This window comes from Schistocerca americana, chromosome 5 (assembly GCF_021461395.2).
Source record: "Schistocerca americana isolate TAMUIC-IGC-003095 chromosome 5, iqSchAmer2.1, whole genome shotgun sequence".
Taxonomy (NCBI): Eukaryota; Metazoa; Arthropoda; class Insecta; order Orthoptera; family Acrididae; genus Schistocerca; species Schistocerca americana.
The window spans coordinates 703,708,822-703,997,179 of record NC_060123.1 but is presented as its reverse complement, the minus strand read 5'-3'; the positions used below and the strand labels follow the sequence as shown (position 1 = coordinate 703,997,179).

The following is a 288,358-nucleotide window of genomic DNA, read 5'->3' as shown; positions in this document are numbered from 1 at the left end:
GTTGGCCACAGATCACACAGCTGTGCAGTAAGCTCCTGTCGATAGCACTCATTACTTCATGGGTATAAAAAGCTAATTGTGTTTCACAAGCATCATCTTTTCTGAATCAGTGATGACTGTGTGAAAATAAATCGTTTTCTTCTAGGTAGTTCACTATAGTCGAACAAATGGTTCAAATGGCTCTGAGCACTATGGGACTCAACTGCTGTGGTCATAAGTCCCCTAGAACTTAGAACTACTTAAACCTAACTAACCTAAGGACATCACACACATCCATGCCCGAGGCAGGATTCGAACCTGCGACCGTAGCGGTCGTGCGGTTCCAGACTGAAGCGCCTTTAACCGCGCGGCCACTCCGGCCGGCATAGTCGAACAATATATGTTCCAAAACCATACTGCAAATCGAAGTTTATGATATGGGCCTGTAATTCAGCGGATTACTCGTATTTCCCTTTTTGGGTATTGGTGTGACTTGAGCAATTTTCCAGTCCTTATGTGCGGATCTCTCTGTGAGCGAGTGGTTGTATATAATTGCTAAATATGGAGCTATTTTATGAGCATACTCTGAGAGGAACCTGACTGGTATGCAATCTGGACTGGAGACATTGCCTTTATTAAGTGATTTAAGCCTCTTTGCTACGCCGAGGATATCTACTTCTATGTTTCTCATCTTGGCAGTTGTTGCTAATTGGCATTTAGGAATATTTACTTCGTCTTCTTTGGTGAAGGAGTTTCGGAAAACCGTGTTTAATAACTTTGCATCGAGACTCCGCAAGTCACATTTAAGTGCCTGGCAGAGGTTTCATCAAACCACCTTCACAATTCTCTACTATTGCAATCTCGTATCGCGCGCGCAAAGAATGAACACCTATACGAGCTCTGATTTCCCTAATTCCGCCCTATGTAGGTCGGCGTCAACAAAATATTTTCGCATTCGGCGGATAAAGTTTATGAATGGAATTTCGTGAGAAGATTTCGCCGCAACGAAAAACGCCTTTCTTCTAATTATTTCCAGCCCATATCCCGTATCTTTTCTGTGACACTCCCTCCCATATTTCGCGATAATACAAAACGCGCTGCCTTTCTTTCAACTTTCTCAATGTACTCCGTCAGTCCTACCTGGTAAGGATCCCACACTGCGCAGCAGTATTGCAAAAGAGGACGGACAAGCGTAGTGTAGGCTGTTTCTTTAGTAGGTCTGTTACATTTTCTAAGTGTCCTGCCAATAAAACGCAACCTTTGGGTAGCTTTCGCCACATTTTCTGTGTGTTTTTTCCAACTTAAGTTGTTCGTAATTGTATTACCTAGGTATTTAGTTAAATTTACGGCTTTTAGATTGACTGATTTATCGTGTAACCGAAGTTAAACGCGTTCCTTTTAGTACCCATGTGGATGACCTCACACTTTTCGTTATTACTTGTCAATAGCACTCAGCACTTTACTGTGAAACACTACTACCTCTTCATGTGAATAATGGTATGTCTAAACCCATGTTAGCTGTGTGTCAGTAGACAGTTTTCTTCGAGGTAATCCATAACGTTTGAACACACTATATGTTCCAAAATCCTGCTCCATATCGACGTCAACGATATAGGCCTGTAATTTACTGGATTACTACTACTACCTTTATTGAATATTGCTGTGATCTGAGCTTTCCAGACTTTGGGTACTGATCTTTCGTCGAGCGAATGGTTGTATATGATTGTATACCAATTAGTTTCCTTTCGGAGTATGCTGATGTATTAGCTCCATACTTAACAGTCTGGACCAGAGAACTTGCTTTTATTAAGTGATTTTAATTGCTTCACTACTCTGAGGATATTGACTTCCACGTTACTCATGTTGGCAGCTGTTCTCGATTCGGATTTTGGAATATTTACTTCGTCCTCTTTTGTGAAGGCATTTCGGAAGGCTGTGTGAAGTAAGTCTGCATTCGCAGCTCTGTCTTCAATAGTATCTCCATTGCAATCCATTCCTATCGCGCAAAGAAGGCATTGATTGTTTCTTGCCGATAATATACTTCGCATACGATCAGAATCTCTTTGTATTTTCTGCCAGGTTTCGAGACAGAAGTGATTTCAGGCGTTCCCCAAGGTAGTGTTATAGGCCCTTTGCTGTTCCAATTCGTTCATATGGGTAAAGAAGACAATCTGAGCAGCCGTCTTCGGATGTTTGCAGTTGACGCTGTCGTTTATCGCCTAATAAAGTCATCAGGAGACCAAAACAAACTGCAAAACGATTTAGAAAAGATATCCGAATGGTGCGGAAAGTAGCAATTACACGATGACTTTCCGTCAATTACTGCGAACTGTGACCTCTCTGACAGGAAATAGCAAATCCAGTCACATAACTGAGACGATATTCCATAAGCACGCAATTTTAGTACGAGCCTCTTGTGTGGTACAGTGTCAAAAGCCTTCCGGAATTCCACGAATACGGAATCGATCTGAAATCCCTTGTCAATAGCACTCAGCAGTTCGTGTGAATAAAGAGCTACTTGTGTTTCACAGCAACGATGTTTTCTGAACTCATGTTGACTGTGCGTAAATAGACCGTTTCCTTCGAGGTAATTCATAATATTCGAACACAATACATGTTCTATAATCCTGCTGCATATCGACGTTAACGATACGGGCCTGTAATTTAGTGGATTACTCCTACTACCTTTATTGAATATTGGTGTGATCCGTGCAACTTTTCAGTCTTTGGGTACAGATCTTTCGTCGAGCGAACGGTTGCCGATGCATTAGCTCCATACTTAACAATCATATACATACTCCGAAAAGAATGTGATTGTTATACAGTCTTGACCAGAAAATTTGCTTTTATTAAGCGATTTAAGTTGTTTCACTACTCCGAGGATATTGACTTCCACGTTACTCATGTTGGCAGCTGTTGTCGATTCGAATTTTGGAATATTTACTTCGTCTTCTTTTGTGAAGGCATTTCGGAAGGCTGTGTGTAGTAACTCTGCATTCGCAGCTCTGTCTTCAATAGCATCTCCATTGCTATTGCGCAAATAAGGCATTGATTGTTTCTTGCCGCTAACATACTTCACATACGACCAGAATCTCTGTGTCTCGAAATCTGGCATAAAATACAGAGTTTCTTTGTGGAAACTGTTATAAGCATCTCGCATTGAAGTTCGCGCAAAATTTCGAGCTTCTGTAAAAGATCGCCAATATTGGGGATTTTACGTCTGCTGCAGAAACAACGAAACAAACATGCCCAATTTAAACAGTATTCTAACCCGTTAATCAGCTACGTCGTTTGTTAATTTATCTGGTATAAATCTCTCAATTGCCACCGATACTATTTCTTTGAATTCAAGCCACATCTGGTCTACACTTACATTATTAATTTGAAATAAATGGAGATTGTCTCTCAGGAAGACGTCAAGTGAATTTTTATCTGCTTTTTTGAATAGGTATATTTTTCGCTTATTTCTCGAGGATTTGGGGATTACAATATTCAGTCTAGCTGTGACAACCCTGTGCTCACTAATACCTGTATCGGGTTTGATGCTGGTTGTTAACTCAGGATTATTTGTTGCTAAGGGTTCAAGTGTGTTTTCAGAACCGTTTACTATATAGTGGACACCTGACCTATTCATCGGAACCCGAAACCCAACCACTGTGTGGCGCAAGTCGAAGATTCTGTAGCCTACACGGTTGCAGAACCGTCTGGCCCTCTGACTGAGGCCCTCCACTCGGCTCTGTACCAGAGGTCCGCAATCGGTCCTGTCGACTATGCTGCAAATGGTCAGCTCTGCATATACACTCCTGGAAATGGAAAAAAGAACACATTGACACCGGTGTGTCAGACCCACCATACTTGCTCCGGACGCTGCGAGAGGGCTGTACAAGCAATGATCACACGCACGGCACAGCGGACACACCAGGAACCGCGGTGTTGGTCGTCGAATGGCGCTAGCTGCGCAGCATTTGTGCACCGCCGCCGTCAGTGTCAGCCAGTTTGCCGTGGCATACGGAGCTCCATCGCAGTCTTTAACACTGGTAGCATGCCGCCACAGCGTGGACGTGAACCGTATGTGCAGTTGACGGACTTTGAGCGAGGGCGTATAGTGGGCATGCGGGAGGCCGGGTGGACGTACCGCCGAATTGCTCAACACGTGGGGCGTGAGGTCTCCACAGTACATCGATGTTGTCGCCAGTGGTCGGCGGAAGGTGCACGTGCCCGTCGACCTGGGACCGGACCGCAGCAACGCACGGATGCACGCCAAGACCGTAGGATCCTACGCAGTGCCGTAGGGGACCGCACCGCCACTTCCCAGCAAATTAGGGACACTGTTGCTCCTGGGGTATCGGCGAGGACCATTCGCAACCGTCTCCATGAAGCTGGGCTACGGTCCCGCACACCGTTACGCCGTCTTCCGCTCACGCCCCAACATCGTGCAGCCCGCCTCCAGTGGTGTCGCGACAGGCGTGAATGGAGGGACGAATGGAGACGTGTCGTCTTCAGCGATGAGAGTCGCTTCTGCCTTGGTGCCAATGATGGTCGTATGCGCGTTTGGCGCCGTGCAGGTGAGTGCCACAATCAGGACTGCATACGACCGAGGCACACAGGGCCAATATCCGGCATCATGGTGTGGGGAGCGATCTCCTATACTGGCCGTACACCACTGGTGATCGTCGAGGGGACACTGAATAGTGTACGGTACATGCAAACCGTCATCGAACCCATCGTTCTACCATTCCTAGATCGGCAAGGGAACTTGCTGTTCCAACAGGACAACGCACGTCCGCATGTATCCCGTGCCACCCAACGTGCTCTAGAAGGTGTAAGTCAACTACCCTGGCCAGCAAGATCTCCGGATCTGCCCCCCATTGAGCATGTTTGGGACTGGATGAAGCGTCGTCTCACGCGGTCTGCTCGTCCAGCACGAACGCTGGTCCAACTGAGGCGCCAGGTGGAAATGGCATGGCAAGCCGTTCCACAGGACTACATCCAGCATCTCTACGATCGTCTTCATGGGAGAATAGCAGCCTGCATTGCTGCGAAAGGTGGATATACACTGTACTAGTGCCGACATTGTGCATGCTCTGTTGCCTGTGTCTATGTGCCTGTGGTTCTGTCAGTGTGATCATGTGATGTATCTGACCCCAGGAATGTGTCAACAAAGTTTCCCCTTCCTGGGACAATGAATTCACGGTGTTCTTATTTCAATTTCCAGGAGTGTATCTTGCAAGAAAGACTGGCGGCCTTTACCACCTCTGTTAGCCGCTCGAAACCAGAGAGAATCTCTTCTGATCCAAAGCGACATACATCATTGGTACAGACGTGAAAAACCACCTGCAGCTGGCCGCAACCTGTGCTCTTCATGGCATCCGGGAGCACCCTTTCCACATCTGGAATGACTCCACCCAGTATTCACATGGAGTGCACATCGGTTGTCTTACTCCTTGTCAGCCAAGTCCCTTAGGGGCCCAATAACGCTCCTAACATTGGAGCTCCCACCTGCCAATAGTCCCAACCTCTGCGATTGTCCGGATCTTGCAGGCTGAGTGGTTTCCTCTGAAACAGGACAGGCGACAGTATCCGGCTCAGCGACAGTGTCAGTCAAGACAGCACCTGGAAACTGTTTGTCAGACAAACCGGGAAGGCCTTACGTTTGGCCGCCTGTGAAGTCTTTCGCCACCTGCTTCGCCCCAGGGCGACCTCCCACTCGACCACAGGTGAGTGGTCAGCCTCAGTGCGAGCAGTAACTGGGTTGGCCACCAATGAGGACCGATCGGAGGACTCTGGCGCGCCGGACGTCAGTTGGATCCTGACAGCCGGCCCACAACAGTGGCGCCCACCCACTGCAGCCTCAAGCTGTGTAACCGAATCCATCACAGCCTGAAGCTGAGAGCTAAGTGTCACCAACTCGGCTCGCATCCGCACACAATAATCGCAGTCCAGAAACCGTGGAAAACTAAACTATGCAGATAAACGGATCATCGGCACATGTTGCGCAACTCTAATGTAGACCCTGACGAAAACGCACGAACTGCGTCTAGTAATACGCAGATATTCATGAACCTAACTATCTAAGCACTCAGGTGAAACTAAATAATGTGCCCCTGATAAGGAACTTGTAATATATCACAAAATCGGTTTACTTCCTGACGCAAACAAAAATGCGATAACTGTGGCTGTCATCAGTGACTTCACTGTTATCGCGCAGTGAAGGTATTGATTGTATCTTGCCTCTGGTGTGCTTCATGTATGACTAGTGTCTCTCGAATTCCCACATCTGCCCCCCCCCCACAGTGATGGCCCTTCGCAGCAGCCTCAATCTGTCTGATGGAAGCCAACAACGCCTGGAGCTGTGAGCACAGGGTCAACAGCTCAGCTCGCATTCTTTCCGTTACTGAAGTTGGTCCCGTTCGAAGCTCGTAAAAATATGTAATAATCGAATGTTGTACTCGGCTTATTACCAGCAGGAACTCGAGGTGATCCCTCGTTGACGGTCTAACCGATACTGAGCTGTTCTAACCAAAACAAACAAAAGCTTGTACGATTTGAGGGTCTATACAAGAGTCAGTAACAACGGCGGTACTGTACGCTACACTTATTTAAATAAATGGTTGTGGCTAGTAATTACGCAAAGGCTTTCATAACCTTTACCAACGAGTATGAAGCAAGGTTATATGATAACATTAAAAGGATCTGATTTTCCATCTTTACAATGTTCACTTTTATATTTGTGATTACAAATGTAGCCTGCTGTCCGAAATGGCCTTTGGAACATGTCAAATTGCTTTATAAAATGTTTAACTAAAACTCATTTGGCAGACATACTAGTGGATTCCCTTCGTGGTGTCAATCACATATACTTGTACTTCAGTTATACCGCTACAAAGAGATATAAGACATTCTTAGTATTCCTTGGCAGTGGACCAAATAGATCGACCACAGCGACCTTCTTTAGCTTTGAACGAATGACAGGAATCATTGGACCATGATGAGATACTGGTAGCAGCTTTACCTCTCTAACAAGATTGCCAGAATCTCTGGCTAACGGATTCCCTTCCCTATTTTAACAAAGAAGCATGTATTACGAAGACGTTATAAAATGAACCCTATAGGAAACGTCGATATCCTTTATCATGAGGAAAATGTCACTATCAACAATCTAGTATTGCCAGATCACAGTAGTGAAACGATCTTTGTCCCATGCCCCAGCAATACTGGCAAGTGACCATGAAAAATAATTTGAAAAAGAAATTTCTACAAATAAAAGAAAACTAATCTATTCTCATTACGATTGCCCTTACTTTCATTATTCAGCCCTAGAGACTAACCCCAGACAACATTGGCAATAATATTTTCTTTTTACAAGAATTTTAGTAACCCTGAAATCAAATCAGTTATAGGACCCACGTAATTTAGCTCATCAAAAATAATAATGCTCTGTGGTGTATGGACACTTTGGCCACTTAATCGACCAGATAACAATGAAATTGACAAATCCCCTTGTGATACACTCTTCCAGCTCAATAATTCAATAGTAACATTCACATATTGTGAGCATTCAGCTCACAAAGCAACTTTAAATTCTTCAAACAACTCTGCAGTAAGGCCAGTTCTATAACTGGCCAAGGAGAGAGATAAATCCTTACTCAAATTAAGTTATGTTAGGAGAGGAGCCTCAAGAAGAACCTGCTTCACACCACTGAACTCAGTTTGCAACTTGGTATCCCAACTCCACGTAGCATTTTTACCCGTATGTGCGTGAAGACATGGAGTAGCTAAAATATTCAAGTTCATAAAGCATTCACAACAATTTAGCCAAACGAGAACTGACAGATCAAAACTGAGAACGCATCATAACTGAAAAATTGTGCAACCAGTTCAACTTCAGTCAGTTTTAGCAAGGTCCCTGTCACCACAGTGTAACATTAAGCACTTCAAACAAAAAATTTAGACCATAAAAGCTTGGCTGGAGTAACTACACTTAATTAGTTACTTCTAAACATAGGTGTGTCACGTGAGCGCTGTGCACACACTGAACTGTGCTACGACGCTGCGTACATGAGACAAACACGACTATCAAACTTAAAGATGCACTGTCAGTGGGCAGAGATTAAATTAAATGCTGTCGATCAATGTGCCCGTCCCAGGTATTTTTCTGTTTTCAAGATGTAATAAATATACGTTGTTACACTCTTTCTTAAATCTTTCTAACCTCTAATGGACGTAGCCGAACTCACAGTAAGTCCGAACGGCAATTTGTGACGAGAGGCATTACGTAAAGATGACTCATATTTTGGACATGGCAGATGCAACCCAATCTGCGAATAACATATGTCATGTCAGTGGACGGTAGAACTCTGACTCATTTCTTTGGGATATCTAACAACGGATTATTGTAAGAAATAACAGTAGGTTCAATGACAAGCTGCTGCAGTATCTTTTCTATTTCTGCCTCTATCCTGTCTATATAAACCTATGGTGTAGGGTAGGATTTAAGAATGAACTTGCTATGCTGCTCTCATACAAACTCACAAGGAAAACATGTAATCACATCTGGTACTCTGAAAATATCTATGAATGACGCTGCAATAGATTAAACAAATCACTTTTGCCGCTTTCTCTGTCTGATCAACACAACGAAACACTTCTGTATTTGTAACAACGTACAAACATATCTTTGGTAATAAAACTAAAACAATTACATGATCACAACTCTCACTTTCAACTGGCTACCGACCAAATGACAATACTCATTTATTGAGAAACTTAGCTTTATTAATACCAATGCATTTTCATAGCGCGCATTATCAAGCGTGGGGCGTACTTAATGCCCATCCTAAAACATAGTGAAAAAATATAAAATTCGTTATTTATTTTTGTCTTATATCAACAACATAGTTTTTGAAGACATAATGATGTGTAAGTAGAGATCGTAACCTGAGAATGTCTCTTAGCATATTCTTACCAACAAGAACACACCTAGAGTAATGTGTAATACCAACGGGACGTCGGAGTACTTTACGTCCAAGGAAAAAAATAGTTAAGAAATATAAATTTGAATTTACTTACAGCGATGTTGATGTGTAAGTGAAGTCCTGAACCTGGAAATACTGAGTACAACACTCATCAGGGAAGTAACTTCTACACTTAAGGCTTAAATTTTTGTATTAACTTTAACTAAAGAATTAAAATATGGGACCTGGAAGAATAATTCGTTTTAAAACAGTAAACATTTTTTTAAAATTTTAAAATTTAGTGTAAATAACCAGATAACAATATATCCAAATGGTGGGCATAAAGTGCCCCCCGCCCCTATCTATCCCTGGCATTGCGACGGTTAAGACAATTATTTGAGTTCTTTTCGCTAAATGCACATTCGACTAATACCACCTTTACTGCAGAACCATTATTCGTTAGTATAACGTTACCGCAATAGAAGTTCGTCAGTCAGCCGCTGTTATACGTGCTTCAGTTTGGAGCCGCCGTGCTGCTGCGGTCGCAGTTTCGAATCCTACCTCGGTCATGGATGTGTGTGATTTCCTTAGAACTACTTAAACCTAAGTAACCTAAGTCTAGGGCACTGACGACCTCAGATGTTAAGTCCCATATTGCTTAAATGCTGTTTCAAATTGGTTCAAATACAAAGTGTTGCACACGCTGAAAGAAGGCCGCAGCTCATACGTTCCAGTGAGCTGTCAGTTGGATTAATGACGTCACGTCGGCACCAAAGAGTCGCCGCAGTTCTGCCCCGTGCCACCGTGGCCGCGCCACACGATGGGGAGGGTGACACTCCTCCTTACCAAAATTTCACCCCGTCTACTGATGCGTCTGCGATGGACGTCAGAACCGCGACACCCAGGGCTAAAATCACGCGGTTTTCTGACGGGTGGCCGGGAAAATATTTCAGACATCCCTACGCTAAGAATCGACACAAAATGGCCTCAGGGTGTGTCATAAAGGCGTTGATGAAACCACCCCTTCGTTCTGTGCCTTACCAGGGTGATTTGATGTGATAGTGGGCAAGATTACTATCCTCCCTCTGCCGTTATTGACGGATCATTTTGCAATCTGCTTCGGAAAAGAAATACCCTGTTAGATGGCTATTAGGTCTCGGTGAATCTGTTAGACTACAGGCAAAGGAGACAACCCCCCTTTTGGTCCAGATGGACTGGCCACTAAGGTAAATGCCTTTCCGAACACCACTGGCCGTGTGATTATAGAGTGTTTACTCCTAACAATCACTCAAAAGCTTTTTTATTTGGTAGAGAACGAGAGTATTACCTTAGCTATTCTTTTAACCCTAGCCCCAGATAATTGTTTCGCAGTAGCCTATCACACTCAACAGCACACACAGCGCAGAATACCTCGAAACAGGGATTAGCACGAGCTCAAGACACAGTGACAGAATATTCCTGCAGTGGACTATCATATATATATCACGATTAAGCATGTAGGTTATTTATGCTTTTATTAAGCTCTGTCCCAGGAGTGCGTATTCCAGAATACAACAGTGTAGTCCTACGATGGGGAGGGTGACACACTCCTTCTTACCCAAATTTCACCCCGTCTATTGATGCGTCTGCGTTTATTCACAGAAAAAAATCCATATGTAGTTTATTTATCATCTCTCTGAACTTAAGAATTATTACAAATTTAGTATAAATTTAACGACTCATCAGTCGTCTTTCTCTTGTCAACCATTCCAATAAGCACTTCACTTCAAGTGTGAAGTTCTTTCCACTCGGAAGTAGAAAATAGAGAATTACTATTTCTCAGTTAATTCCAGGGTCCAATTACTCGAGGATACTTCAACAGCCACTTTTAATACTTACAAATTATTTTAGATATTTGTGTTTTATGCTGATATCGCTGCAGTGTGCTCAGGTGGTGAAACCAAAAGTACATTTATTTTATAAGCTCATAAAAGGGGAATAGGATCTTCCTATCCAGTGGGTGTCGTAAATTACAAAAAAATAAATATATTTTCATCCACCAATGTGTTATCGTAACTTTCCTCTTAATAAACTACGTGAATAATTTCGATAGTTAATCAGATCTTTCGTGAACACACCTCAGTAGTGTTTGCTATAGCTCGAATTTTATTAATTAAATGGAACGAGTGCTTTCGCTGCCTTATGAATCGTATGTAGATATAATTACCTTTAAGTTGAACGTTATCCCTCCTCTCACAAGAATATATTAAACTTTTTTCTGTGTTAACTTTAATTTATTTCTTTGAATGAACAAAATACGCCATCTTAGAGCAGAGATATTCCTTGTATCTAACACAGTCTTAACAATACTAGCGACAAGCTCAGTGATTACTGCTACCGTTGTTCTCCTCACACATATAAGACAACTAAAATGTATGTTTCCTGTAGTTCCTTTCTTTCAAAAATATTAATACTATTTTCTTGTGGTTATTACTTCAGATTATTTATGATACCTAAAGCAACTACTTTCATTATTGATAGATAGTGTTTCTGTCGTCGTGATTCAACGATAAAATAATCTTTTAGAACTCTATTCCGAGCGACAGTACCAAATAACTTAACTGTCACCTTGCTGACGTTTATGAATATAATTAGTCGCGGATGAAGGTTATTAGCCTGATTTCGAGAAAAATAAAAAAACACAGTTTTGTGTTGTTATAGAAAGAATCTTAGCTATATTTTGTAATAATTCTTTCTTCCTTAGCTACATAGTAACATTTCACAATAATACTACATTGCCATATTGTGACGTTCCATTCTTTAATGGGTTCATTTTAGGGATAAGGTGTGGGTGGCTAGGGATCCAAATTTCTAGTTTAGAGCACGGGTTTCTTTTTTCCTTTTATTTTCAATAAATAGCCATTGCTTTACTAATCTAGAGCGAGGAAACTGCGTGTTGCTTGACGAAGAATCGTGACGAGTGTTCTCTTACTGCTCCATATAGAATCCCATTTAAAAAAATAAAATACCTCTTAGTCGAGGTATCATGAATCACTGTTCTTTCGTCTTCTAAAACGGAACAGGGCTGACCACCCTCCAACCACCCCTCCTCCCCCCCCCCCCCCAAAAAACCTTCAATTAATTCTGTGCAGCATTTCGATAGCTTCCACGTAAGGAACTCCCAACAATTCCATCCATAAAACAGTCGTGGATCACCTTTTCTGTCCCCATCACACCAGTCATCTAATCTGCCTACAATCTTCAGTTTAGTAACGAATTGATAATCAACCAATTTCTCTCAACAGTAAACCAGTGAACGGATAAACGGACAACCTGCCCTCATACAGTTGTTTAAGCTTGGGAACCAAGGACATTTACGTTCAAATTCCCCACTACGTTATCTCTCCAGCATACACTGCGTTTCGCGAAACGCTAACATCGGTCAAGAACAGCAATTTTTACCAACATTATCATACGAAATATTTCTTCAATGACCACATACACAGAAACTTCACCAATGTCGTTCTAAACTTCGAAGTATTAATTCACAGTACCAGAGGCTATCTTCCAAACGCTTTTGAAAGTCTATCTCTGGCGCTACAATTATTTTCTTTCGTTCAGTTTTAATTACTTTTCTTTAATCTACAGACCACAAACAGCTGTTGCTATACATGCGCCTAGCATAGACTTTCTGCCTTTCCTTGAGCTCTAATTTCCGCCTCTGGATCTCGGATTTGAAGGCTGTCCATATTACGGTCCAAGCCGACGTAGAAACATTTACTCGCCTAAAAGGACAGCACTAGATTCGTACAAAAACATAAAATTTGCATTTGCTCGGTAGTGGGGTTGAGCGGCGATTCGTATGAACTACGGCTCCCGACATGAAGAAACTCCCTGCCGCCCGAGCAAAAACTGCCCTGCCGAAAGTGTAGTAAGGCCCGTCTAAACTTCCAGTCCTCTAGATACAATCATTTTACAACATATCGAACAACACGTTGTAGTCTATTATAACCACTAATTTACATCCTACAAACTCCACTCTTTCTTAATACTTCTGATAATCCTGAGGCTGTCGGCCTTCTGACTAAAGAAAGAAAAGAAGAAAAGAAGAAAAATACAAAAAAATTCAGTTTTCGTTCATCCCCAATTCTTAATATACATCTACAGGCTACATGTTCTCATCTTATCGTAATTATCTTACCGCTGTTACAATTCTCTTCTTCGCTACTTCATTTAATAATATAAATTCAGTTCTGTTGATGGCCTTTCTACTCCACCCACATTCATACGTACATTCTTACCACAACGCAAGGCACAAGTCCCTCTCTACACAGTCTTTCCCACAAAATGATGTTTACCATTACTTTTAGCAACATTAGCCACCAAGTAGTTCTTAATATGGTGAACATTACGTTTCCCTACTTCCTTATCATTAGTAACTTCATTCAGCGCTACTGCCGTTGACGGGGAATACTTTTTAAGAATTAACTGGTCATTCAAACAGGTAGAAACGCTTTTTCATATTATTATTATTATTATTATTATTATTATTATTATTATTATTATTATTATTATTATTATTATTTAATTTCTTGCTTTTGTAATGTCCTCTTCATAGCACTAAATCTCCTATCGTCTAAGGGTTTACTTTCCCTTCTCTTCCAAATCTTCTTTGTCTGGTTTCGGCACTGTTCTTTAAATTGGTATCTACACAATTAATTACTTTATGTATCTACCTGTAATACCTAGCTTTAGATATAATCTTGTCAAAGAGACGATACATTTGTATCTTGCCTTCTGTTATCTCTCTAGGCGCCACTACAATGGTAGCAGGAGGTTTATCTTTCAGTACCCTCTCAAATTCCCGAATAAATTTCAGCCAAGGCAGGCCTCACAATTAAGAGGATAATGCTCGTTCAAGGATTGGATTTGGGTGATGTTTGGCTATTAACAACTCTTGTACTTGGTTCTGTTTCAAGAACTCTTGAAATTAGTAAGACCCTAATTGCACTTCATCGTCTGACAAGAGTCGCATTGGTGTCCCTACGATAGGGAAATACAACTCTCCAGGATATGCATAATCGTATTACTGGTCGCCACCTTCACCTGACACAATTTCACAAATTTGGACTAAACCTCCAATACATGCACAGCAAAAATCTCTCCACCAACCTCTCTTGACAACAGTCCTAGAATATCAACTGCTGAAATACCTCACACAGACCCTTGGGTACTACTGCAACAGGCTGCACTATCTTTCTGATTCTTAGTCTTCGTTTATTGGCACACCTCACTAGTTCTCTACTGCTTCCTAGATATCCTACCCTTACCCTTTGCGTGCAAAATAATAGTTATGTAAGTGTGCAATACACTTTTTATACCATAATACCCATAAACTCTGTTACAAATTAAGTTGGTACTGCGACTCTTTCTCTAAAAGGTTGTGGTAAGTTGCTAACGAATAAAACGTCATTACAGCAAATCCACTTCCCCTTCACTGGTTTCCCTCCTTTTCAACCTTCCTTCAATGTTCTAAGATACTTATCCTTCTTTTGTTCTCTACTTTGATTTTTTAGTAATGCCTCTAACTCTTTCTCATATTCTAAATGACGAACTTTGAAAACTGAAATCGTTCCCCAGTTCACAACTTCATTCGCTTTCCATTCCACAGACAGGCGAGATAGCGCATCTGACGCACAATTGTCCTTCCCTATAATATATCGTATTTCTAAGTCATACTCCTGATGAAAAAGAAACTGTCGCATCAATCGACTGTACAAAAGATTCCTTGTCCTTAAAAATATCAATGGTCTTTTTACATAATGAAATCCAATCTTTCTCCCGTAGGACATATACCTAAACATTTTTACAACCATAGCTACTGCTAAAGTATCCTTTTCAGTAACTGAGTAATTCCACTCACAGCTTGTTAACATACGACTGGCAAATGCTAATGTCACTGTTCTTCTGTCATTTACCGTTTCCTTGATCACCTGACAACCCAATTCCAGTCCTTACGCTTATGATGCCACACAAATATCTTTGATCAAACCTAGATGCCCTAACAATCTAGGATTACAAAGTTCTCGTACCAAAGCATCGGACTCTTGTTGACAACTCTCATCCCCTCTCCAAGGTGTAGTCATTTATAACAACATATTAAGGTGCACACAATTCATTACATGACGAGGAGTATTCCTTCTGTAAAACCTACAAAAGTCTTCAGCTGTTACCTACTTCTAGGAAAAGGACAACGTTTAATTGCCAACAATTTCCTTGGGTTAGGGAATGTTGACTCCTGACATCCGATGTTTCTCAAAAATTCCTTGTGATCTTCCACATTTCTGTGTGTTTCTTCCATGATTTAGGTACTACTAATACATCATCGACATATACAAATACTTTACTTAATAATTAATCTCCTAAGGAAAGATCTAATCATTTAATGAAATCTGATACACACAATTCAATCCAAATGGTAGAACTTTGAACTGATAATTTCGCCTGTTAAACAGAAAAGTCGCGTAATTCCGCAATTCCACAGCGAGTATAATCTGGCAATGGCTGGCCATGAAACCAACCATACTTAAGTAAGTACTTTACAGACATCCCATTAAGTCACCCCTGTACCGTTTACTCTTTACATCAGTGCAAGTAATGTAACTGATGTAATATTTCCAAGAGGGGATGGACCTGAGTCCCTCTCTCCTCTATCAGTCATTCTCTAACACCATCGTGTAGTCGATTAACAAGTTCTTCGACGAGACGCAACTCGTTTACTTCATTTGAACGGTAGTTCATAAAATTGCGGTAGCCTCCCCAGCTCTCGTTATATTTCTGTGGGCCAAACTACTCTAGTCTTAATTTGTGTTGGATACTGTATGACACATTTAAATGTAACATCACACTTCTGTTATTAGCCCATGACTCTGGAAGACCACCTGTAAACGTTTAAGAAAAATTAAGAGATGCACACAACCAATAGGGTCGAATGTAGAAAAGTGGTTACTACTGTCTCTCATTACCAGTTTTAGTTCCACTACGCGAACCTACTCACTACACTGAGACTTACTTTTACTAAAGGTGCGTGAAAACCCCAATGAACCTTCTCAGATTTCCTTCGATCCACTATCAGCACACTATCTGGACTACTACATGGAGTGGAAGACACACAAGTCCGATTATCACCATCAGGTTTTCGGTTACTGCTGACTTTATTCTGGTTAAAACTGCCTTCAGAATCTAAAGGGTTATCATTTTTCACATTCTCTACTACCTATCTGTGTGCCTTAGTTATTCAGTCTTATAGCCTAGTGCTTAAATTATTAATCTCGGATTTAACTTTAACATGGTTGCTACTAATTTGGACAGTCCTATCCTGAAGCGAGGGACTAATAGACGTTTCCTGTTCCTCTTTTGCTTCAATTAATTTTTACTCAAGATTTCCTATTTTTTTTACTAACATCTGTAAACTGAAGATTATCATATTATTTAAAACTGCTTAAGCCCTGTTTTGCTCTAACTAACTCATTGCTTGAAACAGAGTATTGAAAATTTGTCACAAGGTCAACAATGTTTTGTCTCCCCACGGAACTGTTTAAGCATTTCGTAAGAAGACAGAGGAAGATACTAATCTCCTGTAGAAGTTTTGCTAAGAGGAGTGGATACTGCTCTGTCATTTGAAAATTGTCTCCAGTACCTCCTTTAAAGATCCGAACTTTACTTCACGAGCTTTACTTCAGGAGCGTTTAATTCTCGTAACCACACTTAAGCAAGTTACAGTCTGCTTGGGATACCACTCGTTACAAAATAACTCTCTGCAGTGATTAACTCTATTCGCAATTGAAAAGGAGTAACTGTCTTGACAAAAATCCCCAAAACATTTGTTTATCTGATTAGATTACTCTTTTTTTATTACTTAACGTTATTTGTTCTCCATTCTCCGGAACCTTTCGAGGTGGCTACAAATTGCTATCTTCACTGCACCCACCAACGGCGAGCTGAGGCACAACATGAAGTACAATCAGGCTGCATCCTCGTTACGCCTTATCTGTACTCAAGTGTGTCATTTATCCTAAAGTGATGTGAAGAGCTATAACTAATCAATCCAATATTCTTTTCTTATATTTAATTATATCGAACATTCCACTGTGAATAGATCCACTCCCTCCTTCATGTATGTTCTGTATCTTTTCCGTAAAATTGTTTTTTCTATCACCTAAAACCCTCAGAATGTACCAACTTTACTATGTACAATCAACAGTACATCCTGGACCACATTGTCTAGAACACCTGTAATATTCCTTACTGCTATGATATGTCTTCATAACTGACAACTATACTATTCTCACACTAAAAGTACTGAACGATCAGTTTGTACCCTGTTTCTGGAAAGAAACAGCTTTTAGGGTAGCTGCTAAGTTTCGCTGCATCTCCTATACCGTAGACAAAAGGGACAATGCCTCTCCTGTCCAGATGGACTGCCACTAAGGTAAATGCGTCCCCAATCCGCAAAGGCCATATGACTAGCGAGTATTTACTTCCAACAAAATGGTTCAAATGGCTCTGAGCACTATGGGACCTAACATCTATGGTCATCAGTCCCCTAGAACTTAGAACTACTTAAACCTAACTAACCTAAGGACAGCACACAACACCCAGTCATCACGAGGCAGAGAAATTACTAATAAACAAGTTTTGAGTAACTGTTGGAAGTATAGGACAAATGGGTTACCTGCAGCTATTCTTTCAGCCTCAGGTGATTTGTTTCTCGCTAGCCTGTCACACTCAGCAAGATACATAGCTCAGAATATCAAGAAACAGGGATTAGCCCTAGCTCAAGACAAAGCAGCAGCCTATTCGCGCAATGGACTGTCTGTATATATCACGATTCAGGATGTAGGTTATTTATGCTTTTATTAAACGCTGTCTTAGGTGTACATTTTAAGCTGAATACAGTAACATATTTACATGAGACAGCAGCTGCTCTCTATTAACAGTAAAAAAAAAAAAAAAAAAAAAACAAAAAAAAAAAAAAAAAAGAGACATTAGTTCACTTTTTATCTCTCTGAACTCTAAGATTACTACTCATTTAATGCAACTTTTTGCGATTTGTTAGGAGTCTTTCTTTTAAGGGTCAGAAATCTCCAATACACACCTCACTTCACGTGTACTGTTGGTTCCACTCGGAAGTAAAATAAAAAAATACAGCATTACTATATGTGTGTCAGTAACCAAAGTCGTATTCCCGAGTGATTAAACAACACCTACTCTCACAATGAAAAATTAATTGAGATACTTTGATTTTATGCTTACAGCGGTGAGGTGTTCTCAGCTGCCGAAAAGAAAAGTAAGTGTGAATCAGTAGTTGTGAAAACACCATTAGTCCCACAATGCAAATTTTTCAAAAGAAGAAAAAACTGTATACTAGCTATATGATGAAATGTAGGATGGGTACATTCATTTAAATATCAGCTGTATATGTAAGGTAAATTTTAACAATAAAATAATGAACTGTAAATGTACCACATTGCATGTAGCAATTTTAAAAAAATTTATGAACTTATGTGATATTGGAGGTTGAACATTTTATACTAACATTTTAATACCAAAGTTTGTTTATGTTACAAAATATTAGTTTATTATATAAATTTAATATACAATATTACTTCTAGGGTAGCTTCACAACAATTGTTTATTTTTTTTAAATTGACACTGATACAAATCTACGCAAAGCTTGTTGCAAACAACAGATTTTTCAATGAATCATGTCCAGGAATGTCCACAGAGGACACTGAACCAGTTCCAGATAAAGGGCTTTGTGCTCTTCAGGAATATACAGCATTAGTTGTCCTATGTCTTTCAGCTTTTTGACATTGATTGGAACTATGTTGTTATGTGCCATTCATGACGGCAACGTTGGTTGTGCTGATAACGAGAGTCGCAAAGAAATTTTTTGAGACCATCAGTATGACAATCATACCCAATTTCCCCCATAAACTGTGATGGAAGCTCATAAATGAGGGCCCTGTGAAATAAACTGTACAGTTCTAGTACATAAAGTTTACGTAACTGTCATCAGACAAACAGTATTGCTCATAAAATTTTGGCCACGATTTGTTGTAAACCAAAATCCCTTCTGTGTTAACAAGCTATACTTGAATATTTTGATTTTTGGACCAAGTGACCATCTTTCCGACATAACCCTACAAGGAGTATATTCTGTCTTGTTTTCCTATCACCCGTTTTACGCAAGCAGGCTTACGATGACATGCCAAAACTACATGACCAAGCACAGTAAAACGCTGAAACACACCTTTGAATCTGCCGGAATTTCGAAGCATTAGCTTAACCACTGAGTTGTTATTGTTTTATGTTGGGGACACGTCAGAGAACACGTGCTATTCAGAAACACATTTATTGATCACTGTCCTGATGCAATCAACCAAAAACAAAGATATTTCGTTAGGTCCTTTGTCAGCAGTATCTTCATGGTACAGACATACCTAAAAATCAACAGATCCAAGCTATGTAACACAGAATGCATTAACGTTAAGCCGACGCAAATTGAATGCTTCCTGCACTGCGAGCTCAGAGATCTGCAGATGCCGCATGTAACAGAAACATTGTGACACCACATGCTCATTTTCTGCACACATCTTCACTGCATCAGTCTTTGAATTGAATTTTCGTATTACTTCTTTCATGCACCATTAATTCCTCATAGCTGCAGGGTATGCTATATCGTAGAATGATTGCCTCTTAATTTTCGCTGTTAGTGACTCAAAAGAGCACCAAATTCGGCTAGTGGCTGCCCAAAGCATAATTAAAACACTCTGTGAAACCCCTGAAATATATTCCATATGACGTGCAAATGTAACTTTATGAGCAATTCATAAATAGTTTTTACAAACTCAGTATCTAAGTAACACACTTCTTCGGTAGAGTAATGCGTGATTTTCGTATGGGAAAGTTTAATATACTTCTCAATTGTCTACAGGTCTGACTATGGTGCTACATTGCTTGCAGTAGCACATCCTCCCTGTCATAGGCTTGAACATTGTTTTTCACACCATAACACAATTCGTCGCACACGTTCATTTTCAGTGTCAAAAAGGCTGCCAAATTCCGGTTAGCACACTTTGACAGTCCCGGCCTCTGTAGTTAACACGCGATTGCGATAATTTTTTCCGGGTCTTTTGTGCACCACGCCTTCTTTCTCGATCAGACGTGGAAGGTATCCATTATGTGTGAAATAATCCGTACATTTCATCCTTTTGATACTAAGAGCAATCTATTTGTGATCAGAAATCACATTTCAGTACCGTTTCATACACTTTAAACATATCAGTCCACGAATAAAATGCTATATGACAGAAACTGGGAGAAACAACATGAGTTCTGGATTGTATGGTGATGTCAATTTTTGTAATGATAATATGAGTCCCCATGAACCATGGACTTTGCCGTTGGTGGGGAGGCTTGCGTGCCTCAACGATACAGATAGCCGCAGATAGGTGCAACCACAACGGAGGGGTACCTGTTTTTTTTTTTTTTTTTTTTTTTTGGTAGGGTTTAAGGGCGCTCAACTGCTGAGGTCATTAGCGCCCAGTCACTGGTGTTAGAGCACAAGGAACCTGCTAAAACTCAAGGGGATGGGGGGACATCAAAAGGACCTGACAAAGATGCAGATGAAATAAGTAAAAAGGTTAAATGTCTTTGGTGAAGCCAGTTAAAGTTATAAAACGCAGAAGACGAGCAGCTGCTCGAGCGTCATCAGCTAAAACATCCGGTAAGGTAGATGGCAGGGACAGGACAACACGAAATTGACTAAAACGGGGACACGACAATAAAACATGGCGCACCGTTAATGCCTGACCACAAGGACACTGCGGGGCCGGGTCACCAGAGAGCAGGTAGCGGTGGCTAAACCGGCAATGCCCAATCCGCAACCTGGTCAGAAGGACCTCCTCGCGCCGAGATGGTCGGGAGGAAGTTGTCCAAGCAGTTGGGAGCGGTTTTACTGCCCGGAGCTTGTTTCCTTGGAGGGATGACCAAGCATCCCACCACAAGGACACAAGCCTCTTACATACATCCCCACAAACGTCAGATGACGGGACACAATGGGAGGCTGGCCGAGGCTGGAGGACTGCAGCCTTGGCTGCAGCATCCGCAGCCTCATTCCCATGCACTCCTACATGTCCGGGGACCCACAGAAAGCTGACAGAACCGCCATTATCAGCGAAAGAATGGAGGGACTGCTGTATTCGTTGAATCAAGGGATGGACCGGATAGGGAGCCCCAAGGCTCTGAAGAGCACTGAGTGAGTCAGTGCAGAGTACATACGATGAATGGCGGTGGCGGCGGGCATACTGAATGGCCTGATGGAGAGCAAAAAGCTCGGCCGTAAAGCTGGAACATTGGTTAAGGAGCCGGTATTTAAAGGTGGCGGTCCCGACGACAAAGGCACAGCCGACACCATCGTCAGTTTTGGAGCCATCGGTGTAAATAAAGGTGTGACCAGCAAGTCGAGCACGAAGTTCGACAAACCGTGAGCAATACACTGCAGCCGGAGTACCCTCCTTCGGGAGTGAGCTGAGGTCGAGATAAATACGAACCGGAGCCTGGAGCCGAGGTGGTGTCGGGCTCTCACCCTCTCTGAAGGTGGTAGGGAGGGCAAAATCCAATTGTCGAAGCAGGCGACGGAAGCGGACTCTGGGGGGCAGCAGGGCAGACACATACAACCCGTACTGACGGTCGAGAGAATCGGCGAAGAAGGACTTGTAAGAGGGGTGTTCGGGCATAGACAACAGCCGGCAGGCATACCGACACAGCAGTATGTCGCGCCGGTAGGTCAATGGTAACTCGGCAGCTTCAGCGTAAAGACTCTCGAAAGGACTAGTGTAGAAGGCTCCGGTCGCAAGACGTATCCCCCGATGGTGGATGGAGTTCAGCCGGCGTAAGAGGGATGGCCGAGCGGACGAGTAGACGAAGCTCCCATAATCCAGCTTCGATCGGACTATGGACCGATACAAGCGAAGCAGGACAGTGCGATCCGCTCCCCAAGATGAACCGCTAAGAACTCTGAGGACATTAGGGGAATGTGTACAACGGGCCGCCAAATAAGAGACATGTGGAGACCAACACAGTTTCCGGTCCAACGTGAGCCCTAGAAACTTAGTTGTGTCCACGAATGGGAGAACAACGGGACCGAGACGTAAGGATGGCGGAAGGAACGCTTTATATCGCCAAAAGTTGATACAAACCGTCTTCTCTTCAGAGAACCGGAAGCCATTTGCCACGCTCCATGAGTAGAGGCTGTCTAAACAACGATGAAGGCAGCGCTCCAGGAGGCATGTTCTCTGGGCACTGCAGTAGATCGCAAAGTCATCGACAAAGAGAGAGCCTGAGACATTAGGTGGAATGCAATCCATAATTGGATTGATCGCGATGGCAAAAAGGGCTACGCTCAAGACGGAGCCCTGAGGCACTCCGTTCTCCTGGAGGAAGACGTCGGACAATACGGAACCCACACGTACCCTAAACTTTCGATCCGTTAAAAAGGAATCAATAAAAAGGGGCAGACGACCGCGTAGGCCCCACGTGTGCATAGTGCGGAGGATACCTCCTCTCCAACAGGTATCATAAGCCTTCTCCAAGTCGAAGAACACGGCTACCGTTTGGCGCCTTCGCAAAAAGTTGTTCATGATGAATGTCGACAAGGTCACAAGGTGGTCAACAGCGGAGCGGCGGCGACGAAAGCCGCATTGGACATTAGTAAGTAGTCGTCGAGATTCAAGAATCCAAACTAACCGAGCATTAACCATGCGCTCCATCACCTTACAGACACAGCTATTAAGAGAAATGGGGCGGTAACTAGAAGGAAGGTGTCCATCCTTCCCGGGTTTGGGTATAGGAACAACAACGGCGTCACGCCAACGCATGGGGACCTGACCTTCGGTCCAGACGCGATTGTAGGTACGAAGAAGGAAGCTTTTGCCCGCCGGAGAAAGGTGTGCCAGCATCTGAACGTGAATGGCATCTGGCCCCGGAGCAGAGGACCGGGACAGTGCAAGCGCACATTCGAGTTCCCGCATAGTAAAGGGGGCATTGTAAGTTTCCAGATTCAGCGAGTGGAAGGAAGGTCGCCGAGCCTCGTCTGCCTCTTTCCTGGGAAGGAAGGCAGGATGGTAATGGGCGGAGCTTGAAACCTCCGCGAAAAAGCGGCCAAAGGCGTTGGAGACAGCCACAGGATCAACAAGGGCCTCATTACCTGAGGTCGGGCCAGGTACTGAGGAGTGGGCCTTAATGCCCGACAGCCGGCGCAGGCTACCCCAAACAAGGGAAGAGGGAGTAAAACTGTTAAAGGAGCTCGTGAAAGAGGCCCAGCAAGCTTTTTTGCTGTCTTTGATGACTCTGCGGCATTGCGCTCGGAGTCGTTTGTATTCAATAAAATTCGCCAACGTAGGATGGCGGCGAAAGGTGCGTAAAGCACGTCGTCGAGCACGGATAGCGTCCCTACAAGCCTCGTTCCACCAGGGGACGGAAACACGACGTGAAGAAGAAGTAATACGAGGTATGGAACGTTCGGCAGCATGGATAATAACAGCCGTGAGGTATTCGACCTGACTGTCACAACTGGAAAAATCGTGGTCCGGAAAGGTCGCCAGGGAGGAGTAAAGTCCCCAGTCAGCTTTCAGTATGTTCCAGCGCGAAGGACGTGGGGATGGGGTGTGGTGTAGGAGACGAACGACACAGGGGAAGTGGTCGCTCGAATAGGTGTCAGAAAGGACATACCACTCGAACCGACGGGCAAGAGTGGTAGAACAGATCGAGAGGTCCAAGTGGGAGTAGGTATGAGTAGAGTCCGAGAGGAAAGTCGGGGCGCCGGTATTGAGGCAGACAAGATTGAGATGGTTGAAGACATCCGCCAAGAGTGAGCCTCTTTGACAGGATGCAGGAGAGCCCCAAAGGGGATGATGGGCATTGAAGTCGCCAAACAATAAGAACGGCGGGGGAAGCTGAACGATCAGGTGCATCATGTCAGCCCGACTAACAGCAGATGACGGTGGAGTGTAGACGGTACAAACTGAAAAAGTAAAAGCAGAAAGAGTAATGCGGATAGCTATTGCTTGGAGTGGGGCGGTCAATGGGATGGGATGGTAATAGACATCGTCCCGAACGAGCAACATGACCCCATCATGAGCTGGGATACCGTCCACAGGGGCAAGGTCATAGCGCTCCGAGGTATAGTGGGAAAAGGCAATACGGTCAGTCGAGCGCAACTTGGTTTCCTGGAGACCAAGGACGAGCGGACAGTGCAGGCGGAGGAGCAGTTGTAATTCCTCCCGATTAGATCGAATACCTCTTATGTTCCAATGAAACAACGCCATTGCTAGTCAAAAAGTTGGGGGAACGAGACGGGGAAGAGCTGGTCACCTCGATGGCCACGGAGGGCCAGGTTGCGAGGCAACAACGCTACAACTGACGGCAGGCGGATCCGGTTCCATCGACTCGTCGCCAGCTGCGGCCGCTGTCCCTGATTGTGTATGAGGGGCCGCATCATTTGCCGACCAAAGGCCGGCGGAACGCCTGGCAGCAGAGCGTCCCGGCGAAACTGAGGACGGCTGGGAGCAGCGACTCACGGATGAAGCGTCAGATGAAACGCGCCGGGGTGGAGAGGGGGATAGAGACTTCTTCTTGGAGGCCTTCTTGGAAGGCCGAGGAGGCACAGGGATGGTGGGCTGGACCCGAAGAAGGTCCTCACGCGCGGGGTCCGTTTTGGAACGCCGGACCTCGGAAGCTGGGGTCCGGAACGTTTCCCCGATGGACGCCTGAGAAGAGGATCGCTTCTCAGGTGGCGTGGGGGGGGGGGGAGGAGGAGGAGGAGGAGGAGGAGGAGGAGGAAGGGTGGCCCCTGGGGCAGGGGAGTGGGGGCCGCGGGGGAGGAGGAGTTGGAAGGGAGGGATTTGGGAGGCGGAGCCAGAGCCCCCTGATGGGAAGAGGAGGCAGAGGGGGGACAGGATAGAGGTGAGGATACAGCGGAAGGAGTGGACACAACTGAGGCAAACGAAGTGGCCAGTGACACGGGATGAAGGCGGTCATACTTCTTCCTGGCCTCAGAATAAGAGAGCCGATCCAAAGTTTTGATTTCTTGTATCTTTTTCTCCTTCTGATAGGCGGGGCAGTCTGGGGACCTAGGCGAGTGGACGCCAGGACAATTAGGGCACCGAGGTGGTGGGGTGCAAGTATGTTCCTCACGAAGAGGACGTCCACAGTCGCCACAAAGGGGCTCAGCCTCACACCGGGACGACAGGTGCCCAAAGCGCAAACACCTAAAACAGCGCATAGGAGGCGGGACGTAAGGTCGCACGTCGCACCGGTAGCACATCACCTTTACCTTCTCCGGGAGAACGTCCCCCTCGAAGGCGAGGATAAAGGCCCCGTTGTCGATGCGACGGTCTTTGGGGCCGCGCTGGACTCGCCGGACGAAATGGACGCCACGGCGCTCCAGGTTGGCCCTGAGCTCCTCATCAGATTGTAGCAGGAGGTCACAATGAAAAATAACCCCCTGCGTCCTATTTAGTGCCAGATGTGGGACAATGGAGACTGGGATGTCCCCTAGGCGGTCGCACGCCTGGAGTGCCGCCGATTGTGTGGCAGAGGTGGTCTTGATAAGAACGGACCCTGATCGCATCTTGCTGAGAGCCTCGATTTCCCTGAAGACGTCCTCGATGTGCTGAACAAAGAACATGGGCTTGGAGGTGGCGAACGTCCCCCCATCTGTTCGAGAACAGACCAAATAGCGGGGGAAGTACTTCGCCCCAAGCCGGCGGGCCTGTCCCTCCTCCCATGGAGTGGCCAATGGGGAAAGGGCAGGAGAACCAGAACTAGAAACGGTACCTTTTCTTTAGGAAGACTCGGCCGCAGAGCGACCTGATACGGGTTGACGTTTCATGTGCGAAACGTCCGCCCAGACACCACCCACTCCGACCAGGGGCTCTCCCCACGGGCGCCACCCAGCCGCAGCAAGGGCCACCTGGCAGGATGACCATTGCCGGGAGTCCTGATGCCCCAAGGAGACGGGCATCTACTCCTTGGCCAACGTGGGGAGGGTGCAGCTCAGGTATCGGCAGTACGATCCCTGTCTTGTCAGGGGGCTACAACCTAGAGGGTACATGACGACCCCACCACAATGGGCTGGCTACCGTGCTGGATTTCTGGTGCCATGGAAAGTCCATCATGATCGCTGGTGCTGATGGAGATGCACTATGGGCGTAACTTGGACAACCCATCAGGCGTTTAGGCCCAATTTGAGGAATAATGGGTATGGTGACAACGCCGGTGCAATGCTGAGTGCCAAGGTCTTAGTGCACTTAGGACCAGTGGTACACCATGTACGGTGTCCTTCCCCAAAAGGCTCGTACTTCTGTAGAATTTTGAAAAATGGAGGTCAAACCCCAAGGGGAACCATCACATTAAGGCCAAAACATTTGAGACTCCTTTTAGTCGCCTCTTACGACAGGCAGGAATACCGCGGGCCTATTCTTACCCCCGAACCCACAGGGGGAGGGGTATCTGTTGAGAGGCCAGACAAACGCATGGTTCCTGAAGAGGGGAAGCAGCCTTTTCAGTAGTTGCAGGGGCAACAGTCTAGATGATTGACTGATCTGGCCTTGTAACACTAACCAAAACAGCCTCACTGTGCTGGTACTGCGAACTGTTGAAAGCAAGGGGAAACTACAGCCGTAATTTTTCCCGAGGGCATGCAGCTTTACTGTACGGTTAATGATGATGGCGTCCTCTTGGGTAAAATATTCCGGAGGTAAAATAGTCCCCCATTCTTGTCTCCGGGCGGGGACTACCCTAGAAAACTGGCGTTCTACGGATCGGAGCGTGGAATGTCAGATCCCTTAATCGGGCAGAGAGGTTAGAAAATTTAAAAAGGGAAATGGATATATTAAAGTTAGATATAGTGGGAATTGGTGAAGTTCGGTGGCAGGAGAAACAAGACTTTTGGTCAGGTGAATACAGGGTTATAAATACGAAATCAAATAGGGGTAATGCAGGAGTAGGTTTAATAATGAATAAAAAAATACGAGTGCGGGTAGGCTACTACAAACAGCATAGTGACCGCATTATTGTGGCCAAGATAGACAAAAAGCCCATGCCTACTACAGTAGTACAAGTTTATATGCCAACTAGCTCTGCAGATGAAGAAATTGAAGAATGTATGATAGGATAAAAGAAATTATTCAGGTAGTGAAGGGAGACGAAAATTTAATAGTCATGGATGACTGTAATTCGTCAGTAGGAAAAGGGAGAGAAGGAAACATGGTAGGTGAATATGGGTTGGGGGAAGAAATGAAAGAGGAAGCCGCCTTGTAGAATTTTGCACAGAGCATAACTTAATCATAGGTAACACTTGGTTCAAGAATTATAAAAGAAGGTTGTATACCTGGAAGAATCCTGGAGATACTAAAAGGTATCAGATAGATTATATAATGGTAAGAGAGATTTAGGAACCAGGTTTTAAATTGTAAGACATTTCCAGGGGCAGATGTGGACTCTGACCACAATCTATTGGTTATGAACTGTAGATTAAAACTGAAGAAACTGCAGAAACTGCAGAAAGGTGGGAATTTCAGGAGATGGGACCTGGATAAACTGATTAAACCAGAGGTTGTACAGAGTTTCAGGGAGAGCGTAAGGGAGCAAATGGCAGGAATGGGGGAAAGAAATGCAGTAGAAGAAGAATCGGTAGCTTTGAGGGATGAAGTAGTGAAGTCAGCAGAGGATCAAGTAGTTAAAAAGACGAGGGCTAGTACAAATCCTTGGGTAACAGAAGAAATATTGAATTTAACTGATGAAAGGAAAAAATATAAAAATGCAGTAAATGAAGCAAGCAAAAAGGAATACAAATGTCTCACAAATGAGATCGACAGGAAGTGCAAAATGGCTAAGAGGTGTGGTTAGAGGACAAATGTAAGGATGTAGAGAGTTATCTCACTAGAGGCAAGATAGATACTGCCTGCAGGAAAGTTAAAGAGACCTTTGGAGAAAAGAAAACCACTTGTATGAATATTAAGTGCTCAGATGGAAACCCAGTTCTAAGCAAAGAAGGGAAAGCAGAAAGATGGAAGGAGTATATAGAGGGTCTATACAAGGGTGATGTACTTGAGGACAATACTATGGAAATGGAAGAGGATGTAGATGAAGATGAAATGGGAAATATGATACTGCGTGAAGAGTTTGACAGCTCACTGAAAGACCTGAGTCGAAACAAGGTCCCAGGAGTAGACAACATTCCATTAGAACTACTGACGGCCTACGGAGAGCCAGTCCTGACAAAACTCTACCATCTGGTGAGCTATATGTATGAGACAGGCGAAATACCTTCAGACTTCAAGAAGAATATAATAATTCCGATCCCAAAGAAAGCAGGTGTTGACATACGTGAAAATTACCGAACTATCAGTTTAATAAGTCACGGCTGCAAAATACTAACGCGAATTCTTTACAGATGAATGGAAAAACTAGTAGTAGCTGACCTATGGGAAGATCAGTTTCGATTCCGTAGAAATATTGGAACACGTGAGGCAATACTGACCCTACAACTTATCTTAGAAGCTAGATTAAGGAAAGGCAAACCTACGTTTCTAGCATTTGTAGACTTAGAGAAAGCTTTTGACAATGTTGACTGGAATACTCTCTTTCAAATTTTGAAGGTAGCAGGGGTAAAATACAGGGAGCGAAAGGCTATTTACAACTTGTATAGAAACCAAATGGCAGTTATAAGAGTTGAGGGGCATGAAAGGGAAACAGTGGTTGGGAAGGGAGTGAGACAGGGTTGTAGCCTCTCCCCGATGTTATTCAATCTGTATATTGAGCAAGCAATGAAGGAAACAAAAGAAAAATTCGGAGTAGGTATTAAAATCCATGGAGAAGAAATAAAAACTTGGAGGTTCGCCGATGACATTGTAATTCTGTCAGAGAAAGAAAAGGACTTGGAAGAGCAGTTGAACGGAATGGATAGTGTCTTGAAAGGAGGATATAAGATGAACATCAACAAAAGCAAAACGAGGATCATGGAATGTAGTCGAATTAAGTCGGATGATGCTGAGAATTAGATTAGGAAATGAGACACAGTAGTAACGGAGTTTTGCTATTTGGGGAACAAAATAACTGATGATGGTCGAAGTTGAGAGGATACAAAATGTAGACTGGCAATGGTAAGGAAAGCGTTTCTGAAGAAGAGAAATTTTTTAACATCGAGTTTAGACTTAAGTGTCAGGAAGTCGTTTCTGAAAGTATTTGTATGGAGTGAAGCCATGTATGGAAGTGAAACGTAGACAATACATAGTTTAGACAAGAAGAGAATAGAAGCTTTCGTAATGTGGTGCTACAGAAGAATGCTGAAGATTAGATGGGTAGATCACGTAACTAATGAGAAGGTATTGAATAGGATTGGGGAGAAGAGAAGTTTGTGGCACAGCTTGACTAGAAGAAGGGATCGGTTGGTAGGACATGTTCTGCGGCATCAAGGAAACACAAATTTAGTGCTACAGGGCAGCGAGGAGGGTAAAAATCGTAGAGTGAGACCAAGAGATGAATACACCAAGCAGATTCAGAAGGATGTAGGTTGCAGTAGTTACTGGGAGATGAACAAGCTTGCACAGGATAGAGTAGCATGGAGAGCTGCATCAAACCAGTCTCATATTGTTGTTGTTGTGGTATTCAGTCCTGAGTCCACTTTCAATTGTAACTTATTTGTCTGTCTTTGAGGAAAATAAAAATTCTGTCTTCAATGTTTTTATAGAAAGAAGCTTCCAGATATTTTATAACAATTCTTCTTCCTCCTTTTATATCGTACGTTTCGTCAGTGCTTTGTCTTACTGAGACTTTTAATTCTTTAACTGGTTTAGTTTATGGGCAAGATATGTGCAAGTACTGATCTATACTCTAATTTTACAATATGAACTTCCTTTCGTTCCAACAAGTAACAACGGGTTTATGCAACAGAAACAAACACTACTGCAGGGTGCTTACCAAACATTTGCCACGAGTGTCCTCCAAACATTTCTCTACACAGAACCCCATTTAGAAATAAATTAAAAAAAAAAATCGCCTCCACCTCTTTGGAACCTGACATTAACTAGTTGAAATTATAAATGAGCGCACAAAAACTCAACCTCTTCAGGCATTGCTAGAAAAATCTACTGACACCCCAACAATCTACCCTGGCTCCGCTGGACCATTCGGCAATCCTAAAATGCATAATACAATGTACGATGTGAAAAAATTATCTATAAATAGTTCCAGAAAGACTTTCTCTGTTACGTCTGTTACGAGGATCTCTGGATATTATTCACAATTATTAGTTTCTTTGTCGAAGTCGACTTCCTGTCACCAGTAACAGTACTTTCGTCTTCTAAAACCGAACAGGGCTGCAAGCTCACCAAAGTCCCCAACAAAAAACCGTCAATTAATTACGTGTAGCATATGAATAGCTTCCACTTAAACTTCCAACAAATTCTTCCATGACAGTCTCGCATCACCTGCTGTGTCCTCCTGACCTGGTGAGTCACCTAACCCGCCTACAATCTTGACTTTAGCAACGAATCAGCAGTCAGCCGATTTATGTCCTCACTATACCAATGAACACGCAACCTGGCCTCATACAATTAAGTAAGGCTCAGAGTGAATTCCCAACTATGTAACTGCTCAAGCACACAGTGCACTTTGCAATGATAATGCTGGTGAGAACTGCGGTGCGTGTCCGATAATAGGATTTCACAATCATTTCATCAGCAAACGTATAGACAGCGCCTCTACCATCCTACTCAAACGCGCCGGAAATGCTGAACTCCTTTCGGCTATTATGTTAAGCAGCCAATCAGACCATCCCCAGCACATCTATAATCACCGTGTTTCTAATGTCAGCCAGTCAGATTAGCACAAGTAATTTAGACTAGAGATGTCGTAATTCCAAAACTAAATAAAATTTAGTGAAAACAAAATGCGATTCCTTTCCACAAAACAAATTACTAATAAATTTAATGCTCCATACCATTTCTGGCTGCCTTTTACAAATTCGAGCTCACTCGGACATACGTCAAAAATTGCCCTATTGCGCAGCATCTTTCTCTTTCATGTATTTACATACTTTTAGTAAAACCCTTTAGCAAAACATACTTTACGTATGTCCTCCATTTACTCTCTGTCTCTCCAAAGTACTCACACAACCAAAATACAATGAAATAATAATTTTCCAACGTACTTCTCATTACGTCAGAAATCTGTGGTAATGAAACTAGAGAAATTCCATAAAATTAGGTTATACGAACCCATACTCTTGGTTGAAGTTTGAATTGATTCTACAGATTAATACATCACTGTCCCTAATACGGGGCTGGCTGCTGTGGCCTCTCTGGCAGTAAATCACAAATCCAGTCACATAACAGACGGTATTCTGTATGCACGCAATTTTACTACGAGCCGCTTGTGTGGCACAGTGTCAAAAGCATCCCGAAAAACCAGGAATATCAAATAGATCTGAAATACCTTGTCAATAGCACTCAGCACTTTATTCACATGAAGAGGTAGTTGGGTTTAGACATATCATTACTGTAAAACACACGTTAGCTGTGTGTCAATAGACAGTTTTCTTCGAGGTAATTCATAAGGTTTGAACACACTATATGTTCCAAAATCCTGCTCCATATCGACGTCAACGGCATAGGCCTGTAATTTACTGGATTACTACTACTACCTTTATTGAATATTGCTGTGACCTGAGCTTTCCAGACTTTGGGTACTGATCTTTCGTCAAGTGAATTGTTGTATACCAATTAGTTCCCTTTCGGAGTATGCTGATGCGTTAGCTCCATACTTAACAGTCTGGACCAGAGAACTTGCTTTTATTAAGTGATTTAAGTTGTTTCACTACTCCGAGGATATTGACTTCCACGTTACTCATGTTGGCAGCTGTTCTCGATTCGAATTTTGGAATATTTACTTCGTCTTCTTTTGTGAAGGCATTTCGGAAGGCTGTGTGTAGTAACTCTGCATTCGCAGCTCTGTCTTCAATAGCATCTCCATTGCTATTGCGCAAATAAGGCATTGATTGTTTCTTGCCGCTAACATACTTCACATACGACCAGAATCTCTTTGTCTCGAAATCTGGCATAAAATACAGAGTTTCTTTGTGGAAACTGTTATAAGCATCTCGCATTGAAGTTCGCGCAAAATTTCGAGCTTCTGTAAAAGATCGCCAATATTGCGGATTTTGCGTCTGTTTAAATTTGGCATGTTTGTTTCGTTGTTTCTGCAGCAGTGCTCTAACCCGTTATTCAGCTACGTCGTTTGTTAATTTATCTGATATAAATCTCTCAATTGCCACCGATACTATTTCTTTGAATTCAAGCCACATCTGGTCTACACTTACATTATTAATTTGAAATAAATGGAGATTGTCTGTCAGGAAGACGTCAAGTGAATTATTATCTGCTTTTTTGAGTATGTATATTTTTCGCTTATTTTTGGATAATTAGGGGATTACAATATTCAATCTTGCTACGGCAACCCTGTGTTCACTAATACCTGTATCGGGTTTGATGCTCGTTATTAACTCAGAATTATTTGTTGCTAAGAGTTCAAGTGTGTTTTCACAACCGTTTACTATATAGTGGATATCTGACCTATTAAGCGGAACCCGAAACTCAACCAACCTTTGGTGCAAGTCGAGGAATCTGCTGCCTACCTTGTAGCAGAACAGTCTGAGCCTCTGATTTAGGCCCTCCATTCGGCTCTGTGCCACAGATCCGCAATCGGTCCTGTCGACTATGCTGCAAATGGTCAGCGCCGCTTTCAACTTGCAAGCAATACCACTCCTACAATGAGATTTTCACTCTGCAGCGGAGTGTGCGCTGATATGAAACTTCCTGGCAGATTAAAACTGTGCAAGGTTCGCAGGAGAGCTTCTGTTAAGTTTGGAAGGTAGGAGACGAGGTACTGGCAGAAGTAAAGCTGTGAGTACCGGGCGTGAGTCGTGCTTCGGTAGCTCAGTTGGTAGAGCACTTGCCCGCGAAAGGCAAAGGTCCCGAGTTCGAGTCTCGGTCGGGCACACAGTTTTAATCTGCCAGGAAGTTTCAATACCACTTCTGTTAGCCGCTCGAAACCAAAGAGAATCTCTTCTGATCAAAAGTGACACACATCATTGGTACGGACGCGAGCAACCACCTGCAGTTGGCTGCACCCTGTGCTCTTCATGGCATCCGGGAGGACAATTTCCACACCTGGAATGACACCACCCGGTATGAACACGTCGTGCGCTTTGGTCTTCTTTCCCATATTGTCAGCTAATTCGTACGGGGCCCCATAACGCGCATAACGTTGGAGCTCCCAACTACCAATCATCACACCCTCTATGACTGCCCGGATCTTGCGGACTGAGTGGTTTCAAATTATTAAACAAATTAGCAATAATTAATGACATTCGTAATAAGCGTAAAAACCACAGATTTGAAATTATCTGCTTATTAAAACATAATTTCGAAACATGGTCATCGTTACGTTTGGGGTTGAAAGGCATCAGCTTCTTATGGACTATGACTCGCTGTTGAAAGCTGCTGCCCGCTGCCGTTTCTTACTTAATATGGGGGCGTTATGAAGCGCTGTGCCTCATGGTCATTCTTATTTTCTTGTTTTATTTTTATTTTTTGTCATAGAATTGTCCTTACAGAGTATAGTGATTCAGTTAATTGGGTAACTGGTGAAGATAACAACACAAAACACTAATACGTGAAAGACGTGAATTGGTAGAATGTAAGACATATCTTGGTAGTACCGCTAATCATGTGGACAAATGCACAGGTTGCGCATTCAGTAACAAAGTGAGTGACTGGCCGACGATGTTATCATAGCTACAGTTCACCTGTAATTCAAGTGTGTCGTATCAACAAGGAGCGGCGGTGTACACTTACCAACACTTTTCTGGTTTCTAATCAGGTACGAAACTTGTGGGAAGGTTACTACTTAAACAAGACAATTTTCCATAACTCGACACTTGCAGATACTCTAATGTCGCACTTCACGCGTAAAAGTTTTTAAACACAAAATCATAAAAAAGTTATCGTTTCATTCGAATTTCCACTTCTCCTGCCGCAGGGCGACTCCAAAATTTGTTACGAAAATTTTGCAGTTGGTGTTTTGCCTGGCAACAGCAGTGCTTTGCGTATGTATAGTCAAAAAACCTGTGTTAACATCAACAATACAGCCTGCCTTAACTGTTCTGTCGTGCATTACAACCATTCAGCTTAATATTTCCGAATTGAAAATTCTAACGGGAATAGTGAAGTGTAGGCAGAAGTGCCAACACCGTGTTGTTTGAGGAAGCCGAAATGCACACTATAAAGAAAAGTACGTAGCTGCTGGAATACTTAACTTTAATCCACAATTGGTGAACATTGCTATGTATCTAATGAAGCATGTACAGTAACAAGACCAAAGGATAAATGGCGCCTTGCTAGGTCGTAGCAATTGACATAGCTGAAGGCTATGCTAACCATCGTCTCGGCAAATGAGAGCGTAATTCTCAGTGAACCTTTCCTAGCAAAGTCGGCTGTAGAACTGGGGCGAGTTCCAGGACGTCTCTCTAGACCTGCCGTGTGGTGGCGCTCGGTCTCCTATCACTGACAGTGGCGACACGCGGGTTCGGCGTATACTAATGGACCGCAGCCGATTTAAAGGCTACCACCTAGCAAGTGTGGTGTCTGGCGGTGACACCACAAATAACTGTACTTAAAACTATCTTCACTTCTAAGTCGTCGTTTGTAGAATGATTAGTACAAATTCTAGAGTACGGTACGTTTCGCAAGTGAAAGGAAAAATGGAATTGTTACTTTTTAATCAGAACTTGCATTATATATAAAATTTATTTACCACCTCTTTCTGGTCACATACTGTTTTGAGTGAAAATCATTTTAAAAACTAAGTTTCATGGCTTTACCTCAAACTATTCCTAAGCCGTGACGTCTCTTTCTAGGTGATGATGTCCATATAGCATTCTCGAAGGGAAAACATCATCAAAGAAGTGAGGTGAAACATGTGGTTACCACAACAACAAAAAAATTAAGTTTTTCTATGAACAGCTTCAATTATCCTGAAACTATCTTCATTACATGTAAGGATCGAATAGAAATAAATTTACATACACGGTTCTATTAAATACCTCACGCTGTTTAACGCATCGGCTAGAGGACAACTAATAATTTCTCAGCTTGTGGTAACAATTTTAGTTCGACCCTATTTAAGGCAAAGTTAAATTCAGTTTTCGACACACATAGTTAGATGAGAATTAACGACGGACCTCACATTTTGCTAACGAGTCTGGTTAGTTATTCCCATAAACAACTGAGACGAACAGTGTAAAAAGAGTCAAATACTTCCTGCGTGGCAGTAGGCGGGTTCCGAATGTCACGTTGCAGAATCTCCACTTCAGTTTAACACTCTGAATTGATTACAGGCGCTAATCTTGGGCATTCAGTCCGTATGACGGCTCGACTTTAAACCTCCAAAAAGAATAACATCGATTTTGCTAAGGTCATTTCCGCCGAAACGCGTCCCTTCATTGACTTCAAGATGTCGGAGCGCGTCGGAAGTGTTCCTGTCGCTGTGCCCGAGGCGAACAGGAAGCCGTACTACGTGCCGTGGCACGAGTACCGAAAGGTAAGTGATATGTTGCACACGGTTTCAAGTGAGAGACGTAGCACTGGAAAGTGCACAGATTAGAAGCTACAGAATTCGGATGCAGTGTGCACCGCTCGACTTTCATAAAACGACTTTAACACGGACTCAGCGACTTTGTAAGTTACATCCAACGATATTACTGATTAGGAGAGACAAAGATACTGAAATACAGTGTAGTCGTTATTTCTTTGCTTGAAATGAGGGTCGATTTGCGTAGTTTTGTGTGCTATGCTGTTCGTAAATGGATGGAATGTAAAAGACGTTATGTATGACTATCAAAATTCCCTTATCGTTGATACATATTTCGTAGTGCAAGGATTTAATCACTGTAGCTTCCATTTAGTATCTATTTTGCGTTTCAGTAATAATTTGTTGAACTGGCGTGAACTTACAGCGTGTGCAACTCATCCGTAGTACGTTCCTCTTGGTAATTCGTTGTCGTACGTCGTAGCCAGTCCCGTGATAGTACACGATAGCAATTGAAAGTCAATCACTTCGTTTTTTTTCTGACTAACTCCATTTCCGAAACTGTGGCTAAAAATTGCTCAGAGTGAGTGAAAATATCCATCAACTTCGTTTATGAAGTACAGGAAGCTGCGAAGAAACAGTGTTGTTCTTCATGCACATCCGATTAATTACTCGCCGTATTCACTTTCTACCATTTTTCTCAATAACTCTTCCAATAAAAATGCTGTAGACAGGGTAAGTGCACCTTTATCTTTTCTTGTGCATCTCACACGTCAAACTACCATTGCATATGTGGTTGACTTGTAATCGTTGTTCATGTTTATATCAGCAGACACTTGTTGTAACATTATTAGCCTAACATCAGTAGTATTACAATTTTCGCAGCAAATATGAGTTAAGAAATACTTTCCGTGTTTCATTTATTTCTAACTTCATTGTTATAAATAGTCAAGCAGGAGGTACATTCAAAAATGGGTCATCCGATCAAGTCTGAATGTAATGGGCTGTGTACCCAGGACCACAAACGTAAAAGTTATTGTTAACTATAGTAAGGAATGCAATCTCACCATTCCCTCTACCCAATAACGATTAAATAAAAATGCGTTACGCCAATGGATAGAAATCACATCATTATCTTCCTTTATTAAGTTTGGGACGGTCAAGACCTAATTCTTCAAACAGAAATATTTCAATCTCATCTGAAGTCCCTATAGAATTGTATTTCACGATTTTCTCGAATTCTCATGAGGTTTTGTGACGATTTCTCTCGGAGGATGGCCAGATGCCCTTTAGAAAAAACCCAGTAAAGAACAAAATTTGGAAACATGGACGCTGTATATTTTCGTATTCCGAATTCGCAGACGAACTACTACTAGTAGGACAGATGCCACTGGAAGCGTCAAAACTAAGAGAGAGAGACACTGTACTGGACAACATTTCCAATAACTTGAAGACGAACTACTAAGAATAGACATGGGAAGTCCAAACCAAGAGACTGACCGACAAGGGAAATGCAACAGACATTAACTACGACAATTACAACACACAACTGCGTTGATAAGTCCTTCAAACTGTCCAACCTATTCTGTGTAATGCCGTTCATACGACACAGCGAAGTGCGATGGTTACATCAAGCCCGTGAAATTTATTCACCGTGGGACTCTGAATCCAACAGCGCTTGATGCACCCACAACTAAGGCAAACAAAACGAACACACTGACGAATGACTAAGGCACGTTAGATACCACGCGACCCAGATTTAAAGTAAGCCATTCCGACATTCCCACAGATGAAGACGCCGAAACATATTGATGCCCATACGCCAATAAATGTTGCTGCTGTTGTTTTCAGTTTAGATACTGGTTTGAGGCACCTCTCCATGATACTACCCTGTGAAAGATTCTTTATCTTTAAGTACCTACTGCATGTGAAACTTCCTGGCACATTAAAACTGTATGCCGGACCGAAACTCGAACCCGGGATCTTTGCCTTTCGAGGGCAAGTGCTCTACCATCTGAGCTACCCAAGCACGACACACGCCCCGTCCTCACAGCTTTAATTCCGCCAGTACCTCGTCTCCTACCTTCCAAACTTCACAGAAGCTCTCCTGAGAAACTTGCATAGGCATGTCTCTGCATTATCCTTTCTTCCAGGAGTGATAGTTAGGCCACAGCCTGAGGGACGCTTCAGTCCACCTACTGCAACCTCTATCCTGAATCTGCTTAGTGCATTCATCTCCTAGTCTCCCTCAACAAATTTTACCCTCCATGCTTCCCTCCAGTACTAAATTAGTGATCGCTTGATGCCTCAGCGTGTGTCTTACTAAACGATCCCTTCTTCTATGAAAGTTGTGCCACAAATTCCTCTTCTCCCCAATTCTATTTAGTACATCCTCACTAGTGAGGTGATCTAATAAATGTAGCATGCACAATCGGCAAACCAACAAAACTGTCCAACAGATTTCAGCGTCAAGTGGGGACGACGACAAATCACAAACAGACAACATTTCTGATCTCACAGAACCGTAGATTAAAACAAATAACTGCGACCGGTTATCAATATCAGATCAAAGAGAGTTGATATTCCTCTTCCCTGCTTTTATTGATTGTGGGTTCGCTATGTCTTCACAACAAATCATAACGCGACAGGACACAAACAGAAGAAACAAACAAAGCTCATTACAGTGTTCGAAAGGCTATGGTCACGTAAAACAGTTAATAGGTTGGTTTGTTTAAAAGATAAAGGGGAGGGGGAGTGGAGGGAGGGACCAAACTGCCACGTCATCGGTCCATCGTTACGGTTAAATTAATTCCACAGGGGTGTAAAACAAACGAGACACACACAACAAAGCTGAAAGAAAGGAAAAACCAGACGAACGACAGAAGTGTAACAAGCACTAAAATAGACAAAACTGGACAAGAAAACCTAACAGACCCAAGAAACAGGTAAGAGCGATGAACACAAGGGAGCTGATGACCGTGACCGGCCGACCACGAGGATAAGAAGGATAAGCCAACGACTCTGCGACACATGAAAACATCCAGCCTAGAAGCACTAGGGTGTAGAACGCACAGGGGGCGAAGAACATGCACTAAAACATAGATCGAATGAGAAAACGTGAAACGTATGAAACGTGAAACTAATTTGGTTGGTTGGTTGGTTGTAGGGGGGGAAGGACCAGACTACAAAGGCCATCGGTCCCTTATTCTACGATCATGGAACACCCACGAGGAACAAAAACAAGCAACGCCGACGACAAAGACACAAACAAAGACACAAACAAAGACACAAACAAAGACACAAACAAAGACACAAACAAAGACACAAACAAAGACACAAACAAAGACACAAACAAAGACACAAACAAAGACACAAACAAAGACACAAACAAAGACACAAACAAAGACACAAACAAAGACACAAACAAAGACACAAACAAAGACACAAACAAAGACACAAACAAAGACACAAACAAAGACACAAACAAAGACACAAACAAAGACACAAACAAAGACACAAACAAAGACACAAACAAAGACACAAACAAAGACACAAACAAAGACACAAACAAAGACACAAACAAAGACACAAACAAAGACACAAACAAAGACACAAACAAAGACACAAACAAAGACACAAACAAAGACACAAACAAAGACACAAACAAAGACACAAACAAAGACACAAACAAAGACACAAACAAAGACACAAACAAAGACACAAACAAAGACACAAACAAAGACACAAACAAAGACACAAACAAAGACACAAACAAAGACACAAACAAAGACACAAACAAAGACACAAACAAAGACACAAACAAAGACACAAACAAAGACACAAACAAAGACACAAACAAAGACACAAACAAAGACACAAACAAAGACACAAACAAAGACACAAACAAAGACACAAACAAAGACACAAACAAAGACACAAACAAAGACACAAACAAAGACACAAACAAAGACACAAACAAAGACACAAACAAAGACACAAACAAAGACACAAACAAAGACACAAACAAAGACACAAACAAAGACACAAACAAAGACACAAACAAAGACACAAACAAAGACACAAACAAAGACACAAACAAAGACACAAACAAAGACACAAACAAAGACACAAACAAAGACACAAACAAAGACACAAACAAAGACACAAACAAAGACACAAACAAAGACACAAACAAAGACACAAACAAAGACACAAACAAAGACACAAACAAAGACACAAACAAAGACACAAACAAAGACACAAACAAAGACACAAACAAAGACACAAACAAAGACCAGGAAAAAGCAATTAAATAACAGTGTTACAGTGGTGGGCCGACCATGCAAACGAAAATGCAAAAGCCAACCACCAAGAGACACACTAAAAACCCCAATCTAAAACTGTAGGCCAAAGGCCAGACTCAACACAAGTAAGACAAAAAAACCCTTAGATCTAGCGATGAAGCTCCGGAGCGAAAAAAAAAAAAAAAAAAACTTAACTAAACGTGCCATTGCAGCGTCAGCTGTAAAAAGATCAGGGAGCATATCATTCAGCGCGAACTTGTGACCTAGGCGCAGTTAAAAGCGGACAGTCCAACAAAATGTGGACCACAATCAATGCTGAACCACAGCAACGGACAGGTGGGTCCTCGCTGTGCAAGATATGACGGTGCGTCAGTCAGGTGTGGCCAATGCAAAGCCCACAGAGAACAGAGACTTTACGGCAGGTTCGCAAGGAGAGCCGTCCCTCTGTAGCCTTCTTGATAACCCGAAGTTCGTTGGGTGAGGGCAGTGTACACCATTCATCACGTCAGGTACCAAGGACTTTCCGTCGCAACACCAACTGGAGATCACACTCCGGAACACCAGTCTCCAGGACCAGTGCGCTGATAGCCTTTTTGGCCAGCGTGTCAAAATGTTCATTACCCACGATGCCGACATGAACACGGAGAGGCAGACACGGGCGTGAGTATGGATAGACTCCTGGATACCCATCACCAGGCGAGAGCGAGGAAACCACTGGTCGATACCTCATAAACCACTCAGGGGGACACTACAGATAACGAAGGACTAAACTGAGCAGGAGCGTATATACTCTAGGGCGCGGGAGATGACCACTAGCTCCGTAGTGAAAAGACTAGCCAGCCGGCAATGAGTGTTGTTCAGAATGACCCCTAGAGTAAGAGCATAATCAACTCGACCAGCAATCATCGAACCGACGGTATAGACCACGTCAGAGCCGTGAGAAGCCGCAATAATGGGAATAAAGCGATGGCGGAGGGCCTCGGGAGGGACTGAGTCCTTCAGGCCCTGTGCCAAAGGCATTGGCGAGGAAAATACCACGGGGGTAAACGGATATGAGCCTGGAAGAGAGATGGGAGAGGGATAAACTCAAGCCCAGAGACAAGACCCCAGACGCGAACAGCGATCGTACACACTGTACGCGGGGCCGACGTTCTGGAAGATGGGCGCCCGGGTTGGGGAAAAGGAGACGTTAATTTGGATGTCCGGGCATGCTACGAACACGTGCAGCGTAAGCGGCCATTAGTCGTCGGTGCCGGATCCGCAATGGAGGGACACCAGCCTCCAAAAGAATGCTGTTTCCAAGGCTTGTGCGGAAAGCTCCAGTGGCGACTTTGACCCCATACTTCAGTGCAGGATCTAACAACCGCAACGCAGAAGGCGCTGCTGAACCGTAAGCCAGGCTCCCATAATCGTGATAGGACTGAATACATGCCTGATACAGTCGTAAAAGGCTAGACCGACCAGCACCCCAGCTGGTGTGACTCAAGCAATGAAGAGCCTACAGATGGCGCCAGCGCACTTCTTTAAGCTGCCGAATGTGAGGGAGCCAAGTCAACTGGGTATCAAAAAGCCATCTCAAAACCCGGTGCATCTCCACCATAGCAAGACGTTCGCCGTTAATATAAAGCCGTGGCTCAGAGTGAACAGTGTGATGCCGGCAGAAGTGCATAACAAGTCTTGGCGGCCGAAAACTGGAAGCCGCACGATACGGCCCAAGACTGCACCTTACGGATAGCGTCCTGCAGCTGCCGTTAAGTAACCACAGTGCCAGTACAGCTACAGTAGAGGCAAAAGTTGTCAGCATACAAAGAAGCCGATGCGGACGTTCCCATAGCTGCAGCTAGTCCATTGGTAGCAACTAAGAGGCGGACACTGAAGTCAGAGCCCTGAAGCACCCTTTTCTGCTGCATTCGGGAGGAACTACAGGAGGGACCAACTTGTACAATGAAGAAATGAAGCGAATTGTGCCGAGGATATGATTTCTGACGTGTCTTTCGCCTTGCGCATAACATGGCGAAAAGATGGCAACCAGATGCTAAGGGCATGCAAATGCTGAACAGATGGCAGACTCCAGGGAGACCAGATTATCAGTGGCCGAGCGGCCCTTATGAAACCCTCCCTGGGACGTAGCCAGGAGGCCCCGAGACTGAAGTAGCCAACTCAACCTCCAGCTATCCATGCGTTTTAGTAACTTGCACAGAACGTTAATGAGGCTATAGCTATCCACCTCCAGTGGGTTCTAGCCTGGCTTCAACATGGGGAGGACGATGCTTTCCCGCCATTGTGACTAACTCGCCCTCTACCCAGATACGGTCTAGGAGGCGTCACTGGCAGTTCACCGAGAGTTGTTTCAGCATTGATTGTGGCTGTTAACCGGCCTGGTGGAGACATACCTTCCCAGCACTCCCACTTCCATTAGCGAATAAGACATCGGGCTCAGGCATAGAGTGGCCTAATAAGGCAATGAGGTGTTCCAGTCACGGGTACTGATTATGACGTTGGAGAGACCACCTGCAACGGCGCATTGCGTCAGCGATCTCTGGTCATCACCAAGGCACGGTCCTATGCTGACGGGACCCACAAGAGCAGCAAAATGCAGATTTCGCTGCAGAATCGATGCCGGTGGATATGGTGTGAATCACCACATCAATGGTATCATGACAAAGATGCTCAATAATAACAATGGAGGCGAAGAAGTCCCATTCAGCATTATTCAAAGCCCATCTGGGGGGGGGGGGCGGGGTGCCGAGGTGAGTGATGCCGAGGCAGTGACAGAAAGATCGGAAAGTGTTCACTACCTCACAAGTCGTCATGCACACTCCATTGGACAGAGTGTAGAAGGGACAGCGCTGCAGACCGAAAAGTCGATGGCTGAGTACGTGCCATGCATCACACTGAAATGTGTGGAGGCACCACCAATTGTTGGGAAAGTTGAGGATAAAGGTCGAACTGTGCCAACGACAGTCCCTTTGCCTGTTGCGACCAATCCACCCCACAAAGGGTTATGGGCGTTAAAGTCGCCCAGTAACAGAAAAGGTGGCGGCAGTTGGGCTATCAGTGCAGCCAATACATGCTGTGGGACATCACCATCTGGTGGAAGATAGATACTACAGACTGTACCGGCCTGTGATTTTCACACCTTAACAGCAAAAGCCTCTGAAGGTGTTTTAGTGGCACACACTCGCTGTAAATAGAGTGGACGACTTCCATGCAGACTCCACCAGATACACTCTCAAGCTGCTCGATTCTTATAGTAACCCCAATAGCCATGGAGGATTGGGGTTCGCAAACCAAGTTTCCTGGAGAACAATTCAGAAGAAAGGGTGAAGGCTGACAAGTTCTAGGATCTCAGAAAGACGGTAGAAAAAACCGATGCAATTCCACTGGAGACCGCCGTTGCCCGCAGCCGAAAAATGCGTGAAGGGATTAAGGAGGCAGATTACGCTGCTGGTTCACCTGCTGTCACCGATTGAGTACCTGTGTGAGCGACATCCATCGCGTCTGAGGGTCTCTGTCCTCAGCAGATGCCAGAATATCCACCTCATCCTCAGATGCAGTGCTTGTAGGGGGCAGTGGGATGGGTGCCACCGCAAGGTCTTTATTCTTGGATGCCTTCTGCTTGTTTAGTTTCTCTCGCTGTTCCTTCGGTGATTCTGGGCAGGACGGCTTCACTGTGTCCGTCTCAGAGACAGAGGAGGACTGTGAACCCTTACAACCAGCTACCTGTGTTTGCTTCAGCCACTGGCGGACATCCGCTTTTCGACTAGCCAGAACCCAGGAATGGAGTTGCAACACCATAGCTCTACTGATTTATTTTGCCTTTTATTTTATTTAGTGTGACATCGTTAGGCTTCTGTAAATGTGTTAGTTTTTACAAATAAATGAGTATACAATTTTGGGTTATCGATTCAAACAGTGTCTTTGGTTATGTTTAGAATTAAATAATTTTATTTACATAAGTGATTATATGACAGACAAAACATATAATTTGCTCATAGATTACACTTCTTACACTCTCAAACAGCAACCAACCATTTTAAATAAAACAGAACATCTGCATGCATTGGTAGGTCTACCAAAAATTATTTGAACTGCTGACCTTCACTTGGGGTTCTTAGTCATTTTATATGTAAAAGGTGTTGTGGTTCCTTCGGGAATGGAACTGTGTAGCGCGCGCAAATTGTGGTTGGCCTAGTATGAAAGGTGGAACAAGAGTCAGTCGGGGACGAGCTACCAAAAGTATGAACTGCTCATGTACAAGTTGTGTATCGTGCTTGTTCCGAGAGAGGCTTTTCCTTACGCTTTCCAATGCCTCGGAAGGATGGATAAAGAGCTGGAACGATTCTGGAATTGGCCCTTCTTGGTGGCGATGATGAATACCAGAGTCCAGCAATTCTGCCCGCAAATCCACCTACCAACACGCAATCACCACCACATTGCGCAATCACTGTAATGTTCGTTCGTTGGGTTGGGGGAAGAGACCAATCACTGTAACGGAACACTATAGTAATGTACAGTGAAGGATCAGCTTATTGGATGTGTTAGTGTGCTCAAATATAAGGTAATTTCTAACTGTATTTATGTAACTACCTCGATTTTTTTCCTTATCATAACACCTCGCAGGTTCCTCTCCGTTTGAACGTAAGTGATTACCGAATGTCCTTACTGAAAGAACATTAAAGCCTAGTATTTTAACTAATTAATGCCTCTTGAACATAGTAAAAAGAAAGTTAAAGTGGCAAGAGAGTGAATTAAAGCAAATGATGCTTGCTGAAAATAATTTTTCCATTAAAACTGCTTATTAATATGTTGTTGCCAACTTCAAAATTAAAAGTTCTTAAATCGGAGCCTTATAAAGTTTTGCTTAGTAAATGACCACATTGCTGCCTGTTGTAAATCGCAAAAGGTGAGCCAGTATCTTACAAATACGTCAATTTTGTCTCATTGTCGTAAGAGTTGAAAACTACAATTGTGGAAAGTTATATACTCATGCTTGCTAAGCACTTTTGTTTCTTATATATTGAAAGTGCATATTGACAGTGTAATAGGATTCATAGTTTATCCTTTATGCGCTTGATAAGTAACAATTAATAGAAAGACCACTACCGATGAGAACAGTAACTTCCTTTATTCAAAAGGCAATGAGAAGTAACCTGTTAGTAAAATTCCATTTATCTTTCATTCTAAATTGAAAAACATTTAGCCGAGAGAGACAGCCTGTGACCGGTTCATAAATTTGCAGTAAACTACATTTACAATTTGATGTCAGCTAGGAAAATGTTTGAATAGTAATACAGAACCAATGTCCAATTTATAATTCTACAGTGAGTATTAATGTTATGAAGTCTCTTCAGTTTGAATAAGCCCTGAAAGTAAGTGTGTGAGTGTGTGCAGTGTTATAAGTTTACATTTATGCTAATAGTTTGTTCTGATCTGTTAGTTCCAACCTCAACCTGAACGTACGGTATTCAGGTGCCAGAGTTCATTGCACTCTTGTGTGGTAAAGTAGAGGTTGTTTTTGTCCGTTGTAGTTACTCATACTTATTTTCTTGAACAAGAATGTCAATCATTCTCTTGCCTAATTAGGCTGGCGACCGTTTTCATTATTCTTTGAACAGTATAGATGCGTAAAATATTGTTTGTTACTGTTTAAATATTTACGTAATTCTGACTTTCACTTCCGATAAGCCACCCCCATTAGGTACAACACAGTCAGCATAAAATTCCTCTCCGAGGGTAACACTGCTCTGTTAAAACTATCTTGTTCAAGCAATTATGGTATAATTCATTTCACGACCTACCCCCCAACTTAAAGGTTATGGTATAGCAGTAGCTGGCCGAAGTCTTGTAGAGTGACCCAATGGACCCATTCCTGGTGAGAGCAGCTGAGGAAGACTTACGATTGTCTGGCTGAGAAGCGGGGACAGATGTCCCCGATGGTTGGAAGGGGGAGTGTTGCTCCCAAAGGGGATGGTGCACGAGTAACAGGGAGGGAAGCTACCCCACTATCAATGGGGAAGGTTCAGTCTGATGACAGAGGGAACTGAACTTTGTGAAGTCGGACGTGGTAGCACCGTTCTTTCTGGAGAATCCCACAGTCCAGCGAACAAGAGAGACGGTGCCCTCAGCAATTAACACAGATGGGAGGCGGGGCACATGGACTACTGGGATGCGAAAGACGTCCACAATCTCTAGATGCGACACTGGAAGTTCACCTGAAAGACGTATGATCTAACTTCCAGCGTTTAAAACATCACACTGGGGGAGCGATGTATTGCTTCACACCACAGCGTTAAACCATCAGCTTGACTTTTTCGGGTAAGGCGTCACCGTCGAAGGCAAAGATGAAGGCACCGGTGGCAACCTGATTTCCACTCAGACCCCGATGGATCGCTGGACGAAGTCAACACGCCGACGTTCATCGTCACACTACAAAAGCCGATCCCTATGGAATGTAAGACCCTGAACCATATTCAAGCCCTTACAGGGCCTAATGGAAACAAACTCCCCAAGCTTGTCAGAGGCGAGAAGCACCCGTGACTAGGCAGAGGATGCTGTCTTGATCAAAACGGACACACAGCACATTTGGACAAGCCCTTCTCCTCCCCAAACTTGTCCTCTAAATGCTCTACAAAAAACCGAGGATTCGTTGACTTAAGTGGTTCCCCATCATCTCGCTTACAGACGAGGTGCCAGAGCGAATAAGTATCGCTGCCATCCTTAGCTTTTCACTCCACCCAAGATGTGGCCAGGGAGGGGAAAGATTTGAGGTCATACCTCTGCGCTCTTAAGTGAGCCCTCTAACGCGTAGAGACTGCTGGCGGCTGGCCACCTGCAAGAGATGATATACCACGCTTCATTGCGGTCATCCGCCCTGGTGCCGCCCAATCCTATCAGGGGCTCTCCCTATGGGCGCCACCCAGCCACAGCGAACGCCACTTGACGTGATGGCTGTTGCCGGGAGTCCTGATGCCCCAGGCAGATGGCCATCTACTCTTTGGCATACGTTGGGAGTTTAAAGGTGAGGCATCAGCAGCGCAGTCCCTGTGTTGTCAGGGGGCTACCACCAAATGGGCATGACAGCCAACGACAACGGACTGGCTACGGTGCTGGATATTGGGCGCAGATGAATGGAACAGTGCCTTGGGGGGCGAGAGAGGACAGGAGACAACGGAAGTAGAACATACATACGGTAGAAAGTGTCCTCGCCCAAATAGTTGAAGATGGATATGCAAAACCATTACAAAAGATTCAAGATATCGAATCTAAGGGCACTATGTGTAACTCTTGCACCACGTAAGGCGTCCTTCCACATATAGCTCGCACTTCTGTGGAATTAGGAAACTGGCAGATCAGACCATAGAATCGGACCTGAACTTAGGTGACTAAACGGAATCTCTCACGTTTCACACGAGAGGCAGTAATGCCTCGGACCTATATGAACTCCAGCGACCACAAGCGAGACAGTCTTCTACTTTCGTTCATCGTGGTATTCTTGAAGATACTACCGTTTGCTAGTGCTACAATGATAATGGTGGCAGTTTCACAGTCATTTGTGCAGCTCATATATTCGGAAGACAAAAGAACAGAAAGTTACGGAACACACACGAGATACCTCTGGAATGGGCTGTTCCAGAAAAAATACAGCAATTTTAACATTAGGTGTGGTTGGTAACGAATTTTGTAACTAGGAGGAGGTTTTTATCTTCACCTTCAAGATCTCAGCGGACATGGGCAGGAATATAGTGGACCTCTACAGCTGGATACGATCTTGTCACGTTCATTACTTCAAGAAAGAAACGCTATTGCTAATGCAGCAACGCATACAAAGATTTTTATTGGCCTGTTGCATATTATTATAAGCACTGTAATCAATTACGGAGGAGAAAACCGCTGATACCATTGTATTAGCAAGAGCTGAACTGTCATGACAAATGACATCAGCGAAACAGTAATCAATACCTAGCTCCTAATATACTCCATTTGTTTGGAAGGCAGTTGGGTTATATGTTACGTATGTCTTAGGTCTGTCTTACCGATTCCCTGATGCCGGATTAAGTGATGTCTGTCACCAGTATGATGCAGATTTCCTGCAGCCATTCAGAAAGACAGTCCCAACTTGGAGAGATGGCTCCCCATGAAATCCGCGAATGATGATTAGCATCACAGCTTGTTGCTGTCGCCAATTTGTGGATCAATGGGTCTTTCCTATTGCCAAACTTAGGACAACAGCGTTCCTTATACGTCAACCGATAGGAAAGGGCCTACCTCAACAGCAGGCCAGGACTGTAGTACCAGACAGTTACATCACAAGCGTCATTACCGTTCAGCAGCTAATGTTGAATTATCGTAAGAGAGAGCAGGCACAGCACATCCCAAATAGGGTTCAGTAAGTCAACCACATATTCTACTTGAACTCACTACTGGGGCATCTTAATATGGCAGCGACCTGTGATGAACCACTGTATCAGCTGCTGGCCATAATGAATTAGGGTCACTGAACTACCTCCTTCGAAAAGAAGAAGAAACACTGTAAACCAAAACCAATTTAAAGTGCATCCAGTTAAGGTCCCCCATGGGGCACGTAAGGTGAAGGTGGTATTTCTTTCTATTGTAAATAAATGAGTTTTCGAAACACTGGTGCCGTACTAATGAGGCAGGAATGTGTAGTGTGACGGTGATAGCTATGTACAGTAACATGCCAACATATGGTTGCGATACGAGGCTCCACTGTACAGTTGTTACGGATTTATGACCAATCTGTGCTGATCGAATGACAAAAGAAGCGAAGAGGGAAGTGTGTTATCCAAGCTTTTCACCATTGCTCTGTTTTATTATTGCTGACGGCCACAATAGTAGGTCCTCTTCTGTGCGCTAGCTTAGCGAAGTGGAAGGTCATCTCTCCCCCACTCCTTGCCGCTTGATGAGAAACTCACCAATTCTAAGGTGGAGAAGAAAGAGCTGTTGACCAGTCATTCATTACCCACCAATCTGACGTTATAATGCGGAAGAACACTGTGCTAGCAACAGTGACTATTGTAAATGCGTTTTTACTGTTGTCTTGACTGCTGTAGTTTTACCAACGGATGCTTATGTACAAAGTGAACTTAATAATTCGCAGCATAAAACAGTAAAGCTGCAAGGTAAAATTCTTGACGGATTCGTATGACGAGTTACAAAGCGGTTAGGGACCGTTAGTATCAGATCAAATATAATCAAATATATTATAATATTTTGGTTTAAATATCTAATTTTCCCTTCAGAGCCCAACACACAATTCGTAGTAAGTACGAGGATGTTAAGCCTTAGTAATGGAGAGCCGAGCCAACGCCTTCAAATCAGGAACCACAGTTGGCGTTGAAAGGTAATATGAAGGAGCAGTCGTCAGAAGATACACTGGCCACAAAGGAGACATTTCCTTAACCCTCATTCTCTGTGGAGCCACGTACATCGAGGTTGCAGTGCAATCCGATGGTAGTCAGTATGGAGCTCTTAGAAGAGGATTAAGCGTTCAGATGAAAGATGTTACTGTGTCTCGTTTCAGGGTTGAACAACCAGAAACTTTCATCAGAGATAGAGGTAGCTTGGTAGCTGCATGGTTTCTTGATGATGCTCAGTCTGGAAGATTTTGTTTTTCAGCCTTTTAGATGAAAACAGAGAAAGAGTTCGCAGTAGTAGGGAGCATTCTTTGCAATGTGTGTTCTCGGATGCATTGTTTGTAGATTATGAAGAGTTACTCGCTGAACTTGAGGCACCATAGTGAGAGAAACTCCTCTGTTCTATCTTCGAGCAGTGCAATTTTAGGTAGTGAAGGTGTAAATGAAGTCCACTTCTTTAGGTCAATCGTCAGGTTTCTCAGCTCCACATTCCACATTCCCCATACAACATAGGGACATGAATCGCAGAATCGTTCCTAGAAATGAGTATAGCTAACATCGTGTTGTAAGGCTAAGGAAATAATTGCTCAAGCTTCAGTATTCCAGTTATGCAAGGTGTATGGAATACAGTCCTTAACGAAGAAAAATGCTTACAGATGAAAATGTGAATAGAAACGTGTAGTGCAAGCGGCTATATTTTTTGAACTGTTGCTCCATTACGCTACACAGTTATCTGACGCTTAATAACTTCCTTATGGAAGAGGGAGACACTATCAACCATGCTCTATTCCAGTTGTTTCGCATTTGTGCCCTCACCCATGAGATGAAGGTGTGGCGACAATACTAGTTGGTTGCCGACCTCACAGAAGGCGCAAGACAGGCTGAGTGTCATTAACTTCATTGCCACAGAATAAGTCATGTGGCGTTTGCTCCCTAGATCTGCGGGACCACTGCATCTTGTCCCCTGAATAATCTCCGATTTATAAAAGAATGGTTTGTTTCCGAGTTCTCACAGCCTCTGTCACCTCAATTCTCCAACTTCCTACCTACACGTGGTGCCCCTGTTAAGCCGAGCAACTCAGTTTCCCGCTGGGGTTGGTTACCCAACCTTCCGCTGAGTCGGTGAGCAGATAGGAGTTGGAGGACAGTGGAAGGCAACGGGAAACCACCACTGAACTATCCCAAGAAAACCCCATGGCTTCGCTCAGCTCAAAATGTTCCGGAGTTTCAAGTTCCCCGATCGGGGAGAAGCACTGCATAGGAACATGAAATGTAAGATCCATGTATCAAGGAAAACTAGACATAGTTAAAAGAGAAATGGAGAAAATTAACATCGACATATTGGAAATAAGTGAAATGAGGTGGACTGGCATGGGAGAATTTGCTTAGGATGGCCATATGGTGTATTATTCTGGGCACGATAACAACAGAAGTAATGGAGTAGCCTTCATAGTTAGTGATGAAGTGAGAAAAGCTGTGATGGGATGCAAATATAAAAATGATAGAATGATGTCCATCAGACTTCAAGGTCAGCCCCTAAACATCACAGTAATTCAAGTTTAACCACCAACAACCGATGCTGAAACGGAAATTATTGACCAGTTCTATGGAGTTTTACAAGAATTACTACTGTCAACACCAAAAAAGGATATCGTCTTCATAGTTGGAGATTGGAATGCAGAAGTGGGAAATGAAGCTGTAGAAGGTATAACAGGGAAATATGGTCTTGGTACAACAAATGAAGCTGGACAGAGACTCCTAGAATTCTGCCAAGAAAATTCATTGATAATTACTAATACACTGTTTCAACTACCAAAACGACGCCTATATACCTGGACTTCGCCAGATGGCCAACACCGGAACCAAATTGATTACATACTTTGTAATCAGAGGTGGAAGAGCGCGGTTCAGTCAGCTACAACAAGACCTGGGGCTAACTGCGGATCAGATCATGAGCTCCTGATTGCAAAATTTCGGCTGAAACTTCAGAATGTATCAAAAAGTATCCCAACTTGCAGATACGACCTTAACTCTATACCCTCCGACTATGCTGTAGAGGTACAAAACAGATTTAATGTATTACAGCTGGAGGACAAAAGCTCGCAAGAGCTTTTTCCCAAGAAAAGGAACAGTAAGAAGGCTAGATGGCTATCAGTTGAGGCACTGCAAGTTGCAGAAGAACGAAGGAAAGCAAAAATCAAGGGAGATAGATCAGCTATGTTTCAATTAAATAAAGATTTTCAGAAATTAGCTAGAAGAGATAAAAATATATTCTTTAATGAACAGTGCAAGGAAGTTGAAGATAGTAACGTAATGGGGAAGACAAGAGATCTTTATAAGAAAATTAGAGAAATTAAAGGAAAATTCCAGGCAAAAATTGGAATGATAAAAGATAGAAACGGGAAAGATCTGAGTGAAGCAGAGAATGTTAAGGAAAGATGGGCAGAATATGTAGAAGGCCTATACAAGAAAGAACTGCATCATGACAGGGCTCCTACTGCTCATGTTAATGTTAATTTAGAACTAGAGCCAGATATTTTGGAGAGCGAAATCCAGTGGGCCCTTGATAATATGGCTGATAACAAAACTAGTGGACATACCAGCAGAATTGTTTAAAGTCACTGGAAAGGATGCAGTGAAAGTGCTGCACTCAATATGTCAAAAAATATGGATCACGCAGCAGTGGCCAGAAGACTGGAAAAGATCAGTATTCATCCCCATTCCAAAGAAGAGAAGTTCTAAAGAATGCTCAGATTACCGAACAATCGCACTTACTTCACATGCTAGCAAAGTTATGTTGAAAATCTTACAAAATAGACTTCGCCAATATCTAGATCGAGAGCTGCCATAAGAACAAGCTGGATTTAGGAAAGGAAGAGGAACTAGAGATCAAATTGCTAACATTCGGTGGATTATGGAAAAAGCGAGAGAATTCCAGAAATATGTGTACCCCTGCTTTATTGACTACGCCAAAGCCTTTGACTGCGTCAATCACAACAAATTATGGAACGTACTGAAAAACATGGGTGTACCAGATCACCTCATTCATCTGATACGGAGTTTATACCTTGACCAAGAAGCCACGGTGAGAACTTTGTATGGAACAACGAAATGGATAAAGATTCAGAAAGGGGTCCGGCAAGGCTGCATACTGTCACCGTACTTATTCAATCTGTATGAAGAACATGTCATGAGGAATGCGAGGCTAGATGAAGGAGAAACAGGAATTAAAATAGCTGGAATAAATGTAAACAACCTCAGGTACGCGGATGATACGATCCTATTGGCAGAAAGTGAAGATTTGAGAACACTCTTACTGAAGGTGAAAGACTAAAGTGAAAAGTCTGGTCTTATGCTGAATGTGAAGAAAACGAAAATTATGGCAACTACACCTACCAATTCGTGGGATATAGCAGGAGAAACCATGGAAGTAGTGACCACATTCAGTTATCTCGGTTCCCAGATCTCTGCTGACGGTGACTGCAGCCATGAAATCCGGAGACGCCTGTTGCTCGGTAGACAGGCGATGTCAAACCTTGACAAGGTTATAAGGTCCAGAGATGTAACACTAGCAACAAAGATCCGTATTGTGAGGGCTGTGGTCTTTCCAGTTGTGATGTATGGATGTGTGACCTGGACCATTAGACAGGCTGAACGGCGAAGAATTGATTCCTTCGAATTGTGTTGGAGGAAACTTCTTAGAGTTCCACGGACTGCAAAGAGAACCAACAGATCAATATTGGAGCAAATTAAACGAGATTTCTCCCTGGAAGGTCTAATCTAAACACAAAAGCTGACCTACTTTGGACACACAATGCGAAGGCATGCCTCGCTGGAAAAAAACATTAATGCTGGGGAAGATTGAAGGAACTAGAAGAAGAGGACGTCAGAGGATGAGATGGATCGATGGCATCACAGAAGCAATGTGTTCCAACCTGGAAGGTCTACGGGAGAAAGTGCAAGACAGGAAAAAGTGGCGTGATTTGGTTCATGGGGTCACGAAGAGTCGGAACCGAGTAAACGAATACAGAGAGAGAGAGAGAGAGAGAGAGAGAGAGAGAGAGAGAGAGAGAGAGAGAGGTCTGTTTCCCTCTTTTTTAGTGAGGACAACTTATCGTAACGACGAAACAAAAGAGAAAATAAAATATTCGCTGCAACGGGTTTCCATGGTCACTCATTAACAGGGTGACGGCTTCTCAGTACGCAAAGTTCGAATCGTCGATGCTGGCAATCATAAAAATGCTTTAACAGATCGTCATCAGACCACGTAAATCATGAGAAGATAATGAAAGATGGTTCTTTCATCACACAAATTTGCACATAGAAAGCTGTAACGGCATCTGATCTATCTTATCACCGTAGTAAGACTGCCATGTCGGCTCGTCCTACAAACTATGAAACAAATGGAAAGTGGAGTATGACAAGGGAAATGAATATATTAGTGGACATTAGTATTCCACACTAACGTATATATTGTCACAAAATGCACAAGCACAATGGAATAGCGCACTTCCATTATTACTTCAGGTGTCAGTGAAGAGAAAAGAAGGCTAGTGAGCGGGCGCATGACTGAAGAATACAAAATCCCTCGCCAAGGAATTTAATATCATTTGCTTCGAACGTTTCAACGTAGGGTTGTGCCATATATAGAATAATCGGTAGTGGACTTCATTTTGAAGAAAAAGTGATGACAGATGCCTGACGCTGGTCACCTTGGATACTCGCACAAGGCGCTCTTTAAGGGTGCATCTGGCTTCCAGTAGGTATGTGCTGCGCAGCTTACGTAAGGTTTAATTCCGTGGATGGAAGGGGGGCTCTTCAGGTGTGTATCATAAGCAAGGGATAGTGGCATCCGTGACGTTTCATCGTATTTTGTGTTTCGTCATGCACTTAGGAGATAAAAGGTTTTACATGTACAGTTATGACATTCAGCGGTTATCACCATGCTTGAACGTTAGCCTTATCTGAAGGTCACACTCCTGTCAATGAGGCGGTTTGAGTGAGGGAGGGGTTATGAGGGAGGGGATGAGTTGTTCGGTGGGTGGGGGGGGGGGGGGGGGGAGATATCATCGGTACCATCGCGTCACTAGCCAACAGAACTTAATTCAAAACTCCTGCTGCCCATCTGGGTGTTTCCTGGAGGGACTGTCAGACAACTTTCTGCCATGCTGCAAAAACTGGAACAGCTGCATCCCCCTGACTGTCTCCAGAAGTCTCCAGCCTAAGTTCAGTCCCCTCCGAGTGGAATCTCAGAGGGCTCAATAACAATATTCTGGTTTTGGTTTGCATCTCATAACCTGAAGCAGATTAATACAACGTCTTGTACAACAAGGAAACTCTTCTGTGTCGTAGGGCACCATTTTGATTCTGTTGCTAACTAGCTGTGAAGGTTATTTGTCAGGCAGGCGCTAACTTTAGGCTGTAACAAAATGCTCTTGGAACGGTTACTAAAATTAAACCAGAAAAGTCCTCAGTCATACGCAAATGTTACAGCCTGAAGTCAGCGCCTGCCCGCCAGTCCGGAAGGAAAGTAAAGAGGCGGTTTGAGAAGAGTTCAGCCAATCGCACGCTGGCTGACCGACCTGTTTGTGGTGTTTTGCTTTAGGGTGCAAAAAGCGACTGGAGTCGTAGGTGAACAAGTCAAAACTACAGAACACAAACACGGAGAGGAGTATAACGTCTGTACGTCAGTCCCAATGGACAGAATACGAGACAGCTAAAAACAAGCACGTGGAAAGAGGGCTGAAGAACAAGAGATATAAATGGAGGTCCAGAACAAATTTCAATGACCTGACGGCAAACCCAAGCTGGAACGTATATTGTTAAAAAGAAAGGCATTCCAGTAGGAAGTGGCGGACAGTTAAAACTTGGACGCAATGTGTACAATGTGGCGGGATAGCTCAACTTAGCAAATGACGATGGCTAAAAAGGTAGTGCCCAATACGCAGCCTAGTTGAAGTTATCTTCTCCCAGCGGGAGAGCCGAGAGGGGGTCGTCCAAGCCACTGGGAGAGGCTTCATAAGCCTAAGCTTATTCCCGAGAAGGGAAAACCTTTGGCGATGCCAAACGGACACCACATCCTGACAGATGGCAACGCAGACATCATCGGAAGGATTAGAGGTACTCACCAGCTGAGGTAGGAAAAGGAGATGGACAATAGCCCTTGTCCGAATCACTACCACAGACTACAGATTTGGCCGGGTTTTGACGAGACATTCTAGTGTGGTTGATAACACTGTACATTCCGAACATGAAGTGCTGCTACCAGTCTGACTGTGTCAATTTCATCGTCTGCTTTTATCTTTGATGGAAGTATCACTTTATCGAAAGTGAGGAAATGAGTGTGTGTGGGCACTAAGGAGTAATCTACCTTTTTCATCACCCCATGGACGCCAGTGACACACGGATCAGAGAGATGTGTATGAACTTCGGCCACTGTCAGACCGCCGAGCCGCGTAGTGTAAACACCACCACGGTAAGAGTTCATCATTCTATGCGCCTTGACATAAACAGGATAGTTGTGGAGAAGTGAAGCAGCAAGCAGTTTTGAAGGAGAATAACAGGTAGTCTCCAAAAGCAAAGTTCCATTCTGTAAGAGAGAGGAGGATTTCACAGGACCGGCAATTGCATGAAGGTCTTTCTGAATAATAAAGTGATTTACGTCGTAGGACGTGAAACCACGAGGAACCGTGGTGCAGCTAGAATGGTCTTCGAATCGTTAGCCACATTCCGTTGACGTTCCATAGACGTAAATTGTCTAGATGACTGGCAATCATGGGATTTCCTGCCAATTAGACAACGTCTCCAATGGCGTGCTCCTTCCACCTGGGGAGCCCCTTCACATGGAGGCGCACCTGCCTTAGGCGATTATTCACAACTCAGGTCACACCTCCTGAACACCTGACGGCCCGAGCTGCCACCTTTTCAAACTGCCGATTGGTCAATCACCACTCCCTGGGCCTGGCCTGGCCTGTACCAGGGGGTACGTGCGAAACCTTTGTGTCGAGCCAGGGCGGGAAATTACGAGTTACCAAGTCACCCGTTACATGTCAGACACGTAGTACGGCCTTAAGGAGTGCACAGAGGAAAAAGAGGAGCCTCAAACGTCGAAGCGGGGGAAGGGTAGGAGAAGGTGAACGAAGGAAGGGAAAGAGAACGAGCAACAGTGGTGAGATTTTTCTTGTGTGAGCTGGAGACAATGTGGAACATTCCAAAAAACGTCCCAGAGAAAGGTTAGGGTCTGCTCCCACTCCAAAGAGGCTACCTCTCACAGAACTTATCTGGTGAGTACGACAAGCAGTACACAGCCTCCCCGAGGACCAGGCTGAAGAAATGAGGCTAGAAGTGTTCCACACATTAGTCGTGACCCGCGATGGCGTTGTCAGATGTAATCTGCAGAGGGATCAACGTTTCGTTCGTTTGGGGACGATGATTAAATTTTTTCAGCTGGCAAGGGGAATGCCACAGTTGTAACGACACTGGACGATTACGTCCTTAAAATGGAATTACTGAACAACACGGCTTACGGAGGAGTATCTAGTGACACCATAGAAAATATTAAGTGTAAGATACGTTCACTTTTGAAAGAAATCTCGTTGTCCGTAAATTTACGTAAGGAACTTCATCCTGGTGCTGCCGTACAACCTAGATTTTGTCGGCAGAAGCTGCATGAGGAAGGGGTTCCTCGACACCCTATCATTAGTAATTTAGGTGCACCCACTTATTTAAATACCTGGCCAGGTTATGTGTTTTCAGTCCATATGTTGGCAAGTGTGAACACCGTATCTCCAATTCGGTGGATTTTATGCGATGCTTGTGATCTTTGAGGCTGGGTCCTCCAGATTTATTGGTGAGTTTTGATGTGGTATCTCTTTTTACACAAGTCCCTGTGAAAGAATCCCTTTGTTTAGTGAGAATCTTGAGGATTTGATGAATCTTTGTCATGTGCTGACATCCACGTATTTTTCATTTAGCGGCAACATTTTTGAACAGAACGACGGGGTGATATGGACAGTCCTTTGTCACCCATAGTCGTCACCTTACTTATGGAGTACTTCGAGGAGATTGCACTGAGGACTTTGGGCTTGCAACCAACGTGCTTCTGGAGGTATATTCACGACATCCCCTCCGTCTGTCCACATGGACATGACGGTCCAAAAATCTCTTCAGAACTGGTCAACTGTCTTCAAACCAGCAATAAATTTACCACGGACGTTGAAAGTGAGTTGAATCTTCTATTCGTCGTCGTTATGGTTTACAAAAAAGAAAGCAGATGTGTCCCTGCAGCGTACCCTCAAGTGTTCCGAAATTTCTGCAAGTGAAGAAGACGTTCCGCTCGGCACAAGCTCATCGAATTTACGACCGTGTGGAATCAGCTATGTTATGAGAGAGGATTCACCTGATGCGGCGAGCATTGGCGGAAACCAACAGTAAGCTATTTCCACTTCATATTCTCATTAGTAATTCCATGCAGTATGACGATTGGAATAAGACTGAATACCTTACATTTAGAACTATGGAAATAAGTGCAGAAGTATCAGTGGTTAGACGAAAGAAGCAGCTCGATAGCTCACAGAAGATCAAGTCTGAGGCACAAGAGTGGATAATTCTCGGACAGTTATTAACCTGTCAAACGAAGTCTTGACTGTAGTTTAAGTACTCATTAAGGATGGAAATTTCGCAGTGACGCCCCGAATGGGTCTCACTGATGAGATTGTTCCTAACATTGAGGCAGGTATCCGTCGGCTTCTACAGCAGTCCGCTGATGTTATAAGAATGGAAACAGCTAGAATCTTGAGCAGGTGTAAGCCACCTAATAGTGTTCTATCTCAGGCAGAAAGGAAGGCACTGTGGGACATCAACGCTGATGAAATCATCATCTTGTTTCCTGCAGATAAAGGCAACGCTACTGTCGTAATGAAGAGTGATGATCATGAAAAAGTCATGGACATTTTGGATACCAACAATTACAAACAATTTCCGAAGGAGCGACATCGTGGATTTTAAAAATGTCCCATGAATTAGTGAAAGAGTCTTTCCTCTCTTCAGTCGACAAGAAGCATCTATTTAAATCAGAAGCTTACTCGACCACACTCTTTGGGATACCAAAGGTACATAAACCGCTGGTACCTTTTGAGACCTATAGTCAGCGCAATAGGGTCTCCCACACATGAATTAGATGGACACCTTGAGTCGCTGCTGAAACCTCATGGTGGTGGATCTGACAGTATGTTAAAAATTCGTGTAACTTCATCGATATTATTAAGGAAATTAGTGTGGGCCCAAATGATATCCTGGTCAGTTTTGATGTGGTGTTGTCGTTTACCATGATTCCTGTTGTGTCTAGACAAGACAGCCTAGACACAATGAGAGGAAGCCGAAAGGCACGCGCTAAGCTAAAGCAGGATGACGTGAGGTCTGAAACAGGATACGTAATGAATGCGATAAAGAAAAGTACGTAGCTTCTGGAATACTTAACTTTAATCCATCCTTTTGGTACATCTGGAGATTTTGGCGATACAAGTGAGACTCTTTAGATACATGCAATGTTACTAATGGCGCCTTCCTAGGTCGTAGCCATTGACTTAGCTGAAGGCTATTCTAACTATCAGCTCGGCAAATGAGCGAGGCTTCGTCAGTGTAGTCGCTAGCTGCGTCGTCCGTACAACTGGGGCGAGTGCTAGTCCGTATCTCGAGACCTGCCTTGTGGTGGCGCTCCGTCTGCGATCACACAGTGGCGACACGCGGGTCCGACATGTACTAATGGACCGCGGCCGATTTAAAGCTACCACCTAGCAAGTGTGGTGCCTGGCGGTGACACCACAATTCCGGTGAATGAAGCGATCCCATGTATAGCGGACATTGTTCGTAGTGATATTTTGGCATTATTCCGGAATTGCCCTACAACAACTTATTTTCAATATGATATTTTTTATGAACAGATAGCCACAGGTGAACTAAGATGTCTTCCCATAGCCACCCCGTCTAACTTTTTCATGGAGAACTTTGAAAAACGGGCGCTTCAAACAGCTAGAATAAGACCAGTCAAATGGTATCGTTATGTAGATGACATTTTTTATATGTACCCACGGGGAAGAGGATCTGGATGCCTTTCTATTACATCTGACCAGTGTTAATCCAAGCATTCAATGCACTATGGAAAAGGAAATCGATGGTCACCTGAACTACTTAGATGTGATTAATCAAACGAGAGGACGGCTCATTTAGTCATAAGGTTTTCAGAACCCCCCCCCCCCCCCCCCCACACACACACACACACACACACACACACACACACACACACACACACACACACACAGAGAGGGAGAGATGGTTATCTGCAAAAAGATTCTAACCACCACCCAAGACATGAAATAGGGGTGAGTAAAACATTAATGGACAGGGCGCAGAAAATATGTGAACCAGCTCACTTAGATGGAGAGACTGGACACTTTTTTTTTTGTGGTTTTAGGGCGCAAAACTTCTATGGTCATTAGCGCCGAGCCCGTGACTTAGGAAACAGGAAAAAACCGAAATTTAAAACCAGCAGCAATGGGAACAAAGTCATAAAATTTGAGAAACAAAGCAGAATGAATGCTTAAAAATCCACTACAGAAAGGAGTTGGTTGTCCCCAAAGAAAGCTTCAAATAACTGAAGTCATTTCACTGTCACTAATAAACTGGAGAACGCGGTCGGCTGAGCGCGTGTCATCTGCTAAAATCGACGATAGGTCAGGCGATAGCTGTAGACGGGAGCGTAAATGATTAAAATAGGGGCATTCAATTAAAAGTTGTCTGACCGTCCACAGCTGAGAGCAGTGGGGACAGAGTGGGGGAGGATCGCCGCTTAAAAGATGTCGATGGCTAAAAAGACAGTGCCCGATCCGGAGACTAGCTAAAATTACCTCCTCCCGACGACGCGTTCGGGAGGAAGAGGTCCAAGCGCAAGGAAGGGCTTTCACTTCCCGCAATTTATTATGGGGAAGTGTTGACCAATACGCATGCCATAAATGAGCAACTTGGCGACATAAACCGCTCCGTAGATCGGTGAAGGGAAGCGACTGAATAGCTGGCCGAAGGAGAGAGACTGCAGCCTTCGCCGCTATATCGGCCGCCTCATTCCCACAGATACCAGCGTGTCCCGGGAGCCAGAGGAACGCCACCGAGGCGCCCCCCAGGTGGAGCAAGCGCAGACAGTCCTGAATCCGGTGGACCAGAGGGTGCACAGGGTAAAGAGCTTGGAGACTGAGGAGAGAGCTGAGAGAATCTGAGCAGATTACGTACTGTATCCGCTGATGGCGGCGGACGTAGTGGACAGCCTGGAGAACAGCGTAAAGCTCCGCAGTATAAACCGAACACTGGTCGGGAAGCCGAAAGTGATTTGGGGTGTCGCCAACAATATAGGCACTCCCTACACCTAACGATGTTTTCGAACCGTCGGTGTAAATAAATGTGGCGTCAGTCATTTGTGCACATAGAGCAGCAAATGCCCGACGGTAAACAAGTGTAGGGGTACCATCCTTGGGAAATTGACATAGGTCTCGGAGCAAGTCGATCCGGGGACGGAGCCAAGGCGGTGCTGTACCCCAAGTTGTCAAGAAGGTTTTAGGAAAGCGGAAGGAAAGAGAATGGAGCAGTTGACGGAAGCGGACTCCCGGGGGTAGTAGGGAGGAGGAGCGGCCTGCATACCCGACATCAAAGGAGGCGTCGAAAAAAAAGGTCATGGGCTGGATTAGCAGGCATGGAAGACAGATGGCTAGCATAACGACTCAGAAGGACTGCCCGCCGATTGGACAGCGGAGGTTCAGCAGTCTCAGCATAAAGGCTTTCCACAGAGCTGGTGTAAAAAGCTCCAGACACTAAACGTAATCCACGGTGGTGGATAGAGTCGAGACGCCGAAGAATAGACGGCTGAGCAGAGGAGTAGACTATGCTTCCATAATCCAATTTCGAGCGCACTAAGGCGCGATAGAGGCGGAGAAGGACCACTCGGTCCGCTCCCCAGGAGGTACCATTCAGGACACGGAGGGTGTTAAGGGAACGCAGACAGCGAGCCGAAAGATAGGAAACGTGGGAGGACCAGCACAGTTTTCTGTCAAACATAAGACCCAAGAATTTAGCGACGTCGGAAAACGGAAGGTTGACAGGACCTAGATGTAAGGAGGGCGGAAGAAACTCCTTACGACGCCAAAAATTAACACAAACGGTCTTACTGGGTGAGAAACGGAAGCCGGTTTCGATGCTCAACGAGTAGAGGCGATCGAGACATCCTTGAAGACGTCGTTCAATAAGGCTTGTCCGTTGAGAGCTGTAGTAGATCGCAAAATCGTCCACAAAGAGGGAGCCCGAGACATCAGGAAGGAGACAATCCATAATTGGATTTATGGCGATGGCAAAAAGTACAACACTTAGCACGGAGCCCTGGGGTACCCCGTTTTCTTGGGAGAAAGTACGGGAGAGAGTAGTGTTCACCCGCACCCTAAATGTGCGCTCTGCTTTAAATTCGCGAAGAAAAAGGGGCAGCCGGCCTCGAAAGCCCCAAAAGAACAGTGTGCGGAGGATGCCTGTCCTCCAACAGGTATCGTATGCTCTCTCCAGATCAAAAAATATTGCTACCGTTTGGCGTTTCCGGAGAAAATTGTTCATGATATAAGTGGAGAGAGCAACAAGATGGTCAACTGCAGAAAGATGCTTTCGGAATCCGCATTGTGCAGGTGTTAAAATACTGCGGGATTCCAGCCACCAATCTAAACGGTAATTCACCATACCCTCTAAAACCTTACAGACACTACTCGTGAGAGAAATGGGGCGATAGCTAGAGGGGAGATGTTTGTCCTTTCCAGGTTTCGGAACGGGAACGACGACAGCTTCCCGCCATTGTCTGGGAAAAGTACTGTCGGTCCAAATTCGATTACAAAGGCGAAGGAGATAACGCAGACTATGGGTGGATAAATGCAGCAACATTTGGACATGGATACCATCCGGTCCTGGGGCGGAGGAGCGAGAAGAAGAGGGCATGTTGGAGTTCCCGCATGGAGAAAACAGTATTGTAGCTTTCGTGATTTTGAGAGGAGAAAGCAAGATGTCGCACTTCCGCTGCACGTTTCTTCGGGAGAAATGCTGGCGGGTAATTGGAAGAGCTCGAAATCTCAGCAAAGTGCTGACCCAATGAGTTAGTGGACCCCGTCGCAATTTCTAAGATATCATGCGCGACAGTGAGCCCAGAGACCGGGGAGAAACTAGGCGCGCCTGAGAACCGTCGAAGCCGACTCCAAACTTCCGAGGAGGGAGTGAAGGTGTTAAATGAGCTAATAAAGAATTTCCAGCTTGCCTTCTTGCTCTCCCGGATGATGCGACGGCATCGCGCACGGAGCTGCTTATAGCGGATACAGTTGGCCAAAGTAGGATGGTGACGGAAAATGCGAAGAGCACGTCGCCGCTCACGTATTGCGTCACGGCATGCCTCGCTCCACCAAGGAACTGGGGGGCGCCAGGGCAATTCGGAGGTGCGTGGTATTGAATGTTCCGCAGCCGTAAGAATAACAGTGGTAATATGTGTGACCTCATCGTCGACGCTGGGAAAGCGACGGTCATCGAATGTCGCTAGAGACGAAAAAAGTGTCCAATCGGCTTGGGAAAACTTCCAGCGTCGCGGGCGCATATATGGCAGTTGAGGCTGCAATCTAAGAACACATGGAAAGTGGTCACTCGAGTGTGTATCGTCAAGGGCGAACCATTCGAAGCGCCGAGCTAGCGGAACAGTACCGACCGCAAGGTCCAAATGAGATAAATGTGTCGTGGAGGCAGACAAAAATGTGGGGGCCCCAGTGTTGAGGCAAACTAGATCCGCTTGGTGGAAGACGTCTAGCAATAGTGAGCCACGTGGACAAGGATGTGGAGATCCCCAAAGCGGGTGGTGGGCATTTAAGTCCCCAACCAGCAAATAGGGGGGGTGGAAGCTGACCAAGAAGATGAAGGTGACAACTCGTGCCATTGGTGTGGACGATGGAATGTATACAGTACAAAGAGAGAACATGTATCCAGAAAGAGAAAGACGGACGGCGACAGCTTGGAAGGAACTGTTTAAGGGGATTGGGTGATAATGGAAAGTTTCATGGAGAAGAATCATGAGTCCTCCATGTGCTGGGGTGCCTTCAACAGAGGGGAGGTCATATCGGACGGACTGAAAATGAGGGAGAACAAATCGGTCATGGGGACGCAGCTTTGTTTCCTGAAGACAGAAGATGACCGGCGAGTAGGATCGTAAGAGGATCGACAATTCATCCCGACTGGCTCGATGGCCGCGGATATTCCAGTGGATAATGGACATAGGGTGAACAAAAAATTGAGGGCTGCGACCAAGGTCGCTGTCAACTCAACGACTGCTCAGAGCTTGCGACCGACAGCATGGAATGGCATTCAGCTGAAGGCAAAAGATCCTGATCCATAGCTGGTCAGGAGCAGCTCCTGCCACCAGCGATCGGCCGGGTGACCGGCCAACAGCAGTGCGCCTCGGCGACACAGAAGATGGCTGAGGGCGATGTCCGCCAGGTGGTGCTGTAGATGGGACACGCCTTGGCGGAGAAGGTGAGGAACTGGGTTTCTTTGTAGCCTTCTTGGAAGTATGATGTTCAGATGAAGGAGGAACCGATGGTTGTGAAGTTGCGGTACGTAAAAACTCTCCACGAGTATGCTCTGTTTTCGAAGACTTCGTGTCTGACTTGTGGGCTCGAGATTTAGCAGAACCCGACGAAGGGTGAGCCAAAGAGAGGGCAGGCGAAAGTGGTGAGGTTGAACGGGCGATCTTTGCGCTGGCCGATCTGACGACCATGGTACTAAAGGTGAGGTCGCAAGTCTGCGTGGCCGCCTCCTTTGTTGGCCGAGGAGAAGCAAGGACAGTGCTGTATTTTCCTTTCTGAGGCACAGTGGGCTGTCGACTGGCGAGTAACTTTCGAGCAGCAAAGGTCGACACCTTTTCCTTCACTCTTATTTCCTGGATGAGTTTTTCGTCCTTAAAAACGGGGCAATCTCGAGAGGAAGCAGCGTGGTCACCCATACAGTTGATGCAGCGAGGGGATGGAGGTGGACAAGCACCCTCATGGGCATCCTTGCCACACGTAACACATTTGGCCGGATTGGAACAGGACTGGCTGGTGTGATTGAACCGCTGACATCGATAGCAACGCGTAGGGTTTGGGACATAAGGGCGAACAGAGATTATCTCATAGCCTGCTTTGATTTTTGATGTCAGTTGAACTTTGTCAAATGTCAAGAAGACAGTGCGGGTTGGAATGATGTTCGAGTCAACTTTTTTCGTAACCCGATGAACAGCCGTGACGCCCTGGTCAGACAGGTAGTGCTGAATTTCTTCGTCAGACAATCCATCGAGGGAGCGTGTATAAACGACTCCACGCGAGGAATTTAAGGTACGGTGCGGTTCCACCTGGACAGGGAAGGTGTGGAGCAGAGAAGTATGCAGCAATTTTTGAGCCTGGAGGGCACTGTGTGTTTCCAACAACAGGGTGCCATTCCGTAATCTGGAACAAGACTTTACAGGACCCGCAATTGCGTCGACACCTTTCTGAATAATGAAAGGGTTGACCGTGGAAAAGTCGTGACCTTCGTCAGACCGAGAAACAACAAGGAACTGTGGCAACGATGGAAGAACCGTCTGTGGCTGAGACTCAGTGAACTTACGTTTGTGAGCAGACATAGTGGAAGGTGAGGAAACCATTGCGGAAGAATCACCCACGATTACTGGCGTCTCCGATGGCGCGCTCCTCCCTTGCGGGAGCCCCCACCGAGGGCACACCCGCCTTAGGTGATTGTTCACACCTCAGGTCACACCTCCCGACAAACGGACGGAGGGACCAATCGGCACTTTCGGAAGGTATCAGCTCGGGTAATCACCCCTCCCTGGGCCTGGCCGTTACCAGGGGGTACGTACGTGTCCTACCTGTCTACCCGGGGCGGGGAATTACGCGTTACCCCGTCACTGGCTACGCATGGAAGTGCGTGGGTCGGCCTTCAGACACGCACAGGGAGGAAGAAAGAGACAGGGAAAGGAAAGAAGAGGGGGTCTCAAACGCCGCAGCGGAGAAAAGGGTAAAGAGAAGAGGTAAAGAGAAGAGGTAAGGAAAAGAGAAGGACAAAAAAAGATGAAGACATACAAGCAAGGAAGGCGAAGTGTGCGGTACATTTACAAGCGTCCGTCTCCGGACGTAGGCACAAACCATACTCTCAGAGGGGGAGAAAGGGAAGGAAGGAGCCAGAGGTGACGGAGGGGGGGGGGGGCGAAGATGGGGGATGGGGACTGGGGAAGGAACGGAAAGGGAAGGTATGCAGCCCGGAAAGGAACGAAAGCCACATTAGCTCGGGGTCCCGTGCTCGCTACACACGTATCCACAAAAGAGTTGTGGATCCCCTGGGGGGACTGGACACGTTACAACGACCTTCAAGAAGAATGGGTATTCCAACAGAGGGATAGATCGTACACTACGCCCGAGACTGACAACCTGAACGGACGAGGACCTACTCCAACTGAAGGGGAATGTGTTCTTGCCATTTATCAGTAAGGTCACTGATCGCATTGGAAATTTTTTAGTAAGTACGATGTGGAAACTGTCATCAGAACCACCGCGAAAATAAAAGAATGTTGTAGATCCGCGAAAGATAAACAATATCCTCTAGCTACACCAGGTCTCTATAAAATTCCGTGCAGTTGGGGAAAGGTCTATATAGGCACAACAAAAAGAATCGTCAACACCCGTCTGGGTGAATATAAAAGGAACTGCCGCCTCGGACATATTGATAAATAGGCTGTAGAGGAACATGTGTTTCAGGAAGGTGGTCATGAAAGGAAGCTTAGTGAGACGACCGTAATAGCAAAGACGTCGCATTTTTATGTGTGGATGTACAGAGAGGCCATTGAGATTGCCGAACAGTGCAATAATTTTAATAGGAAGGATCAAGGTATTAAGCTGGGTAAGATACAGATGTCAACATTGCAGCAACGGACTGACAATCGATTAATTGCAATTGAGAAAGTTGGCAATATGAGAGATCATAGCACAGACGACGTTAAGTGACTGAGGTTAATCCATCCACAGGGCGCCGCTGTCAGAGGATGCCTTCCGCAGGCAAAGGTGAAACGTCAGGGGAGAGTCTTGTGTGGACCACGGCATGTCAGCCCGGAAGTGTTAAGTGATGACTCTGGGATAGTGTTCACCGAAAGCCGACGCACACTGATCGGTACCTGCAGGCAAAGAGTTGTCATCCACCATACCAACGCCGTGGCAGCCTTAGGATCCTGGTACGCAGAGCATATGCGATTTCCGACGCCGACAGTTTAACTTAAGAACTTGCGCATTTACTAGCAGTATTTTTTTTGGGGGGGGGGGAGGGGGGGTTTAAGGACGCTCAGCTACTGAGGTCATTAGCGCCCAGTCACAATTGTTAGAGCACATAGAATATAGTACAACTCAAGGGGGGGGGGCACCAGAAAGTTCTTACAAGGATGCAGATTGAGTAAGTGAAAGAGTTAGATGTCTTTGGACAGGCCAGTCAAAGTAATGAAACGAAGTACACGAGCAGCTGCTCGAGCGACATCAGCTAAAATATCCTGTAAAGTAGATGGCAGAGACAGGACAACACGAGATTGACTAAAACGGGGACACGGCAATAGAACATGGCGCACTGTTAATGCATGACCACAAGGGCACTGCAGGGCTGGGTCACCAGAGAGCAGGTAGCGGTGGCTAAACCGGCAATGCCCAATCCGCAACCTGGTCAGAAGGACCTCCTCGCGCCGAGATGGTCGGGAGGAAGTTGTCCAAGCAGTTGGGAGCGGTTTTACTGCCCGGAGCTTGTTTCCTTGGAGGGGTGACCAAGCATCCCACCACAAGGACACAAGCCTCTTACATACATCCCCACAAACGTCAGATGACGGGACACAATGGGAGGCTGGCCGAGGCTGGAGGACTGCAGCCTTGGCTGCAGCATCCGCAACCTCATTCCCAGGCACTCCTACATGTCCGGGGACCCACAGAAAGCTGACAGAACCGCCATTATAAGCGAAAGAATGGAGGGACTGCTGTATTCGTTGAATCAAGGGATGGACCGAATAGGGAGCCCCAAGGCTCTGAAGAGCACTGAGTGAGTCAGTGCAGAGTACATACGATGAATGGCGGTGGCGGCGGGCATACTGAATGGCCTGATGGAGAGCAAAAAGCTCGGCCGTAAAGCTGGAACATTGGTTAAGGAGCCGGTATTTAAAGGTGGCGGTCCCGACGACAAAGGCACAGCCGACACCATCGTCAGTTTTGGAGCCATCGGTGTAAATAAAGGTGTGACCAGCAAGTCGAGCACGAAGTTCGTCAAACCGTGAGCAATACACTGCAGCCGGAGTACCCTCCTTCGGGAGGGAGCTGAGGTCGAGATAAATATGAACCGGTGCCTGGAGCCAAGGTGGTTTCGGGCTCTCACCCTCTCTGAAGGTGGTAGGGAGGGCAAAATCCAATTGTCTAAGCAGGCAACGGAAGCGGACTCCAGGGGGCAACAGGGCAGACACATACAACCCGTACAGACGGTCGAGAGAATCGGCGAAGAAGGTCTGATAAAAGGGGTGGTCGGGCATTGACAACAGCCAGCAGGCATACCGACACAGCAGTACGTTGCGCCGGTAGGTCAATGGTAATTCGACAGCTTCAGCATAAAGACTCTCGACAGGACTAGTGTAGAAGGCTCCGGTCGCAAGACGTAACCCCCAAAGGTGGACAGAGTTGAGACGGCGTAAGGGGGATGGCCGAGCAGACGAGTAGACGAGTAGACGAAGCTCCCATAATCCAGCTTCGATCGGACTATGGACTGATACAAGCGAAGCAGGACAGTGCGATCCGCTCCCCAACATGAACCACTGAGAACTCTGAGGACGTTAAGGGAACGTGTACAACGGGCCGCCAAATAAGAGACATGTGGAGACCAACACAGTTTCCTGTCCAATGTGAGCCCTAGAAACTTTGTTGTTTCCACGAATGGGAGATCAACGGGACTGAGATATAAGGATGGCGGAATGAACGCTTTATATCGCCAAAAGTTGATACAAACCGTCTTCTCTTCAGACAACCGGAAGCCATTTGCCACGCTCGATGAGTATAGGCTGTCTAAACAACGATGAAGGCAGCGCTCCAGGAGGCATGTTCTCTGGGCACTGCAGTAGATCGCGAAGTCATCGAGAAAGAGAGAGCCTGAGACATTAGGTGGAATGCAATCCATATTTGGATTGATCGCAATGGCAAAAAGGGCTACGCTCAAGACGGAGCCCTAAGGCACTCCGTTCTCCTGGAGGAAGACGTCAGACAATACGGAATCCACACATACCGTAAAATTCCGATCCGTTAAAAAGGAATCAATAAAAAGGGGCAGGCGACCGCGTAGGCCCACCTGTGCATTGTGCGGAGGATACCTCCTCTCCAACAGGCATCATAAGCCTTCTCCAAATAGAAGAACGCTGCTACCATTTGGCGCTTTCGCAAAAAGTGGCCCATGATGAACGTCGACAAGGTCACAAGGTGGTCAACAGCGGAGCGGCGGCGACGAAAGCCGCATTGAACATTGGTAAGTAGCTATCGAGATTCAAGAATCCAGACTAACCGAGCACTAACCATGCGCTCCATCACCTTACAGACACAGCTTGTGAGAGAAATGGGGCGGTAACTAGAAGGAAGGTGTCTATCCTTCCCGGGTTTGGGTATAGCAACAACGACGGCGTCACGCCAATCCATGGGGACCTGACCTTTGGTCCAGACGCGATTGTAGGTACAAAGAAGGAAGCTTTTGCCCGCCGGAGAAAGGTGTGCCAGCATCTGCTTCGGGGCCTGATGCCATTCACGTTCAGAGGACCAGGACAGTGCAAGCGCACGTTCGAGTTCCTGCATAGTAAAGGGGGCATTACAAGTTTCCAGATTCAGTGAGTGGAAGGAAAGTCGCCGAGCCTCTTCTGCCTCTTTCCTGGGAAGGAAGGTAGGCAGGGTGGTAATGGGCGGAGCTTGAAACCTCCGCGAAAACCGGCAGAAGGCGTTGGAGACAGCCACAGGATCAACAAGGACCTCATTACCTGAAGTCAGGCCAGGTACCAAGGAGTGGGCCTTAATGCCCGACAGCCGGCGCAGGCAACCCCAAACGACAGAAGAGGGAGTAAAACCGTTAAAGGAGATGGTGAAAGAGGCCCAACAAGCTTTTTTGTTGTCTTTGATGACTCTACAGCATTGCGCTCGGAGTCGTTTGTATCCAATACAATTCGCCAACGTAGAATGGCGGCGAAAGGTGCGTAAAGCACGTCGTCGAGCACGGATAGCGTCTCTACAAGCCTCATTCCACCAGGGGACGGAAATGCGACGTGGAGAAGAGGTAGTACAAGGAATGGAAAGTTCGGCATCATTGATGATAACAGCCGTGAGGTATTCGACCTGACTGCCACAACTGAGAAAATCGTGGTCCGGAAAGGTCGCCAGGGAGGAGTAAAGTCCCCATTCAGCTTTCGGTATGTTGCAGCTCAAAGGACGTGGGGATGGGGTGTGGTGCAGGAGACGAACGACACAGGGGAAGTGGTCGCTCGAATAGGTGTCAGAAAGGACATACCACTCGAACCGACGGGAAAGAGTGGTAGAACAGATCAAGAGGTCCAAGTGGGAGTAGGTATGAGTAGAGTCCGAGAGGAAAGTCGGGCGCCAGTATTGAGACGGACAAGATTTAGATGGTTGAAGACATCTGCCAAGAGGGAGCCTCTCTGACAGGATGCAGGAGAGCCCGAAAGGGGATGATGGGCATTGAAGTCGCCAAACAATAAAAACGGCGGAGGAAGCTGAACAATCTGGCGCATCATGTCAGCCCTGCTAACTATGGATGACAATGGAGTGTAGACGGTACAAACTGATGAAGTAAAAACAGAAAGAGTAATATGAACAGCTATTGCTTGGAGTGGGATGGTCAATGGGATGGGATGGTAATAGACATCGTCCCGAACGAGCAACTTGACCCCAACATGAGCTGGGATACCGTCCACAGGGGTCAGGTCATACCGCTCCGAGGTATAGTGGGTAAAGGCTATACGGTCAGTCGGGTGCAACTTGGTTTCCTGGAGACCAAGGACGAGCAGACAGTGCAGGCGGAGGAGCAGTTGTAATTCCTCCCGATTGGATCGAATACCTCTTATGTTCCAATGTAACAACGCCATCGATAGACAAAAAAGAGGGGGAACGAGACGGGGGAAGAGCTGGTCACCTCGATGGCTGCGGAGGGTTTCTAGGGAACAACGCTACAACCGGCTGGAGGCGGATCCGGTTCCATCGAGTCGTTGCCAGCTGCAGCCACTGTCCCGGGTTGTGTAGGAGGGGCAATATCATTTGCCGACGAGAGGCCAGCTGAGCACCTGGCAGCAGAGCGTCCTGGTGAAACTGAGGACGGCCGGGAGCAGCGACTCACGGTTGGAGCGTCAGACGAAACACGCCGGGGTGGAGAGGGGGATAGAGACTTCTTCTTGGAGGCCTTCTTGGAAGTCCGAGGAGGCACAGGTATGGAGGGCTGGACCAGAAGAAGGTCCTCATGGGCGGGGTCCGTTTTGGAACGCCGGACCTCTAAAGCTTGGGTCCGGAACGTTTCCCCGATGGACGCCTGAGAAGAAGATCGCTTCTCAGACGGCGGAGGGGGGGGGGGGGGAAGGGGAGGAGGAGGAAGGGTGGACCCTGGGGCAGAGGGGGTTGGGGGCCGCGGTGGGGAGAATTTGGAAGGGAGGGATTTGGGAGGCAGAGGCATAGACCCGGGATGGGGGGAGGAGGTGGAAGGTGGAGGGGGGCAGGATAGGGGTGAGGATACCGTGGAAGGAGTGGACACGATTGATGCAAACGAAGTGGTCAACGTCACGGGATGGAGGCGGTCATACTTCTTCCTCGCCTCAGAATAAGAGAGACGATCCAAAGTTTTGAGTTCTTGAATCTTCTTCTTCTCCTTCTGATGCGCGGGGCAGTCTAAGGATCTAGGCAAGTGGATGCCAGAACAATTAACCCACCAAGGTGGTGGGGTGCATGTATGTTCCTCATGAAGAGGACGTCCACAATCGTCGTCAGTGTGAGGCTGAGCCCCTTTGTGGCATGTGCCCAAAGCGCAAACACCGAAAACAGCGTATAGGAGGCGGGACGTAAGGTCGCACGTCGCACCGGTAGCACATCACCTTTATCTTCTCCGGGAGAACGTCCCCCTCGAAGGCAAGGATAAAAGCCCCGGTGTCGATGCGACGGTCTTTGGGGCTGCGCTGTACTCGCCGGACGAAATGCACGCCTCGGCGCTCCAGGTTGGCCCTGAGCTCCTCATCAGATTGCAGCAGGAGGTCCCGATGAAAAATAGCCCCCTGTGTCCTATTCAGTGCCAAATGCGGGACAATGGACACTGGGATGTCCCCTAGTCGGTCGCACGCCTGGAGCGCCGCCGACTGTGTGGCGGAGGTGGTCTTTATAAGAACGGACCCCGAACGCATTTTACTGAGAGCCTCGATTTCGCCGAAGATGTCCTCGATGTGCTGAACAAAGAACATGGGCTTGGAGGTGGCGAACGTCCCCCCCATCGTTTCGAGAACAGACCAAGTAGCGGGGGAAGTACTTCACCCAAGCCAGCGGGCCTGTCCCTCCTCCCAGGGAGTGGCCAAGGGGGAAAGGGCAGGAGAACCAAAACCAAAGACAGTACCTTTCCTTTTGAAAGAATGCCGCAGAGCGACCTGATATATGTTGACGTTTCATCTGCGAAACGTCCGCCCCGATACCACCCACTCCGACCAGGGGCTCTCCCCACGTGCTCTACTCAGCCTCAGCAAGGGCCACCTGGCAGGATGACCATTGCCGGGAGTCCTGATGCCCCAAGGAGACGGGCATCTACTCCTTGGTCGACATGGGGAGGGTACAGCTCAGATATCGGCAGTACGATCCCTGTGTTTTCAGGGGGCTACAACCTGGAGGGTACATGACGACCCCACCACAACGGGCTGGCTACCGTGCTGGATTTCTAGTGCCATGGAAAGTCCATCATGATCGCTGGTGCAGATGGGGACGCACTATGGGCGTAACTTGTACCACCCATCAGGCGTTTAGGCTTAATTTTAGGAATAGTGGGTATGGTTACAACGCCAGTACAATGCTGAGTGCCAAGGTCTTAGTGCACTTAGGACCAGTGGTACACCACGTAAGGTGTCCTTCCCCAAAAGGCTCGTACTTCTGTAGAATTTTGAAAAATGGAGGTCAAACCCCAACGGGGACCATCACATGGAAGGCCGAAACGGTTGAAACTCTTTTTAGTCGCCTCTTACGACAGGCAGGAATACCTTGGGCCTAATCTTAATCCGGACCCGCAGGGGGGCGACATGAACAGGATGGCTGTGGAGAAGCGAGTTAGCAAGCAGTTGTGCTCGGGAATCGGAAGTTGTCTCCAAAAGATAAGTGCCATTCTGTAAATGGGGGCAGGAATTCACAGGGCTGGCAACTGCATGAAGATCTTTCTGAAAAATGGGCGGATATACCACTGCGAAAGACTGACCGTCGTGAGAACATAAAACCACGAGGAACCATAGTGTAGCTGGAAGCGTCTTTGAATCGTTAGCCTAATTTCGCTAACGTGTCGTATTCGTTGATTGTGAAGATGACTGGCACATTCCGAGGAAATGAACCGTGACTGCCAGTCTCTCTTATAGCCGAAACTTCCAACTGAGAGCCTCCTTTAAAAGGGGACGCACCCGCATTAGGGAGGTGCGACCTGAGGTGTGAAATGTCGTGTAACACCTGACAGATGGACCAATCGCTAATTTGGGAATGTTGCAACTCAGGACATCACCCCTCCCTAGGGCTGGCCTGTACCAGGCAGTAAATGCGAACACTACCTGTCGACCCCTGGCTGGAAGTCACGCGTTACCCGGTCACCTGTTAAACGTCAGATGCGTGGGCCAGCCTTCCTTCAGGAGGGCACAGGGAGGAAGAAGAGAAACAGGGATCTCAAACGCCGAAGAGGGAGGGTAGGAGAAGGGAAACAAGGAAAGGAAGAGGGAATTAAAGGGTAGTGAGATACTTCGTATGTCAGCGACAGATAATGTGAATAATTCCCAGTAACACCCCAGGCATGTTCCCTAAGGGAGGGAAAAAACAGCTAGAGGCTAGAGATGCAGCACGGAAAAAAGACACAGCAAACGCTGGGACCCTATGGTAGTTAAGCACGATCCCACCGAAGAGTGGTGAGTCCCTGGTGGGCGGGGTGGGGGTCTAGAATACTGATGATGAATGGGAGGCCCGCAACGAATAGAACTAAATATTGAACGTATATGTAGGGCAGCAAAAATGTTGACATGAGTGAAACACGTGAACAGTCACGGCGATACTGAAGGAACTTAAGTGACAGACGCTTTAGGACGGATTCAGAAAAACCACAGGACGCCAAATCACGAAATTTCAAGAACCAGATTGAATGGATTATAACTTTCCTACGTTTAACTAAATTAGGCATCGTGAGGAAAAATGTGGACTAGTTACAACACGCCCAGAGTTGTTTAAGCTATTGCTCTTCCCTTTCGCAATTTGATAATGGGAATTGCAAGGCCAATAAAATGGTACAATGGGACGTTCCCTCCCCGTTCCATGTAATTCGTTGTTTGTATAAATACATACTATACATATTTACTAGATAATCCGACACAGTGCTTTGACGTTAATGAAGATCCTTTAAGTGTCCTCACAACTAATAAAAAACCGTCTTGTGAATTAATACCGAAGATTTTCATAGCACCTGACGATAAGCTATTTCCACGAAATTCTTCCGGCTGTAATCAACTCATTTATATGTGTGATCCACCACTGAAACATTTGTCGTCTAGCTTCCTTGCTGTTCCAAATGCTTTAATTTGGTTGGTTGGATTAGAAGGGGGGGAAGGAGCCGAACTACGTCATCAGTCCATTGTTCCATATAAAACAATGTCACAAGTGTCAGAACAGAACAAACGCGACTAACACAAAACGGAATGAAAAGAAAAATGGCAAGAACAATAAAGGGCCACGAACGTGTAAATGGACAAAAGGGGACAAGAAAACCACAGAAATGCAAGAAATGGGATGGAGAGAGTAAAAGAACAAAGCATATGACTATGGCTGGTTGACCACGAGAATAAAAACGAGAAGCCAGCCACTCTCCAATATATTTAAAACCTCCGCCATAAAAGCGGTAGGGTAGAAGACACAGGGACGAGGGACGTGAGCTAAAACTTAGATCAAATGATAAAACCCACCCTCAGAATAGAACTTAAAACTATATCAGTCAATGAGGCGTTGTCCAAATTAGTGGCAACGAGTCCGGTAACCCAAGATTCCGTCACTGGGCAGTCAGTCGAAGTAGGACAGTGCACCAGAAGATGGGCCACTGTCGACCGGGCGCCGCATGGACACTCAGGCGGGTCTTCACAGCGCAGGAGGTAACCGTGGGTCGCCCAAGCGTGCCCAGCACCGAGTCGGCAGAGAACAACTGATTCCCTGCGGGAGGCCCGGATGGACGACTTCCACACATTCGTAGTCTCATGAAACGCAGTTTGTTGTGCGTACTGTTATGCTATTCCGTCTCCAAAAGCCGCAAATCCCTGCCGAAGACAGAACGCAGGTCAGGTTCAGAGATGCCGATCTCCAAGAAGCTGTTTGGCCAACCTGTCGGTAAGGTCGTTGCCTTGGATTCCGACGTGAAATGGGCTCCAGACAAACACCACTTAACGACCGGACTGCTCCAGGGCATAGATGGACAACTGGAATGTGGCTACGAAAGGATGATGAGGGTGGCACTGATCGATAGCTTGTGCACTGCTCATAGAGTCACTACACAAAACAAACGCATGGACAGGTGTGCCCAAGATCATGAGATATAGCCACCAGCTCGGACGTGGAAACACTGCAGCCATCGAGCAAGGAGTGCTGATCCGTATGTCCTCAATGAACATAAACAAAGCGAACGTTACCATTGGCCATCGAGCCACCAATGTGAACCACTTCATGGCCCCAGTACATGTGGAGAATCGAGAGGGAGTGACAATGGAGAGTCTCAGCGTTAACTAAGTACTTAGGGCCACTTGAAAGGTCCAGGCGAAGACGCGGCCTAGGTGTACACCATGGAGGTGTTGTGAATGGACCTCCAGTATAGGTGAAAAAGTTCAGACAGAAGGGATCGTACGCGAACTGCAATGGTTAGACCTGACCTGGTCCGCCGATGCGGGAGATGGGCTGCTGCGGGTGGGAAAATGAGACGGTAATACGGATTCGGAGGAGAACTACGAACGTGTGCAACGTAACTGGCGAGCAGTTGGGCACGTCTAACCTTCAATGTGGGACTCCGGCCTCCAGCAGGCACTGGTCACCAGACTCTTTCTAAAAGAACCTGTCGCTAGTCTAACACAGTGGTGCACTGGGTCGAGTAAACTCAACGCCGAAGGCGCCTCCGAAACATAAAACACACTCCCATAGTCAAGGCTGGATTGAATAAGGGCTCTGTAGAGCTGCAGCAGCGTAGAACTATCTGCACCCCAGTTGGTGTTGCTCAGGCAGCGGGGGGAATTGAGGAGCTGCCATAATTTCTGATTAAGCTGACGAAGGTGATGTAGCCAAGTCAATCCAGCATAGAAAACCAGTCCTAAGAATCAATATTCCTACACTACAGTGTGTGGATCGTCAGTAAGGTAAGGTTCTGGCTCCGGATTAACGGTACGCCACCGAAAGAAATGTGTAATACACGACTTCTCGGCTGAAAACTGGGAGCTGTGGGCTTGAGTGCATGACTCCACCTTGTGAATGGCTCCCTGTAGGTGCCACTCAGCAACAGAAGTACTGGAGCAGCAGTACGAAAGTCGTCGGCCTACAGAGAAGGCTAAACGGATGGCCCTACAGCTGCCGCTAGACTTAATGGTCACTAAAAATGGAGACACTCAATACGGAGTCTTGCGAGACACCTTTCTCTTTGAGATGGACTGAACTGTGACAAGCACCAACTTGGACACCGACAGTACCAAGCTGCAGGAAATTTTGGATAATACTCTAGACGAGTGGAGTCTGAGGCCCACTCCAATGTGGCAAGGATATCATGTCGCCAGGTGGTGACATACGCTTTTCGTAAATCAAAAAAGGTGGCACCCAGGTGTTGGCGTCTGGAAAAGGCTGTACAGATGGCCGACTCGAGGGACTAGATCATCACTGGTAGAGCGACTGACAGAAGCCGCACTGACATGGAACCAGCAGGCCACGTGACTCCAGGACCCAACCCAACCGCCGATACACCAAACGTTCCAGCAGCTCACAAAGAACGTTGGCGCTCTCCCGCCATTGCGATAGAGAGACGCCATCGCACCATATCCGGTTGAAGAAGATGAGATGTAGCTTGTGGTCACATGAGAGATTGAGCCGCTCGCGCGCGGCTTGTGTTCATGCTGTTTATCACTTGTCACCTTGTCTTCACAGTACTGTCGCCTCCTTGTTATTCGATTTATTGGCGTCATTAAGTTGCTGGTTTGCTTGCCCGTGGGTGGCCGCAGCAGCAGCACGTATCGATAGTGCACTCTCGTACAATGTCTGGAGATATCGCTAGTATTTCCCTCGTGTCCCGAGTGCAGTCGGGGACCGAGCGGCAGTTAGGCACGGACAGCCATAACGTGCCGACCGCTGGCCACACATGAACTGTCCGACGGTTTGTCGTCTCATTGGGCGACGTGTATTCGGTCTTTTGACCGTTTCTAGGCCTCGTCAGCTGGTCACCTTGCCGGACGTGGGTCGGTTCCATCCTCGCGCAGAAATGTCGTCGCCGATGGACAGGAGTTACCTCTGCATGGGTGGGTCCGAGCCAATGGGCCCGGGTCGCCGTGTCTCCGAGTTCCGAACGGACATCGAGTTGAGTCGGGTTGGAGCTGCCGTGAGCGCCGGACTGTCATGACTCACGACCGTGGCAGACACACACGACGTGAGTTGGGGGAGGGGGGGGGCAACCTTGGTTAGTCGTTCGGTCCGTCGTCTCATCGGACGACATGTATTTGATCGCCGATCGCTTATGGGAACACTGTGTGACTTGTTACTTCGCCTTGTTGTTCCACGCTGATTGGTTTTCGAATTGTCGGAGTTCTTGGTGCAAGTAGTTACGAGGAACTGAGTTTAGATTCTGTGATATCCTCCTTTACGGAGTTAGCCGATCGGTTGTTAGTGCTTTTCGATATAACAAGTCTATACACCAATGTGCCGGTGGACCAAACCCTCCAGATTTTAGAAGTAACTTGCATCAACGTAAGAAAACTTCGGACAACGAAATAGATGAGTTAATGAATCTGCTGCGTATTGTGTTGAAACATAATTTCGTATTTGAAGGGAAAAGAATACATTCCCAACAGTGTGGACTAGCAATGGGAAACCCGCACGTTTGCATTCTGTCTGAAATTTTTCTAAATTATTTAGAATGTGGTTTTTTCGCCAGTAACGTAGACATCATGAATAATATAACTTTTTACGCAAGATACGTAGACGATGTACGTATTATTGACGGTAACCAAAACGACATAGCCGAAGTTTTCGTAACATTTAACGAGCTCTATCAGATAATTTCACACTTTAAAATGAATTTTCCAACAGATATCTAAGTTATTTAGATATCACCCTCTCTATAGTAGATAGCCACATTGCGTTGAGCATTTTTCGTGTAAGCACATACTCATATCGTACCAGCCGATTCCGCCCATGCGCAAGCTCCTAAGTTAGCTTTTTTTCAGTCCATTATACATCGCGCCCTGACAACTCCGTCTGCAGATGCTTTAGAATCTGAATTAGTGACGCTTGAGGATATTGATGGAAATAATGGTTACAAGGCTGACTTGGTGAGGCTAATGTACAACAAGAAACTAGATAAAAGAAATAACACGTCATTCACATTAGATGAGGGAGGAAGTGAACCTGCTGCCATTTTATCTATTCCCTTCATAGACAGCGTTTCTTACAAATTAGGCCGAATGCTTAAGAACTAAGGGTTTAAGGCAGAATTCTTAACCAATAATAATAATTATAAAAATCTTTAATTCATATACTGCGAACATCACACGAAACACTATTTCGCTCTGGGGTTTATAAAATCACCTGTTAGGATTTCCCGAACTATAGGTCAAACAGGCACAGCCATTGCTACTAGATATAAGGATCACATTCCAACCAGAAGGAGTGACGGCACACGAGGTTCCTCCTTCGCCGAACACCTGATCCAAATGGCACGTGCACCTAATCCCCTAACCAGCACAGAGCTACTTCATCATGCGATTTAAGGTACTAGACATCCTAGACGAAATGGCGTTTTTTATACATCTGCAGTTTGATAAGGATAACCTTAATGATCGACTTCAGCAAAAAAAAAAAAGAATTTTTTGAATATCATGACCAGATAATGGTAGGTTGGCAGGAGCCGAGCAGTATTTCGGTGGCGGTGTGACACAGTGTCTAAAACAAAGTACATTAGGCATCCCTTAAGGTAGTGGCTGGCATGCGTGCATTTGAGCATGTGACATTTTAGTATATGATTTCCATCAGGTGGTCTTTCCACATACGGTGCTTACACAATGTGCCACACATGGTTTTTAAATAATTAAGGTGGACTCATTCATCCAATATACAATAGTGATATTCATAGAAGTGGTTACTAGCCCACGAGCGGTGAAATGGAGCCTCAGGTGACAAGATAAAGTTTAGTTGGTGTGTCTCGACCTTTCGGGATTGAATTCTCTTTACATTTATTTCTAGTTGCAATCCAGAGAAGACTTCAGCCTTGTCCATGTGTGGCATGCACATGGGCATATTAGTAGCTACCTCATTTCTTTTTAATTATTTCCTGTGAAGAACATGCCGTTTTCCCGTGTCAGGAGTCGATAAAATTTTCCTGTCTTTTAGGGTCAAGCACGTTTTACCACATCTATTTCATAATAACCTTTCATGCAAGAGGCGATAATTCGCTTTCGTTGCGCGTAGTGAAATTGACCTCTGTCAGTCGATTGAGTGTAAGGGCGATGGAAGGGCGTTGCACGTCCCTTCACGCAATTACCATATTTTTTACATGTGTAATTTGACCTATGCTGGTCATTTGCTATAACATGGCGACGAAGTTTAGTGAACGAACGACGCAAGTCATTTTTAGTAATAAGATTAATTTTTTATTGGATTAACTTTTTAGTGCATTCCAGGTCCATAGGATGGATTATCTTCATCCTCTGCAAACTACTACTCCAGCTTCCTCTTGTTCCTCCTCCTGTTTACTCTTGCTCGTATTTCTAGACTCTTTACAGCCCTGTCTGCAGCCCAAAGGCGTTTTTGTCTAAAGCAAGCATCGCTCGTTGTTGTGTTCGTAGATTTTGCTACCATTTTCTTCAGTTGCAGTTACTGCAACACTGTTCCAAAAGGTGGTTGTGTATGAATACTTATCACATTTCAGTTTTATTTCACTAGCAAGTCCTACGTGCTTTATTATGGAGAGTTCCAGACCAACTTCACTACAATGAATACATCTTACACAGTTTGATATGTCGGTTCTCAAAGGAATTTTTTTAAATATTTCATTCACATCCGATTCGCCCATAAGACATTCATAGTTTTCACTCATTGAACCAAGCTTCTTCTGTGAAGTATTTTCTTTCCCCCTTTGACTGCTATGGGCAGGTGTACTTGAGAGGTTAGGTTCACTCACTTGGTTATCGTGTTTATTGTTTACAGTAATAACACATACCTTTGGCTTTCCAACATTTCTCCTTTTCTTAGAAGCCTTCAGAGGATTTCTAATAACTTTACTTTTACTCATTGTTATACTTCAACAAAACAGTTACTCAAGAAACAGAATTATTAGTAATATTTTCGAGATAACGACAGAGTAAATAAACATGAAACAATCGACAATCACACCAGCGATATATAGTGAACCATCACAGGTTATCCACAACACATACTTTATCTCATCACTAAAACGTACCTGATGAACACGGACGTTAATAATAACACCATTTGACAGCAGTTTAACAGCAGTTTAACAGCAGTTTAACAGCAGTTTAACAGCAGTTTAACAGCAGTTTAACAGCGCCACAGTGGGTCACGCCCATGTAGATCACATTTCGACAAAAAATTTAAAAATAGTTGTAGTCTTCGGAATTGAATAAATTATATATCTATTAAAAGGTAATAGTCTGCAGATTCAGAAAACGCAAAAAGTAAAAATTGAACTTTTCATGCATTTGAGCCTTTCTGGGGCCCATTAATAACGATGGGTGCGTTATGCAGCATTCGTTGTGAAACGGCCGATATATTCTAATAGTCTAAGTCGGGGTAGTGTGTTCGAACTTATAGAAATCCATGCATAATCTGTTACATTTTAGTCATAACCTGATGCAGAGGCTCTACGTTTGAGATTTTGAACCTTTCTATAAGATATTTGTTTTAAGATGTAACTGCGTTGGTCTTTTATCTTTGACAGTCATAGTCTCAGACATGCGCAATGTTCCCTGCCATGTTGACTTGCAGCACGTTGTATAGTAGGTCTTAGTTTCACGTGAGCTCCCGAGGCCCACCGCACGGCGTCCATGGAGACGAGGCGCACGCCAGAACCCAAGTCTGCCCAGGTCCTTGGAGTTGAAAATCAGAATTCCAAGGAAGCGTGACATTCATGGGCAATTGTCGGTGGACCCACTCGTACGTAAGTGTAAGGGAAGGCTTTCGAAAGACGAATATAACGCTGAACTACAGGCTATTAGGCAAGAGGATCTTATGAAGATTAGAAAACAAGTCAACGAAGAGCTGCGCTCAGCATTGGATGTAAGGAAGCAACCGTTCGCAGCGCGAATGTTGAGAACCAGGCCCAACAATTCTGAACTGCAATATTGGAGGCTGTATTTGTGACGAAGTTGAGAGTCTAAAAATGGCTGAAGTTTTAAGACGACGTAGCTTTGGCAAACGAAGAACGTATCGAAAACTTACAGAAGTGTTCAGAAGAGAAGGCTGTAATTCCATAAGTGTTTTTGCTTTTAAACTGCACTCACATTCAACGGAGTCTCTCGTAATTTAGTGATTGGCGTTTTAACTTCTGATCACTTCTGGGCTCCTTCAGTTTATCACTTGCAGGACTTCGGTCGGTTCCTTTCTTGTGCAGAGGTGTCAGGTGGCCTATGGGCCGGTGTTCCCTCTGCATGGTTGGGTCCGAGCCAGTGACTCCGGGACGTCGTCCGTCCGAAGAGAGTCGGGGACGGATCGCCAGTGAGGTGCGGACAGCCAGTACTCGCTGACCACTGGCGACACTCATGTACTGGAGTAGCCAGTCGGTCAGTTGCGCGAGAGAGAGAGAGAGAGAGAGAGAGAGAGAGAGAGAGAGAGAGAGAGAGATTATTGTGCCTTGACTGTGTGTGGATGCCAATTGTCAAGACTTAATGCTCCTGCGATCTTCGTCCTTGCGGACATTTTCGGTTGTCGTGCCTTTGGTTGGGTGTAAAGGAATTGATTGGGTTGTTGGTTGGTTTTTCAGCCGTACCTAGATCGTGCTGCCACCCGATTATTTAGTGATACGTTTGGTTGCCTGTTTCACCTAAACTACTGTTAGTTTCCTCCCCAGTCCGACCCTGCAACACTTCTGAGCACCACTGTTCTGCTGTGTGTGATTTTCTTTTGTCGCAACTACTGTGCCAGGCCTTCAGCCGTGTATTAATTTGTCTTTTTATGTTCAGTATATGGCCTTCAGCTGAACGTTAAGTATTTTAAGTTTAGGCCTTCAGCCATGTTTTCTTTAAAATTCTTGTTTGCTCTGTATTTAGGCCTTCGGCCGTGTTCGTTTCAAAATCTGTGGATTTCACCCTGTAGTGTGTTAGTTTTTGTCTGTAGAGTTTCCCTTTACTTATCTTGAAATCGTAAGATAAGCATTTACACAGCACGGCTGAAGGCCATTTTAAGGTTTGTCTTTATTTTGAACAATTTTATGGGCCTTCAGCCGTGAAGGTATTTCAAGTTTTCTTAAGATGGTTTTCTATTGCACTTTGTAAATGCTTGTCTTTAAAGGTTGTCTTTTCTATGTTGGGCTCTCAGCAGAGGAATTAATTTAAATTTTCCTTAATATGGTTTTCAGCCGAAATGGTAAATGCTTGCTTTTAAAGAATTTCCTTTGCTGATCTGAAATATTATTAGGGTCTTTAACCGAGAACATATTTTGATTTTACGTAAGTGAGGCCTTCAGCCATTTCTGTAAATCCTATAACTAAGAATAGAATTACTGTACCAATTATTCAAGTGTGTATGTATATATAAGATCCATAGTAATCAAAAGGAATTACTTAAACTTTATTATTGAGAATCTACTTGAGCCCTCAGCTATTATCTGATTCTTGTTGTTTTAAAGGGCAACTGTGCATTGATTTACGAGGAATGAAGTTGTGTGTTCTTGTGTAACTAACAGTAAGTGATCTTGGCCCCTTTCCACCACCTGATCCGCTCTGTCCTGCGAAATCGGATTTCAGAGATGTTTAATCATCTGGCGGTAGATTCCATTTGGCGCAGAATGCTGTGTCGGGGCAATGTGCAAGGGCACTGAGGAGCTTCCACTGTGTAAATGGGGTGTTATAGGATTCACTATGGTGTGTAGTGAACGAAATCACTTTCCCTTCCAGATGCCGTTACAGAGTGCTAAAGGCTGGGGTAATTCTCCGACGCAGAGGCTCGATCATATTGCTCAGCAAAGTGTCCGGCAATCGCGTTCTCGTCGGTAGATAACACGCCATTTATTTAACATTAACAGCGGGAACACCTATTGGGGCCTGGTACCCGGAAACACGTTTGATTTTTGCCCAGGCTTGAGATTGTGACGTATGGCACCCAATGGTCGAGACGTATCTCTCGCAACACTCCTCCTTCCGTCGTTTGGTGAGATGGCGAACGCGGGCACGGAGCCGTTTGAAGGCTATGAGGTGCTCCAGTGGAACAACGTTTTGTTTTCCAATTTCAGAAGATGACAGCCAGATTTTTTATTTCTGTGCCATCCTGAGTTGGACTTCCAATAGCTGCTTCGAGGTGGTGCTACTTTGATTTCGATGGTCTTTCCGATCCACTACACTCAGACTGTCAGATCTAATTAAGAAACATAATAGCCTACAGCTCAGCCGTGGAACCCTGCACTGATCCTGTAAAGAACAGACGTTCCCGACGGCGGCGTCCGCTCCCAACGGCTGTAGCGCCGGCTCTGCAGGCCAGAGCGTGGAAGAGTTGCCGCTTCCCTCACAAGCGCCGCCACCGACCATGGCGACCGCGCGGTCAGCGAGCGGAGAGAGGTGGTAGAGAGGGCAACGGCCAGCATGGTCATACAGGACGCCGAGAAGAGCATCGCGCGCATTCCGAGCTGCGATGTCAAGTGCGACAGACGCGTGTATTGGAGCCGAGGGTGTGGCGGATCCCCGCCTGGCGGAGTTACCTTCGTCAGCGGCCCCATCCGGCCCCCCACCCACGACAACCCGGCTTATTGACCCGGATCAAGAGATGGCTAACCCCATGGACACTAACTGCGCCAGAGAGTGCTGCATCTTCCGGCGGCGGCTTGCCGCCGACGCAGTCCTCTCTTGCTGACACATCTGGGCGATGTGGCAACGATTCAGGAATCAATGCCACCGCCCATAGGTGTCAGAGCCCACTTCACGTGGGACCAGCCCGCGCGCGCCGAGGAAAGGCAGGATTCCAAGTCTTTCCCCCCCGCCCCTCATCGGTCAGAGACATGCCGGACATTTCCGACGCCGTTAACGTCTCTTAATCGGCGGACTGCGACTCCCTTGCTGACTACCTGGACGACAGCGACATCACGGAGGGCCTGGAGGAACATCTCATCGCCTTCCCTGACGCTGTGGAGGAGGGGGACTTACCGTCTGACCCCGTTTTACAGGCTCGACAGTTTCTCTACCCGCACGCCGCTGCCGCCAATGATGCAGGGGACGCCATGCAGGTCGAGCTGGAGTAGAGCAAGAGGAAACGTGCTGCCACCTCTTCCGACTCCGAGGCCGCCCCCACCGCGCGCGGCAAGAAGCAGAAGGCAGCCTCTGCCATCCACCAGAAGACGGGACCTTGCCGTCGCGTTACCAGGCCACCTGTCATCCCAGTGCAAAACCAGTTTCCACCTATTTCCAACGGCACGACAGACACTCCTAGCCCCCTCCCAACCCCCCGCACCAAGCCTCCCCCGCTCCCTCCCCTTATGATCGAATATAAAGAACCATAAAGTACTCCTTGACCACATCGCCCATGTAACCGACTTCCGTGTGAAGTTGTATTATAAGGAGCTGAGTAGCCTTTATTTCGAGTTGCTCTTACTACTACCAGCGTCAGCATAGGCTACAATACCCTTCACCCTATCACCTTCCTACAGATTGTTTTAGAGCTGTTCTAGGGCAAGATCCCAGAAAACTTGGTCAACTGATTGAGCCTTGTGGGCATCTTTGTTTTCTTTATGATATTTTAACAATTAGGAGCAGCCATTTGTATCACTCGAGAACCTAAGGAAACACGTACGTTATCTGCTTCTCAGCTCGAAATATCTTAAGAAGCCAATCACAGACCAATACTTATTAAACAAGAACTCAGGAATCTAGAAGCAACCACCAGCCTCGACACCACGCCACACCTGTGGAGAATTCAACCCAATAACGGACACATGACCTGGTGAAGCTCCCGACTATGACGCCGCCCTACCAGTGTTCCTCACTAGTTTTGTCTGGTAAACATATGAAGACATGGTTAGCAAAATTCACCTCACGAAGACGAAAAACATTACATTACATGTGCCAAGATGATCTCTCTCCACAGCCAAGCGAAGCTAGGTTTCTTCCGCTAAGCATTGACGTCACTGCTTAGCTTCGTGTGATATGAAGTCTCTTCCAAATGATTTCGTGCGTATCAGGAAAATCGCCATGAGCACTGAGGCTATCATCCAACCGACGTACCAGATTGAAGTACCCATTCCATACAGCACCGAATGCTGTGTGTGTGTGGGGGGGGGGGGGAGGGGGGGAGGGGGGGGCGGCAGGGGTGTGTAACTTCTTGCAGCACACCCTCGTCCTAAAGGATCGTCGACCCTTCGAAGCGAAGGTGTGATAATCGCATTCGGAAACATCGGAACTATAGCGCAGGTGCCTGAGCGTTTCAAAATTGCGGCGGCGTAACTGCCGCATTGTAATATTTGATACATGTCGATGTGCGTTACCATGAAGCAGCAGCACTGCTGTTTTCCTACACAGACATGCCGTCACACACATTAACCGATAGATCTCTACCCGAAGCCAACGTTCGCACTGTTTGCACGTATTTGGTAATTTTGCCGCAGGTCACGTTTTCGTATTTTCCGCACCCACCTCAGAAAGATGCGAATGCCACACTAATACATTGCCTACATGAAGTTAATATTCCCCCATTCCCTACGTTACAGATAAGCTGCAGCAACGCCTCAAACGAACTTTATCGCCCCTTATACAGACTCCCAGAAGGAGTACAGCTTAATAGTATTTGTCAAACGAAACTATGGAGCAAGCCGGCTTTCGTCACCATCCGAAGCTGTGAAGACGAAGCCCTGACCATCACAGCACATACTGAAGCACATTTTCTGAAGGACATGGGAACATATTTGGGTTTCCTTGATTTATTAGGAGTCTAGAACACTGTCTGGATACAGGGCCTACTTCATGAATTGATGAAGGCAGTCCAGTGTCTTCGATATGAAAGCTTGCTTTAAATAAGCTTCGTAACTTTAGATACCAGACCACCATAGGGAAAACGCAGTACCCTGAAATTCCTCCCGCATGAAGTATCTCAAGGCTCGATATTATCCCCTCTGCTATTCACCAGTTACGTTGTGGATGTGTCGGAAAATTTGTAAGAAATTGTTAACCTGCTGATTGAACCACGTGAACAAGGGACTATGATCTTGAAAAAATTGAAGAAATACGCAAGCCTCATTTATCTGCACTAGCAAACTACTACTGGATATACGTTTATATGTGAAGCTGCCAAGATGTGACTTCTGACAACATGAAGAGCACACAACTAATACCTTACCTGTTACCTCCATTCATGCCATGGAGTAGGTGCTGGACTTCTTCAGAATACCAGAACTCCAGGCAATAGCCTGGAAATTAGGCAGGCACTGCCCCATTGGTGTAGCACGTTTGGGTGGAGCTCTCGTCAAGCGCCCATGGTATCATGACAGGTAAGTAGTGCAGTGAAAATCGAAGTTATGACTTGGTGGTCTTGAGGCTCCCGAAATATTTCTAGAGAGATTTGAATTTTCTGTATGACCCAAGAATTTTACCTTCCTTGGCCACTATGTGAGGAAATCCAAATCAAACTTACTGCAGTAACCTAACTCCCCTCAGTTCTTAGTTTGCACCTGGACTAAGAGACTCCTTTCGTACACTAAATCCGATGTTCTTTAGGAGAGAATTCCGAAAATTTATTTGGGAAGGAGTAAGTACACCCTATACCTACAGTAGCAAAACTTCAATATTATGTCTCATTATTTTAGAAACTAATGGACTACAGTTTTTCAGTATCACTGTATCGCTCCTTTTCTGACTACCAAACCAGGTTCATAATATAGAATTATTTAGTTACGAATTTTTGGTTTGATGTTAGTGGTGTTTTGGTGGTTCAGTAGCTGCAACATAGTTAAGGATAGAAGTGTAAAATTAAGTACAGGTATCTGCATTGACTCTTGCGTTACTGAGTGAACGACTTTAACATAGAGGAAGTTAGTGAGAACTTCATGTAACACAATTGGAATTATTTGACATTTAATACATCAGATTGTTCAGGAGAGGTCGAGTACTACTAAAAGTGAGAGGAAGGGAGTTGGAAAATGTGAGACCATTTCACCATAGTTTCTCTCCTGAAGTGTCTACTCTTAGCCACCTCCAATCATTACTCACTCAACTGTCACCCTAACACTACGTCAAAGCCTGAACGTGAAACTTGTAGTTTGGCTGCCTGTAATTCCTGATATTTCTGTAGCGTTAGGTTCACATGAAAGTTTGAAGAAACGAATGTACTTCATGTTGAGACATACCAACAAGGTTGACACTGGAACATGCGTCCTTGCTTTTGAGGGCAATTAGTTGCCTGAACGTCAAAATCAAGTGTAACATTGCGACACTGAGTACTTCCGACCCCTTCATGCAGTGCTTTAAATCTAAACACTTCAGCAACTCGTCATCCCACTGCGCAAACAGATTTGTGAAGGCGGGTCAGCCGCTGTATGCAACCTCATGTTACACCATTCTTTTCATGTTACACCATTCCACACCAGCTGCTGAAACGTTATCTCCAACCCACTCCCGTCCCCATTCCTGTAGTGTGGTTCTCTACTGGACGTAATAATACAGTGACTTTAGATCTCAACTTCCCTCTCTTACTTGGAGATGTGGGAGAAGGTGCATAGTTCATAACCCATTTTCGTTGTATCGACTTTGGCCACCACTATGGCCAGGTCACAGGCAGTACCTACTTCATTTATCGGTCACAGGTATCACCTCCGCACCTTGCTGGAGAAGCAGCATCCTGCGCTGGTGTCTATCAGTAAATGGCCCCCATGTAGGTGAGCTACTCCCCAGATATCTGAGAACTGGCCGGGATGTTACAAGCAATAGGTTATTATACATATAATCTCATGGTTCAGAAGTTTTAAGTGAGAAATGTGTGGCTGGCAAGCAGTGGCGATGTGTTCGGGGACAGACTGCTGAGTGAGACTCTTTGTGCAGTCAGAGGGACCGCAGCGAGCGGGGCGGTGGAAAGGTGGTGTCTGGTGGTCCAGACAGCAGACGGCACCTGGATTTTGGCTTGGGTGAGGGAGGTAAGACTAAGCCACCCTATGGCTATACACTGTAGCAACATGGCGAGGTAGTACCTGAGGCAGCAACTGAAACACGTCTTCAACTAGAAACACTAAAATCGTTTCCAAACAAATTACAGGAGCAGCAGGAGCGGCAATCAAACAGCGATACGTCGGGAATAATCAACGCCCTGTGCTGTGGAAGTGCCAAGGAATACAACCAATGGGGTCCTATAAAAAGGAATGCCTCCCCGACCACCATGTAATGTAACGAAATTGTACTCGTCGGTGACGAGTTGAGTGCCGTTTCTAACTTATCTTCGATGACCAGTGAAGACTTGTCTGGAGACGCCACAGACAGTGGTGGGATACTAAGCTTACGCCCCCATACTGCCCGACAGCCCGAAGTGACGCTCGAGTGTGCCATTTCTTTGCACAGAAGTGCCCCTTCGCTGCAGCCTTACAGCAAAGCGGCCCGTCGACGATATTCTACGCTCCGTTTTGTTGCACTTCATGGCGAGCCATTCAGGGCTTACATTTCAGCAAGATAATGCCCTCACCCATGGCTAGAGATTTTACTTCAGTGAAATTCTGTAAAATTCCGACGTTTCACCGATTGTTTCAAGGCGCCTTCCTCAGGGCATATTGCTAACTGACTGTAACAACGGCCGTGGAAGCCTGTTTACAGTTTACTGCTTCGCTTCACTATTGTCAGACCTTATCTTGGCCAACAACGTTGTTTCATCTCTCCCCAGCTAAGAACGTCTGGAGCGTTACAGACATAGCTCTCCAACTGGCTCGTTCGGCCGTCAAAATATCGAGCTCGGTGGACAGAATTGGGCAGCATATCCGCAAGGAGAACATGCAACAATCAGTGAATGCCAAGCCGAGTAACTACATCAGGGCTAGACGTGTACCAACGCTATATGAAGTGTGTGTTATGGGCTTTCTTTTGAACAAAAGAAACTTTTCTGAAACTGTCATCACTTATTTGTATGTGTATGCTATGTCCCATCTACAGATTTCTGGGGCCGTCTCATAAATCCTTTGTGGTGTTTTACTTTTTGTCAGTGTAGCATATTATTGGTTGACATCCAGCTACAATGTGAGCTTATTTTGCACACATAAGTAGACTATTTATTACAAATGAACACATTGCTTTCTTTGCAGTGACACGGAGAGATTCGCCACTGCACGAATTGTTTATACAGTTTTTATTGTTAGTTTGTTAAAATATTTTGTGGATTAGCAATTGTAAGAAAGGTAATTGAACAACGGTGTCAACTGTCAGGATGAAATAAGTTTTGTCCACTGACTAGCACTCGCTGTTTCAGTTTGTGCAGAATATGAATTAGAAGTTTATGTTTGCCTCTTAAGAATGTGTAACTAAAAAGAAATGTGAAATATATTTGAACAGTAGTAACACATCTTTTGAATATCGTATACGAGTAGAACTACATTTCGAATGGTGTTAAGGCGTGCAGTAACTTTTGACAAGGGTGTCACTAGAGATGCTTGAAAAGGGAGCAGGCACAGCATGCATCGTGGATTTTTGGCCGCTTTTATTAGCTGGATAAAGTGGTTAAGGGTGCTGAGTGGTCTACGAGTAGTAGTTCTGTGGTGCGACTAGATGGGACATACACTACTCTGCGCAACGCGTTGGAACGTTATGTGTATACATTGTGCTTTTGATACTGAACATTGTTGCTGGTCAATTAGCACGTTTCTGGCCGAATACGGCCGGTGCGCCACAATACTAAGTAGATAGTATGTTATGCCTTACGTTACAGAACTGCCACGCGTTGCATGGCGAGCGACCCAGCCAGCCGAGGTCTACAACTAACTGACCGATCAGCACCTAAGCAGAACTCAGCAAAGCCCCAGCAAGTGTAGCCCAAAAGCATATTATGATCTAGCCACTTCAATACTCAAATAGTGTTTCAGTACCGCAACATTACCACCACGAGGCTTTGTACAGCAGTCCGGACGGCGCCCCGAATGTCAGCCTCCACAATCGACTCCTTGTCAGGGCAGCCTGCCTAGAGGGACGAAGGAACAACCACCAGCCGTGTCTCAGCCGCGGAGCCCGGAGGACGTCGCTGACTGGAGCAGTGGTATTATGCTACCGTACACTCGAGGGAGGCAGCTGGAGTGCCACTGTTCGAAATGTATCCCCACGCATACCAGCTATAAATAAATTTGGAAGGAACAAACGAACTTACTTACTACCCCTTTTCCACAGGTGTCAGGATATTGTCATCTTTCTGGAGGAACGCACTGAACCCACAGCCTATATTGAGTCCAGTAAAGTTTAATGTTGTTGAATTTTTTAACATGGAAAGGACGCTCGACTGCCGCTGTTTTTGTAAGGTAGGCTTTGTTACATGTCAGCAGACTCTTTGCACTTCAGAGGAAATGGGAGACACGATTGGCTATTGCGTATTAGATGTACGCAGGGTATCTTAGGTCTTTCAGCACCTTGTACAGAATCAGTACCAGTGTAATGTTTCACACGTAAATGCTACAGGCATATGGCTAGATAGTGCCCAGAGTCGAAATGGGAATGAACTGACAGAACTACACTAATATGTTGTCTGTGTTGTAATTATCGCTATTTCAAATTTAGTGTTGGAAACTATAAGAACATTAAATGAATTAGCAATTGCGAGTAAGTACTATCACCAGCTGTAGAATGGAATGCCAATGGAAATGTGCCGGACCGGGATTCAAACCTTCGTTTCCCACTTATCTGAGCGGTCTCCTTACCATTTGGATATCTGTTCACCACTCACGGCCAGACCCAAATTTCCAAATTACGTCAACCATTCTTCTACCTATATTCGTATATCCACTATGTATATTCCCCTACAGGTCACACGTACTTTGAAGTCGCTTGCCAGTACCGGCAGACACATTGTATGTTGGATTGTGCAGATGTGTGTCTAAACTTGAGACAGTGTGGATAATACTGGAAAGGTGAAAGAAGTTGACGCCTATACTGAGTTAGGGGGTGTAGTGTTGTTCCAGTCGCCAGTTCACTTGCTTCTGTATCTGACTCATCGACTTACGATGTGCAAGCATTTGTGGAACATCTAAAATTTAGTAGAGACGAATGGTTGGTCTGACCCTGAACTTTATGGATAGCAAGGTTCAAATTAACATTAGAAGCGAAAACTTAGTCGGGGCCTGATGCAGCTAAAACGTTTCATGAACTAAGTAATGTGGTTAGTGGACATGATACCTGAAATGTCTGGCACTATTGTGCTTCGTGAACTGATGGACATGGTCACTAACCATGCACAGTTGGCTCACGAGTTTTGAGGATCAGTGGTTGTACCAACAACACGGGACAGAACATTGTGGTAAATGAGGTTACTTTACGAGAGCCTGAGCAGAGCGCACTGTAATAACTTTAATACCTTCACATATGGCAAGACGAGTACGAGCACAGGGTGTGATCTACTTGCGCACAACTGTGATACTGTCAACAAAGTGCAGAAATCAACATGCCAACCGGAGTGCAGGTTCGACGATTAGTATTCTCACCCAATGTAACATGTTATAGATGTGGGCAAATGGGGCATGTAAAGAGGCATCGTCGCCAGCCTCTGGACAATGCGAGTAGAGGCAGAGGTCCCCGTATTTTCAGAGATGGGGGACCTGCGAAGGAAGCAGACGTTAAAAGCCGAAGAGAACTCGTGGTCCACCTACAGTCATTCCCATTAAGGTTAAGATGCTACAAAGTTGTATGCAGGGGATAGAGGAATTGCAAAATATTATTGGCACAGAAGCACATGTGTCAGTTGCCCCTCATGACATGGTGGAAAGTAAACAATGGAACACATCAGGGTATGGATTACATGAAGTTGGGCAAAAATGTTGTGCCACTGGGATCGGTGGACGTAGATTTTTGCCAGGGTACAGTTAGGTCCACACACTGTGTAGAGATTGTGCCATATGAGTGAGGGCTTCCCACGATTCTGGGGTTGTTGTCTTTGCACCAGCATTGTCTTAAAATGTATCTTCGGCAGCATCTGGTGGAGCTTGATGGAAAAATATTTCTGTCGGGTGAAACAGCTGCCGATGTATCTTTGTCACGAGGTCAGTCTATCGCGAATGACAAATCATTTCAGCTGCGAAGCATCACAGGAAGACTATTCACATTACTGTGCACGTATGGGTACTGGGATATCACTTTCGTTTAACTTTCATTCTAGCTTACCACCAGAGATGTGTGTGTGTGTGTGTGTGTGTGTGTGTGTGTGTGTGTGTGTGTGTGTGATGCGCGCGCAACAGTCTAAATGAAGTTAACTATTTCTTCAGGCAGGTTGTTTAGTGAAGGAAGTGTTTTAGAAGAGAGAAATGGTGGACAAAACAGTATGTGTATCTGCTGGTAATTTTAGCGCCGAGTTTACCGTTTGATATAGGGGTATTGATCATTAATGTGGATATACTGGAGGAAGAAGACTGACACAAGGGTGTCCACCACAGATAATCGCCAAACGCCACTTAAACTGCATTATATGGGAAGATTAACTAACTGAAAGGAAGTAATAGGAATGAACGGAACCGTTACTTTCGGAATTCAGGAATTTTTGCCGTAAGGTCCATTGCCAGTTACGTGTATTACGCTGAACCGGATACAAACAGGAAATGAACGACCAGTTTACCATAATCCATACAGAGTTATGAGGTATTCACAGCGGTTTCTGAACGAATTTATCACTCAGCAGGCGAATGATGCGTTTACTCAGTTGACCAACACCCGACGGGGGACAGGACTCTGTTGTGATCAAAGTGTCAGAGGATGGATTACCGAAGTGGATGTTCTGTTACGGTTTACTTCTTACTGCTAAGACTGTAACTGAGAATTATCTTTTGCCAAACATAACCGAAACCGTAAACTGTATGGACCAGTACAATTTTTCTTCAGTTATGGACTTACGGAGAGGTTACCATGAAGTCGAAGGCATTCCAGAACCTCAATCGTAAAAGCGTTTTCTTCACCTTGGGGTAATCAATACAGGAGGAGACCTTTCGGATTCAGGAACGCACCTGTGAAGTTTCACAGATGGACGAGTTGATCATCGGATTGAAACTACATCAGTGCTTGGTGCACCCTGATTTAATCCGTTTTTGTAGTAGGTAACAGCACACTCAGCACTTGATCGAAGTATTCCTTAGATGGAGGGCGGTGAATTTAAGGTTCAGGACATATTGTGTTTGAACAGGTGGCATACCTTCTTCACTATTATTAAACCTGTAAGTATTTTCTGTGCCTGAATCAGTGAAGGAACTGATAAGGACGTGGCAATATTTAACAGCAGTGCGTCACTGATGCAGAGTTTTTATCCTCCTGTCAACAGGGATTCACGTCGACTCGTGCGTTAAGAAAAAAATGGGATTCCGTCAGGAAATGGCAGACAGTTAAACGTAGGTGCAATGAGTACAAAGTGGTGGGGTAGCGCCACTTATCAAACAACGATGGCTAAGATGGCGGTGCCCAATACGCAGCCTTCTTAAAATGACCTCCTTCCAGCGGGAGGGCCGAGAGGTGGTCGTCCAACCACTGGTAGAGGCTTAATAAGTCTAAGCTTATTCCCGCGAAGGGACGACCATTGGCGATGCCAAAGGGACACCACATCGTTAAAGACGGCAACACAGATATCATCGGAGGGAATATAGGTACTCGCGGGATGAGGTACGAGGACTACAGCCTTGGCAGCAGCGTCAGCAGCCTCGTTTGCTGGCAGACCGACATGACAAAGGACCCACAGAAACATGACATTGGCTCCACCAAGAGTGAGCCAGTGACAGTTTTACTGGACCTGCTGCACTAAGGGATGAGCAATATACAGCGTGCATAGACTTTGGAGGGCACTGAGTGAGTCTCAGCAGAGGAAACAATTGGGAAGTCTGCGTACACCGTGGCCTGACAAGGCGAGAAGCTCGGCTGTAAATACTGAGGAGTGTGCCGGAAACCAATATCAGAAGACACGGGTGCAAATAGAAGCACACCCAACCCCACAGTCAGTCCGAAAGCCATCAGTGTATGCAAAGGTACTATTGCGAACTTCAATGCGAAGGGCGTGAAATTGGAGGCGATAGTCCGAGGATAGAGTATTGTCCTTAGGATACGAATGATGGCCAAGGTAAACATGGGCCGCTTCACGAATGGTTCACACCCACAGGGAAAGTGGCAGGTAGTATGAAGTGAAGCCTTCGGAGCAAGTGGCGAAAGCGGACTTCAGGAGGTAACAAGAAGGACGAGTCCCATACTGACTATCAACGGAATCATGGAGGTGGCATAGGAGGGGTGGCCACGGATGGGAGACAAATGGCATGTATACTTGTTGAGGAAAAAAATCATGGCATGGCAGTAGGACAGTGGTAGTTCAACAGCTCCAGCATACAGATACTCAAGTGGGCTGGTGTTACAGGCACCCGTGGCCAAGTTGATGCCTTGGTGGTGGAGTGTTGTGACTGTCTATGAGGGATGAACGTGCAGACTCAAACAGAACACCCACAGTGGAGTTTGGAACCACCAAGGGACCGATAAAAACATTAGGGTGGTTCGACTGGCACCCCAGTGAGTACCATTGAGTACACACAGGACAATGAGGGACTGCGTACAGTGGGCTGTCAGGTAAGACACATGGGAGGACCATGAGTTTCCTATCAAGCGTAAGACCCAGGAATCTCGTAGTGCCAACGAATGGAAGGGAAACAGGCCCAAGATGCAGCGGTGGTGGGAGAAACCATTGGCGCCGCCAGAAAATCTTACAGATGATGTCTGTGGAAAAGCGAAAGCCATTGTCGATGCTCCAGGAGTAAAGGAGATTATCACAGTGCTGAAGACGCCGCTCAGTGACACAGGTCAGTGGAGAATTGCAACCGATGGCAAAATCGTCAACAAAAAGGCAGCTGGAGATACCCGAAGGGAGACAGGCCATTATAGGTTTACTGTCAATAGCAAGGAGGACGACGCTCAGGACGAAACCCTGAGGCACACCATTTTCCTGGATAAAGGTGTCCGACAAAGCAAAACCCACACGCAACTTGAAAACTCTGTTTCAAAAATTCCTGAAGGGAACTGTGCAGCCGGCCACGAAATCCCCACGAGCGGAGAGTATGGAGGAGAGCAGCTCTCCAGCAGATGTCTTAGGCCTTCTACAAATCGAAAAACACGGCCACCGTCAAAGATTTCCGCAGAATACCATTGATGGCATGGGTGGGCAAAGTGACGAGATTGTCAGCTACAGGACGGCGCGCTCGAAATCCACACTGAGCACTAAATTCCGATACTCGAGCCAGGAGTGACTCATACGTTCCATCCCCTTGCACGCACAGCTGATGAGAGTTGAGTTGGTAGCTAGAATGGACTTTTTGTTCCTACTGGGCTAAGGTATGAGTACGACAGTTGCTTCACGCCAGCGTCTGGGAAATGTGCTTTCTGCCCAGATGCAGTAGTACATATTAAGCAAAAAGTGCTCGCCCGCAAGAGGAAGGTGCTGCAACGTCTGAAGGTTAACAGCACCTGGCCTGGGGATGGAGGATCGGGATGAATTGAGAGCATGATCCAGCTGCCTCATAGTAAAAGCGGCATGGTAGCACGACTCTGCGAACAGAGGGATATCGCCTGAAACTCTCCGCTCGTTTTCGATGGAGAAAGGCACTGTAATAGTGGCAAGAACTCCGAATTTCCGCAAAATGGTGCCTCCAGGATTGGGAGGTAGCAATAGGGTCCACGATGTCACCGTCCACTATTGTCAGGCCGGAAATTTGGCAATGCATCTCCGTCCCAGAGAGCCATCGAAAGTTGCTCCTAACGACAGAGGGGAGAGGGGAGAGAGAGAGAGAGAGAGAGAGAGAGAGAGAGAGAGAGAGAGAGAGAGAGAGAGAGAGAGAGAGTCGAACTGTTAAAAAACTAGTGAATGAAACCCAGCCAACATTTTTGCTAATCCAAATTATGTGACGACACTGTGCACGCATCAGTTTATAATGAATGTAGTTTGCCACCGTAGGAGAGCACCTCTACACGCGCAAATAGCTTCGCAGCATGCCACAGTCCACCAACGGAATGGGACACAGCATGTTAACGAGGAAGTGCGAGGAATGGAACGTTCTGCAGTGATAAGGGTAAATCTTGTAATATAGTCCACCTGGGCATCAGAACTGGGGAAATCGAAGGTCGCCATGGCGGATTAAAGCCGCCAGACGCCCTTAGTGAGCTGCCCGTTAGGTGTGCCTGCTGTTATAGGAGTCAGCGAACAGATTTTTTTATGTAATCAGTCTACTGACTGGTTTGATGCGGCCCGCCACGAATTCCTTTCCTGTGCTAACCTCTTCAACTCAGAGTAGCACTTGCAGCCTACGTCCTCAATTATTTGCTTGACATATTCCAATCTGTCTTCCTCTACAATTTTTGCCCTCTACAGCTCCCTCTAGTACCATGGAAGTCATTCCATCATGTCTTAGCAGATGTCCTATCATCCTGTCCCTTCTCCTTATCAGTGTTTTCCACATATTCCTTTCCTCTCCGATTCTGCGTAGAACCTCATTCTTTACCTTATCAGTCCACCTAATTTTCAACATTCGTCTATAGCACCACATCTCAAATGCTTCGATTCTCTTCTGTTCCGGTTTTCCCACAGTCCATGTTTCATTACCATACAATGCTGTACTCCAGATGTACATCCTCAGAAATTTCTTCCTCTAATTAAGGCCGGTATTTGATATTAGTAGACATCTCTTGGCCAGAAATGCCTTTTTTCCCATAGCGAGTCTGCTTTTGATGTCCTCCTTGCTCCGTCCGTCATTGGTTATTTTACTGCCTAGGTAGCAGAAATCCTAAACTTCATTGACTTCGTGACCATCAATCCTGATAAGTTTCTCGCTGTTCTAATTTCTACTACTTCTCATTACCTTCGTCTATCTCCAATTTACTCTCAAACCATACTGTGTACTCATTAGACTGTTCATTCCGTTCAGATCATTTAATTCTTCTTCACTTTCACTCTCTCCGGATAGCAATGTCATCAACGAATCGTATCATTGATATCCTTTCACCTTATATTGTAATTCCACTCGTGAACCTTTCTTTTATTTCCATCATCGCTTCCTCGATGTACAGATTGAAGAGTAGGGGCGAAAGGCTACAGCCTTTTTTTTACACCCTTCTTAATACGAGCACTTCGTTCTTGATCGTCCACTCTTCTTATTCCCTCTTGGTTGTTGTACATATTGTATGTCACCCGTCTCTCCCTATAGCTTACCCCTACTTGTTTGAGAATCTCGAACAGCTTGCACCATTTTATATTGTCGAACGCTTTTTCCAGGTCGACAAATGCTATGAAAGTGTCTTGATTATGAATCGAAGACGCTACCCCTAGACCACGGGTACACAGATAGCACACGTGAAATGGTCGCTCGAATAGGTGTCAAAGAACAGACCACTCGGGACTATTGGCAAGTTGTGCAGAGGGGAAAGCTGGCCAGATTGTGGAAAGCGACCAGACTATGCCGCCATCAGTCCCTCTTACCTTGGAAGAACTAGAACTGATAAAACCTCACATCGTAAGAGGGAATTACAATGTACATAAAGTTACAAACTACTGATGGAGAAGGAAGGAAAAAGGCCATCGGAGAGAGGAGGCAAAGAAAGTGACTAATGGCAGAGGCAGGAAGGAAGAAGCACAAGTAGACAAGATACACACTCAAGACAAAACAGACTCCATAAGGAAGGGATTAGGATGGCAGAGGGCAGGGGTGAACCACCAAGCACATTCGAAGCCAGTCCAATCGCGGCGAAGGGGGGGGGGGGAGGGGGAGCAAGAGGGCCTGCCATCCCCTCCACCCACCGATAAGGTTGTAGGTCCACCTTTAAATAAATCGATAGAAACCCCCATCACGAAGAAATCGTAAAACTAGATCAGCCATTCAGGCATTGTCAGCTAACGCTAGGGGTAGCGAGTCAGGAAAGCTAGAAGTCGGTCGCAGGGCGGCTAAGTTGGGGCAGTCCAGTAAGAGGTTATTGGTTGGTTGGTTGTTTGAAGTTAAAGGCACCCAACAGCAAGGTCATCAGTCCCTTGTTTCAAATAGACTCCATTCTGCTAACGGGACATCTCAGTATAGTCAGAAAAATAAAACGGATAAAGGGGAAACGTAAAAGGGCAGTCACGTTGTCATTAGTAAAAACAAATGAGGGAAGTTGGCAAGAGAACGAACCCAACACTATGCTGAAACAGCATAGGCAAGACCACCTGTGACTTAAAAGGTACAACTGCTATAATGCAGAAAGTACGTATGGGAATAGAAAAACTAACCAAGCCTTAAAAAGAAGGGGTAAAAACAGAGTAAAAGGGAAAGAAAAGAGGATTCCGGTCAGGGAGGTGAATCGGGAATCTCTGAACACTGCCTACAGTGGGAGACACCCAAACACTCACCGCCCTGCCCCAACACCAGAGGGAGATTAAAAACTTTAAAACTGAGAATAAAAACCACTCTCCCGGAGGAAACCTAGAACCAGAGAGACCATCCGGGAATCGTCAGCCAACATCAAAGGTAAAGTGTGGGGTAGTCTGTACTTAGCACGCAGAGCCAAAAGAAGGGGGCATTCAACCAAAATGTGGGCCACTGACTGGAAGGCTCCACAACCACATAGCGGGGGTGGCTCATCACGCAAAAGGAAACCATGGGTCAGCCTGGTATGGCCAATGCGGAGACGACATAGTGTGGTCGAGTCCTTGCGGGAGAGGCTAAAGGAAGAACGCCATGGGCCTGTATTCACCTTAATGGCACGAAGTTTATTAGACAGTGGAGTAGCCTCCCAAGAATTGGCCCATGACTGTGCAAAGTGGGATTTGATGTGAAGCCGTAAATCCGCTGCAGGAGGGGTTACAGAAAACGGGGGGTAAGTAACTGCTCCCCCAGCCAAACGATCAGCGAGCTCATTACCCGGGATACCCACATGGCCCGGGACCCATAGGAAGTCAATGGAACATGCAGCACGGTGAAGATCAGCGAGATGGTCATGGATGGCAGAGACCAAGGGATGGCGCGAAAAACACCGGTCAATAGCAAGAAGGCCACTCATCGAGTCCGTACATAACAAAACGCGGTTGTGTTGGGATTGTTTAATAAAGGTAAGGGCCCGGGAAATTGCCATCAATTCCGCAGTAAACACCCCACATGAGGGTGGCAGTAGATGATTTTCCGTTCCAACAAAGGACGTGAAGGCATACCCAACATGATCAGCAGATTTAGAGCCATCAGTGTAAAAAACAACAGCATCCCGAAACTCCCATAAAATTTGGCGGAAAAAGGAACGGAACACCACCGGGGGGATGGAATCTTTCGGACCGCGGCGGAGATCCATCCGAATTCGAGGCCGAGGAACTAACCAAGGAGGGGTGGAGGGGAGGGAGCGAGGAAGACAGGACAAAGAAGGAAGCCGAAAATCACGGGTAAGAGACGCAAGGCGCAGCCCAACCGGTAAACCCGCCCGAGGGCGGGAGTCAGGCGGGCGACGTCCATCGTCTGGGAATAGGATAGAATAGGAAGGATGAGCGGGAGAAGAACGGATAGTAAGGGCATAAGACACCAGAAGCTGGGACCGCCGAACAGAAAGGGGGGGGGGATCCCAGCTTCAACCAGGAGACTATCAACAGGGCTAGTAGGGAAGGCACCGGTGGCCAAACGGATACCACGATGGTGGACTGGATCCAGCACGTGCAGCGTGGAAGGAGCAGCTGAACCATAAACTTGACAACCATAGTCCAAACGTGACAGAACTAGAGCACGATAAAGACGGAGGAGGAGGGAATGGTCCGCACCCCAGGAGGAGTGGGCAAGGAAGCGAAGGACATTGAGTTTACGGAAACATCCTACCTTCAGGAGTCTGATATGGGGCAGCCAAGTGAGCTTGTTGTCGAAAAGAAGACCTAGGAAACGAAACTGTGGAACCACAGGCAATCTTTGTGCAGCGAGATACAGCTCTGGATCAGGGTGGACCGTAGTACGGCGACAGAAGTGGACCACCCGCGATTTTAAAGGAGAGAATTGAAACCCGTGGGAGAGGGTCCATGCAGAGGCACGCCATATAGCCACCTGGAGCTGCCGTTCTGCAGATGCCATCGAGGAGGAACTAACCCAAATGCAGAAATCATCCACATACAGGGCAGGGGCGACCAAGGGACCGACAGAGGCCACAAGTCCATCGATAGCAATGAGGAAAAGAAGGACACTCAAGACAGAACCCTGTGGGATGCCCGTCTCCTGGGTCCGTGGAGAACTAAAAGCAGTACCAACTCGAACTCTGAATGACCGATGGATCAGGAACTGGCGGATAAAAATCGGGAGTGGGCCCCGAAGACCCCACTGATGAAGGGTTAGTAAGATGTGATGGCGCCAGGCCGTGTCATAGGCCTTGCGAAGGTCAAAAAACACTGCAACCAAATGGCGGCGCTGGGAAAAAGCCTGCCGAACTGCGGATTCCAAGCGAAGCAAATGATCGATTGGAGATCGTCCCTCTCGAAAGCCACACTGGTAAGGGGACAATAGATCCCGAGATTCGAGGACCCAAGTGAGCCGACGGGCTACCAGCCGTTCAAGTAACTTACAACCAACATTGGTCAAACTAATTGGCCGATAGCTGTCAACAGATAGGGGGTTCTGACCAGGCTTAAGGACAGGAACCACAATGCTATCCCTCCACTGAGAAGGGAAGTCACCCTGGAGCCAGATACGGTTAAACACCCGAAGAAGATGGTGCCGTTGTGGAGCACTGAGATGTTGAAGCAGCTGGTTATGAATGGAATCTGGGCCAGGAGCCGTATCATGAGAAGCAGATAGAGCAGAAAGAAATTCCCATTCAGTGAAAGGTTCGTTGTAAGATTCTGACTCACAAGTGGTGAAACATAAGGTGACAGCTTCAGCCTGCTGTTTGTGATGAAGGAAAGCAGCTGGATAGGAGGCCGACGCTGATGCCACTGCAAAATGGGTCGCAAGATGTCCTGCGAGAACTAATGGGTCCGTACAAATGCCATCTGGGAGGTGAAGGCCTGGGAGGGTGGACTGCCGATGGCAACCTTGGAGAGAGCGAAGTGTAGCCCATACCCGTGACAGAGGGACAGTGGAACCAAGGGAAGAAACGAATCGTTCCCAACATATCCGCTTGCTCTGTTTGATTAAATAACGGGCTTTAGCGCGAAGGCGCTTAAAGGTAGAAAGGCTGGCTACAGATGGGTGCCTCTTAAACTGTTGCAAAGCTCGACAGCGATCACGGATGGCAATGGCAATGGCCGTACTCCACCACGGGACTTGCCGACGACGAAATTGTCCAGATGAGCGCGGGACAGCAAGGTTAGCAGCGCTAACAATCGCGTCAGACACGTCACGTAGGACGTCATCAATACAACCCGACAAAGAGGGAGAAAACTAGACCTGTGCAGTATAGAGAGGCCGATCGGCGCGGTGGAAAGACCAACGAGGTAACCTCTCCATCGGGGAGCGGGAAGGGAGCGTGATAATCAACGGGAAATGGTCACTATCACAAAGGTCGTCGTGTGGCGACCAGTGTAATGAAGGGAGGAGAGAGGGAGAAGAAAGACAAAGATCAATGGCAGAAAAGGTACCATGACCAGCACTGAAATGAGTAGGGGAGCCATCATTAAGAAGGCACAGGTCGTGGTCTGCAATAAATTGGTCGATAAGAAGACCTCGTCTAGATGGAAAGGCACTGCCCCACAAAGCATGATTAGCATTAAAATCCCCAAGGAGGAGGAAGGGAGGAGGAAGTTGCTGAAGAAGGGTGGTTAAGGCAGCAGGTGTAAGAGTCCTGTCAGGAGGGAGATAAAGATTGCATACTGTGACTGCAGAGTAAGTGGACCCTAACAGCAACTGCTTCCAATGTAGTTTGGAGAGGAATCCACGTGCTAGCAATGTCTGTACGGACCAACGTACAAACGCCACCAGAAGCCCGCAAGGGTCCGACCCGATTTCGACAGAAAACACGGAACCCACGGAGGGTCGGTGAGTGAGCATCAGTAAAATGAGATTCCTGGAGAACCACACAAGCTGCTGAGTAGGACGAAAGAAGGGATTTCAATTCCGGAAGGTGACGATAGTAGCCATTACAATTCCATCGGAGAACCACAGAACGATGGTTTAAATGAGGGCTGAACACGCTAAATCCAGTCATACCGCCGGGTCCCCACCCGTCACCGACAAGGAGGGGGCGACATCCATAAACGACAGGTCAGAATCCGGTTGTGAAGCCGGGGAAGGGACCTCCGGTGACACCAGAGGCTCTTTGTCCCGGGACTTACGTTTCTTCTTCTTTTCAGGCTGAGATCGAGGAGGGCTGTGTGGCATAATGGAGACAGCTGCAGCAAGATCAGGAACAGAAAGAGACCGGGCGACCTGGGGGCCGATAGACCGCGGCTCTCGCGGTCGCCGCGCTGCAGCAGACCTTTGACCTGGAAGGTGCCGGGAAGGGGCATCCCGGGAGAGGCGCCCTTGACCGGCAGACGCCGAAGGAGTGGGACACTTCTCCGGCTGGGGAGGGGGAGCGGCGCCCAGAGGACAAAATGTGGGAGCCGCAGGGGAGGGGGGAAGGAGAGGGGTCCGGGACGGGGGTAAGGAAGGGGGAGGAAGGGATGAAGATGTAACCAAGGCGTAACTAGATGTCATGGACACAGGGTGCAATCGTGCATATTTCTTACGGGCCTCTGTGTAGCTTAAACGATTAAGAGACATACTCCTGTATCTTTTTTTCTTTCTTATAGACTGGGCAATCTGCTGAACGTGGAGAATGACTACCATGACAATTTACACATACAGGAGGGGGAACACAGGGACTCCCCTCATGGAGTGGACGTCCACAGTCACCACAGAGAGGGTCCTGGGTACAGCGAGAAGACATGTGGCCAAAACGCAAGCACTTAAAACACCGCATAGGAGGTGGGATGTACGGCTTCACATCACAGCGATAGACCATAATCTTAACTTTCTCAGGAAGGGTATCCCCTTCAAAGGCCAGGATAAAGGCACCAGTATCAATACGATTATCTTTAGGACCCTTCTGAACACGCCGAACAAAGTGAACACCCCGCCGTCCGAGATTGTCCCGAAGTTCCTCATCAGTTTGAAGGATGAGGTCTCTGTGAAAAATCACACCTTGTACCATATTTAGAGACTGGTGAGGGGTAATGGACACGGGAATTGTGCCAAGATGGGTACAGGCACGAAGGGCCGCAGATTGGGCTGCCGAAGCAGTTTTTATCAGTAATGAACCCGACCGCATCTTGCTCAGGGAGTCCACTTCGCCGAACTTGTCTTCAATGTGTTCCACAAAGAATAAAGGTTTGACACCGGTGAAAGTATCTCCATCAGTCCTGGTGCAAACTAGATAACGGGGGAAAGGTTTTGCCCCTAGACGACGGGCCTGACCCTCCTCCCAGGGGGTAGCCACGGAAGGGAAGGCCGAAGGGGCAAGAGAAGCAGCACTTGAGGAATCAGTACCACGCAGAGAGACGGCCGCAGAAGAGCGGCCAGAGGTTTGGACCCTTATGCGTTTCATCTGCATAGCGTCCGCCCTGATACCACCCACTCCGATCAGGGGCTCTCCTCACGGGCGCCACCCAGCCACAGCAAGGGCCGTCTGGCACGGCGGCCATTGCCGGGAGTTCCGATGCTCCAGGATGACGAGCAACCACTCCAAGGCATGCATGAGGAGGTCACAGCTCAGGTATCAGAAGTGTGATCCCTGTGTGTTCAGGGGGCTCAACCAAAAGGGTACATAGCGACCCCACCACACGGGCTGGCTACCGTGCTGGCTATGCACCCTAGCATCAGACAACGACGTAGAAGAAAGGTGGAATATACTAGGAGGGCACACGTCGGAGACACTAGGTAAGGTGCTCTTCCCCAAATGGCTCACACTACGGAAAGAGAAATTTTGGAATGGAGGTCAAACCCCAGAGGGGGACCAAGGAATGCCAAAAGGAGGAGATGATTACGCAACAAAGCCAGAGTGTAAAACCAACAGAACCAGGAGGATAGCGGGGGCCAACATAAGCAAGGACACCAATAGAGGGAGAGGAGAGGGCGAGGGGAAAGGGGTATGGAGGGGAAAGGAGGGGAAGGGAAAGGAAATGCAGCCCGGGAGAGAAAGAAGGCTGCAATGGCTCGGGGCCCCGTGCTCGCCACGCACGTATCCACGAAAGAGTTGTGGACCCCCTGGGGGGCCAGTAAGAGGTGAACCACAGTCCACGTTGTTCCACAACGACAGAGAGGGGGGTACTCACGACGGAGGAGATAACCGTGAGCCAACCAAGTATGGCCATTGCAGAGGTGGCAAGAGACGACACAAGCCTTACAATAGGCCCGTAAGGTGGACCGCCACTTAGTTTCAGAATCCTTTATCGCCCTGAGCTTGTTCCACGAAGAGTGTGCCATTATGCATTCCAAAGTCCCAAAACCTGACGACGTAATGCCGAGCAAAGAGTTATTCCCGGAATGGCAATAGCAAGATATGGCCCGTTAGTAGCCAATGTAGCCAGTCGGTCGTCAAGTTAATTTCCAGTGATCCCAATATGGCCTGTGATCCAAATGAAAACCACTGAGCAGATGAATGCTATCTGCGTACCAGAGTAGCCACTCGGTCGGCTGCAACAGAGTTTATATTTCCTCGACTGTGTTTAGCTGCTTATTATCAAGACGGCAAGTGTGGACAAAGTGACGAGTTTGTAAACTACATAACGGCTCGCCCTTATTTCACACTGAGCAGTAAATTCCGATACTCGAGCCACCATACCAGCCAGGAATGACTCATACGTCGTTTGGTGGTGATCGTGTGCTCAGCCGCCACTTTAGTCATGCTTGGCCTCCCAGGTCCCCAGACCTCAGTCCGTGCGATTATTGGCTTTGGGGGTTACCTGTAGTCGCAAATGTATCGTGATTGACCGACATCTTCGTCCTGGAGGAAATTTTCGGTTGTCGTTCCGTTGGGTGGAAGGGAACTCATTAGGTTGTTGGTTGGTTCTTCAGCTGTCCATAGCTCGTGCTGCCACCCGATTATTTAGTGTTCCGCTTTGCTGCCTGTCTCGCCTAAACTTTCGTTAGAATCACCTCCCCAGGCCGACCCTTGCAACACTTCTTAGTACCACTGTTCCGCTGTTTATGATTATCTTCTGTCGCAAGTACTGTGCCAGGCCTTTAGCCGCGTTTGCTTTAAAATCTGCTGCTGTCAGCCGTAATGTGTAAATTCCTGTTTGTAAGGTTTGTCTTGAATTCTTAAAATGGCCTTCAGCCGTACTGTGTCAATGCTTATCTTAAGATTTGTCTTTATTTTGAATAATTTTTTGGGGCTTCAGGTGTCAAGATATTTCAAATTTTCTTGAGGTGGTTTTCTGTTGTACTGTGCAAATGCTCGTCTTTAAAGGTTCCTCTTATGTGGAAGTATTATTGGGCTTTCAGCCGATGAAATAATTTAAATTTTCCTTAATACGGCTTTTAGACGAAATTTGTAAATGCTTGCCTTTTAAGAATTTCCTTTGCAGATATAAAATTATATTTGGGCGTTTAGCGGAGTAGATGTTTTAATTTCATTTAAATAAGGCCATCAGCCGTTTTTCTAAATCCTTGTGTTTTAAAAGTAAGTATTTAAACTTATTGACAAGTTTATTGGGACCTCAGCTGAGAACTGATCCTTGTTGTTTTAAAGAGAAAAACGTGCACTGGTTTTCGCGGAATGAAGTTTTGTGTTATTGTGTAACTAACAATAACTGATATTGGCCCCTTTCCACAAGCTGATCCGCTCTGTCCTGCGGAACCAGATTCCAACTGGTAGCAGCGCGTAGCTACGATCCACAGACTTGTGGGTAATGGGCCCAGCACGCTTCCACGGTGGAAAGTTTGAAGTCTCTGCATTTCTTCTGTCTCGTTCTGTTTAGCGTCTAGTTGGCAGAACACTTGTAGCTGCACATCTATCGGGAACTACTCATACCGCCAGAAAACCATGGAAGCTTTTAACGAGGGAGTCTTCATCGGACGTGCGCAGGTTGAAACTGCTGAGGAGGGCTGTGCTGTCTGCGGTGCGGGGAACAGCCGTAGCTTATCGCTTCCAGCAGGAACACTGCCCAGGTCCTTGGAGTTGACAATCAGAATTCGGAGGAAGCATGAAATTTATGGGCAGTTGTCGGTGGACTCACTCGTTCGTAAGTATAAGGGAAGGCTTTCGAAAGAAGATTATAGGACTGAACTACAGGCTATTAGGCAAGATGAACTTATGAAGATTGGAAAACAAGTCAACGAAGAGCTGCGCTCAGCATTGGAAGTAAGCAAGCAACAGCTCGCACCGCGAATGTTGAGAACCAGGCCCGAGAATCCTGAACTGCAAAATTGGAGGCTGTATTTGTGACGAAGTGGAGAGTCTTAAAACTTCAGCCAATTTTTTTTTTTTTTCAAACGACGTAGCTTTGGCAAACACAGCGTATCGAAAGCTTAAGGTGTTGTTCAGAAGAAAAGGCTGTAATTCGTTAAGTGTTTTTGGTTTTAAACTGCTCTCACATTTAACGGAGCCTCTGGTTATTTAGTGACTGGCGTTTTTACTTCTGATCGCTTCTGGGCTCCTTCAGTTTATCACTTGCGAGACTGGTCGGTTCCTTTCTTGTGCGGGGGTGTCGGGTAGCCTATGGGCCAGTGTTCCCTTTGCATGGTTTGGTTCGAGCCAGTGTCTCCGGGACGTCGTCCGTTCGAAGGGAGTTGGGACGAAGCGCCAGTGAGGTGTGGACAGCCAGTACTCGCCGACCGCTGGCGGCACTTATGTACTGTCCAACTGAAGGAGACTCGAGGGCGAACGACCGTCGGTTGGTCGGTCGGTCTTATCGGACGACGTGTATTTGGTCTCCGACCGCTTATGGAAACACTGTATGCCATGTCATTTCTCCTTTTTGTTCCACAGCGATTGGTTTTAGGATTGTGGGAGTCTTGGCGCAAGTGTTCACGTGGAACTGTGTGTAGCTTCTGTCATTTACGCTGAGCAGATGACTGCTGTCTGCGTACCGGAGTAGCCAGTCGGTCGGTTGCGAGAGAGTGAGTGGTTGTGCCTTGACCATGTTTAGATGCCAATTGTCATGACGTAGTACTGGTGCGATCTTCGTCCTAGCGGACATTTTCGGTCGTGTTGCCGTTGGTTGTGTGGAAGGGAATTGATTGGGTTGTTGGTTGGTTCTTCAGCCGTACCTTGGTCGTGCTGCCACCCGATTATTTAGTGTTACATTTGGCTGCCTGTCTCACCTAAACTGTTGTTAGAGTTTCCTCCCCAGGCCGACCCTGCAACACTTCTGAGCACCACTGTTCTGCTGTTTGTGATTTTCTTTTGTCGCAAGTACTGTGCCTCGCTTTCAGCCGTTTATTATTTTGTCTGTTCTATGTGCAGTATATGGCCTTCAGCTGAAGGTTATGTTAAGTATTTGAAGATTATGCCTTCAACCAAATTCTTGTTTGCTCTGTATTTAGGCCTTCGGCCGTGTTCGTTTCAAAATCTGTGGATTTCAGCCTGTAATGTGTTAGTTTTTGTCTGTAGGGTTTCTCTTTACTTATCTTCATATCTTAAAATGGCCTTCAGCTGTACTGTGTAAATGCTTATCTTAAGGTTTATCTTTAATTATTTGAAATAATTGTTTGGGTCTTCAACTGTGAAGGTATATCAAGTTTTCTTAAAATGGTTTTCTGTTGTACGGTCTAAATGCTTGTCTTCAAAGGTTGCCTTTTATTATGTTGAAATATTATTGGACTTCCAGCAGAGGAATTAATTTAAATTTTCCTTTTTTTTTCTTGTGGTTTTAGGGCGCACAACTTCAACGCTCATTAGCGCCGAGACTACGTGAGGAATGCACCGCGAGTCAAGTTTAAAAAAGCAACGAAACGGAAAACACGATAAAAGAGACTGACAGGCATAGGATTAAGAAAGGAAAACAGCAGAATCAAATGTCCTTTGAGAGGGTTGTCAAATTGATAAAATGAAGAACGCGAGCAGCTGCTCGTGGGTCATCCGCTAAAATGGCTTCTACAGTACATGGCAGGCCAAGATCAAGACGCAGGGTGTTAAAATCCGGACAGACCGTTAAAATATGGCAGACCGTCAGCAATTGCCCACAGGGGCAGAACGGCGCCGGCGCAGCCGTCAGCAGATGGCGATGGCTGAACCGGCAGTGGCCAATTCGTAACCGGGTCAAAACGACCTCCTCCCGCCGAGAAGGGCGTGAGGAGGACGTCCAAGCCACGGGAAGAGGTTTCAGGGCCCGAAGTTTGTTGTCTGTGAGTGCAGCCCAATCGGCATGCCACTGCGATTAAATGCGCCGACAAAGATCCCTGCTACAATCGGATGAAGGGACACAACAAGATGCTGTCCGAGGCTGGAGGACCACAGCCTTGGCCGCGGCATCTGCAGCTTCGTTCCCAGGGATACCGACATGGCCAGGAACCCACATAAAGCTAACCAGAGAACCGACGTCCACCAGCTGCCGAAGAGAGCTTTTTTTTTTTTTTTTTTTTTTTTGTTTGTGGTTTTAGGGCGCAAAACTTCTATGGTCATTAGCGCCCAGCCCGTGACGTAGAAAACAGGAAAAAAACGAAATTTAAAATCAGCAGCAATGGAAACAGTCAGAAAATTGGAGAAACTAAAGGCAGAAGAAATGCTTAAAAGTCCACTATAGAAAGGGGTTGGTTGTCCACAAAAAAAAAAGGCTTCAAATGACTGACGTCATTTCACTGTCACTAATAAACTGTAGAACGCGGTCAGCTGAGCGCGTGTCATCTGCTAAAATCGACGATAGATCAGGCGATAGCTGTAGACGGGAGCGTAACGGATTAAAATAGGGGCATTCAATTAAAAGGTGTCTGACCGTCCACAGCTGAGAGCAGTGGGGACAGAGTGGGGGAGGATCACCGCTTAAAAGATGTCGATGACTAAAAAGACAGTGCCCTATCCGGAGTCGAGCTAAAATTACCTCCTCCCGACGACGCGTTCGGGAGGAAGAGGTCCAAGCGCAAGGAACGGCTTTCACTTCCCGCAATTTATTGTGGGGAAGTGTTGACCAATGCGCATGCCATAAATGAGTAACTTGGCGACATAAACCGCTCCGTAGATCGGTAAACGGAAGAGACTGAAGAGCTGGCCGAGGAAGAGAGACTGCAGCCTTGGCCGCTATATCGGCCGCCTCATTTCCACAGATACCAGCGTGTCCCGGGAGCCAGAGGAACGCCACTGAGACGCCCCCCAGGTGGAGCAAGCGCAGACAGTCCTGAATCCGGTGGACCAGAGGGTGCACAGGGTAAAGAGCTTGGAGACTTAGAGAGCTGAGAGAATCTGAGCAGATTACGTACTGTATCCGCTGATGGCGGCGGATGTAGTGGACAGCCTGGAGAACAGCGTAAAGCTCTGCAGCATAAACCGAACACTGGTCGGGAAGCCGAAAGTGATTTGGGGTGTCGCCAACAATATAGGCACTCCCTACACCTAACGATGTTTTCGAGCCATCGGTGTAAATAAATGTGGCTTCCGTCATTTGTGCACATAGAGCAGCAAATGCCCGACGGTAAACAAGTGTAGGGGTACCATCTTTGGGAAATTGACATAGGTCTCTGAGCAAGTCGATCCGGGGACGGTGCCAAGGCGGTGCTGTACCCCAAGTTGTCAAGAAGGTTTTAGGAAAGCGGAAGGAAAGAGAATGGAGCAGTTGACGGAAGCGGACTCCCGGGGGTAGTAGGGAGGAGGAGCGGCCTGCATACCCGACATCAAAGGAGGCGACGAAAAAAAGGTCATGGGCTGGATTAGCAGGCATGGAAGACAGATGGCTAGCATAACGACTCAGAAGGACTGCCCGCCGATTGGACAGCGGAGGTTCAGCAGTCTCAGCATAAAGGCTTTCCACAGAGCTGGTGTAAAAAGCTCCAGACACTAAACGTAATCCACGGTGGTGGATAGAGTCGAGACGCCGAAGAATAGACGGCCGAGCAGAGGAGTAGACTATGCTTCCATAATCCAATTTCGAGCGCACTAAGGCGCGATAGAGGCGGAGAAGGACCACCCGGTCCGCTCCCCAAGAGGTACCATTCAGGACATGGAGGGTGTTAAGGGAACGCAGACAGCGAGCCGAAAGATAGGAAACGTGGGAGGACCAGCACAGTTTTCTGTCAAACATAAGACCCAAGAATTTAGCGACGTCGGAAAAGGGAAGGTTGACAGGACCTAGATGTAAGGAGGGCGGAAGAAACTCCTTACGTCGCCAAAAATTAACACAAACGGTCTTACTGGGTGAGAAACGGAAGCCGGTTTCGATGCTCCACGAGTAGAGGCGATCGAGACATCCTTGAAGACGTCTTTCAAGAAGGCTGGTCCTTTGAGAACTGTAGTAGATCGCAAAATCGTCCACAAAGAGGGAGCCCGAGACATCAGGAAGGAGACAATCCATAATTGGATTAATGGCGATGGCAAACAGTACAACACTCAGCACGGAGCCCTGGGGTACCCCGTTTTCTTGGGAGAAAGTACGGGAGAGAGTAGTGTTCACCCGCACCCTAAATGTGCGCTCTGCCATAAATTCGCGAAGAAAAAGGGGCAGCCGGCCTCAAAAGCCCCAAGAGAACAGTGTGCGGAGGATGCCTGTCCTCCAACAGGTATCGTACGCTCTCTCCAGATCAAAAAATATTGCTACCGTTTGGCGTTTCCGGAGAAAATTGTTCATGATATAAGTGGAGAGAGCAACAAGATGGTCAACAGCAGAACGATGCTTTCGGAATCCGCATTGGGCTGGTGTTAAAAGACTGCGGGACTCCAGCCACCAAGCTAAACGGTAATTCACCATACGCTCCAAAACCTTACAGACACTACTCGTGAGAGAAATGGGGCAATAGCTAGAGGGGAGATGTTTGTCCTTTCCAGGTTTCGGAAGGGAACGACAATAGCTTCCCGCCATCGCCTGGGAAAGGTACTGTCGGTCCAAATTCGATTATAAAGGCGAAGGAGGTGACGCAGGCTATGGGTTGATAAATGCAGCAACATTTGGACATGGATACCATCCGCTCCTTGGGCGGAGGAGCGAGAAGTAGAGAGTGCATGTTGGAGTTCGCGCATGGAGAAAACAGTATTGTAGCTTTCGCGATTTTGAGAGGAGAAAGCAAGATGCCGCACTTCTGCTGCACGTTTCTTCGGGAGAAACGCTGGCGGGTAATTTGAAGAGCTCGAAATCTCAGCAAAGTGCTGACCCAATGAGTTAGAAATTGCGACGGGGTCCACTAAGGTATCATGCGCGACAGTGAGCCCAGAGACCGGGGAGAAACTAGGCGCGCCTGAGAACCGTCGAAGCCGACTCCAAACTTCCGAGGAGGGAGTGAAGTTGTTAAATGAGCTAGTAAAGAATTTCCAGCTTGCCTTCTTGCTATCGCGGATGACGCGACGGCATCGCGCACGGAGCTGCTTATATCGGATACAGTTGGCCAAAGTTGGATGGTGACGGAAAATGCGAAGAGCACGTCGCCGCTCACGTATTGCGTCACGGCAGGCCTCGTTCCACCAAGGAACTGGAGGGCACCGGGGCAATTCGGAGGTGCGTGGTATTGAACGTTCCGCAGCTGTGAGAATAACAGTGGTAATATGTGTGACCTCATCGTCGACGCTGGGAAAGCGACGGTCATCGAATGTCGCTAGAGACGAAAAAAGTGTCCAATCGGCTTGGGCAAACTTCCAGCGTCGCGAGCGCATATATGGCAGTTGAGGCTGCAGTCGAAGAACACATGGAAAGTGGTCACTCGAGTGTGTATCATCAAGGGCGAACCATTCGAAGCGCCGAGCTAGCGGAACAGTACCGACCGCAAGGTCCAAATGGGATGAATTTGCCGTGGAGGCAGACAAAAATGTAGGGACCCCAGTGTTGAGGCAGACTAGATCCGCTTGGTGGAAGACGTCTAGCAATAGTGAGCCACGTGGACAAGGATGTGGAGATCCCCAAAGCGGGTGGTGGGCATTGAAGTCCCCAACCAGCAAATAGGGGGGTGGAAGCTGATCAAGAAGATGAATGAGATCAGCTCGTGCCATTGGTGTAGACGATGGAATGTAGACCGTACAAAGAGAGAACGTGTATCCAGAAAGGGAAAGACGGACGGCGACAGCTTGGAAGGAACTGTTTAAGGGGATTGGGTGATAATGGAGAGTATCATGGAGCAGAATCATGAGTCCTCCATGGGCTGGAGTGCCTTCAACTGAGGGGAGGTCATATCGGACGGACTGAAAATGAGGGAGAACAAAGCGGTCATGGGGACGCAGCTTTGTTTCCTGAAGACAGAAGATGACCGGCGAGTAGGATCGTAAGAGGATCGACAATTCCTCCCGATTGGCGCGAATGCCGCGGATATTCCAGTGGATAATGGACATAGGGTGAACAGAAAATGGAGGAACGGCACCAAGGGTGCAGTCAACTCAACGACTGCTCAGAGCTTGCGACCGACAGCATGGAATGGCATTCAGTCGAAGGCAGAAGATCCTGATCCATAGGTTGGTCAGGAGCAGCTCCTGCCACCAACGATCGGCCAGTTGACCGGCCACCAACAGTGCGCCTCGGCGACACAGAAGACGGCCGAGGGCGATTTCCGCCAGGTGGTGCTGTAGATGGGACACGCCTTGGCGGAGAAGGAGAGGAACTGTGTTTCTTCGTAGCCTTCTTGGAGGTATGTTTAGATGAAGGAGGAACCGATGGTTGTGAAGTTGCAGTACGTAAAAACTCTTCACGAGAATGCTCTTTTTTTGTAGACTTGGCGTCTGACTTTTGGGCTCGAGATTTAGCAGAACCCGACGAAGGGTGAGCCATAAAGTGGGCAGGCGAAAGAGGTGAGGTTGAACGGGCGATCTTTGCGCTGGCCGATCTGACGACCGTGGTACTAAATGTGAGGTCGCAAGTCTGCGTGGCCGCCTCCTTTGTTGGCCGAGAAGAAGCAAGGACAGCACTGTATTTTCCTTTCTGAGGCACGGTGGGCTGTCGACTGGCGAGTAACTTTCGAGCAGCAAAGGTCGACACCTTTTCCTTCACTCTTATTTCCTGGATCAGCTTTTCGTCCTTAAAAACAGGGCAATCTCGAGAGGAAGCAGCGTGGTCACCCATACAGTTGATGCAGCGAGGGGATGGAGGTGGACAAGCACCCTCATGGGCATCCCTGCCACATGTAACACATTTGGCCGGATTGGAACAGGACTGGCTGGTGTGATTAAACCGCTGACATCGATAGCAACGCGTAGGGTTTGGGACATAAGGGCGAACGGAAATTATCTCATAGCCTGCTTTGATTTTTGATGGGAGTTGAACTTTGTCAAAAGTCAAGAAGACAGTGCGGGTTGGAATGATGTTCGAGTCAACCCTTTTCATAACCCGATGAACAGCGGTGACGCCCTGGTCAGACAGGTAGTGCTGAATTTCTTTGTCAGACAATCCATCGAGGGAGCGTGTATAAACGACTCCACGCGAGGAATTTAAGGTACGGTGCGGTTCCACCCGGACAGGGAAGGTGTGGAGCAGAGAAGTACGCAGCAATTTTTGAGCCTGGAGGGCACTGTTTGTTTCTAACAACAGGGTACCATTCCGTAATCTGGAACAAGACTTTACAGGACCCGCAATTGCGTCGACACCTTTCTGAATAATGAAAGGGTTGACCGTGGAAAAGTCGTGACCTTCGTCAGACCGAGAAACAACAAGGAACTGTGGCAACGATGGAAGAACCGTCTGTGGCTGAGACTCAGTGAACTTACGTTTGTGAGCAGACATAGTGGAAGGTGAGGAAACCATTGCGGAAGAATCCCCCATGATTACCGGCGTCTCCGATGGCGCGCTCCTCCCTTGTGGGGGCCCTCACCGAGGGCACACCCGCCTTAGGTGATTGTTCACACCTCAGGTCACACCTCCCGACATACGGACGGAGGGACCAATCGGCACTTTCGGAAGGTATCAGCTCGGGTAATCACCCCTCCCTGGGCCTGGCCTTTACCAGGGGGTACGTACGTGTCCTACCTGTCTACCCGGGGCGGGGAATTACGCGTTACCCCGTCACCGGCTACACATGGAAGTGCGTGGGTCGGCCTTCAGACACGCACAGGGAGGAAGAAAGAAAGGGAAAGGAAAGAAGAGGGGGTCTCAAACGCCGCAGCGGAGAAAAGGGTAAAGAGAAGAGGTAAGGAAAGGAGATGGACAAAGGAAGGAAGAAGACATACAAGCAAGGAAGAAGAAGAATGCGGTACATTTACAAGCGTCCGTCTCCGGACGTAGGCGCAAACCATACTCCCAGAGGGGGAGAAAGTGAAAGAAAGAGCAAGAGGTGAGGGGGGGGGTGAAGACAGGGGATGGGGAAGGATGCGGAAAGGGAAGGTATGCAGCCCGGAAAGGAAGGAAGGCCACATTAGCTCGGGGCCCCGTGCTCGCTACGCACGTATCCACAAAAGAGTTGTGGATCCCCTGGGGGCTCTCCGAAGAGAGCGTTGGATCTGGTGCACGAAAGGGTGAACCGGGTACGGATCACTGAGGCTCTGGATAGCGCTAAGGGAATCTGAGCAGATGACATATGCAGAATGTCGGTGGCGGCAGATGTAAAGGACAGCCTGGTAGAGGGCAAAGAGCTCAGCTGTGAAGACCGAACAAAGGCCATGGAGCTGGTATTTGAAACTTTGTGCCCCGACAATAAAGGAACACCCAACCCCGTCATTGGCCTTAGAGCCATCTGTATAAATGAAGGTCATATTAATGAACTTCGAACGAAGTTCGATAAAACGGGAGTGGTAGACTGAACCGGGGGTAACCTCCTTCGGGAGCGAGCAGAGGTCAAGGTGGACACAAACCTGAGCCTGGAGCCAAGGTGGCGTGTGGCTCTCGCCCACTCGAAAGGTTGCAGGGAGTGAAAAATTAAGGTGTTGAAGGAGGCGACGAAAGCGAACTCCAGGGGGTAGCAGGGCAGAGACATACAACCCGTATTGACTGTCGAGAGAGTCATCAAAAAAGGAACGATAAGACGGGTGGTCGGGCATTGCCAGTAGCCGACAGGCATGCCGACAAAGCAGTATATCGCGCCGGTAGGTGAGTGGCAACTCACCAGCGTCAGCATGAAGACTCTCAACGGGACTAGTATAAAACGCTAAGATCGCAAGTCGTAAACCCCGATGTTGTATGGAGTTGAGGCGGCGTAAGATGGATGGCCGTGCAGAGGAGTATACGAAGCTCCCATAATCCAGCTTGGAGCGGACGATCGACCGATATAGACGAAGCAGGACGGTTCGATCCCCTCCCCACGACATACCACTGAGAACACGGAGGACATTTAAAGAACGGGAACAACGGGCAACCAAGTAGGACACATGTGGAGACCAACTAAGTTTCCAGTCAAATGTAAGACCTAAAAATTTTGTTGTCTCCACGAATGGGAAAGCAACGGGACCGAGTCGTAAGGACGGTGGGAGAAACTCTTTGTAGCGCCAGAAGTTCATACAGACCGCCTTCTCGGCAGAAAAACGGAAGCCATTGGCGACACTCCGGGAGTAAAGACGGTCAAGAGAACGCTGAAGACAGCGCTCCAGGAAACACGTACGCTGCGCGCTGCAATAGATGGTAAAATCGTCTACGAAAAGGGAGCCTGATACAACAGCTGGGAGGCAATCCATTATTGGATTGATCGCTATGGCGAAGAGAGCGACGCTCAAAACTGAGCCCTGTGGCACCCTATTCTCCTGGTGAAAGGTGTCTGACAGGACAGAACCCACACGTACCCTGAACTGTCGATCAATTAAAAAGGAACGAATAAAAAGATGGAGGCGACCGCGAAGGCCCCATGTATGCATGGTGCGGAGAATGCCCGCCCTCCAACAGGTGTCTTAAGCCTTCTCCAAATCAAAGAACACAGCCGCGGTCGGGCGCTTCCGGAAGAAGTTATTCATAATGAAGGTCGACAAGGTAACCAGATGGTCGACAGCAGAGCGGCGCCTACGAAATCCACATTGTACATTGGTAAGTAGGCGTCGAGACTCGAGCAGCCAAACCAACCGAGAGTTAACTATTCGCTCCATCACTTTACAGACACAGCTGGTAAGCGAGATGGGTCGATAACTGGAAGGCAAGTGCTTGTCCTTCCCAAATTTTCCTTAATATGGCTTTCAGCCGAAATTGGTGAATTCTTGCCTTTAAAGAATTTCCTTTGCTGATCTGAAATATTTGGGCATTTAGCCGAGAATATATTTTGATTTCACGTACGTAAGGCGTTCAGCCGTTTCTGTAAATCCTTGCGTTTTAAAATGAATTATTTAAACTTTATTATTGAGGAGTTTCCTGGGCCCACAGCCGTGAATTGATCCTTGTTGTTTTAAAGAGAAAACTGTGCATTAGGTTTCGATGAATAAAGTTTTGTTCTTGTGTAACGAACAGTTAGTGATATTGGCCCCTTTCCACAACCTGATCCGGTCTGTCCTGCGGAAGCAGATTTCCGAGATTATCTCACGGTGGATTCTTATTGGCGAAGAAGCTGTATCGGAGCTATGTGCAAGAGCATAGAAGAGGAGCTTCCACTCTGTAAATGTGGCATTGTAGGATTCAATGTGGCGTGTAGAGAACGACATCACTTTCCCTTCCATCCGCCGTTTGAGTGTGCTGAAGGCTGGGGGGGGGGGGGGGGGTAGTTCTCCGACGCAGAGGCTCTAACAGTACTCAGCGAAGTGATCGGCAATCGCGTTTCCGTCGGTAGATAACACGCCATTTATTTAACTATCATATCCATGTTACCGTGTGGGGGAGATTCGACGGTGACAGCAGAGGTGAAAGTTTCCTAGTCCACCCTGTTTAAAGTTCATCTGGGCAGACGTCCATAGCCCTGACGCCTGGGAAGTGACAGCAAGATGGAGAAGTTGTGACTACCACACCAGTCGCCATGTGCTCTCCAGTGGATAGATGGGGGAAGGCCAGGACTTCAAACCGAGAGGTCAGTGACCTAATATTTGCCATGTGCTACACTGTAATGTGTGTGCTCCTTTATTAAAGAGGCAGAGGTCGTGCTGTGACAGTAAATTTTCGACTTGTCTTCCTCAGCCAGTAAGCACGGTGCCAACCCATAAGGCGTTATGAGCGTTAAAAACGCCCAGAAGTAGGAAAGGTTTAGGGATTTTATGTGTCAGGGCAGCCAATGCGTTCATGGGTACTCCACCTTCTGGATGAAGATATACATTGCAGACAGTTATTTCCTGCGTCGTCCTTATCCTGACAGCCGCTTCAAGGGGGGTTTTAACGAGCACAGGTTCTGTGCATACTGAGTGCAGGACATTGACGCAAACTCCACCGGACACTCGATTATGGTCGCTACGGTTCCTGTAATATCACTTATTGCTGCAGAGGGCAGGGATCCGCATTACCAGGAACTGGGTTTCCTGGTGGGCAATGCAGGAAGCAGGTGTAAAGCTTAACAGTTGCCGTAGCTCAGCCAGGCAGCGGAAAAAAACATCAAAAAACCACCGAAATTTCCACTGGAGGATGACGTGATTGCGAGGCTGGGAAGGCATGGAACATTCAATGCAGCAGTTTACATCTCAGGGTCACCTGCTGCCACCGATTTATTGCCTGAGCAGCCTATATCCATTGTGTCTGAGGGTCTGGCGAGATCTTGGTCCTTAGCGGACGCCAAAATCTCTACCTCATCCTCAAAAACGAAGCATTTATTTAGTGGTGGTGCGATTTCCACCGCATATCCCTTGGTCTTGAGGGCCTTTTTGGATTTCTCTCGCTGCTCCTGCTTTCTCTGGCTGGGAGGCTTTATTGATTCAGTCTCTGGGACTGTGGATGATCATGAAGCCCTGGCAGAGGTCTTCTTCCCCACTAGCAGAAAACTGGAAAGGGAGTGACCCAAAGGACCCCTTCCTGGCGAGAAGTGCTGAAGGTGACTTACGCTTCTCTGGCTTAGAAGTGAGGATGGACATCTCCAATGGTTGGGGGGGGGGGGGTTGCTCCTGAGATAGGTGGTGTGGGAGCAACAGGGATTGAAGTGCCCAACACCATCAAGGTGCAGGTGTACTCTTCCAGCTCAGAGCCGACCAGAATTCGCACAACAGATGGGCCACCAACTGTTCTCGTACTGGCGGCGTGAGAGGTGGTCGTGAACACAGGATGCAGGTGCTCGAATTTCCTCTTAGCCTTAGTGTAGGTCAGTCGGTCCAGGGTCTTATTCCGTGACTATCCTATCGCACTGTAAAATCCTGCTTCTGGCGAACAAGGGGAATGATGCTCTCCGCAGTTAACACAGATCGGACATGGGGTACGTGGATTATTGAGATGTGATGGATGTCTACAATCTTCGCATGTGACGCTTGAAGTACAGCGGGAAGACAAATGGCCGAACTTCCAGCACTTAAAGCACTGCCGAAGGGGAGGGATATAGGGCTTTACATCACAGTGGTAGACCATCATTTTGACCTTTGCGGGCAATGTGTCACCCTTGACGGCCAAGATGAAGGTACCTGATTATCCCTCAGACCCCCCGTGGACGCTTCAGACAAAATGAACGCCTCGTCGCTCTAAGCTGGCGTGCAGCTCGTCGTCAGACTGCAAAACAAGGTCCCTGGGAAAATGATACCCTAGACCATATTTAAGCTCTAATGGGGAATGATGGTAACAGAAACATCCCAGCTTTTCACCAGCGAGTGATGTCCGTGACAGGGAAGAGGATGCTGTTTTTATGAGGACAAAGGCTTACCGCATTTTGGACAGGCCCACCACCTCCCGAAACCTGTCCTGTAAGTGATCTACAAAAAACAGTGGCTTCATTGAAACAAAGGAGGCCCCATCAGTTCTCATACGTAGGAGGTACCAGGGTAAATAAGGTTCCCTGCCATCCTTAGCCTGGCGTTCCTTCCATGGTGTGGCCAGGGAGGGGAATGATCTAGGGTCATACGTCCTTGCGTTGTACCGAAACTTAGAACGCTTAGAGACTGCTGGTGTCACCATCAGCAAGTGATGGCGTGGTATGCATCATCCGCCCTGATGCCACCCACTCAGACGTGGGGAGTTAACGATACAAGGATCAGCAGAGCAATCTGTGTTTTCAGGGGGCTACAACGAACAGGGTACATGGCGGCACCACCACGACAGACTGGCTACCATGCTGCGTATCAGGTGCAACCGAGTCCATGGTCATTGTCGGCGCAGAAAGCGACACTGCACCCACAAAGTTGTCCTCGCCCAAGAGATAGTTAACAGGCGGGACTGCAATGCGACGGCAAGAAAGCAGGCTACAGTTATCAAGGCTGGATGGACACTATGCACCATGTAAAGCCCCCTTCCTTAGTTGGCTCTCTTCGGAAAAATTTTGAAGAATGGAGGTCAAACCCTACAGGGGACCACCACAAAGGCCGAGATGTGCTAGTCTCCAGGCAGTAATACCTCGGGCCTTTTCTTACCCTCGCATTCCGCAGGGGAGCAACTGCTTGAAGTAGCCGCATTTCAATCCAATGACAAAATTAAGCTTTGATAGATATGAAAAACTTGTACAAAAAAAAAATTAAAGCAAAACTGTAAGCTTCACGTCTTATTTCCGAGCATGGGACGGAAAATGCGTGGCACCGGCAGACAAGGGACAGCAGATTTTTTACCTTCTAGAATTTTTTCACCTGCTCCTGTACCATAATAATTTTTGTATATGCCAGTAGGAACCAAAATGTATTGCTGAAAATGGTTGCATTTAAGAAGTTCGTAAAATAAATTTCTACGATAGATACGGCTGTTGGTAACTTATTGTATAAAGAAATACATGTCAGCCGTTGTCCCACACTCCATAATGGATGGACAACAATTAAATATACCATACCACGTGTTGGGACAAGCCCGTGAATTAATTAACAATAAAATAAAATTAATTACAACGTCAACAGCTGTTGACTTTATAAAGAGGTGCACCGCCCAAGACGTCACTCCCAAGTCATCACAAATTAAGATCAAGGAACATGATTGGGTTAGCTACTCCATTAAAACAAACAGCGGAAGGTTATGGGTGAGGCTCGAAATAAAATGTTGACACTCCAAATACGATGACTTTAGTAAGAGTCTGTATCAAAACCACCTAAGACTCGGCAAGATACTAAACGAATACCAATTGGACAATTTATTTCAGTATACTGAGAGGATAGTAGAAGACAAGTGAGTGATTATTGTCAACGACCACAAAAAGAAAACTATTTGTGGCACATGCTTTTTGACGTTCCAAATTACAGGTAGTTTCAGTGATCATAAATTGTATGATAGAGTTGTCAATGTAATTGATGTTTTCAGGAAGGGCGAGGGATGAGTAACGGTGAGTTAATCCACCTGGTCATCACAACTAAGGAAATCCTGTTCTGCGAAGGTCACCAAGGAGGAGTAAAGCTGCCAGTCAGTCTTAGTAAGCCGCCATTTGGGCATGCGTGTGGATGGCGTAGCAGTCAGCAGATGGAGATCACAAGGGAAATGGTCGCTCGAGTAGGCGTGTTGAGGCCTGAGAGACTCCTACGTGAAAGAGTCTTCCCACTTCATATAACTGATTAGGGAACAGTGACTAAAGCCTTAAGACATCGTCAGTTTCGACATCAAGTCTGTTCACTAACGTACATATTGAGGAGACTACGCGCATTCTACAGGATCAGATCCCACCAGATATTTGCGATCTGGTGCGCTTATGCTTGTCATCTACGTACTTCACCTGGCGGGGAAAATATTACGAACAGTTAGATGGAGTGGCAATGGGCTCCACACTCTCCCCTGTAGCTGCGGACATCTTCAAGGAAGCCTTTGAGCAAACGGCCCTAGCTTTTGCTCCGTTACGTCCCAGTTGTTGGCTACGATATGTGGACGACACATTCGTTATCTGGCCTCACGGTGAAGCGGAATTGGGAAATTTCCTCCAGCACTTAAATATTCTGTACTTTATGTTCACACATGAAACTGAAAACAATGGTACCTTGCCATTTCTGGATGTTGTATACAGAGCTGCCGAAGCTCAACTGGGACACACAGTGTACCGGAAACCAACGCACACTAATCGGTACCACCACAAAAGTATTCTGTCCTGCATATGGTAACTGCCCGAGCCTACCAGATAACCGATGAAAATAACATCTAAGAAGAATTAAAGGAGCTACAACACAGGTTTCGTGCCAACGGCTATGATGACATAACGAAGGTATCTAAAACCAAAGGGAGCAAAACACGAAAAGGAGGCAAAGAAGAGAAGCTTCCACTGGTACACTTACCATTATGTGTAAGGCATCAGTGAACGGCTGGGCAACGTCTTCCGCCGACGAAATTTCGAACCGATTTTTCGAAGCAGTCACAGGATCCACGAAATGATAGGTTCCACCAAGCAAGTAGCCAACAACCTTAACACTGCAGGTGTTTACGAACTACAGTGTGAGTGCGGAGAAACAGGGAGACCTGTCAGCTTACGAGTAACAGAACACAAACACTATGTACGACTACAACAACATAATAAATGGTTCAAATGGCTCTGAGCACTATGGAACTTAACATCTATGCTCTTCAGTCCCCTATAACTTAGAACTACTTAAACCTAATTAACCTAAGGAAATCACACAACACCCAGTCATCACGAGGCAGAGAAAATCCCTGACCCCGCCGGGAATCTACCCGGGAAACAATAAATCAGCGATAACGTAACACCACCGTGACTGTGGACAACGTATCAGGTTCCAGGAAGCCCGAGTAGAGGCGAAAGAATCGTGCATGCGAGAACGCAAAATACGGGAGGCGATCGAAATTATTAAGCAGCCTGACAACATGAATAGAGAAGATGGCTACAAACTTCCGGCGTCCTGGCTGCCGGCCATCCCAGTCCAACAGAGCTGCCGAGCTGTCGCGGGGCAGAAGCTACACGGGACACGGACATATCTGCACAAACAGCTGTAGAGCAACTGTCAGTCCACTTCTGGGCACACCAGGAGGAAATCTTAGCGACCAGAAGCCGAACGCTGATTAGCGGACAGCTACCAATCGTTGACGACATGGACATCCACGAATAGCCTCTTTCCTTCCATCTTACCTTACGTCATGACTAGCCAATCATATTAGAGGGCCAATTAAAAGTTTTACAACAGTGACGTCAGACATAGATAATCTGTAATAAATAGAAGCACCTATCCCCATACAAAACCAGTCGTGCATGAGGAAGACCGTTGCAATTCTGCCGAAACGTCGGTTTTAGTTTATTATTATTGTTTGTTTTTAGCAATGACGTGGCATAATACGCAGAAGAATTGTAATAACCATAAGAGGTTAAGTTTGTTAGGGTCAGCCAAGAATGCACCTCTGACAGGTCCTGGGAGAACCCCAAAGGAGATGATGCGCATTTAAGCCACCGAGTAGCAAAAATGGTGGAGGTAGCGGCCCAATAAGCTGAAGGAAGTCTGCCCTAGTGAGATCCAAGGTCTGAGATGCATAAATTGTACGGAGGGTGAAAGTCAGGTGGGGAAGGGAAAGGCAAATGGCAACAGCTTGAAGACTGGAAACCAGGAGATGGGATGACTATGAAGGTCATCCCATATGAGCAGTATGACACCCACCCATGAGATGGGGTGCCGGCCTCAGGGGAAAGTAAAATCTAATTGGTAAATAACGTGAAAGCTCAAAGCAGTCTTGAGGGCGCAATTTCGTTTCCTGAATGCAGAGAACAAGTAGATGCTGCGATGCTAAAAGCAGTTGTAAAGGCCCTTTGTGGGACCGAAGGGCGCAGACGTTCCACTGGCGGAAAGTCATGAGTAGGAAGAGATGTAGGGTGTCAACTACGCGGCCACCGAGTGACAGTGTGTAGAGTTGCCACCACAGGGCACTGACGCAGGAGGATCCTGCTCCTTCGGGTCCCCAGAAGCATCGGCCTGCTTCTGTGGACAGTCTCGAGTCCAACGCTGAAAACGGTTGATGGTGCACACCAGCGAGAAAGAGGCCGGCCTGTTCAGAGGACCACGTGGCGACACTGTCGAGCACGATCTTCAAGTTGGTGAAGGAGAATACCTTTTGTCTTTAGCTGACTACTTCGAGCCCTTCTGGGTAGAGGAAGACCTCTGTGTTGTTTGGCTGGAGGGGCAGATGAAGTCTTCTCCGGAGTACTGTTTCTGTCCTTTGCTGCCAGCCTGTTGTGTAGTGCGTAGCTTTGTCCCTTTACGCGAGAGTTTGACGGGTTGTTGCACAGTAGGGTGGGGGCACAGCGACGCAACCTTGACACTGGGCGACTTCCCAACCTCAGAGCTAAATTTGAAGTCGTATGTCTGCTTGCTTGTCCTCCATGGAGCGAGCGGTAACAAGAAGTGAAGTATAGTTACCAGACGGAAGAACACCGGGTTTGCGACTAGCCAGTAACTTGTGAGCTACTGGGTAATGCACTCTTTCCTTTATCTGAATCTATTGAACAGACCTCTCACCTAGATACACGGAAGGACGTTGCATGGCCGCCATTGCAGTTGATACAGTGGGGAGAAGGAGGCAGACATTCGCTTTCATGTGCATCCCTGCCACAGGTTATGCATGTGACTGGCTGTCCGGAAGAGGTTCTACTGTGACAACCACTGACACTGGTAGTAGCGCATCGGATTCGGAATGTACGGCCGGACTGCGATGGTTTCATAGCTTGCTTTAATCATGGATGGCAGCACCACCCTATCAAAGGTGAGGAAAAGGGCGTGGGTGGGCACCAAGTGGACTCAACCTCCTCCATTACACGATGGACAGAAATGACACCCTGATCTGAGAGGTAAGATTGTATTTCAGCCTCAGACTGTCAAGCAGCCTGGTGTAAATTACACCAGGGGAAGAATTCAAAGTTTGATGTGCCTCAACATAAACAGGGTACGCATGGATGGATGGTTGGTTGAGGTTAAAGGGACCAAACAGCAAGGTCATCAGTCCCTTGTTTCAAATAGACTCCATTCTGCTAACGGGACATCTCAGTATAGTCAGAAAAGTAAAACGGATAAAGGGGAAACGTAAAAGGGCAGTCACGTTGTCATTAGTAAAAACAAATGAGGGAAGTTGGCAAGAGAACGAACCCAACACTATGCTGAAACAGCATAGGCAAGACTACCTGTGACTTAAAAGGTACAACTGCTATAATGAAGAAAGTACGTATGGGAATAGAAAAACTAACCAAGCCTTAAAAAGAAGGCGTAAAAACAGAGTAAAAGGGAAAGAAAAGAGGATTCCGGTCAGGGAGGTGAATCGGGAATCTCTGAACACTGCCTACAGTGGGAGACACCCAAACACTCACCGCCCTGCCCCAACACCAGAGGGAGATTAAAAACTTTAAAACTGAGAATAAAAACCACTCTCCCGGAGGAAACCTAGAACCAGAGAGACCATCCGGGAATCGTCAGCCAACATCAAAGGTAAAGTGTGGGGGAGTCTGTATTTAGCACGCAGAGCCAAAAGAAGGGGGCATTCAACCAAAATGTGGGCCACTGACTGGAAGGCTCCACAACCACATAGCGGGGGTGGCTCATCACGCAAAAGGAAACCATGGGTCAGCCTGGTATGGCCAATGCGGAGACGACACAGTGTGGTCGAGTCCTTGCGGGAGAGGCGAAAGGAAGAACGCCATGGGCCTGTATTCACCTTAATGGCACGAAGTTTATTAGACAGTGGAGTAGCCTCCCAAGAATTGGCCCATGACTGTGCAAAGTGGGATTTGATGTGAAGCCGTAAATCCGCTGCAGGAGGGGTTACAGAAAACGGGGGGGTAAGTAACTGCTCCCCCAGCCAAACGATCAGCGAGCTCATTACCCGTGATACCCACATGGCCCGGGACCCATAGGAAGTCAATGGAACAAGCAGCACGGTGAAGATCAGCGAGATGGTCATGGATGGCAGAGACCAAGGGATGGCGCGAAAAACACCGGTCAATAGCAAGAAGGCCACTCATCGAGTCCGTACATAACAAAACGCGGTTGTGTTGGGATTGTTTAATAAAGGTAAGGGCCCGGGTAATTGCCATCAATTCCGCAGTAAACACCCCACATGAGGGTGGCAGTAGATGATTTTCCGTTCCAACAAAGGACGTGAAGGCATACCCAACATGATCAGCAGATTTAGAGCCATCAGTGTAAAAAACAACAGCATCCCGAAACTCCCATAAAATTTGGCGGAAAAAGGAACGGAACACCACCGGGGGGATGGAATCTTTCGGACCGCGGCGGAGATCCATCCGAATTCGAGGCCGAGGAACTAACCAAGGAGGGGTGGAGGGGAGGGAGCGAGGAAGACAGGACAAAGAAGGAAGCCGAAAATCACGGGTAAGAGACGCAAGGCGCAGCCCAACCGGTAAACCCGCCCGAGGGCGGGAGTCAGGCGGGCGACGCCCATGGTCTGGGAATAGGATAGAATAGGAAGGATGAGCTGGAGAAGAACGGATAGTAAGGGCATAAGACACCAGAAGCTGGGACCGCCGAACAGAAAGGGGGGGGATCCCAGCTTCAACCAGGAGACTATCAACAGGGCTAGTAGGGAAGGCATCGGTGGCCAAACGGATACCACGATGGTGGACTGGATCCAGCACGTGCAGCGTGGAAGGAGCAGCTGAACCATAAACTTGACAACCATAGTCCAAACGTGACAGAACTAGAGCACGATAAAGACGGAGGAGGAGGGAACGGTCCGCATCCCAGGAGGAGTGGGCAAGGAAGCGAAGGACATTGAGTTTACGGAAACATCCTACCTCCAGGAGTCTGATATGGGGCAGCCAAGTGAGCTTGTTGTCGAAAAGAAGACCTAGGAAACGAAACTGTGGAACCACAGGCAATCTTTGTGCAGCGAGATACAGCTCTGGATCAGGGTGGACCGTAGTACGGCGACAGAAGTGGACCACCCGCGATTTTAAAGGAGAGAATTGAAACCCGTGGGAGAGGGTCCATGCAGAGGCACGCCGTATAGCCACCTGGAGCTGCCGTTCTGCAGATGGCATCGAGGAGGAACTAACCCAAATGCAGTAATCATCCACATACAGGGCAGGGGCGACCAAGGGACCGACAGAGGCCACAAGTCCATCGATAGCAATGAGGAAAAGAAGGACACTCGAGACAGAACCCTGTGGGATGCCCGTCTCCTGGTTCCGTGGAGAACTAAAAGCAGTACCAACTCGAACTCTGAATGACCGATGGATCAGGAACTGGCGGATAAAAATCGGGAGTGGGCCCCGAAGACCCCACTGATGAAGGGTTAGTAAGATGTGATGGCGCCAGGCCGTGTCATAGGCCTTGCGAAGGTCAAAAAACACTGCAACCAAATGGCGGCGCTGGGAAAAGGCCTGCCGAACTGCGGATTCCAAGCGAAGCAAATGATCGATTGGAGATCGTCCCTCTCGAAAGCCACACTGGTAAGGGGACAATAGATCCCGAGATTCGAGGACCCAAGTGAGCCGATGGGCTACCAGCCGTTCAAGTAACTTACAACCAACATTGGTCAAACTGATTGGCCGATAGCTGTCAACAGATAGGGGGTTCTGACCAGGCTTAAGGACAGGAACCACAATGCTATCCCTCCACTGAGAAGGGAAGTCACCCTGGAGCCAGATACGGTTAAACACCCGAAGAAGATGGTGCCGTTGTGGAGCACTGAGATGTTGAAGCAGCTGGTTATGAATGGAATCTGGGCCAGGAGCCGTATCATGAGAAGCAGATAGAGCAGAAAGAAATTCCCATTCAGTGAAAGGTTCGTTGTAAGATTCTGACTCACAAGTGGTGAAACATAAGGTGACAGCTTCAGCCTGCTGTTTTTGATGAAGGAAAGCAGCTGGATAGGAGGCCGACGCTGTTGCCACTGCAGAATGGGTCGCAAGATGTTCTGCAAGAACTAATGGGTCCGTACAAATGCCATCTGGGAGGTGAAGGCCTGGGAGGGTGGACTGCCGATGGCAACCTTGGAGAGAGCGAAGTGTAGCCCATACCCGTGACAGAGGGACAGTGGAACCAAGGGAAGAAACGAATCGTTCCCAACATATCCGCTTGCTCTGTTTGATTAAATAACGGGCTTTAGCGCGAAGGCGCTTAAAGGTAGAAAGGCTGGCTACAGATGGGTGCCTCTTAAAGTGTTGCAAAGCTCGACGGCGATCACGGATGGCAATGGCAATGGCCGTACTCCACCACGGGACTTGCCGACGACGAAATTGTCCAGATGAGCGCGGGACAGCAAGGTTAGCAGCGCGAACAATCGCGTCAGACACGTCACGTAGGACGTCATCAATACAACCCGACAAAGAGGGAGAAAACTCGACCTGTGCAGTATATAGAGGCCAATCGGCGCGGTGGGAAGACCAACGAGGTAACCTCTCCATCGGGGAGCGGGAAGGGAGCGTGATAATCAACGGGAAATGGTCACTATCACAAAGGTCGTCGTGTGGCGACCAGGGTAATGAAGGGAGGAGAGAGGGAGAAGAAAGAGAAAGATCAATGGCAGAAAAGGTACCATGACCAGCACTGAAATGAGTAGGGGAGCCATCATTAAGAAGGCACAGGTCGTGGTCTGCAATAAATTGGTCGAGAAGAAGACCTCGGCTAGATGGAAAGGCACTGCCCCACAAAGGATGATGAGCATTAAAATCCCCAAGGAGGAGGAAGGGAGGAGGAAGTTGCTGAAGAAGGGTGGTTAAGGCAGCAGGTGTAAGAGTCCTGTCAGGAGGGAGATAAAGATTGCATACTGTGACTGCAGAGTAAGTGGACCCTAACAGCAACTGCTTCCAATGTAGTTTGGAGAGGAATCCACGTGCTAGCAATGTCTGTACAGACCAACGTACAAACGCCACCAGAAGCCCGCAAGGGTCCGACCCGATTTCGACAGAAAACACGGAACCCACGGAGGGTCGGTGAGTGAGCATCAGTAAAATGAGATTCCTGGAGAACCACACAAGCTGCTGAGTAGGACGAAAGAAGGGATTTCAATTCCGGAAGGTGACGATAGTAGCCATTACAATTCCATTGGAGAACCACAGAACGATGGTTTAAATGAGGGCTGAACACGCTAAATCCAGTCATACCGCCGGGTCCCCACCTGTCACCGACAAGGAGGGGGCGACATCCATAAACGACAGGTCAGAATCCGGTCGTGAAGCCGGGGAAGGGACCTCCGGTGACACCAGAGGCTCTTTGTCCCGGGACTTATGTTTCTTCTTCTTTTCAGGCTGAGATCGAGGAGGGCTGTGTGGCATAATGGAGCCAGCTGCAGCAAGATCAGGAACAGAAAGAGACCGGGCGACCTGGGGGCCGATAGACCGCGGCTCTCGCGGTCGCTGCGCTGCAGCAGACCTTTGACCTGGAAGGTGCCGGGAAGGGGCATCCCGGGAGAGGCGCCCTTGACCGGCAGACGCCGAAGGAGTGGGACACTTCTCCGGCTGGGGAGGGGGAGCGGCGCCCAGAGGAGAAGGTGTGGGAGCCGCAGGGGAGGGGGGAAGGAGAGGGGTCCGGGACGGGGGTAAGGAAGGGGGAGGAAGGGATGAAGATGTAACCAAGGCGTAACTAGATGTCATGGACACAGGGTGCAATCGTGCATATTTCTTACGGGCGTCTGTGTAGCTTAAACGATCAAGAGACTTATACTCCTGTATCTTTTTTTCTTTATTATAGACTGGGCAATCTGCTGAACGTGGAGAATGACTACCATGACAATTTACACATACAGGAGGGGGAACACAGGGACTCCCCTCATGGAGTGGACGTCCACAGTCACCACAGAGAGGGTCCTGGGTACAGCGAGAAGACATGTGGCCAAAACGCAAGCACTTAAAACACCGTATAGGAGGTGGGATGTACGGCTTCACATCACAGCGATAGACCATAATCTTAACTTTCTCAGGAAGGGTATCCCCTTCAAAGGCCAGGATAAAGGCACCAGTATCAATACGAGTATCTTTAGGACCCTTCTGAACACGCCGAACAAAGTGAACACCCCGCCGTCCGAGATTGTCCCGAAGTTCCTCATCAGTTTGAAGGATGAGGTCTCTGTGAAAAATCACACCTTGTACCATATTTAGAGACTGGTGAGGGGTAATGGACACGGGAATTGTGCCAAGATGGGTACAGGCACGAAGGGCCGCAGATTGGGCTGCCGAAGCAGTTTTTATCAGTAATGAACCCGACCGCATCTTGCTCAGGGAGTCCACTTCGCCGAACTTGTCTTCAATGTGTTCCACAAAGAATAAAGGTTTGACACCGGTGAAAGTATCTCCATCAGTCCTGGTGCAAACTAGATAACGGGGGAAAGGTTTTGCCCCTAGACGACGGGCCTGACCCTCCTCCCAGGGGGTAGCCACGGAAGGGAAGGCCGAAGGGGCAAGAGAAGCAGCACTTGAGGAATCAGTACCACGCAGAGAGACGGCCGCAGAAGAGCGGCCAGAGGTTTGGACCCTTATGCGTTTCATCTGCATAGCGTCCGCCCTGATACCACCCACTCCGATCAGGGGCTCTCCTCACGGGCGCCACCCAGCCACAGCAAGGGCCGTCTGGCACGGCGGCCATTGCCGGGAGTTCCGATGCTCCAGGATGACGAGCAACCACTCCAAGGCATGCATGAGGAGGTCACAGCTCAGGTATCAAAAGTGTGATCCCTGTGTGTTCAGGGGGCTCAACCAAAAGGGTACATAGCGACCCCACCACACGGGCTGGCTACCGTGCTGGCTATGCACCCTAGCATCAGACAACGACTTAGAAGAAAAGGTGGAATATACTAGGAGGGCACACGTCGGAGACACTAGGTAAGGTGCTCTTCCCCAAATGGCTCACACTACGGAAAGAGAAATTTTGGAATGGAGGTCAAACCCCAGAGGGGGACCAAGGAATGCCAAAAGGAGGAGATGATTACGCAACAAAGCCAGAGTGTAAAACCAACAGAACCAGGAGGATAGCGGGGGCCAACATAAGCAAGGACACCAATAGAGGGAGAGGAGAGGGCGAGGGGAAAGGGGTATGGAGGGGAAAATAGAAGAAGGGAAAGGAAATGCAGCCTGGGAGAGAAAGAAGGCTGCAATGGCTCGGGGCCCCTTGCTCGCCACGTACGTATCCACGAAAGAGTTGTGGACCCCCTGGGGGGGGGGGGTACGCATGGAGAGGCGAGTAGTAGTAGTAGTAGTAGTAGTAGTAGTAGTAGTAGTACTGCTTCAAAATCAGAAGCCGTCTCCAAAAGCAAAGTGCCATTCCGTAAATGAGAACAGGATTTTAGAGCCAGGAATGGCATCAACACCTTTCTGAAAAATAAACATATTGACTGTGGTTAAGGACTGACTGTCTTCAGTGTGGGATACCAGAAGGAACCGCAGTGCAGTGGGAAGGGTCTCCGAATAAGTATCCCCATTACGTTTTAGTTTCGTGGACGTCAATTGAGAGGATGATTGACTCATCATGAGGTAATCCCCCGTGATTGCCTGCGTCTCTGACGGAGCGCTCCTTCCAACTGGGGACCCCCTACAGAAGAGGGCACATCCACCTTAGGTGATTGTTCACATCTCATGTCACACCTCCCAAACTCCTGATGGAGGGACCAATGGGGAATATGCGAAGGTTACAGCTCAGGCAGTCACCCCTCCCTGGACCTGGCCTGTACCAGGGGTTACGTGTGAACCCTACCTGTCAACCCGGGGCTGGAATTTACGTGTTATCCAGCCACCTGTCACAGCTAAGATGCATGGGCCAGCCTTCAGGAGCACACACACGGAGGGAGAAGAACACCGATTCAACTTTTCATCTTTCTCGACAGACAATGTGTGAAATAATGCCAAATCCTGGAAAAATTAGTATGTAAACTTCTGGGCGTCCAAAGAATTACAATAGGTCCTCGAACGCCGAAGCGGAGGAACGAAAAAAGGGAAACGAAACGTAAAAGGATTGGTTGGTTGGTTGTTTGAGGTTTAAGGGACCAAACAGCAAGGTTATCAGTCCCTTGTTTCAAATATGCGCCATTCCACTAATGGGGCAACTAAGTAAAGTAGGAACAATAATACGGAAAAAGGGAAAACGTAAAAAGGCAGTCATGTTGTCATTTGTAAAAAACAGGAGAAGGGAAGTCGGCAAGAGAACGAACCCAACACTATGCTGAAGCAGCATAGGCAAGACCACCTGCGACTTAAAAGGTACAACTGCTAGAATGTAGAAATTACGTATGGGAATAGAAAGACTAACCTAGCCTTAAAAAAAGGTAAAAACAGAGTAAAATGGGAAGAAAAGGGGATTTCGGTCAGGGAGGTGAATCTGGAAGCTCCAAACACTGCTTACAGTGGGAGACACCCAAACACTCACCGCCCTGCCCCAACACCGGAGAGAGATTAAAAACCTTAAAACTGAGAATAAAAACCACTTTCCCGGAGGAAACCAAGAACCAGACAGACCATCCGGGAACCGTCAGCCAACATCAAAGGTAAAGTGTGGGGGAGCCTGTACTTAGCACGCAGAGCCAAAAGAAGGGGGCATTCAACCAAAATGTGGGCTACCGACTGGAAGACTCCACAACCACATAGTGGGGGTGGCTCATCACGCAAAAGAAAACCATGGGTCAACCGAGTATGGCCAATGTGGAGACGACACAGTGTGGTCGAGTCCTTGCGGGAGAGGCGAAAGGAAGAACGCCACGGCCCTGGTGTCACCTGAATTGCATGAAGTTTATTAGACAGGGGAGTAGCCTCCCAAGAATTGGCCCATGACTGTGCGAAGTGGGAATTCATGTGAAGCCGTAAATCCGCTGCAGGAGGGGTTACAGAAAACGGGGGGTAAGTAACTGCTGCCCCAGCCAAACGATCAGCGAGCTTATTACCCGGGATACCCACATGGCCAGGGACCCAAAGGAAGCCAATGGAACAAGCTGCATGGTGAATATAAGCGAGATGGTCATGGATGGCAGAGACCAAGGGATGGCGCGAAAAACACCGGTCAATAGCAAGAAGGCCACTCATCGAGTCCGTGCATAACCAAACGCGGTTGTGTTGGGACTGTTTAATAAAGGTAAGGGCCTGGGAAATTGCCATCAGTTCCGCAGTAATCACCTCACATGTAGGTGGCAGCAGATGACTTTCCGTTCCAACAGAGGACGTGAAGGCATACCCAAAAACAACACGATCAGCAGATTTAGAGCCATCAGTGTAAAAAACAACAGCATCCCGAAACTCCCATAAAATTTGGCGGAAAAAGGAACGACCACCAGGGGGGGGGGGGGTGGAAACTTTCGGACCGCGGCGGAGATCCATCCGAAGTCGAGGCCGAGGACCTAACCATGGAGGGGTGGAGGGGAGGGAGCGAGGAAGCCAGGACAAAGAAGGAAGCTGAAAATCACGGCAAAGAGACGCAAGGCGCAGCCCAACAGGTAAACCCATTCGAGGGCGGGAGTCTGGTGGGCGACGTGCATGGTCTGGGAACAGGATAGAATAGGAAGGATGAGTGGGAGAGGAACGGATAGTGAGTGCATAAGACACCAGAAGCTGGGACCGCCGAACAGAAAGGGGGGGATCCCAGCTTCAACCAGGAGACTATCAACAGGGCTAGTAGGGAAGACACCGGTGGCCAAACGGATACCACGATGGTGGACTGGATCCAGTACGTGCAGTGTGGAAGGAGCAGCTGAACCATAAACTTGCAACCATAGTCCAAGCGAGACAGAACTAGAGCACGATAAAGACGGAGGAGGAGGGAACGGTCTGCACCCGAAGAGGAGTGGGCAAGGAAGCGAAGGACATTGAGTTTACGGAAACATCCTACCTTCAGGTGTGATATGGGGCAGCCAAGTGAGCATGCTGTCGTAAAGAAGACCCAGGAAACGACAGTGCGGGACCACAGGCAATCGTTGTGCAGCGAGATATAACTCTGGATCAGGGTGGATCGTAGTACGGCGACAGAAGGGGACCACTCGCGATTTTGAAGGAGAGAATTGAAACCCGTGTGAGAGGGTCCATGCAGAGGCACGCCGTATAGCTACCTGGAGCTTCCGCTCTGCTGATGCCATCGAAGTGGAACTAACCCAAATGCAGAAATCATCCACATACAGGGCAGGGGTGACCAAGGGACCGACAGAGGCCACAGGTCCATCGATAGCAATGAGGAAAAGGACACTCAAGACAAGCCTGTGGGATGCCCGTCTCCTGGGTCCGTGGAGAACTAAAAGCAGTACCAACTCTAACTCTGAATGACCGATGGATCAGGAACTGGCGGATAAAAATCGGGAGTGGGCCCCGAAGACCCCACTGATGAAGAGTAAGTAAGGTGTGATGGCGCCAGGCCGTGTCATAGGCCTTGCGAAGGTCAAAAAACACTGCAACCAAATGGCGGCGTTGGAAAAAAGCCTGCCGAACTGCGGATTCCAGGCGAAGTAAATGATCGATTGAAGACTGTCCCTCTCTAAAGCCACACTGGTAAGGCGACAATAGATCCCGAGACTCGAGGACCCAATTAAGCCGACGGGCTACCATCCGTTCAAGTAACTTACAAACTACATTGGTCAAACTAATTGGCTGTCAACAGATAGGGGGTTCTTACCAGGCTTAAGGACAGGAACCACAATGCTATCCCTCCACTGAGAAGGGAAGTCACCCAGAAGCCAGATACGGTTAAACACCTAAAGAAGATGTTGCCGTTGTGGAGCACCGAGATGTTGAAGCATTTGGTTATGAATGGAATCTGGGCCAGGGGCCGTATCATGAGAAGAAGGTAGAGCAGAAAGAAATTCCCATTCAATAAAGGGTTCGTTGTAAGATTCTGACTCACAAGAGGTGAAACATAAGGTGGAAGCTTCAGCCAGCTGTTTTGATGAAGGAAAGCAGCTGGATAGGAGGCTGACGCTGACGCCACTGCAAAATGGGTCGCAAGATGTTCTGCAAGAACTAATGGGTCCGTATAAATGCCATCTGGGAGGTGAAGGCCTGGGAGGGTGGACTGCCGATGACAACTTTTGAGAGAACGAAGTGTAGCCCATACCCGTGAGAGAGGGACAGTAGAACCAAGGGAAGAAACGAATCGTTCCCAACATACCCGCTTACTCTGTTTGATTAAATAACGGGCTTTGGCACGGAGGCGTTTAAAGGTAGTAAGGCTGGCGACGGATGGGTGCCTCATAAAGTGTTGTAAAGCTCGACGGCGATCACAGATAGCAATGGCAATGGCCGTACTCCACCATGGGACTTGCTGGCGACGAAATTGTCCAGATGAGCGCGGGACAGCAACGCTAGCAGCGCGAACAATAGCGTCAGACACGTCACGTAGGATGTCATCAACACAACCCGACAAAGATGAAGAAAACTCGACCTGTGCAGTGTATAGAGGTCAATCGTCGTGGTGGAAATACCAACGAGGTAACCTGTCCATCGGGGAGCGGGAAGGGAGCGTGATAATCAACGGGAAATGGTCACTATCACAAAGGTCGTCGTGTGACGACCAGTGTAATGAAGGGAGGAGAGAGAGAGAGAGAGAGAGAGAGAGAGAGAGAGAGAGAGAGAGAGAGAGAGAGAGAGAGAGAGAGAGAGAGAGAGAGAGTAATAGCAGACAAGGTACCATGACCGGCACTGAAATGAGTAGGGGAGCAATCATTTAGAAGCCACAGGTCGTGGTCTGCAATAGACTGGTCTATAAGAAGACCTCGTCTATATGGAAAGGCACTGCCCCACAAAGGACGATGAGCATTAAAATCCCGGAGGAGGAAGGGAGGAGGAAGTTGCTGAAGAAGGGTGGTTAAGGCAGCAGGTGTAAGAGTCCTGTCAGGAGGGAGATAAAGATTGCAAACTGTGACTGCCGAGTAAGTGGACCCTAACAGCAACCGCTTCCAATGTAGTTTGGAGAGGACTCCACGTGCTACCAATGTCTGTACAGACCAAAGTACAAACGCCACCAGAAGCCCGCAAGGGTCCGACCCGATTTAGACAGAAAACACGGGACCCACGGAGGGTCGGTGAGTCAGCATCAGTAAAATGAGATTCCTGGAGAACCATACAAGCTCCAGAGTAGGACGAAAGAAGGGATTTCAATTCCGCAAGGTGACGATAGTATCCATTACAATTCCATTGGAGAACCACAGAACGATGGTTTAAATGGGGGCTGAACACGCTAAATCCAGTCATACCGCCGGGTCCCCACCCGTCACAGACAAGGAGGGGGCGTCATCCATGAACGACAGGTCAGAATCCGGTTGTGAAGTCGGGGAAGGGACATCCAGTGACACCAGAGGCTCTTTGTCCCGGGACTTACGTTTCTTCTTTTCAGGCTGAGATCGAGGAGGCCTGTGGGGCATAAAGGAGCCAGCTGCAGCAGGTTCAGGAACAGGAAGAGAGCGGGCCACCTGGGGGCCGACAGACCGCGGCTCTCGCGGTCGTCGCGCGGCAGCAGACCTTTGGCCTGGAAGGTGCCTGGAAGGGGCATCCCGGGAGAGGCGCCCTTGACCGGCAGACGCCGAAGGAGTGGGACACTTCTCCAGCTGGGGAGGGGGAGCAGCGCCCATAGGAGAAGGTGTGGGAGCTGCAGGGGAGGGGGAGGAGGAGAGGGGTCCGCGATGGGGGTAAGGAAGGGGGAGGAAGGGGTGAAGTTGTAACCAAGGCGTAACTAGATGTCATGGGCACAGGGTGCAGTCGTGCATACTTCTTACAGGCCTCCATGTAGGTTCAAAGATAGAGGGACTTATACTCCTGTATCTTTTTTTCTTTTTTGTATACTTTGCAATCTGGCGAACGTGGAGAATGACTACCATGACAATTTACACATACAGGAAGGGGAACACAGGGACTCCCCTCATGTAGTGGATGTCCACAGTCACCACAGAGAGGGGCCTGGGAACAGCGAGAAGACATGTGGCCAAAACGCAAGCACTTGAAACACCTCATTGGAGGTGGGATGTACGGCTTCACATCACAGCAATAGACCATAATCTTAACTTTCTCAGGGAGGGTATCCCCTTCAAAGGCCAGGATGAAGGCACCAGTATGAATACAATTGTCTTTAGGACCCTTCTGAACACGCCGAAAAAAGTGAACACCCCGCCGTCCGAGATTGTCCCGAAGTTCCTCATCAGTTTGAAGGATGAGGCCCCTGTGAAAAATCACACCTTGTACCATATTTAGAGACTGGTGAGGGGTAATGGACACGGGAATTGTGCCAAGATGGGTACAGGCACGAAGGGCTGCAGATTGGGCAGCTGAAGCAGTTTTTATCAGCAACGAACCCGACCGCATCTTGCTCAGGGAGTCCACTTCGCCAAACTTGTCTTCAGTGTGTTCCACAAAGAATAAAGGTTTGACACTGGTGAAAGTATCTCCATCAGTCCTGGTGCAAACTAGATAATTAGGGAAAGGTTTTGCCCCTAGACGACAGGCCTGACCCTCTTCCCAGGGGGTAGCCATGGAAGGGAAGGCCGAAGGGGCAAGAGAAGCAGCACTTGAGGAATCAGTTCCACGCATAGAGATGGCCGCAGAAGAACGGCCAAGTTGGACCCGTATGCGTTTCATCTGCATAGCGTCCACTATGTACTATACAGTACCATAGTACTGTGATTGTTGAATTGCATTAGATGGTTTGCCGTGTGCCTCCTAGCCACACAACCTACAAATTTACAGCAAAACCAGGCAGATTCATGCTTTCAGTCCCTCACTACTCTTATCAATGCAATCCATTTTAATGTGGATATTGTATTTTTAATGAACCATTTAAGATTATTTGATTGAATGTCAAACCATTAATCCATACTGCACAAGTGCTTTCATTATGTCTAGTTTGTAAAGCTCGGATATATTCATTCGGTTGTCTAATTTTTTGGAAACTAGTACTCAAAAAATTGAAATTATTTTCCAAAAAATAGAGTGGGTGGAGGGGTATGGGGACACGGAATTCCCTGGATGATTCAAATATGGAGAGTTGCAGTGGATGGACTGGTGTGGAAAGCTCCATCAAGCCAATGTTCTGACTGAAGACAACATTTGTAATTTGAGTTTCTGTGCACTGAAAGACAGCAAGTGCCATCATATAAAATCAGTATGATCCACAGCGTTTATGTATTGTTTAATGTCTGATTGTACATTCTGTAGTTTCTTCCTTTACTGCTACATTTGTCCTCCTGTGTTTCCTGGCTTCTAGTTCTGATAGCTTTGTAGTGTCAGTCTAAATTTATTACTGGCATTGACTATTTTTAAAGATGGCCCCAGTATTTTATTTAAATGTAGTGATTCAGCCTAGCTAGAGAGTGCAGTGTTGTATTGTTCCCTTACTGACCTCGAAAGTAGCAGGGAGTGTTGCTTTTTTTTTAAGGCCGTTCTCAGTGTGGTTAGTGTGTGAGGATTAACACTATGAACTGAAACACACCTTCCAGCATCAGGTAAAACGTGCTCTTTCCTGCAAGTCATGTTGGTGGTTAAGCTAACGAATGGTACAAATGGCTCTGAGCACTATGCGACTTAACTTTTGAGGTTATCAGTCGCTTAGAACTTAGGTTAGTTAGGTTTAATTAGCTCTAAGGACATCACACACATCCATGCCCGAGGCAGGATTCAAACCTGCAACCATAGCGGTCTCGCGGTTCCAAACTGTAGCGCTTAGAACCGCACGGCCACTCCGGCCAGCGGTTAAGCTAACAGACTAAGTGCTAAATTGCCATGTTAAATGCATATAGTTCAATTTTGTCATGCTGAAGGGTGAAATCATCTGGTGCTCCAGTGTAACCTTCGCATTTAGGAAGACAACAGAGTCCTCTGCAGAGTTTCAATGGAGTGATTGAAACACAGTAGGATAGAAGAGCTCACGCAAAAGAACTGGGTAAGTAGTTCACTGTGGCTTTCAATATTTGAATACCGTGTTGCAGATGCACCTAAAATTATGTGGCATGTCCACAAGTTGTGCTCACCAAGTGTGAATACATTTAAGTTCTACTGTACTTTAATTACTTCCCTGGAACACTACACTTACATTTTAATGCTGAATATTGGAAGAACGTAAGACAACACAGAATCATTTGTTTTGAGAAATACCACTACACATACAATGAATCAGTGAGCATGTATTGTTCGTACAAATGTTTAGCTTTTTGTCAAATAGTACCACGTGTATAACTCTCGAATCTTCTGGTACTAATTACTTGCTATGTGCTATGTTTCTTCAGTGACATTTCTGTAGTTGTGGTCATGCCTGTCAAACAAATTATACACAAATTCTAGACTTTACAGCTTAATGCATGTGTGCTACCACCTGTCAAGATCAGACTACGGTTTAAAATAACATTTATTCAGGTGTAGACTTTAGAGTGAAGGTACCTCCCATGTTAGTATACATTAACTGATTGCCTTCACATTGACAATGAACGTTCATTGTAGTCCATTTGGTGAAAGACCTATCGATGCCTTTCGTCAGAGTTGTTATTTGTTCCATGTGTGTGTACTCTGACAGCACCAAATAGAATCCTACTCTCAAACACACAGTTAGCTGCTTCAGCTGTGTACTGTAAGCAGATGGCACCGACTGGATTCCTCTGCTCTAGCAGCAATATAAGCATTTGTGACAGTTGTTTCCTGTTTTCCTGAGTTATTTCTTTTTCTGATCCCCTATAATTCCTGAGGGACTGTCCAGTTCTGCACGGTCCAATTGAATGATATTCAAAGATCAAATGTTTCATTTATAGCTTGATGAACTAGAAACTAGAAAATTTATTTTTGCTTCTGCCTACCAAAGTGTGTGTTAAAATAAAGATTGAGGAGCTAGAGTAAGTGTTGAAAGTAATGGTTTTCAGCCACAAATAGCGTGGGAGATGTCGTATTTTGTACTACTTCTAACTGGTCGTAATAGTAGTTCCTCCTCCTAGAATGTACAGTATTGTAAACCGATGTAACATAAGCGAATATTAATGAACACTTATCACAGATATTTATTCGCTCGTAGTTGCAGTTACAACAGTCATGAGCCTTTGTCTGCTTTGTGCTTCGTGTGTGGGCAAAGAGTCGGATCGACTGGATCACCTTTTTTGTCTTGGACAGAAACAAGCAACATAAAACTCTACAAGAAGTTGGAGACACTTGTAGAGGACATTTTGGACATCGAGATAAAGCACGATGCTGTAGTCTGCAATGACTACTGCTGCATACGTATCATTCACAAGCACGAAAGCGAAATAAAGTAGTCCAGAGAAAAAAAAAAAATACTACTGCAACTTCTCCATCGTGACGAAATCTTTCGTCCTCACGTAGATGATGGCACACACTCCACAGGTGAGTAACAGTATTTGACTTTTAGTGTATATGATCATTTTGTTTGATGTCACTTGCTAACATGGAGTCTTTAAACAAATTCTCTGAGAGCTGAGTGCAACGGGGAATGGGCGGAGGATATGGTGTGATCATTCTAGTGGAGATCTTTTTATGGATATTGTAATGAACTTTCCATCTTCTAGTAGGAGAGGGGAAACTTCTAATGCTCTCTTTCCTGTTCCGTATTTTATTTTGATGCGGTAGAGGTTCCAAAACTGCTTCTCTGATAGAGCACAGACAATTGCGCTACTTTGATGGAACACTGAGAACATTATTAACCTTTGAAATAAGCATTTTTTTTACATTTATTTTATTCAGTGATTACTTTAGTTTTAAATTAGAACTCATGACACTGAAATAAGAACAATGCAAGAAACCGTTTTGTTATTCTCACAAGGTTTTACCATCTTGGGACCCTGTTTGGAGACTAGAAAATTATGTAGCATGTCCAGTACAATGTTTAGAACAGTATTCCTTACCTCCGATATTTATAATATTTACTGCCATCTTCGAAACATCCAGAAATTTAGATCTAAAGGGAACCGTATTCACGAGTGACGGCATGCAGCACGACATCCAAAATGCTGATTTTTCTATAATGTGCTACTAAATCTTTTAATCATTGGTGCAATTCTTTGAAATCTTCACCAGAAATGGCGTTACGAGGACTCGCATCTGTAACACGTTGCAACAGATTTCCCTCTTACACTATTGTTTATTATTGCCAATATCCCTGAAACAGCTGTGTCAATGTCAGTTTAGCAAATATGTTGTTTCCTGACAGGAAACAATAATATGAAGCAGCATATGCACATAGTAGACTTGCTGTATTCATCCACTTAGAAGCCATTAGTAAGAAACAGAAATCATCATCCTGATAGAGGCTCAGTACAGCACTGTATGTTAAAATAAGGTATATACCTGTCATTTCAACCATTTTGGAATAGTAGAAGCATGTTACTAAAGCAGTACACAAAGTTATTAAAAGATTTTTGTGTGTGCGTGCGCTTACCCATGTACCTGGGCACCTATTAATGCACATTAAGATGGTGTGCGTCCACCCTTCCCCTGTACAATGGCTTGAACTCTTCTGGGGATGCTTTTAGTGAGATGTCAATCTCTTAGGAATGGCAGCTCATTTTTCCTTGAGAGCTTAAACCAGAGACGGTACAGATGTCGTATGCTGGGTTTGGAGTGAAGTCACCTTACTCATCCCAACATTCCATTCAGGATGGAACATGGGGGCAGGAAAGCTCACTTCAGGAGTGCCATCGTCCATAAACCATCACCTCACAACGCTGTGTCATAACACGTGGCGTTGTTCAGCTGATTCATGCAATCAGTGCCTCTGAATTATTGTTCTGCTGAATATAGTACACAGTACTGTCAATTATGTACTTATTCTTATGCATTTGACTTTTCCTAAAGCGTAATAAGGGGAGAACAAATTAATGAAGAGAAATTGCATGCTGTAACAGTGCCTTCTGTGCACTTCATTGTTGGCACCGGACATGATAGCAGGTAATGTTCACATGGGATTCATTAAACCCAAATTCCTCCATTGGATTGCTGTGGGGTATAGTGTGATTCATCACTCCATGTCTTGTTTCCAAGCGTCCAATGTACTGCAGTCATCCCTCTTCACAGCATCCCTGGAGCATGGCTTAATGCTGAAAGCAGAAATGTGTGGTTTTGAGAAGCTGCCCAGCCATTCTAACCAGTCTTAACTCCCTTTGCACAGATATTTCCTTAGGGCGACTACTAGCAGCACATCAAAACTAAAGGAAAGCCCACAGCAGCTGTATTTTACCACTACCCGCCACAATGCTATATGCCCTGTCCATTAGCATATTAGGCCTCTGTGGACACCTTTTAGCTTTGGTTGTTCATTAATATTTCAATTTCATTGTGACATAACTGACAGCTGACTTTGGCAAATTTAGGAGGGTTGAAATGCCGAAGCGTGTTAAATGTTCAGGAGACAACATAGACAAGGCCGTGTTAAATGTGCTGAGCTCTCCTGACTCACCCATTCTGACTAGTCCAGTCTGCATTGCATAATGGTGTCCAGGTACTTCGATCAGGTAGTGTAATCATTTGGCCATACTTTAATTATAATCCACAAATTACAATATATTTTAGTACAGTTATGTTTTTGAGTATTGAGAGGACTGGTGTGGGGCAGATAGATACCGACCTACAAAAATCAAAAGTTTGCGTAGATAGCAGCGGAGAAATGCATGCTGAAAATTATTTGTAGAGACAGGGAAACAAAATGGTCAGGGAATAGAATTGAGTTCGAGAGATAAGGGGAAGGAAGTGGAGGTAGGTGTGCATGTAGTCAGGGGAATGGGTGGCAGATGGGGTGAGAATTACATTCTCTAGAGATGAAGAGGAGAAAAATGGAGGTGATAATCTGATGAGAGATGGGAAGTGGACATACCTGTAGCTCGAGACTGGAATACCAGAAATCTGGTGAGGCTTTGTCTAACAGTGGGGCTCCAATGACTGATGATGTGAGTAGAAAAGAAACAATTATTTGAACTGGAAAGGTGAATGTTTATGCACAACCTAATAGGGTAGTAACTGAAATGAAATGAAATATTGGGGGTGTGAATCTAGTTTATAATTGGCCATAGCTGATGAATTCAGCTCTACCATATGAAGTATCTGGCATTAACGGTTTCAGAGGCTCCCTTAACCTTTCTTTGAACAATTGGACATAAGTTTGCTGCCAACATGTTTGTTTGCGAGTCCTCACAACTGAAGGAATGACCAATTTCTGTGTGGTACTGTGATATGTTGTTCAGTTTGCATACTATTTGAACACACAGGCTGACAGATGAAGTTCGAAATGTGTATTTCTGCTTTGTTGGTGCAGAAGTGATGACAGTATGTTTTGAAGGAGCTTTCAGTCTTGCTTTTTTGTGGGTGGCGAAGTCAGTGGAGATATATATTACATTATTTGCTACATATAATGTTTGACATAGATGTTCACTGATGCCTTATTCTTGAAAAGAACCGATATCAACGTCTTGTAACTACTATGTTCAGAAAAATTAACGTTTTGATCGTTTCTTTACATTCAAAACTATTTCTACATCTATAATAGCTGTCACAGCTGAAAGTATATACGGCTGGACATGTCTGGCATTACAGTAATAGGCTACAAAAACCAAACTTTCGAATCAACCCGTATATCTATTAGTGAAAACCATATGAAAATCTTGACTAGTTGGAGATCAGCCCTCACAAATGTACAATATTGTTCTCGGAAGTAGTATTTTCTTCCTTATTATGAGATGGTGTACTGGAGGCAATTGTATTGTTTCCTTTATTTTGTCTTTGTAGTTTCTTGTAATCATTTCATTCTTGACAATCGTTTATGGAGCAATCTTTTGAGTCATGAGTACGGGGTAATGAAGAATCCAGTCAGCAGAAATAAGATTTCTCCAACCTACTTTGATACATGAGAGCTGATCACCTCTGAAATGACGATGTTGGGGGTAAATAGTGTAGTGGAAACAAGTGAAGCACAAAGGACAAATGACTTGACATGTGAAGGTAATGGCTGTTAAGGAACCACATGTGATGTACTTACAATATCACTACTTGTTATCTTTTATTTCGGTTGACACTCCATCTGAACGTAAGATCTTTCCAAATAAGACTTCCACTACAGTCTGTTCTCAGAGCCATCTATTAATCTTTGTGCTTCACCCCCTGTAGGGAGACCAGCAGGGAACTCCTTTACACAATCTGCTACCCCTCCTGGCCACATGTCCCACGTGTTGTGGGTGATGGACGCACAAGAAAAATGTGCTCAGGTAGCAATGAATGCAGCCCTTCATTGCAATGCAGAAGTACATAATGTTGACCAAGTGAAACAAGTTCCTAGTGAAGGCAACATAAATATTGTCCTGATGCGCTGTAAGATTATCACTAATACTGGAAACTTGCTTGAAGGTGCCAACTGAGCACTGCAAGCTTTACTGGAGATGTCCTAGGTTACAATGTTGTGTGCTACACTCAGAGGAAGAGCTGTGACTGGAAGAACAGCCAAAAAACCACGAATAGATGGCAGTGCCATCCAGTAGGTGCAGACCTTGAAATAATACAGGAATAAGGCAAGAGCATCATGGAGGAAAACTGTTTGGCGGCTCAAGGCCGCTTGATCAAGTGAGGCTAGGCTTGTGGGCAAATTTCCAGTATCAGGGAACAGGGAGTGGAAGACGATGGAGGACTCAGAATGAGTGCCCTGGAGAAAATAAGCTGGCACTCAGAGGAGATGACAAATATCAGAGATCAGAGATCAGAGATGACCGGCGTCAAATGCCAATGAGCTGGGTCCAGATGATGGCATGCTGTGAAGGTACCTGTTAGAAAAGAAACCCACAGAGTTAGAGATGCTAGAGTTACTCTGGAGATTAGTTGGCTGGAGAAAGAAGTAGTGCCCAAAGGATGGGTGTGGGACAGCTGCAGTGGGTATGAGGCTCAAGGGAATGAAGGGCCATTTGTTTGGAGGTCACAAGAAGTGGACAGTACTGATAAACACAGATGGTGATGTGCCACCATTGGACTCAGAAGCTGCTGGCATACATAAAGTAGGGGGCTTGCGGTAGACAGTGGCTTGTGGCATTCATGTTGGAAACGTGAGGCATGTGTGCCAACAATGTTGAGGGTTCCAGTGGCTTTGGAATCCACAAAGGCACAAGGGCTGGTGTCACTGGCACTAGCAGCACTGGAAAAGGACGTGAGATGTGCCCGTTGCTGGAGCTGTATGCTTGTTTTTCCTTTTTTTCCTTAAACACTGATGCAGGCTGGCCAGGAAGAGGATGGTGGCAGGACACAGGTGGAAAATTGGAGGCACACACCCCAAACTGGTGGTGGCTGGTGGGACACTTAGGTGCCAATGGGGCCAGGCAGGCGGTAACACCTGGAGAAGACATGGCAGAAGCTGTGCCAGATGTGACAATGCAAGCAAAACGCTCCAGGAGGCCATTAGGTTATCACCAGGGGCAGCAACAGCTGAGGGAGGAAGGAGGGCTGGCCACAGCAATGGACTTCTGGCACAAGGTATGAGCAGCATTGGGCATTGCTGGTGGGTTCAAGCTGCTGGGCCAACATAGTCAGATGAGGTGCAGAGTAAACTTGCAAAGATGAAACACCTGTTTCAGCATTGTTTAGAAAGTGCAACTGGGCCGCCAAAAGTGAGAGACTGGTTGCAGCTTGGCCTTGCAGCAAAACTTTTGAGATCAAAAGCGAAGATGTGCAGTGAAGTCAATGAGGCTGTACAAGATGGCTGTAATGAAAGGCTTCTGAGGGTGGTGACTAGGTCACAGCACAACCAGGTAGGGCCTGACCAAAGTCAGAAGGCCATGTAGGTGCCAGTGAGCATATTGCCGAGGGATTAGTCTTCATGGAAGACGATTCGCGCCCCCATCGTGCACATCTTGTGAATGGCTTCCTTCAGGATAACGTCCAAGGACTAGAGTAGCCATCATGTTCTCCAGACACGAACCCTATCGACATGCATGGGATAGATTGAAAAGGGCTGCTTATGGACCACGTGACCCACCAACCACTGAGGGATCTACGCCGAATCGCCGTTGAGGAGTGGAACTATCTGGACCAACAGTGGCTTTATGAAGTTGTGGCTAGTATGCCACGAGGAATACATGCATCCGTCAATGCAAGAGGATGTGCAACTTTCTGTTAGAGGTAGCGGTGTGTTCAGAAATCTTTCACCATCTCTGAAGGTCTCGCTGTATGGTGGTACAATATGCAATTAGTATTCATGAGAAAAAAGGGCGGAAATGATGTTTATGTTTATCTCTATTCCTATTTTCTGTACAGTTTTCGGAACTCTCGGAACTGAGATGATGCAGAACTTTCTTTGATGTGTGTATTCCTGTTTTGCGCATATAACAATTTCGCAGCGTCGTCGTTTTTATACTTGCCGTTTAGTGGCAGTTTTGCTTTGCATTTTGCTCAATTATCCATTCCCTTGAATGACCTACGTAAGACAGATGCGGAGTTCCGATAGGGAGAATCTCAACTGTCTGCCTATGATGCTGTGAAAACCCATTTGGCTAACCTCCATTCATACATTGTGATTTGCAGATCAACGCATCTCATTCAGGTGTTACTGCTGTGCTTTTACGAGCAGAGTATGCATTGAGAGTAAATCGAAGAAAGACAAAGGTAAATGGCTGAGCACTATGGGACTAAACATCTATGGTTAACAGTCCCCTAGAATTTACAACTACTTAAACCTAACTAACCTATGGACAGCACACAACACCCAGTCATCACGAGGCAGAGAAAATCCCTGACCCCGCCGGGAATCGCACCCGGGAACCCAGGAGTGGGAAGCGAGAACGCTACCGCACGACCATGAGCTGCTTACGAGACAAAGGTAATCAGAAGTAATAGAAATGAGAACAGCGAGAAAATATCAGGACCGATGGTCTCTAAGTAGATGAAGCTACGGAATTATACTACCTAGGCAACACAGTAACGACTGACGGACGGAGCAAGGAGGACATCGAAAGCAGACTAGCCCTGGCAAAAAGGGCATTCCTGGCCAAGAGAAATCTAATATCAAATATCGGCCTTAATTTGAAGAAGAAATTTCTGAGGATCTACGTCTGGAGTACAGCATTGTATGGTAGTGAAACGGACTGTGGGGAAACCGGAATAGAAGAGAATCGAAGCATTTGAGATCAAATACAGACGATTGTTGAAAATTAGGTTGACTGACAAGGTGAGGAATGAGGTTCTGTGCAGAATTTGAGAGGAAATGAATATGTGAAAAACATTGGTAAGGAGAAGGCACAGGATGCTAGGACATCTGATAAGAGGGAATGACTTCCATGGTACTAGACGGAACTGTAGAGGGCAAAAACTGTAGAGGAAGACAGGGATTGGAATACATCAAGTAAATAATAGAGGACGTGGGCTGCAAGTGCTACTCTAGATGAAGAGGTTAGCACAGGACACGAAATCGTGGCGGACTGCATCACCCCAGTCAGGAGACTGATCAAACATCACCACAAAAAAAAAAAAGCGATGTCTGCTGCCCGTTTTCGCGGAGTAGCGAGGTGTGTCTCCGAGCTGTGGGCAGATGGTAACGGACAGCGGTTAGCAGCAGATGTCTCTTCCTTACTACGAAGTCTGGGCTGCCTTTAGCTTAAGATGGCACTGTGTAACAACGAGAGCTGGAGCGGTGTATCGCCGCAGCTGACCTCTGGCCGTGCAGTGTGGCCTGGCTGCGCCTTCCCTGGGCAGCGGCCACTGCGTTCTGCCGGACGGTGTTTTGTTACCTCGACAGTTGCTGAAGGCCTGTTCTTTCGCGAAGTGATCGTTAGCGTGTGCGACATGTTTCTCATACATTGTCTCACATTTTAATCTCGGTTTCGCTTCTCCAATGTGACCCCGTCCCACACCTGGCTGGGTCTCCTTTTAAAGATCATTTTATTCACTTCTTTTGCGTTTATTTTACTTTGAGAATATTTTCCTGTTCTCACACAGGAGGTGAGGAAAGCATACAAACTGACTATTGTAGAACATGAGATCATTCTCCCCCTGAGAGTAACTGACATTCCGTATTTAAAACAATTGTGCCTTGTCAGACACCTATCGTCATGCGAAATAATGGTAGCTCTTTTATATAATAACAAGTAGGCCTAAGTGCCCCTAGGACGAATAGAAATTGGAAGAAATTGAGCATACGTATTTTCAAAATGTGTCCGTATGATATAGGACAAAAGTGACCTCACGAATGACTGGGTTTAAAAATCTTTAACACGAAATGCGCAGGGTAATCGCTTTGCAGCTACATCACTGTACTTTCAAAGACCCCGTAACAGACCACGAGTATCAAAGTTACACATCACAACGCCCGTCAGCTTTGTACAGTAACCACATCCCTCCGAGCTCGATACAGCAGCTAGAATGGGACACCAGCACAGAAGCTCGGAATTCAGTTAATCAGGAGCTGCAAGATGTGCAGGCACAACTTAAGTTTACGACTAACCCTGAACAGGACCTCAAACCGATCACCAGTAATTTTGATGGAATGCTCACTACGTCGCCACAGTCACATTAACTGCTAAGGATGATACACCATTATTTACTGAAAATGGCAACGGCGAGTTTCTTGCACTAAGGAAATGTCAGTTTTATCAACATTACAAAATTTGCACTAAAGCTCATTTATCATTTGCCTCAGGTAGCCTTCCGCACATTTTAGGGATGATACACATCAGGGAAAGGAGAATTCCAAGGTTTGTATAGAAATATTTGAGAGTTAAATATCGACAGTCATTGAAAGTAAGGGAATACTGGAAATCGCAAAACATCTGAGATGGGGTGCTCAGATGAACCCACAGCAGGAAGTATAAAAGCTTTATCTGAAGTGTGTTGATTACACAAGATGGCACTGTAATCCCGGCGTCAGATACACCCCATTGTAGAAAGTGGCTTATTTTAATCCAACTACTGACAGACTTTCCATTCAATATAAATATCACTACAGTCTGATGACCTGGTCGATTGTGTATGAAGAATCTAGCTGCTTCCAGGAGCAACAAATTTGAGTTCCATTACTTCACGTAATTATTGACTTAACATATACAATGCTATCAATATCTGCACATTATTAGGCATAATCTCATGTTTGAAGTTTAACAACAAAACTAAGTAAGTATTACAGTTACAAATTTTGTGACCTTAGGCAGCTTAACTGACAGCACGGAAGTATCTTGACAATTCATCAAGTATATGAGGATGCGAACACCCAGTCATTTTCTCGCTTATGTACATGAAGTTCGTTTGGGAAGTTTATGAAAGATTTGAAATTGAATTTCACATGCAGTTATTGTAGCAATACCTAATTTATAAAGTAATCAGACGACTGAAGCTGTTTTATACATGAGAGTTGGAGTGTAAGGCTCAGAGGTTTACTGGTACATTTAGAACGCTTCCATGTTCAGGGACAGCATTTTCTCAAACAGATATATGGAAACATCACGTCGATATTTTCAATAGTCATGTTACTGCATTCGTAACAACGCATGCATAATATTAATTTACAACGAACTTATTTGTTGTTGTGAACAGAATTTAATGGAAATCGCGTAACATCAGTGGATGTCAACTTGCAGTATGGACAGGAAAAAATCCTTACTCATTCACAAGCTTTATTTTCTACTATCCACACGATGTGTTTCGGAGCTACAGCTCGATCTCAGCGACTGTATAAACACAACGGGCGTTTCATCTACATCAGTTTTTTTAGGCTACCGACACTTTTCTAGATAATTAACACTCTCAAACAGGATACTTACAGTACACCATTTCTCTCCTCTTTCTACCACTAACTTATTACCAGCTTCGGTCGACACAACTTTTGTCTTCTGCAATGGTGAGAAACATTGGTATTTACAAATTTAAACAATTTGACCTGTTAATGACCGTATTATATTACTCGCATTTAACCATATTACAGTCATGTGACGTAATACGTTAACTTTGATTTTCATTTACATAGTTGACGAACTGAAGGAAGTAATGTATTACTAGGAGATCCGACAGCTAATTTCAGTTTACATATATATTCAACATTAAATTTTACTTGCTATTTTATGTAACTGATTAAGATACTTAAGCAGTAAAGAACAGTATGAAGTTTGTAAGACAGGGGAGGGAGGAGGGAAATGTCGCCAACTTCGGAGCCACTGGCCTTTAGACTATCACTGTCCTTCCAGAGTCAACCCTGGAATGTCTCGCTGAAAGGCTCGTAAAGCGTCGGGAACGGATTTCCACTTTTGAGGTGCTGGCCAACAACTTGCATCTTTCACTGTATATCTTGTAAGCTGGGTGCTTTCAAGTCAGGCAGTAATGATAGTGAAATGGCTGTAAGAACTGCATTCAGCGGACGCCACGATCTTCTTCGCCAAGTGAACGACAGCAGGTGAAGCTCTGGCAGGACCTCTTCTCATATTCCTGCTGACTGATCTGTGGAACGATCTTCTTCAATGACAAATGATGACAATTCTTCCAGCTATAGTCACCAACATACAAACGATGAGAATCAGTGCAGACGTCCGTGAGGTCAGACGCAGAACTCGGAACATGGTGCCATCTGGCAGGCTGTGTACTGCAGACACACGGTTTTGGGAGTAAGTACAATAGTATCTGATACAGCACTGCTCTACCACAGCGTTCTATACCTGTCTTCACATTGTCTTCTCTTCTCAACTGGCTTGTGAGCAGTCTACAGTATCGTACATAAAATCATTGGAGTTTTGAAACATCAGCCGTCTCTCTCACTTTCATTTGTTCACTAGCCATCAAGGTCACTTCAGCGTTGTGGACCTTTCCACGATTGTCCCTGTACTAATTGCAGAAACTTGGGATTGTGTGATTCCAATATGCTCCAATATTTCTACTGGTGATCACTCCTCCAAGATGAGCAACAGTTAACATGGTTTACACGCTGAGAAGCATCCTTCGTGATGTGTAAGGTTTCTATTTCGATCCATTTACTTCACTACTTATGCAAAGTAACGTCTCCATCTGCGATTCACATTTTATTCACGAACAAGGGATATTTTGAGGGATCATGCTGACACTTTTTTACACATATAGTAAGGCTTCTTCTATTCCTTGCTTGGTCTTCACATCTAAAGATTATTTCCAGGCGTGGGACTATGAAGACTTTTACATGGATCGTTTACCAACTTGATCGCGTAACACCCAGCTTGGAGCACCAGGCTCTCTCTGATGGGATTGCTCCCAGCGACGCTGGCTCCCCTCACCGTGTCTGACGTCGGCGCCGCCGTCCCTCCCTCCCCCCCCCCCTCCTTCGCTAATCGAAGACAAAGATGAGAATGAAAGACACCCTCTGGCCTCGCAACCTAATACCATTGGGGTCGAAAAGAACAAGAGTTGACCAAGAGAGGCCGACAGGAAAGGATACAGAAGATCGTGAAGTAAGTGGAAGTAAAGTCAGACTTCGTTAACAGTTACTAACCAGACCATTTGCATGAAAGGAACGTTGCTGTACTAAGATTGTCAATTTTTTTTAAAGTTATAATTCTTGTCTTACTGCGCTTCTGTAATACTGCTTACAAAGGAATGGTGTTTAATAGAAGCTAACTTAAAAGATAGATCTTCACACTGTATGTTGTAGAAGTTACTTATTTAATAATGCTGCTGATCTGTTTGACATTGAAAGTTTGTGATCGTTACACAACGAAACCTAAGTTGAGGTTACACCTTACCTAAAAATATATTATTGAGTTACAATTTTCTTAATCTCAGTTGTAGTCGAAACGACTATGCAACTTGTTACATCTGGTCACACACAATGTATTCATAGCGGTTCAACTGTAAACTAGTTTCTGTATCTACCATTTACCAATTCTGTTAAGTGGAGAATTTTTGTAACAGGATTTATTACAGTGCTTGTGAGAAATAACACTAATTTAAAAAATCTCAGCAACTTTTCACGTAATATTACAATTTACTTTCAGAGACATGAATTTCAGTTGACTACTTGTAATACCAATTTCAGTTACGATGAACTCATTCACTGCAAATATTTCATAGAGTTCTCTGTACTGAGGAACATTTTTTTCCCAGATGAAGTGCAATACTTCAAGCACCCCACAAACTGCTTTTAAGAACTGTTTTGGAAAATCTAGTTGAACACTTTTGCAAGCTATTAAAATGTTAACATTAAAAATTATGGAGTGTTACACTATTTAATACATATCGTGACCGACGATAATATCAACACACAAAAATTCATGTAAAGACAATGGTAACATAACATAGGTACCATTAATTACAATTAAGAAAACCATGGATTCTGTAACTAGCAGTTCGTTCCTCAAGTAGAGGAGATAGGCTGGGAGGGCTTAAAAAGGAAGAGGAAGTGAGAGACTACAATGAGTGGTGCCCACAGGTAGCATTGGTGAGGTTACATAAAGATCGAAGGTTAGACAAAATTACTTTTATAGCTGTCTATAAGCAGTAACGTGTTTCATCTTCAAACACTGACATTTGGATATCCTGGCGATCAGTACGAAAACAATTATTGGCTTCGGGAAGTCCATTACAATGCTGTCTTCTGATCATTTATTAAGACTAGTTTCATTCACTGATCACACTCAGTACTATACAAACACCATGAGAGAAGGAAACCCAGTGTAACAGTATAAATAAAGATCCAATGGGATTACATTATCTTCACATACTTATCAAAAAATATTTATCACATCAAATATCTTACATTTCTACATATACGAAGAAAAACTGTCACAATAAAAATCTATGTAAAAGAGAACATATGTTTGCAGTTCAGAAGTTATACATCGACTGTCAGGACAAGCAGTATACATGTGCATAGCAATATGTCGTAAGATCGTATAATGTATGAAAGTAAATTGGTTACGTTCTATAAAGGGATTATGAAATTAAATTGCAGTTCACTCCCAAAGTGAACTGTTTGTACAAAGTGCACAAAAGTCAAATGTCGTAATGGGCTTGATCATTAAATTGAACATATTATAAGACAATGCAATGAAGTCAAGTTAAGGAATATAGTAATATATTATGTATCTAGTATTCTTGAAGTATGTAACACTGCTGAGAGTTTTCAATAAATGAGTGTCAAGAAACTGAAGAATCGTAAGTATATATATGCCACATAATTGCAAGACAACTGATTTAAAGTAACATGAGAGCTTCCAGATGTAATCTTAGGCCTATGCGAGTAGTATTCCACTTAAGACAATAAGGGGCGGGGGGGGGGGGAGATCAATAGCAGTAGGCAACCTGCACTCAAGGTAATACTGAGACTGCTTGTAATTATTCCTCATAAACAATGACTAAACGAACCTAACCTCAACTGAACCAAAACAGAACAGAACGAAATACACTGAAGGCCAAAGAAACTGGTACACTTTCCTACTATCGAACAGGGCCCCTGCGAGCACGACGAAGTGCCGCAACATGACGTGGCGTGGGCTCCACGAACGCCTGAGGTAGTGCTGGAGGGAACTGACCATGAATCTTGCAGGGTCGTCCATAAATCCGTGGTAGTACGAAAGGGCAGGGATCTCTTCTGAAAAGCACGTTGCAAAGCATTCCAGATATGCTCAATGTTCATATCTGGGAAGTCTTGTGGCCAGCGGCAGTATGAACTCTGAAGACTGTCCCTGAAGCCAGTTACCATTCTGGACGTGTGGGTTGTTTTATTTTCCTGGTGGAATTGCTGAAGTCCGTCAGAATGCAGAAGGGACGTGAATGGATGCAGGCGATTAATCAGGATGGCTACAAACGTGCCACTTTTCAATCTTATGTAGACCTATCAGAGGTCCCATATCACTACAGCTGCACATGCCAAATACCCTCACCGAACCTCCGCCAGCTGTAACAGCCCCTGCTGTCGTGCAGGGTCCAAGCATTCTTGAAGTTGTCTCCACACGTCTATCCGCTCGATGCAACTGGAAACGAGACTCGTCCGACCAGACAACGTGTTTCTCGTGAACTGTGCAATGTCCAGCGTCGGCTGTTGCGTTGAATTGTTCACACGCTGACACTATGGCCCAGCACTGATATCTGCAACAGTTTCCTGAAGGGTTGCATTTCTGTCACGTTGAACCATTTGCTTGCCATTGGTCCCGTTCTTTTGAGATCTTTTTGCGGCCGCATGATGTCAAACATTTGATGTTTTACCGGATTGCTGATATTCAAGGTACACACTTGAAACGGTCATACGTGAAAATCCGGACTTCATCGCTACCTCAGGGATGCTGTGTCCCATCGCTCGTGCGGCGACTGTAACACCACGTTCAAACTCAAATCTTGGTAACCTGCCATTGTAGCAGCACTGACCGATCTAACAACCGCGCCAGGAACTTTATGTTATATGAGCGTTGCCGACCGGAGCGCCGTATTCTGCCTGTTTACATCTCTGTATCTGGATACGTACCTCTTTCTTTGGCGCTTAAGTGTATGCAAAGCCAATAAATTTCTTATTAAAATTCTGGAACAGAGTGATAAATGGGGGAGTTCAAATGTACATGACTAGTAACATGCTTGTTTATCTACGTATTCAGTTCAGATTGCAATTAACAATGGTAATTATGTTCTAGGTGCAAACTGCTCACTCTACCTAATGCACTTAACTAAAAACAGTTACCTACACGACGGTCCTGAGATGAGAGGATTGCTTAAAAACACGATTTATACAATACATAAAATCGACAGATAATGAAAGGGCACAAAAACGATAAAGAATGGTTATGGTAAGTTTGTTGAGTTCCCCTTGTAAATTTCATATCAGTATGATAATTGAAATGTCAGCTATATGGTAGCAAGGAATGAAGCTAATATCTAGTTTTATATAGTGTGCACATTGCATCTGTTTTAATTAAATCAATTACTCATGAAATAGAAATGAGTCACAGAACCAATATCGGCATACAATATAAGCATTGCAAAGCTGAAAAGGTCATGTGCCAGGGAACTGCATCCAACTATTAGAAGTAGTTACAAGCACAACTGGACGTAACATTTACGTGTTTTAATGTTAACAGACACAAAATTGCTTATCATTAGGTGAGGATACAAGTTTTTAATATCAGATTGCGTTACAAGAGTGGGTGTTGCACCTGCAGCAGTATAGTATGAAATTACGTACGACTTACTAAAAGGATTAAACCAAGGGAAATACAACGCAATGTGCAAGAATAGTAATAAATGTTTATACAACTAAAGTGTTGAAATTACTATAACATAGCATTATTATTAATATTGTTAACTGTATAAGTGGTTGCCGCCAGATGACATTGCACATGCAAGTATGTGACGCTACATAGCGACAGTTTTAATTGTTGGTTTGTACTAATATAGCGTGTGGGAAGCTGTCTGCGGTCACAATTAAAATAAGCTTGGCTCTGAACTTAAAGCGCAGAACTTAATTCGAGCAGTACATTTCCTTGCCTGTTCGAAATTACACACTGTGCCGACGTAAGTACAATGAAACAGTCTACCAGTTCTTAACTACGAACTGCGTATATTGGCACTGTAATAGCTACATGCATTGTATAGTCTAAGTGGTTACAGGGAATTAAATATTTAATTCTGACTTATTAGCATGAAAGGAAACGGCATAGTACACTGCCTGTTTAAAACCTGAAGTGGTAAGTAACTTACTATTTGCGCCAAGCAGTGCATGAAGCTATTGCAGCATTGAATGAATGAATATGAACTGCCGACCTATTGTTACAACCAACAGCACAGTTCTCTGCCTGTTCTAAGTAAAGCAGGGTACCCGAGTGGTAAAGCAGCTAGATACACTGAATGACGTAAGTAGTTACAAAGATGTACATATTTAGTAGCGCCGTCACATTAGCACAACGAAACTAAATACAAACCTGTTTATGACAATCAGTGCAACTGTAATGATCAAGTGTCGTTGCTCTACCCGGGATAACGATGTGAACAATTGCCGTATAGCGTTTTGTTTCACTTAATGTAGTTCTCGTGGGAGAAGTCTTACATCAAGCATAGGTTGAATATTATAATAATAATAATAATAATAATAATAATAATAATAATAATAATAATAATATATGAGACTAAATATAGAACATGAAAAACCTCAGTCATCAGAAGCATTGATAGCAATTAGGAATCGAATAGTAAACCTCTGATTCTTTATGCACTCGAACTCTCATGTTTTGAACTCACTTGTAAAGCAATCTGAAGTTTAAGCTGTTCCATTGTGTTAAATATCTGATATTAGGAGTGTAAGCAAGAGAAGAAATGTAAAGCATTTTTGTAATCATGCTTAGCGACGCCCAAATAATATTGAATATCCTCACTATGTAACACTGAGTCTGGCTAATTTGCGCGTCGTGAGCTATGCATCCTGGAGAAACATACATAGATCCCAGGTTTCATACAGTAAAACAAGTATTGTAGACCAAATATTAAGATTCTCCCTCTTAATGAGCAGATTGCGAGTAAGTTGGTTTCCAAAATTATCTTTTTAAAATTTAGTCTTTAAAATTTTGTTGCTCCTAGAAGCCATTATACAGGCAAAATGGACCTGGCGCTGGATGTCATCAACCGAGTTAATAGTGTAGTAATATCTACGTACTTTCTGCGCTGTATCCTTCAACATCTTTGATTTATGCCTATCTACCAGAAGTAGTGAATGGGGGCACAGTGCAAATTGGCCCTGTCGGACAGATGTTCTGTTTTAATACTGGTGTAACCCGTCAACAGTCAGTAACAACATTTTATAGAAAACTATTAATTGGTTTGCTGGTACCTCCCTCCCTGCGCGCCTAAGAAACTAATTTAACGCAATTTAGATCACATCACAGAGCCAAAGAAATTCTCAGTGACAATAACGAGCACGATATTCCTGGGCTTTCAGAGACTGAAAACTACACTGGGAACGTCCCAGTCTGAAAACAGATCTGGCTCAGCAGCTTTCGGATCCAGAATGCTTTCTGGTATTAGAAACTAAACAGTTGCAAAGGCTGATTTTTTGGCTTCTGGGTACTCACTGTCACACGGAATTATCTTCTGACGGAGTTTCTCTCTTGCTCAAAGTATTTTCATTGCTTAGTAGAATGATCGGAGTCGTATGTAGGTGTAGTCCAAGAATGTCCTGTTTCAAATTATTGAGCAAGCTAAGAATATTGACTAGTGGTTCTCTGAACAGTTCTCTCTTATCAGTCGTCACGGTCACCAAACGCTTTGGACGCGACTAGTTCCGTGTGCGACAAGAATAGAATGACTAACGTAATCTGTCCCTGCCGTAGAGATACGTTAAGTATGCTGCTGTAGGATTTTACTAGCTTCTTCCCATTAGCGTGCAAAATGCATGAATATTAAATCTGTTCAAACGCACACCAGTTTCTCTTAAACGACTCATTCCATTCTTGTGAGCAACATTGGAGTAGACAGCTTACCGAAGGTAGCCGTCAACTGTTAAACTGTTGAGCTGCATCTTTCTGTAAGTATTTCAGGGATCGATGTACCTTCACATCCGTGTCAACCTATGCGTACCCTACAGATGCTTGGGTGCCGCTAAGAAAGCAACGGAACTGACTGCTTGAGAGTCTTTTCAAATACAAGATAATTAATCTACTTTGATTCCGTAAGGAATAACTGCACAGCGACTGTAGATTAAGGGTAAGGACCATGCAATCAGAAGAGGAATGACTCAGCGTATTAGAAGCTCTTCCTGGGTTAACCGGCTGCGAAAGTGGGATTATCTAAAAATTCGTCAACTGAACATTGAGAGCATTACCAGAAGCAAATGCCAAAGCTTACAAGAGGTACTGTTTAAGCCCATCGTCTACATTCGTTTCCTAAATACTGGGATACGATATCGTCAGTGCAACGTATCACCATGTCTACGGAGCAGTCACGTGTCCCGAGCAAAACCGTGAATGCTCACTTGCTATCTGATTCCATAAACTACATTCGTCAACTCTGAATCGGAAATGAAGTGACCATACGTAATATCTACAAACAGCTATGTTCTCCATTGGCAATACATGGTTCTTGCAACATACCGACATTCTGTACCAGATGCACTGGACATGCACACTGACAAAAGAAACCCACCACCAAAAACTACAGTAATGAAATATCAGGAATACATTTGTCTAGGTGACGTATGTAAATGACTAACATTGCAGAATCACAGGTTAACTCCAGCGCGAAATAAGCCATTGCAAATGTGAACTGCTGTTACATTAACAACCAATGTAACTGCCAGAATGTTGAATCTAAGCATGCAAACGTGCATGCATTGTGTCCTTCAGATGATGTCCAGAATTTAATCAGTAGAAGACAGATCTGGTGATTGCCCAGTGCAAGGCACTGTATCTATACTCTGTAGAGCATTGTTTAGTTTATTTTGCTTGTTTGTTTTGGTTTTAGGGCGCAAAACTGCTATGGTCATTAGCGCCCAGTCTGTGACTTAGGAAACGGTAAAAAACGAAAATGGAAACCAGCTGCGATGGGAACCAAAAAAAGAATTGGAGAAACTAAAAGCAGAAGGAAAGCTTAAAAAACACTACAGGAAGTGGTTGGTTGGCCCCCTAAAGGAGCTTCAAATGACTGACATCTCACTGGCACTATAACTCGAGAATGCGATCGGCTGAGCGCGTGTTATCTGCTAAAATGGAAGATATTTCAGGCGACAGCTGTAGACGGGCGCGTAACTGAGTAAAATAGGGGCACTCAAGTAAAAGGTGTCTTACCGTCCACAGCTGAGAGCAGTGGGGACAGAGTGGGGGAGGATCGCCGCTTAAGAGATGTCGATGGCTAAAAAGACAGTGCCCTATCCGGAGTCTAGTTAAAATTACCTCCTCCCGACGACACGTTCGGGAGGAAGAGGTCCAAGCACATGGAAGAGCTTTTACGTCCCGCAATTTATTATGGGGAAGTGTCGACCAATGTGCGTGCCATAAAAGAACAACACGACGACATAAAACGCTCCGTAGATCGGCGAAGGGAATCGTGCGAATAGCTGGCCGAAGAAGAGAGACTGCAGCCCTGGCCGCTATATCGGCACCTCATTTCCACAGATACCAACGTGTCCTGAAATCCAAAGGAACGAGACCGAGACGCCCTCCAAGTGCAGCAAGTGGAGGAAGTCCTGAATTTGATGGACCAGAGGGTTGTCAGGGTAGAGAGCTTGGAGAATCTTAACGTAACATACTGTATCAGCTGATGGCGACGGATGTATTGGACAGCCTGGAGAAAAGCGTATAGCTCCGAAGTATAAACCGAACACTGGTCGGGAAGCTGAAATCGATTTGGTGTGTCGCCAACAATATAGGCACTCCCTACACCGAAGGATGTTTTTGAGCCATCAGTGTAAATAAATGTGGTTTCCTTCATTTGTGCACATAGAGCAGAAAATACCCGACGATAAACAAGTCAAGGGGTACCATCCATGGGAAACAAAGGTCATGGAGCAGCCAGGTCCGGGGGCGGAGCGAAGGCGGTGCTGTACACCAAGTTGTCAAGAAAGTTTTAGGAAAGCGGGCGGAAAGAGAATGGAGCAGTTCACGGAAGCGGACTCCCGGTGGTGGTAGGGAGGAAGGGTGGCCTGCATACCCTAAATCCAAGAAGGCGTCGAAAAAATGTCATGGGCCGGATTAGCAGGCATGGAAGACAAATGGCTAGCATAACGACTCAGAAGGACTGCCCGCCGATTGGACAGCGGAGGTTCAGCAGTCTCAGCACAAAGGCTTTCCACAGGGATGGTGTAAAAAGCTCCAGACACTAAACGTAATCGACGGTGGTTAATAGAGTCGAGACGCCGAAGAATAGACGGCTGAGCAGATGAGTAGACTTTGCTTCCATAGTCCAATTTAGAGCGCACTAAGGCACGATAGAGGCGAAGAAGGACCACTCGGTCCGCTCCCAAGGAGGTACCATTCAAGACACGGAGGGTGTTGAGGGATCGCAGACAGCGAACCGAAACATAGGAAACGTGGGAGGACCAGCACAGTTTTACGTCAAACGTAAGACCCAAGAATTTAGCGACGTCCGAAAACGGAAGGTTGGCAGGTCCTAGATGTAAGGAGGGTGGAAGAAACTCCTTACGACGCCAAACATTGGCACAAACGGTCTTACTGGGAAAAAGCGGAAGCCTCTTTCGAAGCTCCAAGAGTGGAGGCGATGGAGACAGCCTTGAAGACGTCGTTCAAGAAGGCTGGTCCGTTGAGAGCTGTAGTAGATCGCAAAATCGTCCACGAAGAGGGAGCCTGAGACATCAGGAAGGAGACAATCCATAATTGGATTTATGGCAATGGAAAACAGTACAACACTTAGCACGGAGCCCTGAGGTACCTCGTTTTCTTGGGAGAAAGTACAGGAGAGAGTAGTGTTCACCCGCACTCTAAATCTGAGCTCTGCCATAAATTCGCGATGAGAAAGGGGTAGCCGACCTCGAAAGCCACAAGAGAACAGTGTGCAGAGGATGCCTTTCCTCCAACAGGTATCGTATGCTCTCCAGATCAAAAAATATTGCTACTGTTTGGCGTTTCCGGAGAAAATTGTTCATGATGTAAGTGGAGAGCAACAAGATGGTTAACTGCAGAACGATGCTTTAGGAATCCGCATTGGGCAGGTGTTAAAATACTGGGGGACTCCAGCCACCAAGCAAAACGGCAATTCACCATACGCTCCTAACCTTCCTTACACTACTCTTGGGAGAAATGGGGCGATAGCTGGATGGGAGATGTTTGTCCTTTCCAGGTTTCGGAACAGGAGCGACGATCGGTTCCCGCCATCGTCTGGCAAAAGTACTGTCGGTCCAAATTCGATTATAAAGGCGAAGGAGGTAAGCTGACCAGGGTATGATAAATGCAGCAACATTTGGATGTGGATATCATCCGGTCCTGGAGCGGAGGAGCAAGAAGAGAGTGCATGTTGGAGTTCCCACATGGAGAAAACAGTATTATAGCTTTCGCGACTGTGAGAGGAGAAAGCAAGAGATTGCACTTCCGCTACACGTTTCTCCGGAGAAACGCGGGCGGGTAATCTGAAGAGCTCGAAATCACAGCAAAGTGTTGACCTAATGAGTTAGAAATTGCGACGTGGTCCACTAATTTATCATGCGCGATAGTGAGCCCCGAGACCGGGGAGAAAGTAGGTGCTCCAGATTACTGACGAATCTGACTCCAAACTTCCGAGGAGGGAGTGAAGGTGTTAAATGAACTAGTAAAGAAGTCCCAGCTTGCCTTCTTGCTATCACGGATGACGCGACGACACCGCGCACGGAACTGCTTATAGCGGATACAGTTGGCCAATCTAGAATGGTGTCTGGAAACGCGAAGAGCACGCCGCCGCTCACGTATTGCGTCACGGCATGCCTCGTTCCACCAAGGAACTGGGGGGCGCCGGGGCAATTCGGAGGTGCGTGGTATTGAACGTTCCGTAGCTGTAAGTATAACGTCTGTAAGATGAGTGACCTCATCGTCGACGCAGGGAAGGTGACGTTCATCTGATGTCGCTAAACACGAAAAAGTGTCCAATCGGCTTGGCCAAACTTCCAGCGTCTCGGGCGCATATATGGCAGTTGTGGCTGCAATCGAAGGACACATGGAAAGTGGTCACTTGAGTGTGAATCAGCAAGGGCGAACCATTCGAAACGCCGAGCTAGCGGAACAGTACCGACCGAAAGGTCCAAATGAGACATTTCTCGTAGAGGCAGACAAAAATCTAGGGTCCCCAGTGTTGAGGAAAACAAGATCCGCTTGGTGGTAGACGTCTAGCAATAGTGAGCCACTTGGACAAGGATGTGGAGATCCCCAAAGCGGGTGGTGGGCATTGAAGTCGCCAACCAGTAAATAGGGGTGAAAGCTGACCAAGAAGATGAAGGAGATCAGCTCGTGCCATTGATGTGGACGATGGAATGTATACAGTACAAAGAGAGAAGATGTATCCAGAAAGGGAAAGAGAGCGACTGCTTGGAAGGAAGTGTTTCAGGGGATTGGGTGATAATGGAGAGTATTATGGAGAAGAATCATGAGCCCCTGTGCTGGAGTGCCTTCAACGGAGGGGAGATCAAATCGGACTGACTGAAAATGTGGGAAAAGAAAGTGGACGTGGGGACGCAGCTTTGTTTCCTGAAGACAGAAGATGACCGGCGAGTAGGATCGGAAGAGGATCGACAATTCATCTCGACTGGCTCGAATGCCACGGATATTCCGATGTATAGTGGACATACGGTGGACAGAAAATGAAGGAATGTGACCAAGGTTGCCATCTGCGACTGCTCAGAGCTTGCGACCGACGGCGTGGAACGGTACTCAGCCGTAGGCAGAAGATCCTGATCCATAGGTTGTTCAGGAGCAGCTCCTGCCACCAGCAATCGGCCGGTTGATCAGCCGCCAGCAGTGCGCCTCGGCGACACAGAAGACGGCCGAAGGCGGTTACCGCCAGGTGGTGCTGTAGATAATACACGCCGTGGCGGAGAAGGATAGGAACTGGCTTTCGTATTAGCCTTCTTGGAAATGATGTTTAGCTGGAGGAGGAACCGATGGTTGTGAAGTTGGGGTATGTAAAAAAAAATCTTCACGAGTATGCTCTTTTTTGGAAGTCTGGGTGTCTGACTTTTGGGATCGAGATTTAGCAGAACCCGTTGAAGGGTGAGATACAGAATGAGCCGGCGAAAGTGTGGAGGTTGAACGGGCGATCTTTGCGCTGGCCAATCTGACTACCGTGTCACCAAAGGTGACATCACAAGTCTGTGTGGCCGCCTCCTTCGTTGGCAGAGGAGAGGCAAGTACAGCGCTGTATTTTCCTGCATGAGGCACAGTGGGCTTTCGACTGCCGAATAATTTTCGAGCAGCAGAGGTCGACACCATTTCCTTCACTGATTTCCTGAATGAGCCGTTCGTCTTTAAAAATGGGGCGACCTCGAGAGGAAGCAGCGTGGTCACCCTACAGTTGATGCTACGAGGGGATGGAGGTGGACAATCACCCTCATGAGCATCCTTGCCACACGTAACATTTCGCCGGATTGGAACAGGACTGGCTGGTGTGATTGAACCGCTGGCACCGATAGCAACGCGTAGGTTTTGGGACGTAGGGGCGCACGGAAATTATCTCATAGCCTGCTTTTATTTTCGAAGGGAGTTTAGCTTGGTCAAATGTCAAGAACACAGTACAGGTTGAGATGATGATCGTGTGAACCCTTTCCATGACTATGAACAGCCGTTACGCCCTGGTCAGACAGGTAGTGTTGAATTTCCTCGCCAGACAATCCGTCGAGGGAGCGTGTATAAACGACTCCGCGTGAGGAATTTAAAGTGCGGTGCGCCTCCACTGGGACAAGGAATGTGTGGAGCAGTGAAGCACGCAGCAAGTTTTGTGCCTGGAGGGCACTGACTGTTTCTAACGAGTTGCCATTTCGTAATCTGGAACAAGACTTCGCAGGCCCTGCAATTGCGGCTATACTTTTCTGAATAATGAAAGGGTCGACCGTGGAGAAGTCGTGACCATCGTCAGACCGAGAAACAAGGAATTGTGGCAACGAGGGAGGAACTGTCTGTGGCTGAGACTCTTTGAACTTACGCTTGTGAGCAGGCAGTGGAAGATGAGGAAACCATTGTGGAAGAATCCCCCATGATAATCGGTGTCTCCGATGGCGCGCTCCTTCCTTGTGGGGACCCTCTCAGAGGGCACTCCTGCCTTAGGTGATTGTTCACACCTCAGGTCACACCTCCTGAGAAATGGATGGAGGGACCAATCGGCACCTTCTGAAGGTATCAGCTCGGGGAATCACCAGTCCCTGGGCCTGGCCGTTACCAGGGGGTACGTACTTGTCCTACCTGTCTACCCGGGGCGGGGAAATACGAGTTACCCCGTCACCGGCTACGCATGAAAATGCGTAGGTCAGCCTTCAGACACGCACAGGGAGGAAGAAAGGGAAAGGGAAAACAAAGGGAGGGAAAGGAAGGAAGACAGGTCTCAATCCCCACAGCAAAGGAAACGGTAAAGAGGTATGGAAAATAGAAGGACAAAGGAAGCATGAAGACATGCAAGCAGAGAAGGCTAAGAATGTGTTACATTTTCGAGCGTCCTTCCCTGGACGTCGGCACAAACCATACTCCCAGAGGGGGAGAAAGGGAAGAAAAGAGCCACAGGTGAGGGGAGTGGGGTGCGAAGATGGGGGATAGGGAAGGATGCGCAGAAGGAAGGTATGCAGCCCAGAATGGAAGGAGGGCCACAATAGCCTGGGGTCCCGTGCTCGCTACGCTCGTATCCACAAGAGAGTTGTGGACCCCTGGGGGGTTTGTAGAGCATGTTGGGTTACAACAGCGGCATGTGGCCGAGCATTGTCCTGTTTGAAATCACCCTCTGTAATGCTGTTCGTGAACGGCAGTTAACAGGTAGAATCTTCAGACTGACGTACAAATCTGGTGTCAGAGTGCGTGGGGCAGTCACGGCAGTCGTCTGGCTGTCAAACCAAGTTTCACCCTAGACGAGAACTGCAGGTTTGGGTCCAGTGTGTCCAGCACACAGGCAGGCTGATCGCTGACCCTCAGCTGACCTCTCAACCACAGTGGCCATCGCTGGCACCAGGGCGGGAACATTTCTTCAGCGAACGTCATTGACCTCCAGCCTGCCCTCCCATGAGCTCTCCCTCGACACCACTGAAGTTGCAGATGGCGATGGTTCGGTGTGAGTGGAACACACGCTACAGGTCGTCTGGCGCAGCTCTAAGTAATCAATTTTGACCAGGTCCTTTTGTCACTGTGGTGCCAACAGCTGCTTCAACTGTTGCTGCACATGCTCTACCATGCAGCAAAGCTGTACGTCCGAGCACGATGGTCTTTTCTCGGTAGCGCTACATGTTCGAAGCGTAGTCTTGTGACCGTTCATCCCCATGACCACCTCTACTAGCAATCATGGACAGTGGCTGCATTCCTTTTAAGTTTTTCTGCAATATCGCACGAGTAATATCCATTTTCTTGTAACCCTACTACATGTGTTCCCTCAAACTCAGTGTGTCTTTATAGCCTGACAGGCATTCACCACTAACGTCAGGGTATCACATCCAGTCTCGAAAGTAAAGTTAACGACCGTTACAGCGTCTATTTGAAGCAAACCTGCCTTGCATCCTTACATTGGAGCGATATCTGAACAGGTACCTTTCAGATGTAATGCAATGGGTGAGTTGTGGCGCCCTGAAAGTATTCAAAGTTCGGAGTTTGCGTGGCCGCACGAGCCAGTTGGCAAGCAGGGGCTCTTCAACAGCTGCGTGGTGCCCGACATTAGCCAGAGCAAGAGGGGCAGCCACACTGCGGGGTCCAGGCCGACCGCGTGGCTGGGAATTCCATGTTGAAGCGGTGTCAAGGAATGGGCTTCGTGTCTAAGGAGATTTGTATGCTGGGAGTGCCAAAGATGGTGGGCTTTGTGAAACCATAATGGCAGACATTTCAGAGTTCATGTAGAAATTAATAATAGCCAGAGGGATCGTGATACCTTAAAAAGAAACATGTACATTACCATTATTTGCACAACGATTCTGATGGTGTGATCAGATTTTCAATATCTTTATTACTTTCAAGTGTAGTATCTGGCTGCGAATTATACAGGTAACAGCCAGCAACTAATTTCCAAAATCTAAACCGTTGATCCGATTTTTCGATCGACATGTGTTCAGAAAGCTATTGGTGTAAACCTAAACTGGTATGAATTATAGGCATGTAACATGAATAGTGTAAAAATTAGTGAGGTCAAAGCGGCAGATTACTGTTTATCGCGTTACACGATGATTGGTTTGTGCGGCGCTTAACTGCTCGGTTATCAGCGCCCACACAAATTGCCAACCTTTGCTCACTCCGAACTCGCCACTTTCATGAATGACGATGAAATAATGAAGTAAACAGAAACACCCACTCATCTCGAGACAGGTGAAACCCCCTGACCCTGCAGGGAATCTAATCCGCGACCCTGTGCTCCAGAAGTGAGAACGCGGCCGCGAGCCCATGAGCTGCGGACACGGTTACACGAAAGAACGGTAAAAGCATTCTTGTATACATATTTGTCCATCTAGGTCTGTTTATATTCGATATATACTATTCATTTTTTTTTTTTTTTGTGGTTTTAGGGCGCACAACTTCAATGGTCATTAGCGCCCTGACTACTCTAAGAATGCACCGCGAGGCACAAGTTGACCACAACAACTAAAAGGGAAAACACGATAAAAGAGACTGACAGGCATAGGATTAAAAAACAGCATCATCAAATGTCCTTAGCGAGGTGTGTCAAATTGATAAAACGAAGAACACGAGCAGCTGCTCGTGGGTCATCCGCTAAAATGGCATCGAAAGTATTTGGCAGGTTAAGATCGAGGCGCAGTGTGTTAAGATCTGGACAGGACATTAAAATGTGTCTAACCGTCAGCAAGTGCCCACATGGGCAGAACGGCGCCGGCGCAGCCGTCAGCAGATGGCGATGGCTGAACCGGCAGTGTCCAATTCGTAACCGGGTCAAAACGACCTCCTCCAGCCGAGAAGGGCGGGAGGAGGACATCCAAGCCGCGGGAAGAGGTTTCAAGGCCCGAAGCTTGTTGTCCGTAAGTGCAGCCCAATCGGCATGCCACAGCGATAAAATGCGCTGACAAATTACCTTGCTACAATCCAACGAAGGGACACAAGAAGCTGTCCGACGCTGGAGGACCGCAGCCTTGGCCGCGATATCTGCAGCTTCGTTCCCAGGGATACCGACATGGCCAGGAACCCACATAAAGCTAACCGGAGAACAGACGTCCACCAGCTGCTGAAGAGAGCGTTGGATCCGGTGCACGAAAGGGTGAACCGGATACGGATCACTGAGGCTCTGGATGGCGCTCTGGGAATCGGAGCAGATGACATAAGTAGAATGTCGGTGGCGGCAGATGTAAAGAACAGCCTGGTAGAGGCCAAAGAGCTCAGAATCGAAGACCAAACAAAGGCCATGGAGCCGGTATTTGAAACTTTGTGCCCCGACAATAAAGGAACACCCGACCCCGTCATTGGTCTTTGAGCTATCTGTATAAATGAAGGTCATATTAATGAACTTCGAACGAAGTTCGACAAAACGGGAGTGTTAGACCAAACCGGGGGTAACCTCTTTTGGGAGCGAGCTGAGGTCAAGGTGAACGCGAACCTAAGCCTGGAGCCAAGGTGGCGTGTGGCTCTCGCCCACTCGAAAGGTTGCAGGGAGTGAAAAATTAAGGTGTTGAAGGAGGCGACGAAAGCGAACTCCAGGGGGTAGCAGGGCAGAGACATACAACCCGTATTGACTGTCGAGAGAGTCATCAAAAAAGGAACGATAAGACGGGTGGTCTGGCATTGCCAGTAGCCGACAGGCATACCGACAAAGCAGTATACCGCCCCGGTAGCTGAGTGGCAACTCACCAGCGTCAGCATGAAGACGCTCTACGGGACTAGTATAAAACGCTAAGATCGCAAGTCGTAAACTTCGATGTTGTATGGAGTTGAGGCGGCGTAAGATGGATGGCCATGCAGAGGAGTATACGAAGCTCCCATAATCCAGCTTGGAGCGGACGATCGACCGATATAGACGAAGTAAGACGGTTCTATCTGCTCCCACGACATACCACTGAGAACACGGAGGACATTTAGAGAACGGGTACAACGGGCAGCCAAGTAAGACATGTGGAGACCAGCCAAGTTTCCTGTCAAATGTAAGACCTAAAAATTTTGTTGTCTCCACGAATGGGAGAGCAACGGGACCGAGTCGTAAGGACGGTGGGATAAGCTCTTTGTAGCGCCAGAAGTTTATACAGACCGTCTTCTCGGCAGAAAAATGGAACCCATTGGCGACACTCCAGGAGTAAAGATGGTCAAGAGAACGCTGAAGACAGCGCTCCAGGAAACATGTACGCTGCGCGCTGCAATAGATGGTAAAATCGTCCACGAAAAGGGAGCCTGATACATCAGCTGGGAGGCAATCCATTATTGGATTGATCGCTATGGCGAAGAGAGCGACGCTCAAAACTGAGCCCTGTGGCACCCCATTCTCCTTGTGAAAGGTGTCTGACAGGACAGAACCCACACGTACCGTGAACTGTCGATCCATTAAAAAGGAACGAATAAAAAGACAGAGGCGACCGGGAAGACCATGTATGCATGGTGCGGAGAATGCCCGCCCTCCAACAGGTGTCGTAAGCCTTCTCCAAATCAAAGAACACAGCCGCGTTCGGGCGCTTCCGCAAGAAGTTATTCATAATGAAGGTCGACAAGGTAACCAGATGGTCAACACCAGAGCGGCGCCCACGAAATCCACATTGTACATTGGTAAGTAGGCGTCGAGACTCGAGCAGCCAAACGAACCGAGAGTTAACTATTCGCTCCATCACTTTACAGACACAGCTGGTAAGCGAGATGGGTCGACAACTGGAAGGGAAGTGCTTGTCCTTCCCCGGTTTAGGAATCGGGACAACAATTGACTCGCGCCAGCATGCGGGAACATGTCCCTCAGTCCAGATGCGATTGTAGGTACGAATAAGAAAACCTTTACCCGCAGGAGAAAGGTTCTTCAGCATCTGAATATGAATAGAATCAGGCCCTGGAACGGAGGACCGTGACCGGGCAAGTGCGTTTTCGAGTTCCCGCATGGTGAATGGGGCATTATAGCTTTCACGATTCGAGGAGCGGAAGTTAGGCGGCCTAGCCTCCTCTGCCTGTTTGCGGCGGAGGAAGGCAGGGCGGTAATGAGCGGAGCTCGAAACCTCGGCGAAATAACGGGGCCACAAGGACGTCATTCGCGACCATCAAGCCAGAAACTGGTGAGTGGACCTTAGTGCCAGAAAGCCGGCGCAGGCTACCCCAGACAACAGAAGAAGGCGTAAAACTGTTGAAGGTGCTTGTGAAAGCAGCCCAGCTGGCTTTCTTGCTTTCTTTAATAATACGACTACACTGTGCACGTAATCGTTTATAAGTGATACAATTCGCCACTGTAGGGTGGCGTTTAAATGTGCGTAAAGCACGTCGACGAGCACGTAAAGCGTCTCTACATGCTGCGGTCCACCAGGGGACCGGTACGCGACGTGGAGAAGGAGGGTGAGGGATGGAATATTCAGCAGCAGTGAGAATGACTTCCATGAGGTGTGCGACCTGACGATCGCAGCTTGTGAAGGTTTGATCCTGAAAGGTCGCCCTGGAAGAGAAGAGCCACCAGTCTGCTTTGGAGATGTTCCAACTAGATGAGCACGGGGAGGGGGTATGCTGCAAGAGATGGATAACACACGGGAAGTGATCGCTCGAATATGTATCAGAAAGTACATACCACTCAAACCGGCGTACAATTTGTGGAGTACATATAGAGAGGTCTAAGTGGGAATAGGTGTGAGATGTGTCCGAAAGAAAAGTAGGGGCGCCAGTATTGAGGCAGACAAGATTGAGCTGGTTGAAAAGGTCTGCTAACAGGGAGCCCCTTGGGCAGGATGCCGGAGAGCCCCAAAGGGGATGGTGGGCATTGAAGTCTCCAGTTAACAAAAATGGGGCAGGTAGCTGAGCAGTAAGCTGCATAATGTCTGCCTTGGTAACGGCAGATGACTATGGAGTGTAAACGGTACAAATGGAAAATGTAAATGTGGGGAGAGACGCGGATGGCGACTGCCTGCAGGCCAGTGTGCAATGTGATGGGATCGTAGTAAATATCATCCCGGACCAGCAACATAAACCCTCCATGAGCCAGAATACCTACCACAGGGGGTAGGTCAAAACGCACAGGTGTAGTGTGCCAAGGGTAATTTGAACGCATGGGCGTAGCTTCGTTTCCTGGAAGGCTACGACGAGCGGACGGTGCAAGCGGAGCAGCAACTTCAAGTCCTCTCGGTTGGAGCGAATGCTGCGAATATTCCAGTGAATAAGTGCCATCGTAAGAAGGAAAGGAAGATGAAAGAATGGGTCACCTCGAAAGCCGCTGAGGGCCTGGCTTCTAGCGAGCACTGCCGCCGCTATCAGGCGGACAGTCATCGTCCATTGGGTCAATAGTTTCATCGGACATCTTGGTTAGATGACCGGGAGGGGGAGCTTCCTCCGCCGGTGAACGGCCAGATGTTCGGCTACCAGTGGTGCGGCCAGGCGAAACCGATGACGGCCTGGGGCGGCAACCGCTGGGTGGCGCGGGAGAAGAAATGCGCTGTGGCGGAGAAGGAGAACTGTGCTTCCTATGAGCCTTATTGGAAGGTCGTTTGGTGGAAGTACCGGTCGAAGGCTGGGCGGTCGAGGTACGTAGGAAGACTGCAGGTGATGGTTCCTTCCTGAAGGCCCGAGCATCTGACTTCTGGGTCTTCGTCTTAGCAGAAGCTGATGAGGGGGCTGGTGTCTGTGGGGTGATGGGAGGAAGAGGAGACGTCGACCGCGCGATCTTGGTCGTCCGTTCGGCCAGTGCTGTGGTGCTGAAGGTCAGATCGCATATCTGGGTTGCCACCTCCCTGGTAGTCCAGGGAGAGGCGAGGGCAGTACTGTATTTCCCCGTTGGGAGCAGCGTGGGCTTCGTACTAGCCAATAGCTTGCAAGCAGCCGAGGTGGACACTTTCTCTTCGACCTGAATTTCTTGGACACAGCGTTCTTCCTTATAGACAGGACAGTCGCAGGAGGATGCGGCATGGTCACCCTGACAGTTCACACAACGAGGAGACGGAGGTGGACAGTCACCCTCATGGACATCCCTGCCACAAGTGACACATTTAGCCGCATTGGGACAAGACTGTCGAGTGTGATTGAAACGCTGACACTGGTAGCAGCGCGTAGGTGTCGGGACATAGGGGCGAACAGTAATAGCCTCGTAGACCGCCTTGATGCGCGATGGCAGCTTAACACTATCTAAGGTCAAGAAAAGTGTCCGGGTCGGTACAAGGTCATTGTTGACCTTTTTCATGACCCTATGGACAGCCGTCACGCCCTGCTCAGCGAGGAAAGATTGAATCTCCTCGTCAGTCAATCCGTCGAGGGATCTAGTATAGACCACACCACGAGACGAATTCAAAGTGCGGTGAGCCTCCACCCGGACAGGGAACGTGTACAGGAGTGTGGCCCTAAGCAGTTTTAGTGCCTGTAAGGCGCTCTCAGTTTCTAGTAATAAGGTGCCGTTACGCAACCTGGTACAAGAATTGACAGATCCGGCTATGGCATCTACGCCCTTCTGGATAACGAAAGGGTTGACAGAGGAAAATCCTTTCTGTCCTCAGATCGAGAAACTGAGGAACTGTGGGGCAGGCGGTAGTACTTTTGTCACTGGTGGCTGGTCAAGTTTCCGTTTTTGGGCAGAAGTCGAGAGAGATGGAGAGAAATCCATTGCGGAGGAATCCCCCATGATTGCCAGCGTCTCCGATGGCGCGCTCCTTCCTTTTAAGTTATTTAAATGTAAATCCAGTATTTTACAAGTGTTTCAATCTGTGTGCGCGTTGGCTTTGAGACATTGCGGAAGCGCTCTAGCCAATCACAGCGCTCGTTACTACGGTAGGTGACTACCGAGGTCAATGGAGAGACCGTATGGAGGTGGGGCAGGAGCGTCGGGTCGCAGAGGACACGGGGTGCTGGACAGAGGAGTGCTGGAAATACTTTGAGAGTGTTGAGCGTTTTGCGAGTGGTCGCGGATGATAAAGGTATTTCTTAGTGACAACTTGTGCACTTTTGAGATTTCCGTAGCTTCTGAAGTGAAGACGTAGTATGCGTGTAATAGTGAACATCTTGCGAACTATGTTCGTAACTGATTACGTGATGTAGGAATCTATTGTTTCCCTGTTATTCGACTAATACTTTAATTGCTGGACCATCGACACCAAAAGTCGTTTTGCAGTAATAAATTGCATCCTTCAAGGTACTTCTGCTATCGTACTCATCTTTTAAAGTCATTAAAATAGTACCTGCAAATTTTAATTGCCACCTTTCACTTATAAATTTCTATGTTACACTCAAAATTCACAATTTCCAAGTAATAGGAGCCTTCGACCATTTTATTCATGTGTATTCATATTGTATACGTTAGACTCAGCAGTATTAGGCCTGTAATGCGGCAGCTAGATATTACAGCCCCTACACAACGAAACAAGCCAAAACTGAACTACATACCCTAAGACTCAGTTTAAATATTAAGGTCGAATTTTGTTTATTTTGAAAGACCGCAATGTGGATAGAGGACTACGAGCTTTTGTTTACCTCTAACAGCCCTTCCTTGTTGCTGCTGCTATTTTTCCTTTTGTGTAGAAAAACTCATCAATATGAGCAAATAGATGGAAGTAACATCCATTTTACTTTCAACCCTGAATATTCAGATTCCTTCAGTTCAGCAGCTTGGAAAAATGGTTTCTAGTCAGACTTACGTTTTATCACTGCTGATTAAAAGCATAGCTTGGTCGCTGCAGCTGAAAACTGTCAGATTTCCCTCTTAATACTATCTCGCTTTAAAACAAATCAGCACAAGTATTTCATTTATTAGGTTGCTGTTTAAGTTTGTAGCATTTTTGTGTAACTTTGATAAACATGAACCATGATCCATAGACCTTGCCGTTGGTGTGGACGCTTGCGTGCCTCAGCGATACAGATAGCCGTACCGTAGGTGCAACCACAACGGAGGGGTATCTGTTGAGAGGCCAGACAAACGTGTGGTTCCTGAAGAGGGGCAGCAGCCTTTTCAGTAGTTGCAGGGGCAACAGTCTGGATGACTGACTGATCTGGCCTCGTAACACTAGCCAAAACAGCCTCGCTGTGGTGGTACTGCGAACGGTTGGAAGCTAGGGGAAACCACAGCTGTAATTTTTCCTGAGGGCATGTAGCTTTACTGTATGGTTAATGATGGCGTCCTCTTGGGTAAAATATTCCGGAAGTAAAATAGTCCCCCATTTGGATCTTCGGGCGGGGACTACCCAGGAGGACATCGTTATAAGGAGAAAGAAAACTGGCGTTCTACGGATTGGAGCGTGGAATGTCAGATCCCTTAATCAGGCAGGTAGGTTAGAAAATATAAAAAAGGAAATGGATAGGTTAAAGTTACATTTAGTGGGAATTAGTGAAGTTCGGTGGCAGGAGGAACTAGACTTTTGGTCAGGCGAATACAGGGTTATAAATACGTAGTCAAATAGTGGTAATGCAAGAGTATGTTTAATAACGAATAAAACAATAGGAATGCGGGTAAGCTACTACAAACAGCACAGCGAACGCATTGTTGTGGCCAAGATAGACACGAAGCCCACACCTACGACAGCAGTACAAGTATATATGCCAACTAGCTCTGCAGATGAAATTGAAGAAATATACGATGAAATAAAAGAAATTATTGAGATAGTGAAGGGAGACTGGAATTCGGTAACAGGAAAAAGGAGAGAAGGAAACGTAGTAGGTGAATTGGGGGTAAGAAATGAAAGAGGATGCCGCCTAGTAGAATTTTGCGTAGAGCATAACTTAATCATAGCCAACACTTGGTTCAAGAGTCATCAAAGAAGGTTGTATACATGGAAGAACCCTGGCGATACTGAAGGATATCAGATTATATAACGGTTAGACAGATTTAGGAATGAGGTTTTAAATTTTAAGACATTTCCAGGGTCACATGTAGACTGACCACATCCTATTGGTTATGAACTGTAGATTAAAACTGAAGAAACTGCAAAGAGGTGGGAATTTAAGGAGATGGGAGCTGGATAAACTGAATAAACCAGCGGTTGCACAGGGTTTCAGGTAGAGCGTAAGGCATCAATTGACAAGAACGGGGGGAAAGAAATACAGTAGAAGAAGAATGGGTAGCTTTGAGGAATTAAGTAGTGAAGGCAGCAGAGGATCTAGTAGGTAAAAAGACAAGGGCTAATAGATATCCTTGGGTGACAGAAGGAATACTGAATTTAATTGACGAAAGGAGAAATTATAAAAATGCAGTAAATGAAGCAGGCAAAAAGGAATACAAACTTCTCTAAAATGAGATCGACAGGAAGTGCAAAATGGCTAAGCAGGGATGGCTAGAGGAAAAATGTAAGGATGTAGAGGCTTATCTCACTAGGGGTAAGATAGATACTGCCTACAGGAAAATTAAAGAGACCTTTGGAAAAAGGAAAACCACTTGCATGAATATCAAGAGCTCAGATGGAAAACCCAGTTGTAAGCAAAGAAGGGAAAGCAGAAAGGTGGAAGGAGTATATAGAGGGTCTATACAGGGGCGATGTTCTTGGGGACAATATTCTGGAAATGGAAGAGGATATAGATGAAGATGAAATGGGAGATATACTGCGTGAAGAGATTGACAGAGCACTTAATGACCTAAGTCGAAACAAGGCCGCGGGAGTAGACAACATTCCATTAAAACTACTGACAGCCTTGGGAGAGCCAGTCCCAACAAAACTACCATCTGGTGAGCAAAATGTATGAGACAGGCGAAATACCCTCAGACTTCAAGAAGAATATAATAATTCCAATCCCATAGAAAGCATGCGTTGACAGATGTGAAAATTACCGAATTACCAGTTTAATAAGTCACGGCTGCAAATACTAACGCGAATTCTTTACAGACGAATGGAAAAACTGGTAGAAGCCGACCTTAGGGAAGATCAATTTGGATTCCGAAGAAATATGGGGACACGTGCGGCAATACTGACCTTACGACTTATTTTAGAAGCTAGATTAAGAAAAGGCAAACCTACGTTTCTAGCATTTGTAGACTTAGAGAAACCTTTTGACAATGTTGACTGGAATACTCTTTCAAATTCTGAAGGTGGCAGGAGTAAAATACAGGGAGCGAAAAGCTATTTGCAATTTGTACAGAAACCAGATGCCAGTTATATGATTTGAGGGGTATGAAAGGGAAGCAGTGATTGGGAAGTGAGTGAGACAGGGCTGTAGCCTCTCCCCGATGTTATTCAATCTGTATATTGAGCAAGCAGTAAAGGAAACTAAAGAAAAATTCGGACTAGGTATTAAAATCCATGGAGAAGAAATAAAAACGTTGAGGTTCGCCGATGACATTGTAATTCTGTCAGAGAAACATAGGACTTGGAAGAGCAGTTGAACGGAATGGACAGCGTTTTTGAAGGAGGCTATAAGATGAAAATCAACATGAGCAGAGCGAGGATAAAGGAATGTAGTCAAATGATGTCGGGTGATGGTGAGGGAATTAGATTAGGAAATGAGACACAGAGTAGTAAAAGAGTTTTGCTATTTGGGGAGCAAAATAACCGATTATGGTTGAAGTAAACAGGATATAAAATGTAGACTGGCAATGGCAAGGAAAGCGTTTCTAAAGAAGAGAAATTTGTTAACATCGGATATAGATTTAAATATCAGGAAGTCGTTTCTGAAAGTATGTATGGAGTGTAGCCATGTATGGAAGTGAAACATTGATGATAACTAGTTTGGACAAGAAGAGAATAGAAGCTTTCGAAATGTGGTGCTACAGAAGAATGCTGAAGATTAGATGGGTAGATCACATAACCAATGAGGTACTGAATAGGATTGGGGAGGAGTTTGTGGCACAACTTGCCGAGAAGGGATCAGTTGGTAGGACATGCTCTGAGGCATGAAGGGATCACAAATTTAGTATGGAGGGCAGCGTGGAGGGTAAAAATTGTAGAGGGAGACCAAGATATGAATACACTAAGCAGATTCAGAAGGATGTATGTTGCAGTAGGTACTGGGAGATGATAACGGTTGCACGGGATAGAATAGCATGGAGAGCAGCACCAAACCAGTCTCAGGACTGAAGACATCATCAACCTCAACCTCAACCTCAACAACAACCTCAACAACAACCTCAACAACAACCTCAACAACAACCTCAACCTCAACAACAACCTCAACCTCAACCTCAACAACAACCTCAACAACAACCTCAACAACAACCTCAACAACAACCTCAACAACAACCTCAACAACAACCTCAACAACAACCTCAACAACAACCTCAACAACAACCTCAACAACAACCTCAACAACAACCTCAACAACAACCTCAACAACAACCTCAACAACAACCTCAACAACAACCTCAACAACAACCTCAACAACAACCTCAACAACAACCTCAACAACAACCTCAACAACAACCTCAACAACAACCTCAACAACAACCTCAACAACAACCTCAACAACAACCTCAACAACAACCTCAACAACAACCTCAACAACAACCTCAACAACAACCTCAACAACAACCTCAACAACAACCTCAACAACAACCTCAACAACAACCTCAACAACAACCTCAACAACAACCTCAACAACAACCTCAACAACAACCTCAACAACAACCTCAACAACAACCTCAACAACAACCTCAACAACAACCTCAACAACAACCTCAACAACAACCTCAACAACAACCTCAACAACAACCTCAACAACAACCTCAACAACAACCTCAACAACAACCTCAACAACAACCTCAACAACAACCTCAACAACAACCTCAACAACAACCTCAACAACAACCTCAACAACAACCTCAACAACAACCTCAACAACAACCTCAACAACAACCTCAACAACAACCTCAACAACAACCTCAACAACAACCTCAACAACAACCTCAACAACAACCTCAACAACAACCTCAACAACAACCTCAACAACAACCTCAACAACAACCTCAACAACAACCTCAACAACAACCTCAACAACAACCTCAACAACAACCTCAACAACAACCTCAACAACAACCTCAACAACAACCTCAACACACAGCAATTTTGACATTCTTAATATATTATGCTTTGCTATTTAAATCTGTTTGCCAACGCTGGGTGTAACTTTTCGATTCAGCAGCTGTACGAATAACGCGGTTTTGATGCGAGCAAGTCTCACGAAAGGAAATTTCTTGGAAGCAGTTTGATAGAGCGGAAAATCTGAACGATCTGAGAATGCAATATGAAGCGAATAAAGTGAGTGTTGTATGACTTCGCAGAGCAATTCCTGTATAGCGTTCTTTTTTCAGTCTAAAATTGTGGGCGGGCGTTATCATGGAGTATCATCACATCACGCAATCTACGTTATCGTCGTCGGATTGCGCCTGCAACACGTCTCAGTTTTTGCGAAATATCAGTGATGGTGAGACCTCGGGGAAGCAGTTCGTAGCACACCACATCGTCCCTGTTCTACCAGATGAATGAATAATCTTTTGTGGAAGCGCAAAGGTCCTTGTGAGCCTAGTTGCTTCTTTGTTCGGGCTCAACCATTCATCTCTCGCATGTTAGCATGAAGAGACCATTTCCCGTGACCACTAACGATGCAGGGTAAGAATCTTCGGTGTCGTTCAGGAGCAAATTTATGAAGATCATACAGATCCACATATGGCTACCCCCTGATTTTGGCTTAGAACATGCAGTACCTATACAATCCTTTTTTAATCCTTCTCATTGCATGCTAATGCCTCACGATGGTGGAATGAACACAGTTCACCACATTTACGATTCCTTCAGTACACTGACGTGAATCAATTGTGAATTAATACGTGAAAGATTTTAAATTCCCGAAGGTCTTCCTGTACCTGTAGACAGCAATGACGAAACGGTCCTCCTCTTAACTAGGGAACAGTTTGTCGTGTTTTGTCCTGTGGCATCTCCACACACACAGGGCTCGTGTTTCTGGCTGCCTCCACTGCTGAACTCAAACAGAAGGACATGTACGAAACTGCAATCTGACCATACGGCACTGCATTTTCTAGCTCCACTTCCCCAATGACGAAATACCAGCACGGAAACCCATGTGAACAGTGAACTACAAATAAAAGTAAGCCATCAATCCTTAGTAACCGGAATACCAACACGCGAAACAAAAACGCCATTAGCTTGTGCACGAACCTAATATTACCGTAATTCCTCAGTCCAGATTGAATCAAAAAAGCTGATTGGAATGTCTTCATCGATAAATACCTTGTCTGGATTCTACTGTCTACTGGTATCTGGAAGACTTCAGTACGAGCAGTTACCAAATCTACGAATGATCGCATGTCCTGAGAATATCGGGAGAGATTCTAGGCTGGCACATGAAATGTGATGATCACCACAATGGTTTTCGAAGTGGTGGTTACAATTATCTGATGAACTGAAGCACAGCGTGGATACTGCATGAAGGGATAAATTTATAGTCTGAGTAGTCTCGAGCCATTTCTAAGCATCCAGCAGTTCTAAGTATCCTGCTTCAAAAATTAGGAGTTGGGCCAGCCGTATGACTAGACAACATTTTCTAAAACTTGACGAAATGGCTTTGCACGTTGCTAAACATCAGAAGAAGCGTATCACCGAGAGACAGTAACACTTATTAAACGGGAGCTCCAAGATAGAAAAGCAGCGGCCATCTACGACACTAAATATTTTTGTGACATCACCTGTGAAGAGACTGTAGCCTCAATAATGGAGACAAACCTAGTCAAGCTCCTCGCTGTTGACCTACTCCCAGAGTCCTCACGTCCTGGAAATGTATTCAAACATTGTTAGCAAATTTCGTCACCTCGTTACTGGAGACTAGAAACGTGTCCCAAGAACTTCAACGAGCGAAGGTAGCTGCTCTCCCAAATGTAATTAAAGCTTCCGATCTTGCACAAACCTTTCGTCACATTTCGCTGCTTATTGTGATGCAGCGACTTCTGGAACGGATACTGCTTAGCACGACTGGTCAAACAAGCCAGCATTCGCCCCGAACGAAGCTGTGTGGTTTGAATCCTGGCCTTCGCAGTACGGATTGAAGTGGGCTTTCAGAAGATGGAAACGTCTTTGACGTTCACTGGTTTACTTCCAGCCCACGATGTCTGGTGACAGGGCCTTCTCTATAGACTGATGAATGTAATATGAGTCCAGAAGTTACACAACTTCAAAACGTGACTAAATATAAGTTACCATGTCATCACGGGAAAGTATCAGTAGCCAGAAATTTCTCCAGAATTGCTTACGTCGAAGACCGATATTAGTCCCACTGCCATTATCCTTACACTGGATGCCCCAACAACAGTTTGTAAGAAATTTGGTTAACCTTGGGCCATACGATGAAACTCACTTTTCGAAACTATGTAGGAGGTCCTGATACGTGTGTTGTCTTATGTTTTAGGGCGCAAAAACTAAGGTCACATGCTTCGTTGTCATAATCGTGGAACACTAACACGAAAAATAGTAAAAGTAGCTAGAAGTTCAGGTGTGTTTCTGAGTTTTGTTGCATGTATGATTTTTGTTCACATGTTCAAGGAAAGTGTACGTATTTATCTTAAAACAATGGACACGTACCTCGAGCTCCAGGAATGGTTGGACAGCAGGGAAGAACATAACTGGTACGAAGGATCCACGTAGAGCGGCTGCGTGTAGGTGAGCTAACCTGTGTTGTTAACTTAAACTGCATTCGTCTAGCTCTGAGCTTTAACGCAGAGTGCGCGCCATTTCCGATCTTGGTGGCAGATTAAAACTGTTTGCCGTAATGAAACTCAAAACTAGAACCGCGCCTTTAAGAACAGATCGTACAGCTTTCCCTCACAGCTTTACTTTCGCCAGTACTTCGATCTACCTTCCCGACTTCACACGCTACAGACGTTCCCGTGGATACACTTCTGGATAAACACCCATGACAAAAGGAGTATCATGGGGAAACCATTCCCAAAATAATTCTCCAGTGCAGGGTGGAAGTTTCATTTGTTAAGTCTTCATCCGGTTTAAAGCTCATGTTAGTGGTCAAATACGAGTATGTGCACCTTAACACTAACCCTGACCTATCCTTATCCCTCCTAAGACGAACAATCGTTGTGACATTAACGATTACCATCAGTCGCATGTGAAGAAATTTCAAGTTACGGCAGGACGATTGGTTTAATTTTGAGCCACACTACACTGGTGAAGTGGGTTTAATTTTCCACTGATGTATACTTTTATTTTAGAATTTCTTTAAAAATAAACCAAATGAAAAAATTATGGACGATCGTTTCTTGTACATCTAATGTTAACATTTGACATGTTCTTTTCTCAGTGTACTGTGAATTTTAACTGTACAGTTATGCGGGCTATTTCTGCGACTACAGCTGATGCGAAAGCTAAATCCCCAGTCGGCCTGCAGTTTAAGGAGCCAAAGGTTATCCCCAGGTATGCGGGATCTGCGTGCTGGACTACCAGCTGCGAGCAGTCCTGTGAACAGGAGGGTGCTGGGAGCTCCCACAGTCCAGTGGTGAGCTGTCTGCCACACGGACACACCCACACACTGCACACAAGAGGGAGGGCCCCGTACTGTGCAGAGGAGCACTGCACTAACGGGCGACAGGCTGGCGGCGTGACTCAAGTGCTGTGGGTGGCGCAGGAACACTACTGCCACTTGTGCTTTTAACAAGGTGACTACACATGGCTGTCAGTCTTTTGAGGCGTTTGATTGTTTGTTTGTTTGTTTGTTTGTTTGAGGTTAAAGGGACCAAACAGCAAGGTCATCAGTCCCTTGTTTCAAATAGACTCCATTCTGCTAACGGGACATCTCAGTATAGTCAGAAAAATAAAACGGATAAAGGGGAAACGTAAAAGGGCAGTCACGTTGTCATTAGTAAAAACAAATGAGGGAAGTTGGCAAGAGAACGAACCCAACACTATGCTGAAACAGCATAGGCAAGACTACCTGTGACTTAAAAGGTACAACTGCTATAATGCAGAAAGTACGTATGGGAATAGAAAAACTAACCAAGCCTTAAAAAGAAGGCGTAAAAACAGAGTAAAAGGGAAAGAAAAGAGGATTCCGGTCAGGGAGGTGAATCGGGAATCTCTGAACACTGCCTACAGTGGGAGACACCCAAACACTCACCGCCCTGCCCCAACACCAGAGGGAGATTAAAAACTTTAAAACTGAGAATAAAAACCACTCTCCCGGAGGAAACCTAGAACCAGAGAGACCATCCGGGAATCGTCAGCCAACATCAAAGGTAAAGTGTGGGGGAGTCTGTATTTAGCACGCAGAGCCAAAAGAAGGGGGCATTCAACCAAAATGTGGGCCACTGACTGGAAGGCTCCACAACCACATAGCGGGGGTGGCTCATCACGCAAAAGGAAACCATGGGTCAGCCTGGTATGGCCAATGCGGAGACGACACAGTGTGGTCGAGTCCTTGTGGGAGAGGCGAAAGGAAGAACGCCATGGGCCTGTATTCACCTTAATGGCACGAAGTTTATTAGACAGTGGAGTAGCCTCCCAAGAATTGGCCCATGACTGTGCAAAGTGGGATTTGATGTGAAGCCGTAAATCCGCTGCAGGAGAGGTTACAGAAAACGGGGGGTAAGTAACTGCTCCCCCAGCCAAACGATCAGCGAGCTCATTACCCGGGATACCCACATGGCCCGGGACCCATAGGAAGTCAATGGAACAAGCAGCACGGTGAAGATCAGCGAGATGGTCATGGATGGCAGAGACCAAGGGATGGCGCGAAAAACACCGGTCAATAGCAAGAAGGCCACTCATCGAGTCCGTACATAACAAAACGCGGTTGTGTTGGGATTGTTTAATAAAGGTAAGGGCCCGGGTAATTGCCATCAATTCCGCAGTAAACACCCCACATGAGGGTGGCAGTAGATGATTTTCCGTTCCAACAAAGGACGTGAAGGCATACCCAACATGATCAGCAGATTTAGAGCCATCAGTGTAAAAAACAACAGCATCCCGAAACTCCCATAAAATTTGGCGGAAAAAGGAACGGAACACCACCGGGGGGATGGAATCTTTCGGACCGCGGCGGAGATCCATCCGAATTCGAGGCCGAGGAACTAACCAAGGAGGGGTGGAGGGGAGGGAGCGAGGAAGACAGGACAAAGAAGGAAGCTGAAAATCACGGGTAAGAGACGCAAGGCGCAGCCCAACCGATAAACCCGCCCGAGGGCGGGAGTCAGGCGGGCGACGTCCATGGTCTGGGAATAGGATAGAATAGGAAGGATGAGCTGGAGAAGAACGGATAGTAAGGGCATAAGACACCAGAAGCTGGGACCGCCGAACAGAAAGGGGGGGATCCCAGCTTCAACCAGGAGACTATCAACAGGGCTAGTAGGGAAGGCACCGGTGGCCAAACGGATACCACGATGGTGGACTGGATCCAGCACGTGCAGCGTGGAAGGAGCAGCTGAACCATAAACTTGACAACCATAGTCCAAACGTGACAGAACTAGAGCATGATAAAGACGGAGGAGGAGGGAACGGTCCGCACCCCAGGAGGAGTGGGCAAGGAAGCGAAGGGCATTGAGTTTACGGAAACATCCTACCTTCAGGAGTCTGATATGGGGCAGCCAAGTGAGCTTGTTGTCGAAAAGAAGACCTAGGAAACGAAACTGTGGAACCACAGGCAATCTTTGTGCAGCGAGATAGAGCTCTGGATCAGGGTGGACCATAGTACGGCGACAGAAGTGGACCACCCGCGATTTTAAAGGAGAGAATTGAAACCCGTGGGAGAGGGTCCATGCAGAGGCACGCCGTATAGCCACCTGGAGCTGCCGTTCTGCGGATGGCATCGAGGAGGAACTAACCCAAATGCAGAAATCATCCACATACAGGGCAGGGGCGACCAAGGGACCGACAGAGGCCACAAGTCCATCGATAGCAATGAGGAAAAGAAGGACACTCAAGACAGAACCCTGTGGGTTGCCCGTCTCCTGGGTCCGTGGAGAACTAAAAGCAGTACCAACTCGAACTCTGAATGACCGATGGATCAGGAACTGGCGGATAAAAATCGGGAGTGGGCCCCGAAGACCCCACTGATGAAGGGTTAGTAAGATGTGATGGCGCCAGACCGTGTCATAGGCCTTGCGAAGGTCAAAAAACACTGCAACCAAATGGCGGCGCTGGGAAAAAGCCTGCCGAACTGCGGATTCCAAGCGAAGCAACTGATCGATTGGAGATCGTCCCTCTCGAAAGCCACACTGGTAAGGGGACAATAGATCCCGAGATTCGAGGACCCAAGTGAGCCGACGGGCTACCAGCCGTTCAAGTAACTTACAACCAACATTGGTCAAACTAATTGGCCGATAGCTGTCAACAGATAGGGGGTTCTGACCAGGCTTAAGGACCGGAACCACAATGCTATCCCTCCACTGAGAAGGGAAGTCACCCTGGAGCCAGATACGGTTAAACACCCGAAGAAGATGGTGCCGTTGTGGAGCACTGAGATGTTGAAGCAGCTGGTTATGAATGGAATCTGGGCCAGGAGCCGTATCATGAGAAGCAGATAGAGCAGAAAGAAATTCCCATTCAGTGAAAGGTTCGTTGTAAGATTCTGACTCAAGTGGTGAAACATAAGGTGACAGCTTCAGCCTGCTGTTTTTGATGAAGGAAAGCAGCTGGATAGGAGGCCGACGCTGATGCCACTGCAGAATGGGTCGCAAGATGTTCTGCAAGAACTAATGGGTCCGTACAAATGCCATCTGGCAGGTGAAGGCCTGGGAGGGTGGACTGCCGATGGCAACCTTGGAGAGAGCGAAGTGTAGCCCATACCCGTGACAGAGGGACAGTGGAACCAAGGGAAGAAACGAATCGTTCCCAACATATCCGCTTGCTCTGTTTGATTAAATAACGGGCTTTAGCGCGAAGGCGCTTAAAGGTAGAAAGGCTGGCTACAGATGGGTGCCTCTTAAACTGTTGCAAAGCTCGACGGCGATCACGGATGGCAATGGCAATGGCCGTACTCCACCACGGGACTTGCCGACGACGAAATTGTCCAGATGAGCGCGGGACAGCAAGGTTAGCAGCGCGAACAATCGCGTCAGACACGTCACGTAGGACGTCATCAATACAACCCGACAAAGAGGGAGAAAACTCGACCTGTGCAGTATATAGAGGCCAATCGGCGCGGTGGAAAGACCAACGAGGTAACCTCTCCATCGGGGAGCGGGAAGGGAGCGTGATAATCAACGGGGAAATGGTCACTATCACAAAGGTCGTCGTGTGGCGACCAGTGTAATGAAGGGAGGAGAGAGGGAGAAGAAAGAGAAAGATCAATGGCAGAAAAGGTACCATGACCAGCACTGAAATGAGTAGGGGAGCCATCATTAAGAAGGCACAGGTCGTGGTCTGCAATAAATTGGTCGATAAGAAGACCTCGTCTAGATGGAAAGGCACTGCCCCACAAAGGATGATGAGCATTAAAATCCCCAAGGAGGAGGAAGGGAGGAGGAAGTTGCTGAAGAAGGGTGGTTAAGGCAGCAGGTGTAAGAGTCCTGTCAGGAGGGAGATAAAGATTGCATACTGTGACTGCAGAGTCTAAGTGGACCCTAACAGCAACTGCTTCCAATGTAGTTTGGAGAGGAATCCACGTGCTAGCAATGTCTGTACGGACCAACGTACAAACGCCACCAGAAGCCCGCAAGGGTCCGACCCGATTTCGACAGAAAACACGGAACCCACGGAGGGTCGGTGAGTGAGCATCAGTAAAATGAGATTCCTGGAGAACCACACAAGCTGCTGAGTAGGACGAAAGAAGGGATTTCAATTCCGGAAGGTGACGATAGTAGCCATTACAATTCCATTGGAGAACCACAGAACGATGGTTTAAATGAGGGCTGAACACGCTAAATCCAGTCATACCGCCGGGTCCCCACCCGTCACCGACAAGGAGGGGGCGACATCCATAAACGACAGGTCAGAATCCGGTTGTGAAGCCGGGGAAGGGACCTCCGGTGACACCAGAGGCTCTTTGTCCCGGGACTTATGTTTCTTCTTCTTTTCAGGCTGAGATCGAGGGGGCTGTGTGGCATAATGGAGCCAGCTGCAGCAAGATCAGGAACAGAAAGAGACCGGGCGACATGGGGGCCGATAGACCGCGGCTCTCGCGGTCGCCGCGCTGCAGCAGACCTTTGACCTGGAAGGTGCCTGGAAGGGGCATCCCGGGAGAGGCGCCCTTGACAGGCAGACGCCGAAGGAGTGGGACACTTCTCCGGCTGGGGAGGGGGAGCGGCGCCCAGAGGAGAAGGTGTGGGAGCCGCAGGGGAGGGGGGAAGGAGAGGGGTCCAGGACGGGGGTAAGGAAGGGGGAGGAAGGGATGAATATGTAACCAAGGCGTAACTAGATGTCATGGACACAGGGTGCAATCGTGCATATTTCTTACGGGCGTCTGTGTAGCTTAAACGATCAAGAGACTTATACTCCTGTATCTTTTTTTCTTTCTTATAGACTGGGCAATCTGCTGAATGTGGAGAATGACTACCATGACAATTTACACATACAGGAGGGGGAACACAGGGACTCCCCTCATGGAGTGGACGTCCACAGTCACCACAGAGAGGGTCCTGGGTACAGTGAGAAGACATGTGGCCAAAACGCAAGCACTTAAAACACCGCATAGGAGGTGGGATGTACGGCTTCACATCACAGCGATAGACCATAATCTTAACTTTCTCAGGAAGGGTATCCCCTTCAAAGGCCAGGATAAAGGCACCAGTATCAATACGATTATCTTTAGGACCCTTCTGAACACGCCGAACAAAGTGAACACCCCGCCGTCCGAGATTGTCCCGAAGTTCCTCATCAGTTTGAAGGATGAGGTCTCTGTGAAAAATCACACCTTGTACCATATTTAGAGACTGGTGAGGGGTAATGGACACGGGAATTGTGCCAAGATGGGTACAGGCACGAAGGGCCGCAGATTGGGCAGCCGAAGCAGTTTTTATCAGTAACGAACCCGACCGCATCTTGCTCAGGGAGTCCACTTCGCCGAACTTGTCTTCAATGTGTTCCACAAAGAATAAAGGTTTGACACTGGTGAAAGTATCTCCATCAGTCCTGATGCAAACTAGATAACGGGGGAAAGGTTTTGCCCCTAGACGACGGGCCTGACCCTCCTCCCAGGGGGTAGCCACGGAAGGGAAGGCCGAAGGGGCAAGAGAAGCAGCACTTGAGGAATCAGTACCACGCAGAGAGACGGCCGCAGAAGAGCGGCCAGAGGTTTGGACCCTTATGCGTTTCATCTGCATAGCGTCCGCCCTGATACCACCCACTCCGATCAGGGGCTCTCCTCATGGGCGCCACCCAGCCACAGCAAGGGCCGTCTGGCACGGCGGCCATTGCCGGGAGTTCCGATGCTCCAGGATGACGAGCAACCACTCCAAGGCATGCATGAGGAGGTCACAGCTCAGGTATCAGAAGTGTGATCCCTGTGTGTTCAGGGGGCTCAACCAAAAGGGTACATAGCGACCCCACCACACGGGCTGGCTACCGTGCTGGCTATGCAACCTAGCATCAGACAACGACGTAGAAGAAAAGGTGGGATATACTAGGAGGGCACACGTCGGAGACACTAGGTAAGGTGCTCTTCCCCAAATGGCTCACACTACGGAAGAGAAATTTTGGAATGGAGGTCAAACCCCAGAGGGGGACCAAGGAATGCCAAAAGGAGGAGATGATTACGCAACAAAGCCAGAGTGTAAAACCAACAGAACCAGGAGGATAGCGGGGGCCAACATAAGCAAGGACACCAATAGAGGGAGAGGAGAGGGCGAGGGGAAAGGGGTATGGAGGGGAAAGGAGGGGAAGGGAAGGGAAATGCAGCCCGGGAGAGAAAGAAGGCTGCAATGGCTCGGGGCCCCGTGCTCGCCACGCACGTATCCACGAAAGAGTTTTGGACCCCCTGTGGGGTTGAGGCGTTTGAAATCAATCCAGGGGAGGGGGCGAGTTTGGCAACGAACGACAAGTTCCATCTGATGCAGCAATTCCGCATCTTTGCAAAGGGGAATGGACCGGTGGGGGCGGGGCTGCCCTTTGCGCGCGCCTGCGTGCCCCCAGAAGAGCAATTATGTGCCACCCTAACGAATGAAAAGCCAAACGGCAGGCGTCGACACACCATGCTGGGACGATGCCAAAGCTATTAAGGGACTGAACCGCGACCACCGCATGCACCGAGTCAACGAAATGTGTGGGACGAGATTGGCCACTTAGAGATTGTTGCCTGAGACGACTGAGGCAGCGAATTAGCGCTCCACAGGTGCTAATTAAGGCCCCTGCTGACACCTGCAACGACAAAGCCCCCATTTTGTGTCTTACGATAGTTCAACTACTGCATGTGTCAGTTTTGGAAAAATCCGTTGCAGGAGCAACTTTTTGTTTATTTCTGACAATCACTATGAAAATCACAACCGGGTTCAGCCTAGTGTGGCCAGCTTCGGAAGCTACAATAGAGAAGAGAGAAACTTACTTTAAAATTTTAAGCAAGTACAATTATTTTCCCTAAGTCTACACCACTAAGCTCACAAGTAAACATGAATATGGTTACACTTACGAGTGGTCTTTGGTGAACAGGTGTTAATGCATTTTCGGCTAAATATAGAATCGGAAATCAAGGAATTATATGCATACAACAAATTCCAGTTGTGTTTCATTACTCTTCGTACTGAATGTGCACATCCATTGCAAGACAATATTCACCCGCAAAAACACGGAAATATAAATATTGCAATGATATTTCAAGCAGTTATCAACAGTGAACGTAACAACGTGCGCATCTAGCGCGCAGAGTAGGGAATCAGATGTACAGTTTGTTGTATGTTATTACCTGATTTCAGGTATTATTCTTACTTTACAATGAACACCTGCTCACAAAATGCCATCCGGAAGTATGAATCACGTGCATGTTGACACGTTTAGGAAGCTCTGAAGTAGACCCAGTGGAAATATTTGCACTTTTTGACGTGTCAATAGACGTTTTCTCAGTTTTAGCATTTGGCGATTCGGACATAATCAATGCAGGCTGAAACCGACAGTAACATGTGTCAAAATCCATCATTAAACCTTGTGATGTCAGTGATTTTATAGTGCGATATACAGACTAATGTTTCAGAGAATCGTTATACATGTCTTCTGATAAAAGTGTCTTTCATAGAATAAACATTTCGACCAAGTATTGAACTATTGGGTCAGACCAGAGAGGACATTCACGTTTTTTATTGTTTTGCATTCCTTGATCTGTGCACAGCTATGCTACAGACCAATATTGATCTCGTTTCTAAGGAGTAGTAGTCCAAAGAAACTTTCAATTTCAAGACTAGTACCAGTCAACATTGTTATTTGTACGCACTTCGGTAACAGTTTGTTTTCTTGTTTGTGATGCCTTTTGTTGTGCTCTGATTATTTGCCAATTTTAATTTGCTTTATTGATATTTATGTTTCTCGCGCGCTATCTAGTGAAGTGTGTTGTGTCTTATGGTTTACCTTTAATGATGTCATTATCGCCGAGTTCTACTTTTATCATTATTTTGTATTTCTCTGTTCGGATCTGACCTGTGATCAATTTAGCTCTTGTATTGACCAAAATGTGGTGAACCCCGTAATGGTGGCAACCACCTGTTCTAATTGTGATTTGGTCTAAACGACACAGTGGGCATTTGCATTATTTCGCTCACCTGATACCCGTATTAATTTTACACGGACTTTCTGGATAACTTTATTTTGGTCTAACCGATGACAACTTTGCTTTCTTAATGTCCCAGATTCGCTTATCGGCATGCACGCTAGGTGAACCTGCCTATGTTTGTTAATATTGTTCGGTGCTCTTAATTTCATTATACAACGTCCTTTTGTATGGCTTAATTGTAACAATTAGGATTAACATTCTCCCTCCCCTCTCTCCCCCCCCCATTTGGATTCTTTATCGAATGTTAATGGTGTGACAAATTACAGAAATGTGTATTGCAGTTGCATTAGGTAATTTACATGCTTTCTGTAAATAAGGCACTAGCCTTATTTCGTAAGTGAGAACTGCAGTGTCAGATGATGCATACAAAATGCAGGTGAGCGTTACATACCTATTTACTCATTTTCTGTAAGTCAGCGTAAGAAGTACCTGCTCATTTAGATTTTCTCTGAAAAAATTTCAGAAGCAGACTATTTCGCAATTTTGTTTCGACTCGATATGGTTAAGCTTTTAGTCAGTGTAAGTGTAGAAGGTGGACATGGTACCGCATACAGAAATAAAATTCTATCAATGGCAGACTAGCAATTTATGTCTTATTACTTCAGTTGAAACAAACGTACGACAAAAAATAAGATATTGCATGGTGGTGTTCAGCCGCCTGGTCCAAGTATTTGGCGCTACTTCAGCGCCTGTTGATCATTTGAAATGATTAGGCCAGCGGCACAGAACCGACACTACCCAACGTTGTTTTTCTACTTCTTCCTAGTTCGAAGCGGACCTCAGACGCATACACATTGCTGTATCTTTACATCAGAGCTGTGTGTGATTTTGTCGTGGCGGATTTAATACTGTGCCACAGTGCCTGTTATTTCGGAGACCAGTGAGGATGAAGGAAGGTTTGGTTCTCACACGTATCCGTATGGAGGGCATAGCATAGAACTTAAGTCGCCAGGTCCACATGGATAAGTATTTGTTTTGCTTCAGGGCACAAGAAACAACTGGGTCACACGCAGCCAAGTCAAAACTGTAGACGAAGGAGGAGGAGTTAAAAACGACTATACGTCAGTCTCAATTGACAGAACAGGAAACGGCTAAAAACAAGCACGTGGAAAAAGGGCTGAAAGTAAAACGCTTTCATCAGCACGCGCGTCACTTGCTAAAACGACCGATAACTAACGCCAAATCCAAGCGGGAACGAAAGCTAAAAAATGAATCTCGCTCTGTCTTGGATGACGTCAGACGGACAGCTATGAATAGCGTATTTTCGGTAAAAACGCATACTGAACTCGCGAGGACTTTACTCCGGCCTAGATCGCTTAGAATTCCCTAAAGCAACTGTTAGTGTGCCGTCCGTGAGAGTTACAAATCCTGGTGGCAAGGGATGAATATTATTTCCGCTTCTGCGGCGAGCATTAATTTTAAACATTGAGTTGAGTATTATTAGTCAGGGCGAAAGACATCTGATAGGAACGTACCGTACACGTTGCCTCTGAGCTGCTAGGTGTGCAATTTATCATAGAAAACTTTACTGTCAAAAATCATGAGCTTCAAAATGTAAGTAAATTTCCTCAATATATGAATTACCTACAGCTTTATACTTTCATTTAAAAATCGTAGTCCTAATCCCGGGAAGTAGGAGAACAGAAATATTTCCTTCAGTGCGCTGGACCAGAATGTGGCCGTGCAGACTAAAGCTGAGGTCAGTCTGTTTCCCTTCGCTTTCTGCCTCACCACAAAATTATTTGCCATGCTCGCGCGAGGTAGACGGCGAACAGTAAAATTACAAACGTCACCAAACTCCTTTATTATTCCACCCTCCGCCCCCACATGCCCCATACTGGCGATCGAAAAAGGAGTTATAGGATAAATGGACAAACGGCATGCATACTTGCTGAGAAGTAAGTCACGACGGTAGGACAGTGGTAGCTCAGCACCTGTAGCATACAGACTTAACTGGCTACTGTAAAAGGCGATCGTGACCAAACAGATACCACGATGGTGGGTAGTGTTGAGAAGGCGTAATGTGGATAGATATGCAGACACAGGAAGGGAGCACCCATAGTCTACTTTCAAGCGGACAAGGAGGGTGTTTCTACCGGCACCCAAGGAAGTACAACTTAGGGCACATAGGTCAGAGGAAACAGGGAAAGTGGGCTGAGAGGTAACACACTTGGGAGGACAGAGTCCTGCAGAGCATTAGCCCCAGGAATTTTGTAGTGTCAGCGTACAGAAGGACCACAGGCCCAAGATGTAAAGACTGTGGGAGAAACCATTTGTTTCGCCAGAAATTCATGCAGACTGTCAGTGGGAAAGTGAAAGCAATAGTCGATGTTCCAGGAGTAAAGACTATCAAGACAGCGAGGATGACGCCGCTCAGTGGGACAGGTCCGAGGAGAACTGAATAGATGGGAAAATTGTTAAGAAGGGCAGACCAATTAAATGCAGTGACACCTAAGACGGCGAAACGCAAGATCAGAGAATCCACCAAAATGCTCGGCAGTATTCGCCGATGATTACCAATTATGAACTGCAGCGTATCACCACTCCCTCCACCAGCGAACCATTACAATGAGCTTTCCCACCCTTCCGCTACCAAACAGAACCTGTTAATTGCAGTTTCACGTCATGCTCAGCAGAGCCATCATTGCAATGTAAGGGATGCAATACGAAGAAACAACACCAGTAGACCCATAAGAAGGCCACTGCAACCGTATCCCAAGAAATGGTTTCATCAATGGTACTATCTATCTCGCTACTATACGAACGAAACTCCTCTGACAGAAGTTCAAAGCCTTTGACATATTGTCAATTGTCTGACAAAAGTATTCTTAGTTTGTGTGCAATTTCACATTGTCCACAGTTGGCTTCAATGTGTTGCACGTTCTAAGGGCTCTACCCAACCGAACTATCGGCTAACGGACCGACAAATTGTACGTATGTAGGCGTTTTGACCGACCGACAAACACGCCTTGTTCGGATGTCGGGCGAGTAGGCCGCACATCACCCAATAAACTACGCCCTGTTTAGCGCCGTCGTGCTAACCTTCCGAGGAAAGTTGGTCTTGTGTACTTAATCCCGCGCACAGTGACATGACTGGGTGCGAGGTGGTCGAAACCTTAATGACACTTTGTGGAGAAATTGCAAACTGCAAATCATCTTGGGACACGTCATGCGAATATAGTAATATAGATGCACGAAATGAAGCACTATTTTTAATTAATGTGTAAGGGTTTCGCGTGGCTCAGAGCAAAACTCCGTCGAATTTTTGATTTTAGATCTTTTTATCTAATACTTATGTGAAATTTAATATAAAAATTGGAATATCGACGTATAGTGGTCGTTAATTCGTAAGATATACAGCGCTCAAGATGGAACAGATTTTCAACATTTCTTCCATCCTGCAAAACAATTCCAGCGTTCCTGGGAAGAGAACAGTTCAAATTTTATGCATTCAACGTGAGCCCCGTGTGTTACACAAATACCAGAACGGTGGCTCACTTCGTGCCACACACGAAGTAGCTGGTGTGTCAAACACACAGGTTGAACAATACCATGAGTGTGGGACGTGGTGGAGAAAAGGGGGATTTAAAATGAGTTTAAGCTTTGAAGTCATTTTATGCTACGTACATAATGTTTATGTAAACCGTATTTTTGCTTTAGCGTGATTTATTACCCCGCAACTATAAATCAGGTTGCGCGTTTCACGAATTATATTAACATAACCGTGGGATACAACAGCACTGAATTTGAGGTACTCTCGACTTCTGCCAGTCGCTAGAAATCATGAAGTTGTTAACAGCCTCTCATTCTTTTTCGTTAAGAATTGTTTCACGTTCAGCAACTCTTAAATGAATAATTCGCCCGTCACCAGGTAATTATGAAAATTATCGGGGTCCAGCTGCTATGTGACAGAACGTAGGTGAATTTCTTTGCTCGCATTTGTCACTAGGCCATAGCTCTCAGCTTGTTGGCCTCATTACCTCTAAGAAAGTGTATGCAAACCGCTGTTTCCGAGTAAACAAATCGGTACATTATAGGACAAACAATGAACTTTAGATAAGGTCGGGACGTGTTTTGGCTGCCACGAAATTGGTCGGTTGGCAGACATATTGATGCGTAAGTAGGAGCCCTTAGTGAAACTCACAGATCGTATTGCGAAATCATAGAGTATGTTGAAATTTTTTTCACAAAAAGCACATCTATGTCATTTACTTTCTTAAACTTATGTACAGGGTGGTTAAAAACATTGTGAAAGGCTTTTAAGGGTGTTGTACTGACAACTTTAAGGAAACAATTCGGTACGTTACAGAGTTTCCAAGTTAATTAACATTAACGTTAGCCTATCAGTTCGATCCGCGAGGAAATTCAAGAGTCGGAAAGCGACTGTCGCCAAACGTGTCCCTCGGTTTTTCCTAAAATCGAACAGGAGATTAAAAAGTTTGAAATGTGACGGTAGTAGAGGTCGAACCCGAGCCAAACACCGAGCAACCTCGTTCGCCGTCATCTACGTTATGATAACTGACAGTTGTATGTGGAGGGCACTAATTTTCTCACGCAACAGCTTGACTTCAGTGTTAATTAACTTTGAAACAGTGCAAGGTGTGTTATTTTTTCTTGTCTTTTCAACACTGCCTACCGTGGCACACCCCTTTACAATCTATTTCGATTGTTTCTCAGCCCACTACTCACGTATGTTGTTCGTCCTGCACATTACTAATGCTAAAAGCGAGATATGAAACAGACACTAAATATCTCAAAGAAATGTATTCAAGTATTACATAGTATCTGCAGTAGTCAAATTGCCTCATCATTTGCTTCCAAGCAAATGAATAAATGAACAACACGATACAGCAGTAACTACGTAAGCGCTACTACAGTTCTGTACACAGCGTTCGATTACTATTAAAGTGGTCAGACAAAGTATTAACAGCTTGAAGTGTTCCAATATCTGGCATGTGAGACAGGAGTAGTGCAGCAGTGAAGTGATTTACGAACAATAAGTATAGTGCACACTTTAACTGGTTTGGCTTTAATTGGGGCAGCAGTGTGCAAGTCAAGCAAGTGCCGTAATGGAGAGGATTAATGGAGGGGAAGAACGCGAAACAAGTGTCTACTCTCTCTGTGGACAGTTGACTTGATTTAAGGAAGAGTTGTGAGTAGCACTTGCGATGCACCACGAGCTCTGTCATTCTAACACACACACACACACACACACACACACACACACACACACACACACACACACACACACACACACAAATATTCTCGTTCCATCATTTTAAAAATAAAAATGTTCCAAGAAAAATCTCTACTATCCATTAGTTACCTACATTGCGGTACGCCCAAGGCGCCCGGCTTACAACACCGTTGCCAACTGCGATTTATTTTCTAAGCGAGTCTCCCGCGCATGAAAAATTCTACATTTGACTACAGAGCGCAGCTACTGTGCTAAAGTTGCCTCAGCAGTTACTGTCAAATTAGAAATTAGCGTTTGTACTTATAATTTTTTTTTTTTTTTCGTTTTTTACTGCTAAGAATATACCGACAACTAACGTTTCAACTTTCATCCGAATACGTAAGTAAAAATTGTTTCAGGAAGTTATTAAAGTTATCCAAAGCCCCGTATACAAAGCATATATCGGCCTCACGACTTAGCTTATACGTCGTCTGTGCATTAACAGTCAATGTTTTCTAACTACTACACTGTGCAGCACATGTTCCGTACTCACCAAGGACTGCACCGATGAACAGTAAACTGCAGTGAGATGAAGTCCAGGACACACTGCTCGCGTAATACAGGCACCCTCCTCCTCACCACCGTAAGACGAGTTTTCCACGACGAGCGAAAGCCACGCCACAAACTACGGCAGTCAACGCTTGTGATGTCAATAGGGTATGACAGTGTACACACATACTGAGAGACCACGTTGTCGACTGTAGCGCCCTCCATACGAGGAATCGCCAAGGATCACTTCTCGATATCACACAATGCTCGCAATCTACAAATCAGAAGCGAAATCTCACGACAGACTTCCCAGGAACGATTGTTGATATCGGATGTGTATTTTAATACGAAGAGTCTTAGTTTCTGGTACTTAACAGCTTATTAATTTAAGACTGAGGTATTCGGCATGTATTAAATCGTTTGGTCGCGGAAAATAGTTTCAGTTAACCTACGAAGGAAATTTAATCAGCTCGATATTCCACTTAAGTAACGTAGCGGGCACAGAAGCGTCCACCTAGGATCTAAAAAAGCAACAGCGGCCTAGGTCTTCCTGTCTTCATTACGTATTTTTCTTTCTTGACATTCTACATCCTAGATTCTCTCCTCACTATGAATCTATATAATAAATAGTATATCACATCTAATAAACTTTGCAGTAGTTTTAACAGTTTACTTATTTGATATATAACACCGCACATGACGTACCGATAGAAACTGGAGAATAAATACAAACGGCACATTTAACCAACAATCAGTTGTTACGTGCTAATGTCCATTCTTCTTACCCATTCGAGGCTTGATGGTGCAGCCACGAGAAAGACGTTTGGATCACACAGATAGCCTCTCAGTCTACACTCCTCGACTATGTGCAGGTTCGAAGCTCCACAACCACCTTGGGCTGGACAGCTTACCCCACATGTGCCTGTTCTATGAGTACACTCAGCGTCTTGTTCGGATGCGATGCATATACGTCCACTAATGCTGTGGGAGTTCAAAACCCTTCGCTTCTGTAGAGGGTACTGAATATGCCGCACTTTGGGTGGATCACTCATAGTCCTGGATTCACGCCAATAGCGTTAATGGTGAAGCTGCTTTCAATAAGTTGTTTGGCAAGTCGCAGGGCCGGGAATCTGTAACCAACTCGGTTTGTTCTCAACCCAGGAATATTTTCATGATGGGAATTTGAAGACTATTCAACATTTTGGAATATTCTTTCAAAAGTGCTTCTTGTCTTCTTACCATAGGAGGGACTATATGGCTGAGTATTGGAAGCCGGTATAGGGTAGCAGTTATCGTCCACCCATAGATGATGCTTGTGGTTTTATTGAGCTGAGTGTCTGCCCTATTTACGTGCGGGCTGTCCAAGCACACCGGAGCACAACACTCAACTGCAGAAGTTCGAAGCCTTTCTATTGATGCTCTCCAGTTAGTACTACAGAGTTTCTCGACAAGTTTCTTGTTTCGTCCCCGGCATGGATTTTTTAATGTAAAAATGTCTTGTGGCATCGTGATTCTGATTCCCATTGACCTGTTGGTCCCCTTAAAGTTGGTTGCGTGGGTAACTTGAAGGGTCGGAGGAAGACCAAGGCGTACCACATTCTGTAGGATCACGCTTAGCAACGCACAGTGGTATTCAGACCAGCCTCTGGAACGGTGACAGCCTCAACTTAGTAATGCAGCTGTCATTGACATAGCTGACACGTACTGAGTGCCTTTAACACAGAGCCCAGGTCTCCAAGGCGCAGCTCGCTGGCTTGGTTTCTGACATACTTGGTGAACGCTCTGAAGTTATTTGGTAGATCACGCACATAGCTGTCAAAAATGCGGCTTTACTTACATAATGATGTATTCGCATATGGTGTCTGCTCAGGACTGTCTGTTGCGAAGAAACCTGTCTCTCGTTACATTGGTAGACGCTCGATCGAAAGTTCGTACTAGTTTCTAATAACGTAGATAACAGAAATGTGGTCATTAGCAAGGAAACTGCAATGTGAAGAAATCTGCTACTAAACGTAAATGATCTCTGCTTCAATCTTATACAACCTCTACTGAAAGAACAGGTTCTAAACTGCTACGTAGAAGCAATGACGGTACATACAGGGTGTTCGAAAATTCCCGTTAGAAACTCCTATGACTTGTAGAGAGGAGTGAGTACATAATGTTTTGAGCTGGAACCCATGTCTAGAAACGTTATCCAACGACGCTATAGAGCCTCAAAGTTATACTGTACACGCATACATGTACAAGCGCCGATGCATATGATTCCGTAATGATGTTACAAACTTTCTAGGATGAAAGCAGAAGGATAAATGTATCAATTTGAGGTAAGGGTTCCTGGTACGGAAACGAAGGACTCGAAGGTTACAAGAGAAAATCTTCCTTGTATCTCTGGTAGCGGAATACATGTACCGCTACTGTTGTTGCTAAAATTGTAGGGTAGGCAACTTTCAGAGGTAGAAGTAAGTACCCAAAACAAGAAAAAACATTTAGCAAGCGTGGGCTCTACAATGCGTATCTTAAGAGCTGTGAGCACTTGTTCAATAGATGAGATGTTGCACAGCGGCATAGATAGACAAGTGCTCGTAGCGCCTCAGGTATGTGTTTTAGAGCCCCAGTTTACGGAACGTTTTTTCTTATTTTGGTCCCTACTAGCACATCCGGAAGTTGCTTGCCCTAAAATCTTAGCAACAACAGTACCAGTACATGTATTCCACTGTTAGAGGTATCAAAACGGTTTTCGCTTATAACATTCGACCGTTCTTTGCCGTATAAGGAACTTACTTCAAATTGATACATTTATCCTTCTCCATCGTCCTAGAAAGTTGTATGTAACATCATCACGGGATCATCCTGCATATACATACATTTACAGACACCGGCGCATATAATTTTGACGGTGTGTAGCGTCGTTGGGTGACGTTTCCGGAAATGGGTTTCAAAATAAATTATTATGTGTTCACTCCACTCTACAAGTCCTACAAATCTGTAACGGGAATTTGGGAATACCCTGCATGTTAGGCACTTAATGATAAACTTATAGGGCTAAAATTTTTTATTGCATCTTGAATATGATTTTGTAATTCAAGCTCGACTTTTCTTTCTTTGATATTGTGTTCCTTCATCAACTCGTTAGTGCTAGGAATGATACGCAACGTGTTTTTATTGATGTCATTACATCACAGTCTCGACAGTTTATTTTTCTACGTTTACGTATGCAATTCATGTGATGCACACTCTATAGAACGTGATGCAGTTAAGGGATTGGAGGAAAAACCTGTATGATCCCTATGTCTCATTTCTTTCTTTATGTTTTTAATTTCTTTTTTCTTCTGAATCTAATTTCATTCCTCCAGGCTTAAGTGAAATACCAAGGGATCTTCAGTAAAGCAAGGCAAAAGTAAATAATTTGAAAAAATCTGGTAGTTTACACAAATTTTAAAGAAGTTCCCGAATGAAATAAGATATTTTTAGCTACAAACTGTCTGTCGTCAGTGGCAGTTTACTGACTTCTTTGGTTCGAATCGATCTTTTGGATTCTCGGATGCGTTGTTAATCACTTCATCCTTCTAAACAATACCTCTCGTTCCTCTTGTTTCTCCCTATTTTCATCTTGTTTTTGCGCCCGGTATTAGTCCAGCTAGGATATCCCACTTTTTTCCTGTGACAGAACCTATCTTGTGTTTCTGTGCATCAATTTTTTCCAATATCGCAGTTGCTTTCCATTCCTTTCCGTTTTCTTTCACTCAGTTGTTCCCGGTGAAGTCTGTTTCGTTCCACATCTTTTGAGTCGTTCACAATCATGATGTGCTTGAATATCTCAATTTCTCTTCCGTAACATGCTTAAAACAACCTTCTTCTTCATCCGTGTATCCAAAATTGACCCTGTTTCTTGGTTCGCCAAATGTCTCTTCAAATTTTCAGACCCTTATTCGCCAGATGTATGCAGACTCCCTTGCCCAACATGGTTGCTTTAGACCCGTACATTTCGGCATTTCTGATTATTGTTGACATATTGCTGTAATTTGACTAATTCAGCGGTTCCTCGATAATTTATAATTTCTGCAAGTTATCTTTTCAGCATATCGTTGTTTTTGCAGTATGTAAGGCCTGTCTAATATGATCTTGTTCATCTGTTGGTTACTTGTTATTTGGCAGTAGATACTAACTGATAAGGAAATAAAAAACTCTTACAACTCAATGTCTTTCTCTTCTTTAAAACGTCAGATGGCATTTAAGGTCCACGACTCTATCCGGCAATACGTTACTTCTTCCATGTTGGATTTTGATGTGTAGATTGAAACCATTTATGATATAAAAGAAAAATTAAAACTGTTATCTGTGTCAGTCACCTTTATTTTGTTTATCTTCTAGCAAATAATTGCTCTACATTAGCATTTCTTTTCATGGACGTAGCTGGATGTCTGTATTAGGCTTCATTTCGTTCTAAATGAGTTATTATGTCCCACTTCTTATCATAATTTGTCACTGAAGGCACACGTTATAAACAACTACCAAGCTTCTTACAAAATAATAAATCAAAATGCATACTATATATTGTTTTGTATATGCGTTTGTGCAACTGGTTACTAGTAGACCACGCATTTTTTAGGTCATAAAAAGTGTATTTTTGGCACCTAAAATATGGTGTTTAGATCTTCATTTCGGCTATATCAAACATGAAATAGGCCCTAAAAAGTATTATGTAGTAGAACTACCTACAATGTAAAGTAAACATTGTTGACATAAGAGCATATTGTTACTCATTAAAAAAAGGAAAATATAAATATGCACAACTGCTCAACACAGCAGACGCTATACCACTTTCATGCTCAAACTTATCTCAAACCTCTTCATTCCTAAGATAAAAATATAGAGTAAACACATACAGCCATAAGTTGAAATAGTGTAATATGAAATGTAATTAATTACTGATAAACCAGTGGTTTCAAACGTTCAGACCATAGCTGGCCTCGCGCTAAATAACTAAAACCTTATCTACGTTTTCCAGAGTAAAACTAAGGCGCTTGTCAGTCAGTATTTATTTATAAGCCGGGAAAAATGTTCTTCGTCAACAGATGTGACAGGGGTGAGTTTTACTTTCGTCTCATGTTGGACACGAATGCTGCACTCAAGGGACGAGGATTTTCCGTTACTTTTGTATGCAGTTGTATACAAGTAATTCAGCCGTTTTTGCTCATACTTTTCCACCCACTTCACTCGGCACTTCATTAACTTTCTTTTTCACTTCCTTCAGTAAGGATATGCTCTCGTAGGTCGGTCACACGAGCCTTCTAATTCGGAAATGGTCCTCGCTATAAATGTGTAGTGGGCTCTAATATATGCCAAGTCCCGCTGGATTGAAGAATTTTGGAGTACGTGCTTTGCAAAAGTTACAGAGGCGACATCGTATAGTAGATTTCTAGTCACCTTCTGCGGTGATGGGAGGTGCTTATTGTAGTCCACTGCTGTTAACAACCTGCTCCGGCGATTAACAACATGTTCATGTGGCTGGGGTAAAAATTTCTTTACTATAGAGATTAATTTATTTACGTTAGATAATTCTAGCCATACTTGCTCTGCTATACGGTTCGTACCATGTACATGCAGTATCAAAGAGTACAAAATTTGAAGCGACTGAAACGCTACAATCATATATGCAGCGGCATCTGGAAGGCAGAAACACCTCGTTTCTATCCAGGCCTTTTGGATTCAGCACATTCGAAGTGTGCAGTTGTTTGTTAGTTACACTTTGCGAGCTGTTATGAACAAATCAGGTATGTCCTAGAAGTGGCATCTGGGTCAGACGTGCCAACAATCATATTTACAACGTACCGCACAAGACTGTCAGTATTTCGATGTACATAAATCCATGTGCAAGATTACGTAATATTTTCTCGGATTCTATGTAGTGCGTCAGTGGAAACTGAATTCACATAATTTTTACGCAACTTTGCTTTTGCCAGGACAGACTGATTGCAGTACTTTTCAAGAGAACCTTTGAAATTAGGATTTTCTAGATTTCGAAAAGGGATGTTTGATGCCATAATAGCATGACACAAGTCACCGCTGAAATGGTTCTTTCTGATGGATTTTTCAGGTTTCTTTGTTAAAAGAGATTGCTTTAATTTTGATTTTCGTTCGTCATTTACCTTATGTAATGCTCCAACTGCATAACTGCATGCTGACACCAAGGGGCTTTTTCATAACGCACCTTACCAAGGAGGAAGGGGGGGGGGGGAGCATACTTCGTGCCCACCCGTTAAAAGTAAAAGAAACAAAATTCGTTAATTGTTGTTGAATTATATCAACAACTCACTTTTTAAAGAGATGTTGATTGTAAGAATGGTCTAGAGGCTCAAATCACGTTTTATCACGTTCTTTGCAATATCAACACACTTTCAATAATGTGTACTCCTGACTTCATGACCGCCAAAAAAAAAAAAAAAAAAAAAAAAATTGGAAAAATGCAGACTTCGTTCATTCTTATTGACTTTTATTTTCAACATACTTTTTAAGAAATACTGCTGTGTAAATGCGGCCCTGAAATGCGAACCACTGAATAACACACTTAATGGGAAAAGTGAAAACTGTTACAGTGACTTAAAATTTCCAGTTAAACACTACTCACAAATTTAAAAGATACACGAAATCTGGCAGAAAATTCATTAGAAAGAACAAACATTTTTCAGAAATTTAAAATAAAAAATTGACTGACTAAATTACAGCTCTTTCGCAAGGCCGGAATGATGTACTCCCACCCCTCCCCCCTTGGTATTGCGAGGGGTAAGTGGGACTTCTTATGACTCAGAACCTGCTACAAGAAAAAAAAAAAAAAAAAAAACAGGAAAATGTATAGAGGTGCATATGAAAAGGATTTGGTGGTGTTAGAGTACACTGGTACTTAATTTTAGAAATATAATAAGTCAAACAGGAAACATACAATAAAGTTTGACAATTTTAGTTTTCCATCCATCCTGCCACTGAACAGAGTTTCGTTACAACTCAAAACTTGAAGCAAATTAATACCTGGTGCCTCATTTTAAGAACATGAATGCTTTTACCTATAGGTATGCCATTTTCACACTGCTTACTTTCCCTCTGTACAAAGATTGAGCTCTGTAACCAATGTGTTCTGGTATCTCTTAGCATGATATTAAGCAATATGTACAAAATAATATGCTTCAGGAATGCTCTGGTGGTGAAAGATGTAAGGAAAAAGTTGCACTTCTGAAATGACAGGAAAAACTAAGAACATAATTATTCCGTCTGTCACATAGTGTGGAAGGTCTAGCAGCCACATTCTTATAGTACTGACTTTGAGTAGAGGGAAAACATGAGTTCTGAGACAATTTTTTAGTGCAGGTTCCAAACATTCAGGGAAAAACTTAGTTGATTTATGACCTCTCCACTTGCCCTCACCACATTCTTCTGTTAATTGATGTATGACCACGTGGGGATAATACAGTATGTCCTTCTGAGAAAGCCCCCTCAACCCTCCACCTCCCCCTCCCTTGCCACTCTGGGAAACCCCTCGCTGATACAAGTACACTTTTGATATCAAATTAATTGACTAATTATTTAAATCGCTATATTAATTAACCACTTCCTTTACTGGGAAATCCCCAGCCTTCCCCTCTGACCCATCACCCCCCTACCCTCCCTCACCTCTCTGAAAACCTTCAACCCTCCCCCCTCCCCCTCGCCAATACAAGCCTAGTTTCAGGCTTGAGTTCTTTGAAAATCCCCCTCCCTCTCCATTAAATAGAGTGACTAATTAATTAAATCGATAAATTAATTAACCTCTCCCCCGCTGGCAAATCCCCCCGGCCACTCCGCTCTCACACCTGGAAAATGACGAGTCCATGCTAAGGGGGAAGGATCTCATAGCAAGAAACTCAATTACAAAGCAGAGGCTATACTGTTTATTTATAAAATTCAATTTCGAGGGTTTGTATTTCTGTTGCTCATTATTCTCTGCCATATTGGAAGATGCAGGTCTTGTAAAATTAATCGAAAAGATGTAATTGAATAGATCGCTTTTTGTTCAGTCACGCAAGGGATACCATCAACATAACTCACCATAAGTAATTACACTGTTAAATGTCTTTCGCACTGATTGCAAGGCAGTATTATCCCTATATGCCAACCGATCCGCTGGACTGCACCATGCACTGATGTCCAAGAGAGGCCCGTTGACCATGTGATCCTCGGCACGAATTTTGAGCCTCATTATAAAACTCTGACCGATGGTTTGTCTGTTCGCTTACGTGAAATTTCGAAAGAATGAGCCAGAATAGTGCGCCTTGGCGGCAGTTGATTCATTTTTATTCTATTAATCTAATGGCCCACCCAATGGTGTAGATATTTCCTGACATCTTCGATGCAGTGTGTGTGTGTGTGTGTGTGTGTGTGTGTGCGGGCTTACACCCCACCCTTAAATAGTGCAAGCTGCCGTCTTCTCCGGAGTAGACCTAAGTTGGGCGTCTGTTTGGTTTATCCTTCCGTCTGTTAGCCGCCTCTTTGAGTTGTTCTGGGTGTCTGTGACGTCTCTCTTGCGATTTCGTTCAATGTGGCCGCGTGGCGTTGCCGGCCTTGATTTCTGTGTATTGCATTTTGCGCCCCTGTTAGCTCAGTGCTTCCATATTGACTCTGGTTTCACAAAGGCACTGTTCTATTTAGCACTGGACTCGTATTCCCTTCCCGTTTGGCAGCGTGAGGGCATCGCCTTGCGGAAGACGACGCCGGCCTGATGGGGTGGAAGGACGCTCGGAGCTGTGACAAGCGACGGACGACAGTTCTGCAAACGGCTCACTGAATCAACGGTTACGTAAAGCAGTTTATACGCATTTCCAAAACTGCGACGAAAGCACATTTTGGGGGGGGGGGGGTGTCTCAAATAGTTGTTTTTCCTCCTGGAACGGTTGATGGCTTAAGAATTTTACGGAAAGTAATTATAACATTTTGTTATGGTAACGCACAGAGACTTTAACATTTTCAAAGCAAATTATAGAAATTTGGGAAGGTGGGTTGAAAGCTCATTTTGGGGTGTGTCTTAATTTTTTTAATGGTTAACACTTCTCTTAAGAATTGGAGGATTGCAAATCTTCCTAAAGCACACGAGTAGGTCTGTAGTCTGCGCTGCGTGTTTCTCTTATTTATTGATGTCGTAATTAAGTAGGTCAGCAAGTCGAGTTTTTTTTCTTCTTCAAGTGTGTGTGAATTCCCAAGGGAGAAAACTGCTGAGGCCACCGGCCCCTAGACTTACACACTACTTAAACTAACTTTGGTTAAGGACAACACAGACACACACACACACACACCCATGCCCGAGAGAGGACTCGAACCTCCGGCCGGCCGCGCGATCCGTGACATGGCGCCTCAAACCGAGCGGCCACTCCAGGCAGGTTTTGTTTCTTGTTGTTAAAGTGCACAGGCTTAACAGTCCTTTCTTTCAATGTTGCTCGTTGCATCAATTTATGTATGATTCCTGTGTGCATGTTGTGTTTCTACAAGGACTTCAGTTCACTATTTCTCCTCTCTACCCTTTTTTGCTCTGCGTTTAACGTGGCTCCCGGATGTTCTACGGCACTGCCTATTTTTGTTATGGAACAGCTTCCCATTGAAGGGGTCGAAATCCTTAGTAATGATAGAGAAATGGGGTATACCTTTTTTCTGCGCCAGACCTCGATTCTATTTGTGTACAGTCCAGTTCCGGACGGACTTTGGAACGTTCCAGATTTTATAAAAAATGGTTGCGTTATCTGTTGTGGAAAACTCCGCGGTATATTTCGCTACGTGCTGATTTTAACTGTATGTTGCGTCTTGTGGATCAGTTTCCCTGTCCTCAATTCTTTCGTAAATTGCAAGATTTAGTTCATAAGTCTAAACTACGCAGCTGGTATAAACGAAACTCCTCCAGAATTATGAAGCTCATTCGGAGAACAAAACACAAGAGAAATGTTCTACATGATTTACAAGACCTGTAAGACAGGAGGAATATTCTCAGAATTCTAGTTGCATGTAAGAACTCTAATGTCAAAGAACGCAGGAGCTGCTTAGAACTGTATACATTGCCGTTTCAGTGTCCTGATCGCTGAACATGCGTGTCCTTTTTCAGGAAACATAATACATGCTGCAGTATTCCACTGATGCAAGTGTACAGAAACAGTTAGTGTATTCTGCCTCTGTTTCTGCTTCCCAATTGACAAACCGAAGAATGATGTTTTCTGCTGTTACAGTTGTAAGAACACAGTCTCATTGAATTTTTTAAATAACATCATATTCACTGTATTATGCATTTCATTTCCACGATCGCAATTTCCATCTTATATTCATTTTCAAGGTGAGAAAGGTGCTGAAGACACAGCAGTAGCCAGCATTAATAAAATGAGTTAAAAGCTGTGAACCTCTAAGACCCTGTCCTACGTGAGCGACAGGAGCGAGCGACAGCGCGCGACAGCTGCAGGTGACAAAACACAACCGCAGGTGTAGTTACGGAAGTGTCCCACGTGAGCGACATCTGTGTCGCTGCCTGTCTCCCGCTCCACTGGCGACGTTTGAATTCAAACGTGTTTGAATCTTCTCGCTGCAGCACGCGCGACAGAGCGACAGCCACGTGTCTTCTCGGCAAAGCACCTATGAATTACTTAACATCCGGTTTTAAGAAAACTATTCCGTGAAAAAATTTGATTCTTCCGCAACCTATAGCTTCATATCTTTAAATGATAAAGGTCTCTTTTATTTTCGTTATTCCTCATAGTTACTGTGCTGCACGAAATCGAGTACGTGGCTGCACGAAATTCTTAAGAATTTGTAAATCACATTGTGTAGACTTTCCTTATAGTTCATTTAAGGGCATACATTATTGCGTATGACATGTAACCAGTATAGCTAAATTGTATTTAAAGTGGAGACCGGAATGATCTCTCTTTTCATTCTTGAGATATTGGTTGTTATATCCGCGGATGGGTCGCTCGCGGCGCGTCCGAACCTTTCCTGCGTTTCGGGAATCAAGTGGTCATAAAAGTCGTCGTATCTCATAAAAGGTTCAAGATATCGAAACGACGAATTTTGAAAATGTCAGCACGCAGAAAGGACTACTTTATCATATGATTAACACTCGATACGTTTTTTTTTAACGCGTGAGCAGAGCGAAAACAAGACTTCCTACAACTTACACCATGAGGTTTTGTCCAAATTTTTATTGCCAAACAAAGGGAGGGAAACAGGTAAACGGGTATCAAAGTGACCAGGATGAGGTCTAGTTTTGCATGCAAATATTTAACTGCTAGAATGTAATCAAGGTAATTAACGAAAACTTAATTAATAAGCTGAGGAAATCGAATATTTGACGGAAAGCTGCTGTAAAGTGTTAAAATTTTCATCTGTTCAAGACCTACCTATTTTGCGCTTAAAAAGATACATTGGTGTGGTATTTAAATTTCAAAAAGTCTTACTTCAAATCAAATACGTTAGGAAGGCAAATGAGGAGTCAGTAAGATCATGTTTACAGAATAAACTTGAAATTAAAAAATGAAAGAAATCAGCCAAATACTTTATGAAATGATTTGTGTAAAAAAATAAGTTGATCAGAGAAACCGTCTATGTGCCTTCAAAGGCTCTAAATCATGAACACAAAATGAAGTGCACCAAACGTTTCCCTAATATTTTTTATTTCATATTTTTAGACAAATTTTTACAGAAAATGTTTGACTTTCTTTTCAAAAATTTTCAAAGCTTTACTTTTACAAACCATTTACAGTAATTGAAATGCTTGGCCTTCACATTGACTGCTGATGAATTACGTTCGCAACATCAAATATCAGTAACATTTCATGGTTAATTGTAATTTATAATTAATTAAATGTGTGTGATATACTGGGATAGGTGTGCAGATCAAGTTCTTTGGCGAGCCCTTAAAAATATACTTCGCGATGCAGTGTAAACAGTATACGTAAAACTTAGTATACAGAAATGTAACTGAGTCAGTAAAAATATGAGAACTCGTCGAAATCGAACCCAGGACCTCTGGCTGATACTTAATCATCAACTGCATATGCTACCACTACATCACAGCTAGCTTTTGCCCAGAGGTATCAATCTGTGTACTTACGGTTGTATTTAGCGTTGGTAGCCATGTAGCAGTCATTCCTCCGCATTTATTGCCTGTTAAAAGTTGTTCATCATCTAAAAAACATTTGTATTTAATTTATTGATGAGATAGTCGAATGCTCCTCTGCTCATTCATGTGTATTCGAAGAATTTGTCTGGTGATCTTCGTAGTTATGATATTTATGAAATACTCCATGGAGATTCCTCCCCTTGTAAATTTCATGCACTGCATTCCTTTTTGCTTTATTTTCTTAAGTAAACCTAATTTTGTCGCCTTACTCTCCAACTACAGTGTTCTACATGTTAGGGATGCCGTTTTATAGAAACAACTGATTGGCTCAAAGCAGCCATCTTGTAGCACGACATGGTCGTTCGCACGCAGGACGTGCAAGCTTTTCGTCCAATGCTGCCACATGTCACTGGAGAGTCGCGTATCCAGAAGTCGCTCACTGTCGCCCGCTTCTGTCGCTCATGTGGGACACGGCCTAAGGCTCACGTCATCATTTGTCACAGACACCATTGGTATGTAACAGTTGGGATTCAGTCTCTTGAAACTAGATTTCGGCTTGCTGCACATGTTACTGGCGAAGAGTTTTGATTCCACCCATTATATGCTGTAGAATAGTGCACATTATTCCCATGTGCAATTAGCTTTAACCTGGTTTCATGAGTTTAAATCCCGTCCGTTACTTACCATAGATCGGCTTTTGCTACCAACATCTGTAGTAAGCACGATTCTGGTTTCAAGAGTTTCAGCCCCATCCATTTTTTACCGTAACATGGTGTTTGTGGATATAAAATGTAGGCTGGCAATAGCGGTAAAAATTTCCTGAAGAAAGAGAGAATTATTTTAACATCGAATATAAATTGAATCTTACAGAGTATCGTTTTACATAGTGTTACAACGTGGATGGTAAACATTAGAAACAGGCAATAGACAAGAGTAAAACTGTAATTCATGACTGTCTGGGAGACACCGAGGGGTAGGCTGAGCTGCCTAATTGCGAAGTCTTTGCTTCCTTCACATGCATTGGCAACTTTCCTTCGCGAAGTGTGGAACATGTGTGTTAAGTGTGTCTCTCGAATATAGGTGGTGTGGTTTTAAAATATGTGTGTATGTAGCATTGGATCATATTTGTGTTGTATGACGACATGAGAAAGCCTACCATACATGCCGCACCTATGTCCCGATAACGCGCGGAAGTTCTGCGCGGTTTGAGGCGCCATGTCACGGGTCGGGCAGCCCCTCCTACTGGAGGTTTGAGTCATCCGTCGGACATGGGTGTGTGTGTTGTTCTTATTATAAGTTTGTTTAAGTAGTGTGTAAGTCTGGTGACCGATGACCTCAGCAGTTTGGTCCCTTAGGAATTCACACACACACACACACAAGTCCCCATGAGACACACAGATCCCCATGAAGAGTGTCACGTGTCCTTACTTCATGGGACACTGGAAAGAGGTTTGGGATTTAATTCACAACACTGTCGAAAAACATGGTGCTCAAGAACTGTACGACAACACCGGTCCTCTCTGTGCCATTGGAAACTACTTGTGCATAAATTTTGTATATAATGGTGCAAGAAAAATGATATTGGTAGATCTCCTAAATTCATATGATCCGATGCAGACTGTGTTTCTCCTAGCTGGAGTGCAGGAGAACAGTAGCACTGCTGTAGACAATATTTTTATTCATTCTTCATTACTAGATGGGCATTTTGTTAGCAAAAGCGTGAATGGGTTTTCAGACTGTGATGCACAAATTTTAACACTAAAAGACTTTTGTACACTAACCAATGTCATATTTAATTAAAAACTATGAAGGAAGGTTAATCCAACAGCAATAGAGAAGCTTTTAAACCTTGTCAAAGAACAGGAGTGGCAGGATTTTTACAGTACCGATAATATAGATGGTAAGAACGATGCTTTCCTTACCACATTTCTCATGCTTTTTGAGAGTTACTTTCCATTAGAACGTTCTAAATGGGGTACTAGCAGTAATAGGAAGCCTGGGTGGCTGACTAGTGGGATAAGGATATCTTTAAGAATATAGCAGGAATTATATCAAAATGTTAGAAGGAGTCACAATCAAGCCAAAGTAGCCCATTACAAACAGTATTGTAAGGTGCTTAAAAATGTTATTAGGAAGGCAAACAGTGTGTGGTATGCAAATAGAATAGCTAATTCACAGGATAAAATTAAAACCATATGGTCAGTTGTGAAGGAAGTGTCTGGTCAGCAGCTCAAGGTCGACGATATAGTCAGTTCGCAGTAAAAATATTTCTGTTACTGATAAATCAGATAAATGTACAGTATTTTACAATCATTTTCTGATCATTTCTGGTGAATTAAATAAAAGTTTAGTTTCTACTGGAAATCATATAACTTTCTTGGAAAATGCCTTTCCGAGATTGAGGTCTGAAATAGTCATCTGTGATACACACAAGAGGGAGATTGAGTCAGTAATTAAATCACTGAAGGCTTAGGACTCTCACGGTTATGATGGGGTCTCTAGCAGAATATTAAAGTACTGTGCTGCACATGTTAGCCCTATTTGTAATTTTTCCTTTAGGAAGGATCCGTTTCCTGAGTGATTTAAGTACTCAGTAGTAAAGCTGCTTTATAAAAAGGGACAAAGAGATAATTTAGATAATTTTAGACCTATTTCAATGCCATCGGTGTTTGCAAAAGTTATTGAAAAGGCTGTGTATGTAAGGATAATTGATCATTTTAGAGCACACGATTTGCTATCAGATGCAGAGTTCGGCTTCAGAAGTCGTTTAACAACTGAAAATTCTATATTCTCTTTTCTCTGTGAGGTAGTGGATGGACTAAACAAAAGGTTTCGAATGCTTGGCATAGTTTTTGATTTAACTAAGGCATTTCATTGTGTTATCACAAAATATTGCTCCAGAAGTTGGACCATTTATGGAATACGGGGTGTAGCTCACAATTGTCTCACCTCTTACTTCAGCAACAGGCAACAAAAGGTCATTATTCACAATGTTGATAACAGCTGTGATGTGGGGTCTGAGCAGGATACTGTCAAGTTGGGGTTGCCCCAGGGATCAGTGTTAGAGCCACTTCTGTTCCTTATTTATATAAAAGATATGCCCTCTAGTATTAAAGGTAACTAAAATATTTCTGTTTGCTGATGACACCAGGTTGGTGGTAAAGGATGTTGTGTGCAACATTGGCTCGGTTTCAAATAGTGTAGTACATGACCTAAGTTCATGACTTGCAGAAAATAAACTAGCTCTAAGTCACAGTAAGACTCAGTTTTTACAATTTCTGACACACAAGCGAACAAAACCTGACGTTTTAATTTCATAGTACGGGCATATGATTAGTGAAACTGAACAGTTAAAATGTCTAGGTGTTCAGATAGATAGTAAGCTGTCGTGAATAGCCCAAATTCAGGATCTTGGGCAAAGACTTAATACTGCCATTTTTACTATTCGAATGGTATCAGAAATGAGTTATCGTTCAACACGAAAATTAGTCTATGTTGCTTATTTCCATTTGCTTATGTCGTATGGTATTATATTTTGGGGAAAGTCCTCCCATTCTAAAAGGATATTTCGGGCTCAGAAACAGGCAGTTCGGGCAATTAGTGGTGTAAGTTCACGAACCTCTTGTCGACCCTTTCATTGGCCTGGGTATATATTTATTCGTTGCTGTCATTTCTTGTTAACAATATTAGCTTATTCCAAAAAATATGTGGCTTTCACTCGGTTAACACTCGGTAGAAATCAAACCTGCATTTTGATCGGACTTCCTTAACTCTTGTGCAAAAAGGTGTGCAGAATACTGCTGCATCCATTTTCAATTAGCTACCACTTGAATTCAAAAATCTTAGCAGTAATCCACGCACTTTCAAATCGAAACTGAAGAGTTTGCTCATGGGTCACTCCTTCTATTCTGTCGAGGAGTTTCTTGAAAAGTTAGCTGATCCTTATTGTATTGCTGATTGCGTTCACTTAAACTTATTGTCTGACCTTTTTTTGCGTTCATAAACATCTATTTTTATCTGTTATTACTTTCATGTTGTAATTTCATGTACTGACACGTTTTATGACCTTGGAGATTTGCTCCTCTATTTGGTCCTACGGAACTTGACGTGTAAATAAATAAATAAATAAATAAATGGTTACCATCCAAGGTTGAACACTACCGCACAGGAGTGCTTAAGCGACTCAATCCACGTATGCGAGCTGGGGGAGCAGATGACCCTGTAACATGCTGGTACAGATCACAGAAGTTTAGAGGATTTACTTATTAACGTGTTTATGAATCTAATTGTGAGGACAGGGCTGCAGAATTAGATCTGTGACATCGGTTAAACAGTTCACCTGATAATGGAACGTAGAGATGGAGGTTAGAAATAGACTAACACCGCGAATTGAGTACAGTAAATTTGTTCAAATTAATGTTGAGGTAGATGAGAAATGAACTGCAGAACGTAGACTAGGTTACGGTGTAATGTAAAAGCAGTCTCAGGACAGCTGGTTACAAAAACAATGGTTTAGTTAGTTTTACTGTATATCTGTAAAATACAGATTTTTTAAAGGGTAGAACTCCCATGTATAAAACAGCGTCAACGTTTTAATTACTTTACAAGTGAGTTGATGTGCTCAGTATTAGACGTTAAGCATATAAGCGAGAGAAAGTTTAGAAAATGTTTGGAATGATGTTTAAAGCTGGTTGGGTGTCGCTAAGTGCTCTCACTATCAAACACTGCAAGAGTATAGTCTGAGCAATTTGCGCTCCATTTGAAGGATAAACCAGTTTTCCTCACATCTCAGTGTTTCTCGCGTGATTTCTCCTGAACTATGCGCCGTACAGTGATATAATTATGGAACTACATTTAGCCGTATATGTGGATACTGTCTGCGAATAGAGTTTGTAGTAAATACGTAATGAATTAAACGCCATGCCTGATGCTCCAGTCTTACTACATGAAAAGCAAAAATCCAATGAGTGATAAATTTTTCTCCTGCCGTTATTTGTGGTGGGCTCAGCCAAAAAGAATTCCATAAATGCTTGAAGTGCTGTGGTAATTGTATTGGAATGTGCCAAGTGCGTTCATGCTCATATACTGAATGAATCTATTCTTGATATTTGCTCACGATCTGTTATGCCATCCGAAGACGAATACACAGTTTCTAACCGTAATACACTCATGTTCACAAATAAAGGATAATGCTGATACATGGTGAAACAACACTCTGGTGGGCAGTTTACATCGGACAACTCCTTCTTGCTGTTGCAAGTTTTGCTGTCTGTGTACATTGTACAAATGTAAATAAAGAATTCGTTGTATTAAACACTATTGATTATATACAGTGGAAGGAAATAGCAGGTGCAACATTTCCACAGTGCCTACACGTAAGCCGGCACTGAATACCTGCAGAGTTACTGTTGACTATGTGACAAACTGATATTCTACCAGTTTGTAAGTACATCATGATTCCTAGACAAAGAAGCCCAGTGAATGAAATACGAAGTAGACAGTGCATGATAAGTTCACCTCAGATCGTTGCTGATGGCTTGATGTGAATTGCCTCTATGTAGTTATTTAATACGGTTATGCTATGACTTACCGCAGAAATTTTTTATTTGCATTTTAAGTTTGAGTATTCTCAATGACAACAATTAAAAATCACAATTCATTTTCACAATCTCGTTCCAATTTGGGGCGAGCTGGCTGCACTGATGTATCTGCTCTTCATTCGTATAGGTAATGACTACAACAATCTTAAAGAAAAAGGATCATAAAAAGTGCAAGTTTGATGAACTGGAACGAGATACGTTGGTGTGACGATGTATGAATGTGATGCTGAGGGCAATTTAGAGGCGTAATGCTAATGATGTTACTGACACTGAAGCTGCTGTAGCTCGACTGGAGAACAACGACAAGCTCGGGCTAAGAAATTCCGATGGAAAGGGAGTGAGCCGTAGGAGAAGATCGTGTACGAGTTGTATTCCTCTCAGAGGCGCACAGCTGGACTGGGAGCGTGGGTTGAAGAAGTAGATCTTTCAGTCACGTATTGCGAGAACTGTGCTTGTGATGGGGAGTGACTACACAACGATAGCCGATATCGCGCAGGTTGGGGTGGGGCTGGAATTAGACGAGGGTATATGCCAGGAGGTTACGCATTTCTAGTTTGTTTGCAAATGAGGAATACTCGTATGTAATATCACAAACAAACATATTATCTGTATAATTACGTTACTGCTTTCACATTTATATCCTACAAATAAGGAATATAAATAGCGCTTGTAGCTGTAGAGAATTTCCTGTCAGCATGGTGATAGTTCGAAGTAATTAGGAAAGTCATCAACTAAAACAGAAGATGATGATGTCACTGACCGTCTAGTGACGTCATCAGAAGGTCAAATCTAATTGCAAAACTATTTAGACAGGGTATCTGTATTATACTAAAGTTAGAAATTTCATCTGAATGATACAAAGCGTGGGGTCATCCATATGCGTACTAAAAAGAGTTCGTTAAATTTCGGTTGCTTGATAAACCACACAAATCTAGGAACTGTCAGTGAAACTAAATACCTAGGATTATAGCTGCGAACAACTTAACGTGGAACGATCAAGTAGCAAATGTTGTGCGGAAGACGAACGAAAAATTGCTTTGTTTTAGCAAAAAACATGGAAAATACAACATATCTATTAAAGAATCAGCCTAACAACACTTCTCAGTCTTCTTCTACCTGTTATGGCCACACATAATACCATTGCCGATGAGGGACATTACCTCCAAACGGGGTGAAAGTTTATCTATTCTATGGCAGTTATGTGACGAACATCTCCACAAAGTGTGATTGATATCGACTGTTGCTTCATGGAGCTAGACTTTCCATTTTCGTCAGCGTGTCTGGTGCGTAGTTTAGCAGTTATGATGTACAAGACAGGAAACATGACGAGTTACACATCCAGTTTTGGTCTCATTCCGGGCAGCAGCTTTGCAGCGGCTGCCGTTCCGTGTCGCCCCCTGCGTGCGCTAGCTGCAGGTGACTGTTACTGATGGCTGATCGCGTTTAACGGAAATCGGGCGGTGGAATGACGTTCGCTTAGCGACGGATGGCGACTGTCGACGAGAGAGCGGGCTTCATCGGCACGCTGACCCGCGAGCGTCGGACAAGCCGGCCGCACACCTCCGTGCGGTTTCGCTTGTTACGTCAGGCGCATACGTAGAAACAACTGTGCAGTGAGTGCGCTTCTACGAAGTGCCCGTCGGCAACCCTCTCGTACAAAATGGTTGTGTAAATATCTCATGCTTGCTTTGCCGTGTAGCCTTGGGTGGCCGTATTTTTACGAGGATCACTCCGAAAGTATTGCATAATGTATTTCTCGGTCATGTGTTTTACTTTCCGAACCTTTAAAACCTTTACATATTTCGACACACTCTTGACAGACAAAATGTAACTTTGTGACATAATCTCCGTCCGTTTCAGTCGCGTTATACCACCGTGAAACTAAGGCCTGTATAACCGCACGACTGAACACAGGACCAGCGCCTGTGGCCCACTGTTTAGCAGTTTACTGAAGAGTTGGTAACCGTAGGGTGCCAGATCAGGCCTTAGGGTGGCTGTTCCACAGTCACCCACCAAGGATGAGTAGGGGCTTCCTGTCACACTTCTGAAGGGTAATCGAAACAACATTGGCAACCTGTGGTCGGCCATTATTCTGCAACAGAACTACATCGTGCGTCAACATTCCTGGGCTTTTGGACTTGATGGAACACTTCAGTTTGGGAAAACATCTACATGTCCATGGGCATCAATTGTGGCGTCGTGTTCCAGAAACTCAGTAAGCAGCGGGCCCCAGCTGTCAAAGGAAAAGGTCATCGTGAGTTTCCCGCAGCTGGCGTGCCTGCTGTTCCAATTGCGCTGCAGAAGTTTCGCTGGGAAGCCCTCACACGTCCGTGACACAGTGTCTGTCTCTCCCCCATATGTTTGGAGAGGTAGTCCAACTGATCTATTTTCCCGCCAAAATTTGAACTTCCCGCAGTGACATCATCGCGACGTTGCCATATCTATCTCCGCCACCTAGGACCCGCCATCTTGAACACATTTGGCAACAATGCAGGGTGGGGTGACTCCTTGATGTCCTACAACTCTTGTCTTCCAATTGTCTCATTAGTTTATGTTCAGTCTGTGAGCCCACACACTTGCAGCAAAGCTTGCGATGGAGTCAAATATCGCAATGTAGTAGGTCCTTACCGGCTTAATAGCTAATATGTGCTGAGTTGTGTTGCGTCTTGCTAGTTTGTGGATGTATTTGGAGGCTTTGTCAATTGTAACTTTGATATGATAGTTAAAAGTCTGTTTTTGGCCAATTGGTAGCCCTAGATAGCGTGTGGCTTGCTTCCTCTTATATGCTTATATTGCCTAATTTTAGATTTTGATTCCACTGTATATCCCTCTGAGCAATAAATATACAGTTTTTATGGGAGTGACTTTTAATTTATTTTCTTTGCACCAAGTGTTAATTTTCTGAATCAGTTGCTTACCTGTTGTCTCTATTGCTACTCTCGACTTGGCTGACACCACTACGGGCGGGTCATCTGCATCTGCTACCACACCTCTTACCCTATCGTCACCATCCAGCATGTTCAGTAAGGGTTCGATTACGATGTCCTAGGATATTGGTCCTGTGGACATCCCTTCATTATTCTCTTGACAACCTTGTGTGTACCAGCTCTCCACTCCGCCACTCTGCCTTTGCAGTAGTCGAGGAGGTTATTGGCGAGGGAAGCTGATAGCCTCATTTCCCTTAACCTCCTGGCGAAGAGGGACGGCCACCACAGGTAGTCAAAGCCCCGGCTATGTCGATTCTAATGACGGCCACGTATATTTCTCAGTGATGCTATTTGTAACTGTCAGAGCTTGGTTGACGGCGTCTTCTATTGATCTAGCTTCCTTGAAGCCGAATTGATGCGGCGTTAGCCCGAGGAGGTGTCTGTGCAGTTGTAAGCGTTCAGACAGGAGCCTTCCCGGTTCCTTGGAGAGAGTGTTTAAGAGGCAGATCGGTCGGTACGTTTTGGGGTCTTTTGCTCTTTGTTTTGTGATTTCCTGATTATTACTACATTAGCAGTTTCCCAAAAGTTGGGAATTCTGCATGTTAGTAGTGCCTCGTTAGTAAGAAAATGTGTGATCTGTGTTACCGTTTGTTTTAATGTTTCTGAAAGTATTTTGTCTGGGCCGGTTGCTTTTCGGTTTTTTAAGCCTGCTTGCCTCATGCGTTAGGACAGCGCGGTGTCGCTCGTCTTGTGTGGGGTCGACGTGTGGGAGTAGCCTGTTCAGAAGATATTCTGCTGTGCTTCTCCATCCTCTGATCATTGTGCCGTCAGCATATTTTAGTGTTGACAGAACTGTCGGTGTCTTAACTCGTTCTGTTTCTATCTTGAGAGGTTGTCTCCAAATGTCGTTATGTTCCTAAGTTTTGACGAAATTGGTCCCGTAGTCTTGCCTTGTTGTCTATAGTTGTTTCTGGTATTTCAGATTAGCGTCACAATACAGGTCAAGTTTTATCTGTCTTTCAGGAGCTGTCTTTGCTTGTTAGTAGTACTTTCTTTTGTCCCGTGAATCCTTCCTTAATCTTGCCAGTTCTGTCGACCACGGTTGTTTCTGTCCCCAAACAGTTTTTTCCCGTGGTATAGCTGCTTCCTTTGCTCTTTGTTGGTCCTCTGTCAGAATATGCGTTTTGTAGTCTATACTGCCTTGAACTGTGTGTAGTGACGACGCCTCAACAATATCTCTAACTTTTTGCCAGTTGGCTATTCCTATGAGTAAATGCTGTTGTTCGTGGTTCATGTTATGTGTCATGACATATCTGTACTTATGGTGATAGCGTTGTGGTCGCTGTGTGTGGCTCTATCCCATACCCTCCACGTGTTGACTAGTGGGAGAGATTTTGCGTTCCCTAGAGAAATGTCTGCGTTACTTACACCACTGCCTCTCCGCATTAGGTAGGCGGCTGACCCTCCCTACTCAGTATGAAGAGCTTGCATTCATTTACCACGTCAACCACCATTTATCCTCCGTTATCAGTTCTAAGTTCCATAATGGGGATTTCGCGTTGATATCGGTTAGAATGAGCAGCCTTTTTCTTTCTGAGTGCCGTGCAATGTCTCTTATTTCGTGTAATAAAGGTTCTATATCATACGAATACTGAGCGTAAATGGACAACATGGGGCAAACATCCTGTCTGTCTGTTATTTCTGCTGTGGTGATGGGTTCAGAGCAAGAGTAGGTGATCTGTGTTAGTATGAGGTTTTTATTAACTGCTATTACCGCGGCTTTCGCGTTCGGTGTACCTACTATTGTGCTGTAATGTAAGGGGAGCACTGAAATATTCGCGCCTCGCAGAAAGGGTTCCTGAATCCAGGTGATGTCTGCTTTTGTTTCTTCCAAGAGCCTTCCTAGTTACATGTTTACTAGGATACTGCCCTGGCAGTTTAGTTGTGTTACCTTCATAATGGATGTCTAGTCAAGGAAAAACACTTGGATGTGGTTTCTTTAAAATCCAAAAACACACGTCCACATGCTCTCACGCAGTCCTTGTATACTTTCCCTACGTTTAGGCCCTCTCTCCTCCGCGCACATGCCTCCCATAAAAACTTACTTAGTTCTTTGGGTTCATTTGCAGATTTTCAACTCTTAGGATCATCCTGTCAGTTTGTCCTGTAGTTGGGAAGCAGATTTTATCCCTGTTTTCAAGCTTGATTCGTATTACATAGCGAAGAGCTGTTTGAAATACACTCCTGGAAATGGAAAAAAGAACACATTGACACCGGTGTGTCAGACCCACCATACTTGCTCCGGACACTGCGAGAGGGCTGTACAAGCAATGATCACACGCACGGCACAGCGGACACACCAGGAACCGCGGTGTTGGCCGTCGAATGGCGCTAGCTGCGCAGCATTTGTGCACCGCCGCCGTCAGTGTCAGCCAGTATGCCGTGGCATACGGAGCTCCATCGCAGTCTTTAACACTGGTAGCATGCCGCGACAGCGTGGACGTGAACCGTATGTGCAGTTGACGGACTTTGAGCGAGGGCGTATAGTGGGCATGCGGGAGGCCATGTGGACGTACCGCCGAATTGCTCAACACGTGGGGCGTGAGGTCTCCACAGTACATCGATGTTGTCGCCAGTGGTCGGCGGAAGGTGCACGTGCCCGTCGACCTGGGACCGGACCGCAGCGACGCACGGATGCACGCCAGGACCGTAGGATCCTACGCAGTGCCGTAGGGGACCGCACCGCCACTTCCCAGCAAATTAGGGACACTGTTGCTCCTGGGGTATCGGCGAGGACCATTCGCAACTGTCTCCATGAAGCTGGGCTACGGTCCCGCACACCGTTAGGCCGTCTTCCGCTCACGCCCCAACATCGTGCAGCCCGCCTCCAGTGGTGTCGCGACAAGCGTGAATGGAGGGACGAATGGAGACGTGTCGTCTTCAGCGATGAGAGTCGCTTCTGCCTTGGTGCCAATGATGGTCGTATGCGTGTTTGGCGCCGTGCAGGTGAGCGCCACAATCAGGACTGCATACGACCGAGGCACACAGGGCCAACACCTGGCATCATGGTGTGGGGAGCGATCTCCTACAGTGGCCGTACACCACTGGTGATCGTCGAGGGGACACTGAATAGTGCACGGTACATCCAAACCGTCAATGAACCCATCGTTCTACCATTCCTAGACCGGCAAGGGAACTTGCTGTTCCAACAGGACAATGCACGTCCGCATGTATCCCGTGCCACCCAACGTGCTCTAGAAGGTGTAAGTCAACTACCCTGGCCAGCAAGATCTCCGGATCTGTCCCCCATTGAGCATGTTTGGGACTGGATGAAGTGTCGTCTCACGCGGTCTGCACGTCCAGCACGAACGCTGGTCCAACTGAGGCGCCAGGTGGAAATGGCATGGCAAGCCGTTCCACAGGACTACATCCAGCATCTCTACGATCGTCTCCATGGGAGAATAGCAGCCTGCATTGCTGCGAAAGGTGGATATACACTGTACTAGTGCCGACATTGTGCATGCTCTGTTGCCTGTGTCTATGTGCCTGTGGTTCTGTCAGTGTGATCATGTGATGTATCTGACCCCAGGAATGTGTCAATAAAGTTTCCCCTTCCTGGGGCAATGAATTAACGGTGTTCTAATTTCAATTTCCAGGAGTGTATTCTCGTTTTCTAGTCTGCTAAGCCGTAGGTTAGGTTCTAAGTTTTCGTAGTTTATGTGGCAAACGCTATTCAGCTTGGGATTCTTGGTTGTGTCTGGTTGGTATTCTTGACTGTTTGTTTGTTGCTCCGGTTTTGAGAAATTTTGCAGTGCAGCATCTTCTTCCTGCTTTATGGTTTCTAGTAGTGTGGAATTTGACGTGTTTTTGCTGAGCACTTTTCCTGATAGTGACTTGTTGTTTTTGATCTCTTCCGGGGACTTGTTTGTGGAAAGTGACCATTGTATGTCCATTTTTGGGATGGTTGTGTCTCGTGTTGTGCCGGTGAAGGATGCGTTTTTCTGTTCAGCTACCTCACTATTTTATTTTGCGTAGTGACTGTGTGTGCTACCCCCATAGGCAAAACGAACAAGTGTAATACAGGGCCTACATGTGGTTGTATTGCACTCTCCTTGTTGTGCGGGCAATGTACGGTTGTCTTTGTGTGTGTTTGCCTGTGGTGTTGGATTTCTTGTGAACTCCGTAACGTCTTCATCCAAAGGATGTTCAAGGACGTTGAAACATTTTTCTGAACTATGTCGTGTGCATTTCGTCTTCCAGTTCGTCAACTCGCAAAAGGAGGCCAGCCTGAAAGACGCTCCAATCAAACGTGATGTTTCAGGTGCCTGGGAACTTCTTATTCAATTGCACTCTGCATGCACATATCTCCTGTGTAGTCGGTAATGCTGAAGTACCTAAAATGTATTGTCTGCCACAACTGAGGCATTACATTAGTATTAGTATCTGCATTTGAGGATTGTAGAAAGCCCATATTTGTCCACAAGGCAACGCCTCGCCGCCAGCCTCTCATTCTAGTTGACGGTGATTTGTACCTTTGCCTGTTTATATTAGTAGTTCCGTCTGTCCCTGCATGTTTTAGAGGGGTGGGTTTCTGACAGTTACGGTAGGACTCCTTATTAATGGACGTTGTCCAGAACATCGTACTCGGTGCGCTGTATTTGTCTTTCGTAGGGCTGTTTATATGTAGGAGAGTGCCGCCCCCTGCCTTATCGCATGTTCTATTTCTGGGTTTGATAGGTATACAACTTACAGCATTCTCCTGCCTGCATTCTGACTTTTTGTGTTCCGGATTTGCACATCTCCCGCATACTGGGAGCTTGTCGCAACGCTTCGATCGGTGACCGAACAGTCAGCCAACAGTTAAAATATTTTTGTACAGCAACAAAGTCATTGATTAACAAAGGTTGAAATTGAATGAAAACCGTTTCATTTTGAAGCAGCAGTAACCGTACTCTTGGCGACACTTTTAAAATAATGTTTACTGTCCTTTTGCCCTTTGGTCCTGTTTTAAATTTTATTTTAACCTCGCTATCGAACTTGTCTTTAGTAACGTGTTCACTCAGGTTTATTTCGAGGAGCTCTTCTAAGAATTCCCGGTCAGTTAAATATGTTGAGACACTGTGCACTGGCAGCAGGGGTCTAAGCTTGTTGGGTTCTTCACACCTAATGTCCTTAAGCTGTAATGTTTTTTTTATAATCTTTTTCTTGTGTAGAGATTGTATGGTCCAGTGTCCGCGTATACTCGAGGACGTGGAGCTCAACTTAGTCAAAAGCCGATGCACACGTCGAAAATACTTCGAAAAAGTGAGGCTAACAGAGCGCGCATCTGACGAAATTTGCTTTCCGACAGTCGCTTCACAAATTAAGGATCGGTTGCGCACCTAGTTCGTAGCTAAAGCGAGTGCAACCAGTTCCGTGAAGCGCAGTACGCTGTGTGATTTGTTTCGCAGTTTGCCGCGCTGTTACTCGGTGGCGCCAGGAAACAGGAGCCAGGGGCCAGCCGACAATACCTGCGGCCAGCTCTCCGTAGGCGGCCGCTGCTGCCCGGGACTCCTGACGTGACGCGACCGGCAGCTGCGGCTCTCGCAGTGGGCAGCCCGCCGCACTGCTCGCCGTCGGCGCCCGTCGTCACCGCAGCCCGCTGCACTCCGCGCCGCGGCCGACAGGGAAGAGAACGGCCTGGCGCTCCGCCAACGAAACTCGCCACACGGCACGCAGGAATACATTCACTACCACGAAGAAAAGACCTCTCGGGACCAAACTACAGTCTCAGAACTACTGTTTAATGCTTAACGTGACAAATTACACCTTTAGTTACCCAAGCGGAAAACTTGCACTGCACTCCGACAACTTGTTCTCACCACAAACGCCAAACACGTCCGCACGCCACGCAACACAGAGATGCAGAGGGACACGACGCCGTCCCCAACCACTAGCAGCAGGCCGCCGCCACGGCTAACAAATGACGCGCGGACAGCTCGAGTGGCGCCAGAGTGGAGGGGGCAGCAGGTCCTCTCAGAGGTGCAGATCGGCGCCGCCCCCAGCCACGACCAGCAGGTCGCCGCCGGAGTCCTGCACGTCCGTGTACGTGGCCGCCATGACAGCTACCGCCTGCGATATTTTCTGATGAGAAATATCTCCACAATTATTATTGGACGTTAATGCGGGATTGTGTGTATCCCTCTTTATAAAGAATTGAACTCCGCTGGGAACACTTTCAGTCTGGTATGTGATTTCGGAAGAAATGGCAGTCCACTCTCCCGCAAGAGCCACAGTCAGAGATGGTATACTGTGTTATTCACAAGAATAATACTGATGTATTCTTCCGCGTTTACTGGAATCTCCCTGGATTTCACTTCACATAAAGCGAAAGCCAACATGTCTCGAGTACAGTCGAGTACCATAACAATAAAAAGTGTATTCTATACGTTATCCGCACATCGGCAGGAATCGTACGTTCAAATAGCTGTGCCCTCGCATTTAACTTGGCCAGATAGCTGGTCAACCTCACCTGCTGCTACACGGGAACAAGGCAGTAAAAGGTCAGAATTTTTAAAGCCCCAGGGCGAAGCCATCTCGGTCGCGTTACAGTGGAGTCGACACGAGGCAGGCGCGAAGAATAACATCTCAGCACCGAGAGCGGGTCGGGGGAAAACACAACACCAGCGCTTCTGGATGGCCAGACAGCGGACCCCAGCAGAAATTTAGTGCGGCAAAGCCGGAGGACAGGATCACCTCACATACTAGAAAAACCTCTTTAACCTAGTACAGCACAGTGAGATCCGCTGATGCCTTTGTAACACCGAGACCTATGTGGCGTGTCGTCAGGTAAACATCGGCCACCACTTCGTACCCCAGCATTGTAGCCCATAAGGCAGGCGGTCAGACGGGTCGATGACGTACATGACGTTCGCACTCTACTGCCTGTTTACAGTAAAGCGACGTCTGGCACACGCTACTGAGCAACGGCAGCCGTTACTGGGAGACACGGATACCTCGCCGTAATTACCAGTCTCAGAGTGTAGTACCACAACCTGCCACTGCTGCACACGGGTGGATCCAGAAGTCTTCACTATAGTCCAGGGACAGTGCATCAGCTTGCTGATTCTTCGTCGGATTGACCGGGGTAGCGTGACCAAAAGCCCCATATTTTATATGATCGTCCCTTATTTAGCTGCACTGTTCCTATGCACCGACAAAATACTGGTGGGAATAACATCGACAGCCAAAAACCAATCACGCACTCAATCAGACGAATAAAATACGTCAAGGCTACAGTTAGAAATAGTAGTAAAATAAGTAAATTTGACGAGTCAGATATTCACAGATCTAATCGTCTTGTAGTTTCAAGAACTGAACTAAATCTTGCAATTTCCGAGAGAATTGAGGACGGGGAAACTGATCCACAAGACGCAACATACAGTTAAAATCAGCACGTAGCGAAATGTACCGCGGAGTTTTCCACAACAGATAACGCAACCATTTTTTATAAAATCGGGAACGTTCCAAAGTCCGTCCGGAACTGGACTGTGCACAAATAGATTCGAGGTCTGGCGCAGAAAAAAGGTACACCCCATTTCTCTATCATTACTAAGGACTTCGACCCCTTCAGTGGGAAGCTGTTCCATAACAAAAATAGGCAGTGCCGTTGAACATCCGGGAGCCACGTTAAACGCAGAGCAAAAAAGCGTAGAGAGGAGAAATAGTGAACTGAAGTCCTTGTAGGACCACAACATGCACACAGGAATCATACATAAATTGGTGCAACGGGCAACATTGAAAGAAAGGACTGTTAAGCCTGTGCACTTTAACAACAAGAAACAAAACCTACCCGGAGTGGCCGCTCGGTTTGAGGCGCCATGTCACGGATTGCGCGGCCGGCCGGAGGTTCGAGTCCTCTCTCGGGCATGTGTGTGTGTGTGTGTGTGTGTGTGTGTGTGTGTGTGTGTGTGTGTGTGTGTGTGCGTGTTGTCCTTAACTTAAGTTAGTTTAAGTAGTGTGTAAGTCTAGGGGCCGATGGCCTCAGCAGTTTGGTCACTTGGGAATTCACACACACTTGAAGAAACAAAACCCGACTTGCTGACCTACTTAATTACGTCATCAATAAATAAGAGAAACACGTAGCGCAAACTACAGACCTACTCGCGTGCTTTAGGAAGATTTGCAATCCTCCAATTCTTAAGAGAAGTGTTAACCATTAAAAAAAATTAAGACACACCCCAAAATGAGCTTTCAACCCACCTTCCCAAAATTCTATAATTTGCTTTGAAAATGTTAAAGTCTCTGTGCGTTACCATGATAAAATCTTACAATTACTTTCCGTAAAATTCTTAAGCCATCAACTATTTGAGACACCCCCCCAAAATGTGCTTTCGACGCAGTTTTGGAAATGCGTATAAACTGCTTTACGTAACCGTTGATTCAGTGAGCCGTTTGCAGAACTGTCGTCCGTCGCTTGTCACAGCTCCGAGCGTCCTTCCACCCCATCAGGCCGGCGTCGTCTTCCGCAAGGCGATGCCCTCACGCTGCCAAACGGGAAGGGAATACGAGTCCAGTGCTAAATAGAACAGTGCCTTTGTGAAACCAGAGTCAATATGGAAGCACTGAGCTAACAGGGGCGCAAAATGCAATACACAGAAATCAAGGCCGGCAACCCCACGTGGCCTCATTGAACGAAATCGCAAGAGAGACGTCACAGACACCCAGAAAAACTCAAAGAGGCGGCTAACAGACGGAAGGATAAACCAAACAGACGCCCAACTTAGGTCTACTCCGGAGAAGACGGCAGCTTGCACTATTTAAGGGTGGGGTGTAAGCCCGCACACACACACACACACACACACACACACACACACACACACACACACACTGCATCGAAGATGTCAGGAAATATCTACACCATTGGGTGGGCCATTAGATTAATAGAATAAAAATGAATCAACTGCCGCCAAGGCGCACTATTCAGGCGCATTCTTTCGAAATTGCACGTAAGCGAACAGACAAGCCATCGGTCAGAGTTTTATAATGAGGCTCAAAATTCGTGCCGAGGATCACATGGTCAACGGGCCTCTCTTGGACATCAGTGCATGGTGCAGTCCAGCGAAGCGGTTGGCATATAGGGATAATACTGCCTTGCAATCAGTGCGAAAGACATTTAACAGTGTAATTACTTATGGTGAGTTATGTTGATGGTATCCCTTGCGTGACTGAACAAAAAGCGATCTATTCAATTACATCTTTTCGATTAATTTTACAAGACCTGCATCTTCCAATATGGCAGAGAATAATGAGCAACAGAAATACAAACCCTCGAAATTGAATTTTATAAATAAACAGTATAGCCTCTGCTTTGTAATTGAGTTTCTTGCTATGAGATCCTTCCCCCTTAGCATGGACTCGTCATTTTCCAGGTGTGAGAGGGGAGGGGCCGGGGGAATTTGCCAGAGGGGGAGAGGTTAATTAATTTATTGATTTAATTAATTAGTCACTCTGTTTAATGGAGAGGGAGGGGGCTTTTCAAAGAATTCAAGCCTGAAACTATGCTTGTATTGGCGAGAGGGAGGGGGGAGGGTTGAAGGTTTTCAGAGAGGTGAGGGAGGGTAGGGGGGTGATGGGTCAGAGGGGAAGGCTGGAGGTTTCCCAGTAGGGGAAGGGGTTAATTAATATAGCGATTTAATTAGTTAGTCAATTAATTTGACATCAAAAGTGTACTTGTATCAGCGAGGGGTTTCCCAGAGCGGCAGGGGAGGGGGAGGTGGACGGTTGAGAGGGCTTTCTCAGAAGGACATACTGTATTACCCCACATGCTCATACATCAATTAACAGAAGAATGTGGTGAGGGCAAGGGGAGAGGTCATAAATCAATCAAGTTTTTCCGTGAATGTTTGCAACCTGCACTAAAAAATTCTCTCAGAACGCATGTTTTCCCTCTACTCAAAATCAATACTATAAGACTGTGGCTGCTAGACCTTCCACACTATGTTCTTAGTTTTTCCTGTCATTTCAGAAGTGCAAATTTCTCCTTACATCTTTCACCACCAGAGCATTCCTGAAGCACATTATTTTGTAAATATTGCTTAATATCATGCTAAGAGATACCAGAACACATTGGTTACAGAGCTCAATCTTTGTACAGAGGGAAAGTAAGCAGTGTGAAAATGGCATACCTATAGGTAAAAGCATTCATGTTCTTAAAATGATGCACCGGGTATTAATTTGCTTCAAGTTTTGAGATGTAACGAAACTCTGTTCAGTGGCAGGATGGATGGAAAACTAAAATTGTCAAACTTTATTGTATGTTTCCTGTTTGACTTATTATATTTCTAAAATTAAGTACCAGTGTACTCTAACACCACCAAATACTTTTTGTACGCACCTCTATACACTTCCTGTTTTTTTCTTGTAGTAGGCTCTGAGTCATAAGAAGTCCCACTTACCCCTCGCAATACCAAGGGGGGAGGGGAGGGAGTACTTCATGTCGGCCTTGCGAAAAAGCTGTAATTTAGTCAGTTAATTTTTTATTTTAAAATTCTGAAAAATGTTTGTTGTTTCTAATGAATTCTTCTGCCAGATTTCGTGTATCTTTTAAATTTGTGGGTAGTGTTTAACTGGAAACTTTAAGTCTCTGTAACAGTTTTCACTTTCCCCAATAAGTGTGTTATTCTGTGGTTCGCGGTTCAGGGCCGTATTTACACAGCAGTATTTCTTAAAAAGTATGTTGAAAATAAAAGTCAACAAGAAAGAACGAAGTCTGCATTTTTCCAATATTTTTTTTTTTTTTTGGCGGTCATGAAGTCAGTAGTATACATTATTGAAAGTGTGTTGATATTGCAAAGAACGTGATAAAACGTGATTTGAGCCTCTAGACCATTCTTACAATCAACATCTCTTTAAAAAGTGTGTTGTTGATATAATTCAACAACAATTAACGAATTTTGTTTCTTTTACGTTTAACAGGTGGGCACAAAGTACGCTCCCCCCCCTCCCCCCCCCCCCCTCCCCTTGGTAAGGTGCGTTATGAAAAAGCCCCTTGATGTCAGCATGCAGTTGGAGCATTACATAAGGTAAATGTCGAACGAAAATCAAAATTAAAGCAATCGCTTTTAACAAAGAAATCTGAAGAATCCATCAGAAAGAACCATTTCAGCGGTGGCTTGTGTCATGCTATTGTGGCACCAAACATCCCTTTTCGAAATCTAGAAAATCCTAATTTCAAAGGTTCTCTTGAAAAGTACTGCAATCAGTCTGTTCTGGCAAAGGCGAAGTTGCGTAAAAATTATGTGGATTCAGTTTCCACTGATGCACTACATAGAATCCGAGAGAATATTATGGAATCTTGCACGTGGATTTATGTAGATCGAAATACTGACAGTCTTGTGCGGTACGCTGTAAATCTGATTGTTGGCACGTCTGACCCAGATGCCACTTCTAGGACATACCTGATTTGTTCAAAACAGCTCCCAAAGAGTAACTAACAAACAACTGCACACTTTGAATGTGCTGAATCCAAAAGGCCTGGATAGAAACGAGGTGTTTCTGCCTTCCAGATGCCGCTGCATATATGATTGTAGCGTTTCAGTCGCTTCAAATTTTCTACCCTTTGATACTGCATGTACATGGTACCAACCGTATAGCAGAGCAAGTATGGCTAGAATTATCTAACGTAAATAAATTAATCTCTATAGTAAAGGAATTTTTACCCCAGCCACATGAACATGTTGTTAATCGCCGAAGCAGGTTGTTAGCAGCAGAGGACTACAATAAGCACCTCCCATCACCGCAGAAGGTGACTAGAAATCTACTGTACAATGTCGCCTCTGTAACTTTTGCAAAGCACGTACTCCAAAATTCTTCAATCCAGCAGGACTTGGCATATATTAGAGCCCACTACACATTTATAGCGAGGACCATTTCCGAATTTGAAAACTCGTGTGACCGACCTACGAGAGCATATCCTTACTGAAGGAAGTGAAAAAGAAAGTTAATGAAGTGCCGAGTGAAGTGGGTGGAAAAGTATGAGCAAAAACGGCTGAATTACTTGTATACAACAGCATACATAAGTAACGGAAAATCCTCGTCCCTTGAGTGCAGCATTCGTGTCCAACATGAGACGAAAGTAAAACTCACCCCTGTCACATCTGTTGACGAAGAACTTTTTTCCCGGCTTATAAATAAATACTGACTGACAAGCGCCTTAGTTTTACTCTGGAAAACGTAGATAAGGTTTTAGTTATTTAGCGCGAGGCCAGTTATGGTCTGAACGTTTGAAACCACTGGTTTATCAGTAATTAATTACATTACATATTACACTATTTCAACGTATGGCTGTATGTGTTTACTCTATATTTTTATCTTAGGAATGAAGAGGTTTGAGATCAGTTTGAGCATGAAAGTGGTATAGCGTCTGCTGTGTTGAGCAGTTGTGCATATTTATATTTTCCTTTTTTTTAATGAGTAACAACATGCTCTTATGTCAACAATGTTTACTTTACATTGTAGTTAGTTCTACCACATAATACTTTTTAGGGCCTATTTCAGGTTTTATATAGCCGAAATGAAGATCTAAAACACCATATTTTAGGTGCCAAAAATACACTTTTTATGACCTAAAAAATGCGTGGTCTAGTAGTAACCAGTTGCACAAACGCGTATACAAAACAACATATAGTATGCATTTTGATTTATTATCTTGTAAGAAGCTTTAAAGTCGTTTATAATGTGTGCCTTCAGTGACAAGTTATGATAACAAGTGGGACATAATAACTCATTTAGAACGAAACGAAGCCTGATACAGACATCCAGCTACGTCCATGAAAAGAAATGCTAATGTAGAGCAATTATTTGCTAGAAGATAAACAAAATAAAGGTGACTGACACAGATAACAGTTTTAATTTTTCTTTTATATCATAAATGGTTTCAATCTACACATCAAAATCCAACATGGAAGAAGTAACGTATTGCTGGATAGAGTCGTGGACCTTAAATGCCATCTGACGTTTTAAAGAAGAGAAAGACATTGAGTTGTAAGAGTTTTTTATTTCCTTATCAGTTAGTATCTACTGCCAAATAACAAGTAACCAACAGATGAACAAGATCATATTAGACAGGCCTTACATACTGCAAAAACAACGATATGCTGAAAAGATAACTTGCAGAAATTATAAATTATCGAGGAACCGCTGAATTAGTCAAATTACAGCAATATGTCAACAATAATCAGAAATGCCGAAATGTACGGGTCTAAAGCAACCATGTTGGGCAAGGGAGTCTGCATACATCTGGCGAATAAGGGTCTGAAAATTTGAAGAGACATTTGGCGAACCAAAAAACAGGGTCAATTTTGGATACACGGATGAAGAAGAAGGTTGTTTTAAGCATGTTACGGAAGAGAAATTGAGATATTCAAGCACATCATGATTGTGAACGACTCAAAAGATGTGGAACGAAACAGACTTCACCGGGAACAACTGAGTGAAAGAAAACGGAAAGGAATGGAAAGCAACTGCGATATTGGAAAAAATTGATGCACAGAAACACAAGATAGGTTCTGTCACAGGAAAAAAGTGGGATATCCTAGCTGGACTAATACCGGGCGCAAAAACAAGATGAAAATAGGGAGAAACAAGAGGAACGAGAGGTATTGTTTAGAAGGATGAAGTGATTAACAACGCATCCGAGAATCCAAAAGATCGATTCGAACCAAAGAAGTCAGTAAACTGCCACTGACGACAGACAGTTTGTAGCTAAAAATATCTTATTTCATTCGGGAACTTCTTTAAAATTTGTGTAAACTACCAGATTTTTTCAAATTATTTACTTTTGCCTTGCTTTACTGAAGATCCCTTGGTATTTCACTTAAGCCTGGAGGAATGAAATTAGATTCAGAAGAAAAAAGAAATTAAAAACATAAAGAAAGAAATGAGACATAGGGATCATACAGGTTTTTCCTCCAATCCCTTAACTGCATCACGTTCTATAGAGTGTGCATCACATGAATTGCATACGTAAACGTAGAAAAATAAACTGTCGAGACTGTGATGTAATGACATCAATAAAAACACGTTGCGTATCATTCCTAGCACTAACGAGTTGATGAAGGAACACAATATCAAAGAAAGAAAAGTCGAGCTTGAATTACAAAATCATATTCAAGATGCAATAAAAAATTTTAGCCCTATAAGTTTATCATTAAGTGCCTAACATGCAGGGTATTCCCAAATTCCCGTTACAGATTTGTAGGACTTGTAGAGTGGAGTGAACACATAATAATTTATTTTGAAACCCATTTCCGGAAACGTCACCCAACGACGCTACACACCGTCAAAATTATATGCGCCGGTGTCTGTAAATGTATGTATATGCAGGATGATCCCGTGATGATGTTACATACAACTTTCTAGGACGATGGAGAAGGATAAATGTATCAATTTGAAGTAAGTTCCTTATACGGCAAAGAACGGTCGAATGTTATAAGCGAAAACCGTTTTGATACCTCTAACAGTGGAATACATGTACTGGTACTGTTGTTGCTAAGATTTTAGGGCAAGCAACTTCCGGATGTGCTAGTAGGGACCAAAATAAGAAAAAACGTTCCGTAAACTGGGGCTCTAAAACACATACCTGAGGCGCTACGAGCACTTGTCTATCTATGCCGCTGTGCAACATCTCATCTATTGAACAAGTGCTCACAGCTCTTAAGATACGCATTGTAGAGCCCACGCTTGCTAAATGTTTTTTCTTGTTTTGGGTACTTACTTCTACCTCTGAAAGTTGCCTACCCTACAATTTTAGCAACAACAGTAGCGGTACATGTATTCCGCTACCAGAGATACAAGGAAGATTTTCTCTTGTAACCTTCGAGTCCTTCGTTTCCGTACCAGGAACCCTTACCTCAAATTGATACATTTATCCTTCTGCTTTCATCCTAGAAAGTTTGTAACATCATTACGGAATCATATGCATCGGCGCTTGTACATGTATGCGTGTACAGTATAACTTTGAGGCTCTATAGCGTCGTTGGATAACGTTTCTAGACATGGGTTCCAGCTCAAAACATTATGTACTCACTCCTCTCTACAAGTCATAGGAGTTTCTAACGGGAATTTTCGAACACCCTGTATGTACCGTCATTGCTTCTACGTAGCAGTTTAGAACCTGTTCTTTCAGTAGAGGTTGTATAAGATTGAAGCAGAGATCATTTACGTTTAGTAGCAGATTTCTTCACATTGCAGTTTCCTTGCTAATGACCACATTTCTGTTATCTACGTTATTAGAAACTAGTACGAACTTTCGATCGAGCGTCTACCAATGTAACGAGAGACAGGTTTCTTCGCAACAGACAGTCCTGAGCAGACACCATATGCGAATACATCATTATGTAAGTAAAGCCGCATTTTTGACAGCTATGTGCGTGATCTACCAAATAACTTCAGAGCGTTCACCAAGTATGTCAGAAACCAAGCCAGCGAGCTGCGCCTTGGAGACCTGGGCTCTGTGTTAAAGGCACTCAGTACGTGTCAGCTATGTCAATGACAGCTGCATTACTAAGTTGAGGCTGTCACCGTTCCAGAGGCTGGTCTGAATACCACTGTGCGTTGCTAAGCGTGATCCTACAGAATGTGGTACGCCTTGGTCTTCCTCCGACCCTTCAAGTTACCCACGCAACCAACTTTAAGGGGACCAACAGGTCAATGGGAATCAGAATCACGATGCCACAAGACATTTTTACATTAAAAAATCCATGCCGGGGATGAAACAAGAAACTAGTCGAGAAACTCTGTAGTACTAACTGGAGAGCATCAATAGAAAGGCTTCGAACTTCTGCAGTTGAGTGTTGTGCTCCGGTGTGCTTGGACAGCCCGCACGTAAATAGGGCAGACACTCAGCTCAATAAAACCACAAGCATCATCTATGGGTGGACGATAACTGCTACCCTATACCGGCTTCCAATACTCAGCCATATAGTCCCTCCTATGGTAAGAAGACAAGAAGCACTTTTGAAAGAATATTCCAAAATGTTGAATAGTCTTCAAATTCCCATCATGAAAATATTCCTGGGTTGAGAACAAACCGAGTTGGTTACAGATTCCCGGCCCTGCGACTTGCCAAACAACTTATTGAAAGCAGCTTCACCATTAACGCTATTGGCGTGAATCCAGGACTATGAGTGATCCACCCAAAGTGCGGCATATTCAGTACCCTCTACAGAAGCGAAGGGTTTTGAACTCCCACAGCATTAGTGGACGTATATGCATCGCATCCGAACAAGACGCTGAGTGTACTCATAGAACAGGCACATGTGGGGTAAGCTGTCCAGCCCAAGGTGGTTGTGGAGCTTCGAACCTGCACATAGTCGAGGAGTGTAGACTGAGAGGCTATCTGTGTGATCCAAACGTCTTTCTCGTGGCTGCACCATCAAGCCTCGAATGGGTAAGAAGAATGGACATTAGCACGTAACAACTGATTGTTGGTTAAATGTGCCGTTTGTATTTATTCTCCAGTTTCTATCGGTACGTCATGTGCGGTGTTATATATCAAATAAGTAAACTGTTAAAACTACTTCAAAGTTTATTAGATGTGATATACTATTTATTATATAGATTCATAGTGAGGAGAGAATCTAGGATGTAGAATGTCAAGAAAGAAAAATACGTAATGAAGACAGGAAGACCTAGGCCGCTGTTGCTTTTTTAGATCCTAGGTGGACGCTTCTGTGCCCGATACGTTACTTAAGTGGAATATCGAGCTGATTAAATTTCCTTCGTAGGTTAACTGAAACTATTTTCCGCGACCAAACGATTTAATACATGCCGAATACCTCAGTCTTAAATTAATAAGCTGTTAAGTACCAGAAACTAAGACTCTTCGTATTAAAATACACATCCGATATCGACAATCGTTCCTGGGAAGTCTGTCGTGAGATTTCGCTTCTGATTTGTAGATTGCGAGCATTGTGTGATATCGAGAAGTGATCCTTGGCGATTCCTCGTATGGAGGGCGCTACAGTCGACAACGTGGTCTCTCAGTATGTGTGTACACTGTCATACCCCACTGACTTCACAAGCGTTGACTGCCGTAGTTTGTGGCGTGGCTTTCGCTCGTCGTGGAAAACTCGTCTTACGGTGGTGAGGAGGAGGGTGCCTGTATTACGCGAGCAGTGTGTCCTGGACTTCATCTCACTGCAGTTTACTGTTCATCGGTGCAGTCCTTGGTGAGTACGGAACATGTGCTGCACAGTGTAGTAGTTAGAAAACATTGACTGTTAATGCACAGACGACGTATAAGCTAAGTCGTGAGGCCGATATATGCTTTGTATACGGGGCTTTGGATAACTTTAATAACTTCCTGAAACAATTTTTACTTACGTATTCGGATGAAAGTTGAAACGTTAGTTGTCGGTATATTCTTAGCAGTAAAAAACGAAAAACAAAAAAAATTATAAGTACAAACGCTAATTTCTAATTTGACAGTAACTGCTGAGGCAACTTTAGCACAGTAGCTGCGCTCTGTAGTCAAATGTAGAATATTTCATGCGCGGGAGACTCGCTTAGAAAATAAATCGCAGTTGGCAACGGTGTTGTAAGCCGGGCGCCTTGGGCGTACCGCAATGTAGGTAACTAATGGATAGTAGAGATTTTTCTTGGAACATTTTTATTTTTAAAATGATGGAACGAGAATATTTGTGTGTGTGTGTGTGTGTGTGTGTGTGTGTGTGTGTGTGTGTGTGTGTTAGAATGACAGAGCTCGTGGTGCATCGCAAGTGCTACTCACAACTCTTCCTTAAATCAAGTCAACTGTCCACAGAGAGAGTAGACACTTGTTTCGCGTTCTTCCCCTCCATTAATCCTCTCCATTACGGCACTTGCTTGACTTGCACACTGCTGCCCCAATTAAAGCCAAACCAGTTAAAGTGTGCACTATACTTATTGTTCGTAAATCACTTCACTGCTGCACTACTCCTGTCTCACATGCCAGATATTGGAACACTTCAAGCTGTTAATACTTTGTCTGACCATTTTAATAGTAATCGAACGCTGTGTACAGAACTGTAGTAGCGCTTACGTAGTTACTGCTGTATCGTGTTGTTCATTTATTCATTTGCTTGGAAGCAAATGATGAGGCAATTTGACTACTGCAGATACTATGTAATACTTGAATACATTTCTTTGAGATATTTAGTGTCTGTTTCATATCTCGCTTTTAGCATTAGTAATGTGCAGGACGAACAACATACGTGAGTAGTGGGCTGAGAAACAATCGAAATAGATTGTAAAGGGGTGTGCCACGGTAGGCAGTGTTGAAAAGACAAGAAAAAAATAACACACCTTGCACTGTTTCAGAGTTAATTAACATTGAAGTCAAGCTGTTGCGTGGGAAAATTAGTGCCCTCCACATAAAACTGTCAGTTATCATAATGTAGATGATGGCGAACGAGGTTGCTCAGTGTTTGGCTCGGGGTCGACCTCTACTACCGTCACATTTCAAACTTTTTAATCTCCTGTTCTATTTTAGGAAAAACCGAGGGACACGTTTGGCGACAGGCGCTTTCCGACGCTTGAATTTGCTCGCGGGTCGAACTGATAGGCTAACGTTAATGCTAATTAACTTGGAAACTCCGTAATGTATCGAATTGTTTCCTTACAGTTGTCAGTACAACTTGTCGTGCAACACCCTTAAATGCCTTTCACACTGTTTTTAACCACCCTGTACATAAGTCTAACAAAGTAAATGACATAGATGTGCTTTTAATGAAAAAATTTCAACGTACTCTTTAATTTCGCAATACGATCTGTGAGTTTCACTAAGGGCTCCCACTTACGCATCAATATGTCGGCCAACCGACCAATTTCGTGGCAGCCAAAACACGTCCCGACCTTATCTAAAGTTCATTGTTTGTCCTATAATGTACCGATTTGTTTACTCGGAAACAGCGGTTTGCATACACTTTCTTAGAGGTAATGAGGCCAACAAGCTGAGAGCTATGGCCTAGTGACAAATGCGAGCAAAGAAATTCACCTACGTTCTGTCACATAGCAGCTGGACCCCGATAATTTTCATAATTACCTGGTGACGGGCGAATTATTCATTTAAGAGTTGCTGAACGTGAAACAATTCTTAACGAAAAAGAATGAGAGGCTGTTAACAACTTCATGATTTCTAGCGACTGGCAGAAGTCGAGAGTACCTCAAATTCAGTGCTGTTGTATCCCACGGTTATGTTAATATAATTCGTGAAACGCGCAACCTGATTTATAGTTGCGAGGTAATAAATCACGCTAAAGCAAAAATACGGTTTACATAAACATTATGTACGTAGCATAAAATGACTTCAAAGCTTAAACTCATTTTAAATCCCCCTTTTCTCCACCACGTCCCACACTCATGGTATTGTTCAACCTGTGTGTTTGACACACCAGCTACTTCGTGTGTGGCACGAAGTGAGCCACCGTTCTGGTATTTGTGTAACACACGGGGCTCACGTTGAATGCATAAAATTTGAACTGTTCTCTTCCCAGGAACGCTGGAATTGTTTTGCAGGATGGAAGAAATGTTGAAAATCTGTTCCATCTTGAGCGCTGTATATCTTACGAATTAACGACCACTATACGTCGATATTCCAATTTTTATATTAAATTTCCCATAAGTATTAGATAAAAAGATCTAAAAACAGAAATTCGACAGAGTTTTGCTCTGAGCCACACGAAACTCTTAAACATTAGTTAAAAATAGTGCTTCATTTCGTGCATCTATATTACTATATTCGCATGACGTGTCCCAAGATGATTTGCAGTTTGCAATTTCTCCACAAAGTGTCATTAAGGTTTCGACCACCTCGCACCCAGTCATGTCACTGTGCGCGGGATTAAATACACAAGACCAACTTTCCTCGGAAGGTTAGCACGACGGCGCTAAACAGGGCGTAGTTTGTTGGGTGGTGTGCGGCCTACTCGCCCGACATCCGAACAAGGCGTGTTTGTCGGTCGGTCAAAACGCCTACATTCGTACAATTTGTCGGTCCGTCAGCCGATAGCTCGGTTGGGTAGGGCCCTTAGAACGTGCAACACATTGAAGCCGACTGCGGACAGTGTTAAATTGTACACAAACTAAGAATACTTCTGTCAGACAATTGACAGTATGTCAAAAGCTTTGAACTTCCGTCAGAGGAGTTTCGTTCGTATGGTAGCGAGTCAGATAGTACCATTGATGAAACCATTTCTTGGGCTACGGTTGCAGTGGCCTTCTTATGGGCCTACTGGTGTTGTTTCTTCGTATTGAATCACTTACATTGCAATGATGGCTCTGCTGAGCATGACGTGAAACTGCAATTAACAGGTTCTGTTTGGTAGCGGAAGGGTGGGAAAGCTCATTGTAATGGTTCGCTGGTGGAGGGAGTGGTGATACGCTGCAGTTCATAATTGGTAATCGGCGAATACTGCCGAGCATTTTGGTGGATTCTCTGATCTTGCGTTTCGCCGTCTTAGGTGTCACTGCATTTAATTGCTCTGCCGCAGTGTTTGTGGTTTCCTGCGTCTGTAGGTCTGTTGTACTGCCCAATGCGGATGTAACGCTCGTGCTCCCGTATGCCCATTTGCTACAGGCGTACCGCTTTCGGCGATATAGGTGTCTACACACTGACAAGTGGTACACGCCGCCAGTGTGCAGAGCATGTATGTCATCCTTGGTGGAGCGTAGCACATCCATCTTCAGGGTGCTGTAGAAGACTGACAGCTCACCAACGAGGCGAATGTGTTCACCATTGCCACCTAAGCTGGTGTGGTGGCCGGAGTCCCGCAATTTAGACGAATGCGTAGTGTGGATTTCGAGCGCGGCCTTCTGCCGTTGACAATCCCGTTACGTTGTCCACCATGTCATGAATGGTTTTGTGCGGAAATCCGACTGTGGCCGTGCATTTTCGATTTGGAGAAGGCCAAAGACACTTGCTGGAGAACTGGTGTCCTAAATACTCTTTACACGCGAGACTTATGTGGCCATCTGCCCTGTCTCCTTGACATTTTTAAAACACTGAGTTTAAAGGTGCGTGTGTGTGTGTGTGTGTGTGTGGGGGGGGGGGGGGGGGGTTCTACCTTGTCAGACATATTTATACAGGAAAACGGTGTGCATCAGGGTTCCATCCTGAGCATTGTTCAGTTTGCTATCACCATCAACCCTATATAGCCCGTCTCCCGATGGGTGTCTCTGGCTTCCTTTTTGTTTACAATTATCCAATCTATTGCAGTTCTCCGCGGGCCTGTCCCACTGAGCGGCGTCTTCATCGCTGTTTTGATAGTCCTTACTCCTGGAACATCGACTATTGTTTTCACTTTCCCACTGACAGTCTGCATGAATTTCTGGCGAAAGAAATGTTTTCTCCCACCATCTTTACATCTTGGGCCTGTGGTCCTTCTGTACGCTGAAACTACAAAATTCATAGGGGCTAATGCTCGTTAGGAAACTGTCCTCCCAAGTGTGTTACCTCTCAGCCCACTTTACGCATTTCCTCCGACCTATGTGCCCTAAGTAGTACTTCCTTGGGTGCCGGTGGAAACACCCTCCTTGTCCGCTTGAAAGTAGACTATGGGTGCTCCCTTCATGTGTCTGCATATCTATCCACATTACGCCGTCTCAACACTATACACCATCGTGGTATATGTTTGGTCACGATCGCCTTTTACAGTAGCCAGTTAAGTCTGTACTCGTATGCTAAAGGTGCTGAGCTACCACTGTCCTACCGCCGTAACTTCTCAGCAAGTATGCATGCCGTTCGTCCACTTATCCTATGCCTCCTTTTTCGATCGCCGGTATGGGGCATGTGGGGGCGGAGGGTGGAATAATAAAGTAGTTTGGTGACGTTTGTAATTTTACTGTTCGCCGTCTACCTCGCGCGAGCATGGCAAATAATTTTGTGGTGAGGCAGAAAGCGAAGGGAAACAGACTGACCTCGGCTTTAGTCTGCACGGCCACATTCTGGTCCAGCGCACTGAAGGAAATATTTCTATTCTCCCACTTCCCGGGATCAGGACTACGATTTTTAAATGAAAGTATAAAGCTGTAGGTAATACATATATTGAGGAAATTTTCTTACATGTTGAAGTTCATGATTTTTGACAGTAAAGTTTTCTATGATAAATTGCACACCTAGCAGCTCAGAGGCAACGTGTACGGTACGTTCCTATCAGATGTCTTTCGCCCTGACTAATAATACTCAACTCAATGTTTAAAATTAATGCTCGCCACAGAAGCGGAAATAATATTCATCCCTTGCCACCAGGATTTGTAACTCTCGCGGACGGCACACTAACAGTTGCTTCAGGGAGTTCTAAGCGATCTAGGCCGGAGTAAAGTCCTCGAGAGTTCAGTATGCGTTTTTACCGAAAATAGGCTCTTCATAGCTGTCAGTCTGACGTCATCCAAGACAGAGCGAGATTCATTTTTAGCTTACCTTCCCGCTTGGGTTTGGCGTGAGTTATCGATCGTTTTAGCAAGTGACGCGCATGCTGATGAAAGCGTATTATTTTTAGCCTTTTTCCGTGTGCGATTTTTTAGCTGTTTCCTGTTCTGTCAATTGGGACTGACGTATAGTCGTTTTTAACTCCTCCTTCGTCGTCTATAGTTTTGACTTGGCTGCGTATGACCCAGTTGTTTCTTGTGCCCTAAAGCAAATCAAATCCTTATCCATGTGGACCTGGCGACATAAGTTCTATGCTATGACTTCCATACGGATACGTGTGAGAACCAAACCACCGACCGAGGTGGCGCAGTGGTTAGCACACTGGACTCGCATTCGGGAGGACGACGGTTCAATCCCGTCTCCAGCCATCCTGATTTAGATTTCCGTGATTTCCCTAAATCGTTTCAGGCAAATGCCGGGATGGTTCCTTTGAAAGGGCACGGCCGATTTCCTTCCCCATCCTTCCCTAACCCGAGCTTGCGCTCCGTCTCTAATGACCTCGTTGTCGACGGGGCGTTTAACACTAACCATTACCACCACCACCAGAACCAAACCTTCCTTCATGCTCACTGGTGTCAGAAATAACAGGCAGTGTGACACAGTATTAAATCCGCCACGACAAAATCACACACAGCACTTACTTTGATATAGAGATACAGCGATGTCTATGCATCTGAGGTCCGCTTCGAACTAGGTAGAAGTAGAAAAACAACGTTGGGTAGTACCGGTTCTGTGCCGCTGGCCTAATCATTTCAAATGATCAACAGGCGCTGAAGTAGCGCCAAATACTTGGACCAGGCGGCCGAGCACCACCATGCAATATCTTATTTTTTGTCGTACGTTTGTTTCTACTGAAATAATGAAACATAAATTGCTAGTCTGCTGTTGCTAGAATTTTATTTCTGTATGCGGTAACATGTCCACCTTCTACACTTACACTGACTAAAAGCTTAAGCATATCGAATCGAAACAAAATTGCGAAATAGTCTGCTTCTGAATTTTTTTCAGAGAAAATCTAAATGAGCAGGTACTTCTTACGCTGACTTACAGAAAATGTCTGAGTAAACAAGTATGTAACGCTCATCTGCAATTTTGTATGCATTAAAAAGAACGTATCATCTGACACTGTAGTTCACACTTACGAAATAAGGTTAGTGCCTTATTTACAGAAAGCATTTAAATTACCTAATGTAACTGCCATACACATTTCTGTAATTTGTCACACCATTAACATTCGATAAAGAATCCAAATGGTGGGTGGGGGGGGGGAGAGGGGGGGGGGGAGAATGTTGATCATAATTGTTACAATTCAGCCATACAAAAGGACGTTATATAATGAAATTAACAGCACCGAATAAGAAGATTAACAAGAAACATAGGCAGGTTCACCTAGCGTGCGTGCCGATAAGGGAGTCTGGGACATTAAGAAAGCAAAGTTGTCATCGGTTAGACCAAAATAAAGTTATCCAGAAAGTCCGTGTGAAATTAATACGGGTATCAGCTGAGCGAAATAATGCAAATGCCCGCTGTGTCGTTTAGACCAAATCACAATTAGAACAGGTGGTTGCCACCCTTGCGGGGTTCACCACTTTATGGTCAACACAAGAGCTAATTTGATCACAGGTCAGATCCAAACAGAGAAATACAAAATAATGATAAAAGTAAAACTCAGCGGTGATATAATTAAAGATAAACCGTAAGACACAACACACTTCACTAGATAGCGCGCGAGAAACATAAATATCAATAAAGCAAATTAAAATTGGCACATAATCAGAGCACAACAAAAGGCATCACAAACAAGAAAACAAACTGTTACCGAAGTGCGTACAAATAACAATGTTGACTGGTACTAGTCTTGAAATTGAAAGTTTCTTTGGACTACTACTCCTTAGAAACGAGATCAATATTGGTCTGTAGCATAGCTGTGCACAGATCAAGGAATGCAAAACAATAAAAAACGTGAATGTCCTCTCTGGTCTGACCCAATAGTTCAATACTTGGTCGAAATGTTTATTCTATGAAACACACTTTTATCAGAAGACATGTATAACGATTCTCTGAAACATTAGTCTGTATATCGCACTATAAAATCACTGACATCACAAGGTTTAATGATGGATTTTGACACATGTTACTGTCGGTTTCAGCCTGCATTGATTATGTCCGAATCGCCAAATGCTAAAACTGAGAAAACGTCTATTGACACGTCAAAAAGTGCAAATATTTCCACTGGGTCTACTTCAGAGCTTCCAAAAACGGTGTCGACATGCACGTCATTCATACTTCCGGATGGCATTTTGTGAGCAGGTATTCATACATTGTAAACGATGAATAATATCTGAAATCAGGTAATTACATACAACAAACTGTACATCTGATTCCCTACTCTGCGCGCTAGATGCGCACGTTGTTACGTTCACTGTTGATAACTGCTTGAAATATCATTGCAATATTTATATTTCCGTGTTTTTACGGGTGAATATTGTCTTGCAATGGATGTGCACATTCAGTACGAAGAGTAATGAAACACAACTGAAATTTGTTCTATGCATATAATTCCTTGATTTTCGATTCTATATTCAGCCGAAAATGCATTAACACCTGTTCACCAAAGACCACTCGTAAGTGTAACCATATTCATGTTTACTTGTCCCCCTGCGGGTTCGGGGGTTAGAATAGGCCCGCAGTATTCCTGCCTGTCGTAAGAGGCGACTAAAAGGAGTCTCACATATTTCGGCCTTATGTGATGGTTCCCTCTCGGGTTTGACCTCAATCTTTCTAAAATATTCCGAAGAGCGAGCCAATTGGGGAAGGGCGCCTTACATGGTGCACTGTATCCGTCGTGCAATTAGACCTTTCGCCGTCTTTCTCGTCGTTGCAATGGTGTCCCGCTCGTTTTCGATCTCTTGGGCGATTACCACGCTGCACTCTGCAGTGTTTCTTTTAACTGCGACGACGTCCTTGGCCATTTTTGCACCTAAGATCCAGCATGGTAGCCAGTCCGTTGTGGTGGGGCCGCCATGTACCCTCTTGGTTGTAGCCCCCTGACAACACAGGGATCGCTCTACTGATGCCTGCGCCGTTAACTCCCCACGTATGCCAAGGAGTAGATGCCCATCGCCCTGGGGCATCGGGACTCCCGGCAATGGCCATCCTGCCAGGTGGCCTTTGCTGTGGCTGGGTGGCGCCCGTGGGGAGGGCCCTTGGTCGGAGTAGGTGGCATCAGGGCGGATGACCCGCAATGAAGCGTGGTACATCATCTCTTGCTGGCGGCCAGCCGCCAGCAGTCTCTAAGCGTTCTCGGGCTCACTTTAATGCTCAGAAGTACGATCCGAAAACGTTCCCCTCCCTGGCCACGCCGTGGGAAGAGCGTAAGTCTCAGGATGGAGGTAACAGTTATTCGCCCCGATTCTTAGTTTGCACGAGAGCTGATAGAGAGTCTTTTCTCTCCACAAAGCCTCAGTTCTTCGTCGAGCATTTAGAGGACAAGTTTGGGGAAGTGGAGGGCTCGTCTAAAATGCGCTCTGGGTCAGTACTGATACAAACGGCATCCTCCGCCCAGTCCCGCAGGTTACTTGCTTGTGACAAGTTGGGGGATGTTAACGTTTCTATTACACCACATAAGAGTTTAAATATGGTCCAGGGTGTTATTTTCCATAGGGATCTCCTTTTGCAGTCTGATGACGAGCTGCGCGCCAACTTAGAACGTAGAGGTGTTCATTTCGTCCGGCGCGTTCATCGGGGTCCGAGGGACAATCAGGTTGCTACCGGTGCCTTCATCTTGGCCTTCGAGGGTGATACGTTACCGGAAAAGGTCAAGGTGATGGTCTACCGATGTGACGTCAAGACCTATATCCCTCCCCCGATGCGGTGCTTCAAGTGCTGGAAGTTCGGCCATATGTCTTCCCGCTGCACTTCCAGCCTCACATGTCGCGATTGCGGACGCCCGTCTCATCCCGATACTCCATGTGCCCCGGCTCCCATCTGCGTCAACTGCGGGGAGCACCATTCCCCTTGCTCGCCTGACTGCAAAGTCTTTCAGAAAGAGCGCAAAATCATGGAATATAAGACCCTGGACCGGCTGACCTATTCTGAGGCCAAACGGAAATATGACAGACTCCATCCTGTGAGAATGACATCTTTGTATGCAGCTGCTACAACAACTGTGCTAGCTCCATCAGTTTCGAGACTTCCAGCCAGCTCGATAAGCAGTAAGACTCCTCCTGCCCCCTTGCCCGTGGGGGGCTCTACCCAACCGGTTGCTCCTGCACCACCTACCTCGGGAGCAACCTCCTCCCACCCGTCGGGGACGTCCGTCCCCGCTTCTCGGCCGGAGAAGCGTCTAACTACTTCGGCTACTCTCGCCCGTAAGAGTTCCCTTGGGACCCTCCCTTCCCAGGGTTCCACCAGCGGGAAGGATGACTGCCACCAGTGGCATAAGTCCTCTCCAGCGGCCGGGAGTAGGGCTTCACGATCCTCCTCTGACCCGGAGACTGAATCGGTGAATCCTTCCCAGCCGGTGAAACCCAAGGTTCAGCGAGAGAAGTCCAAGAGAAAGACCTCTAAGGCCAAGGAACTTGCGGTGGCACCAACCCCACCGCACCTTTCGCGCTCTGCGTCTGAGGATGAAGTTGAGATTCTAGCGTCCGCTGAGGACCTTGATCTCGCTGGTCCCTCAGACGCCATGGATGCCTCTCGTACGGGTACTGAATCGGTGGCAGTGAGTGAACAAGCGGCGTAAATTGCCTTCCCAGCCCTTTCACGCCTTTCTCAGCCATGGACAATACCATCCTCCAGTGGAACTGCGGCGGTTTTTTCCACCATTTAGCTGAGCTCCGCCAACTTCTCAGCCTTCGACCTTTCTTCTGCATTGCTCTCCAGGAAACTTGGTTTCCAGCGATGCGAACCCCCGCCCTCCGTGGCTATCGGGGTTATTACAAGAACCGAGCAGCTTATGAAAGGGTGTCTGGTGGCATCTGCATATATGTCCTTCACACTCTGCACAGCGAGTCTGTCCCTCTCCAACCGCCTTTAGAGGCTGTCACTGTACGCGTATGGACGCCACAGGCTATTACCGTCTGCCGTCTTTACATTCCACCGGATGGTGATGTCTCGCAGCATGTCCTGGCTGCACTGGTCGCCCAATTGCCGCCGCCTTTCTTGCTATTGGGAGACTTCAACGCCCATAACCCTCTGTGGGGTGGGTCAGTGGCCACAGGTCGAGGCGCCATCGTTGAACATTTGTTGTCACAGCTCGATCTCTCGCTGTTAAATGATGGCGCCTTCACACACTTCAGTGTGGCGCATGGCACCTACTCCGCCATTGACCTTTCAATCTGTAGCCCTAGCCTCTTACCGTCTGTCCAATGGAGTGTGCATGACGACCTGTGTGGTAGTGACCACTTTCCGCTCTTTTTGTCACTACCACAGCGTCACTCTTCTGGGCGCCCTAGCAGATGGGCTATGAATATAGCTGACTGGGATTTGTTCTCCTCCACTGCCGCGTTTGAGCCTCTCTCTACTGATGACATTGATGCGGTGGTTCAATCTGTCACCACCGGCATCGTTACTGCCGCCGAATCTGCCATTCCCCGTTCTTCTGGGTCCGCTCGGCGGAAGGCTGTGCCTTGGTGGTCGCCTGAGATCGCTGACGCGATTAAAGATCGCCGGCGGGCGCTCCAGCGTCACAAGCGACATCCCTCCTTAGCCCACCTTATCGCCTTCAAACGGCTGCGTGTGCGGGCCCGCCTCCTTATCCGCCAGGGCAAGGAGGAGTGCTGGGAGCGGTATGTGTCCACCATTGGCCTCCATGTCACTCCCTCGCAGGTCTGGGCCAAGATTCGACGCGTCTACGGCTATCGGACCCCTGCCAGCGTCCCTGCGCTCTCACTGAATGGAGGCGTTTGTACCGACTCCGACGTCATTGCAAATCGCTTAGCAGAGCATTTTGCTATGAGTTCCGCTTCTGCGAATTACCCCCAGGCCTTCCGCTCCATTAAAGAGCGGCTGGAACGTCGGAGGCTTTCGTTTCGCAGCAACCACCCGGAATCTTACAATGCTCCATTCCGTGAGTGGGAATTTCGCAGTGCCCTAGCTGCTTGCCCTGATACCGCTCCTGGGCCAGATGGCATCCACTGTCAGATGCTGAAACACCTTTCAGTGGACTGCCGGCGGCGCCTTCTCGATCTTTAGAACCGTCTTTGGGTCGAGGGGGAGTTTCCGTCGCAATGGCGGGAAGGCATTGTCATCCCCGTTTTGAAACCTGGGCAGACCCCTCTGGAGGTGGACAGCTACCGTCCCATTAGCCTCACCAACGTTCTTTGTAAGTTGCTTGAACGGGTGGTGAGCCGGCGCTTGCATTGGGTACTGGAGTCTCGGGGCCTTCTGGCTCCGTCTCAGGGTGGGTTCCGTAAAGGCCACTCCGCCACCGACAATCTGGTGAGTCTGGAGTCGGCCATCCGTACTGCTTTTGCCCGCCGTCAGCACCTGGTCGCTGTCTTTTTCGACATGCGGAAGGCGTAGGATACGACATGGCGTCATCACATTCTTTCTACGCTTCATGGATGGGGTCTTCGGGGTCCTCTGCCGATTTTTATCCGCAATTTTCTGTCGTGTCGTACCTTCCGCGTGCAAGTCGCGGCCTCATACAGTTCCTGGCACGTCCAGGAGACCGGTGTGCCACAGGGCTCTGTTTTAAGTGTGTGCCTGTTTTTAATAGCCATTAACGGGCTCGCTGCGGCCGTGGGAAGTTCTGTCTCCGCTTCCCTGTATGCTGACGACTTCTGCTTTTACTACAGCTCTACTGGCATTTCAGCTGTTCGTCAGCTACAGGGCGCTGTCCGCAACGCGCAGTCAAGGGCTGTAGCTCATGGGTTCCAGTTTTCGGCAGCCAAGACCTGCGTTATGCATTTCTGCCGGCGACGTACTGTCCACCCGGAGCCGCGGCTTTATCTTGCCGGCGAACTTCTTTCAGTGGTGGAATCGCACAGGTTTTTGGGGGTGGTTTTCGATGCCCAGTTGACTTGGCTGCCTCATATCCGGCAGCTTAAACAGGCGTGTTGGCGACTTCTAAACGCTCTGAGATGCTTGAGCCACACCCGCAGGGGCACCGACCGATCTACCCTGTTCTACATCTACATCTATACTCCGCGAGCCACCTTACGGTGTGTGGCGGAGGGTACTTATTGTACCACTATCTGATCCCCCCTTCCCTGTTCCATTCACGAATTGTGCGTGGGAAGAACGACTGCTTGTAAGTCTCCGTATTTGCTCTAATTTCTCGGATCTTTTCGTTGTGATCATTACGCGAGAAATATGTGGGGGGTAGTAATATGTTGCCCATCTCTTCCCGGAATGTGCTCTCTCGTAATTTCGATAATAAACCTCTCCGTATTGCGTAACGCCTTTCTTGAAGTGTCCGCCACTGGAGCTTGTTCAGCATCTCCGTAACGCTCTCGCGCTGACTAAATGTCCCCATGACGAATCGCGCTGCTTTTCGCTGGATCATGTCTCTCTCTTCTATTAATCCAACCTGGTAAGGGTCCCATACTGATGAGCAATACTCAAGAATCGGACGAACAAGCGTTTTGTAAGCTACTTCTTTCGTCGATGAGTCACATTTTCTTAGAATTCTTCCTATGAATCTCAACCTGGCGCCTGCTTTTCCCACTATTTGTTTTATGTGATCATTCCACTTCAGATCGCTCCGGATAGTAACTCCTAAGTATTTTACGGTCGTTACCGCTTCCAATGATTTACCACCTATGGCATAATCGTACTGGAATGGATTTCTGCCCCTATGTATGCGCGTTATATTACATTTATCTACGTTTAGGGAAAGCTGCCAGCTGTCGCACCATGCATTAATCCTCTGCAGGTCCTCCTGGAGTACGTACGAGTCTTCTGATGTTGCTACTTTCTTGTAGACAACCGTGTCATCTGCAAATAGCCTCACGGAGCTACCGATGTTGTCAACTAAGCCATTTATGTATATTGTAAACAATAAAGGTCCTATCACGCTTCCCTGCGGTACTCCCGAAATTACCTCTACATCTGCAGATTTTGAACCGTTAAGAATGACATGTGTTCTTTCTTCTAGGAAATCCTGAATCCAATCACAAACCTGGTCCGATATTCCGTAAGCTCGTATTTTTTTCACTAAACGTAAGTGCGGAACCGTATCAAATTCCTTCCTGAAGTCCAGGAATACGGCATCAATCTGCTCGCCAGTGTCTACGGCACTGTGAATTTCTTGGGCAAATAGGGCGAGCTGAGTTTCACATGATATCTGTTTGCGGAATCCATGTTGGTTATGATGGAGATTTGTATTATCTAAGAACGTCATAATACGAGAACACAAAACATGTTCCATTATTCTACAACAGATTGACGTAAGCGAAATAGGCCTATAATTATTCGCATCTGATTTATGACCCTTCTTGAAACTGGGAACGACCTGCGCTTTCTTCCAGTCGCTAGGTACGTTACGTTCTTCCAGCGATCTACGATAAATTGCTGATAGAAAGGGGGCAAGTTCTTTAGCATAATCACTGTAGAATCTTAAGGGTATCTCGTCTGGTCCGGATGCTTTTCCGCTGCTAAGTTATAGCAGTTGTTTTTCAATTCCGATATCGTTTATTTCAATATTTTCCATTTTGGCGTCCGTGCGACGGCTGAAGTCAGGGACCGTGTTAAGATTTTCCGCAGTGAAACAGTTTCGGAACACTGAATTCAGTATTTCTGCCTTTCTTCGGTCGTCCTCTGTTTCGGTGCCATCGTGGTCAACGAGTGACTGAATAGGGGATTTAGATCCGCTTACCGATTTTACATATGACCAAAACTTTTTAGGGTTCTTGTTTAGATTGTTTGCCAATGTTTTATGTTCGAATTCGTTGAATGCTTCTCTCATTGCTCTCTTTACGCTCTTTTTCGCTTCGTTCAGCTTTTCCTTATCAGCTATGATTCGACTACTCTTAAACCTATGATGAAGCTTTCTTTGTTTCCGTAGTACCTTTCGTACATGATTGTTATACCACGGTGGATCTTTCCCCTCGCTTTGAACCTTAGTTGGTACGAACTTATCTAAGGCGTACTGGACGATGTTTCTGAATTTCTTCCATTTTTGTTCCACATCCTCTTCCTCAGAAATGAACGTTTGATGGTGGTCACTCAGATATTCTGCGATTTGTGCCCTATCACTCTTGTTAAGCAAATATATTTTCCTTCCTTTCTTGGCATTTCTTATTACACTTGTAGTCATTGATGCAACCACTGACTTATGATCACTGATACCCTCTTCTACATTCACGGAGTTGAAAAGTTCCGGTCTATTTGTTGCTATGAGGTCTAAAACGTTAGCTTCACGAGTTGGTTCTCTAACTATCTGCTCGAAGTAATTCTCGGACAAGGCAGTCAGGATAATGTCACAAGAGTCTCTGTCCCTGGCTCCAGTTCTGATTGTGTGACTATCCCATTCTATACCTGGTAGATTGAAGTCTCCCCCTATTACAACAGTATGATCACGAAACTTCTTCACGACGTTCTGCAGGTTCTCTCTGAGGCGCTCAACTACTACAGTTGCTGATGCAGGTGGTCTATAGAAGCATCCGACTATCATATCTGACCCACCTTTGATACTTAACTTAACCCAGATTATTTCACATTCGCATTCGCTAATAACTTCACTGGATATTATTGAATTCTTTACTGCTATAAATACTCCTCCACCATTGGCTTTTATCCTATCCTTGCGGTATATATTCCATTCTGTGTCTAGGATTTCGTTACTGTTCACTTCCGGTTTTAACCAACTTTCCGTTCCTAATACTATATGCGCACTATTTCCTTCAATAAGAGATACTAATTCAGGAACCTTGCCCTGGATACTCCTGCAGTTTACCAATATTACGTCAACTTTTCCTGTTTTTGGTCTCTGAGGACGGACGTTCTTTATCAACGATGATAATGTCCTCTCTGGTAAGCCGTCAGGTATTTTATCGTTTCGCCCAAGGGGGGTCCCTCTAACCTAAAAAACCCCCGTGTGCACGCCACACGTACTCTGCTACCCTAGTAGCTGCTTCCGGTGTGTAGTGCACGCCTGACCTGTCTAGGGGGGCCCTACAGTTCTCCACCCAATAACGGAGGTCGATGAATTTGCAACCATTATAGTCGCAGAGTCGTGTGAGCCTCTGGTTTAGACCCTCCACACGGCTCCAAACCAGAGGACTGTGATCGACTCTGGGCACTATGCTGCAGATATTAAGCTCAGCTTGCACTCCGCGTGCGATGCTGGTTGTCTTCACCAAATCAGCCAGCCGCCGGAAGGAACCAAGGATGGCCTCAGAACCCAAGCGGCAGGCGTCATTCGTTCCGACATGTGCTACTATCTGCAGCCGGTCACACCCAGTGCGTTCAATAGCTGCCGGAAGGGCCTCTTCCACATTACAGACGAGACCCCCGGCAAGCACACCGAGTGCACACTGGCATTCTTCCCCGACCTACCCGCTATTTTCCTAAGGGGCTCCATAACCCGCCTAACGTTGGAGCTCCCTATAACTAATAGGCCCGCCCTCTGTGACTGTCGGGACCTTGCCGGAGAATCGGCCACTGGCCCAACAGGCGAGGCATCCTGTGGTGGCTCGGAAACGATGTCATCACCACTAGGAAGCACCTGTTGGAAAGGGGTAAGGCAGCTGCCACGCGGCCAGATCCCACATTCGCCTTTCGGCCAGGCACGCGCGAGCCCACCACTGTCCGCCATTCACCCTGGAGTGATGGCTGACCGGTAAGATGCTCACTGCCGGAAGACGCAGCGACATCAGGGTTCCATGTGATTCCAAGGCCACCGAAGTAGGCATAGGTCTCACCACAGTTGCCCCAACGCCACTACGAGCCGACGCCTGCGCCTCGAGCTCGATGAGCCTAACAGACAAAGCCTCCACCTGCCCCCGAAGAGTGGCCAATTCTCCTTGCGTCCGCTCACAACCACCACAGTCCCTACACATGACTATGTTTACCCTACTCTATACGGTGACAAATTCCCAAGATAATCTTCTGATGAGCTACTCTGATAATCAAGAAACACTCACTGAAATACGAGACGCGAAAACTACGCTAGGTTTTCCCAGAAAAACTATTTAAAAGCTAAGCGCAGCAAATAAGTACAAAAACGCTTTATACAAACAGTACTCGCTGCTGCTGGTGCTCTCGCTCTGGCTGTCACAAGACAACTGCTGATTCAAGTGACTAGTGGCTAACGGCCGCGAAACAAATAAGACGGTTTTAGGGTGCTTTCTGTTCTAAACGATCAAGAAAACACTAAAAAATCTAACACGAAAACTACGTAAAGTTTTATCAAGAACTGTTAGTTACTATGCAGAGCAGATAAACACAAATAGAATCCCTTCCTTAGTGGAAGGTCGTAAACAAAATGCAAAATAAACGCTTTATACAAACAGTACTCGCTGCTGCTGGTGCTCTCACTCTGGCCGTCACAAGACAACTGTGATTGTGGGGGTAGAGTCACTGCGGCTCTACCAGGCGTTAATCCAGTCCCGTCTGGATTATGGAAGCCTGGCTTATGGCTCAGCATCCCCATCTGCGTTGCGGGTGCTGGACCCAATTCTCCACAGTTGGATATGCCTTGCCACTGGTGCTTTCCGCACCAGCCCTGCGGACAGCATACTAGTGGAGGCAGGTGTCCCTACACTGCGGTTCCGACGCCAACAATTAATGGCCGCTTATGCTGCCCATGTTTTTAGCTTGCCCGGGCATCCAAATTACCGTGTCCTGTTCCCGCAGTCGGTCGTCCATCTGCCAGACCGTCGGCCCCGTTCGGGTTGTCTGATCGCCGTCCGCATCAAAGAGCTCCTCTCTAGGCTTGGGTTTTTCCCAGTTCCACCTGCTTTCCGGGCACCTCTGCGCACGCCCCCATGGTGTGTGCCTCACCCTTGCCTTTGGCTCGATTTGGCACAGAGCCCGAAGGACTCCGTTCCTCCGAAGGCCTTCCGATGCCACTTTTATTCCATCCTGGCCACGTATCAGGGCTCTGGAGTTGTTTACACCGACTGCTCGATGATCGCTGGTCGAGTCGGTTATGTGCTAACTCTAGGGGATCATTCCGAACAACGTTCCTTGCCGGCTGGCTGCAGCGTTTACACTGCTGAGCTGGTCGCCATCTTTCGTGCCCTAGAGTATATTTGCTCCTGCTCAGGTGAGTCCTTCGTTATCTGTAGCGATTCCCTGAGCGGTTTACGAGATCTCGACCAGTGATTCCCTCGTTCCCATCTAGTGATGGCTATCCAAGAGTCCCTGCATACTCTTGCCCATTGCGGCCGCTCTGTGGTCTTTGTGTGGACTCCCGGTCATGTCGGTATCCCAGGAAATGAGAATGTTGACCGCCTGGCGAAAGAGGCCAATAGTAAATCATTTCTGGAGATTGGCCTCCCGGAGACTGATTTGCGGGCAGTTTTACGCCGCGCAGTTCTTTCGGTTTGGGCCGCTGAATAGCGCAATCTGCCCACGCCCAACAAACTCCGTCCAATCAAGGCGACGAAGACTGTGTGGCGGTCGTCCATGCGGGTCTCCCGCAAGGAGTCTGTTGTCCTCTGCCGGCTGCGCATTGGGCACACTCGGCTTACGCACGGCCGCTTATTGCGCCGTGAGGACGCACCTCTATGTCGCTGCGTCTCCGTTTTCTCTGTGGTACATATTTTATTGGAGTGTCCGCTTTTAGCTGTGCTCAGGCAGTCGTTCGGACTGCCTGACATGCTCCCTGCCCTTTTAACAGATGACCCTGCTGTGGCTGGCCTAGTTTTACGTTTTATTCGGGCAGCGGGTTTTATCATTTAATCTAAGTGTTTCTGTTTTATCTTAGTGTTTTGTGTTGATTCTGGCCTTTGGCCTCCGGTCTTAAACTGATTTTTTAATGTGTTTTATGTGGTTGGCTTTTCCCTTTTTATTTCTATGGTCGGCCAACCACCGTCATACTGTGTGACTTTAGTTGGTTTTGTCTAGTCTTTGTCTCAGTTTCTCTTGTTCTGTCTCGTCTGTGCTCTATTCTTTTAATCGTTTTTATTCTGTGTGTTTTTTTAGTTCTTGGAAAAAGGGACTGATGACCGTAGCAGTTTGGTCCCTTTAATCCCACAAACCAACCAACCAACCTCTTATTCAAGTCACGTTTCCGTCCCCTGGTGAAATGAGGCTTGTAGAGACGCTGTCTATGCTCGACGACGTGCTTTACGCACCTTTCGCCGCCATCCTACGTTGGCGAATTGTATTGGATACAAACGACTCCGAGCGCAATGCCGTAGAGTCATCAAAGACAGCAAAAAAGCTTGTTGGGCCTCTTTCACCAGCTTCTTTAACAGTTTTACTCCCTCTTCTGTCGTCTGGGGTGGCCTGCGCCGGCTGTCGGGCATTAAGGCCCACTCCTCGGTACCTGGCCTGACATCAGGTAACGAGGTCTTCGTTGATCCTGTGGCTGTCTCCAACGCCTTCGGCCGGTTTTTCGCTGAGGTTTCAAGCTCCGCCCATTCCCACCCTGCCTTCATTCCCAGAAAAGAGGCCAATGAGACCAGGCGACCTTCCTTCCAATCGCTGAATCTGGAAGATTATAATGCCACCTTTACCACGCGGGAACTCGAACGTGCACTTGCACTGTCCTGGTCCTCTGCTCTGGGTCAGATGCCATTCACATACAGATGCCATTCACATAGAGACGCTGACACCTTTCTCTGGCAGGAAAATGCTTCCTTCTTCGTACCTATAATCGCGTCTGGACCGAAGGTCAGGTCCACACGCGTTGGCGTGAGGCCGTCGTTGTTCCCATACACAAGCCTGGGAAGGATAGACAACTTCCTTCTAATTACCGCCCCATTTCTTTTACAAGCTGTGTCTGTAAGGTGATGGAGTTCATGGTTGACGCTCGGTTGGTTCGGATTCTTGAATCTCGATGGCTACTTACCAATGTTCAATGCGGCTTTCTTCGACGCCGCTTCGCTGTTGACCCCCTTGTGATATTTTCGACATTCATCATGAACAACTTTTTGCGAAAGCGACAAACGGTAGCTGTGTTCTTCGATTTGGAGAAGGCTTAAGATATCTATTGGAGAGGAGGTATCCTCCGCACTACACACAGGTGGAGCCTACGTGGTCGCCTGCCCATTTCATTGATTCATTTCTAACAGATAGAATTTTTAGGGTACGTGTGGGTTCCGTATTGTCCAGCATCTTCCTCCAGGAGAACGGAGTGCCTCAGGGCCTCACTTTGAGAGTAGCCCTTTTTGCCATAGCGATCAATCCAATAATGGATTGCATTCCACCCAACGTCTCTGGCTCTCTCTTTGTCGATGACTTCGCGATCTACTGCAGTGCCCAGAGAACATGTCTCCTGGATTGCTGCCTTCAGCGTTGTCTTGACAGCCTATACTCATGGAGTGTGGCTAATGGCTCCCAATTCTCTGAAGAGAAGATGGTTTGCATCAACTTTAGGCGATATAAAGCATTCCTTCCACCATACTTACATCTCGGTCCTGTTGTTCTCCTATTCGTGCTGACAACGAAGTTTTTAGGGCTCACACTGCACAGGAAACTTTGGTCTCCCCATGTCTCTTATTTTGCTGCCTGTTGTACACATTCCCTTGATGTCCTCCGTGTTCTTAGTGGTTCATCTTGGGGAGAGATTCGCATTGTTCTGCTTCGCTTATATCAGTCCATAGTCCGATCAAAGCTGGTTTATCGGAGCCTCGTCTACTCGTCTGCTCGGCCATCCCTGTTACGCCGTCTCAACTCCATCCATCATTGGGGGTTAAGTCTTGCGACCGGAGCATTCTATACTAGTCCCGTCGAGAGTCTTTATTCTGAAGCTGCCGAATTACCATTGACTTTCCAGTGCGATGTACTGCTTTGTCGGTATGCCTGCTGGCTGTCGTCTATGCTCGACCGCCCTTCTTATCAGTCCTTCTTCGCCGATTCTCTCGACTGTTAGTATGGATTGTATGTGTGTGTCCTGCTGTCCCCTGGAGTGCATTTGTCGAAGCAGGCCACGAAAGCGGATTTTGCCCTCCCTTCCACCTTCAAAGAGGGTGAGAGCCCGACACCAACTTGGCTCCAGGCTCCGGTTCACATTCATCTTGACCTCATCTCGCTCCCGAAGGAGGGTACTCCGGATGCAGTGTATTTCCCATGGTTTGTCGAACTTTGTGCGCGAGTTGCACGTAACACCATTATTTACACTGATGGCTCCAAAACTGACGATGGTGTCGGCTGTGCCTTTGTCGTCGGGGACGTCACCTTTAAATACCGGCTCCTCAACCAGCGTTCCAGATTTGCGTCCGAGCTTTTTGCTCTCGCAGGCCATTACGTCCCTGGCCACCGCCATTATCCGTATGTACTCTGCTCTGATTCACTCAGTGCTCTTCAGAGCCTTGGAGCTTCATATCCGGTCCATTCCTTGGTGCAACGGAGCCAGCAATCCCTCCATTCTTTTGCTGATGATGGCTCTCCTGTTGGCTTCATGTGGGTCCCAGGCCATGTAGGAGTGCCTGGGGATGAGGCTGCTAATGCTGCGGCCAAGGCTGCACTCCTTCTGCCTCGGCCAGCCTCCCTTTGTGTCCCATCGTCTGACATTAGTGGGGTTGTTTGTAAGAGGCTTGTGTCATTATGCTGGGATACTTGGTCGTCACTTCAAGAAATAAGCTCCGGGCCGTAAAATCGTTCCCAACAGCTTGGGCAACCTCCTACCGACCATCTCTGTGAGAGGTTCTTTTGGCCAGGTTGCTGATTGGGCATTGCCCGTTTGGCCACCACTACCTGCTATCCAGTGACTCTGCCCTGCAGCGCCCTTGTGGTCGCGCATTGACAGTGGGCCATGTTTTATTGTCGTGTTGTCCTCTCTCTGCCATCTACTTTACAGGAAATTTTAGCTGATGACGCTCGAGCAGCTGCTTGTGTTCACTTTATTACTTTGACAGACTTGTCCAAAGTCATCTAACTCTTAATTATTTTATCTGTAAAAACTTTCTGGTGGTCCCCCCCCCCTTTGAGTTTTACCAGATTATATGTGTACCTACATTTGTGACTGGGCACTAATGACCTCAGAAGTTGAGTGCCCTAAAACCCCACAAAAAAATATTGGCGGGCACAAAGTTTCAAATACTGGCTCCATGGCCACTGTTCGGTGTTCAGAGCTGAGCTATTTGCCCTCTATCAGGCTGTTCTTTACATCCGCAGCCGCCGCAATACTGCTTATGTCTTCTGCTCCGATTCCCTGAGCGCCTTGCAGAGCCCCAGTGATCCGTATCCGGTTCACCCATTCGTGCACCAAATCCAACGCTCTCTTCAGCAGCTGGCGGACCTTTATGTGGGTTCCTGGCCATGTTTGTATCCCTGGGAACGAAACTGCAGATGCCGCAGCCAAGGATGCGGTCCTCCAGCCTCGGACAGCTTCTTGTTGTTTGCCTTCATCTGACTTTAGCAGGGTCATTTGTCAGCGCATTTTGTCGCTGTGGCATGCCGATTGGTCTACACTTACTGAAAACAAGCTTCAGGCCTTGGAACCTCTCCCCACGGTTGGACAACCTCTTCACGCCCTTCACGCCCTTCTCGGCGGGAGGAGGTCGTTTCGGCCCGGTTACGGATTGCACACTGCCGGTTCAGCCATCGCCATCTGCTGACGGCTGGGCCAGTGCCATTCTGCCCATGTGGGCAATAGCTGACGGTACGCCACATTGTAACGTTCTGTCCGAATTATAATACACTGCGCATTGATCTTGGCCTGCCATATACTCTGGATGCCATTTTAGCGGATGATCCAGGAGCAGCTGCTCGCGTTCTTCGTTTTATCCACTTGATACACCTGTCTAAAGACATATGATGATGCTCTTTCCTTTTAATCCCCTGCCTGTTAATGTGCCTTTTATAGTGTTGTCCTTTTCAGTTGCTTTTTTAACCTTGTGCCTCGCAGTGCATTCATAACTGAGTCTGGGCGCTAATGACCACTGTAGTTGTGCGCTCTAAAACCACAAAAAAAGCGGTACCATGTAAACGTCCTTTGTATACTTTGTGCTCATTCGCAGGAATCGGCAGATGTTACAAGAAACTGAATGTAACTGCCACTAAACGGCAAGTACAAAATGAACGACGACGCTGCGAAATTCTGTGCGCACAAGGGAAAAACACACATCAAAGAAAGTTCTTCATCACCTCGGGTCCGAGAGTTCCGGAAACTGTACAGAAAATAGGATTAGAGATAAAAATAAACATTTCCGCCCATTTTTTGCTCATGAAAACCAATCATTGCATATTGCACCACCATACAGAGAGACCTTCAGAGATGGTGATAGATTTCTGTACACACTGGTACCTCTAACACAAAGTTGCACGTCCTATTGCATTGACGGATGCCTGTATTCATCGTGGCATACTAGCCACAAGTTCATAAAGCCACTATTGGTCCAGATAGTTCCACTCCTCAGCGGCGATTCGGCGTAGATCCCTCAGTGGTTGGTGGGTCACGTGGTCCATAAGCAGCCCTTTTCAATCTATCCCATGCATGGTCGATAGGGTTCGTGTCTGGAGAACATGATGGCTACTCTAGTCCTTGGACGTTTTCCTGAAGGAAGCCATTCACAAGATGTGCACGATGGGGGCGCGAATCGTCTTCCATGAAGACTAATCCCTCGGCAATATGCTCACTGGCACCTACATGGCCTTCTGACTTTGGTCAGGCCCTACCTGGGGGTGCTGTGACCTAGTCACCACCCTCAGAAGGCTTTCATTACAGCCATCTTGTACAGCCTCATTGACTTCCCTGCACATCTCCGCTTTTGATCTCAAAAGTTTTGCTGCAAGGCAAAGCTGCAACCAGTCTCTCACTTTTGGCGGCCCAGTTGCACTTTCTAAACAATGCTGCCACATGTCTTTCACTTTTCCAGGTTTACTCTACACCTCATCTGACTACGTTGGCCCAGCAGCTTGACCCCACCAGCAATGACCAATGCTGCTCATATCTTCTGCCAGAAGTCCATTGCTGTGGCCAGCCCTCCTTCCTCCCTCAGCTGTTGCTGCCCCTGGTGATGAGAACCCGATGGCCTCCTGGAGCGTTTTGCTTGCACTGTTACATCTGGCACAGCTTCTGCCATGTCTTCTGCAGGTGTTACTGCCTGCCTAGCCCTGTTGGCACCCAAGTGTCCCACCAGCCACCATCAGTTTCGGTGTCTGCCTCCGATATGCCACCCATGTCCTGCCACCATCCTCTTCCTGGACAGCCTGTATCAGTGTTAAAAGAAAAAAAAAAAGGAAAAACAAGCATACAGCCCCAGCAATGGGCACATCTCACGCACTTTTCCAGTGCTGCTAGTGCCAGTGCCACCATCCCTTGTGCCTTTTTGGATTCTAAAACGACAGGAACCCTCAACATTGCTGGCACACATGCCTCATGCTTCCAACATGAATGCCACAACCCATTGTCCACTACCAGCCTCTGCATTCAGACAGTATGCAGACTGAACTACCACACAGAAATTGGACATTCCTACACTTGTAGGGACTCGGAAACAAACATGTTGGCAGTAACCTCATGTCCAATTGTTCACAGAAAGGTGAAGGGACCCTCTGAAGCTGTTAGTACCAAATACTCCATGTGGTAGTGCTGAATTCATCAGCTATGGCCAGTTATAAACTAGATTCACACCCCCAATATTTCGTTTCAGTTACTATCGTATTGGGTTTTAATATACAGTTTTCCAATTCAAATCATCATTTCTTTTCTACTCACATCAGTCATTGGAATACCAGAAGTCTGGGGGATGGGGGGGGGGGTGCTTTGTCCAACAGTATGGCTCCAGTCTCGAGCTACAGGCATGTCTACTTCCCATGTCTCATCCCATTATCACCTCCATTCTTCTCCTTTCCACCTCTATAGAATGTAATTCTCACACCCCATCTGCCACCCATTCCCCTGACTACATACCCACCTACCTCCACTTCCTTCCCTATCTCCCCCCCCCCCACCCCATCTCTTAAACTCAAGTCTGTTCCCTGACCATTTTCTGTTTCCCTGCCTCTACAAGCAATTCTCAGCATGCATTTCTCTGCCGCTATCTACGCAAATTTTTGATTTTTGTAAGTTGGTATCTACTTACCCCACATCAATCCTCTCAATACTCAAAAACGTAATAGTAATAAAATATATTGTAATTTGTGGATTATAACTCATTTGAGTATGGCCAAATGACTACACTATCTGATCGAAGTACCTGGACACCATTATGTAGTGCAGAATTGACTACTAAACATCCCAAGGAGTGGATCTAACAATACAGAAGGTGGCAGGTGTTACTGCTTTATCAGCAGAGAAGCAGTAATGTCAGAATGGGTCAGTCAGGAAAGCTCAGCACATTTAACACGGCCTTGTCTTTGTTGTCTCCTGAATATGTAACAGTCTTAGGCATTTAAACCCTCTTAATTTGCCAAAGTCAGCTGTCAGGGATGTCACAGTGAAATTGAAATATTAAGGAACAACCAAAGCTAAATGATGGCCACAGAGGCCTAATGTGCTGATGGACAGGGCATCTAGCATTGTGGTGGGTAGTGGTAAAATACAGCTGCTGTGGTCTCTCCTTCAGTTTTGATGTGCTGCTAGTGGTCCCCCCCCCCCCACAAGGAAATGTCTGTGCATAGGGAGTTACAAAAGACTGGTTAGAATGGCTGAGCAGCTTCTCAAAACCACACATTTCTGTTCTCAACATCAAGCCATGATCCAGGTAGTGTAAAGAGCGATGACCACAGTACAGTGGACGTTTGGAAACACAGGACTTGGAGTGATGAATCACACTATACCCAACAGCAATCCAATGGAAGAATTTGGGTTTAATGAATCCCACGTGAACATACCTGCTATTATATCTGGTGCCAACAATGAAGTGCACAGAAGGCTCTGTTGCAGCATGCAATTTCTCCTCATTACTTTGTTTTCCCCTTATTACGCTTTAGGAAATGTCAAATGCATAAGAATAAGTGCATATTTGACAGTACTGTGTACTATATTCAGCAGAACAATAATTCAGAGGCAATGATTGCTTGAATCAGCTGAACAATGCCACCTGTCCCGAGACAGCATTCTGAGGCGATGGCTTATGGACGATGGCACTCCTGAAGTGAGCTTTCCTGCCCCATGTTCCATCCTGAATGGAATATTAGGATGAGTTAGAAATGTGACTTCACTCCAAACCCAGCACCCAGAGAACCGTATCTGGTTGCAGCTCTCAAGGAAAAATGAACTGCCATTCCTAAGAGATGAACATCTCACTAAAAGCATCCCCAGAAGAGTTCAAGCCATTGTACAGGGGAAGGTTGCACACACACACACACACACACACACACACACACACACACACACACACACACACACACACACACTCTTAATGTTAATGTCTACTAATAGGTACCTAGGTACATTTGATTCACTAGTGTAGAGTAGGAATGCAAGCCTCCTAGTGTGGGCTGTTTCTGTTACCCAGTACATCTTCAGCTGCCCCCACTCCAGCCACGTTACTGCTTCGAGCCTCTTCTGTGGTAAGCTGCTGTGGTTCAGCTCTGCCTACAGTTGTACGCGCGCGTGTGCGCACAAATATGGGGATGTAAAAAGTGAAGTATGGAGTATATTTTGATTGGTTCTGTATGAACACAACAAGTCTACTGTGTGCATATGTTGCTTTGTATTATTGTTTCTGGTCAAGAACCACACACTTAAAGCAACATATTTGCCAGGAAACTGACATTGACACAGCTGTTTCAGCCATATCTGGTGAAGATTACAAATAGTTGCACCAATGATTAATAGATCTAGTTGCAAATTATAGAGAAATCAGCATTTTGGATGTCATGCAGCATGCCGTCTCTCGTGAATAGGGTTTCTTTAGAACTAAATTTCTGGATGTTAGGAAGATGGCAGTAAATATTATGCATATCGGAGGTAAACATTTTGCTTGACATGCTACATAATTTTCTTCTAGTCTCCAAACAGGGTCCCAAAATAATAAAACCCTTGGAGAATTACAAAAGGGTTTTTGCACTGTTCTGATTTGTGTTGTTAGTTCTAATTTAAAACCGAGGTAATCACTGAATAAAATCAGGTTCTCATTCTTTTACATTTATTATCTTTCAAAATAAGTAGGGTGTTCCATCAATGTAGTGCAGTTCTCAGAGTGCTCTATCAGAGTAGTAGTTCTGGAACCCCTCCTGTAGCAAAATAAGATACGGAATAGGAAAGAGAGCATTAGAAGTTTCCCTCTCCTACTAGAACATGGAAAGTTCATTACAATAGCCATAGACAGCTCTCCACTAGAATGATCAAACCATATATTTCCCCCATTCCCCCTGTTGCACTGAGCTCTCAGAAAATTTGTTTAAAGACTTCTTGCAAGCAAGTAACATCAAACAAAATGATCAAAGGTGAGTAACATTATCTGATTTTTAGGGTATATGGAGTGTGTGCCTTCATCTACATTGGGAAGAAAGAAAAAAAATACTGCAGCAACTGCTCCATCGTGATGAAGTCTGAGCTTCTTTATTTCGCTTTCGTGCTTATCAGTGGTGTTAAGGGTGCAGCAGCAGTCATGGCAGACTACTGTATCGTGATTTATCTCCATGTCCAAAATGTCCTCTATAATGGTCTCCAGCTTCTTGTACAGTTTTATGTTGCTTGTTACTGTCCGTGACGACATGGGTGATCCCGTCGATCCGACTCTATGCCCGCACATGAAGCACAGGCAGTGACTGTTGTAACTGCAACTACGAGCAAATAAATATCTGCAAGAAGTGCTCATTGATATTCACTTATGTTAGACTGGGTTACTATACTGTATATTCTAGGAGGAGGAACTACTATTACCACTAGTTAGAAGCTGTACAAAATATGATACAATGACCTCTCCCACACTATTTGTGGCTGACAACCATTACTTTCAACACTTACTCCAGCTCCTCAATCTTTAACACACACTTTAGTAGGCTGAATCAAACACTGATTTTATTCAGTTTCTATTGCATCAAGCTATAAAACAAATATTTCATCTTTGAATATCATTTAATTGGACCATGCAGAACTGGACAGTCACTCAGAAATTATTTCTGTTTGTGATCCCCTATAACTCAGGAAAACAGGAAGCAACTATCATAAATGCTTATATTGCTACTTGAGCAGAGAAATCCAGTCAATGCCATCTGCTTACAGTACACAGCTAAAGGAGTTAACTGTGTGTTTGACAGTACTAAATACAATCTTACTCTCAGCGTACACACACATGGAACAAATAATTCAGGATTCAGGATTTCCTAGAAGAAAGAACACACGTCATTCTTAACGGTTCAAAATCTGCAGATGTAGAGGTAATTTCGGGAGTACCGCAGGGAAGCGTGATAGGACCTTTATTGTTTACAATATACATAAATGGCTTAGTTGACAACATCGGTAGCTCCGTGAGGCTATTTGCAGATGACACGGTTGTCTACAAGAAAGTAGCAACATCAGAAGACTCGTACGTACTCCAGGAGGACCTGCAGAGGATTAATGCATGGTGCGACAGCTGGCAGCTTTCCCTAAACGTAGATAAATGTAATATAACGCGCATACATAGGGGCAGAAATCCATTCCAGTACGATTATGCCATAGGTGGTAAATCATTGGAAGCGGTAACGACCGTAAAATACTTAGGAGTTACTATCCGGAGCGATCTGAAGTGGAATGATCACATAAAACAAATAGTGGGAAAAGCAGGCGCCAGGTTGAGATTCATAGGAAGAATTCTAAGAAAATGTGACTCATCGACGAAAGAAGTAGCTTACAAAACGCTTGTTCGTCCGATTCTTGAGTATTGCTCATCAGTATGGGACCCTTACCAGGTTGGATTAATAGAAGAGAGAGACATGATCCAGCGAAAAGCAGCGCGATTCGTCATGGGGACATTGTCAGCGCGAGAGCGTTACGGAGATGCTGAACAAGCTCCAGTGGCGGACACTTCAAGAAAGGCGTTACGCAATACGGAGAGGTTTATTATCGAAATTACGAGAGAGCACATTCCGGGAAGAGATGGGCAACATATTACTACCCCCCACATATTTCTCGCGTAATGATCACAACGAAAAGATCCGAGAAATTAGAGCAAATACGGAGACTTACAAGCAGTCGTTCTTCCCACGCACAATTCGTGAATGGAACAGGGAAGGGGGGATCAGATAGTGGTACAATAAGTACCCTCCGCCACACACCGTAAGGTGGCTCGCGGAGTATAGATGTAGATTTAGATAACTCTGACGAATGGCACAGATATGTGTTTCACCAAATGGACTACAATGAACGTTCATTGGTAATGTGAAGGCAATCAATTAATGTATACTAACATACGAGGTACCTTCACTCTAACGTCTACACCTGAATAAATGTGATTTTAAACCCTAGTCTGATCTTGAAAGGTGGTAGCACACATGCATTAAGCTGTAAAGTCTAGAATTTGTGTATAATTTGTTTGACAGGCATGACTAGAACTACAGAAATGTCACTGAAGAAACATAGCACATAGCAAGTAATTAGTACCAGAAGATTCAAGAGAGTTATACACGTGGTACTATTTGACAAAAAGCTAAACATCTGTATGAACAATGCATGCTCACTGATTCATTGTATGTGTAGTGGTATTTCCCAAAACAAATGATTCTGTGTTGTCTTATGTTCTTCCAATATTCAGCATTAAAATGTAAGTGTGGTGTTCTAGGGAAGTAATTAAAGTACAGTAGAACTTAACAATATGCACACTTGGTGAGCACAACTTGTAGACATGCCACATAATTTTAGGTGTATCTGCAACACGGTATTCAAATATTGAAAGCCGCAGTGAACTACTTATCCAGTTCTTTTGCGTGATATCTTCTATCCTACTGTGTTTCAATCACTCCATTGAAACTCTGCGGAGGACTCTATTCTGTCTTCCTAAATGCAAAGGTTACGCTGGAGCACCAGATGAATTTTGTCATGCTGAAGGATGAAATCAACTATATGCATTTAACATGGCAATTTAGCACATCGTCTGTTAGCTTAACCACAACATACCTACCACCGTCAGGTAAAACTTGCTCTTTTCTGGAAGTGGTGTTTCAGTTCATAGTGTTCATCCTCACACACTAACCACACTGAGAACAGCCTTCAAAAAAAAGCAGCACTCCCTCCCACATTCGAGGTCAGTAAGGGAACAGCACAACACAGCACTCTCCAGCTAGGCTGAATCACTATAGTTAATTGAAATACTGGCGCCATCTTTAAAAACTGTCAATGCCAGTGATGAATTAAGCCAGGAAACAGACATGAGGCCAAATGTAGTAGTAAAGGAAGAAACTACAGAATGTGCAATCCGACATGAAACAATACCTAAACGCTGTCAATCATACTGACTTTGTGATGTCACTTGCTGTCTTTCAGTGTACTGAAACTCAAATTACAAATGTTGTCTTCAGTCAGAACATTGGCTTGATGCAGCTTTCCACACCAGTCCATCCAATGCAAATCTCCATATGTGACACAGCCAGAGAACTTCCTGTCCCCACTCCCCTCTACCCACTCACTATTTTTGTAAAATAATTTTAATTTTTTGTCTAATTTTTAAAAAATTACACCACTGAACGAATATTCCAAGCTTAACAAACTAGACATAATGAAAGCACTTGTGCAGTGAGGATTAATAGTTTGTGGCATTAAATCAAATCTTAAATGGTTCATTAAAAATACAATATTCCACATTAGAATGGATTGCATTGATAAGAGAGGTGAGGGACTGAAAGCATGAATCTGCCTGGTTTTGCTGTAGATTTGTAGGTTGTGTGGCTGGGAGGCAGACGGCAAACCATCTAATGCAATTCAACAAGCACAGTACTATGGTAACTTCTCTTGCCTCTAAACCAGCCAACCATATCAACAAACTAAGAGGTCATTCGTCCCTTGGTCCTAATAAAAAATGCCATTAGTGATAGAATAAAACGTATGAAACACATAACACATAACACATAACACAAAACGCACAGAAAGCAAAAGCCACAAGAAAGCAGGGAAGGCAACGAACACTAAAAGGAACAAGAGGACAAGACAACAGTGAGACGCTAGAAACAGAAGAGTAAAACAAGAAAGCAGATTGCAGTGGCTGGCCAACCACAAGAATAAAAAGGGGGAAGTCAGCCACTCTGCAATTCATTAAAGCCTCCACCGTAAAAGCACTAAAGTGGAGGACAGAGGGACAAAGGACATTCGCTAAAACCTAGATAGAAGGATAAAAACTCACTCTTACAGATAAAACGTAAGGCCAAAGATGCAGTTGCGGCATTGTCACCCAACACCGAATGCAGGGTGCTGGGAAAGTTAAGTGGGCAGACCAGCAAGAGGTGGACGACTGTCACTCGGTCCTCCCGACGGAGTAGGTAACCATGCGTTAGCCATGTATGGCCAATGTGGAGCCAGCAGAGGACAACTGATTGCCTGTGAGAGGCCTGCATAGAAAACTTCCACACATTCACAATCTCCTTAATGAAACGCAGCTTGGGAGACGGAATGGCATAACAGTACGCACAGCAAAGTCGGAAAACCCTGCGGTGTAAGACAGAATGCAGCTCGTCTTCGGAGATGCCTATCTTCACAAGCAGTTTCAGGTTCGCCTGTTTGGCCAGCCTGTCGGCGAATTCGTTGCCGGGGATTCCGACATGTCTTGGAGTCCACACAAAAAACACAGAATGGCGGGACTGTTCCAGGGCATAGATGGACTCCTGAATGGACGCTACCAGAGCGTGGTGAGGTTACGCTGGTTGATAGCTTGTAGGCTGCTTAATGAGTCAGTACACAGGATAAATGTCTTGCCGGGGCATGAGCGGATGTACTGAAGAGCACGAGATATGGCTGCCAGCTCTGCAGTGAAAACACTGCAGCCAACTGGCAAGGAGTGCTGCTCAATATGCCTCCATGAGCATATGCGAAGCCTACATGACCATCAGCCATTGAGCCGTCGGTGTAAACCACTTCAGAGCGCTGGAACACGTAAAGAATCGAGAGGAAGCGACAGCAGAGAGCGGTGGGGTTAACGGAGTCCTTAGGGCCATGCAAAAGGTCCAGACATAGCTGTAGCCGAGGCGTACACTATGGAGGGGTATGTGAACGAACCACAAGTAGAGGTGGTAAAGGGAAGGACTCCAGTTCGGAGAGAAGGGACCGCACGCGAACCGCAATCGTTAGACCCGATCTGGGCCACTGATGTGGGAGGCGGACTGTCTCAGGCGGGAAAAGTAGACGGTAATTCGGATGCTTGGGTCAACTATAATTGTCTGCTGCGCAACTGGAGGGCAGTTGCGCACGTCTGATCTGCAGTGGAGGGACACCAGCCTCCGTAAGTACGCTGGTAACCAGACTCGTCCTAAATGGCCCTGTCACTTACGAAACCTCAGTGGAGCAAAGACTCGAGTAAATGCAATGCTGAAGGCGCTGCTGAACGATAAACCACACTCCCATAGTCAGTTTGGGGTTGGACAAGGGCTATGTAGAGCTGCTGCAGCGTAGAGCTATCTCCACCCCAATTGGTATTGGTCAGGCAATGGAGGGCATTGAGGTGAGGTGCTGCCAGCACTTCTGCTGAAGCTGATGAAGATAAAGAAGCCAAGTCAATCGAGCGTCGAAAACCAGTCCTAGGAATTGATAGGTCTCCACTACCTTAATGACGATCCACTCACTGTAAAGTGTGGATTCCGGATGAATGGTACGACGCCGACAGAAGTGCATGACACACGACTTCGCGGCTGAAAACTGGAAGTCGTGGGCTAGAGCCCAAGACATCGCCTTGTGGATGGCGCCCTGGAGGCGCCGCTCAGCAACACAGTACTGGAGCAGCAGTACGAAATGCAGAAGTGGTCTGTATACAGAGGTGAGACAGAGGGCCTGATACCTGCTGCTAGACCGTTTATGGCAGTTAAAAATAGTCAATACAGAGCCCTGTGGGACTCCATTATCCTGCATGTGGATGGAACTATGGGAGTACTGAGCGACAGGAAGTTTTGGATAAAAATCGGGAGCGGACCCTGGAGACCCCACTCCTACAATGTGGCAACAATGTCGACAGGTCGTGACGTATGCTTTACGTAAGTCGAAAAAGACGGCAACAAGGTGCTGCCATCTGGAAAAGGCTGTTTGGATTGCGGACTCAATGGATACAAGACTATCGGTGGTAGAGTGATACTGGCGGAAGCCACCCTGACATCGAGCCAGCAGGCCACGTGACTCGAGGACCCAACCCAACCGCAGACATCATACGTTCCAGCAGCTTACAAAGAATATTGGTGAGCTGATGGGCTGATAGCTATCCACATGAAGTGGGTTTTTACGGGGTTTGAGCACCAGAATGATGGTGCACTACCTCCATTGCGATGTAAAGCCGCCATCGCACAAGATCTGGTTTAAGAGACTATGTCGCTTGTAATCGGATGAGATATGTTCAGTCATCTGGCTGTGGATGCCATCAAGCCGAGGAGCTGTGTTGGGGCAACGGGCTAGGGCACTGAGGAGCTCCCACTCTGTAAATGGGGCGGTGTAGGGTTCACTGTAGCGTGTAGTGAATGAGAGGACGTTCACTTCCAGCAAAAGGCTGGGGGGATGGGGGTTAATTCTCTGACGCAGAGGCTCGAGCAAAGTGCTCGGCAATCGTGTTTGCGTCGGTACATAACGCGCCATTTATACTAACACCGGGGATAGCCGTTAGGGCCTGGTACCCGGAAAGACGTTTGATCTTTGTCCAGACTTGGGAATGCGACATATGGCACCCAATGGTCTAAACATCTCTCTCCCATAACTTCTGCTTCCATCGTTTGGTAAGTTTGCAAACACGGGCATGGAGCCATTTAAAGGCTATGAGGTGCTACAAGGAAGGGTGCCAGTTATGTCGCTGTAGAGCACGTCGACACTCCTTAATTGCTTCAGCAACTTCCAGCGACCACCAAGGGACTGCCTTACGCCTCGGGCACCCTAAAGAGCGAGGGATCGCGTTTCCTGCTGCAGAAACATTTGTGCTAGTCACATGGCCAACCATCACTTTGCTGTCACCACTGAATCTCCCACACATGGCAACATCGGAGGTGAAAATTCCACAGTCCGCCTTGTTCAGAGCCCATCTGGGCAGGCGTCCTTGTGCGTGATGCTGGGGCAGTGACAGGTAGATGGGGAAGTGGTCACTACCACACAGGTGGTCATGTGCTCTCCAGTGGATAGATGGGAGAAGTCCTGGGCTGCAGATTGGTAAATCAATGGCAGAGTAACTATCATGAGGCACACTGAAATGTGTGGTGGTACCAGTATTTAAGATGCAGAGGTCAAACTGGCCAAGGCAGAGATGCCGAAAATTTACTGTCTCAGTGAGCATGGTACCATCCATCAAGGGGTTATGGGCATTAAAATCTCCTGGAAGTAGGAAACGGACAGCTATTTCCTGCGTTGTACTTATTGACACCCACAGCCTCGAGGGGTTTGAAGGAGCACATGTCCACTATAGACAGAGTTTAGGACATAAACGCAAACACCACCTGACACTCGATTATAGTGTGTATGTGGTTCCTGTAATATCCCAAGCCATATGACCAGTTGCTTTTGTGCTCTTTCGCCACTGACAGGTGTCACCTTTGCCACTAGAAGAAACCTGGGAAGGGAGTTACCCAAGAGACCACTTCCTAGCGAGAGAAACAGAGGAAGACTTATGCTTTTCCGACTTAGGAGCCCCCACCATCACCTCAGAGCCAAAAGACAACACCTGCCCATTTGATCTGGTTTGAAGGAGCTAATGGTTCCAGAACTGTTGTAGAGGCGGCGTAAGGCGATCTCACACGCACAGGGTGCAGATGTTCAAATTTTCTCTTAGTCTCAGTGTAGATCATCCTGCCAAGGATCTTATACGCCATGATTTTCCTTTCTGGCTAATCTTGCAAGCAAGCAAGGCGAAAGGTGGTCTCTGCAGTTGACACATATGGGAGGCGGGGCACATGGAGTATTGGGATGTGATGGCCATCCACAATCTCAGGATGCGACACTGGAAGTCCAGTGGGAAAACGTATATCTGATGTCACCCACTTGAGGCACCGCATCAGGGAAGGGATCTAGGGCTTTACATTACACCGGCAGACTATCACCTTGACATTCTAGGCCAATGTATCACCCTCAAAGACCAAGATGAAGGCACTGGTGGCCACCTGATTATCCGTTGGTCCCCAGTGGACACTCTGGATAAAGTGTATACCTCGGCACTCTAAATTGGTGTGCAGCTCACGTCGGACTGCAGAAGAAGGGATCCGTGAAATGACACCCTGGACCATATTTAAGCTCTCATGGGGCGTGTTGGTTACAGAAACATCCCCCAGGTTGTCAGGAACGAGTAACTCCCGTGACTGGCCAGAGGATGCTGTTTTGATTAAGACTGACCCAGATCTCATTTTGGACAAGCCCTCAACTTCCTGAACTTGTCCTCTAAATGCCCAACAAAAAAATTGAGGCTTCGTCATGACTACGCTTCATCACGTGGCATCCGCACTGTTCCCACCCAATCCGAGCAGGGTCCTCCCTTTGGGCGCCACCCAGCTGCAGCAAAGGCCACCTGGCAGAATGGCCATTGCTAGGAGTCCCGATGCCCCAGGGGGATGGGCATCTACTCCTTGGCATACATGGGGAGTAAACGGTGCAGTCATCAGCAGAGCGATTCCTGCCCCCCCCCCCCCCCCCGCCCTGCGGGTCCGGGGTAAGAATAGGCCCGAGGTATTCCTGCCTGTCGTACGAGGCGACTAAAAGGAGTTTCAACCGCTTCGGTCTTCCATGTGATGGTCCCCCTTGGGGTTTGACCTCCATTTTTCAAAATTCTACTGAAGTACGAGCCTTCTGGTGAAGGACACCTTACGTGGTGTACCACTGGTCCTAAGTGCGCTAAGACATTGGCACTCAGCATTGCACCGGCATTGTAACCATACCCACTATTCCTCAAATTGGACAACCCATCAGGCGTTTAGGCCCAAGTTATGCCCATAGTGCATCTCCATCTGCCCCAGCGATCATGATGGACTTTCCATGGTACCAGAAATCCAGCACGGTAGCCAGCCCGTTGTGGTGCGGTCGTCATGTACCCTTTAGGTTGTAGCCCCCTGACAACACAGGGATCGTACTGCCGATACCTGAGCTGCACCCTCCCCACGTCGGCCAAGGAGCAGATGCCCGTCTGCTTGTGGCATCAGGACTCCCGGCAATGGTCATCCTGCCAGGTGGCCCATTCTGCTGCTGGGTGGCGCCCGTGGGGAGAGCCCCTGATCGGAATGGGTGGTATCGGGGCGGACGTTTCGCAGATGAAACGTCAACACGTATCAGGTCGCTCTGCGGCCGAGTCTTTCAAAAGAAAAGGTACTGTTTCTAGTTCTGGTTCTCCTGCCCTCTCCCCCTTGGCCACTTCATGGGAGGAGGGACAGGCCTGCCATCTTGGGGCGAAGTACTTCCCCCGCTATTTGGTCTGTTCTCGAACCGATGGGGGGACATTCACAACCTCCAAGCCCATGTACCTTGTTCAGCACATTGAGGACATCCTCGGGGAAATCGAGGCTCTCAGCAAGATGCGTTCAGGTTCCGTTCTTGTCAAGACCATCTCCGATACACAGTCAGCGGCGCTCCAGGCGTGCGACCGCCTAGGGGACATCCCAGTATCCATTGTCCCACATCTGGCACTAAATAGGACGCAGGGGGTTATTTTTCATCGTGACCTCCTGCTACAATCTGATGAGGAGCTCAGGGCCAACCTGGAGCGCTGAGGCGTGCATTTCGTCCGGCGAGTCCAGCGCGGCCCCAAACCGTCGCATCGACACCGGGGCCTTTACCTTCTCCGGGAGAACGTCCCCCTCGAAGGCGAGGATAAAGGTGATGTGCTACCAGTGTGACGTGCGACCTTACATCCCAACTCTTTTGCGCTGTTTTAGGTGTTTGCGCTTCAGGCACATGTCGTCACGGTGTGAGGCTGAGCCCCTTTGTGGCGATTGTGGACGTCCTCTTCGTGAGGAACATACATGCACCCCACCACCTCGGTGCATTAATTGTCCTGGCGTCCACTCGCCTAGATCCTCAGACTGCCCCGTCTATCAGAAGGAGAAGAAGATACAAGAAATAAAAACTTTGGATCGGCTTTCTTATTCTGAGGCCCGGAAGAAGTACGACCGCCTCCATCCTGTGCCATTGACCACTTTGTTTGCCTCAGTTGTGTCCACTCCTTCCGCGGTATCCTCACCCCTGTCCTGTCCCCCCTCCGCCTCCTCCGCCCATCAGGGGGCTCTGCAACCGCCTCCCAAATCCCTCCCTTCCAAATCCTCCTCCCCCGTGGTCCCCACCCCCTCTGCCCCAGGGGCCACCCTTCCTCCTCCTCCCCCCACGCCACCTGAGAAGCGATCCTCTTCTCAGGCGTCCATCGGGGAAACGTTCCGGACCCCAGCTTCCGAGGTCTGGCGTTCTACAACGGACCGCGCACGTGAGGACCTTCTTCCGGTCCAGCCCACCGTCCCTGTGCCTCCTCGGCCTTCCAAGAAGGCCTCCAAGAAGAAGTCTCTATCCCCCTCTTCACCCCGGCGCGTTTCGTCTGACACTCCATCCGTGAGTCGCTGCTCCCGGCCGTCCTCAGTTTCGCCGGGACGCTCTGCTGCCAGGCGCTCCGCCGGCCTTCCGTCGGCAAATGATGCGGCCCCTCCTACACAACCAGGGACGGCGGCCGCAGCTGGCGACGAGTCGATGGAACCGGATCCGCCTCCCGTCGGTTGTAGCGTTGTTCCCTCGCAACCTGGCCCTCTTCGGCCGTCGAGGTGACCAGCGCTTCCCCCGTCTCGTTCCCCCAACTTATTGACTAGCGATGGCGTTGTTTCATTGGAACATAAGAGGTATTCGATCTAATCGGGAGGAATTACAACTGCTCCTCCACCTGCACTGTCCGCTCGTCCTTGGTCTCCAGGAAACCAAGTTGCGCCCGACTGACGGTATTGCCTTTACCCACTATACCTCGGAGCGGTATGACCTCACCCCTGTGGACGGTATCCCAGCTCATGGTGGGGTCATGTTGCTCGTTCGGGACGATGTCTATTACCATCCCATCACATTGACCACCCCTCTCCAAGCAATAGCTTTCCATACTACTCTTTCTGCTTTTACTTTTTCAGTTTGTACCATCTACACTCCACCATCATCTGCTGTTAGTCGGGCTGACATGATGCACCTGATGGTTCAGCTTCCCCCGCCGTTCTTATTGTTTGGCGACTTCAATGCCCATCATCCCCGTTGGGGCTCTCCTGCATCCTGTCCAAGAGGCTAACTCTTGGCGGATGCCTTCAACCATCTCAATCTTGTCTGCCTCAATACCGGCGCCCCGACTTTCTTCTTGGACTCTACTCCTACCTACTCCCACTTGGACCTCTCGATCTGTTCTACCGCTCTTGCCCGTCGGTTCGAGTGGTATGTCCTTTCTGACACCTATTCGAGCGACCACTTACCCTGTGTCGTTCGTCTCCAGCACCACACCCCATCCCCATGTCCTTTGAGCTGGAACATACCGAAAGCTGACTGGTGACTTTACTCCTCCCTGGCGACCTTTCCGGAACACGATTTTCCCAGTTCTGACAGTCAGGTAGAATACCTCACGGCTGTTATCAGTGCTGCCGAACGTTCCATTCCTCGTACTACTTCTTCATCACGTCGCGTTTCCGACCCCTGGTGGAACGAGGCTTGTAGGGACGCTATCCGTGCTCGACGACGTGCTTTACGCACCTTTCGCCGCCATCCTACGTTGGCGAATTGTATTGAATACAAACGATTCCGAGCGCAAGGCCATAGTCATCAAAGACAGCAAAAAAGCTAGTTGGGCCTATTTCACCAGCTCCTTTAACAGTTTTACTCCCTCTTCCGTCGTTTGGGCTAGCCTGCGCCGGCTGTCGGGAATTAAGGCCCACTCCTCGGTACCTGGCCTGACCTCAGGTAATGAGGTCCTTGCTGATCCTGTGGCTGTCTCCAACGCCTTTGGCCGCTTTTTCGCGGAGGTTTCAAGCTCCGCCCGTTACCATCCTGCCTTCCTTCCCAGGAAAGAGGCAGAAGAGGCTCGGCGACCTTCCTTCCACTCGCTGAATCTGGAAACTTATAATGCCCCCTTTACTATGCGGGAACTCGAGCGTGCGCTTGCACTGTCCCGGTCCTCTGCTCCGGGGCCAGATGCCATTCACGTTCAGATGCTGGCACACCTTTCTCCGGCGGGCAAAAGCTTCCTTCTTCGTACCTACAATCGCGTCTGGACCCAAGGTCAAGTCCCCATGCGTTGGCGTGACGCCGTTGTTGTTCCTATACCCAAACCTGGGAAGGATAGACACCTTCCTTCTAGTTACCGCCCCGTTTCTCTGACAAGCTGTGTCTGTAAGGTGATGTAGCGCATGGTTAATGCTCGGTTAGTCTGGATTCTTGAATCTCGACGACTACTTACTAGTGTCCAATGCGGCTTTCGTCGCCGCCGCTCCGCTGTTGACCACATTGTGACCTTGTCGACATTCATCATGAACAGCTTTTTGCGAAGGCGCCAAACGGTAGCCGTGTTCTTCGACTTGGAGAAGGCTTATGATACCTGTTGGAGAGGAGGTATCCTCCGCACTATGCACAGGTGGGGCCTACGCGGTCGCTTGCCCCTTTTTATTGTTTTCTTTTTAACGGATCGAAAGTTTAGGGTACGTGTGGGTTCCGTGTAGTCCGACGTCTTCCTCCAGGAGAACGGACTGCCTCAGGGCTCCGTCTTGAGCGTAGCCCTTTTTGCCATCGCGATCAATCCAATTATGGATTGCATTCCACCTAATGTCTCAGGCTCTCTCTTTGTCGATGACTTCGCGATCTACTGCAGTGCCCAGAGAACATGCCTCCTGGAGCGCTGCCTTCAGCGTTGTCTAGACAGCCTCTACTCATGGAGCGTGGCAAATGGCTTCCGGTTCTCTGAAGAGAAGACGGTTTGTATCAACTTTTGGCGATATAAAGCGTTCCTTCCGCCATCCTTACATCTCTGTCACGTTGTTCTCCCATTCGTGGACACAACTAAGTTTCTAGGGCTCACGTTGGACAGGAAACTGTGTTGGTCTCCACATGTCTCTTATTTGGCGGCCCGTTGTACACGTTCCCTTAATGTCCTCAGAGTTCTTTGCGATCCGCTCCCCAAGATGAACCGCTCTGTCCTGCTTCGCTTGTATCGGTCCATAGTCCGATGGAAGCTGGATTATGGGAGCTTCGTCTACTCGTCCGCTCGGCCATCCCTCTTACGCTGGCTCAACTCCATCCACCATCGGAGGATACGTCTTGCGACTGGAGCCTTCTACACTAGTCCTGTCGAGAGTCTTCATGCTGAAGCTGCCGAGTTACCATTGACCTACTGGCGCGACGTACTGCTGTGTCTGTATGCCTGCCGGCTGTTGTCTATGCTCGACCACCCCTCTTAAAAGTCCTTCTTCTCCGATCCTCTCGACCGTCAGTACGGGTTCTATGTGTCTGCCCTGCTGCCCCCCGGAGTCCGCTTCCGTCGCCTGCTTCGACAATTGGATTTTGCTCTCCCTATCACCTTCAGAGAGGGTGAGAGCCTGACACCACCTTGGCTCCAGGCTCCGGTTCATATTTATCTCGACCTCAGCTCACTCCCGAAGGAGGGTACTCCGGCTGCAGTGTATTGCTCACGGTTTGTCGAACTTCGTTCTCGACTTGCCGGTCACACCTTTATTTACACCGATGGCTCCAAAACTGACGATGGTGTCGGCTGTGCCTTTGTCGTCGCGGCCGCCACCTTTAAATACCGGCTGCTCGACCAATGTTCCAGCTTTACGGCCGAGCTTTTTGCTCTCCATCAGGTCGTTCAGTATGCCCGCCGCCACCGCCATGCATCGTATGTACTCTGCTCTGACTCACTCAGTGCTCTTCAGAGCCTTGGAGCTCCCTATCCGGTCCATCCCTTGATTCAACGGATACAGTAGTCCCTCCATTCTTTCGCTGATAATGGTGGTTCTGTCAGCTTTCTGTGGGTTCCCGGACGTGTAGGAGTGCCTGGGAATGAGGCTGCGGATGCTGCAGCAAAGGCTGCAGTCCTCCTGCCTCGGCCAGCCTCCCATTGTGTCACGTCATCTGACGTTAGTGGGGATGTATGCAAGAGGCTTGTGTCGTGGTGGTGGGATGCTTGGTCATCCCTCCAAGGAAACAAGCTCTGGGCAGTCAAACCGCTCCCAACTGCTTGGACAACATCCTCCCGACCATCTCGGTGCGAGGAGGTGCTTCTGACCAGGTTGCGGATTAGGCATTGCCGGTTTAGCCACTGCTACCTGCTCTCCGGTGACCCAGCCCCGCAGTGCCCTTGTGGTCAGGCATTAACAGTGCGCCATGTTTTATTGTCGTGTCCCCGTTTTAGTCAATTTCGTGTTGTCCTGTCCCTGCCATCTACTTTACCGGATGTTTTAGCTGATGACGCTCGAGCAGCTGCTCGTATTCTGCGTTTTATAACTTTAACTGGCTTGACCAAAGACATTTAACCTTTTTACTTATTTTATCTTAATCTTTGTCAAGTCCTTCTGGTGTCCCCCCATCCCCTTGAGATTTAGCAGACTCCATGTGCTCTAACACCAGTGACTGGGCGCTAATGACCTCAGCAGTTGAGCGCCCTTAAACCCTACAAAAAAAAAGAGCGGTTCCTGTGTGGTCAGGGGGCTACTACCAACAGAGTACATGGCGGCCCCACCACAATGGACTGTGTACTGTGCTCGGTATCAGGTGCACAGAAGTCCATGGTCATCATCAGCGCAGAAATAGACACTGCGTACTGCTTGGTGGAAAATGCACCTAGGAAGGTGTCCTTGCCCAAGAGATGGAAAATGAGCAGGTCCGCAATGCAACGACGAGAAAGTGGGCTAAGGATCTCAATGCACAATGGACACGATGCACCTTGTAAGGCGCCCTTCCCAATTGGCTTGCTCTTCGGAAAAATTTTGAAGAATGGAGGTCAAACCCTACAGGGGACCATGACATAAAGGCCAACATGTGTTAAACTCCTTTTAGTCGCCTCATACGACAGGCACAAACACCTCAAACCTATTCTAACCCCCAGACCTGCATAGGGGTAGTGAACTGACTATCTTCACAGCAGTTGCTCCTGACACATGCACTGACAAAAAAGGTCAACAGTATTGTCTGTTGTTAAAAGGGGAAGGTATGATAAATATTTATTGCAAAATGTATTCTAGTTTACCAAATTTTAACTCTACGATGGAATGAAACAAATATTTTATAGAAATTATCAATTGCTTTCTAAAATAATTGTTGTACAGCCCATTTTGTCATATGTATTCATTCGCCCGTAAAAAAGGCTTATAATAGAGGATTTTTAGCAACAAATTATGGCCAAAAACTGCCAAGGTCCTAAAAATGCACACCAAAAGTTGCTGATCAAATTACTGCATTTGACTTTAGTAAGCTACATTAAAATTTTTTCCCTTTAAAGGATTCTGCTTTATTGGATTCACACATCATTTCAATATTTTTCATGTTACGTCAGACACTTTGAGCTCAATAGTTCCTTATATATAGTGATACCCTGCTTGATCTCTACAGAAGCCAATAGTCCATTTCTTGTCAGCACCCATAAAGGCAGTCCAGTCGAAGTTGGGAAGAGTTGTACATCTGTAAGGTTCTTCAACTTTAATTTGTAATTGTTTTTGGCAAATCCCTCAAGTATGTTCTTAATACTAATTGTTCTGTGGCATAAAATCTACTAAGGTCTTACATGCCCATGTAGGAACCTTAGACCAGAAAGACAGAGTTAAAAATTACCCCGCATTAAGCTAAATTGACAGAAACAGAGAGCTAAAAATGACTTACCCAGGTAGAGACGTCCATAAAATACTCTCCAGAGAGGACGGAGTTCCTGAACTGAACTGAAGAATAAGTGTCCTTTACCATATTGCTACGATGGTTAAGAAGAGAAACAGTTGACGATCTGCAGGTCGTTCGCTAAAATGGTCAGTAACTCAAATAGCAAACATAAATTGGACTAAGTGGTTAAAAATGGGCGTTTGGTTACAAAATGGTGAAGACAATGAACACACAATGGTAAGGGATTACCACTTAACAAATGACATGGCTAAAATGACGATGGCCAATATGCGACCTAGGGTGAGAGGGTCGAGAGGAGGTTGGCCAAGCAGCTGAGAGAGGTTTACTTCCCAGGAAAGGAAGATCAGTGGTGTTGTCAAAGGGATTAATTATTCTGACAGATGGCAACACAGATTGGAAGCAATGGAAGACATAGTGGGCTGTGGTAGGACTGCAGCCTTGGCAGCAGCGTCAGCAGCATTGTTTCCGATCAGACCAATGTGACGAGGGACACACAAGCGTCGTAGGGGCCCAATCGAGAGTGAGGAAGAGGTGCTTTCTTTGACACATTTCACTAAGGCATGGATGGTGTATAGCACAGGGAGGCCTGGAAAGGCACTGATTCGATGACGAAATTAAAAAGCCTGTGTTACCAGATGTACTGCACGGCCTGATACAGGTCAGAGCACTGCTGTAAATACTAAGTAGTGTAAAATAACAAAAATCATTGGTGCGAGTGATGAAGGCACACCCAGCACCATGAACAGTCAGAGCTATCAGTGTACAGAAAGTTACTATCGCTAAGTTCGGTGTGAAGCTCGAGAAATGTACAGCGATAGATAGAATCTGACTTAATTCTCTTCCTAAGGATACTACTTCAGAGGTGAACATGGGATGCCGCACGAAGCCAAGGTGGTGAAGGGTTCACACCCATTAGGAACGTGGCAGACAGTGACACAGTGAAACTGTAAAGTGAAGTCCAGAAAGTAACAGATGAATGACACATCACATACTGGCAGTCGAGGGAGTCATTAAAGGAGGCGGCACAGGATGGGTGTCCAGGCATTGCAGACAGATGGCATTTCTATCTGCTGAGGAGAACGTCACATCAGTATGACAGTGATAGTTACACCGCTTCTGTACATTGTCTCAACACTAGTGCATTTTACACCATCCCGGTTGAGACAGATGCCACGATGGTGGAGTGTACTTACGTGGCATAAAATGGAGACGTGCAGAGGAATAAATGAAACACCCACAATTTAGTTTCAAACGGACAAGGGATTGGTACAAACAGATGAGTGGTATGATCCACTCCCTAGAAAGTATCGCAGAGCACACACAGGACATTAAGTGACAAGGTAAAGCAGGCGGCCAGGTAAGACACGTGGGAGGACTAAGAAAGTTTTCTGTCAAGCATGAGCCCCAGAAATTTTGAAGTTTCAGCAAACAGAAGTGCAACAGGCCAAAGAGGTGAATACTGTTTGTGGAAGAGACCCAATGAGCTGCCAGAAATTCATACAAACAGTTTTATCTGTGGAAAAGCAAAAGCCAATGTCAATGCTCCATGACTGAAGGCAGTTGAGACAATGCTGAAGATTGTGATCAAGGAGACAAGTCTGTTCATGATTCTACAACCCATTTCACTTCTTCACAAAGAGCTGGAGATGGAAAGCAGGAGACAAGCCATAGTGGGGTTAATGGCGATAACAGAGAGGATTACGCTCAGGACGGAACTCTGTGGCAACCTGTTTCCCTGGATGAAGTTGTATGACAAGGCAGAACCCACACATACCTTAAAGACTCTGTATTTAAGAAATTCTTGAAGGAAATGGGGCAGTCGGCCTTGGAAGCTCCACGTGTAGTGAGTATAAAGGATACCAGCCCCCCCCCCCCCCCCCCCAGCAAGTGTCATAGGCTTTCTCCAAATCAAAACACACCGCCACAGTCTTTCATTTCCACAAAAATCGTTTACAAAATGCATTGACGTCACAAGATGGTCAACTGCAGAACAGCATGCTCTAAATAGACTTTTGTGCAGTTGTTAGTCGATTGTGAGACTCAAGCCACCACACCAGAAAGGCATAAATCAAACTTTCCATCACCTTGTGAACACAGCTAGTAAGAGAGAAACGGAGATAAATTGCAGGAAGGTGTTTCTCCTTATCAGGCTTACGTATGGGTATAAGAGACGCTTCACGCCAGTGTCTGGTAAATGTGCCATCTGTCCAGATGCGATTGTGCATATGATGGAGAGAGTGCTTGCCCACAAGGGAAACGTTCTGCAACATCTGAATGGGAACTTAATCCGGCTCGAGCGTGAAAGACCTGGATGAGATGAGAGCGTAATCTACCTTCCCCGACGTAAAAGCAGCATTGTAGCATTCACGATTCTGAGAGAAGGTAATCACCAGAGCCTACTCCACTAGTTTCTGATAGGAGGCAGGGCGATAGTGGGAGTAGCTTGGAATCTCCGCAAAATAGCGTTCCAAGGTACTGGAGATAACGAGAGTCCACAATGATGATGTCATCTACTATGGTGTGGCTGGAAATAGAGGAATGGACCTTGGTCCCAGAGAGCTATCCGAGGCTGGCCCACATGATGGAAGAAGAGCTGTTACACAATAAATGAAATCCAGCTAGCTTCTTTACTATCTCTATTTGTTGTAAATAGTTGTCTGCAGTGCCATGACATTTTTCAAGTTCGCCGTAGTAGGATGACAGTTAAAAATGTGGAGAGCACATTTCCACATACGAATTGCATTGTAGTGTCAGTCCACCAAGGGACCGGGACATGGCACGGTAAAGGTGAAGTGTGAGGAATGGAACGTTCTGTAGCAGTAAGCATAACGGAAGTAAGGTATTCTACCTGGTCAGCACAACTGGGAAAATTATGTTCATTGGACGTCAACAGGGATGATTAAGGCCTCTAGACAGCCTCAAAAAGGTGTGAATTGGGTTTACTCATAGGTGGGGTAGGAGTCAGTAAATGGATACGATGTGTCAAAGATAACAGACAACTCTAGACAATGGGCAAGTTGGGCAGTGCAGAAAGAGAAGTCCAAATAAGAATAGCTGTGAATGAAGTATTAAAGGAATGTGGGTTCTCCAGTGTTAAGGTGGATAAGTTTGTGTTGTCAGAGTGGGGCTCTCTTGGCTGACCTTCTCAGATTCTGGCGGAGCCCCATAGGAGGTAGTGTGCAGTGAAGTCACTGAGCAGAAAAAAAAGGGGCGAGGGAGTTTCTCAAAAAGCTGAAGAACGTCTGACCTCATGACACAAAGGTGGAACAAAGAAGAAAGGAGAAGCGAGGAAGGAATATGCTGACTGGAACAGTTTGCACCCAGATGCTCAGTGAGTGGTTTGATTATGAACGTCCCGGATGAGCAACACAATGTCTCGATCAGATTTCTGTCCTTGGGGGAAGGCCAAAGTGGGCCAAAGAGATGAAATATGTCAAAGCAGTTGAAAGGACAATTTTGTTTTCTGGAGGCAGAGAACAAGTGGACACCATACTTTTGAGAGCTGTTGTAATTCCTTATTTTTGGATCCAACATTGTATTACGTTGGGGGTGAGTCATGATGGGGCAAAAGAGAGTAGGGGAAAAATGAAAGGGTGTCACCTCAGCGGCGCCCAAGTGCTAGCCGTTGAAGACCCACTGCTACAGGTTGCAGACGTTGAAGGATGCTGCTCCATCAGACCCACAGAGGTGTCAGCATTCTCCCTCAGTCAGTCTGCAGATTCCAGGGCAGACAAATAGTTGGTGGCACACGGAAGTTAACCAGATAAATCTCTCATTTCACGACACCATCTGAGGATCGTAGAGTTGCCAAAGAGAAGACATTTGCCTTTCTTTGATTTTGCTGAAATATTCCTTACGTCCTTTATGGCCCATTGTTTGTGTAGTAAGTGATTTCACCACCTGAGGCGAAAATCTGGTGACTTTTTGCACAGCTGGAGGAGAAGGGGATAATATTGCAACGTTGGGTGAATTTACAACTGCGGTGGTGAATTTGATGTTGAAAGTCTGCATGACCACGTCATTTGGGGAGGAAGGCATAACAAGAGTGATACTGTAGGTCCAGATGGTGAAACTCAGGGCTTTGAACCATCCAACAACTTCTGAGTGACAGGTTAATGCACTTCGTCCTTCCCTGGAATCTCGTGGATGCCTTGCTCATTGATGTACACAGGACATAATCGGGATGAGGCTGCATGGTTGCCATTACAAGTGACACAGCAGGGAGGCGGCAGGCAGTCACCCTCAACAGTATCCCTCAAAAAAGCAACAGATTTGGCCAGGTGTCCACAGGACATTCGAGTGTGGTTGTAACGTTGACGCTGGTAGCAGACCATCAGGTTGGAAATACAATGATATTCCGCAAATGCGAGAGAAGATGCTATGCACAATTTTGAAAATTGTGGTATACTGCTTCATTTTCCAATATCATAGGAAATTCTTCAAAATGAAGCAAATGTAACCAATTTTCAACGTAAAATTACATTTTCAATCAGTTTTATTGAGCAGCGTCAACGCTCCCCCCCCCCCCCGTTCCCCCCCCCCTCCCCCCAGTACTGACTGAATAACCAACAGAAACACTTACCTTCTCTAACGGCTCCAATGAGAACATTGAGTCCCTTCTGCATTTTATGGTGATGGAACTGTAAGAAATGATTAGTAGTATGCTCAATGTCGGAAACATAATTAACAATACTACCCGGAATATCCCTGGTACTAATGAGACATAAGACTTCATTTGCAGAATCTTGAATTTTTTCATATTGAGGCACACAGAACAAATTCTAATGAAAATATTAAAGTTTCAAAAAGTTCGTCTTCATTTCCTAAATAATGACTGAATTTGAAGTTACTGGTATTTAAAATAATGTCGTTTCCACAACAAATCTTTTATCTTTATGATACAAAAAATGGTCACTGATGTAAGTGCTTCGCGGGATTTCACAGGAAGAGCGCCCCTCTCACAAAGTCAATAGACTGACGAACATTGTGTACAGATGACCAATAAATATCCCAATATCTGCCGTATGAAGTAAACACTAGCTCCCCAGCCCAGTGAAAATGTTAGTATCCCCCCTGTGGATCTGGGGTAAGTATAGACCCGAGGTATTCCTGCCTGGCGACTAAAAGGAGTCCCTCTACCTCAAGGGGGTAGTTTGCGCCTGCGTCCGGGGATGGACAGTTCAGCGACATACATTTGTGGTCACTTTGGTTTTTCGCTTATTCCTCTACCTTCCTTCCTTCCTTCCTTCCCTCCTTCCTTCCATCCTTTCTTTGTCCTTCTCCCTCTCTCACTGTCTATCTTACTTTTTACCTTACCTCCTCGTCCTCCTCCTCCTCCTCCTGGTCCACCCTATGGTCTCCGCCTCGGCGTTTGAGACAGTCTGTCCTTTCACTCCCTCTCTCCCTATTCTTTCCTCCCGGAGCATGCCTGAAGGCCGACCCAGGCGTTCACACGTGTAGCCGGTGCCGGGGTAATGAGTAATTCCCTGCCCTGAGTAGACAAGTAGGCACGTACCCCCTGGTAAAGGCCAGGCCCAGGGAGGTGTGATTGCCTGAGCTGACACCTTCCGACCATGCCAATTGGTCCCTCCATCCGTTTCTCGGGAGGTGTGACCTGAGGTGTAAACATTCACCTATGGCGGGAGCGCGCTCTGAGAGGGTCCTGACAATGAAGGAGCGCGCCATTGGAGACACTGGCAATCATGAGGGGATTCCTCTGCAATGGATTTCTCTTCTTTCTCGACTTCTGTCCAAAAACCGAAACTTGATCAGCCACCAGTGACAAACGTACTACCGCCTACTCCAAAGTTCCTCGTAGTTTCTAGATCTGAGGACAGAAAGGATTTTTCTACTGTCAACCCTTTCGTTATTCAAAAGGGCGTAGATGCCATAGCCGGACCTTTCACATATTGTACAAGGATGCGTAACAGGACCTTGTCGTTGGAAACTGAGAGCGCATTTTAGGAACAAAAACTCCTTCGGGTCACACTCCTGTACACGTTCCCTGTCTGGGTGGAGGTTCACCGCACTTTGAATTCGTCGCGTGGTGTGGTATCTACTAGATCCCTCGACGGATTGACCGACGAGGGGATTGTCTTTCCTCGCTGAGTAGGGCGAGACAGCTGTCCATAGGGTCATTAAAAAGGTCAACAATGGCCTTGTACCGACCCGGATACTTTTCTTGACCTTTGATAGTTTTCAGCTGCTGTCGCGCATCAAAGCGGGATACGAGGTTATTTCCGTTCGCATCTATGTCCCGACACCTACGCGCTGCTACCAGTGTCAGCGTTTTAATCACACCCGCCAGTCTTGTTCTATTGCGGCTAAATGCGTCCATCTCCTCATTGCATGAACTGTCAGGGTGACAATGCAGAGTTCTTCCGCGACTGTCCCATATACAAGGATGAACGCTGTATACAGGAAATTCGGGTCAACGAGAAAGTGTTCACCTCGGCTGCTCGCAAGCTATTTGCTAGTAGGAAGCCCAAGCTGCTCCCAGCGGGGAAATACAGTACTGTCCTCGCCTCAGCCTACCAGGAAGGTGTCGATGCAGACATGCGATTTAGCCTTTAGCGCTACGGTCGTCCGTTCGGTCAGTGTTAAGATCGCCCAGTCAACGTCTCCTCTTCCTCCCGTCACCCCTCAGACTCAAGCTCCTTCATCGGCTTCTGCCAAGACGAAGACCCAGAAGTCAGATGCACGGGCCTTCAAGATGGAACCGTCCCGTGAAGACTTCCTACGTATCCCGAACTCCCAGCCATCGACCAGTACTTCGACTAAACGACCTTCGAAGAAGGCTCATAGGGAGCAAAGTTCTCCTTCTCCGCCACGGCGCCTTTCTTCTAATGTGCCACCCAGCGGTTGCCGCCCCCGGCCGTCATCCGTTTCGCCTGGCCGCTCAGCTGGTAGCTGAACGTCTGGCCGTTCACCAGCGGAGGAAGCTCCCCCTCCTGGCCATCTTAAGAAGATGGCCGATGAACCTATTGAAAAAATGGACCACGAGTCTCCTCGTATTGATACCTGCAGTACTGCTCTCTCGAAGCCAGGCCCTCAGGGGCCTTTGAGGTGACCATTCTTGCTTCTCCATTTTCTTTTTCTTCTCGCGATGGCGCTTCTTCTCGCGAATATTCGCAGCATTCGCTCCAACCGAGAGGATTTAAAGTTGCTGCTACGCTTGCACTGTCCGCTCGTAGTAGCTCTCCAGGAAACGAAGCTACGCCCATGCGATCGAATTGACTTGGCACACTATGCTTCTGAGTTTTGACCTACCCCCTGTGGCAGGTATTCCGGCTCATGGACGGGTTATGTTGCTAGTCAGGGATGATATCTACTACGATTAAAAAAAAAATGGTTCAAATGGCTTTGAGCACTATGGGACTTAACATCTGTGGTCATCAGTCCCCTAGAACTTAGAGCTACTTAAACCAAACTAACCTAAGGACATCACACAACATGCATCGGAATTGACGTAGGTTAGTACAGTAGTTGTAGCTTTAGATATAGCTGTAAAGTTAGGAACCTGTAGCGACAAACAATCTTGGCCTGCCCAGTGTCAGCGGCACGCTCATCGGGATTAGCTCGATGAGCAGGGCCTAAAGCAGTAGGTTTGTATCTACGCTGACACTCCTGTAACGCTACAGGCAGTTGCTAATTGTTAGTTTTCTTACCTACTTGTTAATCCGCAAGTAGTATAGATTAATAGCTGTAGTCTGCCTATTACCCTGTATTCAATCCTGTCTGTAGCTCACAATAATCAACATAGTACCATTCTAATAACAACAAAAATAGCTGCTGAATAAATAACATTGTAGTATTATTATGACCCACTAATCATTAAGTTGGTGAGAACCTTTTGTATAAATATTATAGATATTGTTAATAAAGATTAAAAAAAACCGATTACGTGCGCAGTGTCCTCGTGTTATTAAGGAATGCAAGAAAGCCAGCTGGGCTGCTATCACAAGCTGAAACAGTTTTAATCCTTCCTCTGTTGTCTGGGGTAGCCTGCGCCGGCTATCTGGCACTAATGTCCACTCACCAGTTTCTGTCTTGACGGTCGCGAATGACATCCTCATGGGCCTTAGGCCGTTTCTTCGCAGAGGTTTCGAGCTCCGCTCATTATCACACTGCCTTCCTCCTCTGAAAACAGGTGGTCTTCCTTCCTCTGCCTAACTTCCGCTCCTCGAATCAGGAAAGTTATAATGCCCCTTTCACCATGCGGGAACACGAAAATGCACTTGCCCGGTCACGGTCCTCCGCTCCAGGGCCTGGTTCTATTCATATTCAGATGCTGAAGAACCTTTCTCCTGCGGGTAAAGGTTTCCTTCTTCGTACTTACAATCGCATCTGGATTGAGGGACATGTTCCCGCATGCTGGCGCGACTCTATTGTTGTACCGATTCCTAAGCCGGGGAAGGACAAGCACTTGCCTTCCAGTTATCGACCCATCTCGCTTACCAGCTGTGTCTGTAAGGTGATGGAGCGAATGGTTAACTCTCGTTTGGTTTGGCTGCTCGAATCTCGGCGCCTACTTACCAATGTACAATGTGGATTTCGTAGGAGCCGCTCTGCTGTTGACCATCTTGTTACCTTGTCAACCTTAATTATGAATAACTTCTTGCGGAAGCGCCCGACCGCGGCTGAGTTCTTTGATTTGGAGAAGGCTTACGACACCTGTTGGAGGGCGGGCATTCTCCGCATTATGCATACATGGGGCCTTCCGGGTCGCCTCCCTCATTTTATTCGTTCCTTTTTAATGGATCGACAATTCAGGGTACGTGTGGGTTCTGTACTGTCGGACACCTCTCGCCAGGAGAATGGGGTGCCACAGGGCTCAGTTTTGAGCGTCGCTCTCTTCGCCATAGCGATCAATCCAATAATGGATTGCCTCCCAGCTGATGTACCAGGCTCCCTTTTCGTGGACGATTTTACCATCTATTGCAGCGCGCAGCGTACATGTTTCCTGGAGCGCTGTCTTCAGCGTTCTCTTGACCATCTTTACTCCTGGAGTGTCGCCAATGGCTTCCGTTTTTCTGCCGAGAAGACGGTCTGTATTAACTTCTGGCGCTACAAAGAGTTTCTCCCACCGTCCTTACATCCCGGTCCCGTTGCTCTCCCATTAGTGGAGACGACAAAATTTTTAGGTCTTATATTTGACAGGAAACTTAGCTGGTCTCCACGTATGTCATATATGGCTGCCCATTGTACCCGTTCCCTAAATCTCCTCCGTGTTCTCAGTGGTACGTCGTGGGGAGCAGATCGAACCGTCCTACTTCGCCTATATCGGTCGGTCGGTCGGTCGGTCGTTCGTTCAAAGGTGGATTTTGGGAGCTTTGTTTGCTCCTCTGCACGGCTGTCCATCTCACGCCGCCTCAACTCTATACAACATCGGGGGTTACGTCTTGCGATCGGAGTGTTCTATACTAGTCCCGTCGAGAGTCTTCATGCTGAAGCCGGTGAATTGCCACTAACCTACTAGCGCGATATACTGCTTAGTCGGTATGCCTGTCGGCTATTGTCAATGCCCTACCACCCGTCTTATCGTTCCTTTTTGACGACTGTCTCGACCGTCAATACGGGTTGTATGTCCCTGTCCTGCTACCTCCTGGAGTTCGCTTTCATCGCCTCCTTCAGCACCTTGGCTCTCGTCCACTCGATAGGTTGCAGGGAGTGAAAAATCAAACGCCACCTTAGCTCCAGGCCTAGGCCCAGGTCCGCGTTGACCTTCACCTCAGCTCGCTCCCAAATGAAGTTACCCCAGCGTCGGTATACCGCTCGCGGTGTTTCGAACTTCGTTCCAAGTTCATTAATACGATCTTCATTTATACAGATGGCTCTCAGACCAATGTCAGTGTCGGGTGTTCTTTTACTGACGGGCACACAGTTTCAAATACTGGCTCCATGGTCATTGTTCGGTCTTCACAGCTGAGCTATTTGCCCTCTATCAGGCTGTTCTTTACATCCGCAGCCGCTGCCGCCGCCTCCGCCGTTCGGCTTATGTCATCTGCTCCGATTCCCTGAGCGCCATCCAGAGCCTCAGTGATCCGTATCCGGTTCACCCTTTCGTGCACCGGATCCAACGCTCTCTTCAGCAGCTGGCGGACGACGGTCTCTGGTTAGCTTTATGTGAGTTCCTGGCCATGTCGGTATCCCTGGGAACGAGGCTCCAGATGCCGCGGCCAAGGCTGTGGTACTCCAGCCTCAGACAGCTTCTTGTTGTTTGCCTTCATCTGACTTTAGCAGGGTCATTTGTCAGCGCATTTTATCGCTGTGGCATGCCGATTGGTCTACACTTACTGAAAACAAGCTTCGGGCGTTGAAACCTCTCCCCACGGCTTGGACGTCCTCTTCACGCCCTTCTCGGCGGAAGGAGGTCGTTTTGGCCCGGTTACGGATTCGACACGTCCGGTTCAGCCATCGCCATCTGCTGACGGCTGCGCCGGCGCCGTTCTACCCATGTGGGCAAGTGCTGTCGGTACGCCACATTTTAACGCCCTGTCCGAATTATAATACACTGCGGATTGATCTTGGCCTGCCATATACTCTGGATGCCATTTTAGCGGATGACCCAGGGGCAGCTGCTCGCGTTCTTCGTTTTATCCACTTGACAAACCTGTCTAACAGGCAAGGTATTAAAAGAAAACAGCATAATCAAATGTCCTTAATGTGCCTTTTATAGTGTTGTCCTTTTTAGTTGCTGTTTTAACATTGTGCCTCGCAGTGCATTCAAAATTTAGTCTGGGCGCTAATAACGACTGTAGTTGTGCGCCCTAAAACCACAAAAAAACTCCTGTCCTATAATATGACCTAAATAACTGATTTCGTGCAACAAAAAATGAAATTTTTCCATATGAAGAGTTAACCGCGCTGCTTTCAGACGATCGAATACTTCGCGTAAACCGTGCACATATTCTTGCACGTCCTTTGAGAAAACAATTATATCGTTTAAATATCCCATACAGTGATTTTCAGCCCTCGTAACACTATCTAGTAACCGTTGGAAGGTTGCCGGAGCATTTTTGAGTCCGAAAGGCATTCGCCGATACTGAAAATGACCTGTAGGTGTTGAAAAAGCTGTCTTCAGTCGGTCTTCTGGGGCGACCTCCAACTGGTGGTACCCGATTCGAAGATCCAAGGTCGTGAAATACCGACACTGACTCAAATTATCTAGAGTTTCAGTGATATTAGGCATTGGGTATGCGTCCGATATCGTTTTTTGATTCAGGAAACGATAATCACAACAAAAACGATTTGCGTTGCCCACATCAGGTGATTTTTGTTTTTACCCACTATTACGACAGGAGCGGACCAGGGACAACTACTGGTCTCTATTGTCCCATCCCTAAGCTGTTGCTTAATAAATTCTTCCATGACAGGCTGTAAACTTTTTGGAACACGAGATGGACGTTTATACACCGGTGCTTCGTTCGCAATGGGGATGTAATGCTGAACAAACGGTGTGGCGGGCAGTGGACCATAAGAATTAAATAACCCTTTATATTCCGTTAAAAGGTTCTCCATAACTTCTCTGTCTTGCCCTTCTAAATGTGCTACTTTACACCTCAGTGCGGACCAGCTGACAGATTCTCACGGCATTGCGTAGTCTGCGGCGAAATCGTTATCCAGTTCATCTTCCCCTATTATCTCTAGATTCGCTATTACGGTACCCCGTGCTAACTGCACCTCTTCAAGGCCAAAATTAACAATACTGACAGGCACAACCTTTCTTCCTATCTCCCGCACGTAGGACACGCTACGGCGCTTAAAACACTTCATTTGCCGGCTAGGGTGGCCGAGCGGTTCTAGGCGCCTCAGTCTGGAACTACGCGACTGCTACAGTCACAGGTTCGAATCCTGCCTCGGGCATGGATGTGTTTGATGTCCTTAGGTTAATTAGGTTCAAGCAGTTACTGAACAAACGGTGTGGCGGGCAGTGGACCATAAGAATTAAATAACCCTTTATATTCCGTTAAAAGGTTCTCCATAACTTCTCTGTCTTGCCCTTCTAAATGTGCTACTTTACACCTCAGTGCGGACCAGCTGACAGATTCTCACGGCATTGCGTAGTCTGCGGCGAAATCGTTATCCAGTTCATCTTCAAAATTTAGTAAGTAACGTAACGTAAGTCTAGGGGACTGATGACCTCAGATGTCAAGTCCCATAGTGTTTAGAGCCATAATGATTTCATGTGGCAAACAGAAAAAGTAAAAGATACACACTCCTGTGAATGGACTTTTACTCACGATGTACACTTGGTTCATTATTAGATGTGTTACAAAAATCCAGCCTATCGTCACCCCTTCTGCTATGAAGAGCAATGTGAAGGACTTTTCTAAAGTTCTAACAACTGCTAAATATGCCATTTATTATAAACCTGCTGCTGAATTTATTACATAATATGCGCCGCTGCCATTTGCTGTCTTCCTCCTTGAAATCTGAAATGGGTTTCTTCAATTTGCAGCGGATATCATTAATATTAAATACAATATAAATTCACAAAGTTTACATGAACATAATGTATTTAATTTTCGTTTCGCTTTTGCTACTATGAATGACCTTCCATGTTCCAAGAATCATTTTAGATAGTAACTGTGGGAACCAATTACCCTACATCTAAGGTTCTCGGAACTTCTGCTAGTGGGTAATAATCGTAATGTAGCTACCGATAGACGACGTTCAGGAGCACCGAACAAAAATTTTCATCTATTCTTAAATAATTTTTCATCCATTATTAAATAATTTCGAAAATCTTCAGACCCCAGCTCCGTAAGTTACACAGCTTAGGTGCATTTCATCGGTTGAATTAGCCAGTTCTTTACCCACAGCTTTATCACGGCCTTTATAGATAGAAAACAGCGAAGTCAAATCCATATTCTTTTCCTGCGTAATACTAAGCGGTGTCTCGTACAACGTCAAAACCAGCGGTAGGAGCCGTGAAGCGCTGAAGTCGTTGAGTGTAGTCGATCGGAACGTGCGTTGTGTAGACTGCCACGAAATTTGTCAGTCGGTCGATAAAATGTGTGGGTGTGTGGGTGTGTGTGTCAAGGTCTTTGACGAACTCAGAATATTTGGCTCTGGAGAGAAACGTATAAAGAACTGTGGCTCAGGTTTAAAAGAAAAGTTGACCATGCGTTTGATAGATACTTAGCTAGTACAGCAGTTGATGGGACGGGCTGGTCCTGCATGGCCGAGTAATAGAGCACAAAATGCAAGGTGTGCTGAGCACAGCCTAACTGTACAGCCTGCCCGCACTAGTTACAGTGGCTATGGCCGAGTCCTGGGTAATGTTTGACTCCAGGGACACAGACACTGTTTAACGTTTATGAAGGACTACATCCAGCACAGGCTTCTGATTCGTGGTGTATTTGTAATTGTGCCAATTGAGGAAGTATTTGCAGTAACAAGTAAAACTAAAAAATATGCTTAAACTTACAGGAAACGGGAGAGTCTAAAAAGCGAAGTAAGGCTCAAAAAATGGCTCTGAGCACTATGGGACTTAACATCTGAGGTTATCAACCCCTAGACTTACGTTACTTAGGTTTAAGTAGTTCTAAGGACATCACACACATCCATGCCCGAGGCAGGATTCGAACCTGCGACCGTAGCGGTCGCGCAGTTCCAGACTGTAGCGCTTAGAACCGTTCGGCACCACCGGGTGGCTAATAAACAACTGCTAGGTTTTTTTGCAATGTTAGCTCAACAGATGACACCTTTTAAACGTGAGGTGTTTCTGACGAAGGTTTCAAAGGAATAGGCCAAGAATTAATTCATCTAGGTGCACATTATCGAGAAGTCAGCATTTCAGATGTCTACGTACGATAGAAATATTTGACGTAACATGTCAAAAAAGAGGCTTCTTGCAGTCCTGCACATGTTGGGACAGCTTGTGCGCTATGCTAGAGTCCGTACACACACTGGGCAAAGAAGTTGCTGCTTAGTGAAGGATAAGAATTCCGCTTACAGATTAGAGGGGTATGAGAATGAACTTGCAGGAAGAATTTTAGACTTCCCGAAACCATTTAATGCGGGTACATACGAATCAGAAGGCAAAAATACCTAGAATCCAGTTAGTTCTTCCTTGGTTTTACAAACTGCAGAAAATCTGGAGTGTCAAAGGCAGTGACTGTGAGGTCGTTGAATTACTGCAGTTACAAGTTGTTTCATCACGAAACGAGGAAAGAATAGATTCGTAATTGCCACAGTCGTTTCGCTGTGTTTCCGTTTCCTAAATATGTTTGACACAAATGAAAACCAAAACTTCTTAGCACTGCATGACGCATGCTGTATCTGAACAGCTTCCACACATCCAACAATTAACGTAGACGTTTTTGTATAGATTGAGTGTCATAGCGAAACGAAATACTGTGTGCAAATTACTGTCACAGAGCTCTAGCGTGGGCTGCAGTCATCGCATGGCAGCGACACTTGGTAGGTAATGAGATAAGGCGGAACCGGTGCAAATCTGGCGCTGTGAATGCAAGAAAGCCATATGGAAGTGTTTCCGTACGTAATGGATTAGGACTGGGGCGTGGGCAGAAATGCTCAAACAAGTAGGAAGGCACAATCTTGATTTTATTGTAAACTTCCGCCTACTCAGTTTGTTCAAGAGGAGCAGTGGAGCCGTGGACGAGATACTGATTCCGTAAAACGAAGTGACCACCAGTTGCTGACAGCACTTCTGGTGGGAACTGAGCAGTGTGTTCCTGTGCACTAGCCTACAGGTCAGGTACAGACCGAACGCGTCCGTGGTAATTATGTCTTTTATTTACCTCCCACAGCTAAAAGTTACAGGGATTCGAATAAAGTGACCTTGAAGTTCATGCATCTAGAAAACCTCTCGAAATGACACGTATTTGGAAGGTTGAATTACGCAGATCATACACTGAGCGAACGACTTAATCGTGGGGCAAGTGACACGCACCAGTTTTGGTTCTCTTGGCACCGCTGTAAACCGTCGGGATCTGCAATGAAGTACATAAAAGAGCCAATGCGTTCCTGGATCATGCCCCTTTCCAGCGACCACGGTTACCATAATCCCTCAAAATAACAAGGTGGCGTGGTGCAAAGCGATACGTGCGAAAAAGTGGCGGCGCCAGACGGTGCAGTGGGTGTAGCAAGTAGCTGTGTGTGTGTGTGTGTGTGTGTGTGTGTGTGTGTGTGTGTGTGTGTGTGTGTGTCGGCTAAGCTTGCTATTCT

General features: G+C 46.1%; 1 protein-coding gene across 1 annotated transcript; it reads left to right on the top strand.

The window, feature by feature from the left end:
- The first annotated feature begins 85,061 nt into the window (after nt 1–85,061).
- LOC124616644 (putative uncharacterized protein DDB_G0271606) lies at nt 85,062–219,532 on the top strand. Its single transcript, XM_047144972.1, has 6 exons — nt 85,062–85,120; nt 88,133–88,224; nt 144,299–144,555; nt 144,657–144,859; nt 174,751–175,726; nt 219,197–219,532. Exons 1-6 carry the CDS (start codon nt 85,062–85,064, stop codon nt 219,530–219,532), a joined length of 1,923 nt encoding a protein of 640 aa, XP_047000928.1.
- Nucleotides 219,533–288,358: the final 68,826 nt, after the last annotated feature.

Coding starts and splice junctions, on each gene's coding strand:
- LOC124616644 (XM_047144972.1), top strand. CDS start 85,062: ATGACGCCGCCCTACCAGTGTTCCTCACTAGTTTTGTCTGGTAAACAT. Junction 85,121..88,132: donor GGTAAACATATGAAGACATG/GTTAGCAAAATT, acceptor CTCTTTGTGCAG/TCAGAGGGACCGCAGCGAGC. Junction 175,727..219,196: donor AACAACAACCTCAACACACA/GCAATTTTGACA, acceptor TTTGTTTCGCAG/TTTGCCGCGCTGTTACTCGG.